A 288358-nucleotide genomic window follows, 5' to 3' on the forward strand; every position below is an offset into this window, starting at 1 on the left:
GAAGCGCTCATCTCCCTGTGCCCGACTGCGGCGGCTCACTTGGGGGGGCATTTTAGTTGGGGGGGGGGGCACATGGGGGGCACAGTGTTATGTAGGAGGGCCGTGGTCCCCTCTGGCACCCCCCTGGTGACGCCACTGGCTCAGACTGCTTGGCTGATTTGCAAGGGGGTGAGGTGAAAGACTGATGGACATCGGCTGCAGCTGCCAACTCTGATCTTTCAGCAAGATATTGGGTGGGAGACAATGTGAAGGAACTGGAGGCACTGTCAGCAACCCAATCTACTATCGCCTGTACTTGTTCTGGCCTCACCATTCGTAGAGCACATTAGGCCCGAGCAAATACCGCTGCAGGTTCTGTCGCCTACTCGCACCTGAGGAAGGGGTTTCACATGTGCATGTAGCTGGCACAGATTGACCACGTCCTCTCCCTGCAACAGGAGCTCCACCAGCAGCACCACGACCTGGGCCACATCCCTTATTTGACGCTCTCCTCATATTTCTCAAATTTAGGATCTTGCCCTAAATGGGTGTTTCACACGTGCAGATGCAGCAAGGGCTGTAAAATTGTGTATTTTGCCCAAAAAGGGTGTTTTTTAAAACCCAGAAAATTATAGCTGTAGTTAAATTGCACACTGACTAATGCTGCAAAGGCACCAGATGTAGGATATTGCCAAAAAAGGGTGTTTTTTTTTAAAACCAGATTATTAGTGCAGTATTTGAAGCTTGGCTTTATATGTCACAAAAGCACATATGCAGTGCTGGTGCACTGAGCTTGCATAAAATGGCCGCAGCCATCCACCTAACTAACAGATGGATAAAAGTTCTTTTTCTCTGTCACTGGGCTCAGGGCAGGGTAAAAAGATTGTGCACTGCGCCCATAACACTAAATCTATGTAGATCGCTGAGTTCAATTGGAGCTCTGATTAAAGATGCTGTCCTATTCTCTCCCTCACAGCAGCAGCATCCTATCCGTACACTAATCAGAGCAGAGTGACGTGCAGCGCTATGTGACTCCAGCTTATATACTGTAGAGGCTGGGTCACATGCTGCACTGGCCAATTACAGCCATGCCATTAGTAGGCATGGCTGTGATGGCTTCTAAGGTCACACAGTTAAACCCTTGTTGATTGGCTGCTGTGCAGCCTTTCAAAAAGCGCCAAGAAAGCGCTAAACACCAAACCCGAACCCGAACTTTTACTGAAATGTCCGGGTTCGGGTCCGGGGTCCAAAAATCCTAAAGTTCGGTACGAACCCGAACTTTACAGTTCGGGTTCGCTCAACCCTAGTTATTATCTCCCTCTTCATCTATATGGACTCTAGTGATGTATAGATGACCTGTCAGTGACTATACAGTCGTGGCCAAAAGTTTTGAGAATGACCAAAATATTAGTTTTCACAAAGTTTGCTGCTAAACTGCTTTTAGATCTTTGCTTCAGTTGTTTCTGTGATGTAGTGAAATATAATTACACGCACTTCATACGTTTCAAAGGCTTTTATCGACAATTACATTACATTTATGCAAAGAGTCAGTATTTGCAGTGTTGGCCCTTCTTTTTCAGGACCTCTGCAATTCAACTGGGCATGCTCTCAATCAACTTCTGGGCCAATTCCTGACTGATAGCAACCCATTCTTTCATAATCACTTCTTGGAGTTTGTCAGAATTAGTGGGTTTTTGTTTGTCCACCCGCCTCTTGAGGATTGACCACAAGTTCTCAATGGGATTAAGATCTGGGGAGTTTCCAGGCCATGGGCCCAAAATGTCAACGTTTTGGTCCCCGAGCCACTTAGTTATCACTTTTGCCTTATGGCACGGTGTTCCATCATGCTGGAAAATGCATTGTTCTTCACCAAACTGTTGTTGGATTGTTGGAAGAAGTTGCTGTTGGAGGGTGTTTTGGTACCATTCTTTATTCATGGCTGTGTTTTTGGGCAAAATTGTGAGTGAGCCCACTCCCTTGGATGAGAAGCAACCCCACATATGAATGGTCTCAGGATGCTTTACTGTTGGCACGACACAGGACTGATGGTAGCACTCACCTTTTCTTCTCCAGACAAGCATTTTTCCAGATGCCCCAAACAATTGGAAAGAGGCTTCATCGGAGAATATGACTTTGCCCCAGTCCTAGGCAGTCCATTCACCATACTTTCTGCAGAAGATCAATGTGTCCCTGGTGGCTTTTTTTTGGAGAGAAGTGGCTTCTTTGTTGCCCTTCTTGACACCAGGCCATCTTCCAAAAGTCTTCGCCTCACTGTGCGTGCAGATGCGCTCACACCTGCCTGCTGCCATTCCTGAGCAAGCTCTGCACTGGTGTCACTCCGATCCCGCAGCTGAATCCTCTTTAGGAGACGATCCTGGCGCTTGCTGGACTTTCTTGGACGCCCTGAAGCCTTCTTAACAAGAATTGAACCTCTTTCCTTGAAGTTCTTGATGATCCTATAAATTGTTGATTGAGGTGCAATCTTAGTAGCCACAATATCCTTGCCTGTGAAGCCATTTTTATGCAACGCAATGATGGCTGCACGCGTTTCTTTGCAGGTCACCATGGTTAACAATGGAAGAACAATGATTTCAAGCATCACCCTCCTTTTAACATGTTAACCCAATCAGCCTGACATAATGATCTCCAACCTTGTACTAGTCAACATTCTCACCTGAGTTAACAAGACGATTACTGAAATGATCTCAGCAGGTCTTTTAATGACAGCAATGAAATGCAGTGGAAAGGTTTTTTTGGGATTAAGTAAATTTTCATGGCAAAGAAGGACTATGCAATTCATCTGATCATTCTTCATAACATTCTGGAGTAAATGCAAATTGCTATTATAAAAACTTAAGCAGCAACTTTTCCAAATTTCCAATATTTATGTAATTCTCAAAACTTTTGGCCACGACTGTAGAGGTATACTGTATATTGTGTGGCACAGTGTAGAGGTATACTGTATATTGTGTTGCACAGTGTATGCTATATGTGTATAACAAACATATTTCACATGAAAACTAACAATTACTTGGCTTGGCCCTTGGGGATCTCGGACACTACTTCCACACTTTGGCTGAGGGCTCGATGGAGCTGATGTTGTGCTTTATCCTAATGAGAAAGATTTCATAATAAGGATTTGGAGAAAGGGCAGAGGAATAGCAGAGCAGGATGAGGATGATGCTGCTACTAGGGGGTCATACCATGGGGGAGTAATAAAGCCCATCATAATGCCCCCCAGTTAAATTAATTCTCCTTATAATGTGACAATGCAAAAAATAACCCCTTGTGAGCTAATGTCCCCCATAATGTGCCAGTATAAAATACCCCTATATAGTGCCCCCAGTAAATGCCCCCATAGAGCTCCTCTCCCCCTTCCTCCTAGTTCCCCCATAATGTACCAGTATAAAACTCCCCATATATCGTGCCCCAGTAGATGCCCTCAGTGTCCCCCATAATTTGCAAGTATAAAATACCCCTTCTTAGTGCCCCCCGTAGATGACTCCATAGTACTCCTCTCCCCCCTTCCCCATAGTACCCACCATAATGTGTCCCAGTATAAAATGCTACTGTACAGAGCACCCCATATAAAATACCCCTTCTTTGTGGCCTCAGTAGATCCCGTATAGTGCCCACCAATGCCAGTAATAAGGTGCCCCCAATAACGTGCCAGTAATAAGTGCCCCCAATAACGTGCCAATAATAAGGTGCCCCCAATAACGGCCAGGTAATAAGTGCCCCCAATAACGTGCCAGTAACAAGAGCCCCCATCACGTGCCAGTAACAAGAGCCCTCCAATGTGCCAGTAATAACAGCACAGCCCCCATCACGGGCCAGTAATAAGCCCCCCAACATGTGCCAGTAATAAGCCCCCCATCACGTGCCAGTAATAAGCCCCCATCACATGCCAGTAATAAGCCCCCATCACGTGCCAGTAATAAGCCCCCCATCACGTGCCAGTAATAAGCCCCCATCACGTGCCAGTAATAAGCCCCCCATCACGTGCCAGTAATAAGCCCCCCATCACGTGCCAGTAATAAACCCCCCATCACGTGCCAGTAATAAGCCGCCCATCACGTGCCAGTAATAAGCCCCCATCACGTGCCAGTAATAAGCCCCCATCACGTGCCAATAATAAGCCCCCCATCACGTGCCAGTAATACGCCCCATCACGTGCCAGTAAAAAGCCCCCATCACGTGCCAGTAATAAGCCCCATCACGTGCCAGTAATAAGCCCCATCATGTGCCAGTAATAAGCCCCCCCATCATGTGCCAGTAATAAGGCCCCCCATCATGTGCCAGTAATAAGCCCCTCATCATGTGCCAGTAATAAGCCCCCATCTTGTGCCAGTAATAAGAGCCCCCCTATCATGTGCCAGTAATAAGCCCCCCATCTTGTGCCAGTAATAAGCCCCCCCAATGTGCTAGTAATAAGCCCCCATCATGTGCCAGTAATAAGCCCCCATCATGTGCCAGTAATAAGCCCCCCAATGTGCTAGTAATAAGTCCCCCCAATGTGCCAGTAACAAGAGCCCCCCTAATGTGCCTGTAAAACTATTGTATAAAAAAAAAAACACTTATACTTACCTCCATGTCAGCGATGCGATGCAGGGCCTCTTCCGGCCTGTGTCCCGCGCTGTATGCTCAGGCCGGCCTACTGCCTGCAGGCCTATCAGAGGAAGGGCAGATGACTATGGAGATAAGCGCAATGGAAGCGCTCATCTCCCTGTGCCCGACTGCGGCGGCTCACTTGGGGGGGGCATTTTAGTTGGGGGGGCACATGGGGGGCACAGTGTTATGTAGGAGGGCCGTGGCCCCCTCTGCACCCCCCTGGTGACGCCACTGGCTCAGACTGCTTGGCTTGATTTGCAAGGGGTGAGGTGAAAGGACTGATGGACATCGGCTGCAGCTGCCAACTCTGATCTTTCAGCAAGATATTGGGTGGGGAGACAATGGTGAAGGAACTGGAGGCACTGTCAGCAACCCAATCTACTATCGCCTGTACTTGGTTCTGGCCTCACCATTCGTAGAGCACATTAGGGCCCGAGCAAATACCGCTGCAGGTTCTGTCGCCTACTCGCACCTGAGGGAGGGGTTTCACATGTGCATGTAGCTGGCACAGATTGACCACGGTCCTCTCCCTGCAACAGGAGGCTCCACCAGCAGCACCACGACCTGGGCCACATCCCTTATTTGACGCTCTCCTCATATTTCTCAAATTTAGGATCTTGCCCTATATGGGTGTTTCACACGTGCAGATGCCAGCAAGGGCTGTAAAATTGTGTTTTTGCCCAAAAAGGGTGTTTTTAAAACCCAGAAAATTATAGCTGTAGTTAAATTGCACACTGACTAATGGCTGCAAAGGCACCAGATGTAGGATATTGCCAAAAAAGGGTGTTTTTTTTAAAACCAGATTATTAGTGCAGTATTTGAAGCTTGGCTTTATATGGTCACAAAAGCACATATGCAGTGCTGGTGCATACTGAGCTTGCATAAAATGGCCGCAGCCATCCACCTAACTAACAGATGGAGTAAAAGTTCTTTTTCTCCTGTCACTGGGCTCAGGGCAGGGGTAAAAAGATTGTGCACTGCGCCCATAACACTAAATCTATGTAGATCGCTGAGTTCAATTGAGCTCTGATTAAAGATGCTGTCCTATTTCTCTCCCTCACAGCAGCAGCATCCTATCCGTACACTAATCAGAGCAGAGTGACGTGCAGCGCTATGTGACTCCTGCTTATAGACTGTAGAGGCTGGGTCACATGCTGCACTGGCCAATTACAGCCATGCCATTAGTAGGCATGGCTGTGATGGCTTCTAAGGTCACACAGTTTAAACCCTTGTTGATTGGCTGCTGTGCAGCCTTTCAAAAAGCGCCAAGAAAGCGCCAAACACCAAACCCGAACCCGAACTTTTACTGAAATGTCCGGGTTCGGGTCCGGGTCCAAAAATCCCTAAAGTTCGGTACGAACCCGAACTTTACAGTTCGGGTTCGCTCAACCCTAGTTATTATCTCCCTCTTCATCTTATGGACTCTAGTGATGTAAGATGACCTGTCAGTGGACTATACAGTCGTGGGCCAAAAGGTTTTGAGAATGACCAAATATTAGTTTTTCACAAAAGTTTGCTGCTAAACTGCTTTTAGATCTTTGCTTCAGTTGTTTCTGTGGAGTGTAGTGAAATATAATTACAACGCACTTCATACGTTTTCAAAGGCTTTTTATCGACAATTACATTACATTTATGCAAAGAGTCAGTATTTGCAGTGTTGGCCCTTCTTTTTCAGGATCCTCTGCAATTCAACTGGGCATGCTCTCAATCAACTTCTGGCCAATTCCTGACTGATAGCAACCCATTCTTTCATAATCACTTCTTGGAGTTTTGTCAGAATTAGTGGGGTTTTTTTTGTCCACCCCGCCTCTTGAGGATTGACCACAAGTTTCTCAATGGGAGTAAGATCTGGGGAGTTTCCAGGCGATGGACCAAAATGTCAACGTTTTGGTCCCCGAGCCACTTAGTTTATCACTTTTGCCTTATGGCAACGGTGCTCCATCGTGCTGGAAAATGGCATTGTTCTTCACCAAACTGTTGCTGGATTGTTGGAAGAAGTTGCTGTTGGAGGGTGTTTTTGGTACCATTCTTTATTCATGCTGTGTTTTTGGGCAAAATTGTGAGTGAGGCCCACTCCCTTGGATCACCCCACACATGAATGGTCTCAGGATGCTTTACTGTTGCACGACACAGTCTGATGGTAGCGCTCACCTTTTCTTTCCGACAAGCCTTTTTCCAGCTGCCCCAAACAATCGGAAAGAGGCTTCATCGGAGAATATGACTTTGCCCCAGTCCTCAGCAGTCCATTCACCATACTTTCTGCAGAAGATCAATCTGTCCCTGATGTTTTTTGGAGAGAAGTGGCTTCTTTGCTGGCCTTCTTGACTCCAGGGCCATCTTCCAAAAGTCTTTCGCCTCACTGTGCTGCAGGATGCGCTCACACCTGCCTGCTGCCATTCCTGAGCAAGCTCTGCACTGGTGGCACTCCGATCCCGCAGCTGAATCCTCTTTATGAGAAGATCCTGCCGCTTGCTGGACTTTCTTGACACCCCTGAAGCCTTCTTAACAAGAATTGAACCTCTTTCTTGAAGTTCTTGATGATCCTATAAATTGTTGATTGAGGTGCAATCTTAGTAGCCACAATATCCTTGCCTGTGAAGCCATTTTTATGCAACGCAATGATGGCTGCATGCGTTTCTTTGCAGGTCACCATGATTAACAATGGAAGAACAATGATTTCAAGCATCACCCTCCTTTTAAGATGTTAAGTCTGCCATTTTAACCCAATCAGCCTGACATAATGATCTCCAGCCTTGTGCTCGTCAACATTCTCACCTGAGTTAACAAGACGATTACTGAAATGATCTCAGCAGGTCCTTTAATGAAAGCAATGAAATGCAGTGGAAAGATTTTTTTGGGATTAAGTTAATTTTCATGGCAAAGAAGGACTATGCAATTCATCTGATCACTCTTCATAACATTATGGAGTATATGCAAATTGCTATTATAAAAACTTAAGCAGCAATTTTTCCAATTTCCAATATTTATGTCATTCTCAAAACTTTTGGCCACGACTGTATACTGTTCATTCTGTGTATACTGAGTCTGCTGTTTGCAGGTTAGTATTCCCTTTCTCCATTATTATATAATCAAAATATCTGTATGTCTTTTTATCTGAATATTTACTCATCTCTGGTGCTGCTGGTGCAGGAGGATAGGAGTGGTAATGTTACAATGCTCTGTAGGGTCAGTGCAACGCAAAAAGGGGGTACCCTTTTTTGTATAGGGACGCACATTGGTTCTGGGGCTCAAGCCTGATGGTAGTTGGAGTGACTGTGATGTTAGGTGTTTGGAATGGTGCAAGGCAGGATATGTAAAGTGTGAAAGCCAGCGTATGGTGTAGGATAAAAAGAGGTAGAAGAATAAACATCTCTGTTTACTGTAGCACAAAATGGGAGTTGTAGTACATCTAACAACAGCAAAACACAGTTCCAACTGTACACAGTGCTATTCTCTCCCAGATAGCAGTGCATGGATTCAGGCAAAGATGGGAGTTATGGCCCTGTTTGTTGTCTATTTTGCCAATGTCTCTCAGTAAAATCTATGGCAGTTGACAGTACTTTTGCAATTATGCCTGTAATGCACACAGTGGCATATAGGCTGAATGATACAACTGGCTGGATCGTTTCTTATATGTGCAACTGTAACTGTATTACCCTGAATGACTATTACCTTACTGACTGACTCTTTTCACTCAGCCATCCAGATGCAAAGTTTTCCTTTCTCTCATTCTCTTTCTTACTGTAGATCTTGTAGCAATTTATTCAGAGATCTGTCAGTCTCTGGAACTTTAGGCCTAGGAAGAAGGAGCACATGGACTTTGCCTCTTACCTCTACGAGCTCCCTGCTCAGACTCCTAGAACACTGTAGGGTTAGGGTTAACCGAAACACAGCCACCACCTAGCAACCTGCTGCAAATAGCTGTGTCTTGTGTTAATTAACTGCATCACTACCATGTATAGCTATGCTGGGAGTATATAACATTATATTACAGCTAAGAACAAACCATTTGCAGGTACTCCCTGTACTGGGATATTGTATATAATGCCCTCCTGCATCACTGTAGTTGTTCTGTGCCACGTATACTCACCATGTGCTCATTCATATATTAGCTAAAATGGTGGATAGTATAAGATCAAAGGGATTACATGGAGCTTCATTCTTTCATATATTTTATATATTTTATATAGAGAATATGGACATGGTCAGGGCTGTGAATGGGCACACCCCAATATTGCTGCTGGATCTTATTCTGTAGGATACATGGCTCCCAGCACCATATTCGCGTCATGGTGTATGTTAATTTACTGATCATTATATAGCATGCAGACCTTGCAGTCACAGGTAGCTAACACAGTTTCAGGCAATGTTGGACTTAAACATTACACTTATTATTCATATGTAGCTGGTGACTTCAGAGTATTGCCTGTCTGCATCCAGATGAGCAGACTTCATACTTTACTGATTAATTATTATACCATATAACGCATCATCTCCCATCAGTGCCGATAACATACTATGTGAAGGGATAGTTTTGTGGTATTACTTTGTTTCTGTTTATAAATAGAGCGTCCTGCCGTCACTATGGTGATGGTCGGGGTGACGCCTATTTGTAGTACGTCGGTGCGCAGAGACGTCATAGCGGTCCGATGAAGCCCTAGTCCAGCGCGAAACGGCCATCACTGCCGATCCCCAGTGATGGGCTTGTTCCGCTCCCCTGCCTGTCTGTTGTCTTCATTTATGAAGGAATAAAGCCTTGAAGTTTTATCAGCAACTTGGTGAGTGCCGCATTTATCCTCTCTCTTTTCACTGCCTGTATTCAGACCTTTTGTCCTGGTATGCTGCGCCCCACAGAAGATGTTGCTTGAATGCTGAATGGTCAGGGTCTTACCGTTTATTGGGGTTGTCTCAGCTTATCGAAGTAGTGCCGCCGTTTTCCACTGTGCTCTTTATTCATTGATAGTTTTCCATCTCTCTCTTTCTGTCTCTATCTCTCTCTCTCTCTAAGGCCTCTTGCACATTAATGTATTTTCATTCCGTGTCCATTCCGTTTTTTTGGCGGACCGTATACAAAACCATTCATTTCAATGGGTCCGCAAAAAAAACAGAAAGTACTCTGTGTGCATTCCGTTTCCGTATTTCCGTTCCGCAATAAAATAGAACATGTCCTATTATTGTCCAATTTACGGACAAGGATAGTACTGTTCTATGAAGGGCTAGCTGTTCCGTTAAATACGGAATGCACACGGATGTCATCGGATACGTTTTTTGCGATCACAAAATACATATGGTCGTGTGCAAGAGGCCTAAGGGTCTGTTAGAGTAAGCGGTCCTTAAAGTTGGGTTTAAATTGGTATATGGGGGCCATCTAGGGTACATGTCGATTCTAAGCCAGTTCTTAAATAATAGAGGCTTTATAAAAAAAATGTCCTTGCATTAGATGTTTATTAATTTTACATATATTACATAGTTTTGTCTGCCATGCATCTGTTATAATAAAATATTATTAGCACTGTAAAAAAACTAAGAATAGATATTTTCATGGGTCCTTGAAGTTTATAACTTGGCCAGTAAAGGTAACCATTTTAGGTATGGCCCCCTGATGTGGAGGGATAACCATCCCAGTTATGTTCCCTGGTCGGCAGGAGTAACTATTTCAATATTACCCCCTTGTATGGAGGGGCAAGCATCTCGGTATGACCCCTGTGAAAAATAGAGAACCTTTCTTATAACTTTTATTCTATTTATTCTACTTTTAATCTATATTGTGTGACTCTATATAGCTTCATGTCATTCTGTAAGATTGTTTGTATGATGCCATTCAGTCTGGACCTGTAGGAGCTAATCCTTTGATAGGATTCAAATTAGAGCCTCATGTGAATTCCTGACACGTCAGACGTATTGGCACCGATGCACAGTAGACATCTAGGTGCCTTTCAGATGGACTACCAGAAGATGAAGAAAATATATCATAAGTTCATCTCTGGTACAAATCACCTATTAATTATTGTAATAATTGCATTGCATATAATGTGGGCATTATAGGGAGTCCAAACATTTCCCTCCTGACAGCCAGCATTCCTGCGTAATAAGAAACTCTTATTCCGGGACCCCTACACCGGTTATATTTGGTATCAAAATGATCAGCCTGATGAAATATACATTATTAAAACATATTGGGGCCTGAATATCCATTAATGTGGATGGAAAGTCATGTTTTATTAATATTTTATGCTTGCCAGCCGAGGAATATGGGTGGAGCACACACCCATAATGAAGGCCTTCCTAGAAAATCTGGACCAAGGATGGGAGGGAGACTCCTCTCAGCTCCACGCTCTGTCGATGGGGGATAAAAATGTTGGATTTGGAGCCTTTTATTGACACAATTAGGGGATATGATCAACATTGGGTTGTGTTCCACGTCCTCCTGTCCCCGGAACCAGAACGAACTCTGATCACACAATTCGTTGAGTAGTAAGAACTTTTCTGTTCTTATCCTTTTATTTTTAGAACTATTTTGTACACGTTTATGTATGTCTCTTATTTCTTTAAATTTTTATAACCAAGTGCTGTACTCTTTTTACTACATTAAAGCACATCTTCAATGGTTTTGCCTCGGGCGCTGAATGAGCCCAGTAATCTCCTTTTTTAAGTGTATGAGTGCAGTTTGCGTTACTGTGTGGCCTGTGGTACTATGAGCATGCTTGCGAGTTGAGCACTGTGGGGTTTTCTATGAGCCTCTAATTAATAGGTATATTAAATTAAATGTCATTGATGGTGGCAGCATGTTGGGGTGCATGAAAGGCTGTGTCGGGGTGTGATCTAGGTTCAATCTGAGGCCTGTGGGTAGGGGTGCGAGAGATTGAGTGCATGGAATAGATCGACCCTTGGCAGTCACACCCGGAGTTACATGACAGGGCGGTTCAAGTATGAGACAGCTCCCTTCTCAGGCCACCTAGTGTGAAAGGGTACAATAATGCCATAATTATAAAAAAAAAATCTGGTGCTAATGCTACGATTATTTTGTAAATTTGAGATTCTTGGCAAATTCATTTTTTGCAAAATTATTTGGGCCCATCTGTCGGCATCCAGGCGATCTCTATAAGATGGGAACCTAACACTAAATACTACCTGTTATGTGCCATACTAGCCACCATAAAATTCAGAGAATGCAGGTTCCACATGCATTCTGGGTCCACTCTGCCTTTTACCATTTTTGGTGCCTTTAAATCGAGGGAATGCAGGTACCAACATGCATGCTGAGCCCACTCTATACCTCTCCTGGTGCCAGGTGGCTTCCAATGAATGCAATGAGAGCAGGCTATAGCTTTATACTTACACTAAATAAAATCAGCCTATGGGGCAGACAGGCTGGTCAGGGGTGCAAGACTAACAGGAGTCAGCCACACCTCTGCAAGAAACTGCAAGAAAAAGGGGGTCAGTCATCACATGCCAATGCGCAGGTTCACGTCGCAATGGCTAGAAACACAAAGAAAAAAACACAATGCCATCTCAGATATGACTCTCTAGTGTGGAGGGGTGGCCATGTCGGTATGCCCCCTGGTGTAGAAGGGTAACATTTCAGGTATGGCCTCCCTTATGTTGAGGGGAAACCATTGTAGGTATTGCTTCCTGGTATTGAGGGGTAACCATCTCGGCATGGCTCCCGGGTGTGGAGAGGTATACATCTCAGGTTTGGCCTTCTGGTGTGGAGGGGGTAGGCATCTCAGGTATGTCCCCCTGGTGTGGAAGGGTAATCATTTCAGTATCATCCCCTTGTGTGGAGGGGTAACCATTGTAGGTATGGGCCCCTGGTGTGGAGAAGTAACCATCTTGGTATGTACCCCTGTTGTATAGAGGTAATAATCTCAAGTTTGGCTCGCTAGTGTAGAGGGGAACCAATCTCAGGGATGACCACTAGTGTGGAGGAGTAACCATTTCAAGGAAGGCCCCATGGTGTGGAGGTGTAACCATCTTAGGTTTCGCCCCCTAGTGTGAAAGGGTTGCCATCTCAGATTCCCAGGTTGCCATCTTCCTTCCATTGCCAGATTCTCCACTTCACCCCATTGACTGACCATGAAGTCTATCGGATGCTTTCCGGTAAAAATGCTGGTTTAGGAATGGAAAAAAACGCTGCATGCAATGTTTTTTTGTTCAGTCGACATTTGTGCCAGAACAGGCAGCCGGATCTCCTTGACGGAGATGTGTACGAGGCCTTAGGCCTCATGCACACGGCCGTTGTTAGGCAGTTCCGTGCATTGGGGACCGCAATTTGCGGTCCCCAATGCACGTGCAATATCCATGCGGCGGCCGGGAGGGATCGAGACACATTCAACTTGAATGGGTCCATGATCCATCCGCACCGCAGAAAAATAGAACATTTTTTTTGTGGTGCGGAGGCACAAATAGAAACACCATGAAAGCACTCCATAGTGCTTTCGTGGGCTTCCAATCTGTGCTTCCGTTCCGCGCCGCATCTCCCGGATTGTGGACCCATTCAAATGAATTCCGGATCCGTGGTGCGGGGTGCACGAGGCCAGTGCCCGTGTATTTACGGATCCACTGGATGAGGGCCGCAATACGGCCAAGGCCGGGCAACGGCCGTGTGCATGAAGCCTTAATGAATTCACATGCAGCAGTTTTGTTGCAGATATCGGTAACAGTGTTTATCTTTATGGGGCTTTAAGTAAACCATGTGTTTGCTGTCAAAACAGCCCTATTAAGATAATGGAACTGATTTAACTCATAACAATGTCTTTAACAAATTTGCTTATAAATATCTTTTATGTTTGCATCCTAATTTTTTAAACTGTGTTATGTCTGCCCGAGTGGGGTACATTCTAGGGGTATTTGCAGTGTCCTACTGTTATGCTTTGAATTAGTGCAGCATAGAAAGAGCCTAAGGCCCCTTTCACAACGGCGTCATGTTTTTTGCCCGGATAAGATGCGGGTGTGTTGCGGGAAAATGCACGATTTTTCCACGCGAGTGCAAAACATTGTAATGCGTTTTGCTCGCGCGTGAGAAAAATCGGCATGTTTGGTACCCAAACCCAAACTTCTTCACAGAAGTTCGGGTTTGGGTTCGGTGTTGTGTAGACTGTATTATTTTCCCTTATAACATGGTTATAAGGGGAAATAATAGCATTCTTAATACAGAATGCATAGTAAAATAGGGCTGGAGGGGTTAAAAAAAAATTATAATTATTTAATTCACCTTAATCCACTTAATCGCGCAGCCGGCATCTCTTCTGTCTTTTTCTTTGCTGTGCACAGGAATAGGACCTTTGAAGACGTCACTGTGCTCATCACATGATCCAATCACATGGTTCATCACCATGGTGAGGGACCATGTGATTGGATCATGTGATGTGGCGTCACCACAGGTCCTTAGCCGGCAGCTCAACATTACAGAAGAAGACAGAGATCCGCAACTACGCGATCAAGTGGACTCGGTGAGTTAATTTTTTATTTTATTTTTTAACCCCTCCATCACTATTTTACTTTGCATTCTGTATTCAGAATGCTATTATTTTCCCTTATAACCTTGTTATAAGGGAAAATAATACAGATCGGGTCCCCAGCTTGATCGTCACCTAGCAACCATGCGTGAAAATCGCACCGCATCCGCACTTGCCTCCCCATTCACTTCTATGGGGCCTGCGTTGCATGAAAAACGCTGAATATAGAGCTTGCTGCGATTTTCACGCAACGCACAAGTGATGCGTGAAAATCACAGCTGATGTGCATAGCCCCTTAGAAATGAATGGGTCAGGATTCAGTGCAGGTGCAATGCGTTCAACTCACGCATTGCACCCGAGCGGAATACTCGCCCGTGTGAAAGGGGCCTAAGGGGTAATTCGATGTGATTTATTTGAATAGGGAGTACTTTGCCTAGAAACGGATGTAGAGCATGATAACATCTATGTTCTTTCCACAATAGGGAACATTTCAGTTATCATTTTTTTTCCCATAGCTGTGTGAAGATACAAGTAACACTGCTCTCCTCAAAAGCAGAGGCTTACTGTTCAGACTGTACATATCAACCAGCTTATAATTGTCATGTACAGGATAGTTTAATGCCTTCAAGCCTCAAGAAGATATAGGTATAAAAGGTAAAAAGGTTTATTCAACAAATAATAATACAAACAAGTGGAAGAAACATATTAGATACCTATCTACAATGTGAATATCTTAAAAAATCTAATATCTATACATAACAATTTAAAATAGGGAAAACAGGCTTCAAAAACATAACTTCAAAAATACATAATAGCCACAAAAACACATATTTTTCTTAAATTTAAATTACTCCTACTGCATATTACATGATAAACTAGCAATACTGTGACAAATACATAAAACATATAAGTTAGCATTACTACAATGGCTTTTATGAACAGACATATAATCACATCCATTACTCATGTACCGACCAGTCTTCTGCTTCTACATTAAGACCATTACCTTTATCCACATATGTAATGATGTATTGTTCCAAGAAAGAAAATAGTCTTTTATATAAGATATATATAGAAATAGCCACTTCCTATACAGTTATAAAGATGTGTATGTAGCCTCTTGTGTCCCAATGCAAAATGGTAACCAGTGCTCCCCCTATCCAAACTGATACATGCTATGGATAGTAGTGCTGTCCTGTTTAGGACCCAAGTGCCAGCAGTGATGTAATCCCTCATTGCATGGGACTTAAAATTATAACATTCTTTTCAGAATATAGATGCAAATAATGTGAAAAAGTACAAAATACATATAAACAGATAAAAAACAGCATCTGTTAATAGTCCATACCTGTATTGCGTATTGTTATAGCTGTTTTTATTACATATACTTTAAAGGCATAGCTATGTAAACCATAATACTCTTACTTGTATAATAAAAATAATAAAACATAAGATGGTCTTTTGCACCACCAGAAAGGAGGTATGTGGGCACATTAGGGAATTTTCTCATGTCTGATGTAGGCCTCTAATACTTTCATGAAGGTTTCTGCTAGGAGCAGTCTGAAACAATAACGCTCGAAAGCTTGGAGAAATCGATTTCCCATCTGCTTCCTTGCCCCTGTCAACAGACTGAAGATTGTGTTTTTTTTTTTTTTCCCAACAAATCATCATGATTTGTCAATGAGATCTCAGTATATCATTTTCTGCTCTTGCCTTTCAACATGCGGCAGAAACAATTTGGTAATATTGTTATATTAGCAGATCAGAAATAATACAGTTACTGAATATCTCAGTCAGACAGCCTCCAGATCACCGGGCTATTTTTTTGTTAAAAAAAAAAAGAAATAACTTAAACTTTGGTAGGTGATTGGCCGCTTTAGTGGCACTGGGGGAGGATTGGGAATAAGCGCTTTTACATTCCCCATCAGCAGCCCTTCCTGTCATTCAGATGCAAAGCTTTGCAGAATAGCCTGGTAATATGTAAATTAAAATTATTATAATTCTTTTATTAAGCAAAGCCGAGGAGTATGTGTAGCATGTCTATAATGTTATAATAACATTTCAGTAATGGTTTAGTAGATTTTTGTAGAAAAATAACTGCAGCAACAACCACATAAGGCCCTGGTAGGCTGTTCTGGCAGAGAACAGCCTGCCTGAGTTCTCTGGATCCAGCTTAGCTGGATAGTGCCGTGTGCCCGCTGCTCCCTATTGACTATAATGGGAAGTGGCAGGGATCTGTCTGCTACATGGCATATTAGCCGGGATTCTGCCAGAGAAAAAAAATTGCTGTACTCAAGTTTTTGTCCTGCTGAATCCTGGTATATATGCTAGGGAGTGGCTGAATACCTGCCGCATCCCATTATAGTCAATAGGGTCCACCGGGTACACGGCACTATCCACTTAGGCAGGCTGTTCTCTGCCAGAACAGCCTGTCAAATTTATTTGTTCCATGCATGAAACTAGCTTAAGTTTCCATGTTTTTTCTTTTGTGGTTTAAATTGCAATCATAATTTGTAACATAGGCACTGTTTGCTTTGGTTCACACACTGCTATTATTGCTGCAGTTTTCAAGGTGTGTCCTAGAATTAAAATACATATTTGTACATTATGCATTGTATATTATATTCAAACCTACAACCATGATGATTGGAAAACTGCAACAACATGCAAAATTCTGTTTATATTTTGAATCAAAATGTAGGAATCTAATGTCTATCATATATTATATATTCCTAGGATTGTGTAAAAATTGTATTATGATTTGTGAGACGTCTTTTTTGGGACTCTCAGCATTTTATTTTATTTTATACCAGTTAGTGCAGCCTGGGTCTTCTAAATTGCAAAATCGAACTCTTGTATGAAAGCTACATTTCATGGAATGATAGTGTAACCAGCCAGGGACCATGTTTGTCAATGTATGTACCTAAAAGTCCCTGCCCAGAAGCGTATAAAATACGTACATACAAATAGTTTTTTAAGGAATGTATTAGAAATCCTTTCCTCATTATATACTGCTGTAATTTTATATTCAATATATAGTACAAAAATAGACATATTTTATTATGTGCCTAAGACACTTAGGAATGCATAGTGATTTAGAAAGATATCTTGTGAAAAAGGCAATATTAATAAAAATAAAAATACAAAACACAATTTTCTATAATAAAATAGAACACCCTTAAAATTGGAAAATATCTGCCTCTACATAAGTCGATCTGTGCAAACTAAAAGTAACCAAATGAGACCAAATGAAATCTTGTTCATAATAAGAATACAGTTAAAGTTTTACAGAATATAACAACCTAATCTCACAACTTGCACCAACCACACATCATTATTTTGTGGCAAGACTAGTCACTATGGTTTTCCATGCCCTAGTCTAGCAGATGGATCCAAATCTTGTTCATAATAAGAATACAGTTAAAGTTTTACAGAATATAACAACCTAATCTCACAACTTGCACCAACCACACATCAGTATTTTGTGGCAAGACTAGTCACTATGGTTTTCCATGGCCTAGTCTAGCAGATGGATCCAGATGAGAGAGAGAACGGCTAGGTCTGGGCATTCTAACTCCATGATTTCGAGTATTGCTCTTAAGTGGACTAGGACCTACAGTAACATGCTCATTCTTCAGAGAAGAGGAGGTCTCACTGGTGCCACCACCACAAGTCCTGCTAACATAGGTTGCTTCTTTAGATGCACTCAATAATTGTATCCCCTGTTGCATAACATTCACAAACATCTGTGCATTTTGCTGGTGATGTTGTGACATTAATAGCAAATTTGAGGCAATTTTTTCCAAGATTGCATTCTGCTGTATGATGAGTTCTGAACTGGACTTCTCTGAAGCCACAATCTGCTTGAGGGATTTACTAATATCCTTCACGTGACCATTAAGGACATTGAACTTCCTGGACATTGTTTTGCGGAACTGGGTCTGTTCCGAGTAAATAAGCGCTGTGTGCTCACTGATATCATTCCTTATTGCTGGTGGTACTTGATCACTGTTGAAGGTAGACATCATCGGCAGTTCATTGAACGTCTCATCAGAAACAGCCTTTTGAACGTTTGTGCTATGTTGCTCTTCTTTTGCAGGTTGTATATCTTGTAACATGAAGTAATCTTTCTGTTTGAAATGGCTTGACAGTGGAGCCATATAAATTTCAGCTTTTTCTTCTTCTTCTGTGTCACTTAATTCTGACTTCTCTTGAAGAACATCAGTCAACGCCATACTGGTCGATACTCCTAAATAAAAGCAATGAAAGAGGTTATATTTTAACTTAATGGATTACTTAAACATAAACTAGAAAATGTACTTTGGATATTGGCTTAAATGTTCTAGTTAATAAATTTAGCATTTTAGTATCAGATACATTTTCTCTAATAACAGCATGAGAGACATTAAAGGAAATTTAAATCCCAAAATAAGCGTTATTTTCTGGAAAGACTAAAAGGCAGTTTTCAAATGAAACATATGTTCTTAATGTCCGACACATTCCTCCTTGTGAATAAACTTCAAATACTGTACATTCTATACTTTGCATGTATGTAATACATTCAAACATAAGTAGTCATTATAATTCTATGTATGTTATTTCATATCTCAGAATGCTATGTTTTAATACCCTCCTGGCTATGGATTGAAGACCATCAGACTGTGTGCATGTACATATACTATAGGATCAAGACAAGAATTGTAAAACCTTTATAATACATTTACTTTGCAATTTGCTCACATTTCGGAAATATTATGGGCGGAATTTATCAAACCATGTACTCCAGAATTCTGTCTTCAAAAAGTCGCAAATAGGGGCTTTGCAGGTTTTTGGGATCATGCACAAAAATGTTGCTACATTTTGAGCCCTGCGCCTTCCAGTGCCAATTCCAGATGTTGAGTGAGAAGTTGGTTGGGATTTCACAGTAGGTGACTTTTGCGTCACATTTATAAAGGGCACCTTTTTTGGTGGAAAAATTCCTCCACATGCAAATTAAGCCTTTGGTGCAATGAGGACATCACCATTGCTCTTGTTGCACCCAAAATCCACTACTTTCTGTGGTGGTGCTGGAACACTTGGGCCAGGCAGTGGCAAAGCAACTGGAAAAGGGCTGGTCAGGGAAAGGAATGAATCTGTGGAGTTTGGGTGCAATAAAAGCAATGGTGACACCCAAATTGCACCAAGAGGCTAATTTGCATATTAAGAAAAAGACTCATAACTTGGGACTGAAGCCTCAGATCAACACAAGAAAAAGAGATTTTTAATAAAAAATAAAAAAAAAAATAATTTTTAATCTGATGACAGATTCTGATTAAGTAAGAATTAAAAAGCTAAATGTTGTGAATAGAGTCCACAAATGGCCTTAAATTAAAAATGTTATACTTATTATTTTCCAGCCACGTTCTCTGTGCACTACTGGTCAAGTCCTCCTGCTTCTACTTTTTTAAAAGCTGAAGTGGGAACATGCCTGTCTACAGCATATGATTGCTGCAGCCAATAACTGCCCTCATCAGTCTACCACTAAGGACAGTGATTGGCTGCAGCAGTCACATTCCTTACACTGTATGTAACAGAGACAGTGAAGTTCAGGTATATGGCATGTCACCACTGCAGCCTATCACTGTGGTCACAGTGGTGGACTGCAGAGGACAGTGATGTGCTGTATACTGGCAGCAGAAAGAGGACAGGACTGGCAGCGCACAGAATGGTGCTGGAAAAGTATATATATATATATATATATATATATATATATATAAATTATTATTTTTTTAGACAATTCAGGGGCTTGTCTGAGATTTTTAATTATCTCAGACAACCCCTTTAGTTTCTGGTGTTTCCTTTAGTGTAGTTATTCAGAATGTGGTTGCAAATTACTAGGCTACAGAAAAATGTAACATAAATGAAATGCTAATTTTTAATTACAAAGTATCTCACAGTGAAAGAAAAGCTGAACTGCATGGTCAATTTAAGATATATTCCATAAAAATAATAGGAAACCATATACATTGTGTCTGCTACACCATACTCAATACTCGCATGCATATATAGAGATATATACTTTATTGTAATAAATAAGGACCTCCTACACACTTTAACATTCATTGGTGCAATATTCTTTAATATATTCTCTGAGCACTATGGGGGCAAGTCATCATGAGATGAATATTTTAAGTCAGTTTCACTTGAGTCTGCACTGGAGTACTTTGAACCCAATGTATCAAATGTTGCACTTTTTATTGGGCAGACTAAATGGGCCAAATGGTTCTTATCTGCCGACACATTCTATGTTTCTATGTTAAATTTAGTGCCTCTTTAAACCTAACACTTTGTCCGGAAAAGTTAATCCAGGTTTTTAGACCATCCCCGCTGGAGTGAGTTTGTGATTTTTTTTGCAAAAAAAGTTGCAGTGATAAATCTGGGGTGAAAGAAAATAACATAGCTAATGGAGTCCACTTTCCTACCTGGTTTTAAAACTGAAGCAAGTGGTGTACAAATGCAAAAATTCACAACATTTTTGCACAAGTAACTATATCTATCCAGGAACCTGACCAGGAAAGGGAGGAGCAAGGGTGCACAGAGCGGTTAGCACTGGTGCCTTGCAGCAAGTTTGAATCTGCCAAAGGACAACATCTGCTTGGAATTTTTATTTTCTCCCTGTGCTTGCATGGGTTTCCTCACACACTCCCAAGACATACTGATAGGGAACTTAGATTGTGAGTTCCATTGGGGATGGCAAGTGATGGCAATAGCTGTAAAGTGCTGCGGAATATGTCAGCGCTATATAAGTGAGTAAAATAAACAAAACTTATGGATTAAAAGCACTTTTTTCAGAATGAAGCAACAGATCGCTAATTGAAAGGTATCATTACATTCAACTGTGCTAGCCCTTCAAGGCATTGCGTCTGGTTTAACTGTGAATTTGATGGTGACAAATTCCCTTTAAGAAGTTTGTGCTTTAATACACAACACAGGATCGGATGAAATGCTCTTCAAATATGATACTGAGCTGAAACAGAGCATTTCTGTACTAGGGCTAGAATAGGATCAGACGATCTATAGAAATATTTTGTCGAATTGGATAAGCTTGAGAGAAAAATATAATATTGATTTTTGGCAACTCTTACAATAAAAAATTGAATTTCTATTATGAGGGGAGAAAGTCTTTCTGCTTTTTCTTAAGCAAAACATAACCAAACATAAAACTAGATTATTTTGTTATCATTTGCTTTGACAAGGACACAGTCAAGTGTTGATTTGTTACCAGCAAGAATCATCTCTTTTATGAAGGAACCTATGTATCATGTTCTGAGCAGAATTAAGGTTACAGGTGTTATCTCTCTGCTATTATCTCGCTATTCATTGCAGTTCTATAAACATTCTTTCACTGGAAGTTTTGGAAACAGTGTGAATCATAGAAAAGAAAAATACAAGCACATACTTTAATCAATTGCAAAGCTCCAAGTGAAGAAAACACGATCAGACTGATAATAGAAGTCTGGCCAAAACCCAATCTCCCTTAGCTATTCTGAGTTGGGAAAATCAAGATAGGTTCTTGGCAATGACAAAAAATTTAGGAATAGGCAGATAACGGTTATGATCCAATTCCACGGCCCGAGCCGAACCGAGTGATAAAAAACGTAAGTACCAATGTTTATCTGTTCTGGAGATGTCTTTTTTTTTCTTCTTAAAAATGACCCGTACATTTAGATATTCGATATCAGAAAATGTTGATAGTTCTCTGTGTACCTATTTTCGATTATGCTCAAGGGCAATGGCTTTCGATGCAGATGGTAATAAACATTTTAGTTGTAACTGTTTTATTAAATAGCATAAAGTGCCAAGCAAACTTTTTTTTTTCACAGCTGTTGAACTTCTAACTGCAATATGAATGGGGAATCAAAACTCCCAGCTAATTAAATTAACCGTTCTGTTAAATAAAGCAAAACTTTGTCATGAAATACTAAACAGATGGGTCGCTGATTTGTTCTGCAGCCCCAGAGTATGACTATGTTGCTTTCAGGCCAAGGAGATGATGTGGATGATTTGACATTACATTGATTTTTATGTTTTCCTATTTCTCTGCTATTACCCTTCTGGATATGTTGATGGCCTACTCAGAGAAAGGGGTATAAATAAACAAGGGCCTGCTTGAACAAAAGTCATGACCTGGATATTGATAACATGTAATGGAATGCAGATGTTTTCCCCTCTTGTGCTTCACGTTGCCTTCAGATTATCACTTTTTCTGAGCAACGTCAGAAGAAGCTAGTACTTATTAATAGAAAACATAGCGCCTGCTTCAGTAGGCTGTGAAAGAGTCATCCTTGATGTCTGAGGTTGAATTGTATCTGCTTTTAGATGCATCGCAAGTGCCAAAATAGGTAGAAAACTTGTGATGCACGTACCTTGGTGTCATGCCACTATGGCATTTTTCACACTAACTTTACTTATTTGCTTGCATTAATTTTCAGAATGCATTTAAAAAATATATATTGTATCACTATGTATCCTTTCTTGTTTCTTGTTGAAGTACAGTTCTGATCAAAAGTTTAAGACCACTTGAAAAATTGCAAAAAATCATATTTATTTGGCTGGATCTTAACAAGGTTCCAAGTAGAACTTCAACATGCAACAAGAAGAAATGGGAGTGAGACAAAACATTTTTTGAGCATTCAATTTAATGAAAACAACGAATAAACTGAAACAGGCTGTTTTTCAGCTGATCAAAAGTTTAGGACCACACCTCCAAAAAAAAACTAAACCCCCCCAAAACAGAAATCTAACTTCCAAATATGAACTCAGTAATGAGTAGCTCCGCCGTTATTGTTTATCACTTCAAAAATTTGTTTCGGCATGCTTGATAGAAGCGTTTCCATGAGGTGAGTGGGAACATTTCTCCAAGTGGTGAAGACGGCCGCACAAAGGCCATCTACTGTCTGGAACTGTTGTCCATTTTTGTAAACTTTCCTTGCCATCCATCCCCAAAGGTTCTCAATTGGATTTAGATCAGGGGAACACGCAGGATGGGCGAAAAGAGTGATGTTATTCTCCTGGAAGAAGTCCCTTGTCATGCGGGCATTGTGTACTGTAGCGTTTTCCTGTTGAAAAACCCAGTCGTTACCACACAGACGAGGGCCCTCAGTCATGAGGAATGCTCTCTGCAACATCTGGACATAGCCAGCGGCTGTTTGACGCCCCTGCACTTCCTGAAGCTCCATTGTTCCACTGAAGGAAAAAGCACCCCAGACAATTATGGCGCCCCCTCCACTGTGGCGCGTAGAAAACATCTCAGGTGGGATCTGCTTGTCATGCCAGTAATGTTGGAAACCATCAGGACCATCAAGGTTAAATTTTTTCTCATCAGAGAATAAAACTTTCTTCCACCTTTGAATGCCCCATGTTTGGTGCTCTCTTGCAAAGTCCAAACGAGCAGTTCTGTGGCATTCAAGGAGACGGGGTCTTTGAAGACGTTTTTTGTTTTTGAAGCCCTTCAGTCTCAGATGCCGTCTGATGGTTATGGGGAGGCAGTAAGCACCAGTAAGGGCCTTAATATGGATCAAGGATCGTCCAGTGTCTTGACGGACAGCCAATTGGATCCTCCGGCTCAGTGCTGATGACATTTTTTGGGTCTTCCACTTGACTTTTTTGTTCCATAACCCTCAGGATCATTTAAGAAATTCCAAATGACGCACTGTGAGAGACCCTGCTTATGAAGTTCAACAACCCGACCACATTCAAAAAGGGAGAGTTTTTTTGCCTTTGCCATCACAACGTGTGACTACCTGACAGAAAAGGACAATGAATCCACATCTTTGCACAGATTTGGCTTTTTAAAGGCATGTGGTCCTAAAATTTGGATCAGCTGAAAAACAGCCTGTTTCAGTTTTATCGTTATTTTCAATTAATTGAATGCTCAAAAAATGTTTTGTCTCACTCTCATTTATTCTTGTTGCATGTTGAATCTCTACTTGGAACCTTGTTAAGATTCAACAATGTAACAAGGAATTACGGGAGACATTGAAAACTATTCAGGGGAACTCCAGTCCTGGGTTGGATGGTCTGCCTTTTGAGATTTATAGAAGATATGGAGATGTCATACTTCCAGTGTTAGTGCAGGTCTTAAATGAGTCAATGGACAGGGGCGAACTTCCGTCCTCCCTCTCGGAAGCTGTAATAAGTCTGATAGGTAAAAAGGGTAAGGATGAGAAAAGGGTGGATTCGTATCGCCCCATCTCTCTTCTCAACACTGATTTTAAAATATGTGCTAAATTACTGGCAAACCGCCTAAGAAAAGTTATTGAGAAGTTAATACACCCGGATCAATCAGGGTTTGTACCCAAACGCCAGGCTCAGTTGAATATTCGACGGACATTACTGAACATTCAGATGGGTGGGGAGGGTGCTCATTCCATCCTGTCCTTGGACGCTGAGAAAGCGTTTGACAGGGTGGAATGGGCATACCTCTGGAAGGTTATGCATGAGTTTAATCTGGGAGAAAAATTCATTAGATGGGTACAGCTTCTATACAATAACTCGAAAGTCAGGGTAAAAATTAATGGAGTAATATCAGAATCGATACGTTTGCAGAGGGGAACCCGTCAGGGGTGTCCACTCTCCCCATTATTGTTCGCCATATTTGTTGAGCCGCTGGCTTGTAAGGTCCGAGTAGATGATAAAATAAGGGGGTTTGGGGGCAATGGCGCACTGGATAAGATATGCCTTTACGCTGATGATATCTTGTTTTTTGTGGAAGGGGGGGTACCAATGGTACTGTACCTGATGGAAATAGTAAATCAGTTTGGTCTTATTTCCGGCTTTAGGGTGAACTGGACAAAGTCGGTATTGCTCCCAATTGGCCAGGAAATCGGGCCGGAGGAAATAAATCTTAAAGTCCTGAAACCCACGGAGTCGTTTGAATATCTAGGCATCAAAGTTAGCTCGAGGATACAGGAGTATCTAGAACTTAATATTGAGCCTCTTTTAAAAAGGGTTAGGGAAAAAACAAGTACCTGGCAAAAATTGTTAATCCGACAAGTGGATCGAATCGCGATTATAAAGATGGTTCTGCTACCACAGATTCTGTATGTTATTTCCTCCTGCCCAGTTTGGATAGGGGACCACTTTTTCAATTCGTTAGAGGGAGTTATAAATGACCTTATTTGGGGGAGAAAAAGGGTCAGGCTGAAACAAAAATACTTATGGCTAGATGAGGAAGATGGCGGCCTGTCCGTTCCGTGTTTTCGGGGTTATTACTATGCATCCCAGCTTCAGTGGTTAATGATGGAGGATGATAGACTGCGTCGTTTTTTGGAAGGGGAATTGGGAGGTCTCCAATATAACATTATTAGTACTCTAGAAACTGGAGTGATAAAAATAAAGGGTAGGCAGTGCCCAATTAGTAATATGATACACATAGTTTGGGTTAATGTTAAAAAATTATTAGGAATAAATCACACATTAAAATTTTCCCCCATCTGGGGAAATCTAAATTTAAAAGAATTTTGGAAGTTCGAAGATTTTGTATTTTGGGATAAAAAGGGTATTAGGTTTGTGCCCCAGATGGTGGTGGAAGGACAGTTGAAGACACTAGAGGAAATGGGTCTAAGTATAGATAAAGATTGCCTCACATGGTTTAGATATGCTAGATTAAAACACGCATTTGATAAAACTGAGAATAGCGAATATTTTATCACGAAACACTCAGATTTTGCTGAATTTTGCTATCAGGGAATTGGGAGCAAAGTATCAATCTCACAGATTTATAAAAAAATTAAGAAGGGATTAGGGGGGGTGACTAGATTTAATAGTGAAAAGAAATGGGCACAAGAGGTGGAACCCCCAACGTTGGAATGGAGAAGTATTTATAAAAATGTAAAAAGGAGTACCATCTCCAGTAGCTTCCGATTGACGCAGTTTTTTATCCTCCATCGGACCTATATTACCCCCAGGGTATTGAGTAAGATGTACAGAACAGGGGAGGCAAAATGTTGGAAGTGTGGAGAGGAGAGAGCTGATTTTGTGCATTTGATTTGGCTCTGCTCGATTGTACAGGGGTATTGGACCCAAGTTTTCCAGGACCTTGGGAGAGAGATAGGGAAACCCGCACCTCTGGAGATCAGGGTAGCATTACTGGGAGATATTAGAAGAATTGGGGTGGATAAAGAAAGTGAAAGGAAATGGGAAAAAGGGTTAATGCTGGCACGTGTCGTACTGGCTAGAGGATGGGGAGCGGACAGCCCGCCAAGTGTGGTAGAGTGGAAAAATTTATGTGAAAGGGTGCATAGATATGAGAAAGCTAGCCAGGTGAAACCGGTGGGTAACTAGGAGCAGAAAGAGGTAAAAAGGGAAAAAAAAAGAAGGGGGGAGTATATATATAAATTCTTGAAAAGAGGTCATGGAAAGGAAATACCTCGAAGATGCTCCCAAGACAACCAAGAGGGTGGAGGTGAGGGTGGCGGGAGGGTGGGGGAGGGGATGGGATGGGGGGGTAAAAGGTTCTTCTTTTTCTGTGTTTTTGTATTTATTGCGAAGCAAATGTAAAATCTGTGGGGAAAATTTCTCTCCTTGCGATCCTTTGTAGCGCATGATGGTGTATATTTGTATATCTGTAGTGTCTACCCCCCATCGTTGTCTTGTTTTAATGAGAAGAAGAAAATGAAATGATAAATAAATATAATTAAAAAAAAGATTCAACAATGTAAAATATGATTTTTTGCCATTTTTCAAGTGGTCTTAAACTTTTGATCAGGACTGTATAAAGAGAAAATAAGATACGTGGTGTAAGTAGAATAAGTCTTAGAAAAAGAGTCAGCCTTCTGACAGCTAAATAGAGTGGAGTAAAGATGAGCACACATTTGTGAAGTTTAGGATTTTCTGAAGATTTCAAGCAGCACCTCAGGCCATTCTTGAGCTTGCCAAAACAGATTACATTGATGCAAGTTTAAGGTCACTTAAGATAAGTTAATGTTCGCGGTTCTGCGAAAAATGGTCTACTAGCAGAGTCAACATACTTAGCTTTTCCATTCTTTTCTTACAAGGCTGTAGAGTGAAACTGACTGTTTTTAACCAGAGATATAAGCATTTGTAGGCATTGGAGTATTTCAATAGACTGCTGCTCATTTCAACTGTCTTTCATGAAGGAAATTAACGCCTAGCAATGTATTCAACTAAGTAAATAACGCCTATTCATCAGAGCATATATATGCATGATCATACTGTGTGCATATAGATATCCTACAATTTGTCTTCAAAACTCTGATCTTCAGGATTGCCAATACAGAGACTGTACTGTTTGTGCACATGAAGTATGTACATAGAAGAAGAACACCTATATAAAGATCTAAGTCTATTTCTATTGACTGCTGCCTCTGTACAACATAGCATATTGTACACACTGGGTAGAGGCATCAATAGTGTTGTAGGATGTGTTCACAAAATTTGCCAAATTGATCAAAATACCACACTTCTACTGAGACCATAATATATTTACACATATTATTATATATTTAGAAAATATAATATATTATAATATATGTAAATATATTATGGCTAAAACATCAGTAGTAGTTTCCCACATATTATGCATTTATATATATCAGAAGTATGAATATACCGGTATATATATATATATATATATATATATATATATATAAATATAATTTTTATTTTTTTGTAATTACACATTTATTTTGTGCCATAATTTTTTACAATTACAAAAAAAATTACTACTACTAGTACTATTCCTATACAGTAGTCAAATTTTAATTTTTTTAAGTGACTGGCTATGTAGCTATATAGTGCAGTGGTTAAAGTTCTGGGCTATGATGCAGAAGCTGAGTTCAAATCCTGTCTCAAGCGTTTTCAGAAATAGAGGCTAAACTTAATTTGAACACATATATATACACTCACCTAAAGAATTATTAGGAACACCTGTTCTATTTCTCATTAATGCAATTATCTAGTCAACCAATCACATGGCAGTTGCTTCAATGCATTTAGGGGTGTGGTCCTGGTCAAGACAATCTCCTGAACTCCAAACTGAATGTCAGAATGGGAAAGAAAGGTGATTTAAGCAATTTTGAGCGTGGCATGGTTGTTGGTGCCAGACGGGCCGGTCTGAGTATTTCACAATCTGCTCAGTTACTGGGATTTTCACGCACAACCATTTCTAGGGTTTACAAAGAATGGTGTGAAAAGGGAAAAACATCCAGTATGCGGCAGTTCTGTGGGCAAAAATGCCTTGTGGATGCTAGAGGTCAGAGGAGAATGGGCCGACTGATTCAAGCTGATGGGCTACAACAGCAGAAGACCCCACCGGGTACCACTCATCTCCACTACAAATAGGAAAAAGAGGCTACAATTTGCATGAGCTCACCAAAATTAGACTGTTGAAGACTGGAAAAATGTTGCCTGGTCTGATGAGTCTCGATTTCTGTTGAGACATTCAAATGGTAGAGTCCGAATTTGGCGTAAACAGAATGAGAACATGTATCCATCCTCTGATGGCTACTTCCATCAGGATAATGCACCATGTCACAAAGCTCGAATCATTTCAAATTGGTTTCTTGAACATGACAATGAGTTCACTGTACTAAAATGGCCCCCACAGTCACCAGATCTCAACCCAATAGAGCATCTTTGGGATGTGGTGGAACGGGAGCTTTGTGCCCTGTATGTGCATCCCCCAATCTCCATTAATTGCAAGATGCTATCCTATCAATATGGGCCAACATTTCTAAAGAATGCTATCAGCACCTTGTTGAATCAATGCCACGTAGAATTAAGGCAGTTCTGAAGGCAAAAGGGGGTCCAACACCGTATTAGTATGGTGTTCCTAATAATTCTTTAGGTGAGTGTATATATATATATATATATATATATATATATATACTTTTTTAGCCATAATATATTTACACATATTATTATGTATTTAGAATATATACTATATTATAATATAGGTAAATATATTATGGCTAAAACATCAGTAGCAGTTTCCCACATATTATGCATTCATATATATCAGAAGTATGATTTTATATACAGTACAGACCAAAAGTTTGGACACACCTTCTCATTCAAAGAGTTTTCTTTATTTTCATGACTATGAAGGCATCAAAACTATGAATTAACACATGTGGAATTATATACATAACAAACAAGTGTGAAACAACTGAAAATATTTCATATTCTAGGTTCTTCAAAGTAGCCACCTTTTGCTTTGATTACTGCTTTGCACACTCTTGGCATACTCTTGATGAGCTTCAAGAGGTAGTCCCCTGAAATGGTCTTCCAACAGTCTTGAAGGAGTTCCCACAGATGCTTAGCACTTGTTGGCCCTTTTGCCTTCACTCTGTGGTCCAGCTCACCCCAAACCATCTCGATTGGGTTCAGGTCCGGTGACTGTGGAGGCCAGGTCATCTGGCGCAGCACCCCATCACTCTCCTTTATGGTCAAATAGCCCTTACTTTCAAAAGTTTTCCCAATTTTTCGGCTGACTGACTGACCTTCATTTCTTAAAGTAATGATGGCCACTCGTTTTTTCTTTACTTAGCTGCTTTTTTCTTGCCATAATACAAATTCTAACAGTCTATTCAGTAGGACTATCAGCTGTGTATCCACCTTACTTCTCCTCAACGCAACTGATGGTCCCAACCCCATTTATAAGGCAAGAAATCCCACTTATTAAACCTGACAGGGCACACCTGTGAAGTGAAAAACATTTTAGGGGACTACCTCTTGAAGCTCATCAAGAGAATGCCAAGAGTGTGCAAAGCAGTAATCAAAGCAAAAGGTGGCTACTTTGAAGAACCTAGAATATGACATATTTTTAGTTGTTTCACACTTGTTTGTTATGTATATAATTCCACATGTGTTAATTTATAGTCTTGATGCCTTCAGTGTGAATCTACAATTTTCATAGTCATGAAAATAAAGAAAACTCTTTGAATGAGAAGGTGTGTCCAAACTTTTGGTCTGTACTGTATATATATTTCTTTTTTCTAGTAATTACACATTTAGTTTGTGCCATACATTTTTTATAATTACAAAAAAATATATAAAATATATAAATCTAATTTAACCTCTATTTCTGAACTCACAGCCCCTGCATCATAGCCCAGAACTTTAACCACTACACTACAAAGCTGCATAGCCAATCCCTTAAAAAAAAATTAAAAATTATGAGACTTCTACTGTCTAGGTCTCAGTAGAAGTACAGTACAGTAGAAGTCTATATATATATATATATATATATAAATATTTTTTTTTTTTTTTTTTTTTTTTTTAAAGTACCTGTCTATGCAGCTATTATAACTGAGTGGTTAAGTGCCTTGTCTAATGCAAAAGGCTGTGAGTGCAAATCCCGGCAGAAACTTTTCTGAAATACAGGATAAATTAGATTTAAATACACTGGGGTGTTTCCAAGCACTGACTCCATGTATGGACATAGCTATATATAGAGTCAGAGCAGGGACTCCTAAGCCGCAGACTCACAGTGAGGGATTCCCTCACTGTACAATGATCTTCTGCATAGAAATAGAGGCTAAATTAGATTTAAATACACTGACTCGAGCATCGCGCTCAAGCACACGTGGTGTTCGGTCGAACTCCGGGATGTGCCGAGCATAGCGATGTTCGAGCCGAGCTAGTGTTCAGCCGAGCATGCTCGCTCAACACAAGTGACAGGTCCTCTTTAACTGCTGAAAGAATAGGTCAGATGAGGAAAAGATGTCTCACCAAGCTGAACAATAAAATAGTTAGAGGATGAGGCTATTGAAAGTATAGAAAGATTTCAAGAAAATCTATGCATATGTTTAATGGACCATTAGATAAGCAAATTATTGAGAAGGCCCATCAATACAGTCACTGTGGTCAATATAGCTTATATATTAATATTGTGATGTTAGTGGAAGGATATACACTCACCTAAAGAATTATTAGGAACACCTGTTCTATTTCTCATTAATGCAATTGTCTAGTCAACCAATCATATGGCAGTTGCTTCAATGCATTTAGGGGTGTGGTCCTGGTCAAGACAATCTTCTGAACTCCAAACTGAATGTCAGAATGGGAAAGAAAGGTGATTTAAGCAATTTTGAGCGTGGCATGGTTGTTGGTGCCAGACGGGCCGGTCTGAGTATTTCACAATCTGCTCAGTTACTGGGATTTTCACGCACAACCATTGCTAGGGTTTACAAAGAATGGTGTGAAAAGGGAAAAACATCCAGTATGCGGCAGTTCTGTGGGCAAAAATGCCTTGTGGATGCTAGAGGTCAGAGGAGAATGGGCCGACTGATTCAAGCTGATAGAAGAGCAACGTTGACTGAAATAACCACTCGTTACAACCGAGGTATGCAGCAAAGCATTTGTGAAGCCACAACACGCACAACCTTGAGGCGGATGGGCTACAACAGCAGAAGACCCCACCGGGTACCACTCATTTCCACTACAAATAGGAAAAAGAGGCTACAATTCGCATGAGCTCACCAAAATTGGACTGTTGAAGACTGGAAAAACGTTGCCTGGTCTGATGAGTCTCGATTTCTGTTGAGACATTCAAATGGTAGATAGTGATGGCCCGAAAAGTTCGCCGGCGAATAGTTCCCGGCGAACATAGCTTGTCCGCGTTCGCCGCGGCGGGCGAACATATGCAATGTTCGGTCCGCCCCCTATACATCATCATTGAGTAAACTTTGACCCTGTACCTCACAGTCAGCAGACACATTTCAGCCAATCAGCAGCAGACCCTCCCTCCCAGACCCTCCCACCTCCTGGACAGCATCCATTTTAGATTCATTCGGAATCTGCATTCTCAGTGAGAGGAGGGACAGTGCTGCTGCTGCTGATTCAATAGGGAAAGCGTTAGCTAGGGCAGTGTTCTGTGTCCACAGACTCATCTGCTGTAAGGACAGCCTCCTGACAGCACCCCAAAAAGCCCTTTTCAGGGCTGGTACTTCAGTCTGCTTTTTTTAAAATATATATATATATTGCAGTTGCCTGCCCGTGTGTGAGAGGCTGCAGGCTCAGTCACAGACAGTACTGTGTGCACACCATTCATACAGGGTGTGACAGAAAATACCTCACAGATTATTGTGGCCACTGGCTAGTGGCTAGGCCTCCACTTACACCGTTACAGGGTGTCACTCACAAATACATCGCAGATAAATAAAAATTCTATTTAATATTTTTCTGTGATATAATCACAGTTGCAAGCCAGTGTGTGTCAGGCCCACACAGACTGTATTGTGGCCACTGGCTAGGCCTCCACTTATACCGTTACAGGGTGTCACTCACTCACAAATACCTCGCAGATAAAAAAAAAACATATATTTAATATTTTTCTGTCATCTAATCACAGTTGCAAGACAGTGTGTGTCAGGCCCACACAGACTGTATTGTGACCACTGGCTAGTGGCTAGGCCCCCACTCATACCGTTACAGGGTGTCACTCACTCAAATACCTTGCAGATAAAAAAAATAATATTTAATATTTTTCTGTGATATAATCACATTTGCAAGCCCGTGTGTGTCAGGCCCATTGATTGGGGACGTAACAGGGATTAAACTGATGAGAAGAGAGAACTACAGAAAATAGCACTCATATCGGGTGGGACAGTAAATTGCACGGTGCAGACGCAGTGACCGTGGCATGGATTCAAACAAAGGGGAGGGAGCCAGCGTTTTTTTAACCATCTCCCCGTTCGAAAAATCAATTTAATAAATGGACCCCAGATTGGGGACGTAACAGGGATTAAACTGATGAGAAGAGAGAACTACAGAAAATACCACTCATATCGGGTGGGACAGTAAATTGCACGGCACAGACGCAGTGACCGTGGCGTGGATTCAAACAAAGGGGAGGGAGACAGTGTTTTTTTAACCATCTCCCCATTCAAAAAATCTATTCAATTCACCTTTCCGGGACCCTTGGTGTTGTACGTGGCTGGGTGGAGGAAGAAACCTTCAATGACATCAACGGGACATTGCTAGCTTGGTATCCAACCTTGTACAAATGGGGAGTTTGCGGTTGGGCAAATGGACTGTTTGCGGTTGTTTGCGATGCATTAAAAGGGGAGTTTGGTCTGTAAATGTCTGTGAAGCGGGCATAACCCTTACACTACCTGATCGATACAACATCATACCTGATCGTATACACACACTGGATGTTTTAAACCACGTTGTTCAAAAAAAAATTGGATTGTTAGGTGATTTATGCCCTTTATGGTTTAAAATCCAACTCTGCGTCAACTATGTAATTTTCCATGGGAGTTTTGCCATGGATCCCCCTCCGGCATGCCACAGTCCAGGTGTTAGTCCCCTTGAAACAATTTTTCCATCACTACTGTGGCTAGAAAGAGTTCCTGTGGGTTTTAAAATTCGCCTGCCTATTGAAGTCTATGGCGGTTCGCCCGGGCCGCCCGTTCGCGAACATTTGCAGAAATTCGCGTTCGCCGTTCGCGAACGTAAAAATTTATGTTCGCGACATCTCTAATGGTAGAGTCCGAATTTGGCGTAAACAGAATGAGAACATGTATCCATCCTCTGATGGCTACTTCCAGCAGGATAATGCACCATGTCACAAAGCTCAAATCATTTCAAATTGGTTTCTTGAACATGACAATGAGTTCACTGTACTAAAATGGCCCACACAGTCACCAGATCTCAACCCAATAAAGCATATTTGGAATGTGGTACAACGGGAGCTTCGTGCCCTGGATGTGCATCCCTCAAATCTCCATCAACTGCAAGATGCTATCCTATCAATATGGGCCAACATTTCTAAAGAATGCTATCAGCACCTTGTTGAATCAATGCCACTTAGAATTAAGGCAGTTCTGAAGGCAAAAGGGGGTCCAACACTGTATTAGTATGGTGTTCGTAATAATTCTTTAGATGAGTGTACTTTCATTTTAATACATTGCATGGTAAGGGAGCATGTACAATCACAATTCTTTCCTTCCTATCCGATCACATTTTTGGCCATCATTTACATTAATAAGGTCACTTGGTTGAAGTAAAAACCTGATGTTGTTGTCTCATCTTTATGCATATTAAACATTAAGTCAATGATATGTGTATACATTTTTCTCTAATATTAGTATTTATGACAGCGTTATTTATTGGGGATTATGGGAAAAGATTGAAAGCCAGATAATAACCCAAGCTTCACAGGTCCATGGTTTATTTAGTAATTTCTTTGTATCAGTTAAATAATTAGTGCAAACAATTCCACAATTCAACCTGAGAACGTCATTAAGACTTAATCAGGAGGAAGTTATTGGACACAGTGAAACCATACTGTAAAAAGAATGACCTGCTGGAAGCAGAAACGTAGTACATCGTACTGATAGTGTTGTCAGTTGGTGACACTTTTGTTTTATAGAAAGTAATGTGTAAATGATGGACCCTAGATGGCAACATCACTATGGACTTACCAAAAGCTCTTCTTCCTCTGACAATATATATTTAGATTTCACTCCAGCACTAAACACCTGTATTGTTTCTGGGTACAGATGGTATAGTATCCTAGACTACACCTATCAACTAGTAGGTCACTCCTTAGATTGCCTTGAAAAAGTATTTTTACTCTTTGAACTTTTCCACATTTTGTCACATTACACCCACAAATTAAAATGCATTTTATTGGGATTTTATGTGATAAACCAACACAAAGTTGCAAGTATGTGTGAAAATAAAATAAATTGATACATGGGTTTTAAAAATATTTAATAAATAAAAATCTGGAAATTGTGGTGTGCACTTGTATTCAGCCACTTTGAGTCAAGATTTTGTAGGACCACCTTTCACTGCAATTCTGGCTTCAAGTCTTTTGGAGTATTTCTCTACCAGATTTGTACATCTAGAGCAGGTATGCTCAACCTGCGGCACTCCAGCTGTTGCAAAACTATAACTCCCAGCCTGCCCGAACAGCCTACAGCTATCAGCCTACAGCAGGGCATTGAGGGAGTTGTAGTTTTACAACAGCTGGAGGGCCGCAGGTTGAGCATGCCTGATCTAGAGGCTAAAGTTTCTGCCCATTCTTCTTTGCAAAATAGCTCAAGCTTAGTCAGATTGGATGGAGATCGTCTGTGAACAGGAATTTTCAAGTCTTGTCACAGATTGTCAATGGAATTTAGGTCTGGACTTTGACTGGGCCAATCTTAACACACAAATATGCTTTTATCTAAATGATTCCATTGTAGCTCCATGTCACCGCCAGTTCTGTGAGACGTTCTTTGTTTTGGTTTCACTTTGTCATCTCCTTTCCCTCTGCCAGGTGGCACTCATTTAGACTAATCATCTTCCTTTATATTCCCTCCCATACTGCCTCACTTTGCGGTTTATACTACTTCCTGGATGAAGTGTTCACTGCTGGAGGCTGCTTCTGCTGCTGTTTGCTCAGATAAGTATTTTCCTTTATTGTGTTTCCTTGCTGGCTTGATTCTAGGTGACCCTGACTCTGTCCGTATTAAGTGCAGGGAGCCGGTGGTCGTGTCCCCTCATTATTATAGGGTTTTCAGGTGTCACACAGTCTTAGGTACGTGGGCATGCAATCGTCTACCATTGAGACCCTTGCATGTGCATAGCAGTCAGGGAGAGCTCTTAGGGTTTTAAAGGGCTCCCCTATATGCTCCTTAATTTGGGATCAAGCCAGTTGGTCGTTTATTTATAAGTTCCAGCTATCTGCAAATTCATCCGTGACACTTCAGCTGTATTTTTAGGGTTGTCCTGCTGGAAAGTGCGGGGGTCAGGAGCGATGCGTGCGACGCGGGTGCTGGGGAGTGGGGTAAGTATAATCTATATGAAGGGGGAGTATGGTTGCAAAGCTGAAACTGAATTGACGGAAGGGCACCACCAGGAGTGGAGTGAGCGGCTTAATTTGACTCAACACGGGAAACCTCGCCCGGCCCGGACACGGAAAGGATTGACAGATTGATAGCTCTTTCTCGATTCTGTGGGTGGTGGTGCATGGACGTTCTTAGTTGGTGGTGCGATCCTCCATGATAACTAGTTACGCAACCCCCGGCAGTGAGGATTTTGTTGACCAGACTCTTGGATCGTAAGACTGGACTTGTAGGTGAGGGCCTTCAGGTGAGCTGACCCTGTAAAAGATTGTAGGTGAAGGGCTGCTGTTGAGCTGACCCTATAAAAAAATTATATGCAAGGGCCTGCCGGTGATCTGACCCTGTAAAACATTATATCCGAGGGCCTGCTGGTGAGCTGACCCTCTAAAAAATTATATGCGAGGGCCTTCAGGTGAGCTGACCTTGTAAAATATTGTAGGTGAGGGCCTACTGGTGAGCTGACCCTGTAAAACATTATATGCGAGGGCCTGCTGGTAAGCTGACCCTCTAAAAAATTATATGCGAGGGCCTGCTGGTGAACTGACCCTGTAAAACATTGTAGGTGAGGGCCTTCTCGTGAGCTGACTCTCTAAAAAATTATATACAGGGGCCTGTAGCTGAGCTGACCGTGTAAAACATAATATGCGAAGGGCATATATGCGAGGGCATTATATGCAACGAATATGCATGTTGATATGATGGAAGAGGAGAAGTAGAATGAAAAAAGGAAGATTCAACCATATTCCCTTGTTTGTGGTGGAAGGGGTGCATGGGAATACAGTGTATTCAGTACATTATAAACAACACATTAAAAGTGCCTTTATGTTCATCAGCTTTTCTCTGGTGGAGTCGAGAAGTCATGGTGAATCCAGGCCTTGTTCATTTTTATAAGGTCGACCTGATATGCTTATCTGTTATAATGCCACCAGCAGCACTAAATACCCGCTCAGACAAAACTCAGTGCAGGCCAGCACCTCCAAGGCGTAGAGCGCCAGTTCGTGCCACGTGTCCAGCTTTGACACTCAGTAGTTGTAAGGCACTGAGGGATCATTGAGTATGCTGACACGGTCTGCTATGTACTCCTTCAATATCTTCCAAAATGTTTTCCTCCTTGTGACACTAGGCCGTGCATCAGGGTGAGGGTGCTGGCGGGGTGTCATGAAACTTTCCCAGGCTTTGGAGAGTGTTGCCCTGCCTCTGTTGGAACTGCTGTGTGTTCCCCTTGTCTACCCTCCTTGGTTGGCCAAGGTACTCGGTTGGACCAATTTTTCAACAATTGGTATGGTATTGGTTTTCTGGAATTGCACCGTTTTGCTCGTCCTCTCCACCAGAGGAATAAGAGATGAAAAGTTCTCTTTGTAGTCGAGAAGGGTAAATAACCAGTAATCCGTGTTGTCTAAAATGCGTATAAAGCACGGGTCATGGGAAAGGCAGCTTAACATGAAGTCAGCCATGTGTGCCAGAGTACCAACAGGCAGGACTTCACTATCACCATCAGGAGGATCACGCTCATTCTCCTCATCCTCTTATTTCTTTTCTGCCCACCCACGCTGAACAGATGGAATTAAACTTCCATGGGTACTACCCTCTGTAGCGGAGGCAACTGTCTCCTGCTCCTCCTCCTCTTCTTCATCGTCCAATTCGCTTTGAGAAGATGAACTGAGGGTGGTCTGGCTATCACCCTGTGTTATGTCTTTCCACCTCTTCCACATTAAAAGCGTTGTCCTTAATTGTGAGCAGCGAGCGTTTGAGTTGACACAGAAGTGGGATGGTGACTCTGATAATAGCGTTATCGCCGCTCACCATCTGTATTGATTCCTCAATGTTTCTTAAAACCTCACAGAGGTCAGACATCTATGCCCACGGTGACGACCATGTTGACGACCATGTTGCAGCTGGTATTCCACTACTGCCCTCTGCTGCTTACAAAGCCTGGCAAACATGTGGAAAGTCAAGTTGCAGCGTGTCCTCACATGGCACAACAGCTGGTGAACTGGCAATTTCAAGTGCTGCTGCAGCCTTGACAGACTGGCTGAAGCTGTCAATGGCTTGCGGAAATGTGCTCAGGCAAATTGGGGTAGGTTTTGAGAAACCGCTGAACCACTAAGTTTAAGATGGGCTAGGCATGGGATGTGTGTGAGCTTGCCGAGCTCCAAAGCTGACACCAAGTTACGGCCATTATCAGACACAATCATGCCTGGCTCTAGGTTGAGTGGCGAGATCCACAGCTTAGTCTGGTCTCTTATCCCCTGCCACAGCTCTGCGGTTGTGTGCTGTTTGTCCACTAAGCATATCAGCTTCAGCACGGGCTGATGCTGCTTCCCCACTGCAGTGCTGCACTGCTTCCAGCTACCGACTGATGACTGACTAGTGCTGTACGCAGATAATTCAGAGGTGGAAGTGGAGGAGGAAGCGGAGGAGGAGAAGTGGGGGTTAGAGCCACTAACGCAGGTGCAGGCGTAAACCCTGATTGATGTAGGGCCCGCAATCCTTGGCGTCGGTAGCACCTGTGCCATCCCAGGGTACGACTCGCTCCTGTCCTCCACAACATTCACCCAGTATACCGTCAGGGAAATGTAGCTTCCCTGGCCGAATGAACGTGTCCATGGTTAAGTGGACCTTCCCAGTAACTGCGTTGGTCAGGGCACGTGTGATGTTACGGGACACATGTTGGTGTAAGGTGGGCACGGCACACCTTGAAAAATAGTGGCGGCTGGGGACTGCGTAATGCCGCTGACATGAGGCTGCAGAAGGCCTCAGTGTCCACAAGCCAAATTGGCAACATTTCCAGGGCCAGTAATTTGGAAAGCTGCGCATTTAATGCTATGGCCTGTGGGTGGATAGCTGGGTATTTGCGCTTGCGTTCAAATGCCGGGGGTAAGGACATTTGTACTCTAAGCTGGGACACGGAAGTGGATGTGGTCGCTGATGGTGCTTGTGAAGGTCCAGGTGCAGGGCGAGAGGCCTGCGCCTTCGACAGGGGATCGGCTAGCACGTAACACAGGGAAAGAGGAGGCAGTGGTGTGACTCGCAGACACAGATTGTGGACCCAGGCGTTCGGCCCATTTAGTTACGGTGCTTGGATGCCATTTAGTTACCCAGTATTACGGTGCTTGGATGCCATGTGGCGTATCATGCTGGTGGTGGTGAGATTGCTAGTGTTCATTCCCCTGCTCATTTTTGTATGGCACAGGTTGCAAATTACAATTCTTTATCGTCCGCACTTTCCTCAAAAAAGAACCAGACTGCGGAGCACCTACCCCTTGGCAAGCGAGATTTCCACAAGGGGGTGCTCTGTGGAAAAGTTGCGGGCCTGTTTGTTGTGGCCCGCATTCTCCCTTTTGCCACCCACTGCCTCTTCCAGCCTGCTGCAGTGCAGAAGATCCCTCCCCCTCCGTACTGCTGTCCTTGCTCGGCTTTCCACCTTCCCAGGTTGGGTCAGTGACTTCATTGTCCACCACCTCCTCTTCCATTTCCTCACTCTGCTTATCCTTCTGACTTCTTGACCTAACCACTACCTCAGTGATTGACAACTGTGTCTCATCCTCTTTCTCAACCTCTTGAAACAGTAATTGCCCTTGAATTATTGGCAACTGTGTCTCATCATCATCCACCTCATTAAACAGTAATTGCCGTTCCCCACCGTCATCTTCTTGAGATTGTGGATGCTCAAAAGTTTGGTAATCAGGGCACAAGATCTGTCCCTCTCCAAGCGTGCTTGGCGAGGGGGCCAAATCAAGGAATGGTGCAGAAAAAAGCTCCTCGGAATATCCGTCTGTAAAGTTGTAGCTATTTAGCGCAGGTTGCGCTAAAAATATAGATTGCTGCTGCCACACACATAGACCTTAAAAGGACTTTTGGGTCTCTATAAAGTTTTGGTTGTAAAAATATTCTTAAATCACTCCCTACACTTTCTGTCCCTTCCTCAGCACAGTTCTCCCTGACTAAGAATGAGCCGAACATGCGTCATCAGGTGCTATATTGCACCCGATGATGCGTTACTGCCAGCCAATCACTATAATGCCATCAGCCAACATGGCTACGGCATTACAGTGAGGGCAGCTCTTACCTGCAGGGTTATTGGCTGCATAGCAGCCAAGAAACGTGCGAGGCGGAGACTCGAGCATTGCGCTTGAGCACATGCGGTATTCGAGCCGACAGGTGTTTGGCCGAGCATGCTCGATCATCACTAATCTTGATGAACAAAAGATTCAAGGAGAAAATCTTTACTGATATAAATTAAGTGATTTGTTGAGAACAAAATGTGTTATTAACAGTCAATGGAAACCAAAATCATCAACCATTTAAAGGCTGGATTTCAAATCACCCTAAAAATCAGAGCAAAAAATTCAAATTGTAGGCAGATCTGATTTGTGTGAATTTCATCAAATCGACTGATAATGTAACTAAGTGGTGTATATTCCCCCCACTTGCCTGCATGCACCTGACTCAGGACATCAGTGAGCTCCTGGATAGTCAGTGGTGCTATAGTGGCATCAGATTCACTGATACAGAATGTTTCAAAGGTTCTCATTTGAATTTATCTCTGGTAAATGTGAGAGCCAGTCAATGGCATCAATGCCTTCATCATCCAGGAACTGCCTACATACTCTGTCCACATGACAGTGGTACTGTCCTGCACCAAAAAGAATACATGGCCCACTGTATCAGTGTAAGGTCCTACTCGCCAGTGTAGAAAATAAAGATGGTGGTTTATTCACAAATCAGCATGGTTAAAAAGCCATGGCTTTTTAACCATGCTGATTTGTGAATAAACCACCATCTTTATTTTCTACACTGGCGAGTGCTGCGGATTATTATACTACATTTAGACATTGGGACCTCTGGCCAGGATCCCTACCTGCGTGCACCACCACCTTTAAAGGTATCTTTAACCCCTTAAGGACACAGCCTTTTTACACCTTAGGACCAGGCCATTTTTTGCAAATCTGACCAGAGTCCCTTTAAGTGCTGATAACTTTAAAACGCTTTGACTTATCCAGGCCGTTCTGAGATTGTTTTTTCGTCACATATTGTACTTCATGACACTGGTAAAATGAAGTCAAAAAAATTTTTTTTTTTGCACCAAAAAATACCTAATTTAACAAAAATTTTGAAAAATTTGCAAATTTCAAAGTTTCAGTTTCTCTACTTCTGTAATACATAGTAATACCTCGAAAAATTGTGATGACTTTACATTCCCCATATGTCTACTTCATGTTTGAATTGTTTTGGGAATGATATTTTATTTTTTGGGGATGTTATAAGGCTTAGAAGTTTAGAAGCAAATCTTGAAATTTTTCAGAAATTTACAAAAACTCAATTTTTAGGGACCAGTTCAGGTCTCAAGTCACTTTGCGAGGCTTACATAATAGAAACCACCCAAAAATGACCCCATCTAAGAAACTACAGCCCTCAAGGTATTCAAAACTGATTTTGCATACGTTGTTAACCCTTTAGGTGTTGCACAAGAGTTATTGGCAAATGGGGAGGAAATTTGAGAATTTCATTTTTTTGTCTAATTTTTCATTTTAACACATTTTTTCAACTAACAAACCAAGGGTTAACAGCCAAACAAGACTGTATCTTTATTGCCCTGACTCTGCCGTTTACAGAAACACCCAATATGTGGCCGTAAACTACTGTACGGCCACACAGCGGGGCGTAGAGTGAAAGGTGCGCCGTTTGGTTTTTGGAAGGCTGATTTTTATGGACTGGTTTATTGGCACCATGTCCCATTTGAAGCCCCCCTGATGCACCCCTAGAGTAGAAACTCTATAAAAGTGACCCCATCTAAGAAACTACACCCCTCAAGGTATTCAAAACTGATTTTACATACGTCGTTAACCCTTTAGGTGTTGCACAAGAGTTATTGGCAAATGGCGATGAAATTTGAGAATTTAATTTTTTTGCCTAATTTTCCATTTCAACCCATTTTTTCCACTAACAAAGCAAGGGTTAACAGCCAAACAAGACTGTATCTTTATTGCCCTGACTCTGCTGTTTACAGAAACACCCCATATGTGGCCGTAAACTGCTGTACGGGCACACAGCGGGGCGTAGAGTGAAAGGTGCGCCGTTTGGTTTTTGGAGGGCTGATTTTGCTGGACTGTTTTTTTGGCACCATGTCCCATTTGAAGCCCCCCTGATGCACCCCTAGAGTAGAAACTCTATAAAAGTGACCCCATCTAAGAAACTACACCCCTCAAGGTATTCAAAACTGATTTTACAAACTTTGTTAACCCTTTAGGTGTTGCACAAGATTTAATGGAAAATAGAGATACAATTTCAAAATTTCACTTTTTTGGCAGATTTTCCATTTTAATATTTTTTTTCCAGTTACAAAGAAAGGGTTAACAGCCAAACAAAACTCATTATTTATGGCCCTGATTCTGTAGTTTACAGAAACACCCCATATGTGGTCGTAAACCGCTGTACGGGCACACGGCAGGGCGCAGAAGGAAAGGAATGCCATACGGTTTTTGGAAGGCAGATTTTGCTGGACTGTTTTTTTTTACACCATGTCCCATTTGAAGCCCCCCTGATGCACCCCTAGAGTAGAAACTGCAAAAAAGTGACCCCATTTTAGAAACTATGGGATAGGGTGGCATTTTTTCTGGTACTAGTTTAGGGTACATATGATTTTTGGTTGCTCTATATTACACTTTTTGTGCGGCAAGGTAACAAGAAATAGATTTTTTGGCACGTTTTTATTTTTTGTTATTTACAACATTCATCTGACAGGTTAGATCATGTGGTAATTTTATAGAGCAGGTTGTCACGGACGCGGCGATACCTAATATGTATACAATTTTTTTTATTTATGTAAGTTTTACACAATGATTTCATTTTTAAAACAAAAAAAATGTTTTAGTGTCTCCATAGTCTAAGAGCCATAGTTTTTTCAGTTTTTGGGCGATTATCTTAAGTAGGGTCTCATTTTTTGCGGGATGAGATGACGGTTTGATTGGCATCTATTTTGGGGTGCATATGACTTTTTGATTGCTTGCTATTACACTTTTTGTGACGTAAGATGACAAAAAATGGCTTTTTTTACACCGTTTTTATTTTTATTTTTTTACGGTGGTCATCTGAGGGTTAGATCATGTGATATTTTTATAGAGCCGGTCGATACGGACGCGGCGATACCTAATATGTATATTTTTTTTTTATTTATGTAAGTTTTACACAATGATTTCATTTTTGAAACAAAAAAAATCATGTTTTAGTGTTTCCATAGTCTAAGAGCCATAGTTTTTTCAGTTTTTGGGCGATTATCTTGGGTAGGGTATGATTTTTGCGGGATGAGATGACGGTTTGATTGTTACAATTTTCAAGGACCGCGGGGACCAGAAACTGCAGAAATCGCAGCAAACCGCAGGTCTGAATTGACCTGCGGTTTGCCGCGATCGCCGACATGGGGGGGTCACGGGACCCCCCCGCGCATTTAGCCTAGGTGCCTGCTCAATGATTTGAGCAGGCACCGGGTTCCGATCACTGCCGGCCGGGCAGCAGTGATCGGAACAACACATGACGTACCGGTACGTCATGTGTCCTTAAGTACCAGGACATCATGACGTACCAGTACGTCATGTGTCCTTAAGAGGTTAATGACTTTCCCAAATTGGGATCAGTAGTGCTGCCAAAACCCTATTTTGTATACCTCGTGTAAGGTCCTACAACAGCTCTGTGGATTTCATCCTGGTACCAAACAGCAGTTACTGTACTGTTGGCTACTACATGGAGGTTTTTGAAACCTATAAATTTATGAGACCATCACTTACACACCATGAAAATGGTCATGCTGGATGATATTACAGACAGCATAATGTTCATCATATCCAGACTCTTTTACATCTATCACATGTGCTCAACTTGAACCTCATCTGTGAAGAACAGCAGATCTGCCAATTACAGTATATTGTTCTCTGGCAAATGCTACTTAAGTTGCATGGTGCTGGATCTGTGAGTGCAGGGCCTCATGCCAACCTCATGGAGTCAGAACCATGTAGACCAGTAGCCGATGGGAAGTAATTCTGTAGGGCTCTGGTGGTGCTGCTCCTGTTACTGCTCCTCACACAAAGAAGCATATAGCTGTTCTGATGCTGGTGTGATGCCCTTCTACTGCCCTGTCCAACTCTCCAGGTGTAACGCAAATGTCCTGGTAGCATCTCCATGCTCTTGAGACTGTGTTGGGAGGCGCAGCAAACCTCCTTTTTTTTTATTTTTTTTATTAAATATCTTTATTAGTATATAAAAAGAATACACAAGGAAAGAATTCAAGTAAACACTCAATATAGTTAATACCTTTTTTCCTTTTCCCTCTTCCCCAACCCAACCCCTCTCCCCCCCACCCCAGCCATGTGATGCGTCCACCCTCCCCTCCCCCTCCCGACCCCCTTCAACAGAGAAGAAAGGGGAAGAAAGGGGCAGGAGACAGGACGAGAAAAAAAGAAAGGGAAAAAAAAAAGAAAGAAAACCTTCTTGAAAAAACATTTTGGACATGATATCCAGAATGAGCAGGACTACCTGTGCATCTTATTAGGATGCAGGTACCACTTTATGTTCTTAGTAGTGACATAGGACACTACCAAAATGCAAAACTAGAATCAGCCAGAAAGTATAGGAAGAGAGTTATTGTCTGTAGCTACCACCTTTAAAACCATTCTCTTTTTAGAGGTTGTCTTGATGTTGCCCCTCCAGTGCACCACCAATTCACATTCTACTATGCTTCCTAACTAGACAAATTGATATCCATGATGTTTAAGTGACTAGGACTTATGTTATGATGCTTTTGTTCCCTACATTTTTCTGAGCAGCGTATATATACATCATGTAATTTACATATGAATATATAATGTTCAATGCATTCATATGTATATTTCCCTTCAATCGCCATCCTTCCCCCTAGGGCTGCTTATATGAACAGGCCTACTGTGCCTATAGGTAAATATATCCCTGTCTTTCTCACATTTATAGCTGTAAAATATATAAAGGATTAATCATAATACAACAAATATGTAATTTACCTTTACATTTTTAAGAAAAAAAATATGCAGTTGAAGTGGAAGCTAGGGCTCCTTGAGTGCTATAGGTAGTAGCACTGTATGTTGGTGGTGTCCTGGCACACAGGTGGTGGTGTCCTGGATTTACAAAATCATCTCACTATGGAAATGAATATTTTATTTATATTTATATTTTTTTCTATAAATCCTACATTGTGAGATATGAACACAAATGCAGAAGACAAGGCTATAATTTTTGTACTAGGACTTTTATGCAATTCCTGTTACCAATGTCACTATTATGCCTAGAGATGAGCAAAGTTTTAAAAAATTTGATTCGACAGCTTCGGCGATTTTTGCCTAGAAATTCAATTTGTTACAATTACTTTGTCAAGAATCGCTTTTCATTGTATGGAGCAGGCACAATGATGGGGAATTGTGATCATGCCACCCCCTGTTAATGAACCCCTCAGAGGCCGCATTTAACCCTCATTGCGGCATCTTTGACTCACATTCAGCTGCTCAGGGGTTAAAAATATATATATATACTCACCTCATCCACTTGATTGCAGAGAGGCTGTCCGCTCCCATCTTGATTGAAGAAAACCCACGAAGGACCTGAGTGTGATGACGTCACCATGTCATCACACTGGGAGTGCGCGGTGGCATCATCAGTGATGACATCAGCACGTGCGCCCAGGGTGATAACGTTGTGATCACGCTTGCCGCAGGTCCTTTGGCAGGTTTTCTTCAGTCAAGATGGGAGCAGAAGGCCTCTCTGTGATCAACTGGATGTGGGGAGTATATTTTGTTTTACTTTCAGCCACTATGTTAGGAAACATTGATTCCCGAGGAAATTCGGCTTCATGCTTTTTTGTAATTTGGATTGAAGTCCACTTCCGATACTTCAATTTACTCAACAATAATTATGACATCAAACTGGTATCTGCAGTAAGTCAGTTACAACCACTGCACTGGTAAATCTTTCATTGACAAATTAATTCTGGATATAGGGCTGTGTGATCGACAGGCTGCATTATGGAAGCATTTTGGGTTGATTTACAAACTTGAAATATTTAGTTACATATTTATATTTTTCAACAGTTAAGGTCAGGCCAGATAAAGGAAAATGTAACCCTACTGATGCAGAAATTACCTTGTCTACGCAAGAGGATGGAAAACGCAGTAAAACTTTACATTGGAGATGGGCTTAAGGAAGATTTCCTTAGCCTTTAGCAATGTATATCCAACTATATAGTTTTCCTTTTCATCTAATTCAAACTTTTTGAAGGGTAGCTCGAGCGGTGGACATACCATTGATGCAGCTGTACAGGTGTCCTACAGGAAGGATGGGCCATACCACTATAAAAATGGGCACTAATGATTCCTTGGTTTAAAATTACTGATGGTTTTCTGATCCATTACATGAAGGACTGACTAGAAAGTCATAATTAGGAACAAGGAAAACTATAATGAGCCCCAAACTTATGAAAAATTAACAGTTAGGGGCTCACATATTTTTGCACAGGGGCCCTCTACTGGCTATGTCGACTCCTGGGTAGACCATTCTATTTTGAGGAAATGTTGTAGGAGGGGAGCATTGTACATGTTCCTTGGCTTGTAATGGATATAATAGATCAGTTAACCATTGATTAATGTTCTAGCAAATTATCTCTGATAGTTTATATCACCCACAAAGGAGAAGAAATAGGCAGGTAACTTTAAAAATGTCCTATATAAAGACTATAGCTAAAACCAAAGTCATATGCTGGATGACATAAAATATTCTTAAAGAGATAGATAATTATAAAAATTGACAGTTCGCCCAATATGAAATGTGATTTCTGCTCTCTGTGGAAATATATGAGATTAAAACAAATGTTACTAAGATCCCAAAGTAAATGATAAATTCAGAGAATTTGCAGCGTGTAAGGGATTGTCACAGTTAATTACCATGGAACAGAAGAGACTGATCAAAGTACATTAAGATACATATTTAATTCATCCATTATGCTACAGAAAATCCACACAAGAGTGATTGGATCTGATGGCGAGCAGATTCTAAGTACTCTCAGTTCTAGTAAAGTATCAGCTGCTGTCTCCCTCGGTACCACTTGAGGTTGGAATTTGTTAAAACCTGGAACACCATCTTAGATGTCTATTTCTATGATCTATGAGACAGATACAGTGAAGACAAGAGGCAAGGCTTGTTGAAGACATACTTAGTTCAAACATCTTAGTCGTGTGGAATTGCTTTAGGAAAACGAAGAAATTAGAAAACAAAGGCATGCAAGTATCCAAAAGCAACTCGCTGGCTCTTATATTCTACATCAGTTACATTTTCCAATCTAATAATAGTAGTGAAAGTGGAGTTGCAAGAATTGTTTTTTTTTTTTTTTTTTTTTATAAAATCATCAACAGTTTTAAAAGGAGTGGTAGAGATAACAGAGAAAGAAAGTAGCATCGGATTTGCTGTAAATTGGTCAGAAGTGTTGCTCAACATAAACCCTCTTTTACTTTCATAAGCCATCTATCAGTCAGGAATTGAATTTAAGTTAAGAGTGGGTCAACATCTGTGCCTCTCACCATTGCCAGGAATGAGGGCTCCAAATCTTTTTTCTTGGCTGTAAACAAGGACAAGCAAGTTATTTCTTTCTCCATAGAGATAAATAGGAGCATCCAAAATAGCAGAATGTGCTCATTAGGATGTTTCCAACTGCCCCATGTGCAAAGGGAAGACATATGATCATTCTGCTCTGTACTTGAGAAATAAGATTTTAGGGCGCCTCATTCTCGACAGCTGAGAAAGCCTATCCAGCTTTTAAGGGGGTAAAGAAAACATTATCCGCCCTTTTTTAAGAAGACCTATAGTAGGTACAGTTAGTTTAAGGATACTCAAATAGTGCTGATTAGTGATGAGCGGCAGGGGCTATATTCGAATTCACGATATTTCACGAATATTTGGGCAAATATTCGTCATATATTTGCGAATTTGAGATTATTTTCTGGATTGTGAAAAATCTGCAATGTAATATTTGCGTAATGCGCGCGAAATACAGGCGTGGGTCACTTTTGCTACATTTTACAAGCTGCTATAAGTTTCCTGAGACTGGAGAAAATGGTTGGCACGGCAGAACATTCCAATAGCTTTATATGCAGTTAGAGTGCTCCAATATATTCATGATTGCGCTAATCGGCACAAATGATGCAAATATTTTGGCGCAATATGTGAAACTTCACATTTTAGCAGATCTGCATGTATGTATGGACAGCAGAACCTACCACACTACCTAATACACTGCACTGCACTGCAACAGCTACACTATATCAGGATATAACCTACACTGACTATCTCCCACTAACTATCTATATTATATATATATATAAGCTATCTATCTATCTATCTAATATAATGAGTGGAAAGCACAAAGCACAGCAATAACACTGCTGTCTCTCTCAGAACTCCATAAAACTACAGAAAATGGCTGCTGGGGAGGTTCTTATATAGTAAGGGGTAGGCAACTTTCTTATTGGTCGCTAGGGATGTTGCTAAGCTCAGACAAAGACATTGCAGCCTTCTCATTGGCCCACAAGCAAGAAGGGAGGTTACTGATGAAAAATGAAAAAAAAAATCTACAATATTCGAAATTACAAATATATATCACTATATTCTAAATATTCGCGAATTCTCGAAGTGCCGATATTCACGATTAATATTCGCGATTCGAATATTCGCGCCCAACACTAGTGCTGATCTGCTGCAGCGTGTAAAAATGAGATAGCCTCAGTAGTCCACTGAGAAGCCATTGGTGGTCTGGAAGTTGATCTGAGCAATAGGGTGCCTGAGTATCATCTGTGCTTCGAATTCGATAAAACTCTGACAATGGTACGACACAGCAAGGCAGTGTATTGTCACAGAGACACTAGGTGAAGAAATTTTTCTGTGTAGTGCTGGTGAGAGGTCAACTTTGAGAGACTGTATGGACTATCAGATACTTCCAGCCCTGGGAGGAACTAAATAGGTAAAACTCTATGGGCTATTTGATATCTTTAGCCCTGTGTGAACTGCGCAAGCCCTTTGGTCATGAAAGTCAGAAATTCGGTAATGCCTCTGCGGTCATAAGGACTATTTACTAGGTTCTACAACTATTTTTAAAGGAATACTTCATGAAACCATCTCTCACAGATTTCCCATAGTTAAACCGTGGTATACATTTCTAATCAGAGGGTACATGTACACACAACATCAGACATTGCAGAGTAACAAAGTAATCAACAATTACTCTTAATTGATCTACCCCAGGGAATTTTCTGGATAAATTTCCCCAATGTCTGTACTTAATGATACATTATGTTCCAGCTAAGATAAAAATGAAAGTGACAGCTTGGTTACCCTGATAAGTATATGCTTCTTATTGATCCTGCTACTCCCAGGGCCTCTACAATTAGCATCAAGTATAGAGGACCAATTATTATAAGAAAGGAACACTACAAAAAGGATAAACTGGCTAAAACCTGCTTACAGGTGTAAAATTGTAAAAACTTACTTCAAATAAATGGGGTCATTTATCAAATTGGTGTAAAGTAGAACTGGCTTAGTTGTCCATAGCAACCAATCAGATTCCACCTTTCATTTCATAAAGGAACAGTCAAAAATGAAAGGTGAAATCTGATTGGCTGCTATGGGCAACTAAACTAGTTCTACTTTACACCAGTTTGATAAATGACCCCAAAAAGTGTTTATAGTCAATGAGGTTGATGGCTGTAAAAGTACATAGGTCCACAGTGTATTGTTCAGGAATATTTAACTATATTCTTTACAGGAATAACTGCTTTCCAAATGTCCAGAATTAAAGCATGTTAGCAAACTAAATGATTACTAATTATAGGCTGAAAAAACAACACAAACCCATCAGAGAGATAGCAAAAACATTAGGCGTGGCCAAAGCAACAGTTTGGAACATTCTTAAAAAGAAGGAACGCACTGGTAAGCTCAGCAACACCAAAAGACCCGGAAGACCACGGAAAACAACTGTGCTGGATGACCGAAGAATTCTTTCCCTGGTGAAGAAAACACCCTTCACAACAGTTGGCCAGATTAAGAACACTCTCCAGGAGGTAGGTGTATGTGTGTCAAAGTCAACAATCAAGAGAAGACTTCACCAGAGTGAATATAGAGGGTTCACCACAAGATGTAAACCATTGGTGAGCCTCAAAAACAGGAAGACCAGATTAGAGTTTGCCAAACAACATCTAAAAAAGCCTTCACAGTTCTGGAAAAACATCCTATGGACAGATAAGACCAAGATCAACTTGTACCAGAGTGATGTGAAGAGGAGAGTATGGAGAAGGAAAGGTACTGCTCATGATCCTAAGCATACCACCTCATCAGTGAAACATGGTGGTGGTAGTGTCATGGCGTGGGCATGTATGGCTGCCAATAGAACTGGTTCTCTTGTATTTATTGATGATGTGACTGCTGACAAAAGCAGCAGAATGAATTCTGAAGTGTTTCGGGCAATATTATCTGCTAATATTCAGCCAAATGCTGCAGAACTCATTGGACGGCGCTTTACAGTTCAGATGGACAATGACCCAAAGCATACTGCAAAAGCAACCAAAGAGTTTTTTAAGCGAAAGAAGTGGAATGTTATGCAATGGCCAAGTCAATCACTTGACCTGAATCCGATTGAGCATGCATTTCAGTTGCTGAAGACAAAACTGAAGGGAAAATGCCCCAAGAACAAGCAGGAACTGAAGACAGTTGCAGTAGAGGCCTGGCAGAGCATCACCAGGGATGAAACCCAGCGTCTGGTGATGGATATGCGTTCCAGACTTCAGGCTTTAATTGACTGCGAAGGATTTTCAACCAAGTATTAAAAAGTGAAAGTTTGATTTATGATTATTATTATGTCCCATTACTTTTGGTCCCTTAACAAGTGGGAGGCACATATGCAAACTGTTGTAATTCCTACACCGTTCACCTGATTTGGATGTAAATACCCTCAAATTAAAGCTGACAGTCTGCAGTTAAAGCACGTCTAGTTTGTTTCATTTCAAATCCATAGTGGTGGTGAATAGAGCCAAAAATGTTAGAATTGTGTTGATGTCCCAATATTTTCTGGACCTGGCTGTATATATATATATATATATATATATATATATATATATATTTATATTTATTTATTTATATATTCCAGTATTAGACAAAAGGAACTTGAATAAACACATTATAACTTTTTTGAACTATTATTTCACATGGACCACTCATGGCCCATAATTCTATTACCAACCACCCCTTAGTGTTAAAAGCAATCTGTGGACAGAACTTTATACTATAAATTGCCCAATACAGATCCTGAATTATCTCTGGTTTGGAGGACTTTGGCAGGATCAATTCAAAACTATAATTTACTCACACCATCCTATTGCTGTGTCTTTAATAGGTGCAGCACAGTGTATAGCATTGGAGTGCATAATACGTTAATAACTTGTTTCAGTAGGGAGAACTACATAAAAACAGTAAAACCCTCCGCTTTAAGACCCCTTTACATGGTCTGGCAATCAGGGAAACTATCTGGAAGGAGAGTTTGTAGGAACAATTGTTACTGATGCTTTCCTTGTGTAAAGGTGCTGCCAATCACCTTCTTGTTCATTGGGTAAAAGAATTGTTGATGAAGAAACAAAAATCATAATTTCTTGGCATAGGATCATTCTGTCTAAACAGGGACAAAGGATCAGAGCAGTGATGACTAGTCCCTATACAGAGTAGATATTGCATATACATGTAGCTCTCACATCTCACATCCTGTGATGTGGAAGGAATTATCAGGTATGAAAAGTATCACACCCAACAGATATCACTGTTATCAGCCGGTTCAGCTGCACAGGAGCCCAGCATGAGAAGAGGGCCCTTTCTGACCAGCTGCGGTGGCAGAGACAAGGTTAATGAGAGCTTCCACTGTGGAAGCACTCATCTCTCTATATTCAACCGTATCGCTGTCTCCCTTCCCTGTTCTTCTGATAGGCTTCTGGCCCAATGCATGTAGCCTTTCAGAGGCCGGTGCAGGTGATGTCATCGCGCACTGTGTGTCAATAATTAATGAAAAGGACACTATCTGTGTGGTCCTAGTATTTCCAGGGGGTTCATATTTTTCTGCAGTATAGTATTGGGGAGCACAATGGGCACAGTATTGAGGGGGTGGCACAATGGGATGTTAAAAAGGGGGGGAGGTTGATGGAATAGTAGGAAATCAAAATGTCTGTTTGTCAAACTCTGCAGAGATGAAAGATGGCTGAAAAAAAAATTATCATGGTGGTCTGGTCTGAAAGGAGAAGATGAGGACAGAAAACATCTAACTCAAAGAAGACATCACTGGATGTTAGAGGTACTGTATGTGGCGCTGTATTAGGATCTTTTATATTTGCACATTTGAGTGATTCAGGCTGTTCTCTGCTGGAATTCACCGGATACAGCACTAGAATGCCCGCTGGCCCCATTAACTATAATGGGGTCCGGCAAAGATGCAGCCACACTCTGACAAAAATGCTGAGAATTGGCAGGATACAAACAGCTGCATGCTGTGGTTTGTGTCTTGCTGATTCCTTGCATTCTTTGCCAGATCAGGTGGCCGGATGATAGTGCCGCAGGTGTGAAAGTAGCCTTATCCTGTATGTTTTGTATTGCTGTATGTAATATAAGGAGGAAATAGGTTAGGTTAAGGATTTGCTATAGGGAGTGGGGGCAGCCCAGGCACATTCTTTTCACAGTGGCCCTCTGCTGTCTGTGTCCGCCCCTGACTGTTATATAACTTTCACCAAATGCCATGATTTATAAAACTACCTAATTAAAAAGTTATTAGCCTACCATTGCACCTTGTAGCAAATCTGTTTTGATATGTTGCTGTTTCGCCTTGTAATGTAGCATGTAGGAAGCATCACTGTTAGGAAAAAGCAGCGTTGGTGTCACGCGATCTGCTCATGTCAGGAAACATCTCACTGCCCTGAGGCATACTGGGATAGCAGACACATGACAAAACAGGAAGTAGGATTCAAGCATGGGGGATAAGAGAAAACTGTAAATTATGTAAATCTGAAAAAAAGAAAGTATCCAAGGAGGAGTGGGAGCTCGAGTAAATAAATACACTTTAGAGTTAAAAAATAGTTGAATACAGTGTATATTGTAACATGATCAGTGCTATGCGTGAAGGGGCTGATTGACTGGCTTATTTCAATAGTTATGCCAGCTCCTTTTGCCATTGTAATGAGTCCATCACTTGCAGCACTGGTCATATGCTGAGAGCAGGAAACTCTCTCCTGTGTTGAATACAAGTCGAAAGAGCTGCCGTGACCGGGACCAGCACTCATATCTTAAGATCATGGTACATTTGTAAATCCAAGCATATTAATAAGTGATATCACTTCTATTTTAAGCATATATAACATATTTTTTGAGTTGGACAACCCCTTTAAAATTGGTGCCTACTACAAATTCCAAGAAATGCAATAAGCTAAATGTTTTATCTGATTTCAGGCTGACATTTAATGGACCTCACATGTATGAAACTGGATAACAATCAGACAGCAAATATAAAAATTTCCATTCATTTTATCTAACTTTAAATGGAAAATGAACTTCCCAGGCTAAAAATACAAGAAACATATAAACATGGTTAATTTGGAAAGCAACAGATCAAGAAACACTTGGCAAGCAGATAGCCAAATGTCATCAATGGATAATAAAAGAAACTAAAATGGGTAAAAATTATGGGAAATTTATGAAACTGACAATTTATTTCGCTTTATTCTTTTAACTTGTTCAATACTGCAAAAAATTTGTAACCATGGTGCACCCGTCCACATCACTGACAAAGCAATTGTAGCTTACCAAAGTGATACCAAAGAGGTGTTTCGACATATGATGAAGAAATGAAAAAATAATTATGATCAAAATAAACTCCAGAAGAGGAGAACATATAAAATACTAATTTACAGCAGCAGCACAAGATCACTTATACTTTCCTTTTCTGTAATATATTGCAGTGCAAGCACACCACAGGGCGAAGAGCTTCTATACAAGTACCTACATGTCCTGATAGTCATTGGAGAGGCAACTATTAGCTACAATATTTATACTTCAGGACACCAACCTACAAACCTCACACTACATAAGTTCATATTTATATATTTCTAGCGTATATATCCAGCAATTCCCGATATACATCTATATAAATATTTTCTAAAGCTATTTCATATCCGGAAATATATTTAATTCTCATTGTTGTCTTTGGCCCAATTATAATATATCCATTTTTTAAATAATTCTTTTTATGTTTTTTTATTTAAAAACCTCCATACACATTAGAGTATTTTTGGCCAAACCTAATGTTCTCAATGGTTTTGGTCAACAGTTTAATGTGTATGGGGAGCTTACAAATTTCAGGGGATGATGTCAGGGAAAAAGAAGGATTGGGCAAAATTAATATTTTCAACTGGTCCATTTGGTCTCCTGGGAGATAAGCCACTAACATTAAAATACACATACATGTTCGGCCGATCCATTTGTAGTGTTGATCGCGAATATTCTAATCGTGAATTTTTATCGCTAATATCGTCACTTCGAGAATTTGCGAAGATATAGAATATAGTGATATATATTCGTAATCCCGAATATTCTAGATTTTTTTTCATCAGTAACCTCCCTTCTTGCTTGTGGGCCAATGAGAAGGCTGCAATATCTTTGTAAGAGCTTAGCAACATCCCTAGCATCCCAACATCCCTAGCAACCAATAGAAACCTACCCCTTTACTATATAAGAACCTCCCCAGCAGCCATTTTCTGCAGTTTTTTTGCAGTTCTGAGAGAGAGAGAGAGAGAGCGCAGTGTCATTGCTGTGCTCTGTGCTTTCATCTGGATCCTATTCCTTATCCAATTACATTAGATAGTTAGTTAGCTTATATCTTCTAATATATAAAGCTGAGTGTATGTGTGTGTGTATGTCCGCTAAAGGAATCCGCACTGTCGCATTTACAATCACGAAATTTGACACACAGGTACATCAGGTGTCCGGGAAGGTTTTAGAGCAGGTCTCAGCTCTCTAGGATGTACTGTTCCTGGGATATTCCAAAAAAATACATTAGCCAATAGAAGCCTGGTCACATGACCCTTATCAGCCAATAGAGGCTCGCAGGTCCTCCAGTCTCCACATGCACAGTTTTACTCCAGGTTTTCATAACAACCCAGCAAATCTTTCCCCAGGATAATCGCTATTGAAGTAAAGCCATGGCCTAATTGCACTTAGTACCTTATTTCAGGATGTGCCTTTGTTCCAGCAAAAGATGTTTTTATCCTATGAAAATCCAGTTTATTTGGTATGCAAATGAGCCAGTAAGGTGCCCAGAGGGGCGTCACTCTTGCAGGAAGGAGCCCAGACACGCCCCCTGCTGCAATGTTTCCACCCTCAAAAGACTTTAAACCGGTTAGGCCACGCCTCCTCCCACTCCTGGGTCAAATGGGGTTGAAAAAATGAAGGTAAAAATCAACTTCTGTCAGCAGCAGGGGTGGAAGGGAGGGTGACTTTCTCCCTGCAGCTTACACTCAGACAGCACAGTGCTGCATTGAGCTGTTCAAAAGGACACACCCCTGATTCGGTTGGGCCACACTCCCTTCCACTTCTCAGCCGACTGTGATTGAAAAAATGAAGTTAAAAATCAACTTCTAGGTCCCGCTAAGCCACGCCATAATCTGGTTAGGCCACGCCCCCTCCACTCCTTAGCCGACAGGGATTGAAAAAATGAAGGTAAAAATCAACTTCTGTGAAAAAACAAGTATGGGGGGGGCACACTCAAAAGGGAACCACAAGCGTTAATAGTGATAGTACACTTTATTATACTAAAATATTAAGAACATACCCCTAAAACATCTAAATAAAATGCATATAACACATACACAGATAAAAAAACAAGTGTATATCCAACACTCAGTCTCTGCGGCAAACACCAAATAATCGCAGTGAAACCGCGTAGCGGCAAAAGTCCCACTCAGGGAAATAATGTTGTAATGGGATTCTATCACCAGTCCTGTGATACTCTGTCAATCAACAGATTAGCCAGCAGTAATGTGATACTTTGATGTTATAATCCAATAGCCCACTTCACTGTCCAATGCAATGATATAATATAATAAGGGCCCAGTTAACTGTCCGACACACTTGTGTTGTAACGCCCACAACAGTTTCTTCCACAAAATTAGCAGTGCTCAAGATTGAGCCCGGTCTTACCCGTCTTCACTGCCTCTTCCGCAGCGTAGATCCAGGTGGCCGCACACCAGCAGCGTCTCACGTGGTGTGCTCGGCCTTCTTCTAATTTACAAAAATCAACTTCTGTCAGCTGCAAGGGTGGGAGGGACGGTGACTTTTTCCCTGCAGCTCACACTCTGACAGTACAGTGCTGCTGTCTTAGAGTGAGCTGTTCAAAAGGACACGCCCCCGATCCAGTAAAGGCCACTGTTAAGGGGTCAGGCCCCTGTGGAGATCACTGTCAAGGGGGTGGTATGTTGTGAAAGTCACTGTGAAAGGGGAAGGCTGCTGTAAAGCTCAAAGTTAAGGGGGTGGGCTGCTGTGGAGGTCCAATTTTAAGGGACGGGGCACTGTGGGGGGGTCAGTGTTAAGGGGAGGGGGGCTGTGGAGGTCACTGTTTTGGGTGCGGGGTACTGTAGATGTCACTCTTATAGTAGATAGTGTTGAAATCTCTTAACGACACACACAAACAATAAAAGAAATAGATTAAATATACCCGAGCAAAGACGGGACCTTCAGCTAGTGTATAATACAGATAGATAGTGGGAGATAGTCAGTGTAGGTTAGATAGTGATATAGTGTAGCTGATAGGTTCCAGTGCAGGGTGTTAGGTAGTGTGAGAGGAATTACTGTTTCTCTTCTGTCCATACATACATGCTACAGACATAGTGCTGTGTTGTCTCAACAATAGCTAGTGCACCAATCAGTAATATCTACTCAGACCTGATAAAATGTGAAGTTGCATGTATTGCGCCAAAAATATGCGCATCATTAGTGCCGATTTGCACAATCGCGAAAATAATGACGAGATCACGAATTCTAGAATTCGCTAATTTATTGCCAACAGCTATTGAATGTATATGGCCACCTTCATAAGTTGGTCATGCCTACAGACTTTGCAAAACCTGCTACTGTCCAAGGTGCCCATTTATGGAGGGAAAATCTTTACACCTGTTTTGGAAGTACCGCTTAGCATGGAATCTGTTGGATCTTACATCTCCCTTGTATTTCAGTCTGCCTCTCATCTCCCTATATGTGCTGTTCAAAATACAAACTATTTGTTGACCACAGCAACCAATCACAGCACAGATTTCATTTTTACTTATATCAACCCATGACAGCAGTTTTTATTTTATGCCAGCATGAAGCCATTAGGGCATGATGGGAGATGTAGTTTTGCAACAACTGGAGAGCCACAGGTTGGTAAACATAGGTTTCACTCTCTATATTATAGGTAGTGGTGTAGTAAAATGGAAGCTGTCCTGTGATTGGTTGCTATGGGCAAAAAACTGTCTTTTAGACAGCACATACTGGGGGATTACCACTCTGAGTCACTAAGGGCTTGGGGGATGATTTATCAAACTGGTCTAAAGTAGTACTGGCTTAGTTGGCCATAGCAACCAATCAGATTCCACCTTTCATTTTCCAAAGTAGCTGTGATTAAACCCTTTGGGACACAGCCTTATTTCACCTTAAGGACCAGGCCATTTTTTGCAAATCTGACCAGTGTCACTTTAAGTGGTGATAACTTTAAAACGCTTTGACTTATCCAGCCCATTCTGAGATCGTTTTTTCGTCACATATTGTACTTCATGACAATGGTAAAATGAAGTCAAAAAAATAAATTTTTATTTATAAAAAAAATACCAAATTTACCAAAAATTAGAAAGAAATTGCAAATTTCCAAGTTTCAATTTCTCTACTTCTATAATACATAGTAATACCTCCAAAAATAGCTATTACCTTACATTCCCCATATGTATACTTCATGTTTGGATCATTTTGGGAATGATATTTTATTTTTTGGGGATGTTAGAAGGCTTAGAAGTTTAGAAGCAAATCTTGAAATTTTTCAGAAATTTTCAAAAACACAATTTTTAGGGACCAGTTCAGTTCTGAAGTCACTTTGCGAGGCTTACATAATAGAAACCACCCAAAAATGACCCCATTCTAGAAACTACACCCCTCAAGGTATTCAAAACTGATTTTACAAACTTTGTTAACCCTCTGGGTGTTCCACAAGAATTAATGGAAAATAGAGATACAATTTAAAAATTTCACTTTTTTGGCAGATTTTCCATTTTTATAATTTTTTTCCAGTTACAAAGCAAGGGTTAACAGCCAAACCAAACTCAATATTTATGGTGCTGATTCTGTAGTTTACAGAAACACCCCATATGTGGTCGTAAACCGATGTACGGGCACACGGCAGGGCGCAGAAGGAAAGGAATGCCATACGGTTTTTGGAAGGCAGTTTTTGCTGGACTGGTTTTTTTGACACCATGTCCCATTTGAAGCCCCCCTGATGCACCCCTAGAGTAGAAATGACAAAAAAGTGACCCCATTTTAGAAACTACGGGATAGGGTGGAAGTTTTGTTGGTACTAGTTTAGGGTACATATGATTTTTGGTTGCTCTATATTACACTTTTTGTGAGGCAAGGTAACAAGAAATAGCTGTTTTGGCACCATTTTTATTTTTTGTTATTTACAATATTCATCTGACAGGTTAGATCATGTGGTACTTTTATAGACCAGGTTGTCATGTAAGTTTTACACAATGATTTCTTTTTTGAAACAAAAAACAAAAAAAAATTATGTTTTAGTGTTTCCATAGTCTGAGAGCCATAATTTTTTCAGTTTTTGGGCGATTACCTTGGGTAGGGTATGATTTTTGCGGGATGAGATGATGGTTTTATTGGCACTATTTTGGGGTGTGTGTGACTTTTTGATCGCTTGCTATTACACTTTTTGTGATGAAAGGTGACAAAAAATTGTTTATTTAACACAGTTTTTATTTAAAATTTTTTACAGTGTTCATCTGAGGGGTTAGGTCATGTGATATTTTTATAGAGCCGGTCGATACGAATGTGGCGATACCTAATATGTATACTTTTTTTTTAATGTAAGTTTTTTATGTAAGTTTTTTTTTTTTTACGGTGTTCATCTGAGGGGTTAGGTCATGTGATATTTTTATAGAGGCGATCGATACGGACACGGCGATACCTAATATGCATACTTTTTTTTTATTTATGTTTTTATTTTTTATTTTTTACGGTGTTCATCTGAGGGGTTAGGTCATGTGATATTTGGTCCTCACTACAGCCGCACGGGGAACGATGGCACCGCCCACCGCAGCCGCAACCGCAAGTAAAAGCCGCAAACCGCAGGTCTGAATTGACCTGCGGTTTGCGGCGATCGCCAACACGGGGGGGTCACGGGACCCCCCCACGCGCATTCAGCCAAGGTGCCTGCTCAATGATTTGAGAGGGCATCTTGTTACAATTACCGCCCGCCGGGCGGCGGTGATTGGAAATACACATAACGTACTGGTACATCATGTGTCCTTAAGTACCAGGACAACATGCCGTACCGGTACGTCATGTGTCCTGAAGAGGTTAATGAAAGGTGGAATTTGATTGGTTGCTATGGGCAACTAAGCAAGTTCTACTTTAGACCAGTTTGATAAATCTTACCCTTCATTTTCTGACAATAAGCAGAGAGAGATTGAGAAGTTGTCACGGATGGTGTTGCAGAAAACAAGAAGTAACAAATAAAGATCCGACTGACTTGATCCAAAACTAAGGAACAAAAGGGTGAGCCCTATTAAAGCCCTAGAGCTCTCCCTGGCTGCTCAGCCCATGCAAAAATCTCAATGACAGAAAGTTGCATGTCCACATACCTTGACTGTGTGACACCTGAATACCCTATAATAGTGAGGGGACACGACCACCGGCTCCCTACACTAAATACAGAGGGAGTCAGGGTCACCTAGGATCAAGCCAACAGGAAAACACAAATACAGAAATAGACTTATCTTGAGGAACCAGCAGTAGCAACTTCAAGCAGTTAACAGAATCCAGGAAGTAGTATTAACCGCAAAGTGAAGCAGTATGGGAGGAGATATATAGGGAGGCAATCACTGCTAATAGATGACAGCTGGGAGAGGGAGAAGAGATGTCAAAGTGAAAGCAAAACAAAAGAACATCATGCAGGAAGTACTGAAGAACGTCTATCAGAACTTCTCAGAGATCTGGCGGTGACAGAAGTGCTGAAGAAAAATTAAAGTTGTGCTGTGATTGGTTGCTATGGGCAAAAATCAAAGCTTTTTAGATAGCACATGTAGGGAGATGAGAGGCAGACTGAAATGCAAGGGAGGTGAGAAGGAGTGCCTTAGCAGTTTGTTATATTAGTATATTGATTTTAATGCACACTGCATCAAAAACACACTATTTTATTTATCCTTCCAGTACCCGGCTGGATTTGCCAAGCTCCAATATTTTAGGTTGCATCATGAAAAGTATATGCATGAAATTTGTTGAGATCCATCAAAGGACATAGGAGCCTATGAAGAACAATATATATAGATGATATGGCATCTCCATAATGAGGTAGAGTGTTTTCATAGTATTCTACTGAGATTCACATTTGATTCAGTCAAGTGAAGCCATTAACAAACAACAATAAACCCTTCAACATACCTTTTCATTTGACTTGTATTAAAAGGCACCTTTCACTTCAGTAATCTATAGCTAAATATACTTTTTTCTTAAACTTTAACCAAAACTATAAGATATAGGAGATACTTTACTTCCATTTATTTTATGTAAATTGACTAAATATGGATCCTAGGAGCTCACTTCAGCTATCTGATGCAATACAATGCTGGCTGAACTCTCAAGCAATTTCAGTCTGGTTTTTTAACTCATTCAAGAAGAATACACCTACAGTTACTAACCGATAGCATCAGTAATTTAATTTATCTAAAATATTGGTACCATTGGTTAATGTTTACTTTAGTGACTGTCAAATAGCCTGTATGTACTGCCCTCCCATCGTATTTCCCTCTGGTATATTACTGAAATTCCAGAGGGAAACTCATGATGAAACTAGTCCCATATTTTACTATAGGAGCCGTTTTGTGTCCAGTGGCATGAAGTTACCAAAAATTCGATTTGGCTGCTTCTCCGAATTTAACAAAGAAATTCGATTAATTACAAATTACTTTATCACATAGCTCCTTCCATTGTATGTAGCGGGCACAATGACGGGAAATGGTGATCACGCCGGCCCCCTCCTCCCAGTCATTGAACCCCTCAGATGCTGCGTTCATCGCTGAGCCTGGCATCTAACATTAATATTGAGGCCTTTCAGGGGTTAATAAGTGGTAAGAAAAAATATATATATACTCACCTCATCCATGTGCTCACGGAGAGGCTGTCGCGGCCATCTTAATTGGAGAAACTATGCAGAAGCAGCCTCCATAAAGTATTACTGAGCACGGCTTGAGTAACTAGTGGATGAGCAGTGCCATGCACAATGTTACTATATGGAGGCTGCTGATGGACGGGTCTGGTCATGTTCCTTTCTATCAGCAGCCATACTAGGGAGGGATAGTTATTTTTAGGCCTGTTTTACACTGTCATTATTAGTTCCAGCAGAGAACAGTCCGCTAGAGAACTCTGGATTCAGCATTGCCGGATGTAACCGGAATGTCTGCCAGCCTAATTGACTATAATGGGATTCGGTGGATAGCCAGCCGATATGCAGCAAATTTGCCGGGATTCAGTCAGACAAAAAACGCTGCATGCACATGGAGCTGCTGTGCATGTGTTCCTATGTGCACTCCCACAGTCCAGGCAACTACACAGGCTGGCACCCAATATAAGAAATGTATAATGCAATGAAAAAATTAATCAAGCCAGTAAAGGAGGCAACATGGATAATTACAATACATTGGTACAGGTAAGTGTCTACATGATAAATGCCATTTACTGAGGTGAGACAATCCCTTTAAGCATTATTATTATTATTGCTAATCTTTTTTTTGCTAAATGAAAACAAGTCTGTCAATTAACCCCATTACTTTCTATGGGAATATAAATGCCAAAATATTTCATCCACATGAATACTAGACAATATGAATGAACAGTTCTACAGAAAAGATCTGTCCCTGCATCCAGAAAGTACAATAAGATAAACAATTTATAAAAGTAAGATCTTAACAAACTCACTGGAGAAAACGATCCATAATGAGTCCATTAGTCATGGAGTGGACACAGACAGCTTGGGACATCCCTTGCTATGCTAGTTCGAGTGTGAGGTGCTCGTCATATAACTTCTTTCTAGCAAGTCCTTTAATAGCGTAGCAGTTCCTCTGGTGGATTGTAATGTATACTGTAGTAATTTTCAATCTAGTCAGCAGAAGAGAGCTTGGTTTTCTTTTTAGCTAGAGATAGGCCCCTTTGTCTACAGGACTTGTGCTACAACCGCCCTAATCAATCACAGAGCCAATTTCCCTCCACTTTTGACAACCTACCATCTCTTGTCTAGATATTTTTAAGAAAAGTAATTTAACAGACTACACGTAAGCCACAACCAAATTTAGAACAGTCTTTTTATTACCTTATGTAATAAAGATTTTTTTTTTTCATTTTTGTACAACATACATTAATTTGTGTATCAGATGTTAAGGGATATGAAGATGAAGAAAAAATTTGGTGACATCACAATATCTTACAACAATACACAATTAGGAGTCTGAATTTGTTCAATTTCTCGGTGTATAGCAAGGGTGGATAGCAAAGGCACACATAGGTTTATGTAAAACAAGATAAAATCTGATTAAAATAAATCCAATGATAGAAGGAAAAAATAGACACTTGTGTTAAAAAATAAAACTATGTTCAAATGTTTCCATCAGTGTAAGCTTTGGGGAAAAATTAGTATATTCCTTCATTTTTTGGTAAATACCAATTCCATTAAAAAAAAAATGTTTTGCCTAGATAAATTTACATGTATATTAATTAGCATACTTTTAATGTTATCTATAAGGACCTTTTAAAATGTGGCCTAGTTTAGTCATACAATAGGCGTGGCCAGTTGTCTAGGCATTTAAGGTTTTTGTAATAAGTTTTTGTTTACAATCCAAATAAATGTTAATCTTCGATTTTGTCATATACCAGCTTAAAAGATTATTTAGTAGTGGGGAGACAGAGCGGATGAAGAACGAGTAACCCGATAGCTCGCCTGGTGGATTTTACTGTGAACAGCTTTTTGCTGCTTGCTATGTACTGTAAAACATAGAACTCCAGAAGCCAAACCATTTTGTTAAAAAACAATACAAAAAACTCCATTTTTTTTTTTGTATGTTAATAAAATGATGTATGCTTATGGTTTTACTTGCTGGCCTTATTCTTGATTCTATAAAAGTGCAGCATACTATCACATTTGCTTTTCCTACCATATATATTTCTTGATGCTTTCTTTCTTAAATCCATGTATGAAGCCTAACCTACCTTATACAGTATACACATACAGTAATATCACATTCCGATTCTTCAGTCATTAAGATACCATAATGTTATCCATTTATTACAGTAATTGCTACCTTTTTCTACATTATCACATTAATCTAGCTTTTTCTTGGTCCTTATTTCTTTCCTAATGCTTTGTAGCATGCATAAAGATGACTCCCCCCCACCACCACTACACTAGGGCAGCTGGGTAAACAAATTGCCTAGGAACTGAAATATATCTCTGGCACATTGAGGATCATCAATAAAATGTTCCAGTAGTTAAACAGGAATAAATACAATTAAAGTGAATATAACATGCTGAAGATTATGTAAACAGAGTCATAACAGCCTGATGGACATTAAAGGAACTTCAGGAAACAGAACGTACACATTGTTAATCCAGATAAGGAAAATGGAATGATATGCAACCACCCTTGTTATACACAATGTTCTAAACCATCTTGATTTTCTAAAAATCACACCCTAATGGGACTTAAAGTAACTCTTTCCAGTCAATAAAAAATAAAATCTGAAAAAATAGGTATAAAAGCCAACACAAAAGCATTCTCTCAGGTAAAAAAAAGAAAAAGAAGAAAAATACAAGATCTCCAAAGTATGATGATGTTAAAGGATCTTAATATACCCAGACACTAATCAAAGGGGGAAAAAAATCACCAAAAGGGATTTTTTTCCAAGTAATTTCCTTCAGGATTTCCCTATTCTAGCAGTATTCGATTATAGCAGGAGCCAGCCCGCATTAAACTATTTAACTTCATTTCAGACTGTACATTTATACTGTGAGTGTGGTTAGGACGCTTCTTAACGGAAGGCAGCTAGTCGCATTCCGCATTACATCCAGTGTGCACACTAGACATGAAGACACTACATTAGTTGATGCATTATATCGCCATACTGAAATGATATGATAGTGTAGAAGGGAGAAGATTGAGAAAGGAAGATGCCACCCACAATAGTGGACATGCTGTCAGCATGATACAAGGGTGGACTGAGGACAAAATTGGCACATCCAGAATGATCAGATGAATTACCAGCTGCAGTTTTCTTTTAGGGATGATGGAGTTTTGTATTACCTCTACATTCTTCTCCAAATTACCATGGTATAACCTCCAACATACCCAGCAACTACTACAAGCACTGGTCAGGAAAAGGGGGGTATGGGTAAATAAATATCTGTAACTGTCAGGAGAAGGATTGGGAACTACAACTCACAAGTACACAGAACTCGGGGTGTAAGGCACAAATTTACATGTGGAAGAGAAGGTTATTCACAGATAGAGTCTTCTCATAAACAACCTGTGAGATCAGTCTTTGAATGGTTTAAAAGCTGGCAGATTACTCATACTTCACACCATTGGTGGATTTCAGTTGTTGACTTACATGCAACATGAAATAGGATGGCACACCACAAAATAGTGCCTTCACAGAAAATAGTCACTACTGACAAGGCAATGTTGACAGCAATGGTATATGCAAAGGAGTGCATAATAAGTCACAAAGAGGATTTTACAGATCCTACTTGAAGTAAAATTAAAATTAGATTCTGGCTTGTGAAAAAAAAATCAAAGGCCCAGCCAGTGATTTATTCCAACGAATCAATATGCCTCTTTTAATCCTGTCCGGTCTAGATGGTTCTGTAACATACTCTTAAACAGTAAGTCACAAACCCCTTCCTGGATGTGAAAGAGTTAGATTTTTGAAAAATGGTGATGAAAAAGAAGGAATGGAAATTGAGAGTAAAACATAATCCAAACACAAATTTTAGAATGCCAGCTCAAAATTATTTTCCTCTGACAGTTTATTGGAAAAAATAATAATAAAATAACTCAACTACTCCAGTTAGCAGTGTCATGTTAAATAAGAATCATAAGTTCGTTGTCATTTATTTCTTTATTTTTGTCCACAAAGCTGCTCAGAAGGTGATTTGCAGGACAGTCATTTCCTTAGGAAAGACAAAATGAACAATAAATAATTGAAGTTACTATTGTTAACTGGTCACATGTTATTCATTAAAGAAGAGTAGCAGAGATCGAGAATAGCTGTGCCCAGTTTTTCGTCCATCTGCTAATCAAGTGGCTGTAACACTGATGGGCATTTCACAGTATCTGCTTGTAGTAAACGTCCGCCATTATTAAGTATGCGTTAGATCATCTGAAGTCATGCGTCTAGTTCTCCTTCTTGTTGTCTGTTACTCTTCTACCCTCCACCTTGGAGTCCAGGAGGAATTTCAGGAAGTAACGTTCAACATTCAACTTTGTGCTTTTGGCTCATGAGATGTGATGTTCTGGGATAATGTCATTAACAGTGAAAACTGTTTAGATTGTGTGCAAGTCCTGCAGTTGCAAACATAAACCATACATCACATAATTTCATAAGAAAATATCTCACTTTCCTTTCCAAAGAGTCCTTAGCTTAACAATAGCCTTCTTGGAAATTGAAGTTTATTGATGAAGTTGCAGTACACTGGCTCAAAATGGCAAATTCTTTTCAGCTGGTATTCTGCTCCAATTATGTACATGCATCATTGGGCATAAGAGATGATGAAAATGAAGGTTTGGGTGGTACATCTGGCTTTAAAGAGGGAGTACGTTTCACCCCTGACCTGGGCAGTGAGTTATAGGCATTGATACTAGGTTGCCTAGTAAGAGTCACTGTCTGCCCTTGGGCAGCATTGAAATGTATAGAGTCTACTCTTTGAGGAGCAGGAGGAGGGTTATCCCCTCTACCAATACTCTGATGTCTGGAGAGATGAGAAGAGTTTGATGAATTAGTATTGTTTCTTTTGAGGGTTGATGACTGATGAGTTCTTGTGAGTGAGTTTGTAGGGTAGTTTCTCTTGTATTCCACACTGTATGCTGAAGCATGCATGTCAATGCGCTTGCCCATTCCATTCTGTGACATTGAAGAACTTGGAGGACCTAAAGAAGCCTCTCTTTGTGGCACCTTTGGAGGTATGCTATCTAAACTGTCCACCAAGTTGACACCATGATTAGGACTTTTACTAGCAAGATGTTCTTTAATTGTTTTGTACTCCAGAGTGGAGTTCTGGTTTTCAATAGAAATTTGTGCCACCTCTGTTAGTTTTGGCTGGTCTACATAATCATGTTGGTAACCTTGCTGTGTTATTGGCAGTACTACTACACTTGGAATGTGGCTCGGGGATGCACGAAGAGGCAAATCAGTGGGTATAACTGGTGACGGCATAGGTGGTATGTCTTTTGTACAGGCATTGATAATGTTTTGGTTTCTTTCCCAGTCTCTGCTACCCCTGCTAGGCTTTCTCTTCTGTTGTAAAGTTGGTGTGGACTCAGGAGTTGGTAATGCTGCCAAATCAAGGTGATGTTGTTCAGCTTTAATTAACATCTTAGCGGTTGTACTTGGTGTGGCAAGTTTTCCATTATGCATTAATGGTGTAAGAATAGCCTCTGGCTTAGGCTCCTTGCCCTGACCATCACCGAAGAGCCCACTTAACTTGCTAACACTTGCCATTGATCCTCGACGTGAATGACTCAGGTCTTTGTCCTTCCTCTGGACTACATCCACATCTCTTCTACGATGGTCACAGATACAGTACACAATAATTCCAGAGAAGACAGCACCCATGACAAAAGCTAGAATTACAGCAATGGCCAAGAGTGTGACAGGAACAAGTTGATCATGACCTTTCAGATAACTTTCACGAATAATTCCTGCAATAAATAGAAAAAAAGAGTATGTTAATAAAATATACCTGTGATATTGACCACTTTTATTTTGTTCTGCAAAGTGCTTATAGATAATTAATATATATTTTACTTATTTGCAATCTAAATAAAAAAAAAATGAACATGTGAATATGTTCTTCCTCTTACAATATCTACCTATTTAATGTAATAAACATATATATTGGGGGTCAGCAATGGTGAGGACCAAATTCAATTCACATTTCTAATCATGAAAAATGCACTGCAACTACACATATGTTGGCCAATCATCTACACAGCAGAGAAAATGAATGTGTCATATTGTCATGTTTCATTAACTAAAGAAAAAATAACATATACTATTCCAAGTGCCATAACAGTGACCTGGGGAGAATTTCATGTACCAAATTTAATCCTGACAGCATTGTAATTTATGTAATGAATTATGTACAGTATATAAATTGTCATACATTGTCAAAATAACCATTTATGTCAGAATTACTGCAGAGTTTATAGTGGGCTATAGGTAATTGGATTATTTTGTACATGAATAAACATAACACTAATAATAATGAATAGCTATATTGTGATTGTATATAAGTAATATAAATGCACACTATATCACTATATATAAACTATAAAGCCGACTACCAGATGCTATTGCTTCTAAAACTAATTAAACATAGATTAAATAATTATAGATTATGATGATTTCTAAGCAACATTTGAGACCATATTTAGGCCAAATACTTTTCACTTCAAATATCATTATGTTTTGATGGGTAAACATCTCATTGGTGATTATGAAATAACATTGTCATCTATAACTAATGAGAGAATGTGACCGGAAACATTATGATACTATAGATTGATGGATCACTTGAAATTTCGCTCATAAAAATATGGAAATACCCTTACAATCTATAGTGTTCTAGTGGATTATGATGCACAGAAAAATGGCTGTACTGCACTGCCATAATTTTGGGGTAATGGTGTTGGCGAATAATTTATGGTATTTCTATGCTAAATTGTGCATATGGCCTGCACAGTAGACAGACTCGACATAATAGAAGTATAGGATATATACATATAACAAGAAAAATTTTGAAAAAAATTACAAACTCATATAAATGGAATTTAATCATGAAAACATGATTGCGTACTGGGATTAAGAAAAATATGAAAAAAATATATTTGCAATAATTTGATCATTCTAAAGTGATTTGTTTCCCGGAGTGATTATTTTGTCCATTATTGTGTGACATAAATTTGATTATATAGTTTTTCATTCAAAAGGTGCCCATACACTTTCTGATAGCTGATGGATGCTCATTCAGCCGACAGCTGCCCAGATTGGTTGAGCTTGTATGTGTTTTCAATGGGCGAGGAGAGAAGAAAGACACTACCAGACACCTCTGGTTGTGACTTATCTTCTGGGAGAACAAAAGGATTGGATAAAAAAAAAAAAAATCTATTTTCCTGATCCTCCTCTCCCTCAAACATCATGTATCTGAAATGAGTTGGGAGCTCCCCATACACATTAGATTGTTGGCAGTCCCGTCAAAAATGTCGAGTTTGACCAACAATATGCTGTTTATGAGGCCCTTAAGGCATGATTTTGATTTATACAAAATGATAATTGGATGTCCTGACAACTTGGTAGACTTTGGTCTGGGTAAAGGCATATTATGCTATACTGATAAAAGGAAAAGCATGGCAATCAAGGTGAACAGAATGACACATTTTCTTCACTGCCTAGGGAATGTTCAGATCTAATGGATCCAATCATTATGATTACATGTAGCCATGATCTATACCATCCTACATTCTTGGTCAGTCAGTGTGCATATGTTTTTCTCATCAGGATTCTCATCCACAAAAAGCCATTTAAGTAAAAAAAAAAAACAACAACAACATTTTCAAAGAAGGAGGCAATAATGTGCTCAATCTCCTAGACATTTTTTAGATACTTCTTTTTTTTTGGTTGTTCTTGATTGATATCAATGAGGGTCCTAATAGCAGTACAATAAAAATATGACTTCTGGAATGTGTTAAGTGGCTCTTATGGTTTAAAATGATGTGTTCAACCCTGATCCTAATCAAGACTGTAGTGTTATATTGCTTTTCTAATAAAAAAAAAAGCTACAAAATCTACAGGTTGAAAACTAAAACAGAACACCATAGTTAAATTAAAAAAATATCCATAAAGCACTGTGGAATATGCTGGAGCTATGTAATAAATAATGCGTAGGAGTATTTTAACTTAAAGGGAACCTGTCACCTGGATTTTGGGTATAGAGCTGAGGACATGGGTTGCTAGATGGCCGCTAGCACATCCGCAATATCCAGTCCCCATAGCTCTGTGTGCTTTTATTGTGTAAAAAAAACAATTTTATACATATGCAAATTAACCTGAGATGAGTCAGAGCTTAAAAATATGACTCACACAAGTAAGATATGACTCTTTTATGTTAATTTGCATATGTATCAAATCAGGTTTTTTTACACAATAAAACCACAGAGAGCTATGGGGACTGGATATTGCGGATGTGCTAGTGGCCATCTAGCAACCCATGTCCTCAGCTCTATACCCAAAATCCCGGTGACAGGTTCCCTTTAAAGGGGTTGTCCTATCTTATAGGATATGGCACAAATGTCAGATAGGTGTGGGTCCAACGAACCTAGGTGTACACAAACCTATCTCAAGAATGGGACCGCCAAAGTGAAAAGGGGCTCACTTCACAAGCACTCTGCATTGACTTCTATAGGAGCTCCAAAAACACCAGCTCTGCTATTTCCAGAACTCTCATGAAGAGGAAATTCAGAGGTGGCCGTCTTGCATGACATGCACACCAGTCACTTCTATGCTACCAATGTGTGAGATGGGCCAACCCCTTTAAATATATTTGATCTTTGTAATGAATTGTTATATAAATTATTAATGATGAATGTTAATGATCCTTTTATGAATTTGCATTTACTACACATCTATCTACAAGACATTAAATTTGGTAAAATATATGAATAGCGAGTAGTGTCCTGAAACTTAGGTGAGATGATTTAGGTTAATAGTTATAGTAAAAACTACAAATAAACCTAAAGTACAAGTTTAGCCAATAAAATAAACTACTTATGCCATTCACAAACATTTTTTATTTATTCAGTTCAAATGAGTTACCTTATATGAAACTCATGCTAATTCACCATAAGTTATAGACAATTGTTATAGGTTCTATAAAGATCTTTTTTGGTGTTCTCAAATGGACCCAGTCCCCAATGTACAAGTAAATATACTCTGTGAACAAAGCCTTATCTTGACGATTGACTTTTTCTATTTATTTGTGAATGATATTAGTAGCAGTTTAATATGAACCACTTGTATCTTAGGTTTACAAAATCTACAATATAACCCTGTATAAAAGATAGAAAATCATAAAAACTAAAATGAAACATTTACAGTAAAATAACAAAATGGTTTGCAGTACCCACCTAATATTTCTGTGTTAGCGTTATTTGTGTGTACGGTCCCCCTTTTCTCTATGGAAAGTAGTAATGGAACAATGGAGCCACAAGAGTCTACAAGTCATATCCTGTAGACTTCTTTCACATTTGCGGTTAGATGCAAAAAAGCTGCATTTTTAAAAGAAATTGTTCGCGTGGACGTTATAAAGAAAAAGGTCTCAGTGCCAGTTGAAAAGAACGCTTAGGACGGTCCAACGTACCAGTGGATAATAGGAGCGAGTGCCTTTAATGGACTAATCAGATTTAATTAGGTGCATTTAGGTTAAAAAGTTTAGCTTTCAAAAAAGACAGTTATAAAGATAGAAAAAATAGGAATAGAAGATATGGAAAAGTTGGTGAAACTAGGAGCGGTTGAAACTTGCACTTCTATTCATGTGCAGGAGTCCAATGTTTTGAAACAGAAAACGAACACACCCAAATACACCTGGAATGTTATTATTTATTTTGCATTTTTAATTTTCTTATTTTTTTATTATAGATATATAAAAAAAGAAAACAAAAAGTATTTCCTTGTGATTTGGGAAAACATCTGGGTAGAGTTGGGTGTGACTTAAAATGTTTGAATTTTAAAGTAATCCTGAGAGGCATGTTCATATGTGAAATACATAAATAAGTCATAAGAAACCTGCCAATTTTGTAAGAAACCTGCCAAGACTTTATTTTTATTTTTTCTGCCAAAAAACAATATCAGATGATTCAGGGAATTAATTTACCGAAGAATACAAAAACAAGATCATCTATGACAAAACATCCTGACTGACCAGATGAGATAAAAAAGGAGCGTAAGCTCGGCTCTAATTCTATCGCAGCATGTTACATCAGTCACTGCTGCTGTTATTTTGTACAATCTTAAGTGAAGAGCACAACCCGTGAGAAAATGAAAAATAAGAGCTGATCAAATCTTATAAAACCATTTGACAATAGAGTTTAGCAATATCCCATACCGGAACGTTTCTTTAGGGGGTGCAGAGGTTGAAGTCACCAATGCACTGGAACTTAAAAAGAGTCGAAAAAAGGTTTCTCTTCCTGATATTAGGAGACCAGTACTGTAAGTGATGTGTTATTATTGGTGTGCCCTAGAACATCAAGTAATTCCTTGAATGTAATGTAAAATAATGTAAGTAGCATGTCAATGCAGCTCTTTATCTACGCTGATGAGCAGTCAGCTATTGGGAAAGAACAGTCCCTTCCCAATAATTGCCACTCAGTCAGGCAGTGTAAATCAACCTTTATTGTTCACCCTGATTTGTTTTGAGTATTAAAACCTACTGCTAACCCCAGTAAGATTGGCATGACATCTCTATGATTCCTATAAAGCTTTGCTTCAAACTATAATTCAAACAATAGCCTTATATGACTGAGTTCATAAAATAAAGTCTGAGCGCTCTTAGCAATTTGTAAGACACCCCCTAATCTTATCCTTCAAGGGGGTATCAGAATGTATTCTATTGATCATGCCTGTTATACTGTACATGATTGATGTGTCAGTCACTACATAGCATAGATATGATAAATAGAGATTTGTGTGAAGCTACGCAAGTGGCCAGTGGCCTCCTGGAGGTTGACAAAAGCCCTTTTGTGTCTGGTATACATTCATATACAAATACACATTCCATTCATTGAAATAGGTTGAATCCCTATGTCACAAGTACCATTTCAACATAGGGCTTCTTTTTAAAGATTCAAATTAGCTACAGTGATTTCTTTTTAGACCTGGCAGTGCTATGACACTGAAAGACAAGACGTGCATTTGTCTGTGACTGTGGCTACATCATTATTGGAACTGTGTGACTGGAGTAGACACTCCGCACAATGCTAATCATCTTGGGAAAAAAATATTGAATGTCGATCGACTGACAGGTAAGGTTGGTCACAGACATGTAGTAATTGTCAGGTGAAAACTTTACCAACAAGGGAATTTAGTAAGCATGTTTTCCTATGCGGACCAAGTTAATGTGGGAAACTGCACAGTAAAAAATATACAACACCAATATAAGAGCACTGGCCCTAAAGTAATGGCTGTGAGGTAGCTACAAACCAGATAACCCCTAAAAATACACTACACAGCTACTAATAGTAGAAAGCAAGTTTATTGTACAATTACCAAATATAATAAAATAAATGTATATGTGGCTATACAGACACAGGGCAAAAAACAAGGACTACATAAACTTTGTCATATAATTGCAGATAATACCAAAACTTTTATTTATAATCACAATAAAATAAAATTACAACTTGGATAAAGCATCCTAATTGGTGCGTAGAAAGAATTAGCTTTCTACGCACCAATTAGGATGCTTTATCCAAGTTGTAATTTAATTTTATTGTGATTATAAATAAAAGTTAAGTTTTAGGTCCTTGCCCTCAGTGATACATTATATACATTAGCAAGGATCATTTGCCAATATACCTTCAGTGATTACAGATAATACCAAACACTCCCAGGCTAAATGCAAGAGAGAATCTCACTATACAGGTATATAAAGTGCACAGTGCATAAGGGAGAGAGTAACCAAGGGACAATTAACTGCTATTTGTATACAGACCAGTGTAGTCCAGGCCCCGACGCGCGTTTCGCTGTCGCTTTCTCAAGGGGTACCTTGGTTACTCTCTCCCTTATGCACTGTGCACTTTATTATACCTGTATAGTGAGATTCTCTCTTGCAGGTAGCCTGGGAGTGTTTGGGATTATCTGCAATTATTTATTCACAAAGTTTATATAGCCAAATATACATGTATTTTATCATATTTGGTAATTGTACAATAAACTTGTTTTCAACTATTAGTAGCTGTGTAGTGTATTTTTAGGGGTTATCTACAGTAAAAAATATAACAACAAATTGTAATGTCCAACTTTTTCCCTAAAGAACATCTCGCAATGATATGTAAAAGTCAAGATTGTGAAGCCAATAAAATACAAATAAAGTAAATAATATCCATCTCTCACATACATATAGCCCACTCTAACCACCACCCAAATCAAAATAACCAAAGCCTATTTAAAGGGGATGTGTCCTTAAAAACTGACCTATTTTTTAAATCATGTTTTTATGTCAAACATATTTTTAGATTTTTTTATTTATTTTCCATGCCACTATATACACTCACCTAAAGAATTATTTGAACACCATACTAATACGGTGTTGGACCCCCTTTTGCCTTCAGAACTGCCTTAATTCTACGTGGCATTGATTCAACAAGGTGCTGATAGCATTCTTTAGAAATGTTGGCCCATATTGATAGGATAGCATCTTGCAGTTGATGGAGATTTGAGGGATGCACATCCAGGGCACGAAGCTCCCGTTCCACCACATCCCAAAGATGCTCTATTGGGTTGAGATCTGGTGACTGTGGGGGCCATTTTAGTACAGTGAACTCATTGTCATGTTCAAGAAACCAATTTGAAATAATTTGAGCTTTGTGACATGGTGCATTATCCTGCTGGAAGTACCCATCAGAGGATGGATACATGTTCTCATTCTGTTTACGCCAAATTCGGACTCTACCATTTGAATGTCTCAACAGAAATCTAGACTCATCAGACCAGGCAACATTTTTCCAGTCTTCAACAGTCCAATTTTGGTGAGCTCGTGCAAATTGTAGCCTCTTTTTCCTATTTGTAGTGGAGATGAGTGGTACCCGGTGGGGTCTTCTGCTGTTGTAGCCCATCCGCCTCAAGGTTATGCCTGTTGTGGCTTCACAAATGCTTTGCTGCATACCTCGGTTGTAACGAGTGGTTATTTCAGTCAACGTTGGTCTTCTATCAGCTTGAATCAGTCGGCCCATTCTCCTCTGACCTCTAGCATCCACAAGGCATTTTTGCCCACAGGACTGCCGCATACTGGATGTTTTTCCCTTTTCACACCATTCTTTGTAAACCCTAGAAATGGTTGTGCGTGAAAATCCCAGTAACTGAGCAGATTGTGAAATACTCAGACCGGCCCGTCTGGCACCAACAACCATGCCACGTTCAAAATTGCTTAAATCACCTTTCTTTCCCATTCTGACATTCAGTTTGGAGTTCAGGAGATTGTCTTGACCAGGACCACACCCCTAAATGCATTGAAGAAACTGCCATGTGATTGGTTGACTAGATAATTGCATTAATGAGAAAAAGAACAGGTGTTCCTAATAATTCTTTAGGTGAGTGTATATATATCTTAAAAATGTATACAATTCAGAAATGTTTTGCACTGGCCACTTTACCTCATAATGGGTCAAAATGTAATGTTCTTTACATGTAGCTTTTCAGTAGCCATTGCATTATCATCACAGAAAGACTAACAATGACACAGATAACACAGGATCCACCATTCACAAAAGGTGTTATCACAGCTTATCTACTCCCGCCTAAACTCTGCATAGGTCACAGAGCATGCCTAGAAAACTCTACCATAGTAGTCAATGAGGTCACCTCCAAACTATTGTTGCCCATGTGGCTGCTCTCAAAGAACAGGGAGTCTTGACGCATTTTAAGTCTACTAGCTTAAAAAATTAGTTTGGTAGACCAATAAATAAAAATAGATATTTTTGTTGATGCCATGCCATGCTTTTATTGCCACTTGATTCCATTAGACCTTTTCCTGTAAGCATCTTGCATGACCTGGTGAATAGAGATGGCCTTGCGGTTCGCCCGGCAGTCGTTTCGCAGCGAACTTTGCGTATTCGCGATTCGCCGAACATGCGAACATATGGAGATATTTGCGCCCCACCATATTTTTTTACATTGTGAAGAACTTTGACCCATGACACATCCATCAGGGGGTACAGGACAGCCAATTGAGATGTTTCAGCACATGGACATACCCCCTACCTTATAAATAAACCTGATCTGGCCGCCATTTTATATTCAGTGTTTTGCCAGTGTAGGGAGAGGTTGCTGTGTGGAGCAGGGACAGGCTGTTAGGGACACCAAATGCTAGCTAATAGGGCCACAAAAGTCCTTTTAAAGACTGGTATAGGTGTGATACACAGAGGGGTCCGATATACTTATAATATACTTTTATAATGAGTCAAAAACACATAGATCTATATAGTGATCACCTGGAAGTCAGGGGCCTAGGGGCTTACTAGGGCCATTTTTATATAGGGTAAGGTTCCAGACAGGGTCGCTCTTATCAGGGCGGGTGGTCTGTGGTTAGGCTATCAGGGCCAGAATAGCACCCCCCTGTAGGGCAATATCAGGGACAGTTCTTTGCCCACCCTGTCCTTCAATACCACATCATCATCTAGCCAACGGATAGATGTTTTTTGCTTTCCCTCCTGGATTCATCGATGTGCACTGGAACCCCCCGGATTGTGGTAGGACATATGGTTTCTGATTTGGTGCCACCGAGCAACTGATTTAGTGCCGCCGAGCACTTGTTATTGCCTACCACATCTATGCTTTTTGCTTAACTTTAATAACTTATTTTCATTTTGAGGGATATCTTTTCCATTCACACATCCGCAAAATGGGTCCGCATCCGTTCCACAAATTTGCGGAACGGGTGCAGACCCATTCATTTTCAATGGGGCCGGAATGTGCTGTCCTCATCCGCCTTTGCGAATCCGCACTTCCGCATCCGTGCTTCCGTTTCTGCAAAATAATAGAACATGCCCTATTCTTGTCCACAATTGCAGACAAGATTAGGCATTTTATATAATAGTGCCGGCGATGTGCGGTCCGCAAATTACGGAATGCACATTGCCAGTGTCCGTGTTCTGCGGATCCGCAAAACACTTATGGACGTGTGAATGGACCCTCATAGTAACATTATTAAAGGTAACGTTTTATCTTTAAGTATATTCTAATAGATTGCCTTCCTTGTACAATGTTATAATATACTTTCTATGTTAGAAAGTATACTATAGTGCATTTGTATTGTGCGGCAGTTGTGTGCGGTTCTGCTGCGATACTGCGGGTATATAGAGGGACAATTATTATTGGAACAAATAATTTCTACTGGTCTGATATACCAGTCGCCCCACCAAAAAAACTGAGTGAAGCGGGGTGTTATATACCAGTATACTTTCTTTATAGTGCATTTGGGTACTGTATAGTGCATTTGCGCATGCGCGTACGCAAAAATTATATTGCCAATATTTTGCATTGAAAAAATTAATGAATGGAGATCACAAATTCGAATAATACATCTGGTATGTCACTGTCCATGTTGTGGGACTATTTGTGCACTTCTAGTAATTATTTCTTGGCTGCAAATATGAGCTGAATGTTTTTAAGGTTCACCTGCCATTAAAGTGAATGGGACCCGGTGCAAACTTGCGGTTCGCGAACATTTGATCGCGTTCGCGAACATTTGATCGCGTTCGCGAACCGTCCCGGCAGATGTATGTCCATCACTACTGGTGAATAGTTACCACTTCAGTTGTGTAAATGTCTATTGCTAAAAAAATCTATGCTGTAAACATAATAATAAACATGAATAAAAGGGAAACTTTGACAGCTCTCTTAAAGAAATTGCAGGCCTTGATGCAGTCTATGGGCGGAGGTTCGAACAACAAATATAACAATCGTTAAATCTCAGTTCTAAAACTGAGAATACTCAGGTTAAAATAACATAGTATCAGATGGATATAAGCTAAATGCCGAAGAGTGAATTTACTGCTAAACCATGGCATTGTACTGTAAAATTTCACAGTGGTGTGTTAATGATCTGAGGGTTAAGAAGATATACAGTCCTAAAGAGGCTACTCGGGTGGCCACTGAATTCAAACACTAGTTAAGAAACTAGCTGATTTTATACCTTGTTTAATACGCTATGAGCGAGAGCATCCAGTCAAAAATGTGCTGAGGTTGCCGAAGTCTTGACAAATGAATGCGCTCAACTGTGCACTGCTCGGGTTCTGCACATTTTGTGTGCATGTACATAGGGACACATCATAGCATTGTGATTATTTGGGAGATTGTAAAAGAAAGCTCCGGTATTATTAGGATTCTGAGCAAGGAAGTATCATCTCCCTGATGCGAATGCTGAAAAACCCTGCAGTTCGGTGAAAGAATGCAAAAAACAGGTCAACTCCCTCTTAAAAGCATTAATCATTAACAACAGGGGACAGTTACTTGGCGCTAACACAATGTTCTGGTTGCACAAAGCCAAACCTTTCTAACTATATAGATTGATATATCAGTAAGAAAAGGAGATTGATAGTTAAACTGCAGATTGATCCTACATAAAAGAACTCTGTGTAATAGTCCAAATCCGATTACACCAATATGTATCATTTCGCAGCGCAGCAATATTCGTAGTTTATTTCAAGTAGAACCTACAAACATAAAAGCAGCTATTTTGTATGACCTGTATGCCAATAATTTGTATAGCTGTATTGTAGGAAAAGGGTAGTCTGATGCAGAGCCCAAGGCTAGTTTCACACTAGCACTTTTTACATTCAGCAGACTGTTCCAGCAAGGAAAAGCCTACCAGCTCTCTCTGTATCCGGCATTGCCAGAAGCTACAATAACTATAATGGGGACAAGCGGAGATCTGTCCGCAATATGGCAAATATGCCAAATACCCTTTGTTCAGCCGATTGTCTGCATATTTGCTAGGTTGAGGCTGGATCTCTGCCGGTCCCCATTAGAGTTAATGGGGGCCAGACAGCAATGCTGTAGCTTACAGCAATACTGTATACAGAGAGCTGTAACAGATACAGAGATATGTAACCAGCACTAGTGTGAAACTAGCCTTAAATGGTGAGGGGAGCCTCAGCTCAGGTAACATATTTCTAGGACAGTGTCAAATCATGTGGGACTCAATAAAAGCAAGAGGCAGACTGACCGGCGGGTTACACTGATCCTAAAAGATGGGATAGAAATCAGGCCTTCCAGTCCATGGGCTGAGGAGTGTGATGTTATTAACTGGAACAAAGAGACAAACTCCTAGTTTTATTTTTGTGTGTCATCTTTTACATATAACTAGGGATGACTGAAGTTTTAAAAAAAGTGCATTGCCGAGTTTTACAAAAAAAATTCTATCTTGATTGAAGATCTAGCGCAAAATCTCACGTGGGCCAGCGTAGTGGCGTCATACATCACCGTGAACAAGATTTTGTGTGGGATTTTCATGAAACATGGCGCCGGTGGCCTCTTTGCGTTCAAATGGATGAGTTAAATATGATTTTTTACATTTCTACCGCCATTTCAGTGAAAATTGATTTGTTACCATGGAGCACGAGGAAATTCGGTTTTGCAGTGAATCAATTTTTTTCTGAAATTCAGATCGAAGTCCACTTTGTGATCTTTAATTCGCTCAACACTACATATAACCCTATCACTTAGCTGAAAATAATATTTTCTCTAAGGCATTTGTAGTGACTACAACACAGTTAGGCTAGGTTCACATCTGAGGTGGGACAGAATGAATTGGAAGAAAAAAAAACGAAATTTCACTGCAGATCTGGACCTAGCCTTAACATAATTGAAAATCAGTTCAGACAACCAGAGGATGAAAAATATACATAACAATAAAAAAAAAACTGTTGAATGATCTGCAGTTTGAAAATTTATTGTTGAGCATATAGTAATCATTTTTCGAAATTATTTTAATGCTTACTGCTGGACAGTATTAAACAGTTTGTGCAGTGCATGAATATCAGATCGGAGGGGGTCCACTTCAAAATTACCTGCGTGCCGTATCGCTTGTAGTGGTGGTGCAGTATAATTACAACTGCTCTCTCCATTCAATGAATGGGATGAGCAGTTGTAATTACACTGTGCCAACGTTGCAGAAGAGACCGTGTACAGGTGATTTTGAAGAGGAGGCAACACTTGCAGAAGCCCCACTACCTCTTCAAACAGCTGATGGGCAAGGGGCGGCAGGAGTCACACCCCGACGATCTGATATTGATGACCTATTCTGAGGATAGGCGATCAATAACCTAGCACTGCACAACCTGTTACGAATTGTGAATGATACAAGCAGCAACCTGATAGGTCAAGGCTGGACTATTATAATCATTCAGAAATAAGCAATTGGTAATACATGATTGGCCACAAATGAGTAAATGCTGCATAAAAATGCAGCAAAAAAATAATTGTCTGCATCATATTGCCCTGGGTAAATCAAGATGCTCTGTGCACAAAAAAAATGAAACTGTATGGGGATGAATGATCGTAGTAGCAATTGTTCATCCCCATGCAGAAGGGATGATTATATAATGTATGTAAATACAACTAATTGAGCGAGCAACGATCAGGAATTGAAAATTAATTCCTGATCATTGCCCTGTGTATTGGCCCTTATAAAATGGGCCTTTAAGAGGCTTTTAAGTAGTCCAATAATCGAGAGAACAAGTGTTCATAAGAACGCTTGCTCCTGATCATTGGCCCATGAAAACATGTTACTTGTTTTGCCAGGTGAGCACATCTTTTAAGAGGACCTATAAATCATTGTTGTCGGCAGCACAGTTGTTCATGGAAATAGAAGATCTACTGCCAACAATATGCAACCATATGGGAACCAATCGATACTAACTATCGTTCATCCCCCTTGCATTTTGCAGAAGTTTATGTAAAAAGCCCTTTAAAGGAGCACAGATCAACTTGTTATATCGTCAACCGATGCTCATCCCGAAGGCTGAAATGGGCCAGTGTAAAAGTAGGCTAAGTATATGGATTGTAAAGTTGTTGTCTCACTTCACTAAATGGAATTTATCATGTACACAAGGTTAAGGCAAGGCACTTACAAATGTATTGTGATTGTCCATGTTGCCTCCTTTTCTGGCTTAATTTTCCCATCACATTATACACTGCTCGTTTCCAGAGGTTACGACCAGTCCGCAATTCAGCAACGGTGGTCTATAGTAAAATGCACCTTTTTTCCTATAGTGTGCAAGCACAGCCACCACTGATGGATTGCAGGGTGGTCGTAACCATGGAAACAAGCTGTGTATAATGTGCTGAAAAATTTAATCACAATACATTAGCAGGTGCCTTGTATTAACTTTGTCTATATGATCAAGTGAGATGATAACCCCTTTAAGTGTGCGGTCTCAAGGACCGTAAAAGATCCATCAGAAGACCTTAAACACAGATTCTGGCATCTCGTTTGGAAACGCTGCCAACAGCTTATACACACTACATCGAAAGACTGATCAGAGGCAATCTTAGTTAACCATGATTCTCTGTGGCAAAGAAAATTGCCAGTGATAACGGTCTTTAAGAACATACAAATTGCATAAATGTATATTTAACACAGCCAAATGACAGTACAATTTGTCTGGAAAAAGTAAAGTATAATTTCCTTGAATCTGTACTCTACAGCGATATTATTCCAGAGAAATCCACTTTGTGTTGAGAAAATGGATGCAGTCATAAAGGCCAAATCAGGTGTAGCGATGAATGGGTTAGTCATCCTGGTGGTGTTTGTTCCACTTGAGCAACTTTTAAAGGGGTTGTTCAGGATTTTTTTTTTATGCTCCCTGCTCCCAGTTGGACCTGAAAAGAGAGCTAGCTGTAACTGCTCCCTGTCACTCCCTTTGGGGTCCGTGACTCCCTGTCTTCACTGAAACTTCTACCCCCACATGTAAACTTCCTCCATGGTCTGGGTCAAGTGCCCTGCTGCAGCCAATGAGTGCCTCAGTGGTGACTTATTCCCAAGTAGCATGTGACCCAGCAGTGACACACTGCTTGGGGACATGTCACTGCTGAGGTCAGTCATTGGCTGCAGCCAGTGGCGTACATAGAGAGGGCCCCATAGCAAGGATCAAACCAGGCCCCCCACACAGGTCAGAAGGGTTTCTGCCTAAACCCTTTTCAATGACTCTTGGGCCATGTTTCCACTGCTTCATTTGCTAAAAGTTGTTCCTGACCAAGTTTGCACCTCCGGTAGAAGAGGAGATAATCCCAACTTAGACTGGGCCCACTCTTGCCCTGGGCCTCATAGCAGTCGTATGGTCTGCCACTATGGTAGTTACGCCCCTGGCTGCAGCGGCACAAGTGACCCTGCCCATGCAAGAAGTTTACATGTTGGGACAGGAAGGGATGCCATGGAATCCAAATGGAGCGGCGGGGAGCAGATAAGTATAGCTTTCTTCACTGGATAATCCCCCTCTAAGATATAGTCACACATGGCAGAATTATATACATGTGAATGGGGTTTGTTACTGCAATATGTGTAGAGTCCTTCAAACCGCTTTCAGATATTTCGGACAATTACAGACATTTCTTCAACAAATTTCCATGTGTGAATATACCCTTATGGGGCAGAAATAGCTTATGAAATATAATATACTTTTAGTAAGTCTCTCACATTGGCATATTACGTAAAACTACAATTCCAAAATGCCAAACTGCTTCATTTGCTTCCTGACCCTGTTAGCACCAAACTAAAATTTGTTCTACAACACTTGTGGCTTCAACCTGTTCCGCTAATCACTGGGCACTGTTAGCTAAATGCAAGACCAATTGGAACCAATTGAAAAAAACTATTTGAAGAAGCAGTCTTCACTTTAGTGCTTAGACAGTAATGTGGAACAGATGGTATTGTATGAAACTTAAGCATTGGCAAATGGACGTGGAATGCCATAAATTAGAGACAAGATTTTTTCACGAAGCTACTAATTAGTTGCAAACTTCCAATAATGGAGCGTGTTGCAGCCAGTAAGTTTTGCATGCAGTGGGTGTTAAAGCTATTTTCAGCGTTTCATCTTCAGGCAAAGCTAAACTTGGATAAATGTGATTCAGCCCCCTTGCCTTCCTACCACCTCTAGATATCATTTGACTGTCGTGCCAATTATGATCTGCACAGCAGAGATATTTCTGTGAAATTGTGTTCAATTATTTCGCATTTCGATATTCCTCATTCATACAATTCCATTCAAGTGTTAGCACTGAGAAGCCTGTTGTATTTGGAGAGTAAAGTCATCTTGATGCCAGACTCATAACACAATTACAGGAAACATGCGGAGAATTAGGTAATATAGTCCCAGATGTGTATAGCATGAGTCCATGCTGAGGCCTCTGATGAAATATGCATTAGTCTATTACTGCAATGGATAAAACAGCTTTAAAATGTTTAATTCAAAGACTATATGGCCGCTTCACATTCAAAGCAAGACAAAAATGAATAATAAAAAATTAGCTATTTTTCTACAAATAGCGCCTCTCTTGTATTCCATCCCATATCCTATCCTGCAATACTAAGCACCTCCTATGGATAAGAATGGGGTCATATTATTAGTCTCATACAAGTCCTTTAATGGGGTATTCCCTTCTGAGACATTGATGGAACATCTGTACAAAATGGAGCCCATGAAGGGAAGAGAGCAGCTGCAGCACGTATGGCTACTCTCCATTCACCGCCACGGGGGTTTCCAAAATAGCAGAGTGATGGCCCAACTATTTCCTGCAGCACCATAGCGGTGAATGGAGATCTGTCTACGTTTGTACAGTGTGCTCTCTATTTACCCCTATGACACTCTTGAAAAAAGCTGAGCGTGAAATTCCCATAGCAGTGAATGGGGAGCAAGCTGCACATGCGCGGTGTGCTTTCCGTCACTTTGGGGGCCACATTCTGGAAATAGGAGCGGATCCCAGAGGTGGGACACCCACCTATCTGACATTGATGGCATATCCTAGTAATATGCCATCAATGTCCCAGATGGAAATAACTCAGAGTTTAAGCAAATCTCCTACATTCTGTGTAGATCCATTAAAATGCATTTGACATGTTTATACCATTCTACAGTAGGGTGCATGTTAACCTGTGAGCTGCTGCTGTAATAGCATTTGGAATGAGACCACACTTAAATTCTTATGGGAGTTCCCCTTTAAGTCCCTAATTTTATGGATGTCTTTTGATTTGATTTGAGTACTCTTTACAACCCACATTAAGAGAAAAATGTGCAATGTATTATTCAGGAGCTTCAAACCTTCACCTGGAGACAGAAAGCAGGCTGAAGGTCTAGAGGAGGTTTTTTAAAGCTTGGTTCACCAAGCACTGGGACAAATGAATCATCCGGTGTCCTCTGTGAATACTCCAATACTACATAAATAAACCTGATGCCTCTCGAAAGTCTCTAAAGTGTCTGCTTGACAAACCAGATATAGCGATATAGCTGTAGTAGCCTGAAGATGCATAATACAGACATAGGGGAAGGTTTATCATTTCCTTGGGCAACTTTTCTGTGTAAAATGTTGCGAATACTGTGTTTGCGACTTTTTTTGTAGCTACTAGAGATGGGTTGTTGATCCAGGGAGTTATTCTGATTGCTTGCTTGGAGTCGGGAAGGAATTGTTTTCCCCTTAAGTGGGAAAAATTGGCTTCTACCTCACAGTTTTTTTTTTTGCCTTCCTCTGGATCAACTTGCAGGATAATAGGCCGAACTGGACGGACAGATGTCTTTTTTTGGCCTTATAAACTATGTTACTATGTTTATAAAAACTTTGTTGTAAGTGCCGTTTTTACACCACCCTCCCCACTTTCTGAGAAGGCAGTGTGGCAAGGGGGGGGTTAGTGAACCAGATCATGATGACGTAGCCACAAACGCCCAGCATAATCACGTGGTGATGTCATCACTCTCCCCACAAATCCTTTGGCGGGTTTTCTTCACTCAAGATGGGAGCATACGGCCTCTTCGAGAGCACCTGGATGAAGGTGAGAATATATATTTTTTAAAACCCTGATTAAGCCCTGAACAGCTTAATGTGAGTCACAGATGCCACAATCAGCATTGAATGCGGCATCGGAGGGGTTTAATGATGGGGAGGCGGCGGCACAATCACCGTTCCCTGTCATTGTGCACGCTGTATACAATAGAAAGCGATTGGTGACAAAGTAATTCGTAACAAATCAAATTTCTTGTTGAAGTTTGGTGAAGCAGCCAAATTGAATTTTTCAAAACTTTGCTCATCTCTATAAATAATGTAACCAATCTGTATGAATTGTATAATATTGCATCCTATCATGATATGGTGCCAGCTGTGACTCAGCTGTGCTAAAAAAATTGTACTGACCAGTTGGAACCTCTATCGCAGACAGATGGTAATCACAGGAGGAATAGTGATGATGGATACTTGGCTTATCGGGCAAGGAGACACTTAAACCTAAACAGGGCTACCCCAGAATGTGTTGACAGCAAAGCCAATTCTAATGCTGCCTTATTCATATAGACCAATATAACAGTCATTACCCCTTTCTCCCTTTCAGATGGAAATGTGCCATTAAGAGTGAGGGCATCTGATCCTCAAGTGTCGCAAGGTCCACAACGAGAGTTCTGCAAACATATGCTTCTTCTCGGAAACTTATCAGATCTCACTCGAGCCCTTGGACTGAATTCTCTCTGCTGATACTGCAGACTGCACTGTTTTGCATCTGGGAAATAGAATAATATGTGCATATGCTAAGCACGTCAGCCTTTTGGGTATACGGATACAATGTCCTTGTAGGAAAGTGGATCACATCGCCTTCATCAATTTAAACCCTATTTGCAGAATCTGAGTTGACAAAGAAACACTGTTTCTCAGCACGTAATAAGGTTACCACAATACGGGCACAGTATGACAATGGTGACTGTGTTATGTACAGAGGTGTAAAGCTATCTGGAAATAAAAATATATAGGTCTTTTAACAGAAAGGTAACGGAAAAACAGCAGGTCTCGTTTTTACTGAATGGAAAGCTGGAGACTTTCCTGTCTTTGCTGGTATCCATTTCAGTTTGGAGAGACATCTGCTTCCTGAAATATTTATCAGTATTATCACAGGTGCCTGAGCCAGGCAGTTCACTGACAGATGAACAGGACGCTGCAGCTGACTATCAGCATGTGTGAACAGCACCATTTGGCAGACATTTTTATTTCACTAACAATAACAATGGATTACAACCCACCATATGGACGCTCCAAACATGATTATAATAGACAGTATATACTTTACTTCATTGAGGTCCACAAACTGGGACATGATCAGGGGTGGATGAGGCCCATGGGTAATACCAAAATTGATCCATGTCAGTTTCTCTTTGGAGGAGAAAATGGTAACATGACCATTCCCTAAAATTGTGCTGTGTTCTGTGAAGTTGGGTACTGTGGAATAGGTGTAGCCCTTTGCAAGGATCTTTATGTCAGCTATTTCAGATGACTATATAGCAGTGACTTCACTAGAAATTACTGGGCCCCACAGGAAATTTTAGAACGGGGTCACTTCCAGCAACTTCTTCGCAACCCCCTCATCCTGTGCATCCCCCACTCCTGCGACTAGTCAAGTTCGTTCTCCCAGACCAGGCCCGGCAGTTGCTCCATCCATTTCTTACACATATACAGTGTATGTCATGTCACTGTATATAATTATTGTATAATAGTGTTGAAGGGACCCTGATAATGAAAGTCCTCCTCCTGGACAGACCCCTTCTGAGTAAGGGGCCCCATAGCGGCTGCTTCCCCTGTATCTACTATAGCTATGCGCCTGCTATATAGTACTCACATCCAAATAAGAAACTGATTTCTTCTACCATGTTACTATTGGCATCATGCCCTTTGTGAATTGCATAGACAAATGTGGCACTGTTTCTGGGGAAAAAAAGCTTTATTTAAGCAGTCTCCGATAGACCCTCAAAGCGGTTTTCCAACACGTTTTAACTGATGATCTATCCTCTAGATATGTCATCATCACTATCTGATCAGTTGGGTTCTGTCATTTGGACCCATGCTGATCAGCTGTTTGAGAAGGCATGCCTTCTCATAGCTTACCCTAGGCCAGTGACATCATGTTAATTGATCCTGTGGCCTAGGAGCAGCTCAATCCCAATTAAGTGCATGGGGCTGAGCTGCGATACCAAGCATAACGATTATGCAATGTATGGCATTGTGCTTGTTAAGCTGCGGGAAGGCTGTGGTGCTCATAGGATTGCTGGTGCCTTCTCAAACAGCTGATTGGCAGGGGTCCTGGGTGTTGGACCTCCACCAGTCAGATACTGATGACCTATTCAGAAGATAGGTCATCAGTTAGAAAGACTTGGAAGACCCCTTTAAATAATTTTTGCGAAGTGCATGGGCATCTGAAGTGAAGTATATTATATGACTGATCACTTGGATGAAAGCGTTTGGACTTTTAGACAAAGCATTTAGACAATTTGATTAGTAACCATTAAAATTAGACTTGTCATATCCGGGGCATCCTCTTTTTAATTAGTTTCAAATTGACATCCATGGGTTTTATTTCCTTTTCACTAGGCAGAGGTTCGTGATTTATTTTTTAATTTAGAGACATGGTTTTGAAGACAGCTTTCACAGACAGTGTGAAAGATATAAAAAATGGGGGTGATCAAACATGACTGGTGGGAATGTGCCAACTTGTTAGTCACAACATTGCCAGGAAGAATAATGTCTCGTCAGCACTACAGAAATGGAAAGAAATACCATTGTGCCAGCAAAATGCCAACATCAGAGTTCTTCTATATGAGTATGAAACAAGAATCATACAAGTGACACATTACCTTTTACATGTCAGGCATTTTGTTACAGGGGTTGTTGAGTTCAGATTTTTTTATTTTTTTATTTTGATAGTCTGCTTAGAAAATTTTAGTTAATAGTTGGGTGGACCCCATTAAGGACCCTCATGTATTAGCTAGAACAAGGAGCAGTCACAAACAGTGTCTCATGTTCTGGAGGACCCAGCGGATCTGTTACTGATGTCAATGGGCACTGCATTTCCTCATATGGTGACATTGATAAAAACCTGATTGGCACTGACAAAAAAATGGTGGCCTCTTCTAACAAAATGCTCCTTTAAGTCTATGCAACTGAATCCATAAGTAATGCAGAACATCTTAAGCTGAATTAACATAACATATACAAAAGTCCTTTACCGTAAACCAGGTTAGTGAGTTAGTACTGGACACATGCTAGGTAAAAATTTACAAAGGGAGAACATTTATAGAAATCTACAGTAAAACATATATTTTTGAAATTAGAGTTTTTCCAGGAGTAAAATATTGATGAGCTATGCTCAGGATAGGTCATCAATATCTGATCAATAGAGTTCCAACTCTCGTCACCCGCAATAATCAGCTATTTTAAGAAGTCAATGTACTAGCACTATGCGGTCTGCTATCAGCATACCAAGCACAGTGCCGTACATGTCATTGTGGATGTACTTGGTATTGCAGCCCAGGTCCATTTACTTGAATGGAACTGAGCTGCACATAGGCCAGTGATGGGTGAACGTTATGTCACTGGCCTAAGAAGAGGCTGCAGTGCTCACAGGAGAATAACAACTGATAATTGGGGGTGCAGGGAGACAGACCCTCATTGATGAGATACTGATGACCTATTCTGAGGATAGGCCATAAATATTGGACTACCCAGAAAACCCCTATAAAAAATGGTAGGTGAAAATGGATGTCAAATATGTTGCTTTTCTTTCTTTCCAAGATAAGTTTTTTTTAGCCATTTTAGTCATGATTACCTAAAGCCGTTCTGAGTACATTTGATATATTCTATTCACCAATCTCTACAGATATACTATGCTTTAAGAAACACATTACATCCCCCACCCCCAGTTCTCTGGGATGTGTCAACTGAGCTGAAATGTATGCAAATGTGAAAATTACCATTTTCACATGTAATATCACAGTGCAAGAGCTAATTCATGTAAATACATCACAACTCTGACAAGCCTACTTATCAGCGCTGCATCCACATGTTTACCCCTGATAAATATTCTTAGGCAAACATTGATTTAAGCATGTGTCATCTTACATTGTGTAATGCTAATGCATGAGTTGAAATGAGATGTCCTATTTTATTAAGAGAGTTGAGCACGTCAAAACCAGGGTTGTGATCCTCTGTGTCACAACGCTGGAAACATTGACTGCGTCGTCAACACAAAGACCAGTTACTTCCTTCTAAAAAGCTGTTTACCCACAAAAACTAATGGGCCTGGGCATGTACATTAACTGCTGTGGGAAATAAATGCCGGAAAAGAAGATGTCTCAAAATGTAATGTGGCACAATAATTTGACCATAGGTGGGAACTGTTCTGGCAAGGTCTATCCTAGAAATGTAACTTGCAGGGTAAAGACGTTTTTAGACTGCCCGATGTCTGGGCAGATTCCAGCAGATTTGGCATGATCTCCGGATGCCACCAATTACGTTGGTTAATCAGGTAGTAAGTTCTTTGGTGTGTGCGCCTAAATCATCATTTGCCGACATCAGATCGTGGCGTCTAAACAATACGTTGCTGCCAGCAAGCAATGGTTCTGTATGGGGACAAGCGATGGCATTAGTGATCACACCTTCCCATACTGTGGAAATGTAAATGCAGCTTTCTCCTCCACTAATGAGCAAGCAATTGTCAAAAAGGAATGCTTCCTTCACGATAATCATCTGCTCCATTGAGCAGTGTAAAGGGCCTTAACTTGTATTTATTCCAGTGTATCCTAATTAGAGATGAGCGAATTGAATCCCACGAAGTGGAATTCAATACGAATTTCAGGATAAATTCGATTTGCCTCGAAGCCAAATTTGCATCGTTTGCTTGCGACTGGCCGGCCGCGGCCATCTCGCATGGCGCGAGATTACGTCATCACTCCGGGCGGGCATAGTGACGTCATACACGTACTGGATTTCAGCCGAGATCTTCAATCAAGATGGATGCTGGCTTCCCGTCACAAACATATAGAGGAGGTAAGTATGACTTTTTATTTATTTTTTACACTATTTAAGGTTATGAAATAATGTAAAAAACTAAAAAAATCATACCTCCTAAATTTGTTGGCCTCCATCTTGATTGAAGTTATCGGCTGAAATCTAGTGCGTGGTGACGTATGACGTCACTACGCCGGCCGGAGTGATGACGTAATCTCGCGCCATGCGAGATTTCGCTCCATATCTTCAAGCAAGATGGCTGCAGCCGGCCCGTCGCAAGCAAATGGAGGCAGTAAGTTTGATTACATTTTTTTTTTATGTTAATTTCGCACAGTTTTTAAACTCGGATGCCATGATCATGAATGAACGTGAAATATGATGGGTACAATGACAGGGGGCGGTGCTATCGCTGCTCCCTGTAATTGCACCTGCTACTTACAAAAAAATGCGCTTTGTGACAAAGTTATTCAGCACAAAGTGAATTTTTTGGTAAAATTCAGCAAATCAACCGACAGCCAAATCGAACTTTTCATAAATTCGCTCATCTCTAATCCTAATGCACATAACTGGTTATCCCTGAGTGGTTTATTCCTCTGTTATTGTAAAAAGCTAAATGATGCTACGTAAATAGAAAAGATAATATATTTCTAATGAAAGACTTTTTTGCTTCATTGTTGTGAGAGATTTCCTTTCATGTAGCAGTCTACAGGTCACTATAACTCTCTGCTGACTGCTTGTATGCATTATTTAATAATTAGTGATGAGCGAGCACCAAAGTATTCGGGTGTTCGGCCCAAACACATTGCTATATTCTTGTGCTCAGCCGAGCATCCGAGTATAATGGAAGTCAATGGGAGACAACCAGGCACCCCCTGCTCAGAAGAGAAGAGGGTGCTGGTTCATCAAAAAAAGTTAAAAATTGATGGAAACCCTATCAAAATGGCTTGGAAACAACATTAAGAAGATAATAGGAGTCTAAGACGCATCCAGCTATGTACAACATACAATAGACAACCACACAAAGGCTATATGCCAAAAGCCAGGTATGTGCAAACCATCAATCTATCCATGAGACAGTCTTAGTCAGCATACCTTACAATGGCAGCCTTGTGCACTATGAGATATTTCAAATCAGCTCTCATCTAACTGAGAACCAGTAAATCTCAAAATTATTTTGCATCTGTTGGATGGCTTGGGTGGACCTGCACACCTAGTTCAATATCATTAGGGCGACAAAAAGGTTTCCGATTGTCCGGACCTAACATAATATTCAATAACCTTTCTATACAGTTTTGTCATGTAAAAACTCATTTGCATAAACATGGCCTTATGGAAAAGACATGCAAATGAGCAGAATCTGCCTTGTTTTTCAGCTGTCATAAGACTATGAAAACTAATAGATGGCGCTATTGAGTTATGAATAGCGCCATCTATTGGTTTCACAGTCTTATGACAAGACAAATATTATTGTCAGAAGACTATGAAACCAATAGAGGGCGCTATTCAGTTATGAACAGCACCCTCTATTGGTTTCACAGTCTTATGATGAGACAAATATTCTTGTCAGAAGACTATGAAACCAATAGAGGGTGCTGTTCATAACTTAATAGCGCCCTCTATTGGTTTCATATTCTTCTGACAAGAATATTGGACTGAGTCTTATGACAATCTTATTAGTGTTGCATTTTGCATGGAAAATTCGCGATTAGAATATTTGCGATCTACACTAGGAGGATATCTGACACTGGGAAAGCTGGGAAATAACTCAGTGATAAAATCTGACACTGGGAAATCTGGGTAATAACTTGCGATCTACACTGAGTTATTACCCAGCTTTTCCAGTGTCAGATATTATCACTGACTTACTACATAATTATTACATAATATTCGCTATATTGCTATATATTCGTTTTTGAGAATATTATATTCTAAAAAACGAATATATAGGAATATAGCGAATATTATGTAATAATTATGTAGTAAGTCAGTGATAATATCTGACACTGGAAAAGCTGGGTAATAACTCAGTGTAGATCGCGAGTTATTACCCAGATTTCCCAGTGTGAGATTTTATCACTGAGTTATTACCCAGCTTTCCCAGTGTCAGATATCTAATAGCGAATATTCTAATCGCGAATTTTCCATGCAAAAGGCTACACTAATAAGCTTGTCATAAGACTCAGTTTGATATTCTTGTCAGAAGACTATGAAACCAATAGAGGGCGCTATTGAGTTATGAACAGCACCCTCTACTGGTTTCATAGTCTTCTGACAAGAATATTTGTCTTGTCATAAGACTGTGAAACCAATAGAGGGAGCTGTTCATAACCCAATAGCGCCCTCTATTGGTTTCATAGTCTTCTGACAATAATATTTGTCTTGCCATAAGACTGCAAAACCAATAGAGGGCGCTATTCATAACTCAATAGTGCCATCTATTGGTTTTCATAGTCTTATGACAGCTGAAAAACAAGGCAGATTCTGCTCATTTGCATGTCTTTTCCATAAGTCCATGTTTATGCAAATGAGTGTTTACATGACAAAACAGTATAGAAAGGTTATTGAATACTATGTTAGGACAATCGGAAAACTTTTTGTCACCCTAAAGATATTGATCTAGATGTGCAGGACCACTCAAGCCATCAAACAGATGCAAATTAACTTTGAGGTTTACTGGTTCTCAGTCAGATGAGAGCTGGTTTGGAATATCTCATAGTGCACAAGGCTGCCATTGTAAGGTATGCTGGCTGTTATTTGTCTCATGGATGGATGGATTGTACATACCTGGCTTTTGGCATATAGCCTTTGTGTGGTTGTCTATTGTATGTGGTACATAATAGGAGTCTAAGACGCATCCAGCTATCTTCTTAATGCTGTTGCCAAACCATTTTGATGGGGTTTCCATCAATTTTTAACCTTTTTTTTTATAAACCAGACACTCTATTCTCTTCCTAGCAGGGGGTGCCTGGGGTTCTCCCATTGACTTCCATTGTATTAAATTGTATTCGAGCACCCAAATTATTCGTCCGAGACCTCGGATCTGCCGAGCATAGCGATGCTCCAGCCGAACAGCAGTTCGTCCAAGCATGCTAGCTCATCATTAATAATAATCAATGGGACAAATGGAGTATGCCATTTTTTTAATGACTATGGCTCAGTGGAAGTGGACGGCCTATGACATTGCATGACTGTTTCTTCTGAGCACAAATATGATAGGAGACATTGATTAGCCTGGATCTAAAACTAAGTTGCCCCAGCTGGACAAACCCTTCTCAGAATTAAGCCACCCATGCAATTAGCTAATTACCATGTGTCCTGTTTCTCTAGACCTGTGCAATCAGCTGTGAAAGCTCTGTGCAACCAGTCACTTACTTGCTCTGCAGTGACCTGTGTAGTATTGTAGTATTACATGGCGCCCATTCATCACCATCTATTACCATATGACCAGGTTGAATCCACTAGCAGAGCAGGAGACACACTTTCTAGCAGATCTTGTATTGGTCATACATCTTCAGGGCTGGCAGCTGAAATTACTACCCTTCTAACTGGAGTTTGTATGTTTTCCCCATGATTGTGTGTATTTCCTCCCGGTACTCCAGTTTCCTCCTACACTCCAAAAAGATATAAAAGGGCAAATTTGCTTCCTAAAAATTGACCATAGTGTGCGTTGTGTGTTGCGGTAGAGTGTCTATATGGCAGCCACTGACTTCCCAGGGAGCCGTCCCAGACAAACAACCATCTCTGCACTTTGAGTACCTCTGAGAAAAGGGCATTACAAATTTTTGTCATTGTCATGTGTTTGTAACGGCGAGAGGGGAATAAGCTTCTGGCAGAGACTTTCCTCCCATAAGAACAAAGGATTAGGCAGGTTGAAATTCAACTGTCCAATACCTGAAATGATGTGGGGCACACCACCATACACAGTCAGCCTGTTGTAATCAACTGACTTTAGCGAATTAATCTATGGACAGCAAATAAAGTGTATTGATAGGATAATATAAATAGTTATATAATTTTCAAATCTTATTTGTCTACCAATTTCTTATGGTTAAAAAGTAACCAAACTTTTATTCAACTTTTTGTTTTTTAAATGCCCCAAGTGCCCTAAAAATAATTTTTCGAATATTTTTTGGATGTTGCCTTTTTACTAAAGAAATTTACACCCAAAGTCCTGATTTTTACTCTGTTTTAAATTCACTACATTCGCACATCGCTAACTTCTCAGCTTTGTACATGTGCGCTTTTAGCTAAGTGAAGCAGACAAGGGCAGGAGCCTGCTCCGCTCAGCTAATCCTAGCATAGCACATTGCTACATAGTACCCATGTGCTATATCAGCCAGGCTCACGCAGGAGCAGCAATGTGTTCTCCTGCCCGCACAACATTTGCTGCGGGCCCCAGTGCAAAGAGTCTGTACTCTAGACAATGTTAAGATGGGTGCCATGTAACAATAAGCTATGCCAAGATTAGCTGAGCAGAGCAAGCTCCTACCTGTGCCCACTTCACCTAGCTAAAAGTTCACATGTACACCACTAAAAAGTCATCCGCAAATATAGTGAATTTAAAGCGAGGTAGAAATCAGGACTTTGGATGTAAATTTATTTAGTAAAAATGATAAATCGTTTAATAAAGTATATTAGACAAATGATTTTTATGGCATTTGGGACATTTAAAAAAGTTAAATAAAAGTTTAGTTGCTTTTTAAACATCTCTGCTTGCAACCACTGAATGACAACCACCACTGTTTACTTCCAACCTAAAACAATTCAATGTCTACCAGACTACACCATTTTTAACACTAGCATTACATAGTTCATTAAAGTCCAGGCACCACATATCTCTTGCACATCAGCACATAAGATCAAAATGAGTTGGACAGCGCAAAAAATCGTAAATACGCCTTATGTTTGCATTGAACGCTCCGGACCTTTTCTTGCATCTCCTCTGCCTCAAGTTTTCTGTGTGAGGGATACAAAAACTATTAGGCTAACACTACTTGTCATCTCGTTCTGCTTGTTTATTCTAAGCTCTGACCTCTGCGTTCACTAAGGAAAAGTCAGCTCCAGTAAACATCAATATAACCGACTTAGCCTAATGAAAGAGAACTCCAGACAGAATGCCCCAAGGAAAGTCAGCATTCAATCAGTGTATTTACCACTCTAATGAACAGATCTGGGGGGTGGTTTATCAAAAGTTTAAACTTTTGATTTTGAACTGGGGCAGAAAACCCATAAGCGCCAATAAAAATAGTCCATTACATCCATTAGCCTCGATGGAAAAAGAAGGCACAGTGGAAATGGAGCATGTCATGAAAACTAACACCGGGAATTTAGAATGGGAATGGATAGGGCTATGTAAGCAAAGTCCTGAGCCATTAGTCTCTGTAAGTCTATTATAACTGAATTTCTCAATAGCGACCTACAAGAAGTTTAATTCACAAAATTAAATGCTATGTTTAAAACTTTTGTGCAATTCATTTATGGCCGTTATTCCAATGTACTAGCCAATATATCTGCTACAGTCAGTTTACCATTATTAATGAAAAAATTATGGTATAATTAAAAATAATATTTTCCTAACCTAAAAATCTATTTTTCATAGCCAATTTATTTGATAGATTCGTATTTTTTATGCTTGGTTTACATTCCAATGGAAAATCCGACTTTCCTGTTCATTCGGGCAACCCTCCAGTAGGAATTTTCCAATACATCTGCAGAGCATTAATTCTTATCATGTCATTGGACAGGAACAGGTTTCCTCTCCCTGAGAACATTTCCATTTCCTTAGACAGTGATCACAGAACACTTGTGATATCTTCATAAAGAATGACGTCTATGCATGTATACAGATGTGTCCACCCTTACCTTTTCTTCAGTTTAGTTAAGGACTTCAATTTCTCACAAAACAAATTTGATGCAATACAGCAAAATGTTAGCAAGACAACTGACAGGCTAAAATTAAAATTCCAACCACTGGGGGCCACACATAGATTTATAGAAAAGAGACATATTGTGACACAGTATTGCAATATCATGCTTTTTTTTTTTTTTAAGCTGGCAATCTCGCATCTCACATCTCTGTGTATTTATAGAACCAAGAGCAAAGGTAAAGAATGACACATCTGTAGGTTAATATATAATATGTATAATATATAGCGCTGTCTGGACATGGGTGTTTAAACCACTTTTGATTGGACTTGTTTCACAAAAGATCCTAGATCATGTTTCTTATGGTTGGTAATCAATATTTAGGTATTGCAGGACAAATTTATTTAATTTCCGAGTGTTTTTTTCATAGAAGAAATTTTTTGATACAGCTTGAATTAGTATAGAGTGAAGTCTCAACAAAAGATCATCTTTAGTGGAGGATCACCCTCTTATCTAGGCTATATGCAAACTGGCCATCTTTTTTGAGAACTGAAACCCATCCCCCTAGGTGACCTCTTTTCAACTTATCTCAAAGAGGTTTCACAGTATTTTTTTAATTTGTCCTACATTATACATGTTTAAGCTAGAAGCTCAAATCTCTAATGTAAAATAGGCTATCAATTACATACAAGATGTAGGCAAATAGCAAACAATATATACAATAACAATAACCTTGCACCAAACATCTAATAAGTCTAGATCTTAGAGATAAGTAAATTGATGTTTTAGAATCGAAATTTGACTCAAATCAACCTAGAATCGATTCACACCCATAACAAATTTCTGGGCCAATTCTGAATGAAACGAATTTTAGGAAATTTGTTCACCTCTACAAGATCTATATAAACCACTTATTCCTTAAGAAAACTATACTAGTTTCCATATTAGACAATAATAAATATCATGCACCATTAAACTAATGTCTAGATATCAGCAATGGGTGATTGCATATATTCTAGAAGGTTTATAGCTACTTTTTAACAGACTAAAAAGTTAAGTCCCATTTTCACTCACGAACATCATTCATCTTGATTTGTCAACTGTGAAGAAGAATGTAAAGCATTCTATGTGTAAATATTTTCCAAGACAAAATATTAGAGAAGCAGAAAGACAAAAAGTGAATTGTTAGAATAAACCTGGAGTTCACGTGTGCGTTTCATAAGACAATGGTCCTATTACTTGAGGCAATAAAAGAAAAGCCTGAACCTCCAGCAGCTCACAACTGCTGCTTATTTACCAAGCTCATTAAGTTTAAGCTGGGAAGGCTGCAGACACTTGGAGACATCATGATAAAATGGAAGTTGGCAGCAGTTACCTATAAGTTATAAACATCTAGAGAAATGTGCAAGGAGAAAAGAGACCAGACGAGGACCAAAAGGGAAGGTCATGGGAAATGCAGCTTAACGAATGAAGAAAATGAGTTAATTTTCCCTTCACTGCATTTAAGAGTTGTTTCTGACACCCACAGGTTCGGTTAGTAAAGCTATTACACATACAAGCAGTATGTCATTAACAATAGGATAAAGCCTTGGAATATATCACAGAGAGACTGGTTGTTTCGATTCACCTGACTTAAAAGGACAGTAACACCTTTATATAACATAGACCATTTATTCTTAGCCCATATTTGTAAAATTGCTTAATTTTTCCAGGCATAAAGTTTGTCTTTCCATGGATGTATACATTATTTTTGTATGGCATGCACTGAGCATAGATATAATGATGTGACCGAGATCCAACAAATTTTCCAATATTTTTTTTTGTTCAGTCGGATGGGGCCACAAATGAACAGATATTTCCCATAAAATGATCATTTGTATTTTTGGAGATACTACCCTTGTTGACTGCTCAAATTAGTATATAGTAAACTAAATGCTACAATACACAGATTTTTTTTTTTACCAGATACAATCATTGGTTTGAGGGTTCAGTTAGGATTGATCATAATTTTTCTTCAACAGAAGCAAATATAGTCCTGAATGATCCAAGATATAGTCGTTGCATAAAGAAATATTGCTATGATCATCTTTGCAAACCAACTCAAGTGCTTCACATGTAATGGTAGTTCCATTCATTTGACTATTAACTGCTATGTGTTGTACATATAAAACATGTAAAAAATATGGTAATTTGCTGTAAAACACACTAGCACTATGCATGAATCCAACCTCATATATTTCATAACTCAAATTTTGACCCACTCATGCGTCAATGGTTCATAGACAGTCAATGAGACATCTACGTGCCCACTGAACTTGAACCAGCTGTACTAGAGGTTAAGCTGATAACATCTGGGATCTAATTCTTTGTTTTATATGTGAAAATTGAAGAAATCATTACCAACAAGCACATTGAAGCTCAAAGGCTGTGGCTACACCTACACTTTTTGGAATCAATTTTCAAGCTACTCAATGGGCAGCAACTTCAAATCAATTTTTTGTAACTTGACAAAAAAAGGCCAGTGTAGTTGCAGCCTTAAGGCCCCTTTACTTGATTGAGGCAATTATCAATAATTATTAGAAATGAGCGAATCGAATCCCACGATTCAGGAATTATTTGATTCGCCTAGAAGCCGAATTTCCTCGTGCTTCATGTCAGCGAATCGATCAATCCTGAAATTCAAACTTACCGCCTCCATTTGCGCGTGAAGGGCTGCCAGCCTCCATCTTGCAATCCCGTGCGGTGCAAGATTACATCATTACGCTGGCCGGCGTGATGACGTCATACGTCACCACGCCAGCTTGCGAGATGACGTAATTCCGCGCCGCACGTGATTTCGGCCCAGATCTTTAAGCAAGATGGCAACGGCCGGCCTGTCGCGCTCAAATGGATACGGTAAGTTTGATGTAATGTTTATTTTTAGGTTACTTTCACACTGTACACTCAGATGCTGCGATCATGTATGAACGCGGCATCTGAGGGGTACAATGATGGGGGCGGCGCTATTGCAGCTCCCTGTCATTGCACCTGCTACTTACAAAAAAATCCGCTTCGTGGCAAAGTAATTTGTCACAAAGCAAATATTTTTGTTAAATTCAGCAAATCAGCTAAATCGAATTTTCAAGAAATTCACTCATCTATAATAATTATTCCTGATAACTGCTCCATGTAAACATGTCAGAAATTGTTCATTGCGTAAATTCACTGATGATGTAGTCATCAAAATGACTGGGGATGAACAAATCGACTTTGGATGTTTTATCCGAAGTTGATTTGCATAAAACTTTGCTGTAATACTGTACGGTGCAGGAGCGCCGTACAGTTTTAGAATGTATTGGCTCAGATAAGCTAAAGTTATTACTTTGCGAAGTCTCGCGAGACTTTGTGTAATAACTTTGTGAATTTATTATTATGTAAAAAATCTTGGTAACGAATTCGGGTTCGGTTCCAAGGGGTACCTTGGAACCAAACCATAGTTCGGAATAAAAGTTTTTTTTACATTAATAATTAATTTCCAAAGTTATTACACAAAGTCTGGCGAGACTTCGCTAAGTAATAACTTTGGCTCATCAGAGTCAATACGGTACAGTATTACAAAGTTTTATGCGAATCAACTTTGGATGAAGTATCCAAAGCCAATTTGCTCATCCCTAGAAATCATCATTTCTGGCGAGCAAATCAGCCTGTCTAAACAGCAATAGGCTGCCCATAAGCAATAATTTTCTAAGGGGATGAGTGATCATAGCAGCATCATACAGAGAAGATTGTTGCTGCAAGTAAATCCAGCTCTTAGCTTCTCTGACAAGCAGGCACTTATTGGGAATGAATTGTTCATTTATCTGTCAGGCAACATTTACATGGAACATTTTGTTGGATGCAACCCCATTGGCAATATTGGCCTTGCTGGTAAAGGGAGAGTTCCCAAATGCAGTCTCATTCCATCCATTAGAAGAACAAGTTTTATGCCATAGAGTTTTAGAACCAAGAATAAGTCACTATAACAAATAGTTGCTAGGAATGCATGGTAAAAATTTTTGATGTTAATGTCACTTTAAAGGAAGGAACCAAGGAGGGAGGCCAAGTACAATGGTAGCAGGAGGAGGGAGAAGGGTTAGTGAAGGAAGTGATTTTAGGTAAACTTACATATGTGAGAAACACACAAAAATCTATGGAAAATAAAAATCACTGCACAGAAATGAAACATACACTGGAGTTGTACAATGGCAATTGCTTTTGCTTGTATAGAAGATAAGAAATGAAAAGCAAGTTCACTTGACCTGCTAAATGCAGGAAGACAAGCAAGCCGTCAGCGGCAAGCAGCAAGTATGCTGCATATACATAAATTTTTTTTATCTTGCGTTGAAATTTATTCTGTATGCACAACAACTCCAGAGTATATTTAGCTAATTAAGCCGTGGTGTACAAATGTCACATCCCAATGAGCCAAGCAGTTTCAAGGGCCACCTAGCACATCCTTATTCTCCAGGTACCTGAGCTTGTGCATATGTCGAACATATGGATGTGACATCATCAAACCACTAGTGTCATTGCAAACCAAGCAGCAAGTGAATTAAGAATTAGTACACAGAAGGAATTCACTGTCAGAGTGAAAATGAAAGAAGACACCTTCCAAAGGAATAACACTTAATAACACCACATAGCACTTTGCAAAACAAAAATTGAAAAAAAACTGTAGTTGACAAAATCAAAATCATTAGCAAAAGTGGAAATAAAACAAAGAAATTAAAAAAACAAAACATCAAGCATTTCACCGGATCTTGTGCAGAGCACGGTTACTCGTTGTCTTCCTGTTTAATATCATTTGTGAATAAGTGCACAGACAGACAAGGAGTATTAAGCACACAAATGTGATAATGATAAAACACCCATGCGTAACCTCTGCCACCATTGTGTGAGTCCTCTTACTCTTTACATGTTGGTGTGTGGGATGCTTTCAGCTTAGTCAATATGATATACACAATACCGTTGATGGAAGACCATCCCCCAATAGCAATAAAATTCAAATCATTATGCAATATTACCACCTAGAAAACACTTGCATGTGCAAATTAATTGCCTTAATGACTCTTCTCTATATAAGATTTTATAGAAAACAGTGACAAAAAATCAACACATTCTTAGCCGGTCCCTGGGTTGCTTTTCTATTTGCAGTGCAAGTTTTCTGGTTCAGCACCTTGTTCATTAATCATGTCTTGCTTTAACACCCATGAGAAGCAGTCGAGCACAATGTGATATCTATTATTTGCTGTAATGACAGGAGAGAAGCATCAAGATAATGTTAAAATTAGTTCTTTGGATGATTCGGAAGAGATAATGGGCTGGTTCAGTGTGCTTTTTCTTCATGAATAGGTCAGAAACCATAAAGAGGATCTGTTTCACATTTTGTACCCTTTCACAGAAGATGATAGAATTACTCAATGCATAAGGCATTCAACATGTCTTCATGGGTTAATAATCTGGGGGCACTACTTTAATCAGTAAGAAAACTACATTAGCCATTCTGTTCTCCTGTGCAGTCGGTGGCTGAGCATATCTCCAGTCAGAGGTTGATTGCTCTAGGTTACAGTTCAATAACTTTCATATTGTAGTCATTGCCTTTTTGTAATAAAGAAGGACATTGCCCTTTCATCCTACCAAGTGCCCTTTATGAGGTAATGTGTTTCGAAAATGGGTCACACATGGTAATAGCTCTTAACCAAATGTTGACAGCAGTAAAGACATGGTAGTCATTATTTCCTTAAACGGATAGCCATTATCTCCTTTGATAGGTTAGAGAAGTGGGTGCATTCAATTAGTTTACAGTCACAAAAGAGTTTAGGCTTAATTTTGCTACAGTCTCGAGTCTTGACCAAACTAATTTCCCATTTGCAGTCTATCATGGATGTATAGAGAAAAATTGAATGGAACGCGAATAGAAATAGTTCAGATTTTTTGGGACACCTTCCACTGGTTGCATTCTCGTGGTATTTGGTTTTATGCAGCATTACTGACAAAATTATACATACTGTATATATTCATAAAAAGGAACAAAAATAAACAGCTAAAGAAACATTTCAGGACAAAACAAACATCAACATATATTTTTGTATTCATGTACATAGCCACTTATTTGAAGACCACCTGATTTTTCCATCATATTGAACTAATCCAGCTGAAAGCATCCACACCATGTAAATCACCTCCCTCCCCGATTGACTTCTCATTGTGCAAAAGTTTTTTCCTTTCCAAGGCCTTACCCTTTTTGTCCGGGTGATTATGGAAAGAGTCAGCCACATGGGGGTCTGTGTTCTCAGAAGAGTCATAGGTATCCTTCCAATCCATGACCGTACCCCTATCGTAACTCTCGTGCCCTCTTGAGTGGGAAGTTGTACTGGGATCTAAGGAATTTGAGCGTTCAATTTCATCAGATACATTGTTAGCAACAGATTTTCTCATAAGTGTATGATTGATGCTTTAGAACAATGCCTACACGAAACAGACATATTTTCATTATTCTGTTGTAGTTTTATGAAGGTATGTATAAAACTTATTATCACTAAAGGGTATTAGTCTCTACAAAAAACTATATTATGTTATTTTCTGAAGTATGTAGCATTAGCTTTTTACATGGTAGAACCTCAATAAAAAAACAAAAAACAAATCTGTGACCATGAGTCATTGTGGTGTCCTTATCTGTAAAGTCATCAAACATCTGTCCATCCATTTAATCTCTGGGAATGCTTGGTGACAACCAATATGGCGGTCAGTAAAGCTTCCACAAAGTCATCACCATATTTTTCATAATCCTAAATAACCGATCCACCAACTTACAGTATAATGGAAGTGAAGCATAGTCAACTGATGGCATTCAGGAAACTGAGTTAAGTTCTCTGTAGGATCTTTAATGCCTGCCATATTATGGACACCCAACTTTGTCTAATATTTTATAGAAAATCAGAACACAAGGTGGGAGATTTATTAAAACCAATGTAAGAGAAAACTGGCTTAGTTGCTCATAGCAACCAGCCAGATTCTATCTTTAATTTTTCAGAGCTCATTTGGAAAATAAAAGGTGGAATCTTATTGGTTGATATGGGCAACTAAGCCAGTTCTACTTTACACCAGTTTTGATAAATCTTCCCCAAAGACTTTATTCAGGTGTCCTTTTCTTGTTGTGGAGAGATAATTAATCTCATTTCGTGGGCCTCTTTTCTAGTTTAATTTCCTTGAATTATACTGCATTGTGATTTCATAATACAGCTTATTTTTTTATATTTTTTTTAAGGTTTCTCACAAAGAATTGGGATGCTAACCTGGAATGAATAATTCCTTTTGCCTCCATTAAAACATCAAGTGACAACAGCAGTTTGGCCATATTTTGTGACTTAAATCATCAATGTGTCATATTAATTGGATCTTAAGAAATGAAAGAAAATGATCCTGAGCTGTAAATACTTCATTTTTTATGGTTTTGGAGATGCCTGTGAAATATTAATGCTCAAAGTCAACATTTGCAAACTGCAGATTTTTAAACAAAGCTTTTGTAATTTGAATCTAGAGGAGATTTATCAAAACTGGCATAAAGAAAAACTGGTAGGCTACTTCTTATTTTTGCGTTTTGAATTTAGGTTTTGAGATCCGGAAGGTTTTTATTTACCCCAACTTCAAGCTTAATAAAAGGGCCATTTGTAAAGATTATGGACTACTTAATGCACCTGGCCTTGGGCGGATGTTCTGTATAGAACATACAATTATTTGGTCAAAAACTACACTACATCAGGTGTCACTGAATATGAGAATGGCAGCAGTGTGAGATAGCTGTGGTTAGTGGTGGGCAAGATTTGATAGATGAAAGGTATATATGACTTTTTTTGTATCATTTCTTTTTTTAGACATACTCTTTATAGATATGTTCAGTTGTTCTCCCGCCACCACTATGCTGCAACCCTTCATAAAGCCTAGGTTCTCAAACTGTTGTACATCTACCTCAGGGAGGAACACCAGCACTCTACTTTGATGTAATGAATAGCTTAAACCTGGTTTAAACACTACTATAGATCAATTTGGATTGTCTTTTATCTGTTGTCTCAGGTCCAAGCTCACTAATATGATCTCAAAGCTGGCAATACATTTTATATAGCTGTTGGCTGAATGTTCATTCATAGAAATCTCTCTGGACTGTCCCATAGGTATTCTTGCTTGGCTCAGCCAATACTACATATATTCTGAATAGGAATAGGGGTGTAAGCCTTTTCTGGGACCTCTGTGGTGTTTTATCGTCCCAAGAACAAAACAATTGGTCATGCTGAAAACAACACGCTCTATCCTCATCTCGCCTGATATGTGCCATCAGGTTACAGTAACAGTTGAAACACTCATACACTTTACATGGTCAACCAGTCCGGTTTGGCTGACATTAATCTAATGTGTATGGTCAACTTTAGATTTGTCTGTTACATATAGGAAAATATTGTTTTGGAGGGTGTGGTATTGTATCGTTAAGATTGGTGGTGTATTATTTTGATGTAGTATTGTTCTGGTTGTATCTTGCTGCATTATTTCCTTGGTTGCTTGCCTGGTCATTTTTCACTTTATTCAACACATGTTAAATATTCTGATTACTTTTAAATACTATTCTAGTTTCTTTCAAGTCATTTACATCAGTTGAAAACGGCAAGCTTTCTGCATGAATTCCCTTAAGCCATATGTATAATTACTATTTGCATTCTCTTCATTACAGTATTTAGGCTTAAAAAATTGCAGCGTGCCATGTGAATCTTCCTCGGCAAAACAGGTTAAGATAAATGAATCAGTCAATACCCAGAGCAAGCTATGCTGCTTGTGTCTGCTCGGACTATTGTGCTTTCAAACATCTGTCAGTAATGTTCCTTGTAGAGTCAATAAAATAGAAATCTTGCTACAATGAAACAAGACAAATGCTACACTGTATGGCCGACTTGTGGTGTAGCTTTTTTTGCAGGTAACAAAGGGACACCCTTCCTTTTACCGACAAAAAGTCTTTGAGAGGGAACTAAACACAGTGTAAACAGTAGAGCTTGAATCTGAAAGACTATTGTGTTATGTACAGAGAAGAAAAACAATGGAGCACAGCATGATACCGACTATGTGTTTGGCCATTTAAGGAGAACACAAGAAAAGTAGAAACATCTCGTGTGCCTCTCTATCTTTGTTTGAATTGTACAGAAACCAAAATGGGCTCATCCCATAAGAGGCAACCTTTATTTTTTTTCTTCTGTAAGATTACACTGCCATGAAAAAGAACAAATTTTCAATGAAAGGTCTAAAGGTTCTCTGCTTTCGAGGGAATCATTTACCCTCTATATGTTCCACTAGCAAGAAGTGGAGAGGGTTTCACTTTAAATTTACTCTTTGATCTTACATGTTCTTATATCACACCTTATCTTAAATTTTCCTCTACTAAGAGATTAACTTAATGGAAGTGTTACTTTCCCAGCTATAATTTCCTTGAGTTAATGGTTGATATCAGCCTTATAATAAATCAATGCCATATATGAGAGATTGGGCTATTATAATAATTACATGAAATCATAATCTTTATCATGATTAGATTGATCACTCAAATTTCATCCAGCTTAACCTGTCTACAGTGATTAGTTGCAGAATAGATAAAATCATTTTAGATATTTAAGGGGAACCTCCAACTATAAGATGTACTTACCCTTGTATTCCTACCTTGAAGTACTATGCCTCCATAATTTTTCAAAATGGTGAAGCTAACCATAGTTACTATAGAAAAAATATAACTTATTTTTGGTTGCTATAGGAAGTTCTTTTACTTTTGTTTTGAGTTTTTTTTATATCCCTATTGTTTATTAATTATAGGACTTTATGTTATGACATTTCTATATAAAGACAATGTTATAGCCAGTTCACTTTTTTTTTTGTGTACCATGCACTGCATCGTGCAGCCAAGACAAACTGAACACCATGAAGATATGCTGCAAAGATGGCATTGGGTTTACCTATCAGTAAGATGTTCTCACTGAATGAAATGATGGAGTTTATGGTGTAGAATAATGGCATACGATGTATCCTCTAAGTATAAGAATTAGGCTAGGAAAAAATTCTGTATAAAGTTATAAGATTCCAACATGCATAGACTGAATTACAATATTGTAGTTCAGTACAATTTATCTATGTCTGGATCTGTTTACTTGGATTTTCCCCTAGGTGTTTGATAAGTTTAAAACATGGATAACGAAAGGAAGGAATAACATTACAGGTAAGGGGCACTGATGTTTTCTGCCTTAGACTTTCTTTTATAGTAAGTACTGGCTCGAGGCATGCTTTACATTTGAATGTATGGCAGTGAGTGCACCTGATCTCAAAGTCCTTAACAGATATGCTTTTGAAATGGGAAATAATGTATGCACTGTATATTTACTTGACGTTTCTCCAGCTGTTAAACAGCACAATCCAGTAAGCACAGTGAAATCATTATAATTGTAGCTTTCAAGGCTTGTTGGGAAGTGTTTATCAACAAGAGCTCGAAAGACATATCTTGGATCAACACTAAAATAGATTTAGATCCTAAATAATAATTACTATTTTGCTTTTTCATGCAATTGAATAGTAACAGAAAATCTGTAACATATGACTGAAATATAATATGTTATTTTAAACAACCTCTGGATTACTGAATTGGCTCAAGCTAGATTTGGTTTTGTATGCTAAAAATTGGTTCCATCACTTAAAATTGTTATCCTTACTGCCCAACAACCCAATATATTATAGAGCAACAAGGAAGAACATGGTTATTAAAGAGTTTTCTTAAGTGAAGGCACATTGCTAGGATATACTATTAATGTTCTACTGGTGGGCTTCTAACCACTGTGACTCTTGCTAGCTTCACTTGGTTTTTTCCTAGCGATCTGCCATCAATGTCTTTGCAGAGACAATCCATTTTAATAATAAATACCTTCTAGGCATTGATATATACAGTAAGTTTGCATTTTCCAAAACATCAATGTTTTAAAAATTTGACCACATGGCTGGAATACGACTGGTAGGTTTAAGGAAAATCAACTATTCTAGGCACACTACTATTGTACTAAGACTATTAATTCAATGGTAGTACATTTTCTACACATTATATATTAGCAACTACAGAAATCCAGTTAGATGGTGAGAGTGGAGGATGAGTAGTAATAAAGAGGAAAGGGATTTTTAGTTGTGATAATGGTCCAAGTCACCAAAATTGCCTCTTAAGGTGCCTATACACCTATAATAATCTATCTCTGCTCAGATAACTAACTCCGGTATCTCTACTGATTCCCGCATGTGATTGCTGTACTCACCTGGATTCGTGGTGACATTAAAGACCGGGACTTTTATACCATCTACCGTAGTGCTGGAGCATTTCTTTCATTTTCTCCTGATTCCCGCATGTGCATCATCTGTCGGGAGGTGTGGGGGGGGGGGGGGGGTGGTAGCGTCAGGAGCTCCCCATACACATTAAAGGAGTTGTACAGGGGGGGTTTATTTATTATACTCACTTATATAGTGCTGACATATTCTGCAGCACTTTATAGACATTACCAGCATTTGCTGTCTACAGTGGAGCTCACAATCTAACATTCTCTATTAGTATGTCTTTGGAGTGGGGTGGGGAAACCAGAGTACCTGAACGAAACCCAGTGCTAACCACTGTGCCACTGTGCTACCACACTCTTTCCTCAGGATAGATCTTTAATATCAGATTGGTGGGGGTCCTACTCCTGGGATCCCACCTGTTGAAGAAGCTACGCTGCTTGTGCAAGCGCTGAGTCCTTTTTGCGATTCAACTGCACACTATTTAGCTTGTAACAGTGGTGCAGTTTAATTAGAACTGTTCGTCCTATTCTAGTGAATGGGACGATGAGTTGTAGTTACACTGCACTATTGCTATACACGAGACTTTGTGTAGTTAAACAGTGAAGAGGACACAGAGCTCAGACAAGTGCCGCAGCCTCTTCCAACAGTTGATCGCCGAGGTGCCAGGAGTTTTGCCCCCATCAATCTGATATTGACATACTGATGACTATCACAAGGATAGGTCATCAAAATACAAGGACTGCACAACCCCTTTAAATTGTTGGCTGGACCCTCAGTGATTTTGGCTGATAATAATGTGTATGGGGCCTTTATCCAATATAAAGTCTTATAGGAAAAATTGGCCTAGAAAATGTACACTGGTGGAAAAGTGAGAACACAACCTAGTTGTATGTTTTCTGCCTATAAGAAATACTGCACAAGTTAGCAACACGTACCACACTGTATTTAATTAGAGACTTTCACTGACAATGTCTTCACATGCCAAAATAAACCCATCAGAAACAATAGGGAGCTGTCTAAGAAGTACTGTAGGTTCTGTATAAATTTAGATATGCCATTTATCCACCTACATGCGCAATAGGAAGAAATATCATTTTTATTGTTAATTTGTATGAAAATACTGTCAGAGAAGCAATTTGGAAGGTCATTATCAGATTAAAGGAGTGGAATAAATTATTAATGTAATATCAATTTATTATCTTTGTCTGTGGCAATGGATATCAGACTTTCACAACCGTTCCTATTTTCACTTAAAAGAAATATTTTTCCTCTGCCTGCAATGTTTCATGTTTCATATCTTATATCCCCTTATCAGTGAAATATGAGACTTCTACTGGGAGATAAGTAAATATTAATACGCCTGCTACGCCGCGTTAATAGCTTGGGAGGTGTTAATGAAATTTCAACCTCTAAAGATCTTTGAAGGAGGAAGACTCTTAATCTGATATATCAAACATTTAGAATATCTTTTGTCCAATTATTTTAACATTTAATACTATTTTGTTCTGTGAGCCTTTTTCATGTAATATTTTTTTTAAAATGAAAATAATAGTCCTAATAAACCTGACAAGAACTATATTTCTAAGAAATGGTGCATCTTCTTAAATGGCAATTTTGGTCAACTCCACATCACAGATACGGGTGTACAAAAGATCCAAAAGGAACAATACGTCTATGATTGCGGTTACTTTCACATTTCCGGTATGAAACTCCAACATGGCTGTTCCAGCATACAAGTGGAGAATCAGCCGGACACAAACCACAGCATGAAGCGTTTTGTGTCAGGCCAAGTCTCCGCCTGTCTACAGTAATGCGTACGGATCTCCGCCGGACTTCATTACACGTAATGGGGCCGGAGGAAATTTAATTTGCAACCAGCAGTGCTGGATCCTGAGAATTCCAGCAGGCTGTTTTCTGCTGGAACAACCTGCCAGAATTAAAAGTGGAGGAGTGAAAGTAGCCTAAGGCTGCTCTAAGAATGATTTACGAAACAAGTATAAACTGACCATACACTGTGTAAAAAATTTCCTGATCTGGAGCTGCAGTTGATAACTCTATGGAAAAACAGTGGAGGGTGAATTTGGTAACAAGAGGATTAAAATAAATAATAATAAAATATGTAAAGCAAAAATACTAAATATTTTGGCGAAAAAATAAAGGTTTTCATTTTTTTTTTAAGCTCAAATCTAAAGAAGCAGATGCAAATCTGGTATTTTTTTTCTTACCATTTAATGCCACAAAAGAATCTGGAAAAGAAAAGAAAAAAGGAAAACGTTACTTCTGCTTCCTCTGTACAGCATATGGTCTATGAAATCTAACACCTTCTTTACAGTCCACCTATTACTTCTGTGATTTTTACCACATCAGCTCAACACTATAAATGCCCTCTCCATTTCCCTTTCTGCAAACATCGAGGTTCCTTTTCATGTCAGAGTCACAATGATAGAATTCTTTCAGCTCATTAATGCAAAGTGTCTTTCTTATTATTGTTGCAGGTAATGTTGACTCTGGGAATTTAGAAGGCTTATTTCACCCAAAGTAAACACAGGGTTGATTCTTTGCTTACTTTGGCAGTCGCCTAGGCCGTCTGTATTGCCATGCTCTACGTCTTGCTCAAATGGCACTCTGTGAAGAGGGAAGAAAAACACAGGATTAGGAACCCCAGCACACAGGCTACATGCAGCTGGTGTGGAAACATCAAAAGCTCCATGTGAACAGTTTGGACAACATAACACGAGTCAAAAACGGCAAAACTAAAAGATTAAAAAAAACTAAAACAAGATGCATAGAGTCATGGTGACCTTGACCATATTCCATTAAAACAAATGTAAGACAATGTCCAGGATATTGTTTATGGGACATCGGTTTATTTGTCACGAACAAATAATCTTCTTTTGATGTCCTGCAATAAAATCATTTTATATAATTATATAATTTTTTTAACTGTGATTATTTTAGACTTTACTTGCAAAAGTGAACATGGCATAAAGCCATTGAGAGCAATCAAAGTTTTTACAAGCATGATGTCCAGTGGTGAGCTGATACACATTATAATCCAGAGTCTACATAACACATGCACTTAAATGGAACCTGCCACCATGAAATGCAGTGCCATCTGCCGGCAGCATGTTATAGAGCAGGAGGAGCTGAGCAGATTGATATATAATTTTATGGGAAATGATTCAACAATACTTGTAATTTATACATTTATACTGTGTCTCTCCTTCTTCTGAGCCCAATAGACATGTGGGCAGTCCTATCTGTGATTGACTACCTTCCCTGTACGTGTGTAAATAGTGAGAGCTGTCAATGAAAGACACCCCACTTGGGTAACTGAAATCAGTACAAGCATAGATTTCAATGCATATGTCAATCTGCTCAGCTCCTCCTGCCCTATAACATGCTGCCTCTAGATCGAATTCCCTTTAAATTCCTGCTTGAACTTGTAAAAGTGCCTCAAATAACTTGCCTCGTTCTGCCATTAAAATAGACATTCAAAGTGCAAATTTATGCCAGCCATATTTGTTTTCCCCTAAACTTTGAGAGAGTGTCGCCTGGAATGTGTGACAATTGCATTACTACGGGTAACCTAAATGTAGTGCATGCATGTTAGTGGAGCGATGAATTGCCTTATAAAAAATATTATGTTAACAGTAAGTATACTTTCCTCCATATTTTTCCATTATGTTAACTATATATTAACAGTTCAGTTTCATATAGTCTTAGTATGGTTATCTACCTATCATTTAACTAGGTTTTATTTTAGGCTAGGACCCAATTTGTTACCAATCTGGTAATTAAGTGGGTTGACCTAGTATTTAATACTGATGACCTATCCTCAAGATAGGTCATCAGTATGTGATTGGTGGGGGGTCTGATGCCTGGTAACCCCACCGATCAATTGTGTGAAAAGGGTGCAGCACTCTGGTGAGCTCCATGCTCTCCTCAAAGCACAGCGCCATACACTGTATAGTGGCTATGCTTGGTATTGCAGCTCAAACCATATCATATGTAACAGATGAATTATCTATAGAAATAGCAGTTCTGTTTCTACTAGGAGACCCCCTGAGTAGGTTATACAGTCATAGTAATCCAACCTGAATCCTAGTTTTCAAATTTGACCATGGACAACATCTCTATGCAGTTGTTGCATGGAGTTCCTCCTGATACTCTTTTCCTCCCACACTCCAAAAACACTCAATATTTGTTTGCCTATGTGTGTTGATGATAGTGAATTTAGATAACGAGCCCCAGGGGGAGACAGGGATTTATGTGAATGGTGACCGTCTCTGTACCGCACTGCAGAACATGTTGGTGCTCTATATGCAACATATATTCAATAAATAAAAGGATTAGGTTTATTGCTAATTAAAACAAATCTTTAAGGATTAATGGATTATGTCACCTAGTAATATCAGGTAGGACTAAGACATCCTCCCTGTTGTTATCAAGATGTCACAAATCATAGTGTGATCAGTTGTCAGTCTTAAATCCATGAAAATAATGAAGCTTGTGAATTCTATAGCAGTAAGGAGAGAACAGCATGTGTCACCCAAACAACCCCTTGCACAATAATCATATTGTGTCTATGCACCAGGCTTCGTCCTGTCAACTGTGGTTTGGAATGCTGCTCAGATGTCCAAGTATTTTTAGAAAGTTACTCCATACGTTAGTCAGATGTGAGTTCTCTACCCAGAAGTATTTGCTTCTAATTTAGTTTTGTTAATGAAATCAATATGGAAATGACTTAAGTGTGTGTAAAGTGACTTCTTATTATTCTTCACAGTAAACAAACTCGACTTGTACACAGCAAATATTCACATTGGAAGGAGATTTACTACAGCAATTATGGCTTACTACATCCAAAAAAACAACCCAAAGTTATTAAAGGGAACCTGTCACCTGGATTTTGGGTATAGAGCTGAGGACATGGGCTGCTAGATCGCCGCTAGCACATCCACAATCTCCAGTCCCCATAGCTCTCTGTGCTTTTATTGTGTAAAAAAAAAACGATTTAATATATATGTAAATTAGGCTTCTAACGTTTCCGGAGCCCAGCCACGCCCCGCATACTCCGAATCTACTCCTTGCTCCCCGACGTCACAAAGCTAGAGCGCCGTAATCTCGCAATGTGCGATCTAGCGCATGCGCAGTGTCTGCATAGTGTTCCTTCCCTGTGTTGGCATCAGCCTCAGGGAACGAACTGCGCATGCGCTAGCTTGCACATTGCGAGATTATGGCGCTCTAGCTTTGTGACGTCAGGGAGCAAGGAGGAGATTTGGAGGATGCGGGGCGGTGTTGGCCTCCTTCACTGTGGGCGTGGCTTGGCTCAGAGTCAGAGAGCGCTCGACTCCTCTCTCAAGCATGGAGGAGACAGGACTCATCTAAGGTTAATTTACATATCTATGAAATCGTTGTTTTGACACAATAAAAGCACAGAGAGCTATGGGGACTGGATATTGCAGATGTGCTTGGGGCGATCTAGCAGCCCATGTCCTCAGCTCTATACCCAAAATCCCAATGAAATGTTCCCTTTAAGCTTCCAGCGGGTTATGATGCAACAGGCTGCCTTGATTATGAATATTCCCACTTGCTTTCAATTCACAACTTTACAGTGCCTTGTAGAGGCTATGGACCAATAGTATTTTATTGGTCTAACTATTCATGCAAAGGCCAGATTGGAACCAAGACACCAACACGCACAGGAATAATAGCTGCCCATAATCACACAGATGTTGCAAAGAGATATCTCCCAAGAAAGAGAACCATCTTGCCAGCACCACCTATTGGAAGTCGCCTCCTATGAGTCAAGATGTTTTGGGGTACTTGTCCCTCATCAATAGGGAGTAGAATTCTGGTTGGCTGAGTGCGATGCATTGGAAGCAGCTTAGGTAGGGTGCTGAATCTTCTTAAAGAGACCAAGCCTTTAGCACTCCATGGTATGGCGACTTATTGGCAATGCTCCATGGGAAATGAATATGCAAAGAGGTATTTCACAAGAAAGAGAACTATCATCAGTATGGAGTAGCATTGTGGCTGGCTCAGTGCGATACAGATGGATATCTGGCTTGGCTATTTTACCTTGTCAAATCCCAAGGTTTGCTGGAAAGTTGGATCTTGACTCTTCTAATAGGCGGCGTTCTCTTTCTTGGAAAATACCTCTTTATAAATTTGTTTTCCATGGAGCACTGCCAATAACTCTCTATATTGTGGAGTACTTTTAGTAATTCTCCATACAGAACTGGTCTGTTTAAGGAGATTCACCAAACTGCCTAAGCACACATGTTGAAAATCTGCCTGCCAGTGACCTGTAGTGATCATGGTCAATGGTCAGCTATTCTATTCAGCCCCCAGAGAATCCAGACATTTCAAAAACTTGAGAATGTGTGTGGCCAAATGAATCAATCACACTATTCTCTTGAGGGCAGGTTTTAATGGCAGTAATAAAGGGCATCTTCAATAACAATCAGACCCTCTACTGTGTAACACACAAAATAAGATATTTTACTGTAAATCCTCCATCTTTCACAACAAAGTCCTCATGTTGATATTAAGCTGGAAAAAACAAGTTCAAATTGTTTTCTTTGCTTTAACTTTCAGTTGCCTATTCTACTTTTACGGCAAGGATAATCAGTGGTGGATCCAAGCCGTTCCATGTATTGAAAAGTCCTATTATATTCTTCATAATTATAGCTCGCTGGCATGGAAGCACCTGCTCGCCAAGGACAACTTAGTCTTGTTACAGAACTTGTTATATTTCTTAGGCATTTCTTATATTGCAGAATGGAAACATTGTGTCATTGTGTCAGGCTGGCTGTACATTATGCATTCTGTTTTTTTTTCCATTATTATAATTACCAGTGTTTCACAGCAGCCAGACCTCCTAGACAAAGTCAATTGCTTATCCAATTAAAACATTCACTGACATAATCTCCGGAATAGTTATATCTTGTGATTTGTGTCAACTTACTTAGTACCAGGTGACAGCTGTGAACATGTTCCCGCATCTCGCAACCAAACACAGTATGGGTCTCTGGAAGCAATACAAGTCCTATACATAAGGGATACAGAGCGCAGAATGAGGATTTCATCCTAGTTTAACCCAAGAGCATTCTGTCTACTCCAGGACCAACAACAAAACACAAATCAGCATACAATCTCCTACAGGCAAGCAGCAAGCACGTACTTTTTACACTTCATATGTCGTTCACATCTTGCAAGAGGTACCCAGATGACACAGGTGGAAAATGCAACGTAGAGAGCACTGTTCTGCTTGTCAAACTGCATTCCAATAATCCTCTTGTCCTCTGTTCCTTCGTAGTTACACCTAGACAAAAGAAAAATTTGATACGGTTGGAAATAATGCTTCTTATTGTAATATATATTTCCATAATTACTGGAAAAGGGAAAGAATTATTCAATATCTGTGCAGGTTACTATGAAGTAAAATAGATTTAAAGTATATATTGTTTAAGCCTGCCCCAAAGAACGACTGTCCATAGGCAATTTTCTGTCCATGAGATTAATTTCACACCATAAGATTTTTCAAGTCATCTTCTGGTGACATAATCCTTTCCCTTTTTATATGTAAGAGTAGATCATAGGTGCGATGGAGCTTTCCTAAAGGGTTTTCCCAAAGGGCACTTGAAGCATATTCACAAGCTAGGAAGGTTTCACCTTTGAGGAGGCTTTGGAACCCCTGACCCCCAGTCAGCCCATTGAGGCCACAGCTGCACCCAAGTGAAGACTGAACGGAGCAGTAGTTGCATATATTCATAGCTCCATATTACTTATGAGAACAGATGAACCAGCTTGCTTAGTGTCATGTTGGGTCTATTCCGTAATGTTACCATTATTATTGAAGCACTGATACGTATTCCAACATAGCTTACACTGGAAGAACAACTGTTGTTTGTGGTTTAGTAACAACTTTGCACCCAAAGTGGTAATTTAGCCCTAGGCAAGTGGATGCTGCTTTAAAAGATAGTTAAAAAGCATCTCTCAAAATGTAGCAACCTAAATGACACATGATACAATGGAATAGGACAGAAATGGAACAGTATATTCAGTATAACTAATACAATTTGGATATGTTTTCTTCATTTGAATATTATATTGTGTTAGATAGCTCTAAATAGCTCTCACAAGTATAAACAGTTTATTCTTGGGTTATCAGGGAAGCAATAAGCTTCACACATATCACCCACATATCATCAATTTAGAGGCGGCTGTTGAAAGCTTTTCTTACACCTAATAGGGATGCCAGATTAATTGCCTACACGCCTCTCCTACATCACATAGGGAATAGCAGTACAGTAATCAGCTTGCCTGATCTTACATATGATATTATCAAGCTGAGTGGTCTGATGTGCTGTGTATTGCCATTAGATATCAGTGGCATAATTACATAGATCTGTAATCATATGGACTTGTATTCACTTGATTTCACACATGGGTTACACACTTCTTCATATTACAGGCAGTATAGACACAAGGTCAATATGCATCTCCTTACTAAGAGAGTTATACCATCATAGTACAAATAAGTAAAGCATATATACAAAGTCAAACCGATACCTACTTTTCAGTATTGTACACATTCATCTCCTCCAAGAAGAGACTGTCACTAAGAAAGCCACTGTATCCGGTTCTTGCCAAAAACTTGAGCACAACGCCCCTCTCTGAACCCAGAAACACCACTGTGTGATTTCGGTATGGGCCTGCAGCAGTGTCAACTGCAATTTTTGTTAGGCGATATCTGGAAATAAATGGTCAGAAATTTCTTTGCTTGTTAAGTGATTATTTTTTTTGTATGAGAACTTTTCAAAAACAACGAGGGTCATTTATTAAGACCAGCGTTTTAAAAACTGTTCATAATAACCCCTATATCCGGCTGTGGATCCAACAAAGTTATGAAGAGGTGCAGGCCTCTACATAACTTTAGCTTATCCAGCGCCAGTCTAAACGTAAGCCAGTTTCCTAGCTGTCTTACATTTAGACCACTTTCTACACCTAAAACAGGAGTAGAAAATGATGAATGAAACGGGCCTTCCGTTCCCAAGTCGCAGTGGTGCAACTGACCATTGTGTTGCAATCTGGGCCTGAAATACACCTCCTCTGTATGGAAACAAGTAATCGTTACTGGCATCACTTGTCCCAACAGAGAATAACTGTTGATGGGCAGCATATCCCTGTTTAAACAGCACAACCTGCTTCCCAGAAACGATGAATTAAGTTGATCATTTGCTCGATTATGATCTCAGCTGCTATTTTTCACGGGGCATTTATCACGAATAAGCGTTCCTAGGAATGCTGCTGCTCAACCTTTGCCTTGATTGTTGATCCATGTAAAGGGGCCTTTTATTAGTAACTTTGAAACTTGAATTAATGGTAACACTTTCAACACAGAGACAAAAATATTACCTAGCAGTGTAGCTATAGAGGGTGCAGAGGTAGCAGTCACAACAAGGCCCAGGAGCTTTTTAAGGCCCACAGGGACCTTGTGCTACATAAGAAGATACCAGTATTATAGAAAGTCCATGGTAGGTGGGGGCACTGTTACAGAGTTTGCACTTGGACCTAGTATCTTCAAATTAGGCCTCTGATGTCAACTAGTTGTTTTCAGCAAAATCAGAGATTAAGTTTATTTTCAATGTTTGTGTTAATCAGTTTTAGAAAACTCTATATCTTTACCCATGGTGATACCTCCCAGCCGTGGCATTATTGTTTTTGTGCAGCTGTTTCATGAGCCTTGGAGGATTTATTTGAAACAGTGAATTAATTTAAAAAAATCTGTAAATCTCATCAAGAGACAGAGGGTAATGGGACAAAAAGTAAATTGGGCAATATGCTGGAGATGAAATTCCCCCCAACAAGCACCATCAAATCTCATGAGGCAAACTAATAATGAAGGACCTCCTGATCTCTATCTTCACTGACATCTGGTTTTAGCACAGCTGAAATGACATTTCATATCTTGAAAGCAGCCGTGGGACGTTTGTGGCATCTGCCCTGAGCTCTCATCACTTTGTGTTGGAGAAATGCCAAGAACAGCAGATATGTTTACAGACCTTCAAAGTACCTGAAACGAGTTTCGGAACATCAGTGCATGCACTGTGCTTTACTGCAAGGCACTGGACACTGCTTACCTAACCATGGTCCGCAGAAACAATGGCTTGTTTACTATAGAGGGCACTGCCTCATCCATAAGGGGGTGCGTTTTAATGAAATTAAGAGTGTCATCTGGCAGGTCATTGGATGTGGCATATCTTTCGACTGTTGCAGATCCAGCACAGCAGCCTGGCCTGGAAGAGAAAATGGAAAGAAAATATATATAAAGTATTGTACAAACACTGGTTTCCTAAGTTCAACCTCAATAAGAGATGTTTACTAAGAAAAACAAATTGTAATTGTAGAAAAATTCCATAAACAGGGCTGTAATTAAATCCTCTTGCTTCAAGACCCATATAAAACTAAGAGACGCAATCATTCTTCAGGGAGTGACATATACTAATGTGGTCAAATCCTGACAGATCGCTCATTATCATATATTCCACAACTGGCAATTAGATTTTTATTAGAATAAAATGTCAGAAGAGACGTTTTTATTGTTTTGTTTTATGTTTCAAGTAACAAACATTTTCTCCGCGTTTTATGAAATAAATGATACATAATGTCAAGTTTTATGGGTAAATCCAATATTTGATATTTATTGTTATATACACCATTTGTAGCTTTCATTGGCCAATCACCAAATAATATAATGAGAACGAGAAACTATGTTTAATAGTTTTTTTATACGATGCAATTTTGAGAATTTATGGCATATGATTAAAGTGTAAAGTTAACCTACATATTTTGTATATATTTCAGAAAACTCCACAAGGAGCAATCCCCTAATATACTGTATAAATAGCAGGAGTATTTCTAACTTTACAAGTTGGAACACACAGCGAGACGTTCCTTTACCAATGAAAGCCATCTGATAAAAAAAAGCTTTCTGGGCTACAAGGAATTAAAGGGCTTGTCTATTTTTACCTGGGCTTAGGAACACGTTCATCTGGGACTGGGGTCCAAGTGGAATCTGGTGATTTCTGTTCCTTGAATCTCCCAGTAAACACGCTGGCGATGTCAGCCATGTCGTAAGCGCAGACAGCAGATCCAGGGATGCTGCAATGTGACATTTCCTAGAATTTGTTAGTCATTCCACAATTATGCATACAATTTGTGCCTGAAACACATGCCGCATAGAGGCCTTACTGGCACAGAAAGCTTAGCTCTGAACTTGTGACCCTTATCTATTGACAACTGAGGGCGATCCCATGTAAAACAGACAAATGTAGCGCCAGACGAGTTCCTGTTAGCAGCCTTTTTCTCAATGGCGTCTAAAAAAAGACCTAATTATAGGCAAGTTAAAAAGAAAGAAATCTCCTGAGAAAACATCTCTACCATGGGGTTTGCACAGCAGGTAATGGGCTGCTAGAATTATGGCCTATTATTTTGAAGTGATGGCCTGTAGACATTATCAACACATTTCTAGAGTTAATTCACAAAAAAAATCCTACTGTGCCAAAGAGACCAATCTAGACTTGTAGTGAATGCTGCCTAGTATTAGAGCGGCCAATTAAGACTTTCCCAAGATTTTGACTGAAAAAAAAAAAGGCCAGTTTACTAGTTTTTTTCTGTTTTTTTTCAGGATGCATGGGACTGTGAATAGCTGCTGTGTCCTATTTCACACCACATGCTAAACCAACAGATATAAGAATAGAGATCCCATCAATGATTTGAAGGGGTATTCCAGGATTTGATTGACTTACACCCCATACCCCACCAATCAGCTGTTTCAGAATAACTCCGGCGCCAACTACTGTGTAGTGAACAGGGCTGCTTACAGCAGCACCGCTCCCATTGAAGTGAATTTGAGCAGCACTGCAGTTACCAGATCTGTCCACTACACAATGGATGGAGCTGTATCATTTCACCTACGAAGCTACTCTGTAAAAGCTGATTGGTGGGAGTGTGAGGTGTCAGACCCTTGTCGATCAGATATTGATCATCTGTCCTGCAGATACACCATCATTATTAAAATACCGGAATACCTCTTTAATGTACAACATTATTATTTGTGGCAGATTGTGACTTATGTCTTCATAACATCCCAAATATTCAGTTTGTTGCTGCTGTTGGTAAGTAAATGTCCTTCAAACTAAAAATGAAGGGTCACAGTAGAAATACTGGATCACCAAGTTCCCCCTTCAGTAGAAAAGTTAGTGGTTCTGGCTGCAAAACATTTTGGTCTGTATCACAATGGATTGTGGATTTTTCCATAAGCTGTTTAATAATGGATCTGGATGGTACGAGGGGGAAGGGGATCAATGCTCACATAGCTCTTCTTTAGAGGGTTATCTTACTTTAGCAAGTGGCATTTATCAGGTAGAGAAAGTTAATACAAGGCATTTATTAATGTATTGTGATTGTCCATTTTGCCCCCTTTGCTGGCTTGATTCATTTTTCCATCACATTATACACTGCTCATATCCAGGGGTTATGACCACCACTGCACATACTAGGTAGCCAGGATGGGAGCTGCTGCACATGCATGCCTAGGTGTGCTCCCACAGTCCGACCAGAGAGGCTAAGGTTCATGGGACTCAAGTATAGAAAATAGAAAATTAAATGTTTATTGAAGCCACCATTAGTTTTCAATATTTATGGCGAACGCTTCGGTCCCTCCCGGACCTTGTTCACGACCTACAAAACATGATATACATTTGTAAAATGAATACAAAAACTAGAAAACATAATAATGAAAACCAAAAGAGTAAAAAACAAAACACAATTTGATTATGTTCATATAAGATTTATTGTTATTTTTGTCTTTTATGTTTTGTTTTTTACTCTTTTGGTTTTCATTATTATGTTTTATAGTGTTTGTATTAATTTTACAAATGTATATCATGTTTTGTAGGCCGTGAACAAGGTCCGGGAGGGACCGAAACGTTGGCCATAAATATTGAAAACTAATGGTGGCTTTAATAAACATTTAATTTTCTATTTTCTGCCTTGAACCTTTTTCTTATATCTCTGAGATATCCTCCCATCACTGAGCACCAAAGTTCATTTACATCTGGTCGTTGCCGACTAAAGAGGCTGGCGCTTTTTCCTATAATGTAGAAGCATGACCACCACTGCTGGATTACAGGGTGGTCGTAACCATGGAAATGAGCAGTGTATAATGTAATGGTAAAATGAATCCAGCCAGCAAAGGAGACAATATGGACAATCACAATAAATTAGTAAGTGCCATGTATTAACTTCCTCTACATGATAAATGTCATTTGCTTGAAGTGAATCAAGTCCTTTAACCATGATCTCAGAAAACAAACTCCTTCAGAGTGGAAGCTTGCAGAAGAGTTCAACACAGTCGGCATTACCTGTTGTATGGTGTCGAGAATGTAGCAAGCACAACATCCCGGCCATTAATATGGATCACATCAGTAACAGCTTGCAGTATGTTGAAGTAGAAATGGGAATCACCAGGAACAGAGCAATTCAATCGAGCTTTAAGAAACGAAGTCCACTGTTTCTCAAGCACCCTCTGAGAGCCTCCCATGTCATTCTTGCAGACCTGGGCAACTCTTGGAAATACCACCTACAGAGCAAAACAATATTTCAGCAACAGTGTCAGAAAATGCCAGGATGTGTAATAGGATACAATAGCTGCAGTATATGATCCTCCGGAGAAAAAAATAGCCACCAAAGGCAAAAATTCTGCGTTGGAAGCATGTGCTGTAAAAGATAAGAATGTGCCATTTAAAGCAGTGCAATAAATCCCCTAAAAGATCAGATGTCTGCAATATATAAATTAATTTCTAGAAAGACTGCTTAGCTTTCCATTTCCACAGACAAAAGCACATTCTGCTTGTACAGAGCAGATTACTCAGAAAGCTGGATGCTTCTCCCAATCTCTACCCTCTAGAAGGTTTAGAAGATCTTCAGTAACTGTTTTTTTCCATGACCTCCAACAAATCTTTCCTTTTCAGCTTCTGCCATCTCATACGGTTTTAATAAGCGGAGAGTCTCAATGATATTTCAATCACTGAAGTCATCCGAATAGTATTTTGTTTTGGTTTAATTAAAGATTATGCGGAATTAGCATTTGCACTTATGAATTTAGAAGCTTGTTTTACTAATCGTTTCAAGCGCTACAGATTCCCCACAATATGTGTCAGAGGATCTATACAAATGTGCTATCTCTGCTCTCTACATACTAACCAAACACAAGCTGACTCCATTGAATAGAAATTCAATCAGAGACTGCCATTTAGCCTTTCTGCCTCCATTTTTATTGACTGGTTACACTTTTTGGGGCCCTGGGTTTGATTCGAAACATTTTTCTGTTTGTAAGGGTTTTAGCAAGTTCAAGGAGGGGAATGAGCACCATAACAAAATTAAATTGGGGATTCTTCTGATTCTGTTTCATGCCATAAAAGGACCGAAAGGGACTGGTTTGTACTTCTTCCTTTATCATCCCTGCAGGTAACAGTCAAAACTGCAATACCTGTGGACAGGAGATAGTCCTGTATAATATCATATCACCTATATGGAAGAAAGGGAAGGCCAATTTAAAAGTGAACCCCCTATCCAAGGACCTATTGGCACATGTAATCATGAAAAGACTAAAAATCTAATTTTACTTTCTATATTACTGATTTGTGGTTGAAATTATTATTATTATTATGCAATTATTTTTAAAGCTGATTCTGAACTTTATTGTGCAATATGTTCTAATAGTGCAAGCTGAAATTTGTAGGGCCACTCACAGCCATGAATTAAAATCCATAGCCCTCTGACAAAGAGAATCCCTTGATAAGAGAGCAAGGCTCCTGGTCATTTACCCTGCAGGAAGTTATATGTATACTGGTACCATTCTGAATTTAACCAACTGGAAAATGAATGCCTCGCTGTAGTCACACACTTCTTTTCTTTTATTTCTACACATCCATATGGCATTTAACAGAAAAGCAACCTCCAGAAACCAGAAAGTCATCAGATATCCCATTAGCATCTGACATCATAGCTTAAAAAAGCAAGTTTATTTTTGATTTTTTTTTTTTTAACGTCTGACTTCAATTTTATTTCCAGCTCCATATTTGTTTGATGTCAGCATATGTTGTAAAGAAATATGGGCTGATAAGTAAGTGTACTGTAGAGTGGAAACATGAAGTGACAGGAGATCATATTCCACTGCTCCTTCTGGTCACTGTGTCTTGGTTATATATTCTCGCTCCAGACAGTTCTTAAATAGAAATAACTCGGTGAAATTTCTACAACTGTCCGGCATACACTACTGCAGCCATCCTACCATACTTTTATCATTATTATTTATTTTATAAATTATCTTTATTTTATGAAAATTTTTTACTACTTGTCCTAAAATTTAAAGATAAATTACCAGGATGTCTCTTTGACTTACTATGAGACTCTACTTTGTGAAATGTCACCACAATATACTGTTTCTGGCTTATATGAATATTATAACAGGCAATCAGAAATGGTCAAGAGCGGCAGTGTTACAGTGCAGAGCTCTGGGCGATCCCTGTCTCTGACTCAAACTGGACAAGTTATATGCTTCAATTTTTAAAATCACCAGGTGGAAGGCAGGGGCGGACTAGGAATTTAAAGCGACCCTGGGGAAGAAAAAGAAAAAAAAAGTGGAGATACAGTTGAATTCAGGAGGGCACTTGAGGCCACTGGCCGGGTGCATTGGAGAGAATCAGATAGTTATGTACATGGCTGGTGGCTGTGAGTAGGGCTATTGGGTCTATGGCCAGTAAGTCCCTGTAGTTCCTTGCACAGCTTTCAAATGGCCAATAAATGGGTTGTCTGGGATGTTGATACTGATGGAATATCCTCAGGATAAATCATCAATATCTGATCAGTGGGGGCAGACCCCCAGCACCTCCTTCAATCAGCTTCCTGAAGTCTGAAGTGCTCTGGTGAGTTCTGTGGGCTACTTCCAGCATACCAAGCACAGCCGCGTACAATGTTTCTTGGCTGTGCTTGTTATTGCAGCCCAGGTCCATTCACTTGAATGGGACTGAGCTGCACCTTGGCCATGTGACCAATGAATGTGGCATCACTGACACACGAAAACTGAAGCCTGAGTGTCATGGCCTCTTGAAAAAGCACGGTCGGTGTGGGTGCCAAGAGTCGCTATAAATAAGGTATACCTGTACATCATGGTGGCTGAGGGAATGTACGGAGTGGACTGCTGCAGTGAGCCCGTTCCATACGCAGCGGGTGCCAGTTGTATCATACAGCAGACACCCGGCAGCAATGACGGGGAATTGCGATCCCACTGAACCCTATCATTTAACTCCTCAGATGCCGCGATCAACACCGATCGTGGCATCTGTGAGGTAAGGCAGAGGGATGCGGCTCCCTCTGCCTTCTGATCTTAGCCCCTGAAGTGAAATAGCAGTGGAAAGCATATTTCTGGATTCCTGAATGAAGAAAGCTAGGGTTAGCTTCTACCCAAAATAAATTGACTGATACAGATAGGAACAGATTGCATCCAGCTGCATAATAAAATGGAAGCAATCCACACATGGTTGTCTGAAACCATGGCAAAACGGATAACAACATAACCACTAGAGTAGACATTTTTCTCTCTATACTGGCCTGAATTACAGCCTTCGAAACTTCAATAAAATAATGGATCCATATAACGAAAGGCTGCAATCTTAATTAAATATGCATTCCATGACTTTAATAAATATATCACAAGGTGCTTGGATATCACAAGGTGCTTGAATAAAAATGATTGTCTGACATGTGTCCATACATTTGAGAGTTAAAAATATCCAGATACAGCACACTATGTATTACTAACTATAATTAAATTTCTATAATGAAAATTAAATGTAGAACCTATCATTTGTGAAGGACAGTAGCTTAGCCACATATCTAGTTTCTAGTACGGTGGAGTTTCAGTGCATGCTATTTCCCTCAAGCAGTAATATCCTACATAAGAGTACTACACTTGAAAGACATTATAAAGTTTCAAGATCTGCAATGCAATCTTCCCAAAAGGTGGCCTTGTCATGGTGATTAATGGTTCTCGTTGCAAGGTCTCTTATTGCTGGGATGACTTAAGAGCAGTTGCACAGGTAATTTACGTCCATTTCTTGCCCTACCTTTCCCATGCTGTTGTATTCAACTGCAATTTCACGATAGAAAAAGTAGATAAGGTCTCCATAATCCACGGCATGTACAAAGTATGGCTCTGAAAACAGACAAGGTGGATATAAGGCCAGGAAACATTTCCTATGTCATTGTTATATATCTGTATAGCAGCTTTTTATGACTTTCTGTGACAAATATGTCATACACAATGGTGACAGATGCTGGATGACACCTACTAATGGCAGTCAGAATAATGGTGATTGAAAGCATGTGTATTATTATGGTCATAACACACCCAGTGTCTGAATCAAGGATGTAACACCAGGATCTCACTTGGTTCTATGGAAAAGAATTTAGAGCATCAATAGGTTCAGTAGAACTCTGAGTCGACATAGTGCAGCCATAATATGAAAACCACAATGTGGTCATAATTTGGCCATGTGAATCCAACCCCAAACAGATTCCATTTGGTATATAAATCTCCATTATTATTGTATAGAGTTCCTTTTTAGGAGGAATGTGCTTTTCTTTTCACAAATTACAATTTAAGATTCCTTCAGACTGCAAGATTTCCCCTTCTTAGGACGTTACATTTTTGTAAAATTACAGTATGCAGACTGTTGCTAAGGGGCATGTGACAGAATTCTGAATGCCATGCTGTAATCCTTCCATATTACATGGATATATGTTTTGCCTATTTTCCTTTCTCATGTTCCAAGGCTTGTTAAAAAATCAGATGTTGACTTATAGGAAACCATTTCCAGGATCTCTTTCTGTGGTAGACACCTCTTTGCATATTATTTTGCCATGGAGCATTGCCACCAAGTCTCCATACACAGCTGGTCTTCTTAAAGGGGTTATCCAATACTATAAACTGCCCCCCCATATGCCGGGCCCCTCACAGGGAATATACTTACCCCGCTCTCTACACTGCTCCTGGTCCCTGCACCGCTGATGCTGCTTTTCCCTGTGCACCAATGAAAACATCCGGTCTTGGGGGGAGCAGCCAATGACAGACGGGAACGGGGACGAGCCTCCCTAGCATCACGAGTGATGATAGGGAGGCTTGTCCCTGTCCCCGCCTGCCATTGGTTGCTCCCGACACCGGATGTTTTCATCCGCGCATGGGTAGAAGCTGCAGCGGCAGTGCGGGGACCAGGAGCGGCGCAGGGAGTGGGGACCCAGGTAAGTATATTCCCTGTGAAGGGCCCGGCATATGGGGGGCAGTTTATAGTATTGGATAACCCCTTTAAGGACAGCCAGTACCTCCCCTAAGGATGAATGGTATATAAATGCTACTAACCTTTCAACCATTTGGAATCATATTTCACAGTGCGCAAAGTTGGGCTGTCTCCTAGACTCCGGTAAATGACGGCATCAATCGCAAGGAAGTCAGTCACAGTTGCAGAATAAAGCTTTCCATCTTGAAAAGAAAAGATGAATTGAAATATATATGCCACAGGCTCAATTTTACATGAATTCATATAATGCAGCACAGCAGACTAATGAAACTTTGTTCAAGGGACAAGACATTGAGGGTCATTTATGATCTGGCGCACATTCTGTCTCACGCCATGGTGCGGCAGAATCTCTGACTTGGTTTAGGTATAGAAAATGGTTTAAATGTAAGACAGCAAGGAAGCTGTCTTACATTTAGAATCGGCACTAGATGCGCCAAAGTTATGTAGAGGCCTGCACCTCTTCATAACTTCGGCGAATCCACTGCCAGATATAGGGTTTATTAAGACCAGCGTCTAAAATGCTGGTCTTAATAAATGTGCCCCATTGTTCTTCTGACAGGTTCCCTTTAAAGGGTGTTTCTGGTTCTTCAAGTAAAGATATTTTTTTGACGATAACACAGGACATACTGAAATGTCCAATCATTATAATAACTAATTAAGACCCAAGAGTTCATTCATCCAGTGAATTTTAGTAAAAAAAAAAAAGCTGGATTATGAAGGTCACTATGGACAATTAGGTGGATTTTTTTCTCAGACATAGTTTTCATATAAGAGGCCTAACTAGTCTCAATTCAGTCCGTCAAATGTGATCTCAAAGATCATGGCTGCAAGGATTTATGAGTTTGTTCACATGTAGCTCTTCCATGAATGACGACGATGCTTATATAGTAAAAAATGGCATTTGCCTGATAATTTATCAAATTGGTGAAATGCGAATTGGGTGAGCGATTTTGTTCATCTGTAATCCAGGTTATTCCTAGGACAGAATATAACAAAATACAGCCAGGAAAGTCTACCACCCAGGTTGTCATAGACTTCTATGGAGATGCAAGACATTCTGGTGCCTTCTCCTGTGTTGGGAACTGGCACAACAAGCTGAAAAAAGGAACGGAGGATGTCCTGTGTACAGTATTTTCTGAATGTCAGACATTGCACAGCATCTTGTGGACTACAAAATTTACTGACAACTTTATTTATATAGTCCCTTTGAACAACCAATAAATTAAATTCCTGTTCTAGAAATAGAAAAGTCCAATCTCCAATTTTAGCTATGGACCATGGGGAGTTGGTATGCAGCAGTTATGAAGAGGAACCCATGACTAGTTCTTTCCTCTATGCTCACACTACTCTCTGGTGTATGCTTGATATTATAGTGTCGCCTCTGTGCTCAAATACATTACAATGAATACTCAAATGTCATTTGTACTGAGCTAATGGACTAAATTCTCATATTAGCTAGGCTTCAATTTAAATTATACATGCACATGACTGCTCACAAAGTTCTACATTACATTTGCTTGTTTACAAAAGTTTATGAGGTTGAAGTATTAGGGAAAAAATGTACAGCTCGACGTAAAACTAATGAGCTCAGGCTTCCTATGGATTTGTGTCTATTCGATGATTGCTTCCAGAGGAGTCCAAGATAAAGCAGATCCCTGTTCAAGCTGGCAATAATCAGAATATACCCCGACAGGCGTAATATTCCAGATTTCCAGTGCTAATTTAGATTTTAAAGCCATGTATTATGTTTCATTTCACTCATACACATCTTATCCTTTTTATATTACATAAGGTAGAACTTAGTGGCAGGAGGCGTATGATGAAAACAAAGACAAATAAAGGCTACACATTTTTGTTTGGTTACTGCTGTGCTGATCAGTGCATTGAACCTCACTAAATCTGACATAGCAATTGCTATTTTCCAAAAATAAAGACAAATCCAAGGAAACTGTTTCAGAAAGGTTTATGTTATCACAGAAGCTGTTCTTGCTAACCGCTAATTAATTGCATGTGAGGTTTGATATAAATCACCACCTCAAGATCCTGGTGTCGAAGCTCTAGGTAAAGCTGTTTCTAATGTACCTTAAGTTAAAGAAGTAATTTTTTATAACTGCCTCATATTTCTAGAGGTTAGTTAAAAAAATAGATGTTAGATATGTCAACGTTGGGTTATTAACAGAATTTCTAGAATAATATATAATGATTATAGTATTGCATAGCATCTTTGTCATTTGCAACATGATTACCATAAGCAGTATTTGTGATAAAATAGAGTAAAGGCTGGCATATAGCTTCAAGAACTGCTGTCTAAACAAGTATGTTCCCCATAAACATACACGTTCATCTTGGCTAAATGTGTATGTGTTTTCAGTGGGGACAGAAAAAAAAAACCTCTGGCAGCAGGTTATCTCCAAGGAGAACAAAAAGATGAGGCGCTGCAATTCAATACACCCAATTTTTCTCTCCACCGATATCAGTCGGGCAAAAGTCAGGAGCTCCCCACACACGAGGCTGTCAACCGGTAATGATGCCACCCTGCATGCAATATGCTATCGTGGCTGGGCAGCCTGACAGGAAAGCTAACCAATGTGTTGTAACTGCTAGTGCCATAGCATATTGTGTAATATGGCCCCACCTCTCACCACCTCGGCAGCTCTGCAACAAGCCCTGCTCATATTCTACGACTGGTTCCTTGCAGAAATTTTTATTCAATCTCAGAGAACCCTTTTAAGGGTGGTCCAACAACTTCAACGTGACAAGAAAGATTGGTAAAAAAAAATGGCATTCGGATATTGTCAAAACATGTTATTGAATGATCTTTATTTCATTTCAACAAATTACAATTGGCAATTTCATCAATTTTTATCCTAATAGATTTTCAAATATATTTTACTGCATGTGACTTATGTTTTTAATTTAAATGCCCTATTGTAATAATGGGTTCATGTGTCGCTATTCAAAGAAAAATCTTTTAGCTAGTTTTGTGAACCATTGATCTAGATCATCCAATAATATAATAAATGTCTATCATATGAAAATGTATCCATTACAAAGTACCTTTGTGCACATACATATCACTGTGATTTGTTATAGTGTTGCTTAACCCTCCTTCCTTTTGAAAAATGAATTTAAAAAATGTGGACGTAGATCCCACAATAAGCTCCAATACTAGACTTTATACACTGCTCCCTTTTTATGCCAAGAAATATTAAGATCATATTGCAGATGCAGTCAATTAAGTTCTTACGTACATATGTTTACATGGTCATTTTGGACCATGCTAAACACTAGTCGAGTCATGGGAAATTATCCTTCTTTCCACTCTCATTATCCCCTCTGGATTATTTTTCCTTCCTACGTATTCTTCATTTCATTGTACATGCAGTAGAATAATGAGAAACAGCTCATGGCTTGGCTCTCCTCTACATTAGCCAGGGATAAGTGTCCAAATTCCAATTGATAAATACCTTTGAGGCATATTTCAGTGGTGGTCGAGTATTATACAATACACATGCTAATGGAAAGAGGCATAAAATGGCATCTAAATCACCATAAAAAAATATAAAGTTTCTGCAAGGCCACTTGGGGTTAGTACTGAAACATCCACTGCATATAATATATAATGTGATAGACTGCCCTGGGGTCCAATGCAGTGATGAGTTCTTTCTATTTTGCCAGCAATAAAACTTCATTTAGACACATCCATCTTGGCTTTAGAAAATAGATTTGTTTTATGTCTCAGTCACTGTACTGAAATGAACAGCATTGTAAGTGTAAGGTCATATGCCGAAAGTAGAGCTACAAGAAAAATGACATGAAAATCATGAATAAAGGAGAAAATAAGTCCATATTTTTTTGAAAATGAAAGCCCTATTTGTGTTCTCCTCTCTTATGCTGGAATTAGAATAAAATTAATCACCAAACAGATCTGATCAGTTCAGATGTGTCTGTCCTGGGTTTCAACCAGTTGACTGGCCTTCTTCTCCAGAGTATTATATTCCTATATAGAATGTCTCCTCATAATGTATTAATCAGAAATCCAATAAAATATTTGACCTTGGGATTTAGCATAGAAATGATGTATTGATCTTTCTGAACTTTTAAGGTAATATTTCCAATTACATCTGACATTTCATTTAAACAATGGAAGTTTTATATATTCACAAAAATGCACTTCCAAGTCTAATAGAAATTCCAACCAAATGGCACAAATCTATGTTAGCGAGAGAGGACAAAATTTCAATATACTCCGCTAAAAATGTAAAGTACAACATAAAGCTCAAAACAGAGTTTAAAATTCATAAAAAATTAGGCAGTTGATTACATTCCCACTTTCATTGCCTTTTTTTTTTAATATACAACTTGGTAGATGCAACATATGTTAGAAAGCAATAATGAGTTACGGGAGGTAATATGTAAGTAAACAGTCGATAATGACTATATCAATATTCTACACAACCTCTCCTCACTTGCTGCCTGCTGAGATATGCTCTGCTACAACACATGCCCCAAAAGGCTTTATACACTTTTCTCAACCATAGTTTCCACAAACTTCATAGTGATCTATACCACATACAGAGGTGACTAATTTACTATGAGCATGTGAATAAACAATTTTAGTAATTTGAAGTTTTACAAGTCATACCTGCAAATAGAGCAACGTTGGCATGCTTGGCATCATATGGACATCTGGCCATGCCGCTTATTTCTTCATCTAAAAACTCAAGTGTATCCATCTGATGAATAAAGCAACACGTTATTAACAAGACATTTCACTAGACAATTAAAACTACTACATTTCAATATCCATGTGCAAGAGAACATTGTACCAGTTGAACTCAAGACAGCTGAGGCAGATGTTTAAATCCACATATTATATTGCAATCTACAGGACTATATGAATTATGCTACATGATGAGGGTTTTGCCTGTAAAAACCAAATGAGGCAGTTACTAGTAAGCCACGCTCATGATGGCCAATTTTAAAAGCACCAAACACACTCATAATTGTACATTTGCCAATAGTAATTCCCTCTCTTAAACTTTGGCTGATATGTTATCCCTTGATGGGATTTCTTCTGTGCTGTGTCTGATTATGTGGTCTCTGGCAACTGGCACATTCTCAACACGCAAAAACATAATAAAGTCCTCTCTGTTCAGAAAGCACACACTGGGAGAGCTATCAACAGGAACTGTGGAGGAGGCTTGTCAATGAACTGGTTTGGTGATGTCATAGGGGTATTGAGCTAGTGGCTCAGCAATTCTAACTATTTATTCAAAAACAAGATAAAAATCTTTCAAGGTAATCTGGAAAATTGTGTAAAATGATTTCAATGAAAGAGGTTGGATTGGACAAATGTAGGTAACAGACCTTTTAGGCTGAGTTCATGTCAGCCTTCAGCCTTTCCATTCTTCTGCACCGTTATAGAAGCAGAAGAGCGGGAAGTACGGATTCCCACATAACTGAGCCAAACAAAGCCATAGAGCAGGAACTTTGTTTTCTCTTCAATAATCTTCTGAGCGGAAACTGAACGGACCCCATCATAGTCTATGGGGTCCGTAGGCTGCATTCGGCTCAGGTACAGTATGTGCCGAACCCGTCCTTTCCGTTCTTCGGCTCCTATAACGGAGCAGAAGAACGGAAAGGCTGAACGCTGATGTGAACTCTTGGTAAATCTCCCACTGTTCTTCCACAAAAGTTCTTGCTAGGCTTTGATGATTACACCACCGCTGAGACCAGTGATTGGCTGCTGTGGTCATGCATTTTAATGTGACATCACCAGCCAAGTAGACAAAGCCTGGCGTGAAGGAGCGGAATGGTGGTGCTGGGACATCTGGTGATCCACTTGGTAAGTAATGGGTTCTTTTATTTATTTTGCCCAATCTTGGACAACTACTTTAACTCTTCTCCAACTCTTGAAAATACATAGCCCACTCTAGTATGTAGAAGTTCTTGGTACCATCACAACATCATCTAAGCTCCAGGATTTAGTGCAGAATGTGATGGTGGAATCTATAGGAAAGTATATATCATTTCCAGCTATTTTGTACATTTGAATGTAATCTATCACACAGGTACATTCAATAGATTAGTGTACCTGGCATAAATCAGAAAAGCGCTTACAGCTCTTAAGAAAGAACCTTGCTTGCTGTACCAGGCAGCAATTAACTTTTTACCCATATTGTACGAAGCTTTCATCATTTAGCTGAGGAGTGGACCTGTCATCATTTGTTTCCTGTCATGAATCTTCCGCTGTCCAGTCTTTCAGAAAGCAATTACTTTTCTAGGCAGCACAATTAGGCTGGGCTATGAAAGTGTCAGTATGAAGAAAATAAGCAGAGCTCATTCTGCATAGGAGCACTACAATATCTGATGCCCATCTGCATTTTCACTTTACAGCCCAAGAAGGGGCTCTGTCTGCTGTTTGGAAGTCAAAGGTTGATGGAGCGCCATCTGTACAGCAAGCAGAACAGACAAGAAGACCACAGGTGTCCATGTTAACTTGTGTGAGTTCTCCTTGCACATACCACTTGTGTTCCAAATGACATGGGCAGCAGGTGATGAAATCAGCAGAGGCAAGAGATTATTGTAAGGAAACATCTGTGAGAGACGATGAGATGGATGGCTTCTATTGTGGACATTTTTATGCCAAAAAATAAAATAAAATCAAAACTAGTAGAACAGGAGCGACTTCTTGGGATTTGTTACATGCATTAATTCTAACGAACGAGAATGAAGCGGTGACAAGGGGACTTAAAGTAGTCACTGCTTGGCACAGTTATTGGAAAGCCAGCTGCATTCTGCTCCCTGCTACAAGCAGAGAATGGTGGAGAAGTCCAAGAAAATATGATTTTCTAACATAACAGTGCAGACAAAGCACTGTAAAAGACAGAAGCGCACTCTGTATCTGCTGTAAAATAACTTGTCTATTCACTGCTGAAACAGGTGGCTATGCTCATTTCTGCTCTCCATACCAAAGTGACAATGTCAATCGTACCACTCAAATACTAGCAAAAAAGCTAGAGCTACAGTATATCAGTAATCAGTTTTGACTTAAAGGAGTTTTCCAAGACTAAGATGTTGTTAACCTAACCACAGGATATATCTTCAATATCAGATTGGTGGAGCTTCGGCACCCAGAACCCCCACCAATCAGCTGTTATCAGCAGCCACTTGAATAGGAGCTAAGTTATAGAAACCTTCGAATGGCGACTACACAGTGTGCAGAGCTTCCTGGAACCATGACTGCATGTAACAGATGATCAGTGGGGGTGCTGGGTGTCTGATCCCTACAGATCTGATACTGATGACTTATCCAATGGATAGTAGAAAGTGTAAAGTGAAAACAGCACCAACGTACCATCCAGACTCCTTCAGGAATGCCTCAGCCAATCAACGACCATGGATCGTTATTGATCGCTCCATAAATAGTCCAAACAAAATTGATAGCAGCATATCCTTAAAAAGTTCTTTATTCAAGTTGGCTCCATATAAATGTACTAAAAGTGCCAAAGATAGTTCAGCGTTTGGACTACATCGTAGTCTTTATCAAGCTTGATAAAGACTACAATGTAGTCGAAAAATTGCACTATCTTTGGCTCTTTTTGTACATTTTTATGGACCCAACTTGAATAAAGAACCCTTTAAGGATATGCTGCCATCGATTTTGTTTGGACTATCCAATGGATAGGTCATCAATATCTTGATTCCTAGAACACTCCTTTTATCTAGGCCTTTATGCTACAATATTGGCATAAAAAAGTTGCTAATTTTGTTGCACACAATATTTGTGGCAAAATTAGTGAAGTTTGACCTTTCATGCCACTTTTCTAAAGTGTTGAGAAAAGGTGGTGTGGCAGGGGAGCAGGTAGGCCAGCAGGCCCGGAACATTCATCTTCATTCACCCGTTTTCTGGCATGAATAATGACAGAATTCTTCAGCATCTCGGAGACCCCCGTAGATTTAAGTTTGACTCGTGGCCTGTTGGACAGTGTGACAAATCTATGAGAAGCCTGCACCTCTACATGAATTTGACGCATCCTTCGGTGCAGAAGACGCCGGTCTTGATAAGTGTTCCACTATATGCTGGGTAACTCTTAGAGGAAAGTGTAGGAAGAATACATTCATGCAAATATTTAGTTTTGCTTAGTTATGGGCTACTTGCTTCCGAGTCTACTTTTTCTTTATGACAGGACATGGTGAATATGTCTCAATGGTAGTGGTCCAGGGCAATTTTACAGTGCACGCTCATCACACTTTGTGCTGGATCACAGTGCATTATTGCATGTTACTACTGCTAATATCAACCTACAATTGATATATTCATGATCACAACAAATCCAACACTGTTGCTCATTTGTGAAGGTGAACTTGCAGGTGCGTGATCGAGTATATATGCATGTGATTTCATGTTCCCATCAACCAGGCATAGTAGGTGGTAGGGTTGACCCTGCTGATTAAAACAATACCTGTTGTGGTGTTCCAGCGAAAAAGACATATTCTTTATGTAAATGAGGGTTCAGTGCACCAAGGGGCGTGGTCAGCACTGGAAAGCTAAGGTGCACTGGGCCGTGTCCCTCCATGCATTGAACTATTAAAGAATAAAATATTTTTTTCTTTGGAGAACCTCAACCAATTTTTTTACTAGACAGGTAGCATTTTAATCACCAAGGTCAAGCCTACCAGGCGGCATGGCAGGTTTGGTAGGTTTGATCCTGCTGACATGTGCGATATAACATTAGCAATAATAATACACGTAGTAAAATTGGATAATGGCAATGTGTGTTTTTACATATGTCAGACATTTTCACATGCAGTTATAAAAAACATCTACCCCACTGGATGCTTCTTTTTCAATTTACATTAAATATATGGGGTCTGATTTAATTACATCCATTTCTTTTACTTCTATTAAAGCAATTAAAATCTGCATACCATCATAGCTAAAAGCAATAAAAGCTCCTGATTATCAAATTAAATGGCATTTCAAACCGTGATAGCAAATAATTTTTATATGTCTTCATAGCCTCGAATACGCTACAGAAATTCTCAAAGAGGCTGTAAACAATTAGCTGCCGACCCCCATGGCTATGGATAATTATCAGTGAATCAGACAGCCCCCCAGCAACAGGATTTTTTTCAAGGCCTGCAGTTGTAGAAGACAGATAAGAGGGGAGATAGGACATTCCAGCACATACAGGTGTGCCTCCCTCCCCAGCAGCCGGATCTGCTCCCTGCAGCGGATGGTGCAATGCTCCAGCTGATAAGCCTTATACTTTGCTGAGAGATATCATACAGAAGCAGATCATTTAATCACTCAAGCAATTATAAGCTGCATCTAAGAAACAGAAATGGCTTATTAAAATCTTACATAAATGGGTTTTCTTTGCTTTTTACGGTTTCTTCATTAACTATTACATGGATTTATTCAGTTATTTGGAGCATGTGAATGAACCACTGCATATCTATATCATCCTTTATTAATTTTGTTAAGCTGGCCATACACAAGGCTAAAGTTGGCTGCAATGGGTGATTTCAGCATGTGGCTCTAAATCGGTAGAAGGATATATGCCATTGCTAGACACAATTAGATGGTTAACTGGTTCCGCCAAAATCAATGAGTTCTCCCAAACATTTGTCTAATTTCTATGATCCCCTTAACACTCAGTTTCAGGATTCTTCACAAGAACAATTTCAGTGGTTGCTATACTTAAAGAAGCACTTTTTATTTTACATACCGTATATATAATGCTTGTACATGCCCTCATCATCTCCCGCCTAGACTACTGCAACACTCTCCTCTGTGGCCTTCCATCTAGCACTCTCGCACCCCTCCAATCTATCCTCAACTCTGCTGCCCGACTAATTCACCTCTCACCCTATTACTCCTCTGCCTCTCCCCTCTGCTAATCCCTTCACTGGCTCCCCATTGCCCAGCGAATTCACTTCAAAGTACTAACAAATATATACAAGGCCGTCCATAACCTGTCCCCTCCCTACATCTCTGAGTTACTTTCTCGATACATCCCCACACGCACTCTCCGATCCTCACAAGACCTCCTTCTCTCCTCTCCTCTTATTGCCTCTTCCCACAATCGACTCCAAGATTTCTCCCGTGCATCCACCATACTCTGGAACTCGCTACCCCAAAATATCAGACTCTCACCTACAGTGGAATCCTTCATAAGAAACCTGAAAACCCACCTCTTCAGGCAAGCCTACAACCAGTGACCCTGCTGCCTGCATACCGCCATGACCAACTTCACCCGCACCTACTGTGTCCTTCTCCCATACCATGTAGATTGTAAGCTCTTGCGGGCAGGGCCCTCTCTCCTTCTGTACCAGTTTGTAACCCTTCTTGTTTATGATTAGTGCAATTGTCTGTATTATGTATGTATACCTCTTCTCATATGTACAGCGCTATGGAATGAATGGCGCTTTAATAATAAATAATACTGTTAACTCACCACCATTATTCTACCAGTGTCATTTGTTACACCCTAACTCAGTTGCATCCATACATTTTAAACTATTTCATTATGGGAACTTGGTCATGTCACCTCAAGTATGACCAGCAGCCCAGAGCTTGCTCTAATGCGTAAACAGGAACTTAGTCTCTCCCATGTTGCTGCCTTCCTGTAATTACAGGATGACATCAATACCAATCAAATGCCTTTTGGCACCTCTCGGGCACCGCCGTTCCCCACATTGTATATCTCTGTATTCTCCCACATTCTCCCATATCTAAAGGACAAGAAGCAGAGATATATAGTAGGTGAGTGTATACAGTGATTAGCTGCAGTTATATATAAACTTTCTGCCTGTACTATCTGTGTGTGCTGACTCTCCAGTGTAGTTCTATGGCAGTGGTGGTGAACCTATGGCACGGGTGCCAGAGGCGGCACTCAGAGCCCTCTCTGTGGGCACCCACACCCTGGAAAAAGTCTAAGGTGTACCAATATGCCTTATATTTTTCCTGCCATTCATCAGCGCAGGGCGCACTATGAACGGCACAGGCAGCACATTGAATGCAGGCAGGCTATTATAGCTAAATAATAAAGTACATGGAAGATTAACTATATTGATATTCAGGTTAAATTGATGTGTCGGCACTTTGCAATAAATAAGTGGGTTTTGGGTTGCAGTTTGGGCACGCGGTCTCTAAAAGGTTCACCATCACTGTTCGTCACATGGAAGAAACATGGAGACCCAGCAGTGTGAGGGGATAGCAGGCATATGTCACTTAGAGCAGTGCAATGTGGTGAGCATCCCCTATGTCTCTGCAAAGCCAGGAATAATAGGAAAAGTTGGATTCATTAGAAAAAGCATATCTGAGGCAAAGAAGCAATCAAGATGGAAGACAATCCACAAATTGCACATCAAATTAAACAGATATACACAAGACATATGCAAGAGCCTCTATCTTACCCTTTAATAGTGGCCTATCCTGCGCTATATAGGCAAAGGAAAAAATCCTGGGGTGCTTCTTTAAAGGTCATTTATGTTTATTTATTGGACTCACAGTTCAGACAGAAACCCGTCTGTGGGTATAATGTTATGACAGGTGGTATATATAATTTTCAGCAGTCACAGACTACTACCCCCAAAACATAGCCTTTATTATATATCATTAAAATAAAAAAATAAAAATAACCCTAGTAAATCCTCTGCACTTAGGGACACCGATAGGCAGGTGCGGGACAAATATAATATCCTATGGGCTCTGACCCTCAAATAGGCCCTAGCTCTATAATGCCCTGCCTAAGAACGGAATGGCCACCCTCATAGGGGCGATCCCGTATCAGGAACCTCCTGAGCGCCCTAGGATAGGGGAAAAGCTAACAGCTAGTATATGCTAACTGAAAAAATGTCACTACCACGATTAGTAGCTTAAAATACAAAATACTAAAAAATATATATACACAATCATAGATGTGTGACACAGTTCCCTGTAAGTGGATGAGGCACTGCATATAGTGGTCCTGTGTCACAGTGGCAGAGGTTCTCCTGGCGTTCGTGGTGCAGAGCGATGATTGTGTATTTTTACACTGGGCTCATGCAGCGAAGCGTTATCTGGGCTTTGCTGCTTAGTTAACTCCACCAGCTCTCCCGTATACCACTGTATACAGCGCCGAATTAATGTATAGGTGTATTTTCGTCTACTGCTGTCCACCTCGTGATTGATATATCAGGGGGTGTGGCACCTGTACAACAGTATCATCTAATCTTTACCTAGTGGACACGCAAGTAGCCGATTGGTTTATTTTCATTTTGAATAGTTCCCCGTCATTGGGAGAATATACCATATTAGTGAGCTGTTATTGACATCTGCTATATTTACTCCTTTGAGACTTACCATTTACAGTTTTGTTCTATAAACTGAAAATATCCTACTGGTTTACTTTAAGTATTTTCAGATCTAAGTCTTGATCCCCTGATGAGCTCAACTATGTATGGGTGAAACGCGTCGGGAGATGACGTGATAAAATAACACGGCATGTTTTTGCTATAATATCAATTTTAAAACTATCTATAATCAGGATCGGTTTACGGTAGTAAATTATTTTCTGCGTATATATATATATATATATATATATAATTTTATTTTTTTAGAATATATTGAGCTACTAATCGTGGTAGTGACATTTTTTCAGTTAGCATATACTAGCTGTTAGCTTTTCCCCTATTCAGGGGAGGTTCCTGATACGGGATCGCCCCTATCGGGGCGGCCATTCTGTTCTTAGGCAGGGCATTATAGAGTTAGGGCCAGTTTGAGGGTCAGAGCCCATAGGATATTATATTTGGCCCGCACCTGCCTATCGGTGTCCCTAAGTGCAGAGGATTGACTCATTTAAATCAATATTTTTTTCTTTCTTTGTTTTCTTTATGTTATCACTAGGTTTATTTGTTTTTATTTTATTTTAATGATATATAATAAAGGCTATTTTTTAGCTGTGGTAGTCTGTGACTGCTGATATTTATTTATTGGATATTTGTCTCCATATAGTCCCTATTGCACCTCGAATATCTAAATGCACTCATGTCCAGTTTGTAACACATCTATATCAGCAAAAACAACATTACAAGGACTTACCCTGTAGTTTCGACACGCAGGATTAAAAGCATTTGTTCCACAGACAAACAACGTTTCTTCATCCCTCTTTAGTAAAACCTTTATAAAATTATGACATTCATCCTATGGATAAGAGAACATGTATTTAGATAGTATACAACAGTATAAAACCTAATAATTGCTCTGATTTATCCACTCCTACACCGTGGTTCCACTAAGTCTATTTCGACTGGATCCTAGGTTTTACATGGCCTAGCATTTATAGCACTTTGCCTACATAGTACTGACAAGACTAACTGAATATATAAGATTTTGTATTCTTCATTTCATTACTGAATCCCATTGGGAATCGTTTCCCCTCTTCTCTAGGTTGGGGTCTGCTCTCTTATCAAAAGAAGATTGGAATGACCTATTTATCATGTTGGGGAATTCTGGTTACCTTTTATTATTTTACATTATGGCATCATAATCGCATTCAGGGGCAAGCACCTTTCTTAAGACTATTATACAGAATTCTTTTTAACATGATATTTTGCAATAAACAAATATCTATTGTGCAAATGAAAGTCACTGAGTTCATGTAAAAAGCAATTACATGGAAGCAGTGTGGGCTGTGATCCATAGCACATTGCAGGCTTCGACCACAGGTAACTGTCTGAGGGCTAAACCCTTGGTGCCAGTGAAAGAAATTGAAAACTGCCTACCTTATGCTTCCCCTTCATCCTGCAGGTGTCTACATCCGGCTGCTTAGATTTCCATGTCAGTTTCTGCAAACACAAAAGAGACATAAAAAATCAATCTTAGCCCCTAAGGCAGCGACGTCTTTGATTTTTAATGTCAGAGTTGAAGTGAGGAAACAAGCGGCAAGATAGAAGGTTATGTGTTGCATCTTCTGATTGTCATCTATGTAAAGTAGAACATAACGTCATGTTTAAAATGTCCGATGCTTCTTGTCCGACAGGTGAATAGACGCCGGGGTAATCCTACAGACCAGTCCTAGGGGACTTCTCCATTCACATAGACATAAACCTCATCTTACATTATTTACTGGGCGATGACAGGTCAAGGACTGATGTATATCAAAGGGAAAGATAAAGTTCTGTTCACCATAGGCACAGCAATATGCTAATGATGCATGCAGTTCTTGCAGGCCGTATAGAAGTCCCTGGGTAGACTTTCACGCCATCAGCATAATAAAACTGATAGAAGCATAAAGTTGAAAAAAGAGATACTCAGCATTCCACGAGCAGATTCCAAGTGCTTTGATGTAAGCTTTGGCACTAAGGCTAGGAGAACGGCACCTATGCATATTCAGGAGATTTTAAAGGATTCTTAGTTGGCAATAACATACCGTATCTCTGGTGACAGCACATAAAAAGTAAGTCACTTTCTACATGCACATTGGCACTTCCCAACATTGCGTGCCACAGTATCCTAGTAATAAGTACCAAAATGTGAGCAGTGCTGGGGTCCTAGGGTTCGAACCCGACCAATGATAACGTCTGCATGGAGTTTGTATGCTCTCCGTGAGTTTCCTCCCACACTCCAAAGACATACCGATAGTGAACTTGTATTGTGAGCCCCATTGGGGACAGTGTGTGATGCTAATGTCTGTAGAGCGTAATATAGTAGCAGTGCTATATAAATGTGTAAACTAATAAATAATCCTCTCAGCAATGGGACAATTGTTTGGATCCAACCAAGGAAAAGTTTACATTTCTCTTTTCCCATGTTCTCTTAAATTGATACTAACGAGAAATGAGGAACTACGTTGTGTGCATGTGTGTGGGGGGTATATATATATATATATATATTGTGTGTGTATATATATATATATATATATATATATATATATACATATATCAAAATACTGACAAAACAGAAAGTAAAGAAAGATGGAAAAAAAAGTGTAATTGTGAATTTTTAGCTTCATGTATCAGATTCCATTGAGTGTTGTGTTTTATATGAATATTGTAAGTATGTAATATACTGATAAATCATGTGCAATGCTGTTAGGAAGAACTGTGGGGCAAACCACATTACCATGGATTTGGGGAGTGCTGCTGTACCCACAAGCTCAGCAGGAACTGGGAGTATGGTGCACAATGTGGTTGAGCAAACACAGAAAAGTCTGGGCGAAGCGGCGAAGTCTGACAAAAGGCGAGTCCAACGTATATACATATAGTGCAAAGAAACGTATAGCTGCACTCAATGAAATTTTCTGATTTCTACATATGAATTCTTGCATGTGCTTCCCGAGCTTGCTTTTCTTTTGTAACATGAGAGATGATAACAGGTGGAATCGCATAGTGTCAGACCAAGGAGTAAAAGCCTTATGCAAAGAACAAAAATATCATCCGGACTGTCCTATGCAAATAACTGAACTGAAATGAATTCTACTAAATGCGCTTGTACTTTCTTAAATCTGGATTAGGAAGTATGGGGTTTGTTTGCCTTCTGGATCATATGCTTATCTCAGCCTTTGACTTAAACATACTTGATTTTGATAAATACACCTAACAATTAAAGTGGTTATCCCATGACTAATGTAAAATAAATGACAATCAGAGATCATATGCACATGACAATCTTTTTCTAACAAAGCTAGAACCAGCCCTGTACCTCACATGGATCCAGAGATCTCCACATTCATTGCTCTGCTAGATTTATATCAAGCTGACAGCTCAAGGGGAGTGTCTTCTCTGCTGCAGCTCAGGAGGTGTGTCCATGCTCTCCCTATCACAGTGCACGGGGGGTGTCCATGCGCTCCATATCACAGCTAAGGGGGCGTGTCCATGCTCTCCCTATCACAGCTCAGGAGGCGTGTCCATGCTCTCCCTATCACAGCTAAGGGGGCGTGTCCATGCTCTCCCTATCACAGCTCAGGGGGCGTGTCCATGTTCTCCCTATCACAGCTCAGGAGGAAGTCGGAGGATGAAACTGAGCATGTGCGGCCATCTCAGTGAGCAGGACAAAGAAATAAGAAAACAAACAAAAGGTGGCGCTATACAGATGCATTTTATTGAATAACTCAGTAGCTATGTTTAGATTATTTAGATGCAGGTGCCGGTTTGAAAACTGTAGAATATTTTTCATGGGACAATCCCTTTGAGCTCATACATGGCACTTCACTTCAGCTTTCCTGCAGTCCAGATGTTACATGAATGTGAATAAGATATGTTGCTTGTTGTGTTATTTTTTCATAGAATTTTTTTTTTAACTATGGTTTATTATTTTTTAACAGGGTATATTATCTGTCATGGCTAGTTTTGCAGCAGTTCTTCAATAATATCACTGTGAATGACGGATAGATTGATGGACAGATAGACTGGTAGTCATAGTGGGGAGGGGTTATAAAAGGGTATCTTTACCTCTGCTAGACCAAGCACATTTATGGATTACACATAAAACCCACTGATTTCAATGGGCAACACTTCAATAATACTTCATTCCGTACATATCAATAAGGGTTTTCACAGCAGAACACTCGTTGATTTTCTTATTTTTATCAGCTTACTTATATTTTATTAGCTTATTACTGTTATTTTGTGCACTTGTGATAAAAGAGGTATTGTGAAAACTTGTCAACAAAAACTATATCTGCTGATTGTAGTAAGGTCGTCAGAAAATAACAATGATTTTAGCCAATCATGGTATGGCTTTGTGACCTACCCTAACATAATCTGGCTTGAAGCCCTACTTGTCCTAAACATTTTTTTTTTTTCGTGCAGTTATCTGTAGGAGGGCTTGTTTTTTGTGGGACAAGTTGTACTTTAAAATTGTACCATTGAGTGAAAATTCTAAATGAGGTAGAATTTAAAAAATGCAATTCCACCATTGTTTTATGGGATTCATTTTTACAGAGTTCACAGAGGTAAAAATGACACATTACCTTTATTCTGCAGGTCAATACGATTACAGCAATACAAGATTATATACTTTTTGTTATGTTTCTTTGCCTTGCCATATTCTGACATTTCTAAGGTTTACATTTCTGTTTATGGAGCTGTGTGGGCTCATTTCTTGTGCGGTGATCTGCATTTCGGTATTATGACTTTTTGATCTCTTTTTATTCCATTTTTTGAGGAGGTGAAGTGACCAACAACAGCTATTTGGCTATTTTTATTTTTATTGTTATATTGTTCAAAACGTATACAAAATGGGGAAAGGTGGGTGATTTAAAAATGTTAATTCTTTTGCTTTTATTTTTTATATTACATTTTTTTTATTTATTTATTTTTACTATATGTTTAGACCTCCAAGTGGACTTCATCATGCAATTATCAGATTGCTTCTGCTATAGAATGCAATGCTTTACCATTGTAGTATATGGGGAAATTGATATGTTCTTATTGAGCCCTATCTGAAGCAGGGCTCAATAGGAACTTAACTACAGCAGGCCTGGGAGCCTTCAGAAGGCTCCTGAATGCTATAGCAACCAAAAGGCTCCAGGGATCTCATTGCAGGGGGCTGCTCTGTCACCAGGAGCTCCCAGTTATTAACACCTCAGATGCCATGATGGCAATTGGCCATGGCATCGGAGGGTTTGAATTCTGTGATCAGAGTTGTCCCCCATCACGGGCAGTGGCGGCAAATGTCTGTTGTGTACATATGCTCAGCTTCTTTAAAGACTCGACTTTTACCATAAATGTATGGTGGATATTGGGAAGGGGTTAAAGTACTGTATTAGATGTGAGCCAGTAGAAGTGAAAACTCCTAACTTAATCTAAAATATATATGTGTTTTCTGAATTTTACATTTTTGGTTCATTTCAATATGCCTCTATGCGTCTACAGTGTAATTCAGTAGATAACCAAAGTTGAAGGTAAATCAGCAAAAGAAACATGTACTAAGACAACCACTTATTAACTGTGAGAGTTTGCTAAAACACTGTGAGAGATTGCTAAACTGGCTGCTTGTGTTTTAAGTAAATGTTAAAAGCATAATGCATCTGCATAACGCAGCTGGATGAAAGCCATTTGATGGATAATCCTGCAGAGATTCAGAGACATTTCCATAAAATGCACAGGATAAACCCGTCTTCGCAAACGCAGGTACAGTATTAAATAACTGTGTTTTTTTTTTTCCAATTTTCAAAGGTGTTTTGTCATGGAGTTTGATGGGTACAGCCAGTATGAAAAGGCATCCTATGGGGAGTGAAATACTAAATATAAAAATTGTCTGTCTCTTTTTAAGTTTAGAAACTGTGCACAAAGTGCCTCAAACCTTGCTCTAACTTCTTAAAGTCGAGAGTCACTGGATTTAATATGGGATGCAAAATTTAACATTTTTTAAGCCCTTCTAATTGTGTAAGCACTAATATGTAAGATACGTGATGTCATTTATTCACAGATTTAATGCTTAAAACACATCAATAGTTTTACATTTTTAAATTATTGATTTTAGTAGATGAATTTAACATTACTGTATTAATATGAAGAAGAAGAAGCTCCTATGTGGTGTCTCAGTAATACGGTAGGATATGCCACAGTTTGCGCTTCTGCATACTATATATATCAATATGGCCCCATAAACTTAGGTATAAGAGTGTTGGGCGAGAATATTCGAATAGCGAATATTAATCGCGAATATCGGCACTTCGAGAATTTGCAAATATTTAGAATATAGTGATATATATTCGTATTCGCGAATATTCTAGATTTTATTTTTCATCAGTAACCTCCCTTCTTGCTTGTGGCCAATGAGAAGGCTGCAATGTCTTTGTCTGAGCTTAGCAACATCCCTAGCAACCAATAGGAAAGTTGCCTACCCCTTACTATATAAGAACCTCCCCAGCAGCCCTTGTATGCAGTATTTTGCAGATCTGAGAGAGACAGCAGTGTTATTGCTGTGCTCTCTGCCTTCCTGTGTCATTACATTAGATAGTTAGTTAGATAGCTTATATATATATTACAGATAGTTAGTTAGCTTATATATATAATACAGATAGTTAGTGGGAGATAGTCAATGTAGGTTATATCCTGATACAGTGTAGCTGATAGGTTCTGCTTCCATACGTACATACATAGTGCTGTGATGTCACAAGTTCACAACAATACTTAGTGCACCAATCACTAATAAGTAGTCAGACCTGTTAAAATGTGAAGTTACTCGTATTGCGCCAAAATATTTGCATCATTAGTGCCGATTTTGCAATCGCGAATATATTGGAGCACTCTATCTGCATATAAAGCTATTGTAATGTTCTGCTGTGCCAACCATTTTCTCCAGTCTCAGGAAACTTCTAGCAGCTTGAAAAATTTAGCTATAGTGACCCGCGCTTGTATTTCACGCGCATTACGGGAATATAACATTGCTGATTTTTCGCGATCAAAAAAATTATCTCAAATTCGCGAATATATGACTACCATTCTACCAAATATTTGCGAAATATCGCAAATTCGAATATTGCTCCTGCCGCTCATCACTAATGTATAACACACAGCTTGTATACAGCCATAATACAGCTCATGAACCTCCTTGAAATGCAATAGCTTAAAGGGGTTCTCACTTCTGTAAATGACATTTATCATGTAGAGAAAGTGAATACAAGGCACTTACTAATGTATTGTGATTGTCCATATTGCCTCCTTTGCTGGCTGGATTCATTTTTTCATCACATTATATACTGCTCGTTTCCATGGTTACAACCGTCTGTGATCCAGTTTCGGTGGTCGTGCTTGCACATTATAGGAAAAAGCACTAACCTGTGTGCACTCCAACGGTCCTGACCACCAGAGAGGCCGGTGTTTTTTTTATAATGTTCAAGCACGACCACCGCTGCTGGATTGCAGAGTGGTCACAACCATGGAAACAAGCATTGTATAATGCAACCGAAAAATTAATCCAGCCAGCAAAGACAATATGGACAATCACAATACATTAGTAATTGGCTTGTATTCACTTTATCTACAGGATAAATCCCATTTGCTGAAGTGAGACAACCCCTTTAAAGAAGACATGTAACCTCTCCTAAAATGTATGTCTTACTAGCTACTTGCATCCTTCATGTGACACAAATTCTGGAGCATCCATTCTTATAACTTTGTTTTATGCAATTCCTTGATTATTCCTGCTAGAAGTTATGAATAATTTGCAAGCAGTATGCCATGAAGGTCCAGATGGGTGTTACCATCTGGGGGTTTGTCTGACACTGGCAGCACTGATTGGTAAAGTCAGACTATGCAAGGACACACCTTAACTAGCAGCACACATCTGGAACTTCTCTGCAAACTGCTAGTAATTCATTAATAGCTTCTAGTAGGAATAATGAAGGAATAGTACAACATAGAGTGATAGGAATAGATGTTTTAGGATGTTATTACATGGGTTATGCAAGTAGTTACTAAACCAGACAAGCCAGGAGAGGTGACAGCTCCTCCTTAAAGTGGTTTTCTGGGATTTTAATATTGATGACCTATCCTGAGGATATGTCATTAATGTTAAAATCCCAGAAAACCCCTTTAAATAAGAGTACCTGTGTACTGAAACACACAAATATTACTCACTTCAAGTTCATAGGAAGGAGCCATCCTATTGATATGAATGGGACGGCTTGTAATTACACTGGCTCACCACTGTGCTGTTGACGGCGAGCAGGTAAACAAACAAGAGAAGGCTGCGCGGTCTTCCCTTCAAGCAGCTGATCGGCGGGGGTGCTGGGTGTCAGACCCCTGCCGATCTGATATTGATGACCTATATTAAAATCCCGGAAAACCCCTTTAAGAATGCCTGTGTATGGAAACACACAAATATTACTCACTTTATTGAAATAAATTTCTTCTGTGTTCGAAGTGTCCAGGTCTATCGTGTAGATGTGGTCCCTAGTAATAAAAGAACATTTTTAATATGACACAAATTATATTTTAGCAAGACAAGTATTAGGGTTCATTCACACGTCCGTATGTGTTTCCGCAAAATACGGACACCGGCAATGTGCGTTCCGCATTTTGCCGACCGCACATCACCGGCACTCTCATAGAAAATGCCCTTTCTTGTCCGCAATTGCGGACAAGAATAGGACATGTCCTATTTTTTTGCGGAACGGATGTGCGGATCCGGAAGTGCGGGTCCGCAAATGCGGATGCGGACAGCACGTTTCGGCCTCATTGAAAATGAATGGGTCCGCACCTGTTAACAACATTGCAGAACAGATGCGGACCCATTTTGCGGACGTGTGTATGGACCCTTAATATTGTTTTTTTTTATGCCAAAACAATGGCGTAGCAGATTTGATAAATGCCCCTCTATATGTACCAAAAACACAATAAATGCTATAGATTAAATAAATGATCAATTTATATTTAAAGCTCATTTGATTCAGCAGGCAGTAACATATATACAAGTAGGGTTGAGCGAATCAAAGTATCCAAAGCGGACTTCTATCCGAATTACCTCATGCTTATTTATAATAATAAGCTTATAATTAATTTTCGCTGAAATTGCGTTAAAAAAAACTAAAACATACTCACCTCATCTATTTGAGCCTGACCATCTTGATTGAAGACCCAGTGTGAAATTTTGTGCACAGTGATGTATGACATACCCACGCCAGCCAGCGTGATGTCATCATCACGCACCGTGAGAGATTTAGCGTGGGATCTTCAATCAAGATGGTCAAGGAGGCCTCTTCATGCTCAGGAGTTGTCTCACTTCAGCAAATGGCATTTATCATGTAGAGAAAGTTTATACAAGGCACTTACTAATGTATGGTTATTATCAATATTGCCTCCTTTGCTGGCTGGATTCATTTTTTCATCAGATTATATACTGTTGTTTCCATGGTTACATCCACCCTGTAATCCAGCAGTGGTGGTAGTGCTTGCACACTATAAGAAAAAGCGATGGCATTTTTGGTGGCTGGGACTATGGAATGCACATGGCTAGTAATTTTTCCTATACTGTGCAAGCATGACCACCACTGTTGGATTGCAGGGTCGTCATAACCATGGAAACGAGCAGTGTATAATGTGATGGAAAAAGGAAGCAATATGAATGAGAATACATTAATAAGTGACTTATATTAACTTCCTGTACATAATAAATGCAATTTGCTGAAGTGAGACCCTTTCACTCCTAAAAGCCCTATTTAATCTCAGATGCCTCAATCAGCGAAGAACGCAGCATCTGAAGCGTTCAATGATCGGGGCAGCACAATCACCGTTTTTGCTACTTACAAAGAATTGCGCTTCATGATGAAGTAATTTGTTACAAACCGAATTTCTTTGTGGAATTCGGTGACGCAACCAAATCAAATTTTTGTAAACTTTGCTCAACACTACCCACAAGTATAAAATGGTGCTTACTATACCAATGTCCAAAGAACAATACAGTAGATTAATTGTGTCCAGTTGTATAGAGCATATTAAGAATATGTCCTTCCAATCTAATAGCTCCATATAAAATTATCAGAATAAAGTAATAGTTTGGCCATCCTCAGACTAGTATCCTGCAGTCTGGAGATTTCTCCCTAGGTCTGATGAAACATTTGCCCACTCACGTCCTCTAGTATCTGGAATGGTCATTAGCAGATCTAGCATTTGATCTAAGACTGAACAAATAATTACTATGAACATTTTTTACACTTTTATCTAATAATGTTGATCTAATCACGGCCGCGATATGACTCCATTGAGATCAATGAGAAGAGGTGCAGATGTTCATGCATGCAAGCTACCACAGAGAAGCCAATTCATTTATCAGTGGAGACCCAAATATAGAATCAAGGCTGTCTATGGCAAGCTGTATAACACTTCTCACGTTGTACTTGTTCCTATAGTAACTTTTTCTTAAGGCTGTGGAATAAATTTGAAGAACTGGCTTTAAACAGGTTAATAGGGAGCATCTGGGAGCAAAGCTAGTAGTCCATTTACATTTTGAACCACGTGCCAAAATAACTAGAAATAAGTTAAGGATTTCCAACAACTACTTAACGCTTGTGGCTAAATTCTTTTGTAATTAGGTTTTGTTGTCTGCCAAATGTTGCAATATGGAGTGTTCTGGATTTGCTAAAGAAAAGAACTTCTGTTTGCTTCCTAGGAGCTGGACGCTGCACTTTATCATGCAGTTCACTTTAATGGCTAAACCACAGTCTGGGTCATTAGAAGAATAACATTCGCTTTCTACTTAATTTGCTGTGCCCATTTTCTTCTTCTGCAGAGCCATGCTGTACCACAACAGATAAAATAATCAGGCCGACCGTTTTTAGCTAAATGCTACAAAGTGAGCATTAATGGGCGCCCCCTCCATGTTGTCTGGGCTCTGCCTTTCCAGTGTTAATTGACGGTTTTCATTTTTGTTCTTACATTGTGCTTGACTGAATCAGAATTAAAAATCTGTCACAAAGCTGCAATATAGGTCTATTCACTTGGATACCTCAAAATTGCCAAGGAATCCTCATTAATATGGCCATATTGAGAAGATCTGAAGACCTTTCTGCTTGGTTTGCTCTCTCACATATTGCTAAGTCCAGTCTGTGACATAAGCAGCCCCGTCTCAATGAAACCTAATAACAGTATAATTGCACTTCCCATCTCTGTTTGCTAATGCAGTCAGAAGCCTCCATTCCTGGTTTACTAACAAGAGTCTTTTCCGTTCTCAACAAAAAGACTTTGTTTTGCCCAAACACGAAGTTCCATAAATTGTATGCAATAAACTAGCTTTTTAATTCCGCTTCTTTAGCACAAACAGAAACAAAAATTCTCCCTTTACACATCTGTCGAGCATTGCCAGATTTTGTTACCATGACATAGACTTTCTCAGGAAGACTATTCTGCTGGAAGACTATTCTCCTGGCTGTCTGTGACCCATGACCACCCCTATAATGTATGTCTACAGGAGTTGTGCTGCAACAGCTGCTTAACCAACAAGCCTGAAGCTTCCTGAAAGGGTGTGAATCTTTTGACATGTGGTCCTGTTCACAGTGGGAAACCATTTGGAGCTTTAGGCTAGGTGGGTGTTCAGTGTGTTAGTGCAAATTCTTCTGTTTTAACCCATTCATTGCTCATTGTGGCATTCACATATTTAAAATAATAGTGAAACTTCTAGGAAGGAGGGCAATTAGATCAGGCCATTGGTCGATATTTATTAAGTTCAAATGGCTAAATTAAATGGCAAAAAGAACATTTGTTCACTCACTGGGTTACAGTCAATTTCCAGTTAACTTTTTTCTTATGAAGCCGGTTCTTGTACTGGTTCGGGACAATGATCAAGTATGGTAAAGATTAGGCATATTTTGTTCCTGGCTAGGAGGTCAACTCTTTATAGAGTAGACTCAAAGGGAAGGGGGGGGGGGGTTATCAAAACTGGTGCAAGGGAAAACTGGCTTAGTTGCCCCTAGCAGGTGCAAGGGAAAACTGGCTTAGTTGCCCCTTGCAACCAATCAGATTCCTCCTTTCATTTTCCAAAGGAGCTCTTAAGTTTTCCCTTCCACCAGTTTTGATAAATCTCCCTGATAAAGGGTTCTCTTGAAATGATTAAAAAAAAAAAAAAAAATGTAATGTTGGCTGAATCCACCAGTTTTGACATGACCATCTGCCTATCTTATATGTATAAGGTCATAAGGTCTGTGCTTACTCTATGGAAAGAAGGAATGGGCCTGTTGAAATTCAACACCCAATTATTTAAATCTCAAAGGGAGATAAGCCACCGATGGAGGTGTCTGGTAGTCTTACACCTGTAGAAGATTCATGCCTCTTGGGCTACTTAGATGCACCAAATTACATTGCCAACTGGTTATAATTCCAATAAAATTAGGTTGTATGTTATTACAAGGAAATGTCAATAGATTCTAAACTCTAGGAAAAACAATTAAAGGGGTTATCGGGGAATTTAATATTGATGACCTATCCTCAGGATAGGTCATCAACATCAGATTGGCAGGCATCTGACTCTTGGCACCCATGCCGATCAGCTGTTTGAAGAGTCAGCTACACTCATTGGAGCTCCAGTGAGTGCTGTGGCTCCTTCACTGCTTACCAAGCACAGCACTGGACATTATATCGCATCTGTGCTTGGTAGTGCAGCTCAGCTCCATTCACTTGAGTGGAACTGAGCTACACTGAGGCCATGTGACCAATGTACGGTGGTGTCACTCGCCTAGAAAGATACCTAAGTGCTCACAAATCGGCACGGCATCTTCTAACAGCTGATTGGCAGGGGTCTCAAGTGTCGGTCCACCGCTGATCTGATATTGATGTCCTATCCTAAGGATAGGCCAACAATAACAAATTCCTGGAGAAACCCTCCAATATTATCTTATGGCAGGAGAACCATAAGGTAATTATTCTAACATATAAGTATGCCAATGAGGAAAACAGTATTGAAATCATCTAAGGGCAAATTATTGAATGCCTAGAAAGACAGTGAAATTGTGTTAACATTATTTTCATGCTTCAAGCAACACTGTAGGCTTAAAGCTAACATGGATTTTTGAATTATTACTTTATCTCTCAATTGAGTGCAGATTGTATGTTTTGTTAAAAAAAAAAATAGATAAATCCATATGCATGATTGACATGAACATCTCAGCTGGTAAATAATCATCTATAAATTACATTTAAAGGCCGGTAATTAGAACAAACCCGTATCGTCGCATTTATTCTAGTCTGCTAACACAATTCGAGCAAATGTTATCACCTCTATTGTCTGCTATGGTAATTAACCAGGTTCTTTTAACTGGTGCAGTATTCTGCAATAGAAGTGGTAAGAGCAGTGAGACGAAACCGCACCCTGTGATAATGAGACGAATATCATGCCAGTTAAAACTCTAAAGCTCACAGGAGATAAAAGGAGATAGATACTTCAATATAAATGCCACAGTGATGGGGATGATCTGTGCGCATCTCTAACTTACATCTTGTAATGGAAAATAAAAAAAAGTTGTGTCAAAGGAAGATGCCTGCAATAGCCAATCAAAAGAAATGTCTCCTATGTCTACAATGGCATAATGAGGTCCCAGAAGCTGCATGAGGTCTATCAGATCTCATCCACACATTCCTGGACAGTGGTAGACAAACAATGGAGTTTTGCAAGGGATAGATTTTTTTATTTTATTTTTGGGCAACAACAAGTCGTTAGGAATCAACTCTAGTGAATGAAAATAAGAAGCAGGAAATTGTGTATTTTTTTTCCATTATGCCTTAAAAATCTAGCAATAACACAGCAGACTCATTGTATCAACATTAAAATTTCACATCTTCCACTTCTGAAGGGGTTTATACTGATGACCTATCCCCAGGACAGATCATCAGTATGTGATCGGTGGGGGTCTGACTCCCAGGACCAGCTGTTTGAAAACGCCGCAGTACTCTTGTGAGCACTGCGGCATCCTCCACGCAGCTTGCCAAGCACAGCAATGTACATTAGATAGCTGCTATGCTTCGTATCACAGCTCAACCCCATTCACTGAATGTGAGGTCACTAGCCGTGGCCCCTTTAAACAGCTGATGGGCGGGGTTTCCAGGGATCGGACCATCACCAATCAGATCCTGACAGGTCAACAGTATAAACCACTTGGAAAGTCCCTTTAATTAGATTCCAAGACAGTATACGCAATGGCTACTTTGCAATAAGGAAAATATTAAATGTATTTGGACATTAGTCTTCATTGACTAGGTAAACTCCAATACAACTTGGTGGTTGAGCAAATATAGGATGCAATATATAATTAAAATTTGCTTGGCCAAGCAGTGATGTAAGACAAAGGGTTTACCAACCTAGCAGCTATGTACAGTGTCCGATTCATTATCATGATCTGTTGGATATCCATTTTGTGCTTCTGTGTGTTGTTTCTTCCTGGTTTGTGCCCCACAAATACCGGATACTGTTTTGTATCTGCAAGGAAATAAATGTAGCAAAGGGTCACGCAAAAACGTATTTCTTTGTCAATGTTCTAGTACAGACCTTAAGACTTTCCATATACAGAACTGACCATGTTTCGTGATGTCATGTACGGTGCTAACAATTGAAAGGCGACACACTGGAAATTTAAGAATCTCCACTGAACAATACATCAAAAGGAAATTGCTCTCAAGTAGTAATTCACACTGGATTTCACAAAAATTTAAGGAGCTTAAGGGTTTCATGGATCAGCTTTCTTGAAAACCCCTTTAACCCATAACAATTATTTAAGATTTATGACTAGAAACCTAAAACTAATAGTTTGATAAATGACATATGCTGAAATATTCCAATTTAGGAAGTGTACATGTCTTTTACAGTTAGTTTAAGAAAAATATATTATAAATTAAATAGAGGCATGATTGTGTTATAATCCATATACTTTTTGTACTTTGTTAGGCCGAGGGTAATTTTATTAAAAGGGCCAAAGGGGTATAACATTGATCAAGTTACACAAAATTCATGTAAATGATTTTTGTATTTATTGTAAATATTTGAGAAAAAAGAATCAGATTTCATTACATACTCTAAATACAGGAGCGTTCCTAAAGTTACAAAGTTATAAGGCTGACTTCAGATGCGGATCATCTGTGTATATGGTACCAAAATGTCAAGAGATGGATTTCACCTGGGCTAGTATATCCTAATAAATGGCTTTTTTTTTTACCTTGTTTGCATATGGATTCATATTTTACTTTATTATATAAAACACATTTTACTTCCTTAAATTCAACAATAAGCTATTTTTTACTAATGACTATTGCATCTTACCTCTCATAATCCAACATAAATTAGTTAATTAGTTCATCCATTAACATTTAATTCATGAGGCTACTTGCCAACTTATTCTCAGTTAAGTGCCATCGTAAAATAATATTATTCCATTTTTTTTAAATCAAAGGGCAATTCATTTAATTAGGATTTCTATAAGAATTAGGACCAAATATGTTAAGATCATTTTTACAGAACTCGAGTTATTCCTTTCTAGAATTCCTTATTCTCCGAAGGAATTTGTCTGCTACTTAGAGAAAAACCTTGTTTTAGCATGTCTCATTTGAAGTCAACATTTACAACAGAACTTCAATACATTGAAAATGAGCCAAAGATTGTGCATTTTAATTTTGCTCCCAGAATTTCACAAACATTTAGCATGTTTTGTAAATTTTTTCCTGTCCCCATAATTTACATGTACATGTAATTAAGTTTTTGTTTCCTAATATCTCAATTATAGTTTAGTAGTTGCATGAAAATGAGTTTTACAAACATCGTAAGATGTCTTTGGCTTTTGCATAGGCTCAGATGATGCAGGGAATTCATCTGCATACAAATCCATGTTAAGCCAGTCGGAAGTGCACTTTTCAGCAACACTAAATCTATTCTACAGGCAGATAATGCTCAAAAGTAGAGGACTGGTCATGTTCTTAAGAACCTACAGCTTTTAAGAAGGTTAGTCGAGAAGATTAACAGTAGATATGCCAAGAGTTTATCCGCTGTACAGACATAAGATTTTGGCTTGAGTCTGCAACTTAAAATACTTTTCCAAGAAAGTTTTAAGCCTACAAGGCGCATTACATTTAATGAAAGAGATAGACACTATGCTCTTTATTGGATAGATGACATATGGAATTTTAGGAAGTGAGAGACTCTATGCAGATCTATCTGGAGCTGAATTAACAGCAATCACTTATTACATACTTACTATCAGTCCCTTTACAAGAGGAAGTAATAAAGTAATAGTTGATGCAGGTAATATAAATTCCATGTAACTTCCTTATCAGTCTATCTTATGACAGCTTGTATCAACTGATCTGAAGAATACAAGCTGCAGTAACATATGTGTGCATTTTGATCACAGATTCGAAAGGCAAGATTAACATATTGTTGTAGGCTTGGAAATACCAGACATCAAGTAAAAGCCCCATAAAAGTCTATGTGTGCCACAATAAATCTCAATAGCACTCAGAGGTTGAACAGAGCCTTAAAGCGGTTATTCCATGATTGATTGAAAAAAATGAAAATCAGATATCATATAGTATATGACAATCTCTCTACCTCACATGGATCCAGATATTTTCCCATTCATTGCTCCAATTGTTATGCTAGATTTATTTCAGGCTGGTAGCCTGAGTGCCTTTTCTTCTGTAGCTCTTTCCCTGTAACTGTCACAGCTTCTAACAGACAGTGACAGTTAAAGATTTAAACTGAGCATGTGTGACCATTTCAGTGAGGTGGACAAGAAATAAGGAAAAGCAGGTTGTGCTATACAAATACATTTTACTGAATAGCTCAGTGCTTATACTTAATTTTTAAATACATGCAAATGGCAAATGTATTCAGATCCAGGTGCTGGTTAATACAGCCAGGAGTTAATACAGCCAGGAGAATGACGGCTAAAACAATATTTTTATTTAGATTAATCCTTCATGATCTTACTCTTTTTGTTAAAGGGTTATACTTATCTTAGACATTTATGTCTGATAGAATATAGAACCACCATCCTAAGAACAGAGGTCCTCCCACCCCATTCAGGTGGCTGCGGGCCATGCATGTAGGCCGTGAATGAATGCTGGGGTGGCTTAGCCCACTGTGATAATCTGTTTTCATAATGGCCAAAGCGGTAAATAAGAGTTAAGTAAGTTTGTTGTGCTACACTGATTGTATAACTCATATTCACTCCTACGGGAGTTACAGAAATAATGTAGCACAGCAGGCATGTCTGTTTCCATAATACAGGCCACCTCTTCATTAAATTGAGCCTGGACGCAGCAGCCAGTTGCTGCCTGGACGTTGTGGAAGGGCCTCATCTACCAGACATTTATGGCATGTCATATAGATATGCTATAAATGTCTACCCTATTAAGTTACTGTAAAATCTCTATACTTTGTGTTTCAAGTGTGCATTGAGGCATTATTTTATAAATCATAGGTTATGAACTTATTTTAATATTCCCTCTTAATAACGTAATTGTTTGAACAGTCTTGTAGAACATTTTAAACCAAGTACAAGTGCAGTTAAAAGTATCACTTGACTCAAGTGGCACTTCAACATTTATAAAAACAAGTTTGTAACTTGCTTTTCTCATTTTACATAAAAAATGACCATACTGTAACTGATGGAAATACCTAAGACAGTCTATGTCCCAGGAGTGTAGATAATATTGGTTGATGAATCAGGCAATATATTGTCTTGTTGATTAAAGAGGTTGTCCAAATGTTTAATTCTGAAGTGCCTCCTAGAAGCTGACAGAGCACAGTGCTATCCATTGGATAATGGCTGTGCTCGGTATTGCAGCTCAAGCCCATTCACTTGAATGAGATTGAGCTGAGCCTAGGCCATGCGGCCGATGAAAGTGACATCACTGGCCTAGGACAAGACCATGGTTCTCACCAAAGGGCCATAGTTTATTCAAACAGGTGATCGATGGGGGTGTCGGGTGTGCACCTACCAGATAATGATTACCTATCCTGAGGTCATCAGTATCAAACACTTGGACAACTCCTTTAAACTGTATAACCCTTAGTGTATTTTTAATTTTTACCCATAATGCCCAGGGCTATAACTGTAGATATAATGGTAGGACATTCCATATAATATTGCCTTTGTAAGATAATATTTCCCACCACATACTTGTATGTTTATTTGCTTTGAAACATGAGGAAACATCCTCCACCCACTTGAATGTGCCTATAGGACATAGGTGAGGAATGTTAAGCTACATTTCCTTAAAGGAATGTTATCGATTGACAACACTAAAAAGACCCAACCTTTATATCTACTTTAACACTTCTTTTATATTTGTTACTGTGATCAAACCAAGATACTAAAGATGTTTTACTCACAGTTGCCATGCGAAATACTGATTGGCTCAGAATCTTCTGGGAATCCAGCCCCAGCAACTTGCAGTACTGTGAAATATAGCAGCAAAGCTTCTGACCTCATAGTAGTTTAGCTCGAAGACTTTACTTGTCACTTCACCCTGTAAGAAGACAAAAAGTACAAAAATTTTTTAGTTATAAAGACCTACGACTTGAATATCACATCTGGGTGTGCATACCAAATAACACCCGGTGAAGCTATACGGAATTAATGGCTTGCATAGATTAAGGGCAAATTAATAATAAATGCATTTTTACTTTATGTAAAGATAATTAAAAAAATTATTTCAGACTCTCTTTTAACTATTTCATGCTGCAGGAAATAGCGCTGTCTTAGATATCCACCAAACAGATGAACATATTAATATTAATGCACTGCAAAATAAACCAATCCTAGGAACAAGCTATTAGTCAAGAGACAAACTAAAGTCTCAAAATGATAAGAATATTAAAAAGGTGAAAAAGATCTCTATATACAAGATTCTAAATCAAAATGGCAATGGCTCCTATCATATAGATAATTTAGAGAAACCAAAAAGAACAAAGCAAAAATCATTGAAGTCATAAAATACACCGGAAACGTATTAGCATTTTTTTTGTCCTAATCAGAAATGTTTGACACTTCCAAACAGGGGATTATTGTTGAGTCTGTCATAATTCACTCCACGTTTAGTATTTATAAATCTCTAAACTGCCATTATACAAAAACTGAATGTGCTTTTCTGTCCTTATTAAGTCCTACACATAAGATACTCAGAAATAATTATGTCTGAACCCAATTATTACAGCTTGAAGCTTCTCACTGTGCAAACATTTCTATATCAAATCCAAATGATGGGTGACTGGACTTTAATGACATGCTTGCATCTCAAAATGAAAGGTGGCAGAACCCCTATTCTAGGTCTAGTTGGTTCACATCAGCTAGTGGACTTAGTCCAAGCAACCACAGTAAATTCAAAGGCCCAAAGGTGCTGGCAATGATAGCTCTCCAAATACAAGTTACGTCCAGAAAAAGTGAAGATGTATTCCACTAAATTTGACGTTACAGCTACGGACAGCCTTTGGCATCCTTGAAAAAGGCTGTCCATAGCCGAAACATAAGTGATTCAAATGTCTCCATAAATAAGGAATATTCACCTCCCCTCTTTGAATCACAGATATTATATCTAGACGTAAAATAAAATCATGCATGAACCTGCTTTTACCTTTATAATATACACTACATACATCCTAATTTATTTATTGTTGAATACAATACACCAGCATATTAAATACACCAACATATTCCACAGCGCTGTACAAAGAGACAAATCAACGAGCATTCATAGGAATGCTTCAGCGAAAATTTGGTTGTATAATACAGCTCTAAAAGTGCAGCCGATTATCCGATGAACAGGCAAGTTCATTGGGCAATCACGATTTTAAGCATGCTTAAAAATGGTCATTGCCGGCGGCAGATCATGCTGTCTAATCACGATCTGCTGCCAGCAAACAATGAGTTAGTATGGGGACAAGATGGCATTAGCGATTGCTCCTCTCCATACTGTGTGAAGTAGATTACTGCATGTAAAAGAAGCATTCTCCTCCACTAGCGAGCAGACGATTGCCAGGAAGGAACGGGAAATTTGTCTGCAAAATCTTTTAATGTAATACAGCCCTTACATGCTCGGTTCTTGGGTGGATACTAATTGATATGATAAAGTAAAAGGGTTTTCCCACAAACAAAAAACAAAAACAAAAACAAAAAAATCTGTTTAACTTTTCCCTGGACAGAATGTGGATGTTCTGTAGAAACTATAATAGTTGAACGTTAATACTTTAATATAACTGGGGGCTATTTTTCAAACCACTGTATATATACTGTAGTTTCGGATGTAGGTGGTTTAATGTGGATTTCCTTCATTCTGTTAATTCTTCTTTTGTCAAGTAAAGGGTAATCTTTTAAGCTCAGCAAAACATGGCGTTGGAGAACTTCAAAGAAGGCCAAAGTAATTAACTGTAGACTTCCATCAAACCTCTTTGACTGGACTCATACCAATGACCTATTGTTTAGTCATTTATATAGGTAGGGGGCAAAAACACACAAGTAACATAGAAGAGGTATGCACAGCTGAATGGGGTGTTTTCAAGAGTCCTTTTTAAAAGCATTGAAATGTTTAATGTAATGTCTCTATTTGTGTACTGCAGCCATCTAAACAGCCAATATAGCCTTCCCCTGAGGGTTCTGGTTCCTCGTGTATGTCAACAAGTTATTGCTGTCAACAAGTTAAGAACACACATATTGTGGAACAGACAGCCTCGCTGAAAGCAGCACACAGAGATCTTTCACATTCTAACACCTAGGAAGCATACATCTGCTTGTCGGTCTTGTGTTGTGGTTAGGACATATTAATTTTGCATTGCTTTCCTCCTTACAATCACAGTGCTATTATGGTTAGGACATGGATGCATAAGCAATCAGAAAACTGAAACACTCTAAAAAACATATCACTTGATTCCAAATGTAGCATCCCTGAAAGTGGGTGACAATCTCTTGAAAACCAACCTGCGATTTTTGACCTTTTATTTCTATAACTGGTTGAGAACTTGTCACGTTGCACATGCAGTCCTATTTGTGGTCAGCATGTTATAGTGCAGGAGGAGCTGAGCAGATTGATGTCAAGTTTTGGTAGGAAAAGATTCAGTACAACTTATAATGTCGAAGTTTTTGAACCCATGCTCATTCAGGGCTTAGGAGTCCAGTGGGAAGTCCTACTCAGCGACATATTTTTGAATGACAGCATACAGAGATAGCCTACCTGATTCATATGTATAAAAAGATTGTGCATTTTGTGAGGGTTAAGCCTCCATGTTTGTATTTCATACTGCCATTTTTTGTGTAATGAACTGTGAGCTTCTTGTGGAAAGTTACTGTAACTTCAAGGTCACTCCTTGCCCCCACCAACGCTTGTTAAAAAGGAATCTTAACAAGCGTCAGGAATACTAGTATGTGGTGAGCACCCACAGTTAAGATTAAGGAGACGTTGTAGGCCTATAGCCAAGAAGATGCTCATTTCAGATTGTGTTTTTAATGAGTTAATGACGTAAATGTTTGACTACATCTTCAGTTGGAAATGATCCAGAAATTTGCTTTATAACTCTGCTTTCTTTCAATAAAGTTTAGAAACATTTGATACACAGACCTATGCCTGTGTTGGTTTTTCTCTATGGATATCCATAACTTGTAATCTGTAGTCCACTGCTCATCTGGCATTGGGGTATTTGCCCTAACAGAAACTGGCGCCCAACGTGGGGCACAACTAAGTCCTTCCTGCTGAGACCTCCAACACCTGGACGTGCCACACCGGGCAAACAGACAAAAATCAGCACTGAGGTAAGATCTTTTTCTTATAAGTAGTCTGTACCTCCCTGTCTGGCATTTGTCTTGTTCGAGGGTCCGGCAGAGTATAAGGTAACTTTACAGTCGTGCCTAATTTATGTTTAAGAATCTGTGCCCCTGATAAAGGGCTAGCAGATAAGTGAATGAGTGGTGGATGGATTTAAACCAGGATTTTAGCTGGGAATTGCTTTGGATTGTTCTGGGAGTAACTGTGTATGTATTTGTCATTGTTTATTGTGTGTGTAGAATCTGGCAGGAAACAAGGGGAAGGGGCCAGAAGCTCAGAAAGGCTTTGGCTTTAATACAGAAGGTACACCTGAAAGGATAGGGTGGGGAAGCCTTTTATGGAGAAAATAGAAGTCTAAGGTTCCCCCTAGTAAGCACAGATTTAGGAATAGACAATGGGTAATCAGAACAGTGTTCCTAAAGAGTATGAGACAGCTAAACAACTGGTAGGAAAAACAGGTGGCAAAGATGCGCAAAAGAAAGTTGACAAAGTGTCAGAAAAAAGCAGGTATGAAACATGGAAACCTTGATTTTGAGGTTTGGGAAAGGTTCAAGCATGCCCACAGTGGGTGGATTAAGGATCATGCATGTGAAGATGTAGTTAACATCTGGATTAAGGTAGCAAGAGAGATAGAAACAGAAGGTTGGAAGCCACAAGTTTACAGGGGAAAGTTGCACTACAAACCCCCTGAAGAGGAAATTGAAAAGGTTATATCTGGAGGTCCACCACCTTATAATCCTTCAAGGGCACATGTCTCTCGATATGCGGGACCTGAGGGAATCAGAATCCAGATTAGACTAAAACCTGCAGAGTGTGTGGTGCCCCCAGATACAGCACTGGATTATATCCAGTGCTATTAAGAAAAGGGATGATACCACAGGTCCCTCAGGAGCCTGCCACCGCTGATGGAGCTGGTGGTGGAGATGGCCAAGATGGCCAACAGGCAGCACTACCTCCTCAGGCTCCCCATTATTTTCAACAGCACTTTATACAGTATGTACCATTGAGTCCTAAGGACCAACTGGGACTACTGTCAAAGATACCTGACCCACTGACGTGACCCATGGCCACATCCCGAATGTTACAACAGATACAAGCCACTTACAGAGCAACATGGGCAGACTTATTAAATGATTTGGTAGCCCTGAAGTTAGGGGAGGCCCAGTATAGCTCAGTTAAGAATACCCTAATGGGCGACAGAGTGACAAATGACCCAAATGTGGCCTGGAGGGACTGGGAGAAGACAGAACAGTCAGGTACAGAGTACTGCAGAACTTTTGGTAGATGGGCCAGGACAAAGGAGGATGAGCGTTCACGGAGCCAGAAAGACGTAGTGCAGGAGGCTAAAGAGGATGTAGTCTCATTTGAGTCAAGACTAAGAACTGACATGGGGTGGGATGCCGCGGGGCAAATGGGAGAAAAACTTCTCACATCTGCCTTCATGGAAGGACTGAGACCAGTCTTGCAGGCAAAACTCAAAGCCTATAAGTCTGAGTGGAGGGTGACACCACTGCCTCCACTTGCTGCTGCTGCCAAGTGTCTGAAATTGGACATGTCTAGCTCCAGACCCACCAAAGTAAACATGGTCCAAGGTCAACATAAAACATGGTCAGGTCCGCAGGGACAGGGAAAGCAGAGGAGAAATTATTTCAAATGTTACAGCTGTGGAAAGCCAGGACGCATTAGGAGAAACTGCCGTGCTCCTCCCCAGCAGCAGGAGAATCAACAGACCCAGGGAACCTCAAATGTTAACCCTGTCTCTGCTAGTTCACAATAGGAGACTGACAACCCGTGTCCTTATCTGCCATGAGTATAGCTAAACAAGGGTGTAAAATTCAAATACCAGAAAGTCCCTTTCTTGGTGGACACGGGGGCAGCCAAAACAGTGATAAATTCCAAATGCGTTCAATCATGGCAGATGAGTGGAGATTATGTACCTGCAGCAGGTTGCACAGGGGAGACAATTTTTGTTCAAGAAACAGTGCCGTTAAAATTGATAATTAAAGATAGCATAGTTGTAACACAATTCTTAGTCAAAGAAAATATTCCCTATAATTAGTTGGGCACTGATGTGTTGCAAGTCCTAGGGGCACACATACATTTCAATGAGGACGGTACCACACGGGTAGATATAGGAGCCTCGGATGAGGTTCTGTGTCAAGTTATGGCTTTGTACCTAAAGCCCGAGACAGGATGCCAGCTAAATTACAAGGATTGTGAGGAGTTACAGGTGGTCACAAACAAGTTGTGGGAATCCACAAAGTTGGACATTGGGAAACTTAATGTAACCCTTTTCATGGTTCAGCTCACACCAGGTTGCCAACCACCCTGTGTTAAACAGCACCCCTTGAGTCATGCCCAAGAACAAGCAGTGGGCTTACAGGTGAAGCAGTATGAGAGAATATGGGTCTTAGTAAGGACCTGTTTACCAGAAAACACACCACTGTTCCCAGTTAAGAAGAAGCCAGTAAAGGGACAACCAGTAACATACAGGAAGGTTCATGATCTTAGGGAGGTCAATAAGGTCATGATGCTGCAGACTCCCATTGTGCCTAACCCGCACACTTTGTTGTCCCAGTTGCCACCAGTTTCACTGTGATAGACCTAACAAATGCATTTTTCAGTGTTCCCCTACATTCTGATTGTCAATATCTGTTTGCGTTTACATTTAAAGGTAATCAATATGCCTGGACAGTTTTACCCCAGGGAGCACAGAATTCGCCTACTACGTATACTCAGTCCCTCCAGTCAGTTTTTATTTGGTTGGTCAATTCCTGATGATGTGTTACTTCAATATGTTGATGATCTACTCCTGTGTGCAGAAAACTGGAAAAGCTGTAGGGAAGCCACGCTGTCATTGTTTATATTTCTTGCAGAAAGTGGTTGCAAAGTTTCCCCAGACAAGCTGCAATATTGCCAATTAAGGGTCACATTTCTGGGACATTGTCTCTCAGAGGGTACAAGGCACCTTACTGAGGAGAGAAAACAAGAGGTGAAGGACATAAAACTCCCTCAGAGGCCAAAACCCCTCAGGGTGTTTTTGGGTCTGGTCTCGTACTGCAAACCCTGGATAAGGCATGCATCCATGCTTATGCAGCCTTTGTATGATTGCCTGTCATCAGAACCTTTTTGTCTGACGGAACATGCAATCGAGTCCTTTTTCACTCTGAAATTGGCAATATTGTCTGCACCGGCACTAGGAATCCCAAACTATGATCAACCATTTAGGTGCAACCAAAACATATTTCTATGGCTAGACAACTCAGACTCCAATGTGCACGCCTCATGCCAGACAATATTTATTTTAAAAGACATACTACTCTGAATCCTGCTACTTTTTTACCAATCACAGATTCAGAAATGGGGGAGGGTAGCGCAAGTAACCTTTTGTCTGATTTTGCTGAAAATGATCCTCATGATTGTATACAGTTGATGCAACAAGAAACTTCTGGATTTTCTCATGTGCATGAAAAACCTCTTGATAACCCTGATGTTGAGTATTTTGTAGATGGAAGCAGGTTTATGGGAGAGGATGGCCGGTTCAACACTGGATTTGCAGTGGTCACACAGCATGAGGTAGCCATTGCTGAACCACTCCCTCCACACATGTCTGCGCAAGAGTTGAAGGCACTCACTGAGGCGTGTAAAATGGCAGAAGGGAAGAAGGTGAACATCTACATGGACTCCAGGTATGCTTCTGGTATTGCACATGACTATGGACCCATATGGCGGGCTAGAGACTTTTTGACTTCTGCAGATCAACCCATTAAAAACAAAGACTCTATGCTTGAACTAATGAACTCTTTACTGTTGCCAGAAGAAGTTGCTATTGTGAAAGAAAATGCTCACACAAGGTGTACCACGGCAGAGGTAAAAGGCAATGACAGAGCTGATAAGGCAGCCAAGCTGGCTGTGGTCCGGCTACTGAATGCTGATACCACCCCGGTAAGAGCCTTAAAACCTGTGAATATATCCAAAGACACTCTGATCAAATTGTCTGAGCAGGCCCCACCTGAAGAAAAAGAACTATGGACTAAACAAGGGGCTGGGCCAGATGACCAAGGACTATGGGGAAACAAAGACAGAATTAGTCTACCACACCCTCTGTACCCAGCTATGGCTCAGGAGGCCCATGGGCCTACACATTTGTCGAAAGGTATATAAGTGTAGTAAATGAAGGGTGGATTGCTCCAGGGTTTTCTGCAGTAGCGGCTTGATTTGTACAAGGATGTATGGTCTGTGCATTGAACAACTCCGGTCAAATGGTGAAGACTCCAAGCAAGCACACTCCTAGGCCATTTTACCCATTCCAGAGACTGCAGATATACTATATATAACTGCCTAAGGTAGCGTGTATGAGTTTGTTCTTGCGTGTGTTGATCTCTTTTCAGGGTGGCCGGAAGCTTATCCCTCGTCTAAGGCAAATGCAAGGAACACCACAAAGAAACTGGTCAGTGAACTAATATGCCGGTATGGTGTTCCTGAAGTTATTGAGTCAGATAGAGGCTCACACTTTACAGGTGAAGTGATGAGAGAGGTTATGCAAGCCTTAGGGGTGACTCAAGCCTTCCATTTGGTGTACCACCCACAAAACAGCGGCCATGTCGAACGCTTGAACGGGACAATAAAACTGAAAATTCAGAAAGCCATGCAGGAAACAGGTAGACCATGGACAGAGTGTTTGCCTCTAGCCTTATATTCCATAAGAACCACCTCAAACAAGAAGACAGGGTTGTCTCCCTTTGAGGTATTGTTTGGCAGTGCTCCAAGGCTAGGATTGTATTTTCTTCAACAGTTGCAGTTGCAGACTGATAGTATGGTCAGTTACATAAAGGCCCTTACTGAAAGGTTAGATCACACTCATAAACATCATAAACAAGTGTCTGCTTCCTTTCCAGACCCTGGTTCAGTAGAAGGCACACACAGTCTTAAACCTGGAGATTGGGTGGTGATAAAGAGGCAAGTGAGGAAAACCTTTGAGCCCAGATTTGATGGTCCCTTCCAAGTCCTGTTGAAAACTGCAACCTCTGTAAAGGTGTAAGGAAAGCCTAACTGGATTCATGCCTCACATTGCAAAAAAGGTGTCCAACCCTGAGCATGGAGGTCCTTGCACTTCTACTCCTGGGTCTGAGCATTCAAGCTCTACATGTGAACCTAAAAAGTGACTGGGATAATGCCCTTATTAGGCATCATCAGGTCATGTTAAAAAAAAATATGACAGATGCAGACAATTATAAAAACTGTTGGATTTGTACTCACAGTCCTGGGAGTTCAAAGACTATGGCTTATTTAGCGATTCCGGTACCGTGACTAGAGCTTGCTGACATAAATTGTAGAGACTTCTTATCTATCTGAAGACCAGAAAATGAAAGTTTTAAGTTTAACTCCACTGACTACCTAGATGACCAAATATAGGATGTGTTAGGTCTTGTAAACCAAACTAATGATGTACAATTTCAGTTAATTATAGTTACTACGAGGCAAAGAGGATCTGCTCTTTGTCATTATATAGATCCACAAGGTAACCTTCAAGTAAGAGCAGATATCGAAAAGATGAAAGAAACGATAGATATATATAATTATTTTTTCTTTCTCTTTAAATTTATAAAAGGTGTACATAAAAAGTATATTATATAATTCCCATAAAAGTTATTAACCCTTAATATGTTAGCCAACATATATTTACAAGAAAAAATTGATTATGTATAAATATTGTTATTCGGTTTAAATAATTTATGGTCACTCATATTATCAAGTGGTGGTCTTGTTTGAGCTGGTCTCACTTTGTTGATATTTTGGCAGAAGCAATGGATGTGGACACTAAGTGCGGAAGGGAGATGGTAGTGCTGGTAAAAAAGCCCGACTGCCATTTCTCGTCAGCAAAGAGCGTACCACATCAATACCAAGTTCATAAGAATCCAAAAATTTCGAGGTCCGCATTAAGTCCATTGGGGAGGAGGGTGCCCAGTTCATAAATTCTTTTAGATTCAAGTCTAGACATTCTAAAGATGTGGTTGCCTCCTCTCCAATGTATAGGGACCTTTTCAAGTGCCATAAATACTGAACCTGCAGGATCCTGATTGTGATGTGTTTTATAATGTTTAGACAAAGAATGGGTCTCGTACCCTTTTCTTATATTGTTCATATGTTCTGCAATACGTCTTTTAAGAGGTCTTTTGGTCCTCCCCACGTATTGTAATTTACGCGGACATTGGAACATGTATATTACACTACTAGTGTCACATGTCATAAAGTCCTTGATTTTATGCACGTGACTATTCGCGGAAGATGTGATGGAGTGAGTGATTTTTGAAAATTTGGTCAATCGACACCATACACATCTGTCGCACCGGTGAAAACCCGAGAGGCCCATCCAACTTATCAAGGTGGGTGTTTTGGTAATGGTGGTATTTTTCATTTTCACTGTAGGGGCTACCAGTATATTTAGATTGGGAGCCTTGGTAAATATAATATTTGGTGTAGGGGATATCAATGGTCCTAGTATTTTATCACTTTGTATAAAGTGCCAATGTTTTTGGACGATCGATCTTATTTTTTTATATTGGGGACTAAATGGTAATATTAGTCTAATAGTATTTTCCACACTATGTATTTGAGGTTCATTGGTTTTCACTCTTTCTTCAAAAAAAGATTGGCGATCCACCTGGCGAATTTTGTCTATTGATTTTTCTAGTAGTGGTAGTGGGTACTTTTTCTTCTGAAATTGATCCTTCATTTTCTGTGCTTCCATCTCAAAGGTTTCCATGTGGGTACAATTCCTCCTAATACATCTAATCTTTACCTACAAAACTGTAAATCAATCTGCTCAGCTCTATAACAGACTGCCACAGATAAAGTCTGTATTACACCTGTCTATTGACAGCAGATGATCACTAATAATCGTTTGTAGTAATGCTCGTTAGCGATCTTCTGGCAGTCTAATACTTTGGCTTGTTCATATGGTAATCTAGATCTTTTGACAGGTTAAAAAATCATCATCTGCAGGTGGCAGATTGTGATATCTAATCTCTATCTGCTGCTGGCAAAGAATGATTCAGTATAGGGAAGAGCGATGATATGAGGAGGAGATCGCTGCATGTAATAGCTTCCTTCCCGACAATCGCCTTAAGACTGCATGTAAAAAGTGACCGATTCCCTAAAATTACAAACAATTCATGGTTAATTAGATCTTAAAGAGGACCTATCACAATTGTTGACATGTCTGTTCAACTAAACACTTGCAGTCATTTTTTTTTTCTCCTTCGCTAACTTCCTTAATGATCTTGCTCCAAGTAATGATACCAGCCTAGAAATGAGTTATCCACCGAGGCCCGAGTTCTTCTAATGTCTGTCATCAGCTTAAGGTTGGTTAGGCCCATATGTAGACAAAAGATTCAATGCAACATAGGTTTGAATTTGTATTTTAAAATTTTTGACAAAAATAATGGAAAATTCAAATAAAAGATGTATGAAATGATAAGGCCTCCTCTGCCCCATTACACAATATATTACTTTGGTAGATCAACCAGTATCAGAGGGATCTTCAAACTTCATTAAATTTTTTGGATGCCATAAAACACTTTGAGTGTCTGCTCTGAAGGTTAAAAAGGCTTGTCCGATTCTACTGCTTTCTCAAAGATAAGCCACGTGTGAAGCATTTGGCAGCCATTGTATTGTAATACAGTAGGACACATTGTATCACTTTAGACTTACAATGGAGGTACATTTCTTCTTGAAATCATGTTTTACTGTTAGAGGGGTTGTCAGAGACGTTAATATTGATAGCCTATCCTAAGGATAAGTAATAAATATTAAAATGCTGGATAATCCTTTAAGAATTACCATATAATTATATTTTTCCTGTTTTACAGGTAAAGTTCCGTCTACATTTTCTGAAAATGTTAACAGCTTACAAACGTTTAGCCTCATTTCACATGCAACTGCTGCAGAAAAAACTGTTTTGGTAATGCACCCTGTAATGAATTTCTTGATATCTAATTTTTTCCTAGTCTATAAAATACCTCCCCCTAGGTATTGTCACTTGGCTTTCCAGGTTTTGCTACAATATCCCATTATAAAATCATTATAATAAAGCAGATTTGCCATTCTGGTTACCTTCCTGAAACCAGAGTTTTCTCATCAGTAGAGAGACTTATCAGTCTTTTACTCAATAAAACCTTCTTTATTCAGGACATCTGTTATCAGAAAATATATCAGTAAGCAGGTTGCATCTTGGCTTCTTAACAGACACTGGGAACCTTAATAAATGCAGTTCTAATGAGATGCTGCCACTTTGGGCAGCGAAGACAAACAGCCCACACTGAAATTGAAAGCGGCTAAAGGCGATCGATTCTGGTTGTAACCTTTACTGTAAAAAGTCTCCTGGGATCCCATGAGCCACCTGTTCACTGATATTTGCATTGATATATAGCCGAAATAGAAATGAGAAAGCAGCTTCCAGTTTTTGATAAAGCATCTGTTCCTCTCCACTTCTCATGTTTTCGTTCAGAGATGCTTTTCAAAAAGGGGGAATTATAGTCGGGTGAAAATCCCAAGGCGTTATTATAACTCATGCACAGAAATAACAAAACCTGCTTATTCAACTCAGTGAAAGAAGGGTGACGCTCATATAACAAGAAATAAAACCCTTGTGTGAGGCTGCAAAACCCTTTGTACGTGTTGCAATCAAACACTGAATTTCTAAGTGATATCCTGCTCACCTTTAACACCTTTCAACCACGTCATGCCAACCACTTTTGATGAAGCTTTCAATACTTCAAACACTTTCTGTACTATATTGTAAAACAAAAGATAAAGGGATACTACCTGTAACGGAGAACCAAGCATTCCCTGAAAACACTCATGGTGTAAAGTGTCACCTGATAGTAATATAACTTTCTATCACTATAGGGATGTGGATCTTTTTGGCCAGATTGGTTCAGATCTGGTTCAATATATGTGACTATTGAGTAGGTTTAGACCTGTATATCAGACCTTAATATGGTATTAGTATCCTGAAGCATATCAGCAGTTCCATGTTACTAAATGGATAATTTTTGAGTACTCCGACTACAGCCCTATACATCTAGAGATGCCAAGAAGAGAGTGAAGAGCTGGTGACTAGGTATAAAAATACCATTGTGGAGAATTTTTGATGCCCTTAAAAGCCAGTTATCAGGAAGGTTCTGGCAAAGCATATAGATTATTAATATGTATTAATGTCATCCAAACATTATTATGCACACATTATTATGGTTTCTTAGATAAAGGGGTTGTCGACAAAAGCAAACTAGGCATTTGAAGGGGTTATTCAGCTGTTAATATTGATGAACTATCATCAGGATAGGACATCAATATCTGATCACCAGCGGTCCAACTCCTGGCACCCCCTCTGATCAACTGATCAGAGCAACACCTGTTCATTACACAGCACTTTGTCTTGGAAATGCAGTGTAATACAAGTGCTTTTTATTACACTACGCCACCGCTCCACAGGAGACGAGACATAGTGTAATGAAGAGGAAGTGGTGCTCGCATGGGACCCCTGCCGATCAAATGTTGATAACCTATGCTGACGTTAGATCATCAATATGATGGCTGGACAACCCCTTTAAAGTGGCCCTGGAAAAAAACCTAAAAGGCAAGTCCAAATGACGGGCCAACATTTATAGGCACGACCAATAGAAGTAGGTGGGGCCAGCAAGACCTTAGAGTAGGACAAAATACCACCCCAGCAGAACCAAATACCACAGTACAGCAAAAAATACTGCCTGAGCAGAACCAAATAACACATGCTGCCAGTTTAGTGCATAAGTACATGGTGCTAAGAGCATCAGATGTTTATGAATCCGGTCAGCAGCCATAAAGGCAGGCTCTAGCAGCCCTCTACGCATCGGTCCACTCGGAAAGTTCCCTGTAGGCTCTAAGTCCAGTCATCCCCTGGTTGTCCCATTATCACACTAGAGTACAAGCTCTCTGCTATCTCAGGCAGTCCCATACACTCCGGCGTGTCTGCCATTCCATTTAAATGGGAAGTACTAGCCCTTTATTGCCCACAGCAACCAATCACAGTGATGCTTTATTGATTCCACATTATCACAGTGATTGGTTGCTGTGGACAGGAAGGCTAGTTGGAGATTCAGAGGCAGACTTTTTGAATGATGACTGACAATTCAGCACCTGTTATAATTATTATTCAATGAAGGTTTTTTAGAAGATTACGCTTAGCTGGGTGTAAAATTTTCATGCTTTTTTCCTCTGAATGCTTTCTATAGAGCTTGTCTCTCACATGTGAATTATTATTAGAAGCTTTATGTTGTCCTGTTCCTTGCACAAATTCATCCAGAGCTCAATATAAATTCATGACTAGAAACATAGTACAATGTGTATATATATATATATATTGTATATTAGCATATTTGTGTATATGTGTAAATCTGTACATGTGTGTGAGTATACGTGTTTTTGTGTGTCTTTTCCAGATTGCAGACACCTCCGCCCTCTCCCATGCAGTTCTATTTGACTAAAAATAGTTTAACTAAAGCAACATGTTATAATGAAACCAACATGAGCGTGAACAAAAATGTATGAAATTCATACACTTGAGCTCATATTACATCTCATACCTGAAATACACTGTATAACATGCCATAAAAACAACACACAAATCTGCATAACACCCCTAGAATATACTGTGTTGACAGGACAAGTTTGCTTTATAGTAATTTTAGACATTATATAAGGGAAATGCCAATGGCAGTCTGTATTCGCTCAATGTACTGCGTACAAACACTCATAATCTACCTGAGAGTTTGACATCAGATTATGCATGGAGAGAATACTGGCTACCAAAAACAGTATCATATACTGAGCGGAAGGGTCCAGTTTGGCATGTGGTTAGAATTGTTATCAGTAGAGATGATTGAGTCTCTTGAAATTTCACTCAGATTAAATTCAGCCAAAGTGGTCTGGCAATTCAATTCGGGGGTCCAAATAAATTCCACCTGAAAAAAAGTTGTGGATGACATTCTGGGGTCTCCTGGGACAGTATACAATTCACTTCAAGCTTTAACGCCAAGCCTGCATTAGTAATCTTAAAGTGACAGTGACATATATGGCTATAGCTTTCTGACATTTTTTAACTGATGACCTTTCCACTGGATAGGTCATCAGTATCTGATCATGGGGGTCCGACACCGCAACAAATCAAAATTTCCTTGTGCTTTGTGGTAACTAATCAAGTTTTGCTAAAATGGCAGATCACCCATAATCCCATGCAGCAGCAGATAGTTATCCCCTGTGATGTCACAGCCTTTTAAAACCCTCATCCCGTGCAGTCTCCGCCACTGTCCCTGAGCCGAGCAGAGGGATAGACTTGGCAATTGCTCATGCGCTACGGACAGCGTTGCTGAAAACAATTAATAAAATAATTCAATACCAATAAGATGGAAGCCTTTATTATTCCAGTGTCCAACGTGCCAACCAATACCATCCAGTCTGCATTACTTAGGGGTGCCAGGTTTTAATGATGACCATTAGGGATGAGCGAATTGACTTTGGATGAAACATCCGAAGTCGATTCGCATAAAAATTTGTTCTAATACTGTACGGAGCAGGAGCTCCGTACAGTATTAGAAAGTATTGGCTCCGATGAGCTGAAGTTTTTGCTTTCACTTGAAACCGAACCCAAGTTCGGGATATGTTTTTTTACAGTACAAATTAATTTATGAAGTTATTACACGAAGTCTCGCGAGACTTCACAAAGCAATAACATTGGATCATCGGAGCCAATACATTCTAATACTGTACAGAGATACTGCTCTGTACAGTATTAGAACAAAGTTTTATGCAAATCGACTTTGGATGTTTCATCCGAAGTCAATTCGCTCATCCCTAATGACCATCCTCATCTTTTGCTGGCTTTACTTCTTCCAAATCATCCTTTAAAGTCTTCATGTCCTAAAAAAGTCAGCAAGATGCAGAGAGAGGAGGCACTGGATGTTCCTGATGACATATTCTCATTGATATTAGATGATGTGGAAAACGAGGAAAAGCAGATGGCAAAAGAAGGGCTCCCAACTGTAGGGCAGGAGAGAACTGGGGTTGGAGAAGTGGATATGCCAACATATTGTCCCCCCAACCTAACCAGCCAAACTTCACACCAGCAACAGCCCCTGTTTAACGGTGTTGCACGGTCATTAACAATGAAGACTTGCTATACAGTGCGGTCTTCATTATTAAATGAAAGGCAGCTGTAGGCTAATTGGCCGCACGGGTCTTCACCGCTGTATGGCCACAACCTGCCCACAGCACAGCCGCTCTGTGTGGCCATACCCTAAAGCAGAGTTGCCTGGGTATACCTGATTTATAGTAATTTGTGACTAATTAATTCGTAACAAATCAAATTTCTTGGTGAACTTCGGCCTAATCAAATTTTTTCAAAACTTTGCCCATCTTTAATTTTGGTACTACTATTGACACTGCAATTGACATAAAATTAAGCTTCACTGTAAACGATAACACAAAAGGCCTTAAAATATATCTTGGGATGCAAATCACACTATTGGAATACAAAGAAAATTAGCAGATTTACTTGAAAACTTTATTCTTTTATTTCTCTTCATAAAATCCATTTTAGCAATGTCATATTCCATATAGCTGGTGATAACCGTGTGATCTGCCAGTTCTCCCATTACTACATACATAATGAATGTGCTAAGCGGTAATCAGCGTAGGCTGAAAACATTGCCTGGGGGAAGGGGACCAAGCAGACGAGTGACCTACATTACTGCCCTTTACAATAATATCATATTATGTAGGAGGAAGACAGCTATAACTTGGTGTAAGGGACTTTGCTCTACCTCTGGCTAGGTTGCCCATTGTTCTTGCACTATCCTCTATCAATGTGGCTTTGATGATTTCTTTGTAGGAGACTCTCTGCTCCACTGACCTGGTACATGGTATAATATGGTATAACAAGAAAGATGACATTTCATAGACACGTTCTCTCTCTTAAACTCTTCTTGGCTCTGATAAATGATGTTTTTAGATAATCTGGACGAAGATCAACTTATTTCTCACTGCCAATTTCATCATGTTTAGCACGTTATCAAGTACAAACAGCAGACTGTAATGTAGACCATCCAGTGGAAAGCTTGAAATAATAAAAGGCACAAAGGAGAATTGTACGAACAGGCCGGTAGAGAGCAAAATCTAGATAACCGTAAAATCAACCAGCTGTATAAACCAAATACCTCATTCTCAATGTGGCAATCATTCCCGGCTCAGCGCTAACGCTCATTATAAATATTATTCTACAATATTGCGGTATAGTTTTACTATACCTATTTTACCTGGCGCCTACTAAGGTTAAAAGGTGTTACTAAGCCTACTACCAGAAACTGCTGTATTGTACGTTGTCAATGGTTTTGTATGTGTCCCACTCACAGTGAAGATCTAAGCAGTTTTGGAGAATGCCCTACTTGCAAAAGGCATATCAGGGCAGGATTAGCCGCAGATAAGCTCAACTTTCTTTACTGTCTGCGTGCAGCATTAACACATTGCATAAAGGTTGTTAAAAAAACTAGGCTCAGACAGCGAGATGTGCGAGCAAAGCATACCATGTATTCATCTTGATCATTGATCAAGATCATTGATCATTATGTCATGATTAAGGACTAAGATTAAATTGTCCGAAACGTGTATACTTTTTTGGTGTCAATGTATATGCTTTTACCGCTAAAGAAATAAAGTTATTGTTTTTATGGGAAGCTGGATTTTATCCTATTTCTTCACATCACTTCAGCCAAGTCCGGGCTTTAATCCGTGCCTCCCATTAGCGAACACAGGTGAGCGTTGCAGTTTCTCCTCTCTTTCATGTATTCCTCTACACCTGGGATTAGCAACCTCCAGCACTCCAACTGTGGTAAAACTACAACTCCCGGCATGCACATGTGTTTGGCTGCTCCCCCGTAGAAGTGAATGGAGTATGCTGGGGTTGTAGTTTCACAACAGCTGTAGGTTGCTGACCCCTGATCTACACCCAGGGTTGCGAACCGTCCAGAAATTTCTGGACCATCCGTAAAAATAGGCAACTTTTTTTCCAGTAAACGGGAAAAAAATGATTTGAGATTTTTTTTGAGACTGGTGGTACCTGACTAGGTTATTTTGGGTTAATTATTATTATTATTTTAACGCTCACAGCAAATGCTGGTAATGAGTTCTTATCAGTATATTAGGCTATAGACATGTATAATCTTTATCATTTATTATGGTTTTCCAATTTGTCCGTAAAAAATTTCGGCTGTCCGTGATTTTGGGATAAGTTGTCCAGAAAAAAGAAAAATTCTGGTTGGTAACCCTGTCTCCACCCATATGATCTAATTATATGTCTCTGTACATTTAGGACTTTACCTTGGAATGGAAAGTTGCTAGATTCACAAAATTACAAAATCCATAATGAATGGGCAATCAATGGGCAGCAAAATCCAAGTGTTACATGGAGATTTGTTGTAGATTTTACCCAAGCATTGCATAAACTGACATGCTGAAGATTTAAAATCTGCACCGTGTGCATGAGATTTTGTACAGTTCTGCCACGTATGAACACTGTGGGGGAGATTTATCAAACTGGTGTAAAGTAGACCTGGCCTAGTTGCCCATAGCAACCGGTCAGATTCCACCTTTCATTTTTCACAGCTGCTTTGGAAAATAAAAGGTGGAATCTGATTGGTTGCTATGGCCAACTAAGCCAATTCTACTTTGCACCAGTTTGATGAAATCCACACAAAGGATAACTGCACACAATGTTGATTATGCGCGTTTTTTTTCCGCAAAGATTTTCATGCAGAAAAACCACAGCGTAATATAGTACCAGCAAAGTGAATAAGATTTGACAAATTTCATGTACATAGGGGCTCATTCATTTAGACAGTCAACTTACATGCCATTATTAATTGTTTCTGTACTGCTGGAGGAAGCGCCAAAGTTTTGTGGTCTCTACGTAACTTTGGTGCTTCCGCCAGCATGCCAGTCAACAAATTTAAATCTACACCAGCTCCTTTTCTGGAGTAGATTTAAGCCATTTACTAAGCAAAAAAACAGGCGTAGACAATGATGAATGAGAGTGGTGAGCGGAGAAATGTCACTGATTTTGCTGCACCATGATGTGCGACAAAATCTGCAACTGATATACACCACAAAAATGGTGTATATCAGTTCATAAAGGATTCCCATAGTGCGTATTTTTTACGTACAGAAATTGACCTACCATGCAGCTTCTAAAATCTGCAGCATGTCACTTGTTTGTGCAGATCTGTAACTGAAGTAGTGTGGTTTCCCCATAGACTTCAAGGGGGTTGTTAAAATTCACAGAAAATCCACACCAAAGACAACATTAAAACTGCACAAAATCCGCAATAAATAGTGTCGATTTTCTGCATACAAAGCCACCCAGTGTGCAGTTAGCCAAAGAGTTTTTTCAGTCACACATTTGGCATCCACATTGTAGAAAAAAAAGTTTTGAAGTCAATTTTTGCTGTGGTTTCCAAGTGGCCACATGTAAATTAGCCCCATGTAATAAGACTAAATCTGTGTGCAGACCCGCGGCACGTCAAACTGAACGCAGCAGAAAATGAATAGACAGCCTCCGATTTCTGCTGCAGACTCCATGGTGGAGAAAACCCGCTGTCTGAGCAGACTTTTTGGGTGGGTTCATTCACATGTAGGTCTTTGCTGTCATTTCTGTCATTTTTAGAGGCTGCATTTATTACGGTAAATAAGCCTTGTCCAGATGTCAGCCGAAAGTCTATGAGAAATATGGAACGCAGGTCACACAGGAATTGGCGTTTTTTGTTCATCAGGTGGTGTGTTTTTTTCTCTTTTTGTCTGGCTACTACTTAATAAAGCAGCATGCTGGAAATCTTGCTATTTTTTCAGGCATTATCACATTACCTTCTCCACAGGGGAAAAACGTCTTATAGCAGATGCTAGTGGATAAACACACAGTTATCAAAAAATGGCCAAAAAACTCACACAAATACGGTAAAAACTACAAAATGAGGCTACTTTCACACTCACGATTTGTGCGGATCTGTCATGGACGGATCCGTTCAGATAATACAACCGTCTGCATCCGTTCTGAACTGATCCATTTGTATTATCTTTAACATCGCCAAGACGTCTTGAACACCATTAAAAGTTAATGGGGGACAGATCTGTTTTCTATTGTGCCAGATTGTGTCAGTGAAAACGGATCCGTCCCTATTGACTTACATTGTGTGCCAGGACGGATCCGTTTTCTATTGTGCCATATTGTGTCATTGAAAACAGATCCGTCCCTATTGACTTACATTGTGTGCCAGGACGGATCCGTTTGGCTCAGTTTCATCAGACGGACAAGAAGCGTTTTGGTGTCTGTCTTCAAAGCGGAATGGAGACTGAACTGATGCAAACTGAGCGGATCCTTTTCCATTCAGAATGCATTAGAATGCAAACTGATCCATTTTGGACCGCTTGTAAGAGCCCTGAACGGATCTCACAAAAGGAAAGCTAAAACGCGAGTGTGAAAGTAGACTGACAAAAAAGATGTACATGGCTATTCTGGAATTTTTTACAGACACACAAAATGCTAGTGTAAATTTGTGTTGTATAGGGACCCCAACAGAGCTGTTTCTTGTATAATAAAAAAGGAAACCCTTTTTTTTCACATACAGGACAACCTGGACTATTTTATTTCGGCTACTTTCACACTCACGTTTTGGCTATCCCTTTGTGAGATCCGTTCAGGGCTCTCACAAGCGGTCCAAAACGGATCAGTTTTGCCATAATGCATTCTGAATGGAAAAGGATCATCAGTTTGCCTCCGATCAGTCTCCATTCCGCTCTGGAGGCGAACACCAAAATGTTGCCTGCAGCGTTTTGCTGTCCGCTTGACGAAACTGAGCCAAACGGATCCGTCCTGGCACACAATGTAAGTCAATGAGGATGGATCCGTTTTCTCTGACACAATCTGGCACAATAGGAAATGGATCCGTCTCCCATTGACTTTCAATAGAGTTCAAGACGGATCCGTCTTGGCTATGTTACAAATAATACAAAGGGATCCATTCATGACGGATGTATGCGGTTGTATTATCGTAACGGAACAGTTTTTGCAGATCCATGACAGATCCGCCCAGAATGCGAGTGTGAAAGTAGCTTTAGCTATTTTTGGTCACTTGCATTGATAGCAGATATTGGACTACAATCACTACTACAAATTACAGTTAGCCTTACATAGCCCATGATACCTCATGCTCCTATGTAAGGCTAGTTTCACATCTCCGGCAGCAATTCTGGCTCCGGCACTGCCAAATGCAACCAGAGTGCCCGCCGGCCCCATTAACTATAATAGGGTCCGGCAGAGATCAGGCCATTATCCGGCAAAAATGGTGAGAATTGAACCGACAGAAACCGCTTCACACTGCGATTTCTGTCCAGCCAATTCTCTGCCGGAACTGGCTGCCAGATCACAATGCTGGAGATGTGAAACTAGCTTAAAGGGTGTATTAGACTAACAGATTTTCTGGCAGATGATCGCTAACGAGTGTTCCTATGAACACTCCTTAGAGATCATCTGTCAGTCTAATAGTGCCTCAAAATGCCAGCTTGTTCATCGGGAAATTGTGATTTTTAAGCATGCTTAAAAATCACATTGGTGCCGATGGCAGATCACGCTGTGTAATTGTGATCTGCCTCCGGCACACCACTGCCCTGCATGGGGACGAACGATGCCACAGAGGACATCGTTGCATGTAGTAGCAGCTGTGTCCTCTGCTAGCTATCTGACGATTGCCGGGAGGGAACGCTTCCCTCCCGACTATTGTCTACAGCATTGGGGTGTCTAATACACCCTTAAGCCTACAGCTTACTACAGTTCTGGAATTCTAATTAAGGATAAAGATAAGGATGTATAGCACAATCGGTCTCGTCCTCATAAAAAAGTGCCGTAATGGATGGAATTTTTGAAAAATAGATACATTTGTAATGTGAAAAATGTGATCAACATGTTTAAATAAAACAAGTTCACCATCTGTGGTTCCAATCTATGGAATGGTCTTTGAGTTTGAATCGACAATTGAATTTCAGCCATCATAGAAAGTGACATTCAGAAATAATTTGAATCTCAAATCATATGCAAGGACCTCAACTGTAAAGTTCTATACAGCGAAGACCAAAGAGGAGCTAAGAAGTAGGGTTATGTAAATCTTCACCTTTACCTCCATTGTTCTGTCACCAAAGGATGTAATCTCTCTCCTTTCAAATTTCTACTTATTTACTATGTGACATTATGGAAGTCTCCTCTGAAATGGCTCATTAATTGAATCAGTGGTATCACGCTCCTCAAACTGAATTATTTCCATAGCAACAATGGACGGCTCGCTGGGAAGCCAGTGTCTGTTACATTGTAATCACTACGTGCAAAAACAAAAAGGTTCATTCTGGGATGTAAATCGACAAGGAATAACAGGATTTTGAAGAAAAAAACGTCCATTAACCACAAGCCAACACCATGGCCACATTTCACTTTTAGCTCGGGGGTTGGCTACTGACGTTGGACAGCTTTTGTAGAAGCAGATTAAGTCATCATAGATATAACCCCCACATGTCAAGATGTGCTAGAAACTCGGCAGTTGGTAATGAAGATAATAAATTATGCTTCTAGAGAACACACATATCAATGCACTAAGATCTAATAAAACAAATTTGGTTTTCAATCTAGCTGGCTGTGCTCTACTGCAGAAGACCTGCAAGCCTTCGGCTGCCACCAATTATCCAGCCTGCATGAAGCGCCAATACTCCCTACAGCACTAACCCCACAGAACAGCTCCTGTGAATCATCACTAATCCTTTGTCATAAAAAAAAAAAATTCTATATACCTAATCCAGCAAACGCAGGTAGACTGCATGAATGGAGCGAGTAATAGAAGTCGAAGAACCCAGCGTGTATAATAATGCATACACACATTTCATTCAGAATTAAGCTGTAACTTAACCTCTTCTGTAAAACCTGTCCCACGGACAAATTCACAGCCCTACATCCTGTTTATAAGGAAACACAAAGAACAACATTCTTTAAAGGAACTCAGGAAGCTGCCTGTATACAAAATATATATATCTTACCTGGACGCAGGGCAAAAACTTTGACAAATCTTTAGGGAAAAGTGCAAATTTACCAGTGAGTGGAAAACCATTCATGTGAACACCCTGGTACAATGGAGACAGTCTGAGGAAAACAGAATATAATGACATGACTGAGACAGAAGGTACAACCGGGCTACATTCACACGAAAGCCATCACATGGATGCTTTAAGAACAATGGTAGTCTATGGGGTTATTCATACGACCGTTTCTTTGACACCCTATGAATAACGGCCATCATAAAATAGGACATATCATATTTTGTCTATTTTCATGATCAATAGCCCCCATACAATTGAAGGGTGACGTTTTTAATGCCCATTTTAACCACCTCAACCCCCCTAGCTTAAACCCCCTTAATGACCAGACCACTTTTTACACTTCTGCACTACCCTAATTTCACAGTTTATTGCTCGGTCATGCAACTTACCACCCAAATGAATTTTACCTCCTTTTCTTCTCACTAATAGAGCTTTCATTTGGTGGTATTTCATTGCTGCTGACATTTTTACTTTTTTTGTTATTAATCGAAATTTAACGAAATTTTTGAAGCAGCTCAGACTTTCTGAGCACCTGTCATGTTTCCTGAGGTTCTACAATGCCCAGACAGTAGAAAAACCCCACAAATGACCCCATTTCGGAAAGTAGACACCCTAAGGTATTCGCTGATGGGCATAGTGAGTTCATAGAACTTTTTATTTTTTGTCACAAGTTAGCGGAAAATGATGATTTTTTTTTTTTCTTACAAAGTCTCATATTCCACTAACTTGTGACAAAAAATAAAAACTTCCATGAACTGACTATGCCCATCACGGAATACCTTGGGGTGTCTTCTTTCTAAAATGGGGTCACTTGTGGGGTAGTTATACTGCCCTGGCATTTTAGGGGCCCTAATGCGTGAGAAGAAGTTGAAATCAAAATGTGTAAAAATTGACCTGTGAAATCCGAAAAGTGCTATTTGGAATGTGGGCCAATTTACCCACCTAGGCTGCAAAAAAGTGTCACACATCTGGTATCTCCGTACTCAGGAGAAGTTGGGCAATGTGTTTTAGGGTGTCTTTTTACATATACCCATGCTGGGTGAGAGAAATATCTCGGCAAAAGACAACTTTTCCCATGTTTTTTATACAAAGTTGGCATTTGACCGAGATATTTATCTCACCCTGCATTGGTATATGTAAAATGACACCCCAAAACACATTCCCCAACTTCTCCTGAGTACGGCGATACCACATGTGTGACACTTTTTTGCAGCCTAGATGCGCAAAGGGGCCCAAATTCCTTTTAGGAGGGCATTTTTAGACATTTGGATCCCAGACTTCTTCTCACGCTTTAGGGCCCCTAAAATGCCAGGGCAGTATAAATACCCCACATGTGACCCCATTTTGGAAAGAAGACACCCCAAGGTATTCAATGAGGGGCATGGCGAGTTCATAAAAGATTTTTTTTTGTTGCCACAAGTTAGCGGAAATTGATATTTTTTTTTCTCACAATGTCTCCCTTTCCGCTAACTTGGGACAAAAAGTTCAATCTTTCATGGACTCAATATGCCCCTCAGCGAATACCTTGGGGTGTCTTCTTTCCGAAATGGGGTCACATGTGGGGTATTTATACTGCCCTGGCATTTCAGGGGCCCTAAAGCGTGAGAAGAAGTCTGGAATATAAATGTCTAAAAAATTTTACGCATTTGGATTCCGTGAGGGGTATGGTGAGTTCATGTGAGATTTTATTTTTTGTCACAAGTTAGTGGAATATGAGACTTTGTAAGAAAAAACTAAAAACTAAAAAAAATAACTAACTTGTGACAAAAAAATGTCTGAATGGAGCCTTACAGGGGGGTGATCAATGACAGGGGGGTGATCAGGGAGTCTATATGGGGTAATCACCCCCCTGTCATTGATCACCCCCCTGTAAGGCTCCATTCAGACGTCCGTATGTGTTTTGCGGATCTGCGGTGTCCGTGTTTTGCGGATCCACGGATCCGCAAAACACATACGGACGTCTGAATGGAGCCTTACAGGGGGGTGATCAATGACGGTGGGGTGATCACCCCATATAGACTCCCTGATCACCCCAGTGTCATTGATTACCCCCTGTCATTGATCACCCCCCTGTCATTGATCACCCCCCTGTCATTGATCACCCCCCTGTAAGGCTCCATTCAGAGGTCTGTATGTGTTTTGCGGATCCACGGATCCATGGAATGGAGCCTTACAGGGGGGTGATCAATGACAGGGGGGTGATAAATGACAGGGGGTGATCAGGGAGTCTATGTGGGGTGATCACCCCCCTGTCATTGATCACCCCCTTGTAAGGCTCCATTCAGACGTCCGTATGTGTTTTACGGATCCACGGATCCATGGATCGGATCCGCAAAACACATACGGACGTCTGAATGGAGGCTTACAGGGGGGTGATCAATGACAGGGGGGTGATCAATGACAGGGAGATGATCAGGGAGTTTATATGGGGTGATCAGGGGTTAATTAGGGGTTAATAAGTGACAGGGGGGTGTAGTGTAGTGTGGTGCTTGGTGCTAATTATTACAGAGCTGCCTGTGTCCTCTGGTGGTCGATCCAAGCAAAAGGGACCACCAGAGGACCAGGTAGCAGGTATATTAGACGCTGTTATCAAAACAGCGTCTAATGTACCTGTTAGGGGTTAAAAAAATCGCATCTACAGCCTGCCAGCGAACAATCGCCGCTGGCAGGCTGTAGATCCACTCGTTTACCTGCAGTTATTGTGAACGCGTCTCGCGAGATGACGCATAGATGCGTGACTCTGCCTGGGTGAGCCGCCTCCGGAACGCGATCATGCGTTAGGCGGTCCGGAGGCGGTTAAGAAAGCCATTAGTGAAAAAAACTGCCTTTTTTCCAGTTGAGTGAAGGTAGCCTAATCCTGCCATTGGTTTCTTCACTGAAATGAGTATTTGCACAATTCATGATATATGATACAAGCTAAATTTTCCTTTTAGATGGCCATGCACATTAGTCTAAAGCTGGTCAAAATGGATTCAACCAAAACGATCATTCGTCAGGTGAAATTTTATAAAAAAGTTTTAGCCAACCGATGATAGGCCATTATCATTAGTCCTATAGGATGCCAGTCCTTTAACGACCTTGTCATAAAGATTTTTTTTGTCCTTTGCCTGGTGCCATTCAACATGGATGTAGCTGAAATGAAAAATTGAATAGACCCCCATTCTAAGTTTTACTATGGCACCTCATGGTCACTTCTGTTGTTTGTATTATCCCTTCTGTGCGGCATTACTTTCTGCATTCTACTTGTGCTGTGACATCACTATTATTCCTGTATGTGACATCATATGTGCATTATACTACCATGCAACATTACTGCTTGTATAATTTCAGTGTTCAATGAGTAGATTATTCCTGTACACAATTGCCTTTATTATCTCTGTACTGTGACATTACTGTGTATATTATTTCACTATTATCACATCACTTAGTGCATTACCTATGTACTATGACATAAATGTTCTCATTCACATGAGCCTAAGGGAGACCAATCATAAGCTTTTTTGAGAATGTTGCTGAAAGTCATCATGATGGAATGGGGCCACTCTCAACGTTTTGCTATGAGGCCCCATGATTACTTGTTATGCCCCCTCCATTCTACATATTTAGACTATAATTTGTATGGCTGTGTTGGCATAATGTTAATTTAACAGGACAATTGTTAATCTAACCATTTTTCAACCATCAACCTATTACCCTTCAATCTTATTTGTATGGTCACCTTCCCAGGGGTGCACCACCAATGAGGTGATCGCCTCAGGCAGCACCAGGTAGGGGCAAGAGGGGGGCAGCAGAAGGGCCATGGTCAATAAGCGCTTTTATTGTGGCAAAGGAGTTAGGTTAAGAAGTTGGCATTGGAGGGGGGCCATGTATCAGTTTTCTCCTCAGGCAGCAGAAAGGCACCCCTGCACCTTCCTATAGGCAAATCAACAAAGGAAGTGTATGTGCTTCTCAGTCATGGTACTATCATTCAGAGAAGAGATACTCTACAGAAGCAAAAGACCTTAGTGGACAATTGTATTGGAGGTGCCAGTTTTTTTTGCGCATAGCCAGCTTAGGACACCTATACACTCAACAGCAGAAATGTCATGAAAGATGGTCCTATGTATCATCAATGACATTTCACAAGCCTAGCTGTCCCCAGCAGCAGATGATCAGTGAAAAAAAGGACACATTTGCTACATATTGGTAAATCGCCGTTACCAACAAATGCTTGCCATATATTACACACCAGATTTCAGATATACAATGGAAAAGTCCTATTGGTGTCCTTTGGCATCTGCTCCCCCAGAAAACATCTTTAGGAGTCTTCTTTGCAGATTCCATCAAACATGGTAGAAAAAATATTACAGTGCAGCATGATGAGCTGTTATGTCCACTAAAAAGATGAACATCATTATAGTCAATAAGGTCCATCAGGTGCAACCGGTGTCAACCACTGCTGTCATTTTCGTTGTTTTGTTTTTATGAAGGAGCAGAACAACAATAATGAACAAGGCAGATATGAACAGAGGCTAATGTGGGTTTATAAAATGGAAACCAAGATAAAGCAGGAAAATCTTGTTGCCTGGCATAACATTATGCCTGAGGAGTTCTTTTTTTCTTCAAGATTATTTTGTGCTTCTCTTATTGTCCAAACTTGTTTACTGAACATTCGACTATTCTTATTTTTTACTAACATCTCATTTACCCCTTGATCTGCACGGAATCTTGTTTTATCACTGTAATTAAATTGTTCCTGTGTTCATCTCCTAGTTATCGTCTAAACCTCTACTGGCTTTATCATTATCATGGCGAAGCTTCCACAGGTCCTCTACAGTATCTAGCAATATGTAATTTATCTGTACAAGCAGACATTTAAACACTGCTTCATTGCAAAGGAAATGAGAAAACCAAATGCCATGCCTGATAGACTTATTTAATAATGGTGCACTCGCCTCCTACACTGTATGAACCCTATGTCTAATTACAGGTCTGAACACATCATGGTTTCAAATGGAGCACATGCTGTGTCACAGAAGTCAGCACACCATTGGAATTCGGTCTACATATCAATTTTTCACTGATTAGTTCCCTGTGGTGTATGGTATGGAATTTATTAACTAGTTTGTATCATACATGTCACAGCATAGCAAGGCCAGAGAAGAATAAAATAAGCCCAAATTAAAACAGGGGGTGGCCTTCTAATGGATGTTTGCCGTATTGAAGCAGCTCATTGTTTATTACCAAATACCTGGCATGTGTGGGCACACATGGATTGCAAATTGTTCTTTATATGTAATGACTGAATTTCACAGATAAATTAAAAATACATACCAAAAGTTGCTGTACAGTCTCAAGATTTGGCTTGTTTATGGTCATAGACAACTTAATTAAAAATCACATAAGACCTTTGAAGACAATGAAAGTGCCCAACATCGTCAATAGCTGTGAGCCAAATGTTTGTTCATCCCACAACTATCTCTCCCGATTCCCTTATAGACATACATGGTCAGCTGACCATGAATGTGTTTTTAAAGAGAACAGAGAAGAAAGCCACTGCCAAGACCTCTGGAGGTGGCTTTTCTCCTGGTAAAATAAAATTATCAAACATTACCATCCAATACATTATTTTTCCCCCAACATCATCATCATCTTTAGAGCTGAGACTTTGAAGGAAATATGTTCAATTACTTCAAGATCATCAATTCAGTTGCAGATTGCACACTGGACCTTATATGAATTACCAAAATGGAACTGTTATCTATTCTCTGCAAATCCTTGTCCTTCTCTTAATTTAAAGTAACTGAATAAAGATACAAAAACCAGAAGCCATAAAATTTATAAAATCCTTTATATTGGAAAATAATGCAAAAAGAAGCACAAGTCAACAAATGACAAAGGGGCAAATGAAGTAAAGGAGTGCCACTTCACATCTGGAAGAGAAGTTTCTAAAGCTGATCCCTCAAACACTCTATCCGTCAAGGTGGTTATTGCATAAACACTGGTATAAATATAGGAGTGCCAGCCTAGACATTTCCACTGCTTTGATTATCATTTTCATGTATCCAGTCAAACCAGTTAATTCTAATTAGGCCTAATTATTAGTCTCCTGACAGCTGGCTCCAACAATAGCACACCTGTTGTTATCAGGAATAAGACTGAAACAACAAATCTTGCTTATAACAATGTCTCAAATCATATCCCATAGGACTTACACGAGGTACAAACTACATTCTAGTTTCTGCGTTTGTGTTTTTGCTGGGGGAGAAAGCATCTGTGAACACATTATTGGCGTCATTTATCACAATAGTGTCGCACAAATTAGCAGAAAAGGACTGTGTTCTCTGTTACCGTGTCTAAACTGAGAAAAGAGAATGGAACTGCTAAAGTATTACTCCGAATCATACAATATCATTGGTTTCTTCCATTGGCTTGACAAGGTACAGGACACAATGGCATTTGGCATGACTGCAATGCAACCTCTATGCTGGGAAGCAATACTGTGGTTTGCACTCCAACTACTGCAAAATATCTGATTGGGACTCTCTATAGCTCTAGCCAAAACATTTAGATTCCAAAAGCCACCATTAATTGACTGCATAGAAGCAACTATGTGGTTCCTATCATAGTCATGTATCCTTACCATAGCTGAACCTACTTTAATGATTGCCTACACAATAATATTTATTATGGTTCAAGTGGTCATTTTCTATCAAGTTTTTTAAACTAGCCATTACATGACCCATCTTTCCTAGACATCTGAATAACCCTGTTTAGGTACATTTTTATATTGCCCAGTCCCAGCAGTGTAACTATAGGGGATGCAGGGGTTGCAGTATCATCTGAGGCCTGGAAACGGGCCCAGTTGAGTAGACCAGAACCATGAATTACACATGTGTTGCAAATTTTGTAAAGGGCATAGACACTTCAGGTTTTGCCTCTGCCCATCCCTTGAAGGCTTCTAACAAGGCAATTTGTCATTCAGAAGTATGGGAAAGCTTATGTTGCCTTTTTACACTTCAAAATTAACACATATAACAATGAAGCTGCTCTATAGATAGCCTTTCTATGAGCCAAAACAAAACTGACCAATCAAAGATTTGTATGTTCTGATAGCGTTTTGATTGTAGATGAAGATAAGCTTTAGTTAAAGGGGTTGCCTCAGTGGCTATCTCCAGAATGGGCACTCAAAAGTGAAAGAGAGTGCGCCACGCAAGCGCAGCCACTGCTTCATTCACTTCAATGGAAATGCTAGAGATACCACCGGATGGCTACTTTCGGCAGTTCCATAGAAATGAATGGAGGGCTTGTCTCCAATTCACTTCGAGAGTCCCGTTCTGAATATAGGATCGGGTCCAAAAAGTGGACCAGCACCTATCTGACATTTCTTGCGATATGCCACCAAAGTCTCAGATGAGGCAACCCCTTTAAAAGAGATATTTTTTGGCTTTCTGCAGCAAAATTCATGATTACTGGTAAGAATCAAATAAAACACAAACATAACACTATAAGGACATTTTGCCTTCAAATGAGTCACTTCAATGTAACAACCTATAGCAGGAAGTGCAAACTGATTCTTTACAAGTGCTTTCATGTTCCAGGCTCAAGCTAATAACAATCAAATGCACAGACAACAAAGTGGATGATTAAGGGGAAATTTTGCATGCTAAAAATAAATGAGACTTAATTGCGTTTGAGAATGCATAGCATTTACTGTGAACTTGAGTTTTTGTCTATAAGTACAATAGCATGGCTTATGTGAGCCAAAATTTAGCTGCTATTATTCTTGCTCTCATTAGACATGGAACGCCATCACCAATTAAGTAAATGAATAGGAAGCAGTAGCTTGCGCATCATGGAGCATTCGATTATTAAAATACTTATACTACATGTTTGGACTAGCTAATAATTTAACGTACAGGAAAACTTCATAGAGATACAGTACAGACCAAAAGTTTGGACACACCTTCTCATTCAAAGAGTTTTCTTTATTTTCATGACTATGAAGGCATCAAAACTATGAATTAACACATGTGGAATTATATATATAACAAACAAGTGTGAAACAACTGAAAATATGTCATATTCTAGGTTCTTCAAAGTAGCCACCTTTTGCTTTGCACACTCTTGGAATTCTCTTGATGAGCTTTAAGAGGTAGTCACCTGAAATGGTCTTCCAACAGTCTTGAAGGAGTTCCCAGAGATGCTTAGCACTTGTTGGCCCTTTTGCCTTCACTCTGCGGTCCAGCTCACCCCAAACCATCTCGATTGGGTTCAGGTCCGGTGACTGTGGAGGCCAGGTCATCTGGCGCAGCACCCCATCACTCTCCTTCATGGTCAAATAGCCCTTACTTTCAAAGTTTTCCCAATTTTTTGGCTGACTGACTGACCTTCATTTCTTAAAGTAATGATGGCCACTCATTTTTCTTTACTTAGCTGCTTTTTTCTTGCCATAATACAAATTCTAAACAGTCTATTCAATAGGACTATCAGCTGTGTATCCACCTGACTTCTCCTCAACGCAACTGATGGTCCCAACCCCATTTATAAGGCAAGAAATCCCACTTATTAAACCTGACAGGGCACACCTGTGAAGTGAAAACCATTTCAGGGGACTACCTCTTGAAGCTCATCAAGAGAATGCCAAGAGTGTGCAAAGCAGTAATCAAAGCAAAAGGTAGCTACTTTGAAGAATCTAGAATATGACATATTTTCAGTTGTTTCACACTTGTTTGTTATGTATATAATTCCACATGTGTTAATTCATAGTTTTGATGCCTTCAGTGTGAATCTACAATTTTCATAGTCATGAAAATAAAGAATCTTTGAATGAGAAGGTGTGTCCAAACTTTTGGTCTGTACTGTATATCAAAATTGCATTGAAATAATTGAAAAAGAGGTACTCTTTAAAAGGTGGTGCATTGGATAGATTTGCATATGGATAATGCATTAACTGTATTTTCAAAGTTGATGGCCAATATGGTGGCCATTGCAGTTTTTATGTTATCCTAAAAGTCCAAGGATTTGGGTTTGTGGTATTTATTATTTATTTTATGCACTTCTCTAGCACTGCTATACTCCACAACCCTTTACAGACACTAGCATCAAGCTGTCCCCAATGGGGCTCACAATCTAAGGTCCCTATCAGTGTGTCTTTGGAGTGTGGGAGGAAACCAGAGTACCCAGAGGAAACCCACGCAAACATGGGGAGAACATACAAACTCCATACAGATGTTGTACTTGGTCGGAATTGAACCTAGGACCTCAGCGGTGGAAGGCACCAGTGCTAACCACTAGTGATGAGTGGCAGGGGCAATATTCAAATTTGCGATATTTTGCGAATATTTGGGTGAATATTCGTCATATATTTGCGAATTCGCAATTATTTGCGAAAATTGGCAATGTAATATGCGCGTATTGCGCGCGCAATACAGGCATGGGTCACTATTGCTACATTTTTCAAGCTGCTAGAAGTTTCCTGAGACTGGAGAAAATGGTTGGCAGGGCAGAACATTACAATAGCTTTATATGCAGATAGAGTGCTCAAATATATTTGCGATTGCGCAAATCGACAATTAATGATGCAGATAAAAAAAAAAATCTAGAATATTCGAGAATACGAATATATAGCACTATATTCTAAATATTCACGAATTCTTAAAGTGGCAATATTCACGATTAAAATTCGCGATTCAAATATTCGCGCCCAACACTACTAACCACTGACTTATCATGGCATCTAAATTACTCCATTGTAATACAGTTAGCGACATTTCAGTCACACAACACATTTTCCATACATACCAGTACATTCACCATAATCATTTATTTTGAAAATGTTGGCACCAACATTTTTGGGCCCTACAGTTGCAAGAAAAAGTATGTGAACCCTTTGGAATGATATAGATTTCTGCACAAATTGGTCATAAAATGTGATCTGATCTTCATCTAAGTCACAACAATAGAAAATCACGGTCTGCTTAAACTAATAACACACAAAGAATTAAATGTTACCATGTTTCTAATAAACAAACCATGTAAACATTCACAATGCAGGTAGAAAAAGTATGTGAACCCCTAGACTAATGACATCTCCAAGAGCTAATTGGAGTGAGGTGTCAGCCAACTGGAGTCAAATCAATGAGATGAGATTGAAGGTGTTGGTTACAGCTGCCCTGCCCTATAAAAAACACACACCAGTTCTGGGTTTGCTTTTTACAAGAAGCATTGCCTGATGTGAATGATGCCTCGTACAAAAGAGCTCTCAGAAGACCTACGATTTAGAATTGTTGACTTACATAAAGCTGGAAAGAGTTATAAAAGTATCTCCAAAAGCCTTGCTGTTCATCAGTCCACGGTAAGACAAATTGTCTATAAATGGAGAAAGTTCAGCACTGCTGCTACTCTCCCTAGGAGTGGCCGTCCTGTAAAGATGTCTGCACAAGCACAGTGCAGACTGCTCAATGAGGTGAAGAAGAATCCTAGAGTGTCAGCTAAAGACTTACAAAAGTCTCTGGCATATGCTAACATCCCTGTGAGCGAATCTACGATAAGTAAAACACTAAACAAGAATGGATTTCATGGGAGGATACCAGACAGGAAGCCACTGCTGTCCAAAAAAACATTGCTGTACGTTTACAGTTTGCACAAGAGCACCTGGATGTTCCACAGCAGTACTGGCAAAATATTCTGTAGACAGATGAAACCAAAGTTGAGTTGTTTGGAAGAAACACACAACACTATGTGTGAAGAAAAAGAGGCACAGAACACCAACATCAAAACCTCATCCCAACTGTGAAGTATGGTGGTGGGGGCATCATGGTTTGGGGCTCCTTTGCTGCGTCAGGGCCTGGACGTATTGCTATCATCGAAGGAAAAATGAATTCCCAAGTTTATCAAGATATTTTGGAGGAGAACTTAAGGCCATCTGTCCACCAGCTGAAGCTCAACAGAAGATGGGTGTTGCAACAGGACAACAACCCAAAGCATAGAAGTAAATCAACAACAGAAGAAAATACGACTTCAGGAGTGGCCCAGTCAGAGTCCTGACCTCAACCCGATTGAGATGCTGTGGCATGACCTCAAGAAAGCGATTCACACCAGACACCCCAAGAATACTGTTGAACTGAAACAATTCTGTAAAGAGGAATGGTCAAGAATTACTCCTGACTGTTGTGCACGTCTGATCTGCAACTACAGGAAAAGTTTGGTTGAAGTTATTGCTGCCAAAGGAGGTTCAACCAGTTATTAAATCCAAGGGTTCACATACTTTTTCCACCTGCACTGTGAATGTTCACATGGTGTGTTCAATAAAAACATGGTAACATTTAATTCTTTGTGTGTTATTAGTTTAAGCAGACTGTGATTGTCTATTGTTGTGACTTAGATAAAGATCAGATCACATTTTATGACCAATTTGTGCAGAAATCCATATAATTCCAAAGGGTTCACATACTTTTTCTTGCAACTGTATGTGTCAGAAGCATCATCATCCTGTACCCTTTTTGTGCCTTAGGCTACTTTCACACTAGCCTTTTGGATTTCCGTTTGTGAGATCCGTTCAGGGCTCTCACAAGCGGTCCAAAACCGATCATTCTGCTCTGGAGGCACACACTAAAACGCTGCCTGCCTGACAAAGCAGAGCCAAACTGATCCATTCTGGCACACAATGTAAGTGACTGGGGATGGATCCATTTTCTCTGACACAATCTGGCACAATAGAAAACGGATCCGTCCTGCATTGACTTTCAATGGTGTTTAAGACGGATCCGTCATGGCTATAGAAGACATAATACAACTGGATAAGTTCATGACAGATACATGCAGTTGTATTATTGTAAAGTTTTTACAGATCCATGACAGATCCGCAAAAAACGCTAGTGTGAAAGTAGCCTTAGGGTACTTTCACACTAGCGTTTTTCTTTTCCGGTATTGAGTTCTGTCACAGGAGCTCAATACCAGAAAAAAACTGATCAGTTTTATCCTAATGCATTCTGAATGGAGATCATTCCGTTCATGATGCATCAGTTCAGTCCCTCTTTTGTTTTTTGGCCGGAGAAAATACCGCAGCATGCTGCAGTTTTCTCTCCGGACAAAAATCCTGAACATTAATTTCTATTGAAAAGTATTAGTGCCGGATCTGACATTAAAATTGCCGAATTGACGGATCCGTTCTTCCGGTCCGCACACGCGCAGACCTTTAGATCTGTGGGGAAAAAAAATACCGGATCCGTTTTTCCGGATGACACCGGAGAGACGGATCCGGTATTTCAATGCATTTGTCAGACGGATCCGCATCCGGATCCGTCTGACAAATGCCATCCGTTTGCGTCCGGATTGCCGGATCCGGCAGGCAGTTCCGGCGACGGAACTGCCTGCCGGAATGCTCTGCCGCAAGTGTGAAAGTACCCTTAATGTAGTAATTTGGATACAATATTGATGTCTTAAACTTTCTATATTTAAAGGTGACCATACACATAAGTAGTAGGCTGATGGTTGAGCAGCAGTTGCACAAACATCTGGTGAACGCTTGCTGCAGATGTGGACATACACATTTTAGTTGTTAAATTTCATTTGTTTTGATCAACTTTAGACAAATTTGTAGGGACACCTTAAGGGTTGCTGGTGGGGCCCTTGGTACCAAGAGAAGCACAGTTCCCTAAGGTGAGAGAGTGGTGTGGAGGGTATTTCATGTTATTTGGCTCAGTACTCACCTCAGTTGGATATACCCCTGTATTGTTATGGAATGTGACTTTTGTAAATCTAGCAATTCACGGACTATAATATAAGTAAGGTGCCACCTCTCACTGAATAAATTAGTTCACGGAAAACAAGGGGAAAGAGAGGTGTGTGAAGTGTATAAAACTATAATTTTATTGATATACACCAGGAATTTGCCAACCGGCGGCTCTCCAGCTGTTGGAAAACTACAACTCCCAGCATGCCTAGACTGCTTACAGCTATCAGCCTACAGCAGGGCATGGTGGGAATTGTAGTTTTACAACAGCTGGAGAGCAGCAGGTTGGCCAGCCCTGATATACACTAAAAACAGGGGAAACAGGAGTGAAAACGTAATAGAGCATTCCCAATATGGAACGATGCAACGCTTGAACACTCAGAGGACTTAAACACATAGGTTATGAACAGCAGGGGTAGGCTAGAGATGGATGTGAGCCGAAACCTACACCACCCGCTATCGCCCACAGGGGAATGTATATGTGCTCCACTGGTGAGACATATGTGACCTATGTGTTTATGTCCTTTGAGCTTTCAAGCGTTGCATCATTCCATATTGGGAATGCTCTATTAGGTTTTCACTCCTGTTTTTAGTGTATATCTATAAAATTATAGTTTTATACACTTCACACACCTCTCTTTCCCCTTGTTTTCCATGAACTATTGTAAATCTAGGGCTACACATGGTCTATGGAAGGCTTGGTTACAACTTTTATGGGTACTGAAATGTTTTGCTTCACTGCTTGCCACTGAGGGACTTAGAAATATAATAGAATAAAATATTAAAACAATTCCTTAAAGAGGACAAGTCAGAAACTTCAATATTTTCGTGTGGGGGACAGATCTCCTCATTGATCTTATAGATGTAGTAACAAACACTGTCATGCTATAACCAACTATATTTTTTCCAAAGAGTTTAATGACAGCAAACAGTAGATCAAAAGCAGATTTTTAACTACTAATTTAATTAATTCTTAAATCTGACCATAACAAGACTTCTCAGGGAAACGTGTAAGCTGAGGTTTTAACAGGATATATCCAAGTTCAGAGAAACCTTTCTTTCTTTCTTCCCAGAAAATTGAATAAACAGAATTTAGCTTGGACTTAGTTGTGCATTGTGCAAAGGAGCAGTTCTTTGGGACAAGCAAACTACAGCTGTGTTTTTCTATTAGAGATGGCTCTGCTGTTTTAGTAAAATAATATAACTATAAGAAGAGGTTTTCCATATACAATGTGTTTGTAAAGATCCCATTTGGAAAATCATTAGGATTCAAAATTTTCCCAAGACACTCAAGATAAACACTGCAGAGGGCTCTACTGTGGCTGAGGTATCTAAATGTTCACATCATCTGAATTTAGTGCTACCACAAAGCAGAAATATTAAACTCACGTCTCACAACTAACAATAATACCCCTATAAAGTTAGTGAATTATTTAAAAAAATATATATTATATCCTAAAAATTACCAGGACCAAAAGTATTTGAAAACAATATTTGTACATTCTAAAATACTACACTAAGGCTTAAGCTGTTCCCTTGAGGTTTAGGACTGTGATGGGTCTATGTATGTCATGGTTTTGAAGAGTATATAATTCCAGCACTGTACTTGTCCCTGGATATCTGTAGCTTTTTCAAGTTGTTCATTCAGGGTCAAAATGCTCCATCAGAGAATCCTCTGGTGGTCCAACAATTAGGGTACGAACACACGGTCAGGTTTCTGCATGCAGTTTTTGAAGCCAACATTAGGGGTGAATCATAAAAGGAGATACAGTATATAGGACAGATACAATGTCTCCTCTTTTTTTTTTTTATTCATTCCTGGTTTTGGCTTCCAAAACTGCATCAAGAAATCTGACTGTGTGGCCATACCCACACACAGTATGTAGTCCAGCAGCCCTCTTTTGAACTTGACAGTAGAGTTGGTCAGTTTTTTTCTAGAGATTACTTTTGAGAGGTAATTTCCAATTTATCATTATTCAATATATGACCTACAGTACATGGGTAATGCCGTCAGGGGTTATGACTAGTGTTGAGAGAATCAAGCTTTGGATCCTAGACCTGTCTCTGTACAGCATTAAAATGCATTGCCTCCATGGAGGCAAAATTGGTTTAATCTGAAGTCGCGCAAGACTTCGGTGAATTAATTCGGTACTCATTTATGCATCTTTAAAAACATTTAAAATTAGCATTCCGAAGTCAGGTTTGGTACCAAGGTACCAGGCGGTACAAAACCCGACTTCGGATTCCGAATTTTCAATGTTTTTAGAGATAACAGAATGAATACGAAATTCATGCACGAAAGTCTTGCACAACTTCAGGGGAAACAAACTTTGCCTCCACGGAGGCAATACATTTTAATGTTGTACAAAGACAGGTCTCTGTACAGCATTGAAATTAAGTGTTTGAACTAATCGACTTCGGATCTATGATACAAAGCTTTATTCACTCAAGACTAATGACGAGACTAGGAACATATGCACAAGTCCATTATATAGCTAAAGAATGAATGCTCAGAATCACAACCCCCATTGGGAACAATAATGCATAATCTTGTAATGCTACTCATACACATATGAATTAAAGTCAGCTAAAGTGGCAGATTTTGGCCATTCTGATCCACTGAAAATTGTTCATAAACAATTGTGATGGCCAACAGTAGACTGTGGCTACAAAAATGTGATCTGTGTGGTTGGAAGATTCACCTGTGGTCAGCTGAAACTACATATACATTGCATGACAGGCTAAATTTGGACCATCATCTGCCACTTTGTGTGTAGTAATAAATGTATTTTAGTTTCAGTAATGAATGTATATATTCATTTATCCTGATCTTTTATTGCCAAGGAAATGCAGCCGGAAAAGATGATCAGTATGCTTGTTTGCTTGAGAAAGACCGAGAGGTCGAAACGTCACAATTTTTGGTGACTAAACCAGCATGAATTGACGACCGGCGAGTGCTGCAGTTTTATTTTTGATTTATTCTGGATGATTTGGGGATGCCACAGACTGGTATCCAATACTGCGGGCACCACCACCATAGACACTTTTTGCTATAGATTCGTAAGTGCTGTTACTTTTTTTCTTTTTTGAGGAAAAGTTGATCAGTAGGTTTCTGCTTAATGAGATTAAAAGTATCATCAGTTATTAGATATAATGAGACAAGAATAAATGCATTAAAATGAAGGCACTCCACCGCAAGCAGTCCACATTCCTTTAAATGTATGGCCTTAATTAACCATTTATCATTCAATGTCCTCATTGCTAGGTGGAGAACTGGATTGGCACTTAGACCTTAGAAGTGAAGCCCTGGAAATTAGCTTAATGAAAGAGAACACCGGGTCTCCTTTTGCTTTATACCAGTTAGTTTCAAATATCCACTCAGCTAATTAGAATAGAACATGACATGACAGCACTGTCTTCCTGCATTGTTGCTTCTATAATGCAGCTTGCTTTATGCAAGTGACAAGGCTTACAATGGTATATAGCTGCAGATATTAATTACTAATGTAATTACATGGCACAGTTCATTAATCTGCACTACTGGAACCACAGTAGTACGTCATACAAACCAGATGTGCAGTTTTTATATACGTGACATTCTATATTATGGTTTCCACTGCAGAAGTCAAGAAGTACATGAAGTGCTCCATGCTGTGATTTTTTACGAACTAGAAATTTTTATTCCATTTTTACTAACACTGAAAATAAGGATGTAAGATAACAACTTTAGTAGGTTTCATACTGCTGCCTGCTGGACCCCATTGACTGTAATGGGGTCCGGCGGAGATACGCCAAATATGATGGAAATCGGCCGGACAAAAAATGCTGGATGCAGTGGTTTTTGTCCCGCCGATTCCTGGCATTCTCTGCCGAAACACCCTGCCGGAGACAACAGAGATATGAAAATAGCCTTAGGCCTCTTATACACAAATTATTTTGTCTTTGTTTTAAAATATTATTAAAAACATCATGAATTTATTTTATTACATTTTAAACATCCATTTTTGTCGTCTTTTTGTAGACACACCTATGGAAAAATTTCATTGCTAGAGCATGCTGTGTTAAAAAAAAGGCTACTGACCCCAAAACTACTATAAGAATGGCAAAAAAAATAAAAAATGCTGTGCATGTCAACATCTGGCTGTAGCATCTTGAGCTAAAATAAAAAGCCAACTAAATGCAGCACAATGCTATTTAGGAATCCAGCATTATGGCATGTGAATAAACCCTGTAAAATGGCAGTGGCTAGTATTCTACATGATGGACATATAGACTGCTGATGGACAGCTATCTGATTTGAAGGTGCCCCAACTAGCCTGAAGATTTGTGTATGGCACACTGAGGTCTCCTAGGACTCATATTGTTTTTGTCTAGTCTCTCACTTTCTTCTTTTTTTATTTGGATTCTGAGACAACTTTGTACAAAATTTGGGTCAAATCCGACTGATTTGAAATTGAGCTGCTCATCTCTGGTGGTCACCATATTCAGGAGATGAGCAGCTTAAAAAATTTCTAGAGCTGTTTCCATGATTGGCATTTTCATATTGATCTTTGTCTTTGCCTTATGTCAAGTGCAATATATAGTTAAAAGCAAGTTTCATCAGAAGAAAACACAACTCTGTAGGTAGCGCAAGATCAAAACAGAATAAACAGATGCTAATCACTTTGATGCACCGGCTGCATGTTGCACCTACATTGGTTCACTCAGGTCCCAGCTGGCAATGCTCCTTTAAATAGACTGCTTTAGCTGTACAACTCCTCTCATTAAAATCAGCTGTATGGCTCGATGCCACCGGCTCGCAGACGACTTAATCACACATTGCCCTAGTCAAGGCAAATAACCACTTTAAATGTCACCGGGGAGTGGGTGTGCCAGTAAAGACGCTGTTCTCCTTGTTATCAACATTTCATCAACATATAATAAGATTACATAAAAACCCTAAGAAAAAAAAGCAGTATTGTTATTATACATGTGTGACTTTTGCACAGTTGAAAACATTCTTGGAAAACTATATTAAAGGAATTGTCCAGTAATTAAATATTGATATTCTATCCTCAGGCTGTGCTTGGCATTGATTGACATTGCAGCTCAATCCCAATCACTTGAAGATAGATGTCATAGTAGTGGCCAAGGATAAGGCCACAGCAGTCACCGGCGTGCCATTGCCACTTCCAATAGCTGATTAGCGAGGTGCCAGGAGACAGAATCCCACCAATGAGATACTAATGACCTAGGTTGTCAAAGTCCTGGAAAACCCCTTTGAATACTGAATTACTTGAATACTGATACAAGATGACCATGGCTTTACTTGCTACTGTGAGTCCATATGATCATCTATTATGTACAATGGAGAAGGGGGAAAAAATTATACACTGTATATAATGGAGGATGTGGTCCACCGGCAGCCCTGGGGGCGAGCAGGATCTAGAGCTAGGGACCTCTGCACCACTATATTAACTGAACCTACCTTAATAGGGCATATATCAATGGTTTATCTGCTTTTATATGAGCATCACCGCTCCAGTTCACTGACACGAGTGTGTTTGACAGGGGAGTACAGCATTTATATATAGAACCAAAGCTCCATTTGTGTCAGTAGCAGTCTGTTTTTTCAGGTGTCTCTGGGCTCAGTTAAGCTTGAACAATTCAACCAGACAAGTCCATGCAGGGAGAAGAACTGCTGTTGTTACCATATCTCCTATCTGGACAAAGACATATAAATATAAGTGGCCTTCCACTGACAGGTGTTTATACAGTGCTTGTTGGAGAAGAGCTGAGGGCTTTCATTACGAGTCCTTATATTAAGGGTTAGAAAGCACAGTAATGAGTCAATCTCTGAGGCTTCGAGTACAATTAACTAGGGATTTTTGTTACAAACCACAAGTGTGACAGTCTAGGCGTAAATGCGTTCTCATTTATAGAAGTATAAAAATTGCATCAAATTCCTTAGAGATTGGTTGCAGAGTAGGTCGTAGTAGAACAATACAGTGCAGAAAGCCTTAACATAAGAGAATTTAATTTACTATCACAAGGCATAAAAACATGCAAGGCCTAATTGAAACTATACTCTGGTACGTGCATTAGGTCATAATATAGACAGAGATGAAAATACAGTATCTTTTTCTTTCAGAGATTGGAGAAATAATCACTAGGATATACCACCAATTGGTGGGTTTTCAACAATTTTAAGTTACTGAAACAAAGCAGCAGATGTGCTAGGAAAGTGGCCACCCACTTAATCTCCTGTTGGCTTTGCTGAGGTTCAGAGGATGCATGGCTGACCCATTAAAGGGTTTGTCCGAGTGTTTAATACTATTGACCCATCCTTAGGAAAAGTTATCAGTATCTGATTGGTGGGGGTCCAACTCCCAGCACCCCCATCGATAAGCTGTTTGAAGAGACCACAGCTGCAGCCTCTTCCTAGGCCAGTGACATCATGTTCACCTATCGCATGGCCTAGATACCACTCAGTCAATAGGGCTGAACTGCAATATCAAGCTGTCCAATATTTCAGCTCACCAAAGTGCCGCAGCCTCTTCAAACAGCTGATCGGAAGGTGTGCTGGATGTCGGACCCCCACTGATCACATGCTGATGACTTATCCTGAGGATAGATCATCGGTATTAAACACTTAGAAAACCACTTTAAAAACTAAAGCAGACCATGTGGCCATCCAGAAAAAGCTAAGCAAAGGCAACAAGTGCCTCAGCACTACAGGGGGGGTTTCGGCAGTTGCTACTGATACAGACTTTTTAAATAATTTATTAATAATTTATTAGTCCCGCATTAGTCGACAAGATAGATATTTGATCTTTTTCAATTGCTGGTAATGTCCATTGTTGAATTGGACCTGCTTTGGTCAACTGGAAAAGTTAATTGCAATGAAACGAACCTAGTCCAATGACTCTCAAAATAAAGAGGCCTTTGGTACATCTAATGTGCATAGTTAATTTATTCAATAATAATAATTAGCTTAAAAATTGTATGACATATGCTATATATTTGCAATACGCAGTATCAGAGTTAATTTTGACAATCTATTAAGCCGACTGATAAGCAAATGAAAATTAACATCAGAATAATTACCAGAACCTGGTTGAAGTGACTTGGCTTAACAAGGTATTCAATCTATTGACATAAAATCAACACATAAAGACCAGTTACTGCCTCTCTGTTATAAAGGAATCAGGATCTCACAAATCATGAACATCGCCAGCTGGAGGTCTTCGCAGTGGGTGGCAGAATTCTACTTTGCCAGCTTCATGAAACACAAGCTTTGCATATTGGTAGTATGCCAAACACATCTGATTAATAGTCAGTTTAGCTGTCATTTTGACTGCTAATCTAGTCATTTATAGGGATTTTTGAAGAGGTGGACTTTAGTCAGAGATGAGACATGGACTCATAGGAGGACCTTAATTGGGTTCTGTATGACTATGTAAAAAGGTCTACAAACATTCTAATATTGTGCATGTTTTATATGGCCCCAGAGTGCTGATCTTGAGGCTATGGCTAACAGGGTTTGTCTACATTTGGCAGACATGTGGACAATGTGTAGGTATATATACTCTCATCCCAGCGGCTTGTTATTGGCCCTAATATACACTAAATATAAATGAAGCACATATAGAACAACAAAGAGTTAAACGCATGGAGGACCAGTTTGTGCAACTTCACTTTTTGTAAGGTTGGACAATAGAAAAAGTTTCAATATTACAAGAATTTGCTAGGAAAAGGTCAAACACTCCATGGAGCAACCTGGCAAAATCCCAGTTTTCGACTTCTCTGAAAAGCGCACACTGTTAGTGTTCCCTGTGGGTTATATACTGTCAACAACAAGATGTTCTTAGTCAGCACTAGACTGCCGGATGCCTAATACAAGAAACAAATGAATGTTTGACCAGCTTTTTTCAAGCAAGCATGGTGTGACAGAGCTGGTGTTCTTTTGTACTCGGTTTACAGAGCTTCATGGAAGAGATCACAATGGTTAGATGCAAGAGGGTTATGCTACTGCCCTTAAATATTGAAAATGTAATGATAATTAGCAATTTTCATCAATGACCTCATAAGGCATTCAAACTAAGCAAATTGAAAAACTCTTCATGGCATGTGATATTATTTTGTCTGTAACACGAGCAAGCATACAAAGCAGGCAGTGATCATGTTCATGAGTGAAAGAATCTTGGCTTTTATAGTGAAATGTAAATTAATCCAGATTAAATTCAGGATTTAAAGGCATATCCGCCCTAAAGACTTAATTCCCCGATTACTTTGTTAGTTTATCCTTGATTTACCTGTGCAGTGGTCTTATATGTAACCTTAACACATCGATAAATGTATAGTATTCACTTATCTACTCAAGGGAGCATCTATTTTATAAGAAAAGCTGGCTATACACATTCAAGAGCTGCAGGCCGAACGACCAGTAGCCAGCCAATATCCTAACTTCCTCCTAGCTTCCCCCATACACATTCAGCCCGGATGAGCATTTACAGTATGTGTATTCAATGGGGAGAGACGAGAAGGCAACTTATCTCCTGGGAGAACAAATGGATCGGGCAAAAATATTCATTTTGCTTGATCCTTCTCAAGCAGGGCTCCCCACATTCATTAGTGTATGCTGAACCCGCTGTTCCCGACAGTACATCAATGTTTATGGGGGTCTTAGCAATGGTAGGTTGCCAGACACCAACTTATCACTAGGAGTACTAACTATGTCCTCAATTAAATGACAGTTCTTTCGAGAGATAAAGACTGGTTGTTAGGCAGTGAAACCCTAGCAACCAGAAGATCAAAGCTGTAATAGTATTTTTGTAATGAACAATTAATCTTTTATTTCTTGTATCGTTCTTTTGTAAAGGTGTCCACACACATAAATGTGATGTCAGCTGAGCTGATTTATTTAGGTGGGAATGGCCAACCCCTGGTCTCCCCTGAAAGACCAGACATGTTGTATTTCAATGACTATTCCTTTCTTTCTTAAAGGAGATAAACAGCTGCCAGAGGTTATGGACAGTGGCATTGACAATTCAAAACCCAGTTGATTTTGTGGCAACTGGCATTTTTAAGCCACCCTTGCCAGTTTTCAAAAGATGGCGTATAGGTGTGGCCTATGGATACTGACACATTTATCATCATTTACGCCATAAACTGGCATCAATGATGACCCAAATCTATGCCAGTTACGAGCTAGAGTAGATTTCAGTCTGGTGCATGGACAGGCACAAGACTGACATAGCACATGCCGATCTTCATAAATCAGGGCCTATATGCGTCTGTATGATATCAAAGGCATACATAATTATTCTAGGGAACTATAGATTTTCAGAAGTGCCATATTCTGATTCTGTACAACCCTGAGGTTGCACTGAACTACAAACTGCTAGTGACTGTGAGCCCTAAGGATTCTAGAAGTGGGCTTCATTGAGTAACTTAAATTAAAAATGCCTATAATTTAAATAGGAAGTGCATATGAACCATATATGTTGATGATGAAGGTAAAACTAAATTTCATCATTGTGAGACCTTGTATGTAGAGTAAAAAAAATTAGCCTGTAAGTAAAGCAGCATCGGCAATATTAGAAACTACTAAGCTGCCATTATAATATTAATATTCAACATTATATAACTAAGTGTAAAAAAATATTTTTTGATCCCCACGCTCTCATTTTTAATTATCATATAGCATTTGATATGTTCAGAGCATGTCTCCCAGCAAAGACAGAGTTAAGTGCCGGGTAGAATATCCCAAGCTATTTATAAGCAGCTAATTGCTTTCCAGTGAATATTGCCATCAGCTGCGACACGGGCCTTGGAGAGGTCAATAAATGCAGCTTCAACAATATGGCCGAGATGCCTTTTATAGCTACATCATAATATGTTATGTAGAATGTGGTGACTGCTTAATGGCTTTTTCTAGAGCCTAAATGTGAAGAGATGAATCTACAGTATTTATGTTGTGGAGCTGAGCATGATAATGTTATTAGAGCAAGCTAATGCCTCGCAGGTGTCACTCCCCGCACACAACATCTGTATAGTCTGCTGGCGTCTAGTTATTGTCTTGGTACTTGGGGATAATGCTTTATGCATTTTATACGTAAACCAATGTTACGGTGTAAAATAATAATAATTTGAAACACAGAACACAGAGCAGAGGAGAATATATGGTTAAGGACTTGGACGCTAAACCTACGAATGTAAACCTCTTTTTGGTTTGAGGTTAATGATGATGCATTGAGTGGTCAGGTCTGGCTGCCTGCTTCGAGGATTGAGATGGGATGCTGGTGCAGGCAAGTACAAATATAATCTAAGGAATCTGAGATTTACTGTAAATGACCACATCTGTTTAATGGACTGGAGGCAGGATGGAGTGATTAAGAGGAAGGCAAGCCATATACAGAAGATAGCAAAGCCATATTATAGCTGGTACGGTAATATTTACCCCATTACTACATATTAATATTCCTTTTCTATCAGGATAAATGTAATAAAAATAATAATAATAATTGAGGAGGTGGTAATAAAATTCATCACAGCAAATCAAACTACATCAAGGGCACTAGCAGCCACCCCATAGCCATCATATAACTATCAATAATGCAAGTGTATGGGGTATTAAAGGGTACCTAAACCTTCACGCAAGCCACAAAAGGTGCAGTGGCCCCCAGAGTGATCTGCACCTTCTGCTTGCATTAGCTCTGCTTTGCTTATAAAGGATCTGGAGTACGGATCCAAAAAAAGTTAATAGGATGTGTACTCCGCCCGCCTGCCGTAGAAGCGGAGCAGATGCAAGCAGAAGGTGCAGACTGCTATGAGAAGCCCTGCTGTACAGCCCACACTTTGCGTGAAAATTTAGGTACCCTTTAAATTTAAATTCTTGGGGTCCAGACAGTTATACTGTATAACATAGCCATATAAATGAGACACCATTACTGAGTCAGCATTTTAAGATTTCCCATTTTTATGAATTTGCATAGGATTGTATGCATTCTAGTAATTTATAATCTAGTTATGATTAGTCCAGATTTTTATGGCATTTGACAATGTTTTGAAATCCCAACCTTCTGCTTTACCACACTAGTTTACCAGACAAGTAAAGGGCACTTTTTCAATTTAGCCACTTAATATTTGTCACATGTCATTCCCAATGGAATAAGTAACAATGCCAACATGACAAAGAATACAAAGAATGGTTCATGAATTGGTGAACAAATAGGAGGTAAAAAGAAAAGCAGTAACTCTTTGCAAGGAAAAATCAATTTGCCTTCTTTAAAACAATGTGATGTTATTGCAGCGTCTGAATGTCAATACTTCAATGGCAGAATTGATTAATGCAGCAGTCTGAACGCCTTACTACCATTGTTTTCCTCATTCACTAATGTAGGCTAATTAAAATAAGAGGCCCTTCTTCACTAGACTAATTCTGCAACACGTATAGATTATTGGCACAGACCAATCTACTACATCTTCTCTGTTGAGGTTTAAATCCACTAATTCTAACAAATGAAGAAAATATATATTCAATAAACTCATTCATTAATGTCAGAGGTCACATTCAATAAAGAAAGAAAATTGCAGTGTAATTTTTCCTTTTATATAAGGGTTGATTCAAAAAGAATGGCGCAAAATTATAAACTTGGAGAACAGTGATGAGCGGCAGGGGCTATATTAGAATTTGTGATATTTCATGAATATTTTGTAGAATATTCGTCATATATTCGCGAATTTTGAGAATTCAAGATCATTTTATTGAATGCGAAAAATCGGCAATGTAAAAATCATGTAATGCGAATTCGTAACGCTAAATACAGGCGTGGGTCACTTTGGCTACATTTTTCAAACTGCTAGAAGTTTCATGAGTTTCTCCTGAGACTGGAGAAAATGGTTGGCACGGCAGAACATTACAATAGCTTTATATGCAGATAGAGTCAAGTGCTCCAATATATTAGTGATTGCGCTATTCGGCAGTGATTAGAATATTTTTCCGCACTACGTGCAACTTCACATTTTGGCAGATCTGACTACAGATTACTGATTGGTGCACTAAGTATTGTTGTGAACTTGACATTGCTTCCTTCTCATTGGCCCACAAGCAAGAAGCAGAGAGGAATCATGTGTTCAGATAGAAAAAAAATGCTGAATATTCATTATAACGAATATGTAGCACTAGATTCTAAATATTCACGAATTCTCGAAGTGGCGATATTTGCGATAAAAATTCGCTATTCAAAAATTTGTGCTCAACACTAAAGAACATGACACAAATTTATTAACAAGACAAAACACACTATGTATCCAAGTTTTACCTATACACTAAATATGTTTTATGTAAGCTCCACTGGTGACATGGCAGATGTCTAGGTGTAGTCCAGTTCTGTCCAGTGCCAGCATATCCTCGAATACGGCCTCCACTTTTTCAGTGCTGCATTGTCTCAGGTTCTTCAGATCCTGTGTCTTGGGGGTCAGATACACAAAATTCTTGACGTAGCCACACAGAAAGAAGTTGTAGGGTGTTAGATCTGGTCATTGTGAAGGCCAGAGCAAGATTAGTCAATAGTTTATCCTGGCAAGGCAGATCCAACGTTTGGGTACAGTATCATTCAGGAACATCTAATGGAAAATGAGGGAGAGCACCATCCTGCTGATAGAGAAAGATCTTACAAATGTCTATCTGTGGCATATGCCAATCCCTTAACATTTCCAGGTAGGAGAGGCCATTGACAGTATCATTGGGGGAAAAAAAGCAGGAGCCGTAGACTTTGTGCCTGCACATTGCACAGAAAAAGTTTACTTTGGGTGAGCCCTTCATGTGCTTCATAAGGAAGCGGGAGTTTCCTGAGCCCTAGATTCTAACGTTGTGTTGACCTTCCTATTGAGATGAAAGGTATCCTCATCACTGAACAGTTTTCCTCTCCCAATTGGCCCTGCAAGTCAACGCAAAAGTCATGGCATTTTGGTTTATTATCCGGTTTCAGCTCCTGAAGAATTTATACTTTTCACTGTCCCTAATGAAGCTTTTTTTGGACTGCCTGAACTTTCCCCATGACAAACAGCCAGTGGTTTTGATTTACTTCACCCAATAAGAAATGCAGAGAACATTTACCAAATTTATTCTTAAAGTGTCTCTGTACTGTCATAACAGACCTCGTTTTGCAAATTCCAAAATGCAAAAATATTTCTCTTGATGCTGTCCCCATCTTAAACCCATCTGCCTTTGTGTAGACATTTAAACTAACTTGCGTACAAAGGGGCAAATTCCAACAGTCTAAAAGGACACTGATTTAATTGGCCATAGCAACCAGGCAAAGCTTTCATTTTTCAGAGCTTTTACTTTTGCACCATCCTTTTTGAATCGCACTGTATATGCAGTAAAAAAAAAGCTGCTAACCATAGCAGGTCTCCACACACAGATTAGCCCTATTGAATGGACTGTGGCATACAAATTGCAAAACCAAAGCAGAAGCCCAAAGGTCAGCCTCGCATTACTGCCTCAGTTTCTGGTGGCAAAATATGACTTGTGAACATACACTTAGGCCTAGTTCACACGAACGTATGGCTTTTATAGTTTTTTGCGGTCCGTTTTTTCACGGATCCGTTGTTCCGTTTTTGAGTTCCGTTGTGTTTCCGTTTCCGTTCCGCTTTTCCGTATGCCATGTACAGTATACAGTAATTACATAGAAAAAATTGGGCTGGGCATAACATTTTCAATAGATGGTTTAGCAAAAACGGAACGGATACGGAAGACATACGGATGCATTTCCGTATGTGTTCCGTTTTTTTTGCGGACCCATTGACTTGAATGGAGCCACGGAACGTGATTTGCGGGCAATAATAGGACATGTTCTATCCTTCAACGGAACGGAAAAATGGAATGCTTACGGAACACATTCCGTTTTTAATGCGGAACCATTGAAATGAATGGTTCCGTATACGGACCGTATACGGAACACAAAAAAACGGCCCGTACACTCGCAAAAAAAAGTTTGTGTGAACTAGGCCTTACTGTCCCCAGCAGAATGAGAATAACATTTTCAGATAAAAATCTTCTCCTTCATTATACTGCAGTTCAATCCTTTCACAGCCATAATACAGTATGAACACCCAAATCATAGAGTCAAATTTTCATGGGTGAAAACACTTTGACCTAAAGTTGTTCAAACAGAATAATTTACTTTCTTGAAAAACAAAACAAAAAACTCCTTTCCCAAATCAGGTGCAGCCAGTAATAGGTTACAGAGGCACTCATCCCACATCTTGGCACTGTTCACCTTGAACCTGCCAGCGATGATTTATACAATGGCATGTCTACAGTCACCCATATCTCTGCTACCTCTGATAACTGAAGGAAATACACAAAGCTACAGTTCTTAGCATCTGAACTTCAAAGTTTCAAAGTAAACGTATTTGATGCCGCACTCGGCAGAACAAACAGAAAACAGACTGCAATTATGTCTGCAGTAATAGGATTTCCGTGTTTGATAAAGTTCTCCAGCACTTCAGCCAGTCTCTGTTTGCCCAGATAGGATATGGCACCAGTCATACCACTTATCATTTGCAGTACCTTAAAAGTCAGGTATGGCAGAAATCTATGCCATGTAGATTACATTGTCCCTTCAGAACTGCCCGATTCACTTAGTAGTGGTGAACATGTCAGTGCCAAGAGTCAGGGACCAGCAAAAAAAAATTAAAAATAATAATTGCAGAGCTAAAATACTTACAGTCCTTCTATCAGACAGATGTCTAAATGGCTCAGTTATGTTTCCAAAAGAAATCTGTTTTCCAATTGCTTTTGAAAGGTCATTAGCATGATGTTATGCTCGATGCATCGTAGACGCAGTTCTGCTATTACATTGTCATTTTAACTGAGCATTCATTCTAATAAAATAAATCCAATTGTTTTGTGCTTACAGATGCGTTTTGGGCGGATCCGTCATGGATCTACAAAAACGGATCCGTTACAATAATACAACCGAATGCATCCGTCATGAACGGATCCGTTTGTATTATCTTTATCATAGCCAAGACGGATCCATCATGAACTCCATTGAAAGTCAATGGGAGACGGATCCGTTTTCTATTGTGTCAGATTGTGTCAGTGAAAACGGATCCGTCCCCATTGACTTACATTGTGTGCCAGGACGGATCCATTTGGCTCAGTTTCGTCAAGCGGACAGCAAAACGCTGCAGGCAGTGCTCAAATGCCCAAGCAACAAGCAAATGCCCATCTTTTATATAACACATAAATTTATCGTTTGCCAGCAGAACCTTGCCTTGTGTAAATCTGGATGTGTTGCCGGCATAACATGAATCTGTATGGGGACGAACAGCATATGTCAGCAGGATTAACCCTATTAAACCAGCCATACTGATCGTTTACAAACTGATCAATATCCCCTTTGCTTCCAGTGAATATTACACACTCTGCTCCTGTCTTCAATGTCATATGGTATACATGAATAATATGAGCCTACTCTTCCAGAGGTTGTCTAAGATTATATCGTTTACACACACAAATCTGATTACTGGGGTCCAATATTGACTTTCTACTGGAAATTCATTTTTTGATAAAAGGATTTTAAGGCATAAGGGAAAACAACGACAGCTTTGTCATCTTTTCCTTATGTACACTGACATCAGAAGACTAATAAGAACATTATGAGCTGGGGAACACATTGCTCCTTTATGAAGGCTATGCATAATAATAATTGTACAATACCCCCATGACACAGTCAGACAAGTAATTATATCACATTCTGTATCATTGTTTTTGACCACTTGAAACTTCTGCAGTTTTCTCAGAGGTGAAATATTGGTCCATTTGCACAAACTAAAAGTCTAATATCGTTGTAAAAGGTTAGCTGTCAAAGTACATAGAGGCTCTTGCTTTTAAGGAACTGATTTAACAATGTAGGTCGATCATGTATTTCTCAACGTCAGCAATGTTTACATGACACTGTAAAAGGTTATACAGAGGAATATTAACTACATTGTCCTATTATATTGTATCTGTAAAGGGTCTACAATGGCCGCAGGAAAAAATTTCATGGGCATCTGTCAGCAGATTTGTACCTATAAAACTGGCTGACCTGTTGCACGTGCCCTTGGCAGCTAATGGCATCTGTTTTAGTCCCGTGTTCATATGTCTCTACATTGCTGAGAAAAAGTAAGTCTTAATATATGCAAATGAGCCTCTAAGAGCAACGGGGCGTTGCCGTTACTCCTAGAAGCTCTGCTCTCTCTGCAAATGCCACGCCCTCTGCACTTTGACTGACAGGTCAGCCAGTTTCATAGGTACACATCTGCTGACAAATGTCCTTCAATACATTTGTCTGTAAAGGAACTATGTACCCTTCAGTCGTCATCAGTGATTGCAAATCATATAGTTTTAAATGTACTAAAACAGTAAGAGAGGCCAAGTAGTATATATCTCACCAAAATCAGGGGTTGGGGAGCCATCTGCCAGTCTTTGAACAACCTATGCACTATGACAGCAAATAAGTCTTTTCTACCCTTTACCTCCCACACAATGATTCTCATAATCTTACATAGTTCTGTAAGACATATCTCAAATAATAAGATTATGCTACCAACAAACCTCCATCTCCACATGGTGATGAAGTATATCTTGCAAGGACTTTTGACCTAGCTTCACATCTATGGCAGAGATTCTGGCAATAGCCTCCAACACAAATTCAGGCATAAAAAAATAAAAACCACAAAAATACAGCTGCCCACAGCAGTACTTTGGCAAAATAATTCTATGTATGTCAGAAACGCAACAGATCCCATTATGGTCAATGGGATCCATTGGGTGCTAGACTGTGGAGTTCATTTAGACCATTTTAGGTACCAATGAGATATTTTTAGTGACCCAGAGCTTTCATAGACATAGAAGGGAAAAAAAACATTCCAACGTTAGATGTCTGCAGCAAATTTTTAGGGGCATAGCCAAACTGACACTTGGGGTTATTCCAGTCCTGAAAACAATGTTGCAGCCTTCAGGTTTGACACCCTATACTGGTGCTTCATTTAAGGTTCCATTCACACGCCCGCAACTGTTTTGCAGTCCGCAAATTACAGGATCTGCAAAACACGGATACCGGACATGTGCGTTCCGTATTTTTCAGACCGCACATACCCGGCACTATGATAGAAATGCCTTTTCTTGTCCATGGCTGCAGACAAGAATAGGACATGTTCAATTTTTTGTGGGGGGCAGGACAGAAGTGCGAATGCGGACAGCACACGGTGTGCTATCCGCTTCTTTTGCAGCCCCATTGAAAATGAATGAGTCTGCACCCGTTTCGTAAACTTGCGGCAAACATCTTGTATACAGTTTGCATCTGTTAGCAGCACGTCTCCTGCTTACACAAGTCGGTATGCTGCTGACAAACTATGATTTTTATGTCCACATCAGCTGACAAACGATCAATGCTCATTTGTAGGCTGATCGTTGAGCATATTTACACAAGGAGTTGGTTAGGTATAAGCATTTGTATGGCCCTTCGTTCAACTAATCATCGGCCTATGTAAAAGGGCCTTAAACCTCTAACTGCAAAATCATTGTACTATGTATAATTACAGATAGAAGATATAAAGACTGTAGATGACAATTCTTCTCACTGCATCTAAGGTACCCACCTTCAATAGCTGTTGGCCAAATATTCGTTTGGCTGGCAGCCATTCTTCCTGATTCCACCATACAAAAAAACACACTAAGTTTGCCCCCCAAGCATGAGTTCTTAATGAGAAGACTTTAGTAAGACACTTTAAAACACCTCTGGTGCAGCATAACTTTCTTGAGAAGAAATGGATACAGTGTTTGCCTGATCGTTCTTTACCGCAACATCCCCAATCAAGGAAAGTCGGCACACTCCTCACATATACATGATACGTCATCAGTATCTGATTGGTGGGGTTCTGACACCTGGGACCCCGCCGATCAACTTTTTGAGAAGGCACCAGCGCTCAAAGTAGCAATGTGGCCTTCTCACAGCTCACCAAGCACAGCAGCGCACATTATATAGTGGCTGTGCTTGGTATGGCAGCTCAGCTCTATTCGCTACAATGAGGTTGAGTTGCACTTAGGCCATTTAATTGATTAACATGACGTCACATGGCCTAGATTAAACTGTAAGAAGGCCATGGCACTACTGCGAGCGCCGTTGCTTTCTCAAACAGCCGATCAGTGGGGACACCAACCGATCAGATGCTGATGACCTATCCCAAGGCCTGGTCATCAGTATACAAGTATTAGAAAACCATTTTAACAGAACAACCCTCTACAGAATATGAATAGATTTTTTTTTTTATGTACACAGAGAAAGATTAATCCACATCCGTTCTTTAACAAACAAATCCCATAATAAGATTTTCTAAATTCCTGTTTGACTTGCATTGCATATGTGCCTTACCCAACATTACATAGATCTAGTTCCTAAATGTGACCATACAATCTTCTATTATTCTACTGTTTATCAAAATCAATAATAAACCAGATGGATATTAATCTCTTAAATCTTTCACAGTTGGGTCATAAGAAACAGAAACCTCTCATTTGCTTCAAATCCTAAAAGCTCCCAAACCATTAGCAAAGTGTAGTCAGAGGACAAGATATTGGAGACATTGCGAGCTTTGTCTGCTTGGCTCATTAGTATGGCAGTCATACATAATTCTGTGTCCCATTTCATGAAAGAACAGAATATCTGAGATGAGAGTTATGATTGTACATGCAACAGCAGTGATAAAAGACAAGAATAGAGAGACAAGAAAGCGTGTTGTCTTATTGAAGTAAACAATTCTACCAGATATTGTGCTATAAATGAGATATGGGTTCTCAATTGAAATGGGGAGACAATGGATTCAATAGCACCGAGCATCGCCAATTCAACTTGTCCCAGCTCTTTTAATCAGGACTGTTTTCCATGCAAGTCGTAGTAGAAGGGAAACAATCAAAGCTCTTACATTCTGAATGCTATCACGTTCCAAGGAGCACTGCACCATGAATAAGCCAATTCAGACATGGGTCATAAACAAACACTAACACGGGATTTATTAAATATATTTAGCGATAAAAAATGTGTTCATGCCTTTGCCTTTATTAATGTTCTCTCTTCCTGTTTTGAATATAATCATTGTGTTTACTGACAACAGAAAAGAAGAGGATTTTTTTTTTTACCGATTTGAGAAAGTCTCCGGTAATGGCGGTGTTGTCCTGTCATGCCATCATGCTTCCATGTATATACTAGATGGTATTCAGGCTGTGTTCTAATGCTGCTTGGCAAGCCTGCATTTTCTTCCATAAGAAATTTTAAGGTATAGATTTAAAAAATTTAATGAAATTAAATAATAAATTATCACCCCCAAGGTTCACATACATGACAGGGCTCAGGGCACAGAGTCATCCACGCCCCCTTTGGTGCCATATGTCCAAAGCTATTCTCTGCTGGATGCAATGCATCATGAGAAACCCATTAAAAGTGTGTGTTTAGATTTGGACACCATTTTACATATTGAATATAATTACCTACCATTCGCATTAGTTGTCCCGTATTATATGCCACGTTATAGCCTTCATTCTAGTCTTTGCATTGACAAATCCACCAGCATTCCTGTGATTTGCATTCTGAAAAGCGTAGCTTTTATGCAAGGCAATGCACTTTCATTGGCTTTAGGACAACCAGCTGTCCCACTTCATTTTTGGATTTCAGTTATGTTGTTAAGGGAGTGCTGAGTGTTTCTAATATCAGCCAGCAGAATTGTAAATGCAGCTCTGGGCTCTGTTCGGTAATGTATTTCTAAGGTTACTTGATTTATATGAAGATTCCAATATAATTTTTGAAGTTTGTCCAAAAAAGCTCTACTGCTAAAATGACAATGTAGCTTGTTCATATCAGTTATCAGTTCACAAGGTCAGCCATATCCATGCCACGAACACACCATACCGATGTGCAAGTTCACAGGTGTATATGACATAGTGATACTGTTTCATACGCAAAGTAATCTAACTTGTTCTCAACTTGGCTCTCATACTCTTGTGAAAGAATTTTTATTATACTAAAACAGCATTTTGGCTTCGGTCTACATTCAGCATATACAGTGTAATGGTAACAGGCAACATAATGCTGCCAAAACTTTGAGTCAAAAGTGAGTGAAATAAGTTGTGCCTATTCTCATCCTCCCCGCTGTACATTACAATATACATTTCAGCGCTATTGATCTCCAACATTATTGAAAGTGACTACATCCACATATTAAACCCTGAAACCGGATATAAACAGGGAAATTCTCAATCCGTACATGAATGTAGCCATACGTTTGGACATGTTCCACATTCTTGAATCATAAGAAAACCTGGCACAACCATAGTAATCTGTAATAATTTAGGGATTTACACTCTTCATTAAAAAGAAGTCCAAGAAAAAAACTAAGCAGATGATTAATTAGAAACAGCTCCTTCCCAGAAAAGATGTGTTGCTGGTGTTCAGGACTCGCTATCTTAGGTATTAATGAAGGAGGTGTTGCTATGGATAATTTTTCTTTCACAAAACCATACAACCTTTAGATCTTGAGATGAACCAAAAGAATAAGGCAAATCACATTTTAGCTTGGTTCTTTATTTAAATTGTGTAGTAATTTACATAATTTAACTTACTGTAATATTATATATCTATTACTTACCAAGGAAAGAGAGCACGTGGGTGTATGACCCGTCGTCTGCATGGAATGGAGTATTTTAACCATAAATAATTGAAACTCCTTCAAAAATAGATTTTAAAATATCCGTTACATGTAGTGGGGGTGCAGTATCAATGGTAAGCAAATTTTTTTTAGGGCAAATTCTTTAAAATACACAGATAGTACCAGCTTTAAAACTCAATGCTACCTATAGTCACATCTCAAGAAATATTAGGATTTTATCCTAAAGAGTAACCGGTCTATACAATGCTGCAAGTCAAGGCATATTCCTTGACTAATGTTTCTATTTGACTATTGAGAACCATTCAAAGGCTAGACAGTTCTTGTGGACTGTTTAAAAAGAGTATATCGTTTCACTGGTGATAAGCTGAGATGCAAATCAATGCACTCCAATTTGCAAATACCCTGAGCCTTTTGACACATACAGGTCAACCATTAACATTTCCTTCTAAAATGTAATCCCCTGACATTGAATATTTTAACTGCTCTTTCGACATCCAGAAATGCCTAAGTACTGCACTATACCACGCAGTCGTCAGCCAGCATGACAGCCATTATTTTACACTGAATGACAACTTCTTGACAAGTCTGAATTCCAATTCGTATCAATTCCTACTTCTCATTTAAATCGAAGACTTTAATTAAACACAATATCTTAAAATATGTAACTTGTGCCTGGGTGAACACGAATTTTCAGTAAACTTGGCAATAGTCTTATGAATTAATAGCAGGCTGCCGGGCACATCAGCATAAATACATTGCACTAGGAAGCCAGTTAAATGGATTCTATCAATTAATTTAAATAATAAACCAAATTCAACTCACTGTGAAATCTTACGCTTGGAGCTTATAAGGCATGGGGGTTGCCTTTTACAGATGCCCTTTTCAGAAATCTGTAACACTTAAAGGTCCCTTAGACTATTACATTTTAATAAAATGAACAGCCAGATCTAGTGTGAACAAATGTTTATGGGTTTACCTAAAGTTCCAAAAATGCAGAATTTTGTAAATCTGAACTTGGTGATTTGAGAATTGGGAGGTGAAGAGAGAGAGAGAAAAAGTGAGAGACAATAGAAAAAATATGAGTCCTAGAAGACTTAATGGTGTCACACACCAATTTTCAGGTCCCTTGGAGCACTTTCAGTTTGGGTAGAATCTATTAGGATCTAAGACGAATTGGTCGTCCATTTCAGCCAAATAAACCCAAGTCAATTTTTTTATGATTCGCTCATCTCTAGTCAAAATTTATGGCAGGGCTGAAAAAATGGCAGAAGCTAGAAGGCCAATGTGCATAGAAATTTGCTTTTGGTGCCTACATTTGTGGGTTGTTTTCTATAGGGATTGATAGAAGTTCTATATGACCTTAGTAAACTGGCTCCTGAAGGGGTCTAAAAGTGGCCATTAATATTAGATTAACATCAGATGACCCAATGTTTTCTGTGGAAATGGCCAACCATCTAATGTGCATGAGGGGAAGTGATGTCCTGATGGCAGGATCGAGCATTTAACCAAGATTATGATGCCTAGGATTAATAATTATCAGCCAAATGATCATTCAGACGACAGGCACCCAAAGTATATGACCAATTAACCTTCCTTCAAAAATAATAATAATAATAATAATAATAATAATAATAATAATTTATCAGCTCCAGATTTATGGGCTTTTTGCTTTGTTAAAGCCTTAGGACATAAGCATATATTGGATATAATTCAGAATTATTTCAGCATGTGCATATTTCAATGTATAAAATAGAAGAACCATTATTAATAGGTGACTGTTCAACTGTGCATCTCAGGCCCTTTGAAGATTTCACAAATCAAACTAGTATTTGGATTTAGCACAAACATTGACAAAAAGAATGAAGACTGCTTAATAAATAGTTTTTCAAATGGTTCCAAAATAAATAAATAAATAAATAAATAATAATAATAATAGGAAGAACACATGTAGAATTGTTCATTACATTTTTTCCAACCAGACAACCGGAACACAAAAGCATCCAAACAAAACAATCTTCTACAATCTGCTTTAACAATGGGCTACAAAAAATCGTACACTGCAGACAATAATAATGGTTTTCAGTTAAATGAGAATGAATATGGACACGTGAATTATCTGCTCGTTTATATCAGGCAGACACAGTGCTAATATAAAACCTCTTGACACTGCCACCCGAAACAGTTATGCAATAATTACATATTCAAAACAAGAATACATATTTTAATGGTTGTTTGAGAAGTTGCATTCGGAGCTGAAAGCTGGCACATGAGACTGCAATTCCAGCATTTCCATAAAGTTAATAATGGAGAACATTTCCTAAGCACTTCTTTTATGGTTATATTGTGACATTGCGAACAGAATTTCAATAGTGGAAGAATACGGTAATCAACATATAGATCCTAATTTACTGAATATTAATGGATATTAATATTTATGGGCTCTTTTAGGTGAAAAATAATGTAACACAAACAATTCAAAAACTGTAAAAAATACAATAAAATGCCTAACAAATAAGGTCTGTTGGCATACATGCTGAGAAAATCTCTTAAAGTATAATATTTGAAGTCGCATTTTCTCGAGTCTGCAGCGGCAAAATTTGCACAAAATGTATCAAATGTTCCACATTGTTTGCTAAATATGTTGCACTTTTGTCTAGAAATGCAACTCCACAGTTTTTTTTTTATGCCAACACCCCCCCTCTCCCCCAATGGGTGGTTTTGTGACTTTTTTTGTGACAAAATCTAGAGTGAAAGTAATTAATCTAGCTAAGCACATCCACTTCTTTACCCACATTTCAAAACTGGAGTGACAGGTATAAAAATTCTAAAAGTTAAAAAATGTGAAGCAGGAATTCTAGAGTAAACATAGTCATAAATGCCCCCAGACTTTAATGTACTAACAAAAGAGCCAAACGAACATCAGGATTCCATGGTCCCAACAGTATTGAAAAGACTGAGACATATAATCTTTCCAATCTGCTGTATAACAAAACACATATATCACAATCAAAATCCTATGTGCAGCATCAAACTGCGAGTAAAACATAAAGACCAAAAGTGTGAACTATCAGGGAAGTAATGGCAGTACAGGTGTCAGGAGCCCATACCAAACATGTAAAAAAAAAGGGGGGCACACCTACACTACCTGCTGCTCACTGCATTTAGCGCTAGTATGCCCCCCCCCCAATCAAACTTACAGGCTGATGCTGCTGTCTCGTCCTTCACGTTGACATGACCTGCATAGCCCTATGAGGAGTGGAGAAGATGAGAATGGTGATGAGGAGGAGGTGGGGTTCTCATAGAATGCAGTGGAGGGAGTGAGACCACCATACTTAGACCACTGGGACCTTAAAAGAGACATCCAGTATCCACAGCAAGCAGCAGCTTTTACAGTAAGTAATCATGTCTGTGTCTGACAGGCTGCTGAGTGCTGCACACTGTAAGTTGTATGGTACTATGTAGGGTAGACTGTGGGAGTGCCGGTACTGACCCTGCTGCCTGCTTGTCCCCCTTGTTCACCCTGCCACTACAGATGTGATGTAGTATAAGTCGGGAGCAGGATAGTGTGCTTTTTTTTTTATATCCTGCCATCGTCTGTCCTCCCTGCCCTTCCCTCTTAAAAGAGCCTCTGTCACCTACTGTATACCACCAGCACCCCATAGCAACTCTGCCAAAGTGTGAATTCTCCCCTGCAGTATTCTATATCCATCACTCCATTGTTCCTGTACACTTTGCTACTTTATCTGTGTATCCCTGTCACCTTGTGTCCATGCTGCTGCCTCCTTCCTTAGGGCCTGCTAACTTATGTCCCTGCACATTGGACCACTACCTCTTGCCTCCCCCCACTTACCCTACTCGCCACCGCCAACATCCGCCTCCTACTTAAAGGGGTTGACTGGTTGTCAATCAATGGTTTCATTGGTCTCATGAGGCCAGCGATTGGCTGCAGTCGTCTAATGCAGTACATGGGCATATGATCACTGCAGCCAAGAAGATGACATCAAAATTGCAGTGGCAGGGGGATTGGAGCACAGGAGGGTGCTTTTAAAAGGTAGAAACTTGTCAGCAGGGCCCCAGTCAGTAGTTACTATTGGAGAAAATAACAGGTCGTGCAATGTAATGGGGTCCATTCTTTTCTCCAAAATAACTGGCCAGCAACATCCAGCATTAGGAGTTTGAGGCAAGACCAGGAATCAGTAAGTACTGAATTAATTTTTGAGAATAGTCTGAGGTCTGAATTCATTTTTCAGTTTGCTCTCAGGTCTGATATACAAAAAACAGCATAGAAACATAGAAACATAGAATGTGTCGGCAGATAAGAACCATTTGGCCCATCTAGTCTGCCCAATATACTGAATACTATGGATAGCCCCCGGCCCTATCTTATATGAAGGATGGCCTTATGCCTATCCCATGCATGCTTAAACCCCTTCACTGTATTTGCAGCTACCACTTCTGCAGGAAGGCTATTCCATGCATCCACTACTCTCTCAGTAAAGTAATACTTCCTTATATTACTTTTAAACCTTTGCCCCTCTAATTTAAAACTGTGTCCTCTTGTGGTAGTTTTTCTTCTTTTAAATATGCTCTCTTCCTTTACCGAGTTGATTCCCTTTATGTATTTAAAAGTTTCTATCATATCCCCTCTGTCTCTTCTTTTCTTCGTTTTATCCTGCAATCCATGTACTAGTTTAGTAGCTCTTCTCTGAACTCTCTCTAGAGTATCTATATCCTTCTGGAGATATAGCCTCCAGTACTGCGCACAATACTCCAAGTGAGGTCTCACCAGTGTTCTGTACAGCGGCATAAGCACTTCACTCTTTCTACTGCTTATACCTCTCCCTATACATCCAAGCATTCTGCTGGCATTTCGTGCTGCTCTATTACATTGTCTTCCCACCTTTAAGTCTTCTGAAATAATTACTCCTAAATCCCTTTCCTCAGATACTGAGGTCAGGACTGTGTCAAATATTCTATATTCTGCCCTTGGGTTTTTACGCCCCAGGTGCATTATCTTGCACTTATCCACATTAAATTTCAGTTTCCAGAGTTCTGACCATGCCATGAAATGAGTTAAGAGCATGCCATGAAATGAGTTAAGATTTAAGAACTATGATCCCTCTGCATTCCTGTGCAAAAAAACAAAAACAGTTATGCTGACACAATTAATGTGCATGCCTAAGCATTCTAAATTCATCTATCGTAAATCTAAAATTACATTGCTGACTAAAAGCAATATGCATCAGCAAAAGCAGTGAAGGCACGAGTACGACATAACAAGGGTAAGTGCTTGGTGCTCCTGATATTCACTATCTGGTTCAGCTTGCAAGGTAGACAGAAGAGGCAGTTGTCGGAGGCAAGTCAAGATGCGAAAGTACAAATACTGTACTAAAAAACATTGATTCATGTCTGGAATATCATTAGCTAGAGTCCTGTCTTCTGAATGCACATTAGACCACAGTATTATCTGCATAGAGAACTCACCCCATGTTCAAGACCCCTAAGGCTGTACTTAATTTAAAAGGGGTTTTATAAGAAAAGAAAAAAGATATGTTTCAAGAAAAAGCACCACACTTGCCCATGGGTCGAGTATTGCAGCTCAGCCTCATTGAAGTACATGGGGCAGAAGTGCAAACCTAGCAAAAGCATATGGGCAAGTGTGGTGCTGTTCCTAGAACCCTTTTTCTAATCTCATACAATCCATTTATTAACTGCATTGAAATTGCTAGGGACTTCACTGTCAACCAGGTTCGTACTTTACTGTCATTACCCTTTTTCTTAATATATTCTAAAAACCTCTACGATCGAGGGACAAGTTAAGCCATTACAGGAACATATATTGAACCATAAGGGAAAAGGTCATCTGTGTTCTTACTGAACAATATCACTTTCCATCTGCTGCAGTAATGAGGAAAGCCATCATTCATTTGCCAATCCTTGAGTCTGTTCCAGACATAATGCATCCAAGGCTGGAGTGAATACATTTCATTCTACTTTAGTAGGTCAACACATTTTCCATGCAGGACCCTCACCCAATAGAAGTCATTCAATGTCAATAGCTTCATAATGAACAATATGAATTAGCTCTGGGAATCTGAATGGATCTGCTAACATGTTAGCTACAGCTATTAGCTACGGGGGAAATAAAAACCTAGAAGTACAGTTTCCTTGTATTTGTTGCTTTACATGTAACATGCTTATTCCAGTTCCCTTACTTTCACAATTTAGTAATCACACATTTGGTAATTGTCAGCAAAGGTAAACTAAAGGTTATGTCTGAGAATTTGTTACATGAGAACATGTCCACTGACCAGAAATAACTCATCTTCTGGGGTCAATGAGCACAAGCTTTGAGAATTTGCGAAAATCTCCAGCAATCATAACTCTGCCTCGCTGCTGCTCCCAGTGAGATGAGAGCCAGGCTTTCCAAACATTTCATCATGAACATCGGCTAATAGAATGTGTTTTATGTACATATGAAAATGAACGAATTTTAAACCATAGACATATGTTTGTCTTGCATTTATAATTGTTGCTCGTGAGGGGGATCTTCAAATGCAGTGGATTTAGACGGCCATACATATTCAATAACATCTGGTTGACACCTATCTGTCCCAACTCCCTCCCAAATCCACTATATTCAAAACATTCAATTTGGCCAAATGTACAGTACAGACCAAAAGTTTGGACACACCTTCTCATTCAAAGAGTTTTCTTTATTTTCATGACTATGAAGGCATCAAAATTATGAATTAACACATGTGGAATTATATACATAACAAACAAGTGTGAAACAACTGAAAATATGTCATATTCTAGGTTCTTCAAAGTAGCCACCTTTTGTTTTGATTACTGCTTTGCACACTCTTGGCATTCTCTTGATGAGCTTCAAGAGGTAGTCACCTGAAATGGTCTTGAAGGAGTTCCCAGAGATGCTTAGCACTTGTTGGCCCTTTTGCCTTCACTCTGCGGTCCAGCTCACCCCAAACCATCTCGATTGGGTTCAGGTCCGGTGACTGTGGAGGCCAGGTCATCTGGCGCAGCACCCCATCACTCTCCTTCATGGTCAAATAGCCCTTACTTTCAAAGTTTTCCCAATTTTTCGGCTGACTGACTGACCTTCATTTCTTAAAGTAATGATGGCCACTCGTTTTTCTTTACTTAGCTGCTTTTTTCTTGCCATAATACAAATTCTAACAGTCTATTCAGTAGGACTATCAGCTGTGTATCCACCTGACTTCCCCTCAACGCAACTGATGGTCCCAACCCCATTTATAAGGCAAGAAATCCCACTTATTAAACCTGACAGGACACACCTGTGAAGGGGACTACCTCTTGAAGCTCATCAAGAGAATGCCAAGAGTGTGCAAAGCAGTAATCAAAGCAAAAGGTGGCTACTTTGAAGAACCTAGAATATGACATATTTTCAGTTGTTTCACATTTGTTTGTTATGTATATAATTCCACATGTGTTAATTCATAGTTTTGATGCCTTCAGTGTGAATCTACAATTTTCATAGTCATGAAAATAAAGAAAACTCTTTGAATGAGAAGGTGTGTCCAAACTTTTGGTCTGTACTGTATATACAGTATATATTCAATGGGTAGCGAGGAGAAAGCCACTGCTAGACACTTCTGGCGGTGGCTTATCTCCCAGTAGAACAAAAGGATCAGATAAAAATATTCACTTTGGCTCATCCTTCTCTTCCTCAACATCATTTGTCAGAGGAGAGTTGGGAGCTCCCCATATACTTTAGACTGTTGGTTGAACCCCCTATTCTCTTCAGAATCAGCCAACAATAAACCAATGTGTATAGACGTCTTTAAGATCACTTATCTTAGCTAATAAAACTAATTTAACTAGAATTTGGAGTCCTCTCAGTGCTGTCATTTACTATTTAGTCCTTGATTGCAGTGGTCCTCAAGATCTCCCATATTTTGACAAACACAACTATTTGTACAGTAAAAGTCCCTGAGATTTCTGCTCAGGAACTGAATTTCAAATGCAAACATAAATATCTCTGAGCCAAAAGTTGTCCATAGACCTTCAAATGAGTGTTTGACCAGCAACCATCTTCCCTACTTCACCACACACAAACATACTCAGCTAGGTCAAGCATGTATGTGTTTTTAGAGAGAGGTGAAAGCAGACACTTCTGGTGGTGACTTATCTCCTGGGAGAAAAAAATATAGTGTTGCAATTCAACACGCCCAAACCTTCTGTTGGGAGAGTCGAAAGCATCTCATACACATTAGTTTGTTGGATGGTCCCTCCAAAAATGGTTGGTTTGGCTGACTTGCGCGATGTGTAGGGGGGCCTCATATGCCAAATGGCATATTGAAGCTCTGCAAACCTCTGACTTGTATGGAGCCATATTATGGCATTAATAGTCTACGTGGCTATACTGTACCTTCATATATCTCCAATTTCATACACATATTCTATAATCTTCCATATTCCAAGTAAATGCAGCAGCAGAATGAAATCATGTATCACATAGGCACCATAAAGAAGCATACGGAGTGCCTGCTGAACCATATAACATTGCTACTGTGTGCATTTGGCCTTACTTATTGAAATTGGAATCTCTATAGAACAATATATCTCAGTTTAGAAGTCAACTGTCCATGAAATTCAATCATGCATGTCCTAGCCTACCAGCATATGTGAAAAAGTGCTGTTTTCTCTTAAATTCAGCTGAATCTCCAGATTGGCATTGATAGCATTGCAAAAAGCTTTTGCTTTCTTGGAAAAGACAGGCAGACCCTTAATCTGTCAGCATTCTGCCTACTCTGGCAGATTTAGTTAATATTTGTTATACTGCTAACTATAGGTAGTTCAGGTGCTGTAAATAACAAACCTCCCTATAGGACTAGGTAATAATCACATTCATTAGATAATAACCACACATGGCCTTTATCTTACCACACCAAGACACCTGAATCTATCCAATTAGAGACTGATGAAATTGGACATTAGGGTCATGGTGACCACATATAAATAGGTGTTTTTCCTCCAAGTATAGACTATTAAGTCTACTCTCCGTGTACCCAGCTAAGCCTTATTCCAAAAAATGAAAATATGGTGATGATGCAAGAGAGCTGACTAAAATCATCTGTTCCCAAGCTTAGAAGACAACATCAGCTAATTAGAAAGTACAGATAATTCTCAAGTTTGTGGTTAGATCCTACAACATTTGTAAGCTTTAAAATGTGTTGTTCACACATTGGAATAAAATTTAGATGCTAGCACATGATATGCGCTTTTTCCCCTGTTCAAAAGGGCATCCGAGAAGCTTAATGTTAAGTTCTTATTGCATATTTCATGCCAGGAGCTGTTGTGGAGCACACAGTATGCAGAGTGAGGTGTTGCTCAGAAGATATGATGTGGCTAAGACAGCACGCCAACAATTTCATACTCCAACTCCCTTAAAACAAGGGAGTGCTTTGTTAGACCTGCTCTGCAACAACCAGATCATCACAGCTCTATTGTCTTATGGTTCGGTAAGCTTCCAGGACTGTAATAACCATTGTCAGCAGATTTGAAAATGTATTTCTTCCTCTGAGAAACATATTCTGTTTCTGCATAGTTGAAAAAGAAGACGCTACCACATTATTCTAGACAGGAAAGCCACATGCATAATTACCTCCCTGAATAAAGGAGATTAGCAATTATTAAAAACAGTTTTGTTCAAATGGAACAAAGTAAAAAATATTTGATTACATTGAATAAGCTATGCATATCACCTGGCATATTAGGGACTATTTGGGTAAACTGACACATTGGGGATTTTTTTTTTGTGTTCGCGCAGAATCTGTGTTCTTAAATCTGCAGCATAATGCATTTGCTGTGGAATTACTGCGGATTTAGGGCAAGATCTCCAGCCACATGTGGACTTAACTAGGCCGCACACTTTAGATGTATGTAGGCCAAAACTACCGATTTTAGTAGGATAGGCCATCCATCTCTCCCTCAACATCTGTGATCAGTAGAAGGAAAAATCAGGCTCTTGAGATTTACCATTCCCTGTCCTCTTGTCAGGCAGTTGTCAGGCAGTGGCTACTTCTGTCTCCCCACTAGTGCATGTTTATGAGGGTGGGGGGTCTGGAGAGATAGCTGTGGGCTGAAAGATTGTTCAACAGCTATCTAGCGTGTATGGCCAGCCTTAACCTTTAAAGGGATTTTTAATATTCAATCAGTGGGGACCAAACACCCTGCACCCCCACTGATCAGCCATTCTCTGCAGCTTCTGGTTATGGAATTAACACTTTGAATGGAACAGGATGCACAGCTCCTTTCAAAGTGTAGTGGTCGTTCCAAGTTACTATTCACGTCAATGGTAGATGAGCTTCAGTAGCCCAGCCCAGCCACTACACTTTAAATGGAGCTGTACTTCCTGCTTTATTCAAGAGCCAGTTCCAACATTGGAAGCTACAGGGAACAGCTGGTCAGTGAGAGAGAGGGCTGTCAGACCCTCATCCATCAGCTTTCAATGACCTATCCTGAGGATAATTCAATATCAGGAGCCTGGCCTTTCCCTTTGAAAAAAGAAAGGCACAAATTTGCCCTATAGCTATCAACTCCTTCAATGGTCAATGGTCTTTCAGCATAAGGCAGATAACTTGTAACTGACAGTATAGATTATATTGATTTTTTACTAAATTACCCTGCTTTACACCAAGATATTATCTGACCAATATCTGATCTGTGTGTGTGTAAACGGCCATCTGACCAATAATTGGTCAGGAAATTTGTCAGATAATCTGTTGGTGTAATATAGCCCTTAGTGTCAGGTTGAATTAAAAGTAAAAACATGTCATTAGGTAATGGCTGCCATATGAATTGTGCATTCATTATATATCTATTACTTCCTTCTGTAGATATTGCTATATTAGTAGTATTCTATACTAGAGGTTTTTTGCGAAATCCTGTTAATCAAATTGTTCATTAAATGCATATTATTGGCCAATCAAAAACGTGGATGAACCAGTGAAACAGTGACTTTTTGTTTTAGCAACAAGAGCCAAATTAGCATTGGGACTTCTTTGAATTCACCCTTAGACCACCTCTTTGAGACCACTCATGCATCTAGACCAGACTTTCTGTGATACATTTTGCGCTCCATTACATGCTAGGCATAATCATATTTTCATGAAATTTTGGATGGCAATCTTAAAAAGTTTCACTGTATATCATACATGTATGGGGAACAGAGCATGTTTCTGAGTCACTTTTCTACGGATGCATGGGTGGAAATCAAATTACAAAATTAAAAGCGGTGAAGAACCCCATGCACATTTGATTGCTATTGACAATCTGATCATTTTAGTAGAATTTGATAAATTAATAATTATAGGGTTTTTCCAAGCTACTTGTTTTGGACTGCACTTATCTTATGTATGTGGTTAGTTTCCAGAACAATACTCAGTTGGTTAAAGGCTAACAAATAAGGGACTTGATTCAACCACAAATGTTGCATAAACTTTAAATCCATGTACAATATGAATTTTAAGAGAAATATTGGAGAAAAAGGTTCTCAGGTGAAGCCATGCTGCCAAGACTATGGTTTGGTCAGCTTTGCTATTTTTGTAATATGACCAAGACAGATCCATTTTCCAAGGTTAGTTCATTCATTCATTGCACAGTGAGTAGGATAAGTCAGCACATGTTTTCTTTTCATAGTAGCTGAGGTTTGGGTGCTAATTGCAGGCTACGGTAAAGTCAGACGGCGAGATCAAACACTACTGTGGTGCTTAAAAGCGCGAGACTACTCCCCAAAGAATTTTGGCGTCTGGGATTCTAGGGTAGCAAGTCACAATAAAAGCCACATTATCCTGTTTTATTGGCTTTAAAATATTGCACTTTCTTTTGAAGCCTCCAGATTTTCAACGGTAGAAGGGGGAGCATTATATGTATAATGGAATGAAAAGCAAATATGTATTTACATTGGCCAGTGTTAAAACTTGTATTTCGACAAAACAATAGCATACTGATAAAAAAAAAGGAAAAATACAACAGCAACTAATAGCAGACATGCAATGCAAAGTTAGTTGGACCTAAATGAGTTTTCAGATATACTGATTGGCTGCCTGGGGATCGAGCAGCAGAGAACCCCATTGATCTAAGGATTGATAGTGCCCTGTTCAGCATTAATGGATGAAGAGGTGACCACACATAAGGGTTCATGCAATTCTGAAGTAACAGGGACTTATGGAACCCTTTGGTACTGCACTGACATCTCTAACAAATATATCATACAAAGCTTTTGACATAAAGCCCCTTTAATGTCACCAAATAAGTGGATGGAAATAGGGATCAAAGGGTTGTTCAATAAAACCTGAATTGACCTATCTCATTTCTCTGACATGAGCGGAAACCCCAGGGTGTAACCCATTTCTTGTATATTATATTACTAAAGCAATCTAATGAGAATGGAGCTTAATGTGAATGTTGAGAAGCCTGCAGGCATCATATCAGCTATAGGCACAGATTACACTGCCACCAGGAGTGCATACTATATATATTAGACATGATGCTGAAAGAGGATGTCACCATACAATTTAATGCAATCTGCAGGCAGCATGTTATAGAGCGGGAGGAGCTGAGCAGATTGATATGGGAAGAGATTCTGTAAAACTTGTAAATTAGACATTCATATCTCTGCTTTTTCTAACCTCTCCAGTGATTAATAGCATTCTCTGTGTAAGTGTGTATACAGAGATAGCTGTCAGTCATTGGCAATACCTCCCCCGTATACTGACAATGGTTCATGGAGTTGGTCTTAAAGGAGTTGTGCCACTAATATAAATGTATCCCGCCGAACAGATATTGTCGCTAGATGACTTTTCCCAAATATGACCATTTATTAAAACTACCTTATTCTAAAGTTATTAGCTTATCATTGTAACCTGTGGCAAATCAATTTTCAGTTGCTGTTGGTAATGCCCTGCATTGGAGCCTTATATTGTTGGAGGTAGGAAGCCTCATTGGTAAGAACAAGGGGTGTGGTTAGTGTCACATGATCTGCTGGTGTCAGATCTCACTGCCCAAAGGCATGATGGGACAGCAGTCACATGAGAAACCAGGAACATGGGGAATAGGCGAAAACTGCAAAAGAGGTAAATAAAAAAAAAATAAAAAAAATGGGAGGAGGAATGAGATTTAGAGTAATTGTTGAAAATACACTTTAGAGTGAAAGGTAGTTTATGGCACAAACCCTTTAAGTTAGAAAAAGCAGAGATATAAATGTATAATTATATAAGTTTTGCTGAATCTTTTCCCACAGACATTATATCAATCTACTCAGCTCCTGCTGCTCTATGACACGCTGCCTGCAGACTGCATTGCATTTTGCGGGGACATGTCCTCTTTAATGAAAACTTACAAGACATCAATATTAATATATCTATTATTCCATGTAAGAAAGCATTTCAGTCTGCCACGGCTGAGTGTCATTTACTTGAGGAAGTCTAGAATTCTGGTGGCCATGTTGACTCTTCTGACATATCTCCAGAAACATTTATGTACCTATTTGAGAATCTATTGCTGGCTCGTTTTATATAATATCGACTTACATTGTGATAAAATTGAATAGTTTATTTTGCATATTCAGCCTGTCCTTTAATACTGAGGCACAATGCCATAAAATAACAGGTTTGTCCAATGCACGCTGTTCCAGAAGCAAGAATATGTCATTTTACAATCAATCACTTGTTTTCTGCATACAGAGTTCAGACGGCTAATACAATATTTATTGACAAGCTTACCGGTGAGTGCTGGAATAACATTTCAACTCAACCAACAAAAGCATGTGATTTTCAACAGAAAGAATGCAATTAAAATCCACCTTTACAACTAAAAGGCCATGTTATGTTTCTGAATGCCAATCTAAAAATGATGTAAAGTACACTGCAATTAAAAAGACAATTTAGATGGTAAAAATAAGATTTCAACCACTTGTAAACGATCGCTTAGGTGAAAAATGCAACATAAGTAATTCAGCATGCTGTATGGGTAATGTTTCCTGTTTTGTTCCTAGAACAGTATACTCCATAACAACTCACCTCAACCTATCACTCCAATCACCATTTTGCTTAATTAACTGGTAAGAAATACCCCTGAATGCTTTGAATGAAAACCAAAGCGCATATACACACATAGATAAGATATACAGAAAAACCCCTTTAAGACTTGGGTTCACATCTGTGCTGTAAACTTTGTCAGTCTGTTTCGCCGGAGGAACAGACTGCCAGAGTTCACCGTATCTGGCATAGCCAGATACCAACATGCACCACCAGATCCCTAATCACTGTAATGGGATCCAGCGATAATCCGGACATTTACTGGAATATATGCTGACTTTTGGCCGGACCAAAAAAGCTGCGTGTAGCATATACGCCAGATACAGTGACCGGATACAGAAACAACAAGACAGTAAAGGGAAGAGGGGTGGCAATAGCTGGACGATATCGGTGCATGTAAATGTAATGGTCTCCGCCACTAGCAAACAGCAGATTGTCGGGAAGGAACGCTACCTTCCCAAAAATCTGCTTGTACGTCATTACATATAAAGGGGCCATCATGTGTATGGGGGCTTTAAGAATAGGTCATTAATACGCAAGTCTTTGAGAATCCTTTTAAACAGTTGTTGAGGGGCCTTTAGCACATTTTGTGTTTAGGGCCCCAGAGTCTCAAGTTATGCTTCTGTAGGATCCTTCTGTATCTTCAAAACTTTAGAATGTGATGTTCTTCTAAATGTGCTTCTAGTAATCTCCTGCCTGTTGAGTCAGGTTAATTTAGACGCTCATGAAACCTGGATATACTGTATTCTAAAAGTTTGCATCACTGATCCCACTGAAGAAATTCTAATCTTTTCTCTAACAGATATTGTTGGCAACGATAGATTGAATGCAATTATAGCTAAAAGTAAGAAATACAAATTTGTGGTATTTACACCACTGTGACAACCAGGAACTTGAACAATCCAACACTTGGCCTGGGACTTCAATTAGTCTCAGGAAGCTTTTCACCGAGGACCAATAAACATCTATTCAATACTCCACAGTCACAGTTCCATACCATAAGACTTGAAATAGGAGCTACGTTTCTTGGATTAAAGTCACAATGAAAATGTCCAATTCCGTAATGTAGTGAAATAATACAATACTCAGAAGCTGTTTATGGATTATTTAACTATGGTTGAAGTGAAGACATATTCGGCACCAGAGGTAAGATTACAGCCTCCATGTCATACTCCTATAAAGGCACTAAACCCTATCTCTTCAGTAATGGAGACTGTCTAAGCAGATATTGAATGAATGAGCAATGGGATTCTTACCCTATGTAATTTCATCCTTCTGGCGGATAAGGCCAGTTGCTTAAAGGAACATCCTAAAGAAAAAAAAGAAACAATAGGATCCATACTGATTACACCTGGAGCGACTGACACTACCCATTTAAGTAAAGGTCTTGGAAAATGGGAGCAGATGGCAAGCCGAACGCAGCAGGGGTTGAATTCATTAATATATCTCCCTACACACAAGGCAAGGCAGACCAAAATACAGGAAAAACATGTGTCCCCAATACGTCACCACCATCAAGAAAAATGTAAAGGCAAATTATTTATTTCTCAGTGAAATGAGTCATGCTAGTTAAGAAGATAATAGCTAGACTAACTAGCTTGCATGAGAGTCATTGAGTTCAAATAATGCTTAATATCAGCCAAAGGTTAAATTAACTACTTATATCCTGTTGTCATCCAGCTGTCTATGGAAAGGGACTAAATAAAAAAAATGAGGCTGATTTTTGGCATCTCCAAGTAAACACGAAGGAGACAAAGAGCAGCTTATGTCAGAGCTCGGACTGTGATGTGTTTACGCAACAAAATTGGTAGAATTTCCCTGCGAGGCCTAAATTCTGTCATTAGCCTGGAAATTTATCACTGGGAGTGATAAAACGCATTCCCTGTTCTTGCTGATAGATTAAAGTCACCTCTACTCTCTGAACTGTGTTTCCTCTTTTCATTTCACGAGAACAAAGAAAAAAAAATACTCCAGAAAAATACATATCAGCTGGATGTTCACATAACAAGGTCCACAGAGACACATCTAGGAGTTGCCTCTTTTAATCCAATACTGAATAATGTTGGAGATTGCTCTCTGTTCTTTTCAAGCTATGCTACTGCCAAAATAACTGCAAGGCTTGCAAGTCCTCTTATAGAGAGAGCCTTCCCCAAGGCACCCCAACACTATCTGAGGCACTGCCGCTATGGCAACCGCATAAGAAAGTAGTTTCCATGATTAATAGATGAAGATCAGGCTTACGGTCTAGATAGCTTGCTAGGCCATCATTTGAAGATGCTGAAGGAATTAACTAAAGAGCAAAGCATGTAAAGCAATGTCAGCTACAAACACAAACGCCGAATATGGATTTCAACAGTCAATATATCAGAGTTACATGCCATTATCTGAAAGTTTGTTTTTTAAAAACTGGAACCACAAAGTCAAAAACCTTTGTTCCTCGTAAAAATCCACCTGGAAATTACACAGGTATGAAGGCAAGGCGGGAGCTTTTATGAATGGAGCTCTCTTGGTGCCCAATGATCTCACTAATGCCACTCAATACAAATCCATGGACAGAAGAGCCATGCGGTGCCTCATTCCAGGGCTTCATCGCTGGAGGGTCTTTTAACTCTTATTTAAAATTAATGAAGACTGAAGCGTTATATGCATGAATGCAAATCTACTGGAACACATTTTAGAGTGGATAATAAAATGTAAATGTGAGAAAGATTAAGACTGTATCTGGTTGGAGCAATTTGACAGTTACAATTATTTAAAGAAAATGATATTTTGATTTGGCTGACTATTGCTCTAGAATGAGAAGGGCTAAATTTTATTATTATTATTATGTGCAGCATTTTTTTGTGAAAGACCACTAATAGTTGTAAATGTTTCATAGCCTATTTAAGCAGTGTAGTAATTGCATAGTGCGTCCAGTGGCTAGCACTGGTACTATGGTCAAAATAGGGATTTACATGGAATACAAACTTGTAACAACACAAGCGATGTGGCTATATCTGCTTCTTAGTATAAGTATTAGCCAATTACGATGCTTCACAACTGCTCAGTTGCTACATCTGCTGATTTAAGCCTAATAGCCTTAGCAGAAGTATGAACTAATCAGCCGAGCCAAGACCATCAGCTTGGTCTCATACTTCTTGGCGTCTTATGTGTTCCAAAATTAATCTTCTCCTATGACCTTTGTATATGACCATCTTAAAAGGAAATCAATTTATCCATATTACCCTGACTAGGTTGAAAGTCTACCTCCTAATATATGTGTCTACCATCATGCTTCAATTAGAAAGGACAAGAATCTCCATATGTTCTTTATCATGGATAAAGCCAGAATGTAAAATGATGTCCATGTTAGAACGACCAATCTACTATACCAAAACATCTCCTAGGGGTTCTGTTCCATCTCATCCACAACAGCAAAAAAGATAAACTATATTTGTCTGAATGCTGCCTATCAATCCATAAAAACTCATGAGATCACAAAGGTATGACAGTAAGATTCAGCTAATAAAATAACTGTTCCACGGTCACAGATCTACCTATTAACAAGATATTTGATTTTCTTATAAGACCAAAAATATACTCTATATATATAACTGTATAGGTCAGCATCCAGACATGTCTGCAAACACTTAATGCTCCAGAGGTTTCATTAAAATTGTTTTAATACGGTTCATTTCTGCAACCGCCAATCCAAGTGATGTGATATATGAGAGCAGTTGGATTACGGGGGTAGGTAGATGGTCATAATGACATGCCCAACAAGGCTTTGGTGGTCTATGTGCTTGTTTGCAGCTTACAAAGAAAACATGTGGTCAGAGTTATTCTAATAATTGTTCTTCTACCAAAGGAAGACCACCAAGTCTACCAATTAACTAACTCATTTAGCTGCCAACACAAGTAGCAAAGCAACATAGGAAACCATGCTCTGGACTCCATCAGTGATGAAACCGTATCAACCACTCATTTATTCATTAACTAAACAGGACAGCGGGTCCGCATTTAACACTTGAATAAAGGAACTACTCGGTAGAATGTTAAACTAAAAATGCAAAAACTTTGCACAAAAGCAATAGTGTTGAGAACTGAAGAGTAATCCATCATTGCAAATCACTGTGTCGCCACCAGGGGAGCCACAGACAACTCATTGAATAAAACCTACATTTCATTCCACATGCTTTGTTAGCCAGTGAAAAATGCTGAAGCATAAAGTCCTATCTGTACACAGGGCTGCTCTTTAAATGCCGCCATTTTATCCAAAATCTGTCATTGAAACTGTATTAAATTACAGAGGCCACCGTTCCATGCTGTGTCTTTTAAAAACCAGGAGAAAGACAATGAAAGCAGGTTGGGTGTGGAATTTTCTTGCATGCTTCCAACAGGGCCTCTTTCCAGTGAAGTGTTATCACAAAATAAATTAATTCTCTCTTTGATATAACGATGAGTGACAGGTAAACAAAGGGCGGCAGTCGCCCTATCTGTCTGCACTGCCCCCACTTAAATGTCAGACTGAGGAGCTAGCGTTGAAATGGAAGTTCCTTTTGTAATTTGAAACAACCAAACAAACAAATCTGCTGTCATTTCCCCAAACGCACCATTGGATTTATCACAGGATATCCACGCTGACTGCTTTAGCAATCAAGGCACCTACTAACCCTAAAAGACCCCCGTCCACTAGATGCATTTAGCAGACAAGTCTCCCACACATCAATTAGCAGCCCAGGAAAGAGCCACAATCTGCTTTTATCCTTAAGTAGCAATGTCTCCCAAATCCATGCTTCCTAAAAAAATGTGTGTACACAGATATACATTTCATCTGTCTCTTGTGAGTGTAAAGAGCTCGCTGAAGCTTATCACTCAACTGATCAAAACTAAACAACTGAAGAGCATGGGGCATGTGACCGGTAGTCTGTGGTCACAACTGGACGAGTTCTTTGGAGGTCCAATTCCTAGATCCTTGCTTATACAGGTTAAGTCTTGTAAATGAACGCTTCCTTCTAATCCATGCACAATGCGATCATTTTTGCAGATGTTTCTTACAGATTATCAGCCTAATTTGAACATCCATTAGGATTTAGCAATGAAAACACTGAATGTACTTATTGGGGGAAGCAATACTAAATGTGATAAGCAGTTTCAAAACAAACTAGTGAACCAATAGGTCAAGCAAAGTTATCTTTCTTGCTTGTAGGGTGACCTGATAGCTCTAGGTATTAGGTTAATCAATGTTAGAGTAATTCTCTTGGCACCAGTTGAGTAAGATAAGTGTCAATGGTTTTTATTGAAGGCGTGATAAACAATGTAGCAGTAAAATATACACAATCCTACAGTCCAATATTTATACAGCATGGTCTCCATCTACACAGCACTGCCAGTATCTACACTTCACAGGAAAATGAAAACTTCTTGGATCCTGGACAAGACCACAACTTCCAGATAAAGGTTAATCAATGGCATCTACCACTGAAGATTGGAGACACAGTTCTGTCTGGTTAAAGTTAATTATTAACTTTTATAGCACTTGAGCTGGGACAGGACAGAAGCCAGCAAGGGCTAACCAGGCGGTGCTTGTAGACCACTGCCCTTTCTATTTCAGTTGACTGCCCTATAATAAACATACAGTAAGCACTATACATGCTATTAATATTTTATAATTGGTGCCTGGGCTTTACCAACAACACAGCAAAATGTGCTTTTAATACAAAATTCAATAAAAAAGAAAGGGAGGACTGAAAATGGCCACATGGGTATTAAGTGCAAAGCATTGATCCAGAGGAGATTTAAACAAAACCTTCTCTGTTTTACATGCTTGATAGTTTGGAAATGGGAAAGACAAATCAAACCTTCCCAAAGCAATAAAGAAAAGACTCCTGACAGAGCGGTTAAAAACAGAAGCACACTTAAGGGAAATAAGCACTTTTATATTGTATTGCCATTAAGAGATTCACTGCTGTGGGCACAATTGACTTCCTAGGAGCAGTGAAACCGCTGGGTGTCCAGATTACAAGGTACTGCAGACACAGAGCAGACACAGAGGTTTTGCACAATTAACCTTTGTTGTATCTTCCAGGCACCACGTGTGTGTTTTCTACTTTACCAAGGAAAGAAAAATCTATCTTAATCCGATCAATAAAACCTAAATGTCCCTATTCCTCTGAAGTCATTTGTTCTGCACTGGCTAGATTCCTCCATTAAGCACAAATATCCGACTGGTCACCATGTCACTGCCCCTCAGTACTATTGTAGGATAGCTATAGGGGGTTACGTTCAAAACAGGCCATTAATTCAAGGTACAGAATTCTGCACATATGGCTTTCTGGATTTAACATGGCATTGCCAGTGGGTGCTTAGCACCAAGTCATGATATGCGAGAGCCTGCAGTAATTGATGACATAGAGCTACCCATACTTTGCCGAAAGCCATCCTGGGTATTTGATTGTAATGATCTCATTTTGCTTTAAGGCCCCGAAGGGAGGGAAGCAGCCCACCAGCTCCCCGACTTTCTGCTCCATTTCAACAAACGTACCAAGCAGAACCACGCTCCAGAAGGCAGCCGGGAAAAACAACACATGGGGGGATTCGCAGCCAGGTTCCCAGAGCTCCCACCATCTCTCCTTTAAATTCACAGCCAGTGCACTTAGAGAGCATTACTCTCAGCTGACTGCCTCTCATACACATGGGAAAGCAGAGCATCGGCTACCTTGCGCTTGAGCGCCAAGCAAACGGGCTCTGGGTGTATCGGACAGCCCATTCTGAGGGCATCTACTCTGGCTGGCATCGTCCTGGATTGATTACTGATTATTGTATTACATATAGCACCAACATATTCCGCAGCCCTGTACAGCAAAGAACATACTCCATCACCCCCAGTCCTCACACAGTAGGAGGCAATTTCCTAGGAAGACAATTAACCCTGGAATGTGTTAAGAAAGGAGAGTATCCCTGGAAAACCACAAGAACATATAAACTTCATGCCTACTGTAGATTGCCCTGGTCATATTCTAACCACTGGCACACGTCATCTTCTCATGGCTCTTAGATGCACTACACAAAGTTATCAGATGACCTGATTTTACTACAGTAACATGCACACAATATGCATGATATTAGGTCATAATCAGATTTTTCGAGCTCTCGAGCTGACTGGATTATCTCTGGTTGGCACAGAGTTGCCTCTAATTGCGATGCATGATAATATGCACTGGAGAGACAGATGCATAGGTGGGTGTGCCAGGGCTAAAGAGCCATTCAGCTTCCTATTCACTACACACAGGGTTAGGATGAAGCCTGGCACATGCTTGTTTTAGGGAATTTTAGGTTATAAGCAACACCATTCGCAGTGGCCTGGATGGGGGCAGGAACTATGCTCTGTGTGATGGGCTGATTCTTTTATTTTACTTGCGTATATATATATATAATATAGTGCTGACATATTCCGCAGCGCTTTACAGACATTATCATCACTCGCTGTCCCCAGTGGAGCTCACAATCTAAATTCCCTATCAGTACTTCTTTGGAGCTTCCAGCCGACCTCTTCCATTCTGCTGAGCCTGTAAACGCTGACGGGGTCTGCGTTGCTGTAGAGAGCCCACCACCCCCTAACCCTCAGACAGGGGGGCACAATCAGCTGTTCAGCAGCAATTAGCCACCCTTGGGCCACTCACAAGTTTCTTTAACACTCGCATTTCCACGCTTGGTTCCAAGCCATTCACTCACAATAGAAGAGGAAGAAGATCTAGCCAGACCATCCCCGTCTTTGTATCTGAGAGAGAGCAGCCTAGGGTGCTGCTAACCAGGGGAAGACCGATGGGTAGAGGGACCAGCCTGTGCCCCCCGCTGTGGTCTGTGCCCCTCATCTCTACACATGAAGTCATGGGCATGACCACTATCTTCATTCATTCCTTGAGACACATGCAATAGTCACACAACAGTAATAGAGAAACAGCAGAAGACCATACCTTGGGAACATGCAGAAGCAGTGCAGAATCAGGGCTAGCTCACATAGAGTCCCATTAGTAATCCACTGAGAGGGTTCTCTCCAATCCACTGGGTTCTCCTGAGCAATCCTTAGTCATTACTACACGTGACACAATATTACTGCAAAGGCTGCACTTTTCTTCTCTATGCAGAAACTGCTATTCCTTCTAGTACAATCCAGATTCCACAATCACTCCACTGTGAGGTCTCCTTCAGTGGCATAGGAGAACAAGTCCTATCAGGGCTGTGTTGAGTGGGGTAGAGGGTTCACCCAAACTCCTGTGATCTCTCCTGATTCCCAGCAGGAACACACAGCTCTCCACACACTGACTGCTGCTGCTGCTGCTGCTCATTGAACTGGATTTGGAGAGGAGTTGAGCTCTGCCTCTCTGCTCACAAGCCCAGCCTACTCCCTAGTCCTACTGAGGTCTCCTCACTCCTCTGCTACTGGCATCTTGTGCAGCAGGCAAATCCTGGAGTGGATCAAGACCTATCAGCTCCATGCCTTCAAGTGTTGAAATGAGAAACACAATAAAAACACATAGGAAAGAGGGAGACATTGCCATACATTTGATGTAATATTTAGCACAGCTATAGCTCATTTCTCAGATTGCCTATTCAGGGAGTGACTAATTTCTTTCCCAAATGTTGCATTAGATATATTCAGCAAGTGGCAGCAAGAGGTTCCATTTATTTCTGCAAACCTGATTCTTGGAATGGACGAGTATGACTGAGTAATAGTCAGCCTATTATCCATTTCGCAGAGATAAGCCCGTGCTTATATAGAAAAGAAACAGCAGTAAGTCATATGATATTTATTATATTTGAAAGTGCATTTACTGGTTGTAAAGCAAATATTTTCCATTATCCCTTATCTGCTCTAAACATATGCAGCGCATGAGACTTTTTCCATTAGCTTATTGAGTTCTCCTTATTTTTCCTCTCTAATGGTGACAAATACTTGCAAAACAACAGCTTAATGTATTTTCAGGCAGACCAGGCGGGCAGATTTGCACTATCCTGAATGTATTTTAGGCTTTCGCCTACATAAAGCACCGTCTGTATGGGTAGTTGTAGTTTTTACTGTTGGCCTGCAGGTGTCGCCAGTCTAGCTGAACAGAACGGATCTGCTCAGGCTTTTGCTGACTATGGCTCATTGCACACAGAGCCCCGTGCAGCCAGCAGCAGGTGCCAGACAAGACCAGCTGTATGAAAGCAGCTCTTCTCCCATTGGCATACCACTGTCTATTGGGGCTGACTGTGTGCACTGGTTGATCAAGTCTCATTTGTAGAAAAAAAGAAAAAGAAAGTACTGTACAAGAAGTAGTACTACCATAAACATACACTAGGGAGGATGCAAATCCCAATGCAAAAGAGAAAAAGTCTAAAATTCATTTCTATTCGGTTGCGGCTGATTAGTGAGTGTTTCTTTTTGCATAACAATCATCTCATAACTATCTGCTATTATTTCCAATATCCATCAGGGAGTTTGAGTTTCATGTCTCTTCCACTCCTTATCATAATATAATTACTTCTAGACAGAGTTGCACAGTCCCAGAAAATAATGCACTATAATAATAGGCAGGTTTAGCGTAAGTACCCGCCTGAACTGAGACCACCTTGGCGCTGGGTAGGTGGGCTTAGATGTGTTTTGATCAAAATGTGTTGACCAAGTGTCTCAGATTTTATCATTAGAGTGAGGGCTTAGTCCATATGTTATAATTATTATTATAGTGCATTATTCTCTGTGACTGTATAAATGTAGCCATGCACAGCCGCAACATTCATTATCGTATCGTGCAGGATGTTTATATATTTATTTTTTCCGTGATTTGTTTAATTTGTCCTGAAGTAGTGGCACCTTCAGGTGTGAATGCGCTCCTACACTGGGAGTAGCATTCATGTGCACTTTTGCCCCACCTACCTAAGAGGCGACCTTGATTGAGGTGGTACATATAGGTGTGTGCTCCTCCTCTCATTGGCTGCGGATGCACATAGAGATGACTAGGAGGAACACACCATATGTGCGGGGTCTGCGCGCCTAAATATAAATGCATAACAGCATAGGCAGGTTTAGCGTAGGTACCTGCCTGAACTGAGACCACCTTGGCGCTGGGTAGGTGGGCTTAGATGTGTTTTGATCAAAATGTATTGACCAAGTGTCTCAGATTTTATCATCAGAGTGAGGGCTTAGTCCATATGGTATAATTGTTATTATAGTGCATTATTTTCTGTGACTGTATAAATGCAGCCATGTACATTTGCATATTTACTATCGTATCGTGCAGGATGTTCTGTATCCATTTTTTTCCGTGATTTGTTAAATTTGTCCTGAAGGAGTGGCCCCTTCAAGTGTGAATGCGCTCCTACACTGGGAGTAGTATTCATGTGCACTTTTGCCCCATCTACCTAAGAGGCGACCTTGATTATGGTGGTACAAATACTGTAGGTGTGTGCTCCTCCTCTCATCGGCTGCGGATGCACATAGAGGTGACTAGGAGCAACACACCATATGTGCGGGGTCTGCGCTCCTGAACATACCGTAGATACATAACGGCATAGGTAGGTTTAGCGTAGGTAGCCGCCTGAACTGAGACCACCTTGGCACTGGGTAGGTGGGCACAGATGTGTTTTGATCAAAATGTGTTGACCAAGTGTCTCAGATTTTATCATCAGAGTGAGGGCTTAGTCCATATGTTATGTTTGCATCTATCATTATAGTGCATTATTCTCTGTGACTGTATAAATGTAGCCATGCACAGCCGCAACATTCATTATTATATAGTGCAGGACTTGCAATCAGATTATCCATATTCTCTGCGGACACGGAGAGAAACACCAGGAAAGTGCAGTCTCAGGAGCACCGAGTGCAGTGTATTGTCTGCTCATAGTCATCTTCTGATGACAGATCTAAGGATTAGGTTTCCTCTCCAATATGTATGTGTGAGCGCTTAGATCATAATGCTCGCTTTATCATCTAATGGGAAGTATAGTTAGATAAGCAAATAGTCTACAAGTTAAACTCGTGTCACTGATTTAAAGGGGAATTACTATAGAGCTATGAAAATGCTGCAGGTATTTTCTTGTAATTCATTCTGTCAGCGTCTTTTAATGTAGATAATTGGAAGTATTTAGACAACTGCATTCATGGCAGCAGGAAATAGTCATTTTGCTTAATCTGTCTGTCCAGGTTGGCTGTAACCTGCATGCATTTGTGGAAGCAGTTACCTTTTATAAAGGAGTTTTGTGACTGGGTGGCCTTAAGCAAAGGTACAAATAGATCCACATATTGATGGATGCTTGTATTTGGCAACCATAAGCGCCATCAAGTCCCAGATTACTAACTACGGTGGAATATTTGATAAATATAATATCAAGAGAAACAAAGGTAATTCAAATCATGGCTTTTGACCATATCTGATACAAAAGAGCCTATTGTTCTTTCATCATCTCCGACTAAGGTGACAAAGGGGTTTTGTTCTCTACCTGTGACTTGTCAGTTGAAATAGTTCAGTCTCCTTCTCGCTGCCTGGGGGCATGCAAGTCTTCATTTCACTCCTGACATCTGAAAACCATTTTCATGGGCTAATGAGGGATTGCGGTGTACCGGCTTCTCTAAATGCGTTTCCCCAGGTTTTAGTTCATAAGGATTAATAGTCAAAACTCACAAAGAACTTGCTGATGAGTACTGTGTTCCCAATCCACTGTCTCTTCATTTTCAGCTATGTCTTAGCTCTATGGCGGTTTTCTGGAGTAGAAAAGTTGCACATTTTGTCACAAGTGCAGGTTTGTGACAAAGTTCTCACTCTTTTACAAAAATTTGGAGGAGCTTGAGTGTGAGAAAGTGGGTGGGGACCACCACAGCCCGACTCATTTAAGAACACGTGCACCATAAAACTGCCGCACTTTACATCCCAAAATGTACTCCAGCTTCTGGATGAAGTAGATTTCATTTCTGGTAAACGGGCAGCTGAAAATATAACAAATTTATTAGGAGGGTACACGTCTAAATTGGTTGGCCCTTCCTCCGCAGTTGTGAAACGCTCATGTTTGGTAAATGACCCTCAATGTCTGTTCTCCAGTAGAAATGTCTATGGATGTCTGTAGACGTTAAGATGCATGTCGATTTTTAGACCTTTTTTACCTTCTGTTGCTCAGCGATCTTTACATTCTGGTGGGTGATCACTGCACAGATGATTAAACTTAAAGGGGTATAGCCATCAAAACATACAGCCCTGATCAAAAGTTTAAGACCACTTGAAAAATGGCAAAAAATCATATTTAGCATGGCTGGATCTTAACAAGGTTCCAAGTAGAGCTTCAACATGTAATAAGAAGAAATGGGAGTGAGACAAAACATTTTTTGAGCATTCAATTTAATGAAAACAACGAATAAACTGAAACAGGCTGTTTTTCAGCTGATCAAACGTTTAGGACCACACCTCCAAAAAAAAACTAAACCCCCACAAAACAGAAATCCAACTTCCAAACATGATCTCAGTAATGAGTAGCTCTGCCGTTATTCTTTATCACTTCAAAAATTTGTTTCGGCATGCTTGCTGCAAGCGTTTCCATGAGGTGAGTGGGAACATTTCTCCAAGTGGGGAAGACGGCCGCACGAAGGCCATCTACTGTCTGAAACTGTTGTCCATTTTTGTAAACCTCCCTTGCCATCCATCCACAAAGGTTCTCAATTGGATTTAGATCAGGGGAACACGCAGGATGGGCCAAAAGAGTGATGTTATCCTCCTGGAAGAAGTCCCTTGTCCTGTGTTACCACACAGACGAGGGCCCTCAGTCATGAGGAATGCTCTTTGCAACATATGGACATAGCCAACGGCCGTTTGACGCCCCTGCACTTCCTGAAGCTCCATTGTTCCGCTGAAGGAAAAATCACCCCAGACCATTATGGTGCCCCCTCCACTGTGGCGCGTAGAAAACATCTCAGGTGGGATCTGCTTGTCATGCCAGTAACGTTTGAAACCATCAGGACCATCAAGGTAAAAAAAAATCTCAGAGAATAAAACTTTTTTCCACCTTTAAATGTCCCATGTTTGGTGCTCTCTTGCAAAGTCCAAACGAGCAGTTCTGTGGCGTTCAAGGAGACTAGGTCTTTGAAGACGTTTTTTGTTTTTGAAGCCCAGCCCGTCTGATGGTTATAGGGCTGCAGTCAGCACCAGTAAGGGCCTTAATTTGGGTCGAGGATCGTCCAGTGTCTTGACAGACAGCCAATTGGATAATCCGGCTCAGTGCTGATGAAATTTTTTTGGTTCTTCCACTTGACTTTTTTGTTCCATAACCCTCAGGATCATTTAAGAAATTCCAAATGACTGTCTTACTGCGTCCCACCTCAGCAGCGATGGCGCGCTGTGAGAGACCCTGCTTATATAGTTCAACAATCCAACCACATTCAAAAAGGGAGAGTTTTTTTGCCTTTGCCATCACAACGTGTGACTACGTGACAGAAAATGACAATGAATCCACATCTTTGCACAGATTTGGCCTTTTAAAGGCATGTGGTCCTAAAATTTTCAGTTTAATCGTTATTTTCAATTAATTGAATGCTCAAAAAATGTTTTGTCTCACTCTCATTTCTTCATGTTGCATGTTGAAGCTCTACTTGGAACCTTGTTAAGATCCAACAATGTAAAATATGATTTTTTGCCATTTTTCAAGTCGTCTTAAACTTTTGATCAGGACTGTATATACAGTATATTCCAGAAATGTATAATAGATGTAGCTCCCATCTTTTAGATCCACACCTATCTCTGAAATGTCCAGACATGACTAGCCTTGACATGTCCAGCCTAGATGCAATGGCCAGAGGTGGTTGGAACAACAGATACAGCTGAGCTGGCTATGCTATGCCGCTGCTCAAGCTCCAAAGCAAGAGAACATGAGTTATGGAAACAGCATAGCACAGTGAGCTGTACCATTTCTGCATATTACAAGTTACTAAAACAACCAGGCAGGGGTGTAGCTATAGGGGGTGCAGAGGTAGCAATCACTACGGGGCCCAGAAGCCTGAGGGGAGCGCTCGGTTAGCCCCCTGGAAATCTTCCTGATAGGGTCTATGGCTAGTTCACTCCTGGAAGTAGTGCTCCCATTTTTTTGCATGGGAACTACGGAAACAGCAGAGCTCGCCCGTTGTTTCCGTAGTCCCGACCACCCCTGGTCACTACATCCAGATGGAAGTGGTTCAAGAAAATAGGGCATGTTCTGAGATCACAATTCAACCATTTGGGATTGTTCACATTGAGTATTTTCTGTGACATAGAGTGACATAGATTCTGCATTTTTTGGGATGCGTTTTTTTTTCTGACGTGTTTTTTCACATTTTTTATGTGATTTGGAAATTAGTTTTCATTCCTGCCTGTTCCAATAGGAATCCGCTTCAAGAATGGACAGTTCCCTTCTTTTTTCCATGGTGTGGTTTATAAAAGTGCAAAGGGAAAAGAAAAGCGCAGTATGAATTCACATAGGAAGATCTACATTTGTTTTCAGCACTTTTTTGGTGCGGCAATCAAATTCCGTGTGAACACACCCTTTTTCTAATATTTTTTTTTGTCTCAACGCTAGTGTTTTTTGCTGCATTTTTGGCCCAAAAATCACCAGCTCTAGATGTTGCATAGAAGTCTATGGGAAATATTAAAAGCATGACAAACAGACTTTTGTTGCAGTGGCATTTTTTTTACAAATCGTAACCTGCTCTGGCTCTGCCATTTCCCTCTCATTTCCTGTGTTGGCATTTTTAATGGTGCTTTTGCATGGCACTTTTTCCAGTGTTTTTTTGCCATACAGCTATAAAGAGAAAGTGACATCACAGGGGGGCACATACTTAAAAAAAAAAAAAAACGCCAGGCAAAGAGCCTTTAAAAAATATCTGGTGCTAAAACACACTGCAGATGACAAAATGCCCCCTCCCTGTGGCATAGCCATCCCATTTTGGGCTGGCCCCGGATAAAGGTGCATATTTTGTACATATACACTCGTGGCCAAAAGTTTTGAGAATGACAAAAATATTAGTTTTCACAAAGTTTGCTGCTAAACTGCTTTTAGATCTTTGTTTCAGTTGTTTCTGTGATGTAGTGAAATATAATTGCACGCACTTGATACGTTTCAAAGGCTTTTATCGACAATTACATGACATTTATGCAAAGAGTCAGTATTTGCAGTGTTGGCCCTTTTTTTTCAGGACCTCTGCAATTCGACTGGGCATGCTCTCAATCAACTTCTGGGCCAATTCCTGACTGATAGCAACCCATTCTTTCATAATCACTTCTTGGAGTTTGTCAGAATGAGTGGGTTTTTGTTTGTCCACCCGCCTCTTGAGGATTGACCACAAGTTCTCAATGGGATTAAGATCTGGGGAGTTTCCAGGCCATGGACCCAAAATGTCAATGTTTTGGTCCCCTAGCCACTTAGTTATCACTTTTGCCTTATGGCACGGTTCTCCATCGTGCTGGAAAATGCATTGTTCTTCACCAAACTGTTGTTGGATTGTTGGAAGAAGTTGCTGTTGGAGGGTGTTTTGGTACCATTCTTTATTCATGGCTGTGTTTTTGGGCAAAATTGTGAGTGAGCCCACTCCCTTGGATGAGAAGCAACCCCACACATGAATGGTCTCAGGATGCTTTACTGTTGGCATGACACAGGACTGATGGTAGCGCTCACCTTTTCTTCTCCGGACAAGCCCTTTTCCAGATGCCCCAAACAATCGGAAAGTGGCTTCATCGGAGAATATGACTTTGCCCCAGTCATCAGCACTCCATTCACCATAATTTATGCAGAAGATCAATCTGTCCCTGATGGTTGTTTTTTGGAGAGAAGTGGCTTCTTTGCTGCCCTTCTTGACACCAAGCCATCTTCCAAAAGTCTTCGCCTCACTGTGCGTGCAGATGCGCACCTGCCTGCTTCCATTCCTGAGCTCTGCACTGGTGGCACTCAGATACCGCAGCTGAATCCTCTTTAGGAGACGATCCTGGCGACTTTCTTGGACGCCCTGAAGCCTTCTTAACAAGAATTGAACCTCTTTCCTTGAAGTTCTTGATGATCCTATAAATTGTTGATTGAGGTGCAATCTTAGTAGCCACAATATCCTTGCCTGTGAAGCCATTTTTATGCAACGCAATGATGGCTGCACGCGTTTCTTTGCAGGTCACCATGGTTAACAATGGAAGAACAATGATTTCAAGCATCACCCTCCTTTTAACATGTCAAGTCTGCCATTTTAACCCAATCAGCCTAACATAATGATCTCCAGCCTTGTGCTCGTCAACATTCTCACCTGAGTTAACAAGACGATTACTGAAATGATCTCAGCAGGTCCTTTAATAACAGCAATGAAATGCAGTGGAAAAGTTTTTTGGGGATTAAGTTAATTTTCATGGCAAAGAAGGATTATGCAATTCATCTGATCACTCTTCATAACATTCTGGAGTATATGCAAATTGCTATTATAAAAACTTAAGCAGCAACTTTTCCAATTTCCAATATTAATGTAATTCTCAATACTTTTGGCCACGACTGTACAATAATACCTGCTTCTTTGAGACCGTGTGTAATGTACTTTATGTCTGCGGCAAATGGGGACTGTGACGGCAGAGCAGGCAGGGTTCAGACACGCACTGATACATGGCAGTCACTGGTGTAGAAATGATCGTAAGTCACTGGGCAGCATAATGACTGCCCAAGAAACAAGCACAGCATCCAAGCACCTGTCTCAATAAGGCCTCTTGCACACAAACGTTGTGTGCCCATGGCCGAATTGCAGCCCACATACGGCGGGTCCGCAATACACGGGTGCCGGCCCGGATGCGGACCCATTCACTTAAATGGGTCCCCAATCACGGAGATGCGGAACGGAAGCATGGATCGGAACCCCATGGAAGCACTTTGGAGTGCTTCCGTGGTGTTTCTGTCATTGCCTCAGCACCGCAAAAAAATAGAACTTATTCAAGTTGAATGGGTCTCGATCCGTCCCGGCCGCCGCACGGATGTTGCCTGTGCATTGGGGATCTCAATGCACTGAACGGATGCACAACGTTTATGTGCAAGAGGCCTAAGGCTGCACATTGAGAGAGTTCCTCTAGTTATGACAGAACAATCATGTCACTGCCAGTTCTGTGAGAAGGTCTGACAGACGTTCTTCTCTACCTCTTGTATGACGTTCTTTGTTTTGGTTTCACTTTGTCATCTCCTTTCCCTCTACCAGGTGTCACTTATTTAGACTAATCGTCTTCCTTTATATTCCCTCCCATACTGCCTCACTTTGCGGTTTATACTACTTCCTGGATGTAGTGTTCACTGCTAGAGGCTGCTGCTGCTGTTTGCTCAGATAAGTATTTTCCTTTATTGTGTTTCCTTGCTGGCTTGATTCTAGGTGACCCTGACTCCGTCCGTATTAAGTGCAGGGAGCCGGTGGTCGTGTACCCTCACTATTATAGGGTTTTCAGGTGTCACACAGTCTTAGGTACATGAGCATGCAATCGTCTACCATTGAGACCCTTGCATGTGCATAGCAGTCAGGGAGAGCTCTTAGGGTTTGGGATCAAGCCAGTCAGTCGTTTATTTATAAGTTCCAGCTATCAGCAAATTCATCCGTGACAAATCACATATACACAGTGAGCAGGACCTGGCTCTGATGTGTAATAATACAAGCATGATTAGAGCATAATGCCACCAAAGGTTTTAGGGTATTTAGGGCTACCGTAATGTATCCATGAGCATTTAATTTTTTATTTTATGCACTTATATAGCGCTGCTATATTCCGTAGCACAAAGAAGATCAAGTGTGTAACGTAAAAATCTTTTAACCAATGATCCAGAATTGCTGCAAATATGTTGCATCATAAAAACATTACCATTCTCAGGATTAGAAGTGTGAATCAAGAGCATGGAGGCACCACAACAATTAGCAGCCTAGTGGTGGGGAGAGGGGGAAGCATGTTTGTCCCGATTGTGGACATGCCAAAGACATCTGTCTGCATAAGTATTGGTATGAATTTGTGCAGGATTTATGGAGTTTTTCTGTAAATCATTTGTTCCTACTACTCGTCAGCTACACACTTTTTTTGGGTCTAGTCTATTCCTTCCCATGGTCATATCCTTGTTATACGTAGTTCAGTGACCACGATGCAATGCATGTTATCTTTAGATGTTATTCAAGGACCGCATTCATTACATACTCATTGTTTGTCCCCTCCAAGAGAAATGCCTGTGGAGACAAATACAAAAGCTGAGGATCAGAGGATCAGTTTGGATTAGGTATTCACGGAGGAAGCAGTTTGGCGGTATTAGGGAATCTGTAAAATTACTAAACGTAGAAGGACTACCCTGTTTAGAGGGTGCTTTACGAGTCCATACATGTGTTTTAGGCACACAGAGCCTCCATGTGCCCCTGATTTTATACGGAGTTCATAGGAGAACCACAAGAAAAACACCTTGACGTTGCATTGCCTTGTGTTCCCCCTTAAAAGCTTTGTATTGTTTCTAGGTGAAAATACTGTGTATCACAAAGGCACCATACTGTGCACAGAATGATCGCAGGTCTTTAAAGAGATTGTCCCAGAATGGCAACCTACCACCCAGGGGCATAACAAGTATCTATGGAGCCCCATAGCAAAACTTTGAATGGGGCCCCACTCCATGACTAATATATAATAATAATAATATGCACAGTGACATCACAATAGTGGATAGCGCTCACAGTGATGTCTCAGCACAGGGATAAAGCACACAGTGATGTCACAATAGTAGAATAATGCTCACAGTAATGTCATACTACAGGGATTATTCACACTGTGACATCACTACAGTGAGATAATATGCACAATAATCATCCACTCTGTGATATTATAGCACAAGCATTGTAGACAAAGAAAAGCAGAATGCACCACATGATATAGCGCAGAGATAGATAGATAAATAAATAAGTAAATAAAAAGGTCAGTATGTACACACCAACATGCTGGTATAATGTACACATGATATTATAGTACAGGAATAATACAGCAAGTTACTGCCACATGTGTGAAAATAAAAATGGGGAGAATAGGGCGCCATATGTGCGGTATCAGTTGTTTAGTGTCAGGTAAAAAGGTAAGGATGTGCTTACCAGATGTTGTTGTGAGAAGTCACAACAACTGTAGATCGCTCGGCTGGTTATTTGGTGTCCTGACCAGCAGGTAGTTGTCCTGGACTGCAGCCGTGGTCCTCTGCGTTTGCTCAAGGGCAGTCAGCAGGTAAAGTGGAGTCTTCAGGATCGATGTTTATAATAAAGGGTGATCTTTATTTGATAGTAGTCTACGCGTTTCAAGGTCTGAATTGCCCTCTTCGTCAGGGCCATGAATATTAAGGGGGAGCAGAACACATTCAAAAAGAGTGTTTGCCTCCGCGCCAAAAACTCTCTTTTTAAATGTGTTCTGATCTCCCCTAATGTTCATAGTCCTGACGAAGAGGGCAAATCAGACCTTGAAACGCGTAGACTACTATCAAATAAAGATCACTCTTTATTATGAACATCGTTCCTGAAGTCTTTTTCACTCGAGTCCAGGCAGCGCCTCTCAAGATCCTGAACTATTTTTAAAGTCTCCAAGTTAGGGCACTTTCACACTAGTGTTTTTCTTTTCCGAGTTCCATCCTAGGGGCTCAATACCGGAAAATAACTGATCAGTTTTATTCACATGCATTCTGAATGGAGAGCAATTCGTTCAGGATGCATCAGGATTTCTTCAGTTCAGTCTTTTTGACTTTTCAGGATGGAGATAATACCGCAGCATGCTGCGGTTTTATCTCCGTCCAAAATTACGGAACACTTGCCGGAATGCTGTATCCGGCATTAATTTACATTGAAATGTATTAGTGCCATCTCCGGCATTAAAAATACCGCAATGCCGGATCCGTCCTTCTGGTCTGCGCATGCGCAGACCTTTAAAAATGTTTTAAAAAAATAGAAACGGATCACTTTGTCCGTATGACAAACGGACAGACGGATCCGTTCTTGCAATGCATTTGTGAGCCGGATCCGTCTACAAATGCTGTCCGTTTGCATGCAGATTGCCGGATCTGGCAGGCAGTTCCGGCGACGGAACTGCTTGCTGGATCACTCTGCCGCAAGTGTGAAAGTAGCCTTTCTGCCACAGAGAGTGATAATGCATAGTGCTTTGTTCAGTTTTAAACACCACTTTCCATAGTCATTACTAACTGCATGCCCTTATGTCTGAGTAAAAATACCTGAGTATCTGTGCCTGCTACCCTGGTTATGCCCATGCTATCACCTATCAAAGTCTATTGCACACATATTAGACATCTTATACAATCAGCAATTTAAGAATGTTAGACAAAAGAGAAGAAAAAAGAAAATGAAAAGCCATAAATTGAGCAGATCATATGAACAATTATCAATTATATGATTGGTTATCACTAGAGATGAGTCAACTTATGGAAAATTTGATTCGGCTGCTTTGCCAAATTTCACAAAGAAATTCGCTTCATGATGAATTCTTTCGTCATGAAGCACATTTCTTTGTAAGCAGCAGGTACAATGATGGGGAATGGCGATTGTGCCTCCCTCTAGTCATTGAACCCCTCAGATGCCGCGTTTATTACTGATCGCAGCATCTGAGATTAAAAAAATTAGGACTTTCAGGGGTTAATCGGTGAAAAAAAATACTCACCTTATCCATTTGAGCGCAAAGAGGCTGCCACGGCCATCTTGATTTAGATCCAGTGCAAAATCTCCTGCAAGGTGATGTATGACGTCTGTATGGGGGTGGGGTGAGAGAAGAGATGATTGCTGCAAGGCTGTTACCATTTGGAGTTGAGTCCTTATGTGATGGAGTGGAGGAAATCAAGGAGGACGACGGACACACTGAAAGTCATGGTCACATTTCTTAATGCAAACAACTGATTTATTTCTTCCCCAAGACAGAGTCACACACGATTGCTGGTTGCACACATAACACTCGACACTGGCATTCTGATGCCGAGGACTGTCCATCACACCAAAGGTCCTCACAGTGGAAAGTGTCAGCACCAATTAGAGTGTGGTCTCAGACCAGTGCATCACTTACTCAGTCCCAGTCCACAGTAAGACTTAAAAAGGGTTGTTAATGGGTTTTTAATGAGCTGGACAACTCCTTTAAATTGGTAGCAACAGTACAGGGAGTGCAGAATTATTAGGCAAGTTGTATTTTTGAGGATTAATTTTATTATTGAACAACAACCATGTTCTCAATGAACCCAAAAAACTCATTAATATCAAAGCTGAATATTTTTGGAAGTAGTTTTTAGTTTGTTTTTAGTTTTAGCTATTTTAGGGGGATATCTGTGTGTGCAGGTGACTATTACTGTGCATAATTATTAGGCAACTTAACAAAAAACAAATATATACCCATTTCAATTATTTATTTTTACCAGTGAAACCAATATAACATCTCAACATTCACAAATATACATTTCTGACATTCAAAAACAAAACAAAAACAAATCAGTGACCAATATAGCCACCTTTCTTTGCAAGGACACTCAAAAGCCTGCCATCCATGGATTCTGTCAGTGTTTTGATCTGTTCACCATCAACATTGCGTGCAGCAGCAACCACAGCCTCCCAGACACTGTTCAGAGAGGTGTACTGTTTTCCCTCCTTGTAAATCTCACATTTGATGATGGACCACAGATTCTCAATGGGGTTCAGATCAGGTGAACAAGGAGGCCATGTCATTAGATTTTCTTTTATACCCTTTCTTGCCAGTCACGCTGTGGAGTACTTGGACGCGTGTGATGGAGCATTGTCCTGCATGAAAATCATGTTTTTCTTGAAGGATGCAGACTTCTTCCTGTACCACTGCTTGAAGAAGGTGTCTTCCAGAAACTGGCAGTAGGACTGGGAGTTGAGCTTGACTCCATCCTTAACCCGAAAAGGCCCCACAAGCTCATCTTTGATGATACCAGCCCAAACCAGTACTCCACCTCCACCTTGCTGGCGTCTGAGTCGGACTGGAGCTCTCTGCCCTTTACCAATCCAGCCACGGGCCCATCCATCTGGCCCATCAAGACTCACTCTCATTTCATCAGTCCATAAAACCTTAGAAAAATCAGTCTTGAGATATTTCTTGGCCCAGTCTTGACGTTTCAGCTTGTGTGTCTTGTTCAGTGGTGGTCGTCTTTCAGCCTTTCTTACCTTGGCCATGTCTCTGAGTATTGCACACCTTGTGCTTTTGGGCACTCCAGTGATGTTGCAGCTCTGAAATATGGCCAAACTGGTGGCAAGTGGCATCTTGGCAGCTGCACGCTTGACTTTTCTCAGTTCATGGGCAGTTATTTTGCGCCTTGGTTTTTCCACACGCTTCTTGCGACCCTGTTGACTATTTTGAATGAAACGCTTGATTGTTCGATGATCACGCTTCAGAAGCTTTGCAATTTTAAGAGTGCTGCATCCCTCTGCAAGATATCTCACTATTTTTGACTTTTCTGAGCCTGTCAAGTCCTTCTTTTGACCCATTTTGCCAAAGGAAAGGAAGTTGCCTAATAATTATGCACACCTAATATACATTACAGAAAAGGGGAAAGCAGTCGGCACTCCTCTGGCAGAGTCGTGGTGCACGCGTCCAGGGTATGAAAAGCCCACTTACAATATGGAACAGAAGACCGGCACTTCACAGGTGGAATCTTCAAACTTTTATTTCAGCATAGGAGGAAATAGCACAGATGCGACACGTGTTTCGGCTCAGGTGTGAGCCTTTGTCAAGCATAATGAACTATTGCATGAAACACATTTAAATAGGCCGCCTACATGGGCGTCGAACGTGATGAAGTCACATCACCATGGGAACGGAGATACACATCATAAGGTGCAACAATTCTCTACATTGTTGCAACAAGGTACTATGCTGTATGTGATACAATTACATCTTTAAGAGTATTACAGAAAAGAGAAATCAATAGTAGACATGGGATACAATAAATCTAGAAATTACAATAAACATATTCAATGTAATGATAATAATAATCATCTATTTGAGAACTAAATAACCCACTGGCTGTCTCAAAATATCAACATATTAAATCTTGCTGCTCTTTTTTCTTTTTTCAGATGCTTCATTATTTTCATTTTCTCTGTGACTGAATGAATAAAGAATATATAGTACATTAAAAATGTAATTACAGTAGAATTTCCTATTGGATCTTACAGGAATGCACTCAAAAAGTTTGAAGATTCCACCTGTGAAGTGCCGGTCTTCTGTTCCATCTTCTCATTACAGAGATGCACATCACCTAATATGCTTAATTGGTAGTAGGCTTTCGAGCCTATACAGCTTGGAGTAAGACAACATGCATAAAGAGGATGATGTGGTCAAAATACTCATTTGCCTAATAATTCTGCACGCAGTGTATACTTCAACAGTGTGATCCCTACCCACAAGTGACGAGTGGCGCTGATAGTCTGGTACCTCTGTTACAAGAGGAGCTCTCTCTCTTTCTGCAGGTTTGTGACTTGTGGCTAGTGAAAGTACTCCGCCAACACAGAGTGAAAGCTCTGTCAATCTGTCTTTTGGAAGCCTTCAGGCTCCTGGGTCTCTTACCTCCCCATACAGCACACACATTTGCATAGTTGGCACGGGGGCAGTGGGCCACCTTTGGTGCACCCCTTTACATCTATACACTCTGACACGGTCCTCCGTACTGTATAGGGATGCATCCCTTTAACGAGAGGAATGGTAGCACCCAGTTGTTTATTTATTCATACATTTCTAGAAGGAATAACAGAGGAAAGGCACAAAAATAATTTATTTATTAAGATCAGCGTTTTTCACACTGGTCTTAAGTCACTCTGCTCTGCTGGAGGAAGCACCAAAGTTATGTAGTGCTGCAGGCTTCTACATTATTTTGGCGCTTCCTCCACCAGGCCATGCGACAGACTTAGGCTACTTTCACACTAGCGTTCGGGGCTCCGCTTGTGAGTTCCGTTTGAAGGCTCTCACAAGCGGCCCCGAACGGATCCGTCCAGTCCTAATGCATTCTGAGTGGAGGCGGATCCGCTCAGAATGCATCAGTCTGGCAGCGTTTGTCCTCCGCTCCGCTCAACAGACGGACACCTGAACGCTGCTTGCAGCGTTCGGGTGTCCGCCTGGCCGTGCGGAGGCGAACGGATCCGTCCAGACTTACAATGTAAGTCAATGGGGACGGATCCGTTTGAAGTTGACACAGTATGGCTCAATTTTCAAACGGATCCGTCCCCCATTGACTTTCAATGTAAAGTCTGAACGGATCCGTTTGCATTATCATGAACAAAAAAAAAAAATAATAATAATTTTTTTTTTTTTTGTTCATGATAATGCAAACGGATCCGTTCTGAACGGATCCAAGCGTTTGCATTTATAGGTGCGGATCCGTCTGTGCAGATACCAGACGGATCCGCACCAAACGCAGGTGTGAAAGTAGCTTTAACATAACTCTTGCATAGATTTAAGCCATTTTCTACGTGAAACCGGTGTGGAAAATGAGAAATGAGCTGGGCCTAATAGCTGCTCACTTCCCTGCCCACAACATGCCCCTTTGCTTGGCTTTCTGGTAAAGTGGCAAGAAAACGCATTGCACCCGCACTGAATCCGGACCCATTTATTTCTATGGGGCTGTGCACACGAGCGATGATTTTCACGCATCACTTGTGCGTTGCGTGAAAATTGCAGCATGCTCTATATTCAGCGTTTTTCACACAACGCAGGCCCCATAGAAGTGAATGGGGCTGCGTGAAAATCACATGCATCCGCAAGCAAGTGCGGATGCGGTGCGATTTTCACGCACGGTTGCTAGGAGACTATCGGGATGGGGACCCGATCATTATTATTTTCCCTTATAACATGGTTGTAAGGGAAAATATCAGCATTCTGGATACAGAATGCTAAGTAAAATAGGGCTGGAGGGGTTAAAAAAAATATAAAATAATTTAACTCACCTTAATCCACTTGTTCGCGCAGCCGGCATCTCTTCTGTCTTCTTCTTTGCTGTGTACAGGAATAGGACCTGTGGTGACGTCACTCCGGTCATCACATGGTCCATCACATGATCCATCACCATGGTAAAAGATCATGTGATGGACCATGTGATGACCGGAGTGACGTCACCACAGGTCCTTTTCCTGTACACAGCAAAGAAGAAGACAGAAGAGATGCCGGCTGCGCGAACAAATGGATTAAGGTGAGTTAAATTATTTTCAATTTTTTTTAACCCCTCCAGCGCTATTGTACTATGCATTTTGTATTGAGAATGCTATTATTTTCCCTTATAACCATGTTATAAGGGAAAATAATAGCAATCTACACAACCCCGATCCCAAACCCGAACTTCTGTGAAGAAGTTCGGGTTTGGGTACCAAACATGCCGATTTTTCTCACGCGCGTGCAAATCGCATTACAATGTTTTGCACTCGCGCTGAAAAATCGTGCATGTTCCCGCAACGCACCCGCACCTTTTCCCGCAACGCCCTTGTGAAACCAGCCTTACTCACCAGGTGTCCTGTCCATGGTGAGTCTGGATGCTATACTAATCATATCTTCTTCATTAAGGAGAGGCTTTTTGTTACTTTTTCAACACCTGATGTTTCCTCTCAGTCATCCCCTGAAGTCCTTTGCTTTAGGGCTCATTCACACGGCCATTGTTCGGCCGTTCCGTGCATTGGGGACCGCAATTTGCGGTCCCCAATGCATGGGCACTATCCGTGCGGATTCCACAGACCGATCCAGACCCATTCAACCTGAAAGGGTCCATGATCCGTCCGCACCGCAAGAAAATAGAACATGTTCTTTTTGCAGTGCTGAGACACAAACAGAAAACTACGGCGTGCTTCCGTGGGGTTCCGTGCCTCTGTTCTGCACCGACCTTCTGGATTGTGGACCCATTTAAGTGAATAGGTCCATATCCGTGATGCGGGGTGCATGAGCCCATACTTTGTGATGATGAATTAAAATCCGAAACACGAAGCTGCGCCTTTTTCTTTTCAGGTCCCGTTCAAACTGGACCAATACACCCATAATGATTTATGTAGGTGTAACATCTCCCCACACGGCAGAACCATAATTTATAGTTCACATAGAAGATGATTAAAAATCGGGCCGCTGATAATAGTGCTGGAATTTGTTTATTGGAACAGATTCTATGCTCCATTTGTTAGCATAAGCTGTTGGCGTGTCTGATAGTGCAAGGTAGCGGAGAAAACTCGTACGAGTCAGAGACATGCACCCGGATCTGCAGAGCTGGCACCGGATCTAGACTGGTAGATCTGTAGCAGATGCTGCATACAGAAATATAAATGATAAATGTTATAAAAATTGATATAACAAGGTAAAGCTGAGTTGACAGGAAGGGCCATTTTTTGCTTCTCTGCAAACTTTAAAATAGCTGATTTATTTAAAAAGATCGGGATCATTTTCCAAACTGGTGTAAAGTAGAACTGGTTTTGTTGCCCATAGCAACCGATCAGATTCCATCTTTCATTTTTCGCAGCTCCTTTGGATAATGAAAGGTGGAATCTGATTGTTTGCTATAGACAACTAAGCCAGTTCTACTTTACACCAGTTTGATAAATCTCCCCCTTTGTGTGTACTGGAGAACTGAGGAATAAAGCAGATAATTTAGGTCTGCAATTAATTTTGTTTCTGTGAGAAGTTACTTTAGGCTCATGCTTCATGGCTATTACATACAATGCTGTAACGCAGGGATCAGCAACCTTTGGCACTCCAGCTGCTGTGAAACTACAACTCCCAGCATGCAAATATGCTCCGCTGTTCTTCTAACTCCCACATAAGTGAGTGAAGCGTTCTGGGAGTTGTAGTTTCTAAACAGCTGGAGTGCTGGAGGTTGCTGATCCCCGATGTAACGTGTCAGGATACCTGCTCAGTCAGGTTTCCCTAGGCATGGTATTGTCATATGTGCCATACTGTGTATTGGAGCCCACAATTAAGACAGGAGGCTGTAGTTGTCATTTAGGTTTAGCCCTAGGCTGTAATGCAGTAAGCCAAATCTAAGTGGGTAAGGTTTTATGGAGGAGACTTTTTGCCCTCATTTCTTTTGGAGTGTCTGTCTTGGGTTGTGAGTAACAGGTCCTTCAGTCTTGATTAGAGGGGTACTATCTCTCCTTAGGGAGAGAGCGCCTTAATCAGTGTGAGGAGACTTATAGACCATACATGCTCCTCTGGAATTCTGGGAGGAAAGGGATGCAAATGAGCTCTTAAGAAGCTCTGCCTCTAATGCCACCAGATGTAAGGCAGCTATCCTATACGTCAATGTTCAGCTCTTTAACTAAGCCTTGAGACATGACTTGGATATTAAATAAGCCAGCATCTCATCTGCAGACAGCTGTTTCGGGGTAATTGCTCCTCATCAGTGCAGAGCAGAGAGTACTGGCTTGCTGGGTGAGAGATGAGGGGCAATCACCCCGAATCACCCCGAAACATGCTATCTATCTATCTATCTATCTATCTATCTATCTATCTATCTATCTATCTATCTATCTATCTATTATAGCAAAAAATGGCAGCAATAGGATGAGGTACAAAGCCCAATGGAACTAGACCAATGTCCAAAATATCAAAAAAGGTAAATAGGCAGTGTGCTGCCTACTTACCTCTATCTATCGATTTATCTGTATCTAACATGTATCTAAGTATTTATATCTATCTATCTAGCTATCTATCTTTCAACATCTATCATGTCTTTCTCTCCGTCCATGTATCTACCTATCTTTACATACTACAAGTTCTGTCAGGAGCCATATGTACATTGAAATTCTCCCCTAGAATTATCTCCTTAATCCTCTGAAGGAGAATTCCATAACTTTTTTTCTGTCAGATCTAAACAAAATGTAGCAGAAAAAACCTCAGTATACCTCCTAATGAAATTGCACGCTGATGGAGGTACAATAGAGACCTCATGCCTCTCTGGTTAAATGTTACTGAAAAGAAGTACACAGCATTCTGCACAGGAAGAGAAATAATAATCATGATAAGATATGATGCATTGATGTTCCTGACGCAAACAGTATTCAGATGGCTCCTATAGTCCGCATTAAGGGATAAGGACACAAAAGAACATTTTTATTAATATTCCGCCAGAAGAGTGTGCCACGTTCAGAACAGCATTGATCTGTGGGCTGCAAGTCATAAAGTACAGAGATGCGCTAGTAAAGAATTGTGTTTGTTAGTGGGAGCTGATTATAATTAGCTTGTCAAGGTGAGACATAATGAATAGGGGAGCAGCTTGAATAAAACACAATTTAGAAACTCATCAGGTTCAGGAGTCTGACAAATATATCATGGAAGGTAGAAACACAAAGTTGTTTCGGTGAAAAGTTTAATATATGACAACAAGATTAAGTGTTGAACTGGTGGAAGGACAAGATAGTATTATAAAGCCTGTTCAGGCAGCGCTCTCTATAATGGATTCTGTACGTACCGGGGTGGGCATACAGCACCTCCTTATCACTAATAGTATATGTGTGGTGTGTAAGAGTTGGCACTCTGGGGTAGGTCATAGTCAGTTTTAGGTGGTCACAGGGACAGGAAGTGATGTCACTCGACTGACCGATTCAGGCATAATTTGGACCATGAAGGGGCATCACAGTGATGTAGGTCGGGTTACATGGCGTATTGCTGTATTTTTCTGCACTTGACATATGTCAAATATTAGTGAAAAGGAGCTTATAGGCAGGCTCTCGGCAGATTTCTGAAACTGTCTAAAAGAAAAAACAATCTCTGTTGCCCATAGCAACCAATCACGATGCAGCTTTCATTTTTTCAAGAGCACAATACAAAATGAAAGTTGGAATATGATTGGTTGTCATGGATAATAAAGCATTTTTTAAAATCTTTTAGACAAGGGGTGAGCAACCTGTGGCCCATGATGCCATCATGTGCGGCCCCCCAATCATCTGAGAAATGCAGACATAAATCATAGTTTCCATGGCACACAGTTTAGCAGCAGGGATGGGCAAGGACTAGTGATGCCCTTGTAGCCATCTGTGGTCCCAGCATATTTCAGGGGGCTGGTATCCCTTTCCCCTGTGTGACACTCCAGAAAATAGTAGTGTATATTTATTTATTATTTATTTATTTATTTTACCCACTTATACATATTCCGCAGAGCTTTACAGATATTAGCTTCAAGCTGTCCCCAATGGGGCTCACAATCTAAGGTCCCTATCAGTATGTCTTTGGAGTATATATGACTTAGGGTCCATTCACACGTCCATAGTGTATTGCGGATCCTCAATACACCCGGCCGGCACCCCCCATAGAACTGTCTAATCTTGTCTGCAATTGCTGACAAGAATAGGACATGTTCTATTTTTTTGCGGAGCTGCGGCCCGGAAGTTCGGGGCTGAAGCCCGGATGTTCGGGGGCGCGCTTCGGAGAATGAATAGGTCCGCACCCATTCCCGACATTTCGGAATGGATGCGGACCCATTTGTGGACGTGTGAATGGACCCTTACAGTGGTGGCTGTCTGTGCAGGTAGGTCTCTTCATAGTAGCTAATGGTAGTCTGTTACCATAAAACACATAATCTACATATGCAAGCATGATGGTCTCCTCTCCATAATGCGCTATATGCAATGGACGGAAGTGGAACCTGTACCTATCAGACGTTATGGTACAAACGTTTATACATATAAAGCTGTCCACAACCTGTCCTCTCCATACATCTCTGAGCTACTTTCCCAATACATCCCCACACGTAATTTCCGATCCTCACAAGACTTCCTTCTCTCCTCTTATCACCTCTTCCCACAACCGCCTCCAGATTTCTCCCGTGCATCCCCCACACTCTGGAACTCTCTACCTCAACATATCAGACTCTCACCTACAGTGGAATCCTTCAAAAGAAACCTGAAAACCCACCTCTTCAAACAAGCCTATAACCAGTGACCCTGCTGCCTCTATACCGCCATGACCAGCTTTATCCTCTCCTACTGTGTCCTTCCTCCATACCTAAATCAAATGAATAGACGTAATGTTCACTGCATAAACAAAAAAACAGGGCGTACCATAGGGTGAAAACGTATGGGAAATAGGAATAAATAAACTCCAATTTCGGATGGTGGCACAACACTATTGTAGACGTGTCGGGGATAGAACCAATCCCCAATGGATAGGTAGGTATGCAGCCACGGATGCAGATGTCCTCAGATGAGCGTGCCTGGGCCCACATGGAGGATTAATGTGAAGTAGAAAGAAGGAACATCCCTCGGCGCAAGGAACCAACCAGGTGCGTATGTCGTATCTTCAGAAATATTTATTGCAAGCTCACTACGCGTTTCGGGGACAAATTCCCCTTCATCAGATGAATAATGTTGCATCATTATTCATTTGAATTTGTCCCCGAAACGCGTAGTGAGCTTGCAATAAATATTTCTGAAGATACAACATACGCACCTGGTTGGTTCCTTGAGCCGAGGGATGTTCCTTCTTTCTACTTCCTCCATACCTTGCAGACTGTAATCCCTCATGGGCAGGGCCCTCTGTTCTTCTTTACCAGTCTGTAACGCTTGTTCATGCATAGTGCAATTGTCTGTATTATGTATGCTCACCGCTTATCATATGTACAGCACCATGGAACGAATGGCGCTTTAATAATAAATAATAATAATATATCATAAAAGACTTTGATGCAAATCTCTGAAAAAAAATTCTCCAATGTGTGAGAGAGAATCCAAATCGCACATCCTCATTACTATGCTTTTGATACAACAACTGTTATAAATTTCAGCAAGATAAAAATGGCTATACAGCACTATTATCATTAATTTGCTATGCACTATTAGGAGGCATTAGTATACAGTTTGATCAAAGAGCATAGGCCCACTTACCACGACAAGGTCGCCTCCTTTCAAGTGGGAACCTACTCTAACTATGGCGCGGCGCAGTGCGGCGACCATCGCGCCCCCACACCGCTCCAGCAGGCAATGGGACCCAGTAGCCACACAGCACCCACTGTGCAGAAAAGCCACCTAGGCCCTGGGTCCCATTGCTCCACCAGCACGGCACAAAAGCAGCGACGGCCACCGTCCAGCACCGCATGTGAACTGGTGCAAAGAGCTCACCTGTTCACAGCCTGTCAGGAACACCAACTGAGATTTGGTAGGAATTTAAAACTGCGCCGCGCCATAGTTAGAGTAGGTCCCCACTTGAAAGGAGACGACCTTGTCGTGGTAAGTGGGCCTATGCTCTTTGATCAAACTGTATACTAATGCCTCCTAATAGTGCATAGCAAATTAATGATAATAGTGCTGGATAGCCATTTTTTTTATCTTGCTGAAATTTATAACAGTTGTTGTATCAAAAGCATAGTAATGAGGATGTGCGATTTAGATTCTCTCTCACACATTGGATACTTTGTATAGACTTTGCTTTTCCCCCTCTCTGGATCAGCACTCCTCGCCATTCGGCTCAGGTGCTTTTAATCTGCAGAAGTCTGCATAGGGTTTAAAATTCCTACCAAATCTCAGTTGGTGTTCCTGAGAGGCTATGAACAGGTGAGCTCTTTGCACCAGTTCACATGCGGCGCTGGACGGTGGCCGTCGCTGCTTTTGTGCCGTGCTGGTGGAGTAATGGGACCTGGAGCCTAGGTGGCTTTTCTGCACAGTGGGTGCTGTGTGGCTACTGGGTCCCATTACCTGCTGGAGCGGTGTGGGGGTGCGATGGTCACTGCACTGCGCCGCGCCATAGTTAGAGTAGGCCCCCAATTGAAAGGAGGCGACCTTGTCGTGCTAAGTGGGCCTATGCTCTTTGATCAAACTGTATACTAATGCCTCCTAATAGTGCATAGCAAATTAATGATAATAGTGCTGTATAGCCATTTTTATCTTGCTGAAATTTAAAACAGTTGTTGTATTAAAAGCATAGTAATGAGGATGTGCGATTTAGATTCTCTCTCACACATTGGATACTCTGAAAAAAATTTGATTGGCTGTGAGGCCGAATTTCCTAATGCTTTGTGGTAATGAATCAATTATCCTTGAGTTGGCGGTAAAAAAAAAACATACTAACTTTATCCATTTTCCCACAAAGAGGCAGCTACGGGCATCTTGACTGAAGATACCGTGCGCCGTGTCATATGATGTCAACACACCGGCAATCTCGCATGGTGTCTCCCATCAAGATGGCTGCAACGGCTTCTATGCGATCAAATAGATAAGGTTAGTATTTGTTTATAAATTTTTTCACCCTGATTAACCCATGAAAGGACTAAATGGTAGCCTCAGATGCCGCGATCAGCGAGGAATGCGGCATCTGAGGAGTTTAATGAGGGGAGGGCCGCGTGATCGTCATTCCCCATCATTGTGCCCGTTACATACAAAGAAATGCGCTTTGTGATAAAAGTAATTAATCACAAAGAGAATTTCTTAGTGAAATTCATCGAAGCAGCCGAACTGGATTTTCCATAACTTTGCTCATCTCTATTAATATCCACTTAAGTTTTCTTATGGCCTTTGAGAGTGGTTCAGTATGAAAATGTGGCCCTCAGGCCTGAAAGGCTTATGCACCCCTCTTTTAGACAGTTTCATACATTATATTAAGAAATGCATGTCTTCATCTGTAATTTCCAGCACTTTGTAGGGGACATTTAATGTGTCAGATATTTGTACCACTAGAACCCTATGTGCAGACGTCTTATATCTTTATTTTTTATTCTAATGTTATAATTTTGGATGAATAGGGATGGAAACGTAGATTTAGGGTGTTGATGAAGTATTAGAGGAAATATTGATTCAATTAGAATTACGTCATGAATCTTGTATAGAATATATATAAAAGTCCATGATATTTAAAGTTCAGAGTTTGACTAATCCCCTGATGTGTGGGGCCCCAGTCCCTTTCAGGCCTCACCATGCAATGTGAGTGTTACTGGTGACGTCATTTGAACATCTTTTAATGCCCCATTGGCTTCAACAAGCTCTTTTTTCTCCTGCCCTTTATTTATTCGTATAAAAGACTGGCGACATCATCTTCACTCTCCTGGACTGATTTACATGTTTATTGTGTATGAGAAAACTTCTTTAATTCTCAGAGTAAGGCCGAGCAAACGGATTGTTTCACATACAGAACCAAATTAATTCCTTGGTTTAGCTCCTTCCCTTAGAGAAACAAACAATTAAGTTGTCTTGTTTGCATCCAGGATGTATTCAGAAGAAAACAGACGCTATTTTTGTCCTTTTTGTAAGGAAATCTTCTTTGCTATTCATGCTTATTTTACAGATCCATGTAGTAAGAGAAAAATGCTTTCAAACTGAAAGTAATTTTTTTTTTTTTAAGTGATTTTTTTTTTAAAGATCTTCAATAGAATGTGCACCTAGTAGAAATCATTTTAAATGAATTCTCCGGGCAAGAGAGATCTGTCAGCGGTCTGGTGGTTGCTTTGACATTGATGAGAATTGCATGGTCAGATCAACTTTCAAGGACTGATCATCTGCAAGTAACTGTAATTATTGCATCGCAGTCTCATTTTCTTTCTTAAAAAGTCTATTTATTTTTAACTCTTTGTGACTGTCGTGTAAGACAAGTATGCTTTAGTAAATGGCTCCCTTCCTTTATGGAACAGCTGTATTAGTCTGCAGGTGGTATTTATGCAGATTGCACGCTTTACTGAGCACAATGGTCTAGTTACTGATGTGGATTTATTTATGAAGCCTACGTTGTTAATTACTAAACATTTACAAAAACTTAAATTAGAATATATAGTGAATTATAGCACATAGCCAAAGTATGTGGACACCTATATGAGCTTCCAAAATCACGGGCGATTATATGGAGTTGGGTTACATTTTTGCTGCTATAATGTCTTCTACTTTTCTAGGAATGAGTTCCTTCAGTCAAAAGAGTATTTGTGAGGTTAGGCACTAATGATGAAGAGAATGTCTAGCACGCAATCAGCCTTCCAATGTATCTCAAAGGTTCTTCCACATCAAACCATGTGTTTATGGACCTTGTTTTGTGAAGAAGGGAAGATCCATGCTAAAACAAAAAAGATCCTTCCCTAAACTGGTGCCAAAAAGTTAGAAACATACAATTGACTTAAATGTTTTTGTACGCTGTAGCATTAACTATACTCTTCACTGAAGAGAAGCAAATAAGGTCTAGCCCAAACCTTGAAACAAAGCCCCATATCTTCCCTACTCCACAAGTTTACACTAGGCTCTATGTATTCTGGTTGTTAGCATTTGCTGGGCATCTATCAAGCTCAGGCATCGTCCATCAGGCTGCCAGATAATCAAATGTGATTCATCATACCAGAGATTATATCACTACTCAAGAGTCCTGTGGCAGTGTCCTTGACATCATTCCACCTGAGCCTTGGCATTGTGAATTACAGTGAATTAGACCGGACCCACCATTTACAGGGCAATCTAATGTGTATAGGGAGCTCCCAACTCTCCCCTGACAGGGAAGGATCAGACATGTTGAGTTTCAATACATTTTTGTGCCGATAAGCCCAAAAAGTCCCAAAGCCCTACTACAATTCTGGAGTGCAGGGCTCGATAATGTGTCCCCTATCTCTTATACACATATATGTCTCCATATGTCTGCGTAGTCTGATTCTGCAGCCATACTACCTTCGATCTATCCCTTGCTTGTTGCTAACCCGAATGTTATGTTAGCAAGAAGTAAGGAAGAGACTGAATGCAGTATGACTTCTAGTTTAGACCACACATAGGATTTGTTAGTAGTCTATAACCATGACACACGTGCATCTGCATATGAACTGTAGTCACAAAACGGTAGGATATTTTAAATTAAGATTAATTGCAAAGCTGAGATTAGCCTTTTGAGACATTTTATTTTTCTTAAAGTTAAAATGTTTAATCTGAAACAGAAGTGTCCACCTTAATCTGACCTATTTTAACAAGTTCAGAGAGGAGAAAATAGACTGTAAAAATAACTTATGACATACACCCGGATGACATATACTGCACATATATACACACTGACTAGAGGGGAAATTATAATTTTAAATGTATTACTTTATTTATTTGTACTTTTGTGAATTTCTTAAAATCTGGTTGTCATTCAACCTTGTTCTGTTTAATGCAGCAAGATGTTTACTTGACCATGTTTCTCAGGAATGCATACATGGGAATTTTCAATATCTCAGCAGCTGATAAACCAGCTTTTTACTGACAGTACAGAATGTTAGAACCCTGGCAGTTTCTGGCAAGTGGGGTCAAGACTGAAAACACAGTTTCAAAGCGTCTCTCCTCAAAGAAAGTTCAGACCCATCTACAAAAGTATTATATCCCTTCCTACAGCGGCTTTCACCCACAAACCAGGAGTCTGTTTTCACAAAATGCAAGGTCTTTCAGGGCAGTGTGAAGAATGTGATCTCAATTCATTAAATTAAATTTAAAATCACATCCCACAGCTTGCGCACAGTGTATTGTGAATATAGCAGTACAGTACATTGCAGAGACTTGGCCTCTCCATGAATGCTAGCATTGGACTTTGTTCTCCCATGCGAGACAATAACACCACTGTATCACCACCGTTATTCATGCTGCTTTTGATCCGGAAATATTTTGAACATAACTTAAATGATTGCATATGAAAAGGTGGCAACTATGTAAATGAAATCACATTTAAAATAAATTTATGGTCAGCAAGGCTAGTAAATTCTCTGGCATCGGGAGGACGACTTTCCAGAAAGTGAAGGGGGGAAACTTGCAAGCCTGTTACAAGTATGGGTACTGGTAATTATTCCTTAATTTAATATTTATGTTTAATTCCCCATTAATCTAAAATGATTATCAGACTTATGTCTTGGACTTTTGAACCGTGGTTATGGTCGGGACTCCACAAATTCTTAATATTTTATCATAAGCCATTGAGACTTTGACTCATACCATGATGCATGAATGTACAGCCACCTCACAAGTGGTTTCATGCTTCTGTGACATCACAAGTGTGACATCATACCTAGTTTAAGTCAAATTAGGCTACATGCACACGAACGTTGTTTGTTTCAGTGTCCATTCCATTTTTTTGCGGATAGGATGCAGACCCATTCATTTCAATGGGTCCGCAAAAAATGCGGACGGCACACCGTGTGCTATCTGCATCCGTATGTCCGTTCCGTAGCCCGGCAAAAAAAAAAATATAACATGTCCTATTCTTGTCTGTTTTAGGCATTGTTTCAATGGATCCACAAAAAAAATGGATGGCATATGGATGTCATCCGTTTTTGTTTTTTTTGCGGATCCGCAATTTGCGAACCGCAAAACACATACGGTCATGTGCATGTAGCCTAAGCCATCCATTTTAAAGAGCCACATAACAACAACAAAGGCTACATGTACACGACCGTATGCGTTTTGCGTTCCGCAAATTGTGGATGAGCAAAATAAAACGGATGACATCTGTATTCCATCTGTTTTTTTGGCGGATCCATTGTAACAATGCCTAAAACGGACATGAATAGGACATGTTATATTTTTTTTGCGGGGCTACAGAACGGACATACGGATGCGGACAGCACACGGTGTGCTGTCCGCATTTTTTGCGGAACCATTGAAATTAATGGGTCCGCATCCTATCCGCCAAAAAAACGGAACGGACACGAAAACAAAATACGTTTGTGTGCATGTAGCCTTATCTAAAGCATAAACCATCAATACTATGTTAGTAAGGGTATGGCTCTCAGCACCCCTACCGATCAGCTGTTTGAAGGGATTTTAGTCCTCCAGCATTGTTATACAGACTTACTCTTACTAGCACTAGACTGTATCCTGTATTACAGGTTTCTACAGCTTCATCCCATTCAAGTGAGAATAAGACCCCCAACTGATCTAATAATGATGGCCTTTCCTTAAGATTGGTCATCAACTTTAAAGAACTTGATAACCCCTTAAATAAGGATAGCTACTGTGACACCACAGCCAGTTTAAGTCCAGTAGGCTCGAGGGTTGACACAGTGGCGTAACTAGAAATGACTGAACCCCACAGCAAAATTTTGAATGGGCCCCCCCTCCTAAATTCTTCGCAACTCCTGGCTCTTATGCAACCCTCACTTCTGAGGCTAGTCAAGATCGCGCTCTGAGATGAGGTTCGGCAGCCAGTCTGTCAGTTTCCTACAGCGTCAACGTACTCTGCATAATGTCATTGTATAATACTGTTGAGGGGGCCCTGACAATAAAATATTTTAGGTGGGCCCCTTCTGAGTTTCAGAACCATAGCAGCTGCTTCCCTTATTGCTATGCCCCCTGGTTGACATATGACATGTACCATTACATCTGTTCTTGCAAAGGGGCCCCCTGTTGTTGGTGCCTGACCTTGCAACGACGCATAAATTGTGAATACAGTGAAGTCGCAAAATATAGGTGCAAAAGTCATTATGCATTGTTTTAATAGTAAGCATGAAAATACTGCAACTAGCCCAAGAAGGTCTACTTTTCATTAAGGTTAGGCTACTTTCACACTCGCATTTGGTGCTGGTCCGTCATGGATCTGCACAGACTGATCCGTTCAGATAATACAACCGTCTGCATCCGTTCAGAACGGATCCGTTTGTATTATCTTTAACATAGCCAAGACGGATCCGTCTTGAACACCATTGAAAGTCAATGTTCCGTTTTCTTTTGTGCCAGATTGTGTCATAGAAAAGGCTAGGCTAGTTAGGCTCAGTTTCGTCAAGCAGCGTTTTGGTGCCCACCTCCAAAGCGGAATGGAGACCGACCGGAGGCAAACTGATGTATTCTGAGCGGATCCTTATTCATTCAGAATGCATTAGGTCAAAATTGATCCGTTTTGGACCGCTTGTGAGAGCCCTGAACGGATCTCACAAACGGAAAGCCAAAATGCCAGTGTGAAAGTAGCTTAAGCCATACAGGGTTAAATTAGTAATGTATTTCTGATTTTGTAATACAGTGGGTTGGATAACTTCGAACAAGAACGCCCTTTCCAACAGACAGCATTCCTGTTTGTATGAGTAAGGGCTGTATTACACCAACAGCTTATCTGACAGATTTTCTGACCAATCATTGGTTTACACACACAGATATTTTGTTATACACACCAACTATTGGTCTAATTGGACAGAAATCTGTCAGATAATCTGTTGGTGTAATACAGCCTTAAAGGGACACTGACAGGCCCTATAAACATATTTAGTTATTCCTATGCAGTTATAGATCTATTAAAGTGTATTCCAATGATATAAGAGTACCCCCTGTCCGCATTGTAAACCATGTAAAAACCACTTTATATTCATCTGTCAATCACCTTCCTTTGTGCCCAAGGGGCGGTTTTTCTCCTACCTTTGTGCCCAGCCGCGCCCCAACTGTAGTTTCCTACCGCTGCCCCGGCTCATTATTATTCAATGCGCTGGGCGGCTTTTACAGTCCCCGATCCTGTTAGATCCCGCGCATGCCCGATAGAAACTTATGGGCATCGGCCTCAATTGGACCTTCTGCGCATACGCCGGATACCTATATCCGGAACCCTCACAAGCCGGAAATTTAATGCGCCTGCGTCCCTTATTCTTCTATGCGGCTGCTCTCTGTGTCTCCTGCTGTGCCTGCGCCGGATCTCTCCTCCCAGTCACTCCTATCCAGCGCTTCAGAGCACTGATCTCAGCAGAAACACTGTTTGTTAATGCGCCTGCGCCGGACAAGAAACTCAGTGAGGGCGGAGAGAAGAGTAAAAGCAGTGAATAATAATGACAGTTGGGGCGCGGCTGGGCACAAATGTAGGAGAAAAACCGCCCCTTGGGCACAAAGGAAGGTGATTGACAGATGAATATAAAGTTGTTTTTACATGGTTTACAATGCGGACAGGGGGTACTCTTATATCATTGGAATACATTTTAATAGATCTATGACTGCATAGGAATAACTAAATATGTTTATATGGCCTGTCAGTGTCCCTTTAAAGCTTTGTTCACAGCAAAAGCTTTTGTAACTGAGAAGGGACTGGCTTAGCTAATGAACTGAGCCAATTAGCCAGCCCCATTAATGCAGGTCACCAACACTCTGGAAGTAGGTGGAACCTCTCTGACACCTGAAGTTGCAGGCAGAATATCAAAGTTTACAAGAGAAGCTCTATTTCCATAACCGCATGACAGAGCAAGGGAAATCGGTCCGTGCAATTTTTTAAATCAAAATATTTTAGTACTTTTTTTTCATTTCGTATTTGCAAGTCAAAGAGGAACTTTTTCTGGCATTGTTGAACCTCTTTGACAATGCCACCAGTGTCCCCATTTATGGTGCCTCCATATTCCCCCCATTTACAATACCAAATGAGATTCCTCTCTGCCCCCACCATACCAGCAGCATACATGACTGTGATGGTTACAGGTCCTCTATGTCTTGCTGGACTTTAGGTAGAGCAGCAGCAGCAATAGGAAAGGGAGAGGGGTCTCCACTCTTCTTAAAGGGGTTGTACAATATTTTACAAGTGATGACTAGTCTTTGATTAGACTACTGTATGTAATCGGTGAAGGTTTGATTCCCCACGCCCCCTGCTTATCAGCTGTTCTGCAGTAGTGCTGGATTTCAGTGCCAGAGCTACAAAGCTTCATTCATTGTGCACTGAATGAAGCGGATTACTTCTGTACTGCTTCCCACTGAAATGAATGGGAGCGGCTCTGCAGTTACCAGCTCTGTCCACTGCACAATAGTTGGAACTATGTAAAACTACTCTGAAACACACAGATTGGCAAGGGTGCTGAGTGTCGGATTCCTGTTGATGAGAAATCGAAGGCCCATCCTGAGATAAGCCTGATGCTGGAGCTTGACCCCAAACTCCTTAGGTCTAGCATTACTACATCTCCTTTGCTACACAGTCATTGCACTCATAGTAGTATTTGCTTCAACATCAATAGTGAATTCCTATGGATGTGCTGGAATGAAAAAGTTCAGTGTCTATAGATCAGATGTGATAGTATAGAAATGAAAAGACCATTACCAAAAGAGTAAGTGTAGTCATCCTTCCCAGTTTAATATGTCTTTATCAATTTGAAGCATAAGCCATTGTGATTGGTGATAATGTAATATTTATTACAAGCCCTCTTGTGCTGTTTGTATCGTTGGAATAACAAGAGAACGGGTTAGCTACATGATTAGAATTATTTAACCTTAATAAAACATAATTCATGCAGAATCATTTGCAGGCAGTTAGGCACAGGCAGACAGTGATTTTGCTTTGCATGTTTCCCTGGACGCTCATGCAGCCACATGACCAGTAATTAGAATCTGCAAACAATAATAGCTTTATTAAGGAATGATCACCCCCCCCCCCCCCCCAGTCTATATAACAAGATTTCCCATAAACTGTTGGTAATTGCCTACAGGGTCTCTTGCCTCACATACTTCACGTATAAAGCAGTTAGTCTTCATTAGAAGCTTGTATTGGCAGTCTGTTAATAGCTTTCTGTATTTCACACTTTGATTGTTCTCTATCTCAACACTAGTGCAATATATGGTCCAAGATATATTATTCTAATTTAACTTCACAGTGAAACCACCGAGCGTGCACCTACAGAGGAGGAAATGAGTCAGCGAACATCCACACAACCTACTGCATACTGATAATTTGTTAATTAAAGATATAAACATTGGTATTTAAATACTTTCTAAAATTGAAAATCAACGAGGATACTTTCTGCATTATATTTGCTGCCACACCTAACTCTAAAGGGTGATTATAGCGTAAATTTTTTTATACTAAAACTGAAGGCAAAAACTGCAAATGGAAATTATGTAGTGTATAATTTTTCATCCCCTATACAAAGTGTAATCCAAATTAAAAATGATAGATTCCTGAACAATTTGATCCTGACAATATCAGATTTAAAACAAGAGCAAGTTTGGGGGTGTAGCCATGATATATCATGAATTAGAACACTTTCAAATGAAGTTGGGAATGAAAGGTGCAGGTATAGGCAGCTTTCACTGAGACCCTCTCTTGGGGCGGTAACTTGTGATATATTGTAGCTCTATCTTGTTCTTGTTTTAAAGCTAAGATTGTAAGCTTTAAAACAATACCCGTTACTCATCTGAGATCCTGCCATCAATAGAAAAGACCTATATAGGTAAGTGCTTAGCTATTGAATTGCTACCCTGCTAGGATGTATGAGATACAGTTGTGTTCAAAATAGCAGCAGTGTGTTTAAAAAAGTGAATAAAGCTTAAAATACTTTTAATAGCTTCTATTTCCATACACACAAATGCATTGGGAATACTACACATTCTATTCCAAATCAAATCATGAAGAAAAATATATCAAATTTGTGTTGTTCCTCTAAAAAAATTGAAGAAAAGTGAATATTAGGCCTCACGCACACGACCGTTGTGTGCATCCGTGGCTGTTGTGCCGTTTTCCGTTTTTTTTCGCGGACCCATTGACTTTCAATGGGTCCGTGGAAAAATCGGAAAATGCATCGTTTTGCAGCCGCATCCGTGATCCGTGTTTCCTGTCCGTCAAAAAAATATGACCTGTCCTATTTTTTTGACGGACAACGGTTCACGGACCCATTCAAGTCAATGGGTCCGTGAAAGAACACGGATGCACACAAGATTGGCATCCGCGTCCGTGATCCGTGGCCGTAGGTTACTTTTTATAACGAAGATCCGTCTGCATAAAAGCTTTTTCAGAGATGAGTTTTCACTTCGTGAAAACTCAAATCCGACAGTATATTCTAACACAGAGGCGTTCCCATAGTGATGGGGACGCTTCTAGTTAGAATATACTGAGAACTGTGTACATGACTGCCCCCTGCTGCCTGGCAGAACCCGATCTCTTACAGGGGGCTGTGATCCACACAATTAACCCCTCAGGTGCTGCACCTGAGGGGTTAATTGTGCATATCATAGCCTCCTGTAAGAGATCAGGGGCTGCCAGGCAGCAGGGGGAAGACCCCCTCCCTCCCCAGTTTGAATATCATTGGTGGCCAGTGTGCGGCCTCCGTCGCCCCCCCCTCCCCCCCTCTATTGTAATTTCATTGGTGGCCAGTGTGCGGCCTCCATCGGCCCCCCTCCCCCCCTCTATTGTAATTTCATTGGTGACCAGTGTGCTGCCTCCCCTCCCCCCCCCTGCCCGATCATTGGTGGCAGCGGAGATTCCGATCAGAGTCCCAGTTTAATCGCTCTGGGGCTCCGATCGGTAACGATGGCAACCAGGACGCTACTGCAGGCCTGGTTGCCATGGTTACTTAGCAATATTACAATATTAGAAGCATCATACTTACCTGCTGGCTGCTGAGATGTCTGTGTCCGGCCGGGAGCTCCTCCTACTGGTAAGTGACAGGTCTGTGCGGCGCATTGCTTAATGATCTGTCACTTACCAGTAGGAGGAGCACCCGGCTGGACACAGACATCGCAGCAGGTAAGTATGATGCTTCTAATATTGTAATATTGCTAAGTAACCATGGCAACCAGGCCTGCAGTAGCGTCCTGGTTGCCATGGTTACCGATCGGAGCCCTAGAGCGATTAAACTGGGACTCCGATCGGAATCTACGCTGCCACCAATGATCGGGCAGGGGGGGGGGAGGGGAGGCCGCACACTGGCCACCAATGAAATTACAATAGGGGGGGGAGGGGGGCCGACGGAGGCCACACACTGGCCACCAATGATATTACAATAGAGGGGGGGCGAGGGGGCGCACACTGGCCACCAATGATATTCAAACTGGGGAGGGAGGGGGGTCTGCCCCCTGCTGTCTGGCAGCCCCTGATCTCTTATAGGGGGCTATGATATGCACAATTAACCCCTTCAGGTGCGGCACCTGAAGAGTTAATTGTGCTGATCACAGCCCCCTGTAAAAGATCGGGTGCTGCCAGGCAGCAGGGGGCAGTCATGTACACAGTTCGTAGTATATTCTAACTAGAAGTGTCCCCATCACTATGGGAACGCCTCTGTGTTAGAATATACTGTCGGATCTGAGTTTCACGATCTAACTCAAATCCGATGGTATATTCTACCATAGAGGCGGTCCCATGGTGATGGGGACGCTTCAAGTTAAAATATACCATCGGATTGGAGAAAACTCTGATCCTATGGTATATTAACTCCTGACTTTACATTGAAAGTCAATGGGGGACGGATCCGTTTGAAATTGCACCATATTGTGTCAACGTCAAACGGATCCGTCCCCATTGACTTGCATTGTAATTCAGGACGGACCCGTTTGGCTCCGCACGGCCAGGCGGACACCAAAACGACTTTTTTTTCATGTCCGTGGATCCTCCAAAAATCAAGGAAGACCCACGGACGAAAAAACGTTTTTGTGGACCGTAAAAAAAAACGGTCGTGTGCAGGAGGCCTTAGACTGTTTAAAAAAAATAGCAGTGTTTGTATTCTTCTTTACAAACTCAAACATTCACTATATAAACTGAAAAATGTTTGAAGATTTTGCTTTCCTTTGAATCACTTCACTAATATTTAGTTGTATATTCCCTGTTTCTGAGAACTGCTGTACATCTGTGTTGCATGGAGTCAACCAACTTCTGGCACCTGTGAACAGGTATTTCAGCCCAGGATGATTGGACTACATTCCACAGTTCCTCTCTATTTCTTGGTTTTGCCTCAGAAACTGCATTTTTGATGTCACCCCACAAGTTTTCTATTAGATTAAGGTCCAGGGATTGGCCTGGCCACTCCATAACGTCAATCTTGTTGGTCTGGAACCAAGATGTTGCACGTTTACTGGTGTGTTTGGGGTCATTGTCTTGTTGGAACACCCATTTCAAGGGCATTTCCTCTTCAGCATAAGGCAGCATGACCTCTTCATGTATTCTGATGTATTCAAACTGATCCATGATCCCTGGTATGCAATAAATAGGCCCAACACCGTAGTATGAGAAACATCCCCATGTCATGATGCTTGCGCCACCATGCTTCACTGTCTTCACAGTGTACTGTGGCTTGAATTCAGTGTTTGGGGGTCATCTGACAAACTGTCTCCGGCCACTAGACCCAAAAAGAACAATCTTACTTTCATCAGTCCACAAAATGTCTCTTTAGGCCAGTCAATGTGCTTTTTGGCAAATTGTAACCTCTTCAGTACATGTGTTTTTTTCAACAGTGGGACTTTGCGGGGGCTTCTTGCAGATAGCTTGGCTTCACATAGGCGTCTTCTAATTGTAACAGTACTCACAGGTAACTTTAGACCTTCTTTGATCTTCCTGGAGCTGATTGTTAGCTGAGTCCTTGCCATTTTGGTGATTCTTCTATCCATTCGAATGGTAGTTTTTTGCTTTCTTCCACGTCTTTCAGGTTTTGGTTGCCATTTTAAAGCATTTGCGATCATTTTAGCTGAGCAGCCTATCATTTTCTGCACTTCTTTATATGTTTTCCCCTCTTCAATCAACTTTTTATTAAAGTACACTGTTCTTCTGAACAATGTCTGGAACTACCCATTTTCCTCAGAATTTCAGAGAGAAATGCACTGTAACCAGCATGTTCAACATTTGCTGCCTTCCTTCCTCAAATTAGGGCAATACTTGCCACCTGTTTTTCAACGAATGAATTACCTCACTAATTGAACTTCACACTGCTATTATTTTGAACATGCCCCTTTCAATAAGTGATTGAATTACAGAGAATCAGCAGCATGCCACCAATTATTTGTCATATAGAAATATCATTTTTACCAAAAACAGTGATTGATCAGGTTAGTGATGTCTGACTGCTATTATTTTGAACACAACTGTATGTCCTTGGCAGGGAAAAGGGCCTTTTGGGCAAGCCCTCTGATGTGGTTGTACCTGCAAAGATATTCATACTTTCCAGCACCCCATTCTTAGTTTCCGACTTTTTTTTGCTTCACAATAGGGAGATCACAAAGTTCCCCACTGCTGGGATTCTCAGCAATCAGCTGCAAATTGCAGGGGAACCTGCAGGAAGTACTCAATTTCCCTGCGGTGCCACCTCTGGGAGAGTCATTACATAGATGCCATTCAGGTCACTAGATTGTCTGTGTACTGCAGCACAAGATAGGTGCTTATTCACAAGAGATGCTCTTTGTAGCCACTATTCCCTCTGGCTAAGATATGAGAATTCTGAACAGAGAACCCCATAATTGTGAATGCAATTTTTTTTTAATAGACAACCCTTTGAAAAAGGCTCCATTGTGTAGTTGAAATTGCTGGTTACTGCAGAGCTGCTTCCATTAAAGTGAATAGGGATAGGTCATCGATTGTTAATTAAAAACCCTGTTTGCCCAAGCTTAAGCCACTTCATATGTTTGATAGATCTGCATATGTCCCAGGGCTGTTATTGGTTGGCAACTTTCTTTTGTGAGACCTGGAATATTTTAAAATGGGTCCTTTTGTACCAAATCTTCCCACCAGATTGCTACCTCACATCCTTAAAACAGCAAAATGTCTCATGATACTAAAAATGAGCAAAGTATTAAAAAATTATTTTTGGCTGCTTCACCGAATTTTTCAAAATAATTATTTTGTCACGAAGTGCATTCCTTTGTAGTAGGTGCAATGACATGGAGCGGTGAGTGCGCGGCTCCCTGTCATTGTACCACTAAGATGCTGCATTCACAGCTAATCGCGGCATCTAACAGTAATAACACAGTGTAAGTAAGTATGTTTTTTTTTTTTACCGCCATTTAGGGAAAATCTATTCGCTACTATGAAGCAGGAGGAAATTAGGCTTCGCAGAGAATCAAATTTTCCCTGAAATTTGGATCAAATTCCACTTTGTGAACTTCGATTCGCTCAACACTACATGATACTACACTGGTGAAATCCTGTGCCACCCTCTGTACTGGATCTTTACATTTGCACCATCATATAGAGGTCACTAGGGCCATGGTCACCCCTGAGTATTCTGCAACCCTTTGCTCATCGCTGATAATGGTACATAGGGAAGAGAATACTTTGCTTTAGGCCTCTTTCACACGACCGTATGGCTTTTTCAGTGTTTTGCGGTCCGTTTTAAACTGATCCGTTGTTCCGTTTTTTTGTTTCCGTTGTGTTTCCGTTTCCATTCCGTTTTTCCGTTCCGTTTTTCCGTATGGCATATACAGTATACAGTAATTTCATAGAAAAAATTGGGCTGGGCATAACATTTTCAATAGATGGCTCCGCAAAAAACGGAACGGATACGGAAGACATACGGATGCATTTCCGTATGTGTTCCGTTTTTTTTGCGGACCCATTGACTTGAATGGAGCCACAGAACGTGATTTGCGGGCAATAATAGGACATGTTCTATCTTTTAACGGAACGGAAAAACGGAAATACCGAAACGGAATGCATACGGAGTACATTCAGTTTTTTTTGCGGAACCATTGAAATGAATGGTTCCGTATACGGACCGTATACGGAACGCAAAAAACGGCCCGCAAAACGAAAAAAAAAAAACGGTCGTGTGAAAGAGGCCTTAGTGAATAAGAATTATTAGCACGATTATTAGAATTAATTCAGTCTGCTTTGGCGACCTATAAAAGAAGAAACTTCACCGTGTAGAACAGACTTCATGCTCTAACTGTTCTTTCATCCTGAGCCTTGGTTGTTATGAGTATGAATCATTATACGTAAAGTATATGGATGAAAATATTAAAAGTACTGGTTTTAGACTTAAAACACGATACAATCTTCATTTATTCACAGGAATTCTGCCTTTCATCTCCCTAACTGAACCCCAATCCTTTCTAAATGATTGCTTTGAATTGTGACAGGCACTGTAGAACCCAGTACAAATGTTATTAATGACAGTATTACAGCTTTTAAGCATTTGTTCAGTGTTTTAGCTCTGGAGCTGACAACTTAGTTTCATGTCCAAAGATTTGTTCCAGGTTGGCCAGTAACCTACAGAAAATGAATGTTAGGGAAAAAAAAGGGAGGAATGGAAATTATCTGTGGACAACTAGTAAGAAACTTGACAGGTCTGGCTTTAATCCAATAAACTATACTTACAATTCAAAGCTGCAACAAAAAGCTGTTCTCCTTCCAATGCGGTTTAAAGCCAAAAGTGGTTGAGCTTGAAGACTCTCGGGGAGGACTGACAATGCCAAGTGAAGATTTAAGGTGGTATTAATATAACTCATTCACATACATTGTCCAAAAACAAGGAACACCATTGGTAGCAGAGGATATGTCTGTTGGTCCTGAGCACCATTTACTGATTACAGGGATAGCATGATTTATGAAAAAGCTTAAAGAGACACACACAAGCATTCAGTCCAAATGTCCTCAAACATTTGTATCTCGAATGCTACTTGTAGCTTATCAGGTGCTGTTAAAGGGGTTGTGCCATGAAAAATAGTCTATGTTTTTCAATCCAGCACCTAAATCTGAATACTTTGTAACTAATATTGTTATGGGAATGAGCGCGGAACCACCGTGTTAGCCTAAAATTGGGCTAATCCCGAGAGTGGTATCCTGGCAGTCCCCTGGTACTCACACGTGGAGCCCTGGAGCAGGAGTACTTTGTTTGTGACATTTGTCCCTATTGCTACTATGCAAAGCCATCAACTCACTACTTTAGAGCACTTTGAAGTGTTAACTTGCACTATGATTTATGCCCTTGTTTACACCTATACTGTTTTATATGGTTGAACTGCATTTTATATCTTTATTGTAATGTAGTCTGTTTTTCTGCACTGTATTTGCACTGTACTGCAGAAAGGTTTAATGTACAGCCAGTTAATACTGAGAGACTATGTCCCCTACTTACCTGCGCAGGCTCCAGAGATGCGCTCTGGGACCGTGGCACAGCCTGAGCGGGTGAGAAGCGCTGCTGGGCTGCGACCTCCCCGCCCTGTGATGCGCTGCATAGCCACACCCCCGGTTATGTGAGTTTGTTTAGGTACGTCTGGATATAATGCAGGCTGAGTGACAGCTCAGTCTGCCTATTCTGGGCAGTTTGTGTTCTGGTCCAATGGGGAGCAGAGTCCCTAAATCAGGTTCTGCCTGATCCAGGCACTTGGCGCTCTATTTAAATCCTCTGCTGGCAATACACCATTTACTCCCTAGCTGTGCTCCTGGTTGCATTCTGTGCCTGTTTGGATTACTCATTATCTTGACCCGGCTTGCCTTTGACCGCTCTCTGTCTCGTGATTTGGTACTGTGATTCCTGTCTGGTTCTGACTTCAGCTTGTCTATTCTGACTAACCTCTGTTTTCTGATTTGGTACTGTATCGTCCACCCATTTCCAACCCATTCTCATACGATCACTTTTTTGTGTTGTTTCACCTGTGTGTGTGTGTGTGTGTCTTGCACTTAGCAGGTGAGGGAACGTCGTGTCTTCTTGGACTTGCACTGCAAATAGGCAGGGAAAGCAGGCTGGATTCCAGTTAGGGCTCACTGTCTGTGTGTTCCTGCCTACTGTGCTGACACTTTGGGACTTTCCAGCCTGTGCACTGAAAAGCTAGTAATTTTCCAACAGTTACCATGAGGGACCCTGCAGTGGAGGAGCAGAGGAGAACCATCTGCTGGACCCCCAAGGAAGAAGACAACAGGAGGTGGGTTGAGACCACAGGTAAGATAAGCGGGGCAGGCATGGCTGTAACAAAAATATACTATAGCCACTGAGTTAGGGCTCATGCACATGGCCTTAGTTTCAGCTCGATCCTCGTTTTTTGTGGATCAGATGCGGACCTATATATCTCAATGAATGTCCATTCAACACAAGTCCATTCCGCTGCCCGGCAAAGGAATAGAACATGTCCTATTCTTGTCCATTTTGCAGGCAAGGATAGGACATTAAGTATATAAAAAAAAAGTGGCATGCACTGTACCTGTATTTTGCGGATCCGGGATTTGCGGACCATAAAACATGACTGTGTGCATGAGCCCTTATTCAATAAAATGTATCCATATAATGCCACCTGCTGTTTGTTATTTTCCCTTTCCTCTCTATCAACCTGAGAAACATCACTGAAGTGGTCGTACATACTTAGTTACTTAGTTCCATCCTTCAAATGCTACCAGACCCCCCCCCCCGAGAAAGAACTTGCATGATGAGATATCAAGCTAAAATAAATCTAGCAGAGCAATGAATGGAGATATCTCAGTACTATATGATGTCTGATTTAAATTTTTTACTTTAATCATGGGATAGCCCCTTTAAGCGACATTAAAGGGGTTATAAGTAGTCAGTACTGGATTATCATATCAGGAGTCTGTTGGCAGAGATTGTCTAGCCCATAAATCTAACCATAGACGTTAAATCTCATCTGATTAATAGCTATTATGCTTGACCCCCTTCCCATACACATGAACACTTAGCTGGATGCAATTGTTCTGAACCAAGAAAGAAGATTAGGCTACTGGCAAACACTTCTGGGGTTGGCTTATCTTGTTAAGCTGAAATCCAACAGACTAATCCTTCTTTCCCCAAGCATCTGCTGATTCAGGACACCCCCCTACACATTAGGCTACTTTCACACTTGCGTTCGGGGTTCCGCTTGTGAGTTCCATTTGAAGGCTCTCACAAGCGGCCCCGAACGGATCCGTTCATCCCCAATGCATTCTGAGTGGATGAGGATCCGCTCACAATGCATCAGTTTGGCACCGTTTGGCCTCCGTTCCGCTCAGCAGGCGGACACCCGAACGCAGCTTGCAGCGTTCGGGTGTCTGCCTGGCCGTGCGGAGCCAAACGGATCCGTCCAGACTTACAATGCAAGTCAATGGGGACAGATCCGTTTGACGTTGACACAATATGTTGAAATTGCAAACGGATCCGTCCCCCATTGACTTTCAATGTAAAGTCAGGAGTCCCTATTAATATACCATCGGATCAGAGTTTTCTCCAATCCGATGGTATATTTTAACTTGAAGCGTCCCCATCACCATGGGAACGCCTCTATGTTAGAATATACCATCGTATTTGAGTTAGATCGTGAAACTCAGATCCGACGGTATATTCTAACACAGAGGCGTTCCCATAGTGATGGGGACGCTTCAAGTTAGAATATACTGAGAACTGTGTAATAACTGCCCCCTGCTGCCTGACAGCACCTGATCTCTTACAGGGGGCTGTGATCCACACAATTAACCCCTCAGGTGTGGCACCTGAGGGGTTAATTGTGCGTATCATTGCCCCCCTCCCTCCCCAGTTTTAAATTCATTGGTGGCCAGTGCCCCCCCCCCCCCCTCCCTCCCTCCCCAGTATTATATTCATTGGTGGCCAGTGCGGCCCCCCCTCCCTCCCCAGTATTATATTTATTGGTGGCCAGTGCGGCCTCCCCTCTCCCCCCCTAATTAAAATCACCCTCCCCCATCATTGGTGGCAGTGGAGAGTTCCGATCGGAGTCCCAGTTTAATCGCTGGGGCTCCGATTGGTCACCATGGCAGCCAAGACGCACTGGCCACCAATAATTATAATACTGGGGAGGAAGGGAGGGGGCCGCACTGGCCAACAATGAATATAATACTGGGGAGGGAGGGAGGGAGGGAGGGAGGGGGGGCCGCACTGGCCACCAATGAATATAATACTGGGGAGGGAGGGGGGCCGCACTGGCCACCAATAAATTTAAAACTGGGGAGGGAGGGGGGTCTGCCCCCTCCTGCCTGGCAGCACCCGATCAGGGGGCTGAGATCCGCACAATTAACCCCTTAGGTGCAGCACCTGAGGGGTTAATTGTGCGGATCACAGCCCCCTGTAAGAGATCGGGTGCTGCCAGGCAGCAGGGGGCAGTCATGTACACAGTTCTTTTAGTATATTCTAACTTGAAGCGTCCCCATCACCATGGGAACGCCTCTGTGTTAGAATATACTGTCGGATCTGAGTTTTCACGAAGTGAAAGGATACCATCGTTTGCATTATAGGAGCGGATCCGTCTGTGCAGACACCAGACGGATCCGCTCCGAACGCAAGTGTGAAAGTAGCCTTAGATGGTCATCCAGTCCAATTGGAATAGGTTGGTTCAGTTGACAGTAAAGTGTATGACAAGTCTTACGGTCCTTTTACACAGACTGATAATCAGGCAGATTATGGGAGATAAGGGAAACGCTTGTTTACGATAATTGGCCTGTATAAAAGGTGCCAAAGATCACCCAACGAATGAGCAGATGTTTGTGAATCAAGTGACCGTGCTGTTCTTCCAGCACCAAAAAATCATCATTCCTATGCAGCAGATCGTACTGCGTAAACAACGATTGGCTGCACGTGAACAATGATTTTTTATAGGACAAGCTGAAGTGATCGCTAGTGATGAGTGGCGGGGGCTATTTTCGAATTTGCGATATTTCACAAATATTTTGTAGAATATTCATCATATATTTGCGAATATCGAGAATTCAAGATTATTTTATTGAATGCAAAAAATCGGCAATATAAAAATTGCGTAATGCAAATTCGTATTGCGAGATACAGGCGTGGGTCACTTTGTCTAAATTTTTCAAGATGGCATTAGTTTGAAAATGGTTGGCACAGCAGAACATTAGAATAGGTTTATTGACTCTATGTCAAGTGCTCCAATATATTTGCGATTGCGCTATTCGGCAGTGATTAGAATATTTTTCGCACTACATGCAACTTCACATTTTAGAAGGTCTGACTACAGATTACTGATTGGTGCACTAAGTATTGTTGTGAACTTGACATTGCTTCCTTCTCATTGGGCCACAAGCAAGAAGCAGAGAGGAATCGTGTTCAGATTGGAAAAAATGCAGAATATTCGATACAACAAATATATAGCACTATATTCTAAAGTGTCGATATTCGCGATAAAAATTCGCTATTCGTGCTCAACACTAGTGATCGCTTGACCCCATACAAATGAGGTGATTGCTGCATGTAAATACAGCCTTCATCTCCACTAACGACCAAGCAATGATTGTGAGTGTCTGCTTCATTCCTGATAATCATTCCTGATATTCTGAAATCCTAGACATACAAATGTTTAATACTGCTGTAGGTGACATATTAGAGTTCTCTACCGCTCGGTGGCATACCTGAGGCCTAAATATTAACCCTGATCTCTCTTGTCATACAATGGCAAACGGAGCGTCTAACAGGTCTATAATATGTAACCATAAAGACCATGTGTGCTGCTACACAGGGACTGTGCACAAGGCTTTGCCATGCGAATTACCCTTCTTATTCTTACTCTGCTGCCCACATTTTTTTATAAATAGATTAGTGTATAACATATGCAATTCAGGTAGTTCAAAATACTATGTTAAATGGGTTCTGGGCTCCTAATATTGATGACTTATCCTTAGGATAGGCCATCAACTTGTGATTAATGGGAGTTCAACACCAGATACTTCATCTGATCAGTCACCCCCTAGCCCTTTTAACAGAGCCAGAAGCAAAGCTTCATTCAAAGTTTGGTGTATGTGCTGGGTTACCATTTAACTGAATGAGAACTGAGCCGGGTATGGCCACTATACCTCTGTCTCTGTTCAAATGCTACCTCTGGCATTAACAGCATCAGGAAATAGCTGATCAATAGAGGCGCTGGGTGTTGGACCCCCTCCGATCAGGTATTGATGACCAATCCTGAGAATAGGTAATCAATATTCAGTGACCAGAAAACCCATGAAAGTTGTTATCCCATGATTAATATGCAGCGCGCCTATGAGGAGCCGGTGTAGAGGATGGGAGTGATAGTGGCCCTAATGAGATGATGTGTCATGGCGTACTCCCTCAGGCCCTTGCTCCCTGGGGTTCGGTGCAGTGAAAATGTGATAAAAGCAATCAGGCTACAAGTAGAAGAATACAAATCCAGCAGTAATTTGTACAAAGTGCAATATCTATGCTCAGATGATGATTGGCTGGTAAAGTGGCAGATAATGGAACCTCAGGTGTGCTATCTAGTTGGCGACTCTCCTTTGAACTTTTGGCTAACAGCTGTATACAATAGATATTTGTGGAGGTAGGAGTCCACTGTGAAATGCAGGCTTTGAGTTGGTCATGCCTGGATGTAATCTAGGTGATAGGTGTCTGAGCTGTAGTCTCTCATCTGCAGCAGGATCTGTAAAGCTGTGGCTTGCTGGTCTGCTGACTATAAATGCTGTATCTTTCAAGAAAGCTGTATCTATTCTTGCAGCTTCTCTGGAGTAGAGTTCTCACAGAAGAACTTGATCAAATCCTAGTCCCTAAGACCCTTGGAGCAGGAGCAGTAGACTTCTCACTATCTAGACTATAACTTTCCCTCCTGGTGGGAAGCAGGACCAGCTCACTCCTACCAAGACAGGAGGCACAGGCTGGTTAACCTTCTCCCTGCCAACCATACATTGTCATGCTGGGTGTACATAATATAACATTAGGAACAAACCAAACAATTGCAGATACCCATAAGTCAGGGTTCCTGCAAATGTGAAAAATGAAAATCAGACATTATATAACACATGACAATCTAAAACTAGAAGCAGCCATGTTAACCTCATTCGTTGCTACAATTGTACTGCTAGATTTAGGGGCAGAAGGGGCGTGTCCTTTCTCAGGGGGGTGTTTTCTGCTACACTCTCCCTATCGCAATTTAGGGAGCATGTCTTGTAACTGTTACATCTTCGAACAGACCGGCTCCTCAATCACCTGCTCATATCCATTGGGCCTGATGAAGGGCTACATATAGCCCGAAACGTTGCCTAAAATGATGTCTGGCTGAATAAATCACATAATACTTCACCTGCAACTTTGGAGTGCTGTCAATTTGTTTATACAACAAGAATAGGGTCCCACAGGTGGAGTTTGGGACCTGTACAGATGAGCCCCCTGTGAAAAGCCAGCAATTAGATGAGTGCTGTGATCAACCATATTTGAAATACGTCTTCCAACAGACAATATGGATGGTTGCAGTTGTAGGATAGAACTGAGCATGTGCGAAGTGGACAAAGAGATGAGGAAAAGGACAAACAGCAGGTGGCGCTATACAGATGCATTTAATTGAATAACTCAGTGGCTATAGCAAATTTTTGACTGCATGCAATTACAAAAGTATTCAGATCCAGGTACCGGTTTGAAGAATGTAGAATATTTTTGTGGGACAAACCCTTTAAGGTATGCAATTTGCTCTTGTGTCTAATGCAGCATTTCAGACTATGAACTATTTTGTCTAATTGAGGGCTGGCCATTCACATTACCGACCGAGTCATACCTTGAAGTTTCTAGGTAGTGATGTCTGATCTGCACCAGGACTTCCAACCATCATGTGCTCAAGGTCAAGGTCTCAATTCCGTTATTTGCTTAAGGAAACTTTTACAATTATAAGATATCTGCCGTATAAAACAGGAAACTTGCCTAAAATAACATATTATGTTGTTAACAATATATCTGATGAAATCGCTCCCCGTCTGTGTGAGGGCAGGACCTCATGTTTAGTGCATGTAATTGCCTGAACTTGCTATTGCTCCCTTGTGTCACATGTTGGAAGATAGCTGCATCTGTTGAGAAACAACATATAACCTTATATATGCCTTTAATCCTGAGGAGGGTTTTCAATACATTACGTTATTTTATTGTTGGCCGTGGAATTTCAGATTAGTTTCTTTTCTTTTCTGCTTTCCTGCATAAAGGGGATTTGTCACCTATATGACAAGATATAAAAACAAGGAGTAACCCCTATGTCCCCTTCCTCTCTCAAGTCTCTGTCTTCACAAATCAGCATTCGAATCAACCTAGTTAGCATGCCAAACAGCCTGGCCAGCATACTAATCGCAGTCTTTGCTGTCCTCCTGCTCTACACTCAACAATAACAAGCATTGACATAGCAATGGTGTGCGGGGGAGGGACAAATACAGTACTGTGCAAAAGTGTTAGTCAGGTGTGGATAAAATGCTGCAAAGTAAGAATGCTTTTAAAAATATCAATAGTTGATTTTTATAAATGAGGAAAATGAGAAGTGAATGAACAAAACAGAAATCTAAATAAAATCTATATTTGGTGTGACTGTCCTTTGTATTCAAAAAAGCATCAGTTCTTCAAAATGCTCTTGCACAGTTTTTACAAAGAAATTTTTCAAAACATCTTGAAGAACAAACCATTGATCTTCTGTGGTTGTAGACTTGCTCAAATCTTTCTGTCTCTTCATGTAATCCCAGACACACTTGATGATGTTGGGGGGCCATATCTTCACTTCCAAGACTCCTTATTCTTTTTTTATGCAGGAGATAGTTCTTAATGACATCGGCTGTATGTTTGGGATCGTTGTCCTGCCGCTGAATAAATAATTCTAGAGCCAATCAGATGCCTCCTTGATGTCACTGCATAATGTATCTGCCTATATTTCTTAGCCTTGAGGACACCATTATTTCTGAAAAAATTGCAATCCTAAAAACAGTGGCACATAGTGGTGGCTCCTTGCAAGTTTGGGGCTGCATTTCAGCAAATGAAGTTGGGGATTTGGTCAGGATTGAATTCTGCAATTTACTAGTTCACTGGTTGTCCTTCCTTGAATCACTTCTGGTAGGAGCTAACCGGTGCATACCAGAAACCAGGGACATACCTACAACAGAGGCAGACTACACAACTATTACACTCCTGGGGTAAGTGGAGCCCCTGCTGAACCCCTTCATTTCCTGATTAGAAAACACTGCAGTTTCATTTGTCTACCACTTGTCACGGCCATGGCTATGACCGTGACTCCTCAACCGCATGCGGTTGTCAGCGGTTTAGTTTGATTGTCAATCACAGGTGAGGGCTGTGGTATTTGCCTCACCTGTGGTTGCCGCGGGCAACGGTATGTTGTGGCAGCATAGCACTCTGAGCTGTATTGTGGCAGCTTGCTATGTTGTGCATGCGGTTGCACCTAGCAATCTTTCTGTTAGGTGTGTGTGTATGTCTGTGTACACTCTGTGTTATGTGTGGTGTGCACTTACATCTTCCCCTCACTGTGGTTGCCCGTGGCAACGTTTGGTCGTTGTGTGTACATGTGGTGGCAGTGTCCCGGCCTTCGGGCTGACTCCCAGGACATGAGTGTCACCCATGTCGTTGCCTGCGGCAACGGCCACAGTGTGTGTGTTGTTTGGACACTTCTCCTTTTAAGTGTGTGTTTCCCTTCTTTGGTTCTGGAAGGGTTAACTCCCTTCCCAGTGTGTTTGTGTTTCACTGGGTGTGTCCGACTGTAGGGTGTGTCTTCTTGGCCTATATAGCCTCACTGTTTTTCCAGGGCTGCAGGTTGCTTCAGCCATGCTTAGCTGTAGCAGCCTCCTGTGTTTTATACCTGCCAGTGAGAGCCACCCCTGTGGTCATAACCATATGTCAAAACCATAATGTCACATTTAAGTTTATGTCTAGTTATGTGTGATGTCTATTTGATGTTTCCTTGTGATTTTGTGCAGCTATGGATCTGGGTCCCTGTGTGGGAATGCGTTGTTATCTGCACCCTGCCAGCACAGGGATCCAGTCAGCAAGGCTGTGGCAGGTAGGTGGAACTCCTTGTTCACCTGCCATATCCATAGAGCTGTTTATGTTCCCCCTTTTCCAGCCGCTTGGCCATTGAGACTCCTGCTCCTCCGTGCCTAGGAGGAGTGGGTTGTCTTACCCTGCTCCTTAGCCCAGGGACCGGACGGAGGGTAAGTCAGGGCTCCTAGGTTCCTGCGCATGGGTCCTCCTACCTTTAAGGTCGGCCCATGCAGATAGGAGTTAGGGTTAGGTTAGGGATGCTGTAGGAGGTGACCTGCTCCCTATACCTGTTATCCTGGCCGAGCAGCCATTACATCATCTGGCATCGCACGGCTGAGGATTTCCCCCATCCTCAGCCGTGACACCACTAGGGGAATGTAATGCAAAGAGAATATGTCAGCTTCCATTCCAGTAAATAATAAATGCATATATTTCCAGTGGGGAACTGGAAACCTAAAGTGGTCTTGGTGAAAAAAAAGAAGTAAAAGTTGCCCCATATTGTAGGAGCGTCCAAATTGACAAGAGGCGGGGCCAGCAGTACATTATTGCAGCACAAAATACTGCCCCAGCAGAACCAGATACCACAGTGCAGCACAAAATACTATCTCCCCCACACTTTTGGCCTCCAGCCAGGTGCATAAGTAGCTGAAGCTCCCAGCATTAATTAATACTGACAGCATCAGATTGTCATGTATAGGACCAGCAGCCATGAGGAGGGCTTGGGCAGCCTTCTAAGCATCAGCCCACTGGGAAATTACATTGTAGGGTCTACAGCCAGTTCGCCCCTGTATTTATATGCACTCAGCTCCCCCTAGTGGTGGCTGCAGACAGTCAGCTTTGCCATAAAAGCGAGGCAAATTTATCAATAAATTTTTTTTTTCAGTTGTCTGGTGTAAATACATTGAGAAATATGGTGTTCAGAATGAGAGCAATGTTTATAAAGCACCTAGTCCACTTTTTCTGACAGAAAAAACTTAAATTTGTCAGAAATCTGGGATGTTGCTCTTTGTGTTGTTTGGGAGTGATTGTTGCCCATATACTGGGAATTTGGTTGGGGCAGAGTGAGCCATACTAAGATTTACTATAGGGCCCTATGACACTGTGCCAGTGACACTGCACAGGACCTGCCATTTTGGACATGCTCTGACCCAGTTGTCTAGTCATCCCACTTGTCAAAGTTACTTACCAATAGCCTTGCTTTACTTTCACATGCAGCTTGTTTTGATAGCAAGCACGTGGATTTCTGCAAATGTCATTCAGATGAATAGAACTAATTTTTAGTTGCAGAAATTTTCAAAACTAAATCTGACACTTGTGAAGACACCGTTACGCCTATCCATCATATCTCCAGCTTCTAACAAATCAACTTAAAGAACTTGCAGTTCATGTGCTGCTTAAAGCATCCCACCCTTTAACAGCCCCATAGTAAGTAGCTAATCGTGTTATTCAAGTCAACCGTTGTTTATGGGCTGTTCCAGAGTACAAGTACATGTTATGAATCTCTCCCACTTAGTTGTATTGGAGTGTTGTGTGTAGAACATAACCTAGGGAAGTAGCTCCAAATATATCCAAAAGTATTTCCCTATCGAGAAACCAGGATATGACCATCAGGAAATGTTGATTGCTGCATTTTGATTTTGTTGCTTCCTGAGAGAACACCATGGAAACTTCCCAGTTGTGACGAGCGCTTCTGGGTATCTATATTTATCTTATGACCTTTTGTTCCATAAATGTTGCACTTGCAATATCCGTGTGTTGAAATTTAAAGGGATTTTCTAAAAGCTACTCTTAAGTGGCTAAAAAAGTAAACACAGAATCTGACAAACTTACATTTCAACCTCGGGGTTGTTCCTGCTCTTCTGTTCTTTCTGTTGTCAGCAGCATCACGTGATCATGGCAGCTCATTGTCGCTAGAGTGATGATATCCGTGACATTTCACAGCTGTTGTTGTATAAGATATGTGGCTCTAAAGGCCCCCATTATCAGCCAAACCCACCACTTTCCAAGGGACTGGCTGACAATCTACTGAGTAAGAGAAGTTCTCAGTGGTGAATTGAATTTGACTTTTGCTCTCCTGGGTGAGATGTATGGCAATGGCTTTCTCCTCAGACCTGACTGAGAACACATGCACACTCCGCTGAATATATATAATGGAGTCAGGAGGTAGTCAGGAGACATACCTGTCAGCTGAATGATCGCCCAGTCGACAGCTATTGAAGGTGTAAGGGCACTTTTACTTACATGATACTACATAAAAGAACCCTGGTGATTGATAGTGATGAAACACACCAAATATAACAGCTTTCCACCCTGCAACATACTGTTACATTGCTTTAAGTATCTTAATGCAGAGCACAGTAACAGTATCTTGTTGTGATGGTGCTGGCTCAGGAGCTTTGTTTGCACTACCACTTGTGGTGCAAAATGTGCTATACAGCTGACAGGGTTCTCACTGCTAGCACCCGATAACTTCTATCCCAGCAGTTTAACTCCTCATAGTCCATGATCAATACTGATGCGCATAGTAACGTGCAAGGATTTGGCGTGTGACCTCTGCAGCCAATCACTGACCTCAACTCTAGACTGCAGAGTAAGAAGCTGGGGAAACGGTTGCGTATATCATATATTTTTTTTTTTACTTTAGGCAATTGAAGTGGTTGTTCAAGATTTTTTAATGATCTCAGACAACCAAAACGAGGGGTTAAAATATTTGGAGATTTTTCTGTGACTTCTTTTACATTTTGACGTTATAAGGTTGGATAGCTCTCCAATTGGATAGCGTGGGTATTAGGAGATGGTTCCCAAACCAGATATATAGTGTAAAAGGACTCCTGTACTCCACTTTGAATTTCAGTATAAAGCTTTATTTAGTGCGGTTCCAGTCAAAAAAACGTTTTCGGCTTAATAGCCTTCTTCAGTGTAACCGAATTGTTGCCGCAAGGTGTGTAAAACTGAGTGGGGGTGGATTCCCTCAGTGGGTGGCTGAGGCCTGTAGTCCCGGTAGCCATGCCAAGCATGGCTACCCGGACTACAGGCCTCAGCCTCCCGGACCACGTGCCTTAGGCTAAGTTCACACGAACGTGCGTGACCCGTGGCCGTATTGCGGCCCGCAAATCGCGGGCCGCAATACACGGCCACAGTTCCGTGTGAATTCCGCATCACGGATGCGGACCCATTCACTTCAATGGGTCCGCTAATCCGGAATCGCGGAACGGCCGCACGGGACGGGACCCCTCGGAAGCACTACGGAGTGCCTCCTGGAGTTACGTCCCGTTGTTCCGTTCCGCTAAAAGATAGAACAAGTCCTATCTTTTCGCGGAACGGCCGGATCGCGGACCTATTAAAGTGACCTATTAAAGTGAATGGGTCCGCGATCCGATGCGGCTGACCTACGGCCGGCGAACAAGCATTGCGGCCCGCTATTTGCGGGCCGCTTTACAGGCACGGGTCACACACGTTCGTGTGAACCCGGCCTTAGGGACATAGAGCCCAACCAAGAGCAGCGTTTTCTGCCACCCACTGAGGGAATCCACCCCCACTCAGCTTTACACACCTTGCGGCAACAATCCGGTTACACTGAAGAAGGCTATTAAGCCGAAAACGTTTTTTTTGACTGGAACCGCACTAAATAAAGCTTTATACTGAAATTCAAAGTGGAGTACAGGAGTCCTTTTACACACACACTTCTTTTACATTTTGATATATAGTGCTTTTGGAAAGTCTTCAAACCCCAAATAAATAAAAAATTAACTCACCTCGACTTGTTCGCGCAGCCGGTATCGTCTTATTTCTTCTTCTTTCAGGATCTGCAAAAGGACCTTTGATGACGTAATCACACTCACCATGTGAAGAGCGCGATTACGTCATCAAAGGTCCTTTTGCAGGTCCCGAAAGAAGAAGATGCCGGCTGCGCGAACAAGTGGATAAGGTGAGTTAATTTTTATTTATTTTTAGAACCACTCAAGGCACATTTTAGTAAACATTCTGTATTAAGAATACTATTATTTTCCCTTATAACCATGTGATTAGACTTTAATGGGGTTGCTCATTCCTATAATCTCCTAGCAACCATGCGTGAAAATCGCACCGCATCCGCACTTGCTTGCAGATACTTGCGATTTTCACACAGACCCATTCATTTCTATGGGGCCTGAGTTGCGTGAAAAACGCAGAATATAGAACATGCTGCAATTTTTATGCAACGCACAAGTGATGCGTGAAAATCACTGCTCATCTGCACAGCCCCATTGAAGTGAATGGGTCCGGATTCAGTGCGGCTGCAATGCGTTCACCTCACGCATTGGACCCGCGTGGAAAACTCGCCCGTGTGAAAGGGGCCTAAGAGTGATCATGTGGTGACAATGATGTCATCAAGCTCAGCGCAAGTCCTTTAGCAGGCCTGTTTCAATCCACAGAAGAGCGCACTGCTCTTCTCTGTGGATGAGGTGAATGTTTTATTTTTAAATCCAAAAGTACATATTGCACTAGCATATTAGCATTTTTAACGGCCATGAGACAGGTACACTTCCCTCTAAGCAGCCATTAAAAACGATCCAATTGATTGATAGGCTGAATGGGGTTTTAACATAGCCATTCGTGACAAATAAATTTGTAACAAATCAAATTTCTTGTCAAACTTAGGGTACTTTCACACTAGTGTATTTCTTTTCCGGCATAGAGTTCCGTCCTAGGGGCTCTATACCGGAAAAGAACCGATCAGTTTTATTCACACGCATTCTGAATGGAGAGCAATCCATTCAGGATGCATCAGAATGTCTTCAGTTCAGTCTTTTTGACTGCTCAGGACGGAGATAATACAGCAGCATGCTACGGTTTTATCTCCGGCCAAAAATCCGGAACACTTGCCGGAATGCCGGATCCGGCATTTTTTTCCCCATAGAAATGTATTAGTGTTGGATCCGGTATTCAAAATACAGCAATGCCGGATCTGTCCTTCCTGCGCAGATCGAGAAAAAAAAAAAATGCCGGATCCGTTTTTTCCGGATGACACCAGAAAGACAGATCCGGCATTTCAATGCATTATTAAGACGTATCAGGATCCTGATCTGTCTTACAAATGCCATCAGTTGGCATACATTTTGATGGATCTGTCGCCAGAACTGCCTACCGGATTCCTCTGCCGCAAATGTGAAAGTACCCTTAGGGAAAGCTGCCAAACTGAATTTTTCAAAACTTCACTCATCTCTAAAACCAATATTAAACATTTTGACTTCAGTTCTAAGTCTCATGTTTAGAAGAAACCAGGCACTGCTCATCAAAATAGCTAGTTCTGCCAGGAGTACAGATATTCTAAATTCCCTACTAGGATTATCTCTACAGCAAGTAGTTGAGGAGCCAACCCGGAAAGAGGCCATTTTAGATTTAGTATTCACAAATGGGAATTTGGTATCTGATATTACTGTAGGGGAAAGCTTGGGATCTAGTGATCACCAGTCAGTATGGTTTACTATAAGTACAGTGATTAAGTCACACCACACAAAAACAAAAGTTTTAGATTTTAGAAAAACTTACTTTTCCAAAATTAGATTAGTGGTATACGAGTCCCTATCAGATTGGAACAGTTTCAATGGAGTCCAGGAGAAATGGGACTGCTTAAAAGTGGCACTATTGAAGGCAACAGATAATTGCATTAGGCTTGTTAGTAAAAGCAAAAAAAGGAAGGGACCACTGTGGTACTTAGCAGAAGTGGCCAAAATCATTAAAAACAAAAAGATAGCATTTAGTAATTATAAAAAAACAACAAAAAAAAACCGAGGATGACAGGCAAATTTATAACATTAGGCAGAGAGAGGCCAAGCAAGTTCTAAGAGCTTCTAAAGCACAGGCAGAAGAGAAATTAGCTCAGCCAGTGAAAAAAGGCGATAAGACATTCTTCAGATACATAAATGAAAAAAGGAAACTAAAACAAGGAATTACCAAATTAAAAACAAAAGAAGGAAGGTATATGGAAGAAGATAAAAAACTAGCTGACTGCCTCAATAAATATTTCTGTTCAGTTTTTGCAAAGGAAAATGAAGGAAAAGGACCTCAGTTAGGGAGGAAGACTAATGAATCTTTTGATGAATGTGTCTTTACAGAGGAAGAGGTTCTAAGTCAGCTGTCTAAAATTAATACAAATAAGTCACAGGAGCCTGGTGGGATACACCAAAAGCTATTAATAGAGCTTAGCGGTGAA

The 288358-nt window shown here is 40.3% G+C and overlaps 1 protein-coding gene across 6 annotated transcripts; it reads right to left on the reverse strand.

Moving 5' to 3' along the window:
• Positions 1–14702: 14702 nt before the first annotated feature.
• SEMA6A (semaphorin 6A) lies at positions 14703–234267 on the reverse strand. Of its 6 annotated transcripts, XM_040421665.1 has the most exons (20): positions 233850–234267; positions 155756–155892; positions 151732–151849; positions 145779–145839; positions 138721–138783; positions 138038–138139; positions 129590–129680; positions 125007–125126; positions 123715–123803; positions 119950–120167; positions 117554–117685; positions 116665–116820; positions 115098–115274; positions 113703–113843; positions 113487–113567; positions 109083–109141; positions 108742–108762; positions 101419–101559; positions 17566–18297; positions 14703–17422 (listed from the first exon to the last, which is right to left on the reverse strand). In XM_040421665.1, the coding sequence occupies exons 2-20, from the start codon at positions 155853–155855 to the stop codon at positions 17406–17408; spliced, it is 2619 nt and encodes an 872-aa protein (XP_040277599.1). In that variant the 5' UTR covers positions 155856–155892; positions 233850–234267; the 3' UTR covers positions 14703–17405. The 6 variants fall into 6 exon arrangements, with proteins under 6 accessions (XP_040277599.1, XP_040277600.1, XP_040277598.1 ...); XM_040421664.1 differs by lacking the exon at positions 14703–17422 and having other exon boundaries at positions 17474–18297; XM_040421660.1 differs by lacking the exons at positions 14703–17422; positions 17566–18297 and adding an exon at positions 62604–67194.
• Positions 234268–288358: the final 54091 nt, after the last annotated feature.

The sequence above is a fragment of the Bufo bufo genome, chromosome 2 (genome assembly GCF_905171765.1).
Source record: "Bufo bufo chromosome 2, aBufBuf1.1, whole genome shotgun sequence".
Lineage (NCBI taxonomy): Eukaryota > Metazoa > Chordata > Amphibia > Anura > Bufonidae > Bufo > Bufo bufo.

Coding starts and splice junctions, on each gene's coding strand:
- SEMA6A (XM_040421660.1), bottom strand. CDS start 155,855: ATGAGGTCAGAAGCTTTGCTGCTATATTTCACAGTACTGCAAGTTGCT. Junction 116,821..117,553: donor GAACGTGTTCCTAAGCCCAG/GTAAAAATAGAC, acceptor TTTCTCTTCCAG/GCCAGGCTGCTGTGCTGGAT. Junction 67,195..101,418: donor TAATCACCCGGACAAAAAGG/GTAAGGCCTTGG, acceptor TATTTATTGCAG/GAATTATTCGTGAAAGTTAT.